At 37.5% G+C, this 288358-nt stretch overlaps 14 protein-coding genes and 1 pseudogene across 31 annotated transcripts in view; 6 read left to right on the top strand and 9 right to left on the bottom strand.

The window, feature by feature from the left end:
- Positions 1–6471, top strand: part of LOC128021361 (protein unc-13 homolog B) — a 60886-nt gene extending 54415 nt beyond the window's left edge. For both annotated transcript variants that reach the window (XM_052608483.1, XM_052608482.1), the window contains 8 exons: positions 571–717; positions 825–948; positions 1183–1233; positions 1924–2001; positions 2105–2252; positions 3080–3172; positions 3244–3403; positions 3893–6471. In XM_052608483.1, the coding sequence (XP_052464443.1) occupies positions 571–717; positions 825–948; positions 1183–1233; positions 1924–2001; positions 2105–2252; positions 3080–3172; positions 3244–3403; positions 3893–4178 (1087 nt within the window). In that variant the 3' untranslated portion in view covers positions 4179–6471. The remainder of the gene's footprint in view (positions 1–570; positions 718–824; positions 949–1182; positions 1234–1923; positions 2002–2104; positions 2253–3079; positions 3173–3243; positions 3404–3892) is intronic.
- Positions 6472–7746: 1275 nt separating this feature from the next.
- LOC128021357 (phospholipid-transporting ATPase ID) lies at positions 7747–19640 on the top strand. Of its 2 annotated transcripts, none has more exons than XM_052608475.1 (28): positions 7747–7925; positions 9876–9953; positions 10113–10168; positions 10270–10383; positions 10502–10600; positions 10711–10772; positions 10891–10963; positions 11267–11337; positions 11437–11519; positions 11713–11871; positions 11956–12044; positions 12130–12323; positions 12568–12776; positions 12856–12899; positions 13101–13266; positions 13484–13672; positions 13753–13868; positions 13942–14106; positions 14590–14701; positions 14853–14958; positions 15030–15171; positions 15261–15444; positions 15583–15806; positions 16628–16711; positions 16807–17052; positions 17833–17971; positions 18055–18185; positions 18774–19640. In XM_052608475.1, the coding sequence occupies exons 2-28, from the start codon at positions 9899–9901 to the stop codon at positions 19029–19031; spliced, it is 3570 nt and encodes a 1189-aa protein (XP_052464435.1). In that variant the 5' UTR covers positions 7747–7925; positions 9876–9898; the 3' UTR covers positions 19032–19640. The 2 variants fall into 2 exon arrangements, with proteins under 2 accessions (XP_052464435.1, XP_052464436.1); XM_052608476.1 differs by having other exon boundaries at positions 7749–8027.
- A 3059-nt stretch (positions 19641–22699) lies between these two features.
- LOC128021358 (uncharacterized) lies at positions 22700–28050 on the top strand. 4 transcript variants are annotated; one of them, XM_052608477.1, is made up of 6 exons: positions 22700–23442; positions 26091–26255; positions 26450–26609; positions 26708–26778; positions 27257–27357; positions 27459–28044. In XM_052608477.1, exons 1-6 carry the CDS (start codon positions 22825–22827, stop codon positions 27529–27531), a joined length of 1188 nt encoding a protein of 395 aa, XP_052464437.1. In that variant the 5' UTR covers positions 22700–22824; the 3' UTR covers positions 27532–28044. The 4 variants fall into 4 exon arrangements, with proteins under 4 accessions (XP_052464437.1, XP_052464438.1, XP_052464439.1 ...); XM_052608478.1 differs by having other exon boundaries at positions 22701–23442; positions 26094–26255; positions 27459–28042; XM_052608479.1 differs by lacking the exon at positions 22700–23442 and adding an exon at positions 24297–24441 and having other exon boundaries at positions 27459–28050.
- Positions 28051–28472: 422 nt separating this feature from the next.
- LOC128021360 (RING finger protein 208-like) lies at positions 28473–40685 on the bottom strand. The gene is made up of 2 exons (XM_052608481.1): positions 40049–40685; positions 28473–30625 (listed from the first exon to the last, which is right to left on the bottom strand). Exon 2 carries the CDS (start codon positions 29594–29596, stop codon positions 28811–28813), a length of 786 nt encoding a protein of 261 aa, XP_052464441.1. The 5' UTR covers positions 29597–30625; positions 40049–40685; the 3' UTR covers positions 28473–28810.
- Positions 40686–49743: 9058 nt separating this feature from the next.
- On the bottom strand, positions 49744–53499 carry LOC128021356 (14-3-3 protein gamma). Its single transcript, XM_052608474.1, has 2 exons — positions 53060–53499; positions 49744–51667 (listed from the first exon to the last, which is right to left on the bottom strand). Exons 1-2 carry the CDS (start codon positions 53144–53146, stop codon positions 51014–51016), a joined length of 741 nt encoding a protein of 246 aa, XP_052464434.1. The 5' UTR covers positions 53147–53499; the 3' UTR covers positions 49744–51013.
- A 569-nt stretch (positions 53500–54068) lies between these two features.
- LOC128021354 (GATOR complex protein DEPDC5) lies at positions 54069–77525 on the bottom strand. Of its 6 annotated transcripts, none has more exons than XM_052608468.1 (42): positions 77023–77499; positions 76837–76924; positions 74828–74874; positions 74653–74738; positions 74461–74544; positions 74326–74375; positions 73503–73572; positions 73335–73413; positions 73180–73241; positions 73006–73075; positions 72848–72920; positions 72665–72768; positions 71787–71861; positions 71563–71697; positions 71422–71483; positions 71241–71314; positions 70239–70308; positions 70076–70112; positions 69863–69983; positions 68910–69139; positions 68618–68818; positions 68272–68407; positions 68076–68173; positions 64952–65002; positions 62609–62792; positions 61491–61648; positions 61248–61368; positions 60991–61158; positions 60679–60910; positions 60449–60582; positions 60154–60265; positions 59031–59093; positions 58118–58254; positions 57969–58037; positions 57751–57883; positions 57562–57667; positions 56941–57180; positions 55688–55857; positions 55360–55531; positions 55026–55086; positions 54790–54872; positions 54069–54677 (listed from the first exon to the last, which is right to left on the bottom strand). In XM_052608468.1, the coding sequence occupies exons 1-42, from the start codon at positions 77090–77092 to the stop codon at positions 54382–54384; spliced, it is 4812 nt and encodes a 1603-aa protein (XP_052464428.1). In that variant the 5' UTR covers positions 77093–77499; the 3' UTR covers positions 54069–54381. The 6 variants fall into 6 exon arrangements, with proteins under 6 accessions (XP_052464428.1, XP_052464429.1, XP_052464430.1 ...); XM_052608469.1 differs by having other exon boundaries at positions 62609–62765; XM_052608470.1 differs by having other exon boundaries at positions 57001–57180; positions 77023–77498.
- Positions 77526–85656: 8131 nt separating this feature from the next.
- LOC128021353 (guanine nucleotide-binding protein G(z) subunit alpha) lies at positions 85657–129506 on the bottom strand. 2 transcript variants are annotated; one of them, XM_052608466.1, is made up of 3 exons: positions 129218–129506; positions 105567–106837; positions 85657–89270 (listed from the first exon to the last, which is right to left on the bottom strand). In XM_052608466.1, the coding sequence occupies exons 2-3, from the start codon at positions 106287–106289 to the stop codon at positions 88926–88928; spliced, it is 1068 nt and encodes a 355-aa protein (XP_052464426.1). In that variant the 5' UTR covers positions 106290–106837; positions 129218–129506; the 3' UTR covers positions 85657–88925. The 2 variants fall into 2 exon arrangements, with proteins under 2 accessions (XP_052464426.1, XP_052464427.1); XM_052608467.1 differs by lacking the exon at positions 129218–129506 and adding an exon at positions 107783–108039.
- A 16918-nt stretch (positions 129507–146424) lies between these two features.
- Positions 146425–181183, top strand: LOC128021352 (signal peptide peptidase-like 3). The gene is made up of 10 exons (XM_052608465.1): positions 146425–146869; positions 168687–168764; positions 171165–171256; positions 171409–171528; positions 171638–171716; positions 172623–172735; positions 172851–172957; positions 174502–174856; positions 175858–175967; positions 179037–181183. Exons 1-10 carry the CDS (start codon positions 146847–146849, stop codon positions 179106–179108), a joined length of 1149 nt encoding a protein of 382 aa, XP_052464425.1. The 5' UTR covers positions 146425–146846; the 3' UTR covers positions 179109–181183.
- A 13509-nt stretch (positions 181184–194692) lies between these two features.
- On the bottom strand, positions 194693–204343 carry LOC128021351 (cytosolic purine 5'-nucleotidase). Of its 2 annotated transcripts, XM_052608464.1 has the most exons (18): positions 204176–204343; positions 202005–202078; positions 201801–201918; positions 200372–200467; positions 199510–199601; positions 199368–199425; positions 198946–199039; positions 198491–198544; positions 198324–198407; positions 198154–198195; positions 197934–198035; positions 196766–196832; positions 196508–196678; positions 196373–196424; positions 196073–196133; positions 195744–195920; positions 195498–195584; positions 194693–195336 (listed from the first exon to the last, which is right to left on the bottom strand). In XM_052608464.1, exons 1-18 carry the CDS (start codon positions 204211–204213, stop codon positions 195253–195255), a joined length of 1551 nt encoding a protein of 516 aa, XP_052464424.1. In that variant the 5' UTR covers positions 204214–204343; the 3' UTR covers positions 194693–195252. The 2 variants fall into 2 exon arrangements, with proteins under 2 accessions (XP_052464424.1, XP_052464423.1); XM_052608463.1 differs by having other exon boundaries at positions 196508–196832.
- Positions 204344–205337: 994 nt separating this feature from the next.
- Positions 205338–213720, bottom strand: slc2a11l (solute carrier family 2 member 11, like). Its single transcript, XM_052608461.1, has 12 exons — positions 213566–213720; positions 213397–213495; positions 212991–213151; positions 211994–212118; positions 211776–211905; positions 211493–211641; positions 211067–211257; positions 210710–210820; positions 210488–210589; positions 206599–206674; positions 206375–206502; positions 205338–206060 (listed from the first exon to the last, which is right to left on the bottom strand). The coding sequence occupies exons 1-12, from the start codon at positions 213587–213589 to the stop codon at positions 205842–205844; spliced, it is 1515 nt and encodes a 504-aa protein (XP_052464421.1). The 5' UTR covers positions 213590–213720; the 3' UTR covers positions 205338–205841.
- Positions 213721–213857: 137 nt separating this feature from the next.
- On the bottom strand, positions 213858–220059 carry LOC128021350 (spindle and kinetochore-associated protein 1). Its single transcript, XM_052608462.1, has 7 exons — positions 219922–220059; positions 219269–219358; positions 216878–217002; positions 216498–216601; positions 216200–216340; positions 214807–214976; positions 213858–214589 (listed from the first exon to the last, which is right to left on the bottom strand). The coding sequence occupies exons 2-7, from the start codon at positions 219354–219356 to the stop codon at positions 214441–214443; spliced, it is 777 nt and encodes a 258-aa protein (XP_052464422.1). The 5' UTR covers positions 219357–219358; positions 219922–220059; the 3' UTR covers positions 213858–214440.
- A 464-nt stretch (positions 220060–220523) lies between these two features.
- Positions 220524–233903, bottom strand: smarcad1b (SWI/SNF-related, matrix-associated actin-dependent regulator of chromatin, subfamily a, containing DEAD/H box 1 b). 5 transcript variants are annotated; one of them, XM_052608456.1, is made up of 23 exons: positions 233483–233903; positions 233000–233120; positions 231416–231626; positions 231270–231318; positions 231035–231132; positions 230021–230119; positions 229841–229919; positions 226822–227231; positions 226522–226718; positions 226352–226442; positions 226169–226268; positions 226025–226084; positions 225574–225649; positions 225077–225212; positions 224736–224867; positions 223646–223741; positions 223341–223458; positions 223139–223254; positions 222539–222727; positions 222109–222227; positions 221123–221305; positions 220913–221022; positions 220524–220834 (listed from the first exon to the last, which is right to left on the bottom strand). In XM_052608456.1, the coding sequence occupies exons 1-23, from the start codon at positions 233526–233528 to the stop codon at positions 220773–220775; spliced, it is 2898 nt and encodes a 965-aa protein (XP_052464416.1). In that variant the 5' UTR covers positions 233529–233903; the 3' UTR covers positions 220524–220772. The 5 variants fall into 5 exon arrangements, with proteins under 5 accessions (XP_052464416.1, XP_052464417.1, XP_052464419.1 ...); XM_052608457.1 differs by having other exon boundaries at positions 220538–220834; positions 226822–227228; XM_052608459.1 differs by having other exon boundaries at positions 220538–220834; positions 231416–231575.
- A 2122-nt stretch (positions 233904–236025) lies between these two features.
- On the top strand, positions 236026–268789 carry LOC128021346 (small conductance calcium-activated potassium channel protein 2). 2 transcript variants are annotated; one of them, XM_052608455.1, is made up of 9 exons: positions 236026–237309; positions 239766–239861; positions 250170–250588; positions 251904–252045; positions 252118–252228; positions 254269–254396; positions 260397–260405; positions 264638–264761; positions 266755–268789. In XM_052608455.1, exons 1-9 carry the CDS (start codon positions 236539–236541, stop codon positions 267028–267030), a joined length of 2076 nt encoding a protein of 691 aa, XP_052464415.1. In that variant the 5' UTR covers positions 236026–236538; the 3' UTR covers positions 267031–268789. The 2 variants fall into 2 exon arrangements, with proteins under 2 accessions (XP_052464415.1, XP_052464414.1); XM_052608454.1 differs by lacking the exons at positions 260397–260405; positions 264638–264761 and having other exon boundaries at positions 266755–266924.
- Positions 268790–270432: 1643 nt separating this feature from the next.
- LOC128020656 (developmentally-regulated GTP-binding protein 1-like) lies at positions 270433–276142 on the top strand (annotated as a pseudogene).
- Positions 276143–280843: 4701 nt separating this feature from the next.
- On the bottom strand, positions 280844–287400 carry LOC128021344 (stAR-related lipid transfer protein 7, mitochondrial). The gene is made up of 8 exons (XM_052608453.1): positions 286387–287400; positions 285859–286019; positions 285732–285781; positions 284824–284934; positions 284223–284305; positions 284033–284132; positions 283863–283947; positions 280844–282980 (listed from the first exon to the last, which is right to left on the bottom strand). Exons 1-8 carry the CDS (start codon positions 286836–286838, stop codon positions 282817–282819), a joined length of 1206 nt encoding a protein of 401 aa, XP_052464413.1. The 5' UTR covers positions 286839–287400; the 3' UTR covers positions 280844–282816.
- Positions 287401–288358: the final 958 nt, after the last annotated feature.

The raw sequence follows: 288358 nt of genomic DNA, 5'->3' as shown, positions 1-288358 counted from the left end.
AACATTTAGATTTTTATTTAATTATGCACAATTCCTCTTTTCTCCAAAGTATCCAAACTTTGAAATTTGAAGTTTTAATTTTTTTTTACTGCATTTTAAAGCATACATTCAGCATAATTATTCATTTCTGATACTGTAAAACAAAATAATAATTGTGCTCTTTAATTTATACTTAATATATTAAATTAATATTAATTTGATATATTCAGAGTAAATAAAGGGAGCACAAAAATACGGGGAGGTATTTACAGTTTACAATATTTCGATATTTGTCATGTGTACAGAAAATACTTTACAACTTCATTATTATTATTTTTTGCATAATATTAATGATAATTAGGACCATCTGCTTAATGAAAATATTATTTGCATTTTCATTTTTATTTGCATTATTCCCAGTACATATTCTCAATACAGTAAAAAAAAAAAAAAATGTATTATGTATTGATGACCTTTAAATGAATGTAGTTTTTAGTAAAGGGGAAAAAATGACATTCATTTCCCACTTTTGCACAACCACTCTTAAGTCAGTCTAGCGTGTCTCTCCTTCACGCTGAACTCTGATTGTAGTTTCCAGAGCCGCATTGATGACTGCATGCGTCAGATGGCCAGCCTGCTGTACCAGATCAAGGGTCCCGTGAACGCCAACACACGCAATCAGGCGGAGGTCGACTCTGATAACATGCTGCGGCCACTGATGGACTTCCTGGATGCAAAGTGAGCAAATCTCTCCTCACCTGTACAGAAGCCATCGTTACTGTACCTGAAGCCTGTCCTGATCTGTGTGTGTGTGTGTGTGTGTGTGTGTGTGTGTTTGCGAGCAGTCTGATGCTGTTTGCCTCAGTGTGTGAGAAAACCGTGCTGAAGAGAGTGCTGAAGGAGCTGTGGAGGATTGTGATGAACAGTCTCGAGAAGACCATCATCCTTCCTCAGGGCAATGACACCTTTGTAAGACCTGTATGACTAGATCCTTAGTTTCTCATTAAAAAAAAAAAAAGTCTTCATTTTAAAAGACTCCCTGGTCTTTTTTTTTTTTCTTGGGACTGCAACACCTTTCAAGTCTTTGAACATATGGTGTAATTAATCATCTAATGTTTATGCGTTAACGTAAAATCTCTGTTTAACATGTAAAGGTTTCTTCGCCCCCTCAGATGCTGTAACGCTTTAATCTCTTCCCTGCAGGGACTGTTCTTTTCAGCGGCTAAAGAGCTGGGTCCGCTCTCCAAGTTCAAGGTACCGCTCAAGGCTTGTTTAATCCAGACTATGATCTCTTTTAAACCAGCTCAAAACTCGGCAAGAGAATACAGCGCCTCAATATAAATGCTTTGGACGTTTCTGTAACCTCAACCCATTCAAACATGTTTAATATTGTGTGCTTGGGTGTGCAAACAGAAAATCCCGTCAAACTTGTTCTGTAAATCTCTGACATTGCTGCACTGCACACCATTCCACTGTTAAAAGGAGTCAGACCATGAAACAATTGTTTATTGTAATGGGGAAAAAAAACGAACTGTTACTTTCACAACTTAAAACTTCCATCCGTTGTGATTTTATATCTCACAATTGCAACTTTATTTCTCATAGTTGTGACATCTTTCCTTTTAACTGTGACTTTTCTTCTTGAAATTGTGATTTTTAGATGCAATAACGTGAGTTTACATCACATGCAACCTTATTCCTTAATTCTTATTTAAAAAATCTCTTTAGAATAGCCAGTTTTTTTTTGCTTTTTACTCTGAAGTGGAAACAATTTTCCATGGGGTGCTGGTGTCAGGAATCCAAAAACATTATCACATCATCGCTTATATTTACAAGTCATTGACATCTGTTCATTGTTCAGATGCTCCAGTGTCCAGACCCCTTGATTTTGATTTGTGTTCGAGGTCATTTTGATGGGTTTTTAATGTTATTTTGGCTCTGCAGGATCACATGTCTGGTGACACTAAAAGCTTGACGCCCAAGCAGTGTGCAGTCATGGACGTGGCCCTCGAAACCATTAAGGTATGAATGATATTTCCTCTAAAAGCAGCAATAAATGTCCACATTGTTTGAAAAGCTGTGGTTTGTACAGAATTAGTATTTGATTGTTCGCTGTCCTCTGCAGCAATACTTCCACGCTGGAGGAAATGGTTTGAAGAAGGCCTTCCTCGAGAAGAGTCCTGAGCTGTCCTCGCTGAGACACGCGCTGTCCCTCTATACCCAGACCACCGACACGCTCATCAAGATGTTTGTCACCACTCAGCATGCTCAAGGTGAACACACACATCCACACTGTTTTATACATAGGGCAAAATTGATAACATCAACATTAAGGAAATCATTATTTACTCCTTACGTTGTTCCCTACGCTTTCTTTCTTACTGCTGAATGTATGTGTCTACTGTCCATGGTTCTTTGCTGTTGGTGTTACTGTTCGGTCTTGTTTTGTAATGTGTTGCTTTTGAACTTTATCTCTTTCAATGTTATTCTGCTTCTGTCTCTGCCTCAAGTGCATTATGGGAAGGGTATGAGGATAACACCTAGTGAGAAAATCCAGCCGAGACCCAGAAACCCTCTCACAAATAAATAACAGTCCCCTTCTCCAGATCCGTCCTTAAATGTGTTTTGGGTTTATTTGTGCTCGAGTGTGGTGAATCTCACAATCTCCATGCTATATTTGTATACGTGCTATATTAAAATCAAGAAATGGTATTTTAAGAAAGCCTGAGACACTATTTTTTCCCCCTGCATTGATGCATTTCCAGGAAGTTGGGACTCAACTTCTTTTAAATAGTCAGTAGTCTATGGCGGTGAGCCCTGATTTGCTACTTTGGTGTTTGTTTTTTTTGTTTTTTTGTGGGATAATTTTCATTCTAGAGTGCATTTGATTGGATGTAAATTTGGACATGCCCATAAGGGCAGAATGACTCCTCTATATGTCAGTTTTTTTTTGTTTTTTTTTTAAACTCCAGCACGTTTTCTTTGTGAAGGTTAAGGTTAGGTTATAGTATTTATAACTACTGTATCTAAAAAAAAAAGTAGTCTATGGAATGTCACCATTTAGATAAATGTGTGTGTGTGTGTGTGTGTGTGTGTGTAGGCTCAGGGGTTGATAAACCAGTAGGGGAAGTATCCATACAGATCGATATCTTCACTCACCCAGGCACAGGAGAGCATAAAGTCACAGTTAAAGGTAAGTCGAATTTCTTTAACTGTCCCACGGGTGTGTTTTCTGATGGCTGAATCACATTTCTTTGTTTCTAGTTGTGGCTGCTAATGATCTGAAGTGGCAGACGTCTGGGATGTTCCGACCGTTTGTGGAGGTCACCATGATCGGCCCTCATCTCAGCGACAAGAAGCGCAAGTTCACCACCAAATCAAAGAACAACAGCTGGGCGCCCAAATTCAACGAGACCTTCCATTTGTGAGTGCAAAGCCTAGTCGTTCACGACTAATCAGATTCATGAATAACAGTAGATTAAACAATGATGTGTGAAGGATCAAAACAGATGTCTCTCTCTTTAACAAATTTTTTTTTTTTATTATCCTATAAATGTTATGTTTTGTACACATCCAGTCTGGTTTTTATTCATTAGTGACATGCAATTATAAAAGAAGTGTTGAATTTTACTTTTAGCTTGCATTCTTTCTTACGTCAACGGGTTAAGTAAAAATATGAAGATGCAATATAGTGCATAAATATATGTATATGTAGGTAGATGGATGCTAAAAATATATTTATTGTCTGTACGAGTCAGAATTTGAATATGCATTATAACTGCATCTCTGCATTTAAGATTTTTAAAGAGCAACAGGAAAATGACTACTACTAGTGCTTATACCTCCTCTCTCTCTGTGTGTGTGTGTGTGTGTGTGTGTGTGTGTGTGTGTGTGTGTGTGTGTGTGTGTGCAGTATTCTTGGGAACGAGGATGGGCCGGAGTGTTATGAGCTTCAGGTGTGTGTGAAGGACTACTGCTTCGGCCGTGCAGACCATGTGATCGGTGTCGCCGTCATACAGTTGTGTGATGTGGCGCCGAGGGCCAGCTGCGCCTGCTGGTGTCCACTGGGCCCACGGATACACATCGATGACACGGGCCTCACCGTCATGCGCATCCTCTCCCAGCGCTCGGGGGACGAGGTGGCCAGAGAGTTTGTGAAACTGAAATCTGAGAGCCGATCGGCCGAGGAGGGGAGGTGAGGACGTTCCTTCACAGCAGAAGACAATCTGAGACTCTTAAGTGTTGGATGGACATCAGCACTGTCAGCTGTCCACATCCATGTTCTTGCTGCCCGATGACACCCACAGAGAAAGGCTTTCAGCAGCATAAGAGAGGCCATGTGACAGTTTTCTTAAGAGCACTGTTAGTTTAGAAGGAGATCAGTGGGAGTCTTCCACATAAACAGACTGAACACAATATTTGTTTCCATATATTGATCTAAAAAACCCACTCTCACATTCAGCTACTAATAAACTAGCAAATAATTCGTTGAAGTAGACGCCATGTTTGATTTGACGTGAATGAAACGAGACCGTGAAGGGTAGACATGCAGTACGGAGTTGTATTATGCCCAAATTTAGTCTAATAATGAGTTTATCGTTCATTGGATATTTTAATCTCTTTAATCTCATGGAAACATTCACTCAAAAATTAGATATAGAATTAAATAAATATTAAATATAATTTTAAAGTAAGAAATACAAATTTGAATTTATAATGAAGCCTGACTTGTACATTTAGAATTATTTTCTTGACTATTAAGTTAATTTCCCGCTGAAACTCTCATATTTACGATTATGAGATATTTACGTTTTACGATTAATATTGCAATGGTGATTTTTTTTTTATAACAGATAAAAAAAAGAAAAAAAGTCATGCAATAAATATGCATTTAATATGCAAATACAATGAGTATTATGATTTTTAAAAAAAACATTCGTAAATAATATAATCAAATAATTCTTATAAAATAAATAAGTAAATTGGGGGTGGGGGGTTGAGCTATGACCCTGAATTTTTGTTTAGGAATTGCCTCCATTTTTTATGTTTTAAATTTAAAATCGCTAAAAGTAATACTACTCATGTCTATCTCTTACAAACATGTTTGCAAGAAAAAAAAAATGGTGTCAATCCCTGACTTGAGGTTCTTTTACCTCCGACCAGTAGGTGGTGCTGTGAGTGTGCTGGGTCATTATTTTGGAAGCATCATTTGTAGAATTACACAGATTCATGCACTTTTTCTCAAACAGAAACACCCCTTTTGCCATGCGTTTATTGCCTTATTTTTTGATGCTGTGAATGTGAATTGTTTGTAGAGAGATTATCATATAGATTTCACACCATTTCCAAGTCAGCTCACACTCGACACGTCCGTCAGCCGAGAGTGTGCCTTTCTTTTTCTTTTGTACCTGGTGCACCTCAGCCCACTGATCTTCTGCCTCTTTTGGTCACCATTCGTTTCAAAAGCGAACATATTTCAGCCATCATCTTTGACCAGCAGGTGGCAGCAATAATCTCGTTCATGTTTACACCTGCTTCATCACCCACACCTGAAGACAATGCTGCACAGTATTGAAGCTAAAATGTTTAAATGCTTTAATGGGGTGTCATGTAATATTTTTCAATACTTTATGTAGAGAAAAGGGGCTAAAAATTCAGCTTCAGCTGAGGAGAGAAAATACAAAAGTTAACAAATATCAGATCAAGCTCAAATATGATAACTGATCAATTAACGATGAGTAGATGTTTTATTTTTATTATTATTATTTTCAGAGAGGCCTTATATTATTTGTTCCCATATTTTCTATTTAATTTTTTTTTCCTTTTAAGTAAAAATTATTCTTTTTTTCTGTGATGTCTTGTTGTTACTCCATTTTTGCGTTTTTTAATGGTTTGATTTATTTTCTTTAATTCTTCCTTTTGAAGAATTTTTATACTGTGTTGTGCTTGTTTCTCCAGAAACAACTGCAAAAACAACGAGGAAAAAGACAGTAACTCTATCATTCGTCCCATCAATTTGTTGCCTGTGCAAAAGCCTCACCTTGTCAATTCAAATTTCAATGTAAAAATATCGTCTTTTTCACAAAACGCTGCCAATATGTAAATGTATGTTGATATTGCCAATCATTATTGTGACTGTCGAACCTGTTATTTATTTATGCACATATCTCACTAACCCTGTCACTTTATAAACGGTTACTGTTAATCAGGCCAGCAGTGTTTGGACTTTATTTTAGGAGGGAATTGTCACTCTTTGTAATATACACATTCGTTGTTCCAACCTGTGCAAGTTCTCACTTTTTTTTGTACTTTGGGAACCGTACTGACAATGAACACTGGCATGTATGGACTTTACTTAGTTTTTCTGAGTTTACTCACATTTTTCGAAGTTATATTGGAATTGTACACAGTCACTGAAAAGGAAAAATGTTGTTAAAATGTTTGTGTGCGCACTCCAACAAATGAATTTATACATAAAGTCTCTTAAACTAATGTTTTAAGCTGGTTTGATGTTATTTTGTGGATGATTTTTATTTATTTTTATTTTATTTTAAACATTATTCACCGAAACATTTGTCGCTCTCAAATTTGATTTCAGTATTTGGGAGCACAATCAGAAGTATAGCAGTACAGGATATTTATTTCACACAGACCTACTATATGACTTGAGAAGACTTTACATATAGTGCAAAACCAGCTTTTGTAGTGCTTTTAGTCCTTATTTTAGCATTTACCTGCATTATATGTAAAAGAGCAGCATGAAAATCCTGCTTAACTATCTTCTTTTGTCATGCACAGACCATACAGGTAGATAGACACTTTTTATTTCTCGGTGAACTATTTCTTTCAGTGTCACACTACACAGGATAACGTTGTGGCTAGTGCTACGTGCTAAATCGCATGCGATCATATTTTGCACATGTTTTGCGCAGCTTGTCAGTGAACAACGGCTCTGTGTAGTAAATGCTGCTCAATGTTAAAGTGTGCAGATGATGGAGATTTACCGCTGATTACAGAACCGGCTTTACTGACAAGATGCACATTAAATATCGCATTACAATTTATCGTGCAGGCCTAATGGTTTGCACTCAAACTTTGACACACTGTGCAATGCTTCTTATGTGGGAAATTTTTGTTTTAATCTGACATGCAACATTGTTGACGTGACGTGTGACACAGTACACGCTAGTTTTGTAATGTTTTGATAGCTTGCACTAAGAGATCTGTGTAATATTTATGTGTAATATCAATTAGATTTGCATAGGAGAATTGTCTACTGAGCTATGAACAAGCAACCTCATGAGCAATACAATTATTTTCCTCTGGGTATACAGTATCTGTCCAAATTTGAGCGGCACTCTTAAAAATGAAGTCTTTGACCTTTAACATCCAGGGAACCGTTCCAATCCACAAAAATCTCTTTATATTGGAAAAACATTCTTTAGATTTTTTAAATGGTCTTCACATGGAGTAAAAACAAACAAACAAACAAAAAGATTTGAATAAAATATTTTTTGGATAACCCACAATGGTTTTTGTGACTAGCCCATGTCATTCCCTCATCCAACCGTTTTACCAGCTTCCCTCTCCCAGCCCACAGAGTCCAAAGATCACCCACTGTTTGCTTTCTGTCTGTCTCCGGACATGCTCTACTGTAAAAATCTCTCTGTTTCCTTCAAACTTACACCGTTGTCCAATCACTTACCCTGTCCTTAGGCCACAACTGCAGCCTCGGGCTCCACCCAGCCCTGGAAACCTCTTCCTGACGTCAGGTTACATCCGTAACTTTCACCTGTACTCCAAGGAAGGGGCCTCGTTTGCAGTTGCATTATGGGACCTGTAGTGACGTTCTGCGTGTCCTTTTCCACGCATGTTTATTGGGTGGTGGTTTAGTCTGAAACACTGCTGATTCTCGAGGGATCCTGGATGGCAGACGTGTGACTCCGGTATAACTTTCAGCACTCTTTTTATTTAATATAAGCCCAAAAGGGGAATGTTAGTCTTCTGAAGTTTTCCGCTCCAGTTTTCCAAGCCTTTTCACTCTCAAAGTAAGTTACATATTAACTAGAGGCACTTGCAACTGTGATAAATTATTTGGTTTAAAAAAAAAAAATACTAAACATTATAAGTTGAGTATGTGACAAATAGCACATAACATACCTGTATCAGTATAAACCGAGAGAGGGGTGTATTTGAGGATTTGATAAAAGTGATAAGGCGACGGTCAGAGTTTTAAGGAGCGTGTTTAATGGTGTTGTGATCTTTTTTTTTAACTCTTGAATATAGATAGTGAAGGATTGAGTGTTTTCCTCCTGTTAAGGGGAAACTGGTCACTAGACCGCCATTTACTGCCAACATTAGTTCTGGTCATTGAACTGTCCTTGTGAATGTGGCACACGAGTCACACCGATAGATTATTACAGCTAGAGATGTTAGAGCTATTAAACAAAGATGAACAGGAACATAATGTAAAAAAAACTGCTCTGATAAAACCTGTTTGTTGGTTAAACACAAGTTACTTTGCAATGAAATTAATTTATGAAGGAATTTTTTGAAATAGTCTTTTTTTATATATATTTGCATGCAAGGAAATATTATTTTATTATTATTATTAATGTATAAATCAGCATTCCCAGAGGTCTTTGCGTAACGCATCAGATTTATTTTCTTGTATTAACATAAGTTTTGTTATTAGATATGTGTTTTATGCTATTCTGTTATTTCATGTATCTAGCATTATTTTATTATTTTGTAACAGTATTTCAAATGTAACACTGTGTTCTTCATAGAATTTTTCATGATTTCTAGTAAAGCCTTTTTGAGCTTACAGTAGAATCATTGTATCAGTATGGTGGTTATTATATTTCAAAATATTAGGGAAATTATTTTATCTTAATTCTCTTGATTTATTATCATATCATAAATTATAGTCACCGCAATACCTTTCATCACTTTCAGCAATGCATTAAACATCATTACTTCATGTTCTGGCAACCACAGCTTCAAGATATACAACAAAACATGATGATAATACTAATAATAAATTGATCATATCATGCAAATGGACAGTCTTCTGAGAAAGGATGTTATGTTAAAGTTATGTTGCGTGGAAATAAATGATTTCAGGTTCAGTGTTTCATATTTGATACGTTATGGTGGTTCTTTTAATGGGCGTTGGCGATGTGTTGACTTTTGAGCAATCCTGGTTGTTTTATGGATGGGTAATGATAATATTAGATTAGATAAAGAGTGATCTCTTTAGGTCTAATGTTCAGTGTTACGAGCGGACATATACAAGACTTTTCACTAATTTATAATTGGGAAAGAACTCCTTTTAGATACAATACAAATATTTTAGATACAGTATTTCTTATGTCTTTTTTTTTTTTTTTTTTTTGGAGACAAAAATACAATTATCTGGCCTCTAACTGCAATTGAAACAATTATTTATCCTCATTTAAGATGAAGCTGAATGTCTCAGTGTTATGTGAACAAACGCTAACGGCTCTGAAAATGGCTGTCAGGTGAATATCTGTGAGATCAGGAAGCACAGTTTCATGTGTATGGAGAAGGCCTACAGTATATGTGTAAATACATGCTCCTGTCATCAATAACCTGGCTGATAAGACCAGAGCTGTAAAATACACTGAACTTTCTGCCAGTTTATCATTAACCACAGCTATACTAACAGAAAAATATCATAATGCATAATAATCAGACTCTATCCAACATGCAGTTTGTCTCATTAATGTATTATCTAACTGATCTCTCTCTCTCTCTCTCTATAGCCTTTCTCTTTCTCTCTCTCTCTCTCTCTCTCTCTATATATATATATATATGTGTGTGTGTGTGTGTTTCTTACAATGTGTTTTTCACGGATGGTTTCTCTTTATCAGTGTGATGATGTGATCAGAGAAACATGGGCTCCCTGCTGTCTGCGTGTAGAATTAACACCAAGAAAAAGAAAGTAGAAGGTAACATACTGTGACTAAGAACACTCAACACAGTTTGACGCCTGCTTAAATAATGTTCCAGTTTGTTTTTCAACTTTGAGTTTATTTCAATTATCTAGTCTGTATTTTTCCCCCCAGTGGTGTTCATTTATGTGATGCTTTTATATTTGATTTCCTCAGAGGAGAGGCATTTGCGAGCTAATGACAGGGAATTCAACCTGTCATTTAAGTATGCTGTGAGTAGGAAAATACTGATATATTTTTAAGTCAATTTTTATTTTGGAGATATTGTGAGTTTTCTTTTTCATTTTTCCTTCCCTCAATGTTGTCCTTACAGAACAATGCCATCAAGACCTCCAAGTACAACGTCTTCACCTTCCTCCCTCTCAATCTGTTCGAGCAGTTTCAAAGACTGGCCAATGCTTACTTTGTCTTTCTTCTCCTCTTACAGGTATCTTCAATCGATATCACATTCTTACAGCAATGTTGCTTTGAAATGACAAATCATATGCAAAATTCTCTAGCGTAATAAAAGTTGTAACAGGCTCCACCGTGTTCGTGTTTCGCAGCTGATTCCTCAGATCTCGTCTCTGAGCTGGTTCACCACTGTAGTCCCACTGCTGCTGGTGCTGTCTATAACTCTAGCCAAAGATCTCTCCGATGACATCGTGAGTCCACTTCCTGTCTATGTCCAGTACAGACAATAACATGTTTGACTGTTCATTCTGTTCATGGTCTGTCTGTTGCCTTGTGTTCCCATGTTCATCTTACAACACAGACCAGACACAAGAATGACAAACATGTGAACAACAGAAAAGTAGAAGTGCTCATTGATGGAGAGTAAGTGTCCGACTCTGTATGGTGCTACTTTACATTTAACATTTTTGTTTTGCATTTTTTACCAAATGCATTTTCCAAAATGGTTTTTTGCTAAATAAAAGGTCATGATCTCAAACAGGTTGAAGAGTGAAAGATGGATGAATGTTCAAGTGGGGGACATTGTGAAGCTGGAAAACAATGAGTTTGTCACAGTGAGTCCGTTGTATTGATATTATTACATTCTACTCCACTGTGCAACCCTAAAAAAAACACCTAAATCTAAAAAAAAATTCAAAGTTTAAAGAAAAATTAGAAATGTTTCTTTGAAAGATTTACAGTTAAATGAAAGTTTTGCTCACCAGACTTACCAAAAGTCTGTTCTGTAAAAGTTTATGTTTGGTGGAAGGGAAACTACTAAATAAATGAATATCAAGACCTGGATTCTTACTGTTATTTAACAGGAAGTCATTATGTCTTAGAAACGAACTTCTCTCTGTTTCGTTCCTTTGCTCTAGGCTGATCTCTTGTTACTCTCCAGCAGTGAACCTCTCAACCTCATCTATATTGAGACGGCTGAGCTGGACGGGTTAGTAACTGAGCACATGGATGTAAACGTCAACCTGTTCATCTGTTATTATTGTGTACCAGAGCCATCGTCTGCCTCTCTTTTCCTCGTCTGTCACAGGGAGACCAACCTGAAGGTGAAGCAGGCTCTGACACTCACAGGAGACCTGGGCAATGACATCCAGAAACTAGCAGCATTCAGTGGTGAGCGACTGATGCACATAATGGACCTGCAAAGAATCTGCACTGTATCAGGTTGCCAGGGCATTCCTAAGTGGTTTCTAAGGTGTTCAGAGTAATTGCTAGGGTATTACTAAGAGTGAATTGTACAAAACAAAAGCATCCATGCTGTGTAGAACCCTTATTAAACACACTGTATCAATATTGTGTATCTCAGGTGAGGTGCGCTGTGAGCCTCCAAACAACCGTCTGGATAAGTTCACAGGAACTCTGACGGTGGGAGGAGAGACGTTTTCGCTGGATAACGAGAGGATTCTGCTCAGAGGATGTACCCTCAGAAACACAGAGTGGTGCTTCGGCCTGGTGGTGTTCGGAGGTGCAAAACCATAAACTAAAAATGGGTGTATGAAGTCTACGTATAATTAAATGTTATATATTTAAATTCTCCAAATCCGGTTAGGTCCTGACACGAAGCTCATGCAGAACTCGGGCAAATCCATCTTCAAGAGAACCAGCATCGATCATCTCATGAACTTCCTGGTGATGTTTGTAAGTAGATGTGTGTCATCACAGCATGTCCTTAAAAACGTTTGAGCGACAAAATGGTTGATTTCTCATCCCACGCATTTGTTAGATTTTTGGTTTTCTGGCCTTCATGTGCACCATCCTGTCCATTGGTAATGGCATTTGGGAATACATAGAGGGGAATTCCTTCATTACCTTCCTCCCCAGGGCTGATGGGGCGAATGCATCTCTCTCAGCATTTCTCACCTTCTGGTCCTACGTCATCATCCTCAACACCGTGGTTCCCATCTCTCTCTATGTCAGGTCAGAACTTATACACCTGGAGTTAGTTCACCCCACAATGAAAATCCTGGCATTATTTACTCACCATCATATCATTCCAAACCTGAATGACTTTTGGAGAAGAATGTTGGTGACAGCTTAGGTTCCAAAACGGTTTGGTTACCAACATTCTCAAAATATGCTTATATTAATTCAGCATTCTAATATAATGATTTGTAATAAAAGAAAATGGTATAAAATTTACTTTTTTTTGCTCTCTCAATAGTGTTGAGATCCTTCGTCTGGGGAACAGCTATTTTATTGACTGGGACCGTAAAATGTACCACGTCAAGAGTGACACACCAGCCCAGGCCAGGACGACCACGCTCAATGAAGAGCTGGGTCAGATAAAATATATCTTCTCTGATAAGACGGGAACTTTAACCCAGAACATCATGACCTTTAACAGGTGCTCCATCAACGGAAAATCATACGGTAAGAGCTCAAAGAGTGGTCTCACATTCAACCATTTCAACAAAAAAGTGTCGAATTGAGCTGTTTTGATGTTCCTCAGGGGAGGTTGTGGATTTTGCCGGGCAGAGGGTTGAAGTCACTGAGGTTAGTCAAAAACTGTATTACACAGATGCATATTTTCTCTAGAATTGGTTCTGTATGTTGAACTTTAACAGTAGTAATGTTGGCTTTTTTTCCTTCAATATTCAGTATTTCTCACAAATATTCACTGAAGTAGAAAAAAAGTGTGATTCTAGTCTCCCTTATGAATTAAAAACATTTTTTTATGTTCTTCCTCATTTCTAGAAGACAGAGAAGGTCGATTTCTCCTGGAACTCTCTTGCCGACCCAAAGTTCTTTTTCCATGACCACAAGCTGGTGGATGCGGTGAAGTCCGGCTCTCCAGAGGTCCAGAACTTCTTCCGTCTGCTGGCGCTCTGCCACACTGTCATGCCTGAGGAAAAAACTGAAGGTGAGTGCATGCTCTACAACACAGTTATTCACAGTGGATCCTCAACATCTGTATACTCTATACAGTTTACATTGATTCAACCAAATCGGTCTGCAGCACAGACACCGGAATGAATTATTCAGAATATATTACACCACTGATCAAAAGTTTATTTATTTATGCTGCCTTAGTGAAAATTCAGTAATTCTTTATTCGTTATGTTTTTGTTTCTCCACAGGAGAGCTATTTTACCAGGCTCAGTCTCCAGACGAGGGGGCTCTGGTCACTGCGGCAAGGAATTTCGGCTTTGTGTTTCGTTCTCGTACCCCAGAGACCATCAGTCTGGTGGAGATGGGAGCTCCCACCACCTATGAGCTACTGGCGGTGCTGGACTTCAACAACGTCCGCAAGAGGATGTCTGTTATTGGTGAGAGCATGCATGTGTTACCCTTCAGACACATTCAGGAATATAACAACACAAAGTTAAGTAGATGTGTGTTTCTTCAGTTCGTAATCCAGAGGGCAAGCTGACTCTGTACTGTAAGGGAGCTGACACAATTATTTTCGAGAGGCTGCATCCACTGTCTTCCAAACTCATGGAGGTCACCACAGAACACCTTAATGTGAGTTACATTTGTGTTCCCATAACACTGTGTGAGTGTGCGTGTTACTCATGTCTGACTAACACGAACCCAGGAATATGCTGGAGAGGGTCTGAGGACTCTGGCTTTGGCTTATAAAGACTTGGATGAAGACAAGTTTGAGGAATGGAAAGAGCGCCACCATGAGGCCAGCACCTCGATGGAGGACCGTGAGGCAAAACTGGATGCAATTTATGAAGAGATCGAGAAAGATTTGCTGGTAAAGTCGCCATCACACAGAATGCTGAAGCTCCCACAAGAGTGTTTGCTTCTCTAGATGTTCCTCTTTCAATGTACAACCCTAATTCTAGAAAAGTTGGGCCTTTTTGTAAAACGCAGTAAAATCAAGAATCTGGAATTTGTTAATTCTCTTTAACTTCTATTAAACTGACAAAAGTACAAAGTGAAAAAATGTCCCAACTTTTCCGGAATTGTTGTACTACAGTCCTGTTCCCCATGTACATACTATGTACTAATTATAGTAATTACAATAACTATGTAATAACTATGTACTAACCCTAAACCTACCCCTAAACCTAACCCTACCCCTTACCTTGTATTACCAGAACTTTCTTAGATAAATACACTGTAAGTACACTATAAGTACATGTAAGTGCACGTACTGTAAAATAAAGTTCAACCGGGATTTCTCTTATTTCTAAGTATCTATTCTTATGCAAAGTTTGTTTATGTGTGCATTCAGCTCCTTGGTGCTTCAGCAGTTGAGGATAAACTTCAGGACGGCGTGCCTCAGACCATTGAGCAGCTCGCCAAAGCTGACATCAAAATCTGGGTGTTGACTGGAGATAAACAGGGTAAGTTCACTCACTTACTTGCCACAAATTGAGCTTTTAATGGCTGCTAAGCCTTCTCAAAAGAGGCCAACCTGTTGGTTTATGCTGGTTTGGTGCAGGTCTAATTGATGTTTTCACTACTGTTCATGAATACCATTGCGATGTCCCACAGAGACGGCCGAGAACATTGGTTATTCTTGTAATATGCTGCGAGAGGAAATGAAAGAGATCTTCATAGTGGCCAGCAACACAGCCGAGGAAGTGCGAGAGGAGCTTGTGTGAGTTTCATCTGTCTCTCCTAAATCATTTCAAATGGATCACAATTAATGCATCCATACTCTATGTTCAGGAATGCCAGGAAAAAGATGTCACCAGAATCAGGGGATGAGCCACCCATTGAGAAGAGCAGATTCCTGGGTAAAAAATCTCAGGTGGTGGAAGACGAGAAGGTCAATGGAGAGTACGGACTGGTAATTAATGGCCACAGTCTGGTAAGAGAAATCCAACAATCTGCAATAATACACATTTAATTCATATAAAATGGTTTAAATCCTTGTATCTACCAATACTCTGTGCTCAGGCATTTGCTCTGCAGAAGGACATGCAGTTGGAGCTGTTGAGGACCGCATGTATGTGCCAAACGGTCATCTGTTGCAGGGTCACCCCTCTCCAGAAAGCTCAAGTGGTGGAACTTGTCAAGAAGCACAAGAAAGCTGTGACTTTAGCTATTGGAGATGGAGCCAATGACGTCAGCATGATCAAAAGTGAGTGTTTCTCAGAAGGACAGAGAGCATTATTATATGCATTCTTAAGAAATCAAGAGTTGGTGTTAATCTAGGAACTTTAGAATAAAAAGTTGTCTGTTTAAAAATATATCTTTCTACTCCTCATGACCTCTATAGCTGCACACATCGGCGTTGGCATTAGTGGGCAGGAGGGCATGCAGGCGGTTCTCTCCAGTGACTTCTCCTTCGCTCAGTTCCGTTACCTCCAGCGCCTCCTGTTGGTCCACGGCCGCTGGTCCTATCTGCGCATGTGTACGTTTCTGCGCTACTTTTTTTACAAGAACTTCACCTTCACCTTTGTCCACTTCTGGTACGGCTTCTTCTGCGGCTTCTCTGCACAGGTGAGATGGAAAAAAAAAATAATTCAATCACATCACATGAACATGGTTTATAGTTTAGTGGTGGACCAGGTGCGTTAATCAGATGACATTTGGTCATTTTGAAAATAAAAATGAATGTACACTCAACCTACCATTATACCACCCCCTCCCTTCTTTTTTATTTAATAACAGAGTTTAATTTATTTCAATTTTCCAAAATTGTGTACTATATTTGATATCATGAAATTATTATATACAGTACAGTCTAAGTGAAATGCACATATTTTTTCTTAAGATGGTCATATGATGCAAATAAAAATTTTCCTTTCTCTTTGGATTGTTACAAGCTCTTGGTGCATAAAGAAGATCTGTAAAGTAGCAAAGACTAAAGTCGCAAACCCAAAGAGATATTCTTTATCACAGTTAAGACTCTGCCATGCCCTCCTAAAACAGGTAGTTCTAACATGCCCCCACATGTCTACGTCACTATGTGGGAAGATTTGCACAACACTGCCGAAATATTCACACAAAGAAAGAAGCCGCAACTTGTATTCCCCACTGGATGCAAAAAGTGCCTGGTTTATAATTGGATTTGTTGTTTTTGTCTTGTTTCTACACCATTTTTTTCTGCGTGCAATATTTATGTATTTTTTATATATTGTATGTTTTTTCAAGAATTAATCCCAATTTAAATGAATTGTTTTTCAATTAAAATTGTATGATTAGCAAAACAAATTGAGGTAAAATGTGGACTATAAAATTTTCGTGAACTTTCAGAATTTTTTTGCATGCATCTTACAAATTACATTACACCATTTTTGTGTTTTCTGCTCTCTCCATAGACTGTGTATGATGAGTGGTTCATTACGCTCTACAACCTGATATATACTGCTTTACCCGTTATTGGCCTCAGTCTCTTTGATCAAGTATGTCATATATCACTACACCACACCCCTGGATTAGCATGCAACATTCAGCATCATTCAGCTAAGTTTATTCATGAACATGTGTGCATGTGCAGGATGTAAACGACCGCTGGAGTTTCCAGTATCCCCAGCTGTACGCTCCGGGTCAGCTGAACCAGTATTTCAGTAAGATGGCCTTCGCGAGGATCCTGCTGCACAGCTGCTACAGCTCACTCATCCTCTTCTTCGTCCCTTGGGCAGCCATGTGTGACACCGTCAGAGATGACGGCAAAGACATCGCAGATTATCAATCCTTTGCCCTGCTAGCGCAGACCTGCCTGCTCATTGCCGTCAGTGTGCAGGTAAACTCTCATTCAATAGCATACACGCACACACAAAAACATGCACAAACAGAATCCACAAAAGTCATTGAGAATTACCACATTTACATCAAATACTTGTAAAAAAAAAATGTAATCTTTAAAACTTTACATTTTAGCAATGCATTGGTTCAGTCAAATCATATTGAACACATACTGAAAAGTGACCCTAAAATTATTGAACATTGGCTTAAGAGTTCATTTTTGAGATCTCTGTACTGTATACTGTAACGTTCAAACGCTCGGTGTCTATACGATTTTTTAAAATGTTTTTCAAAGAAATCTCTGTTGTTCACCAGGGTTGCATGTATTTTTTGAAAAATACAAAGCAAAAAAATTAAAAATAAAAGTGTGAAATGTTATTACAACTTAAATGAGCTGTTTTCTATTTGAATATACTTTAAAATGTACTTTATTCCTGTGATGCAAAGCTGAATTTTCAACATCATTACTCCAGTTCTCAGTGTCACATGATCCTTCAGAAATCATTTTTCTTATTTTTATCAATGTTATCAATGTTATCAATGTTGAAATCAGTTGTGCTAGTTTATATTTTTGTGGAACCCAACCGTGATACATTTTTACATGTTATCAGAATGTTAACAGCATTTATTTTAGATACATATCTTTTGTAACATTATAACCATCACTTTTCATCAGTTTAATCTGTCCTTGCTAAATAACAGAATAAAAAAAATATTAATGGCCCCAACATTTTAAATGGTCTCATGCATACAATACAAATGTTTCTGTGTATTTAAGCTGGGTCTGGACACATACTATTGGACGGCAGTGAATCAGTTCTTCCTGTGGGGCAGTCTGTCGATGTATTTTGCCGTCACCTTCACCATGTACAGCAACGGCATGTACTTGATCTTCACGTCCTCTTTTCCTTTCATCGGTGAGTGTCCGTCGATCCCAACCACATCTACTCATCCTGCTGTTTGTGTTTTAAACAGCTCCAACTGACTCAATCTTTCTCAGGCACTGCAAGAAACTCCCTGAACCAGCCGAACATGTGGCTGACCATGTTCCTGACCACCATACTGTGCGTACTACCTGTTGTGGCTAAACGGTTCCTCTTCATCCAACTCAAGCCCACTATCAACGACAAGGTGGGTTCAAGTTCGGTGGTCACCTCAATTGATTCAAAATGCAATATATCAGTGTTGTAGTATTTGAGACAGAATACGATGCCATTTTCGTGGATCCTGGTCATTTCCTGGACTCCTCTTGATTCATGCTTGACTCTGACACGACACTCTGGTCTTGACTTAGACTTAAATGAGCTGGTCTCCACTAAAACGCTGCAATATATGAACCCAAGAGTGATGAGATTTCATCGTTTTTTTTTTCAGAAGAATATTGTATGATGGAGTTTGACTGGCATTGACAGGCATCTTGTACTAGATGTTTATTATTTATAGTAGTTCTTCTCCAAAACTGCATATAAACTCTCTCGCCAGGATGACGATGTGAGATCTTCCTCCTTTAATGAGTAGAACGCGTGTGTTGAATGAGTCAGAGCTGTGGGATGCAGCGGCAACAGTGAAGCGCAATGTCAAAGTTATTTCTGGAATCCACAATCAGTGGTGTCACAATCTCATGAGCAGGAGTCGTTCATACTCAAAATGACTACAGGGTTTAGCCTTATGTATTCTTTCCTGTCAATATACTGCATATTTGCATATTCTGCTCTACAGGTGCGCCATAAGGTCAGACAGGCCAAAGCTGTGCCTCCGACACCTCCTCGCAAATTCCCTCGACGACGAATCAGTACACGACGATCTGGTTATGCCTTCTCTCATGCTCGCGGCTATGGAGACCTTGTCACCTCTGGACGCTTCCTGCGGATTCCAGTTAAGACCAGATCGGTTCTCTTCCCCCACACTGACACGCCGGTGGCTGACAGCACACCTCAGACATACCGAACCATTTTAGAGGAGGCTCAGAGTCCCTAAAGTTCCTTATTCTGTTTTATATGTACAGTATATTCACTTGGGATTACTTACCGTCAAGATTGGTTTCACCTTTTGGCAATGGTAATATTTAAATAATAAAGGACAGATATTCTTACAGGGGCTTAAAATATTTCACATAGGAGTAAGTGAGGTAGTGAAGTGAAGCTATGAAGCTGGTTTTAGCTGTGATTAGTGGCTGAGTATAAAACTTGAGTGGTTTCTTAATGTTGTATTAACAACACCTACGTATGTACACAGAAACACTTAACAATAAATCACCCATATGGCTCTCATGTATTAAGACCAGGGGACATAAAAAATATGTTTTTTATTTTTATTTAGGACATTCATTTTACCATTAATCCATTCACATAAAAAGAGGCCTAGGGATTATTCAAGAAGAGCTTCAAACAAGCAGTTTTCATGGGCTTTTAATTGTGTGACCATTTCATGTGTTTTGTATGTTCCTTTTTTGATTCTTTTTTTATCAGTGAATGTTTGAAATGGCAACCAAAATGCTTTGATATGTCATCCTTCTTTATCATGTTTTGTACAAAGATGCAAATGTGCATTGATTAGTGATGAATACAATAAACTTAAAAACAAAAATCTTTATGCATTTTTTGTTTTTGTATTTGTCTAATTTATATATGTACTGTAACATCAATCAGATTAAATCTATTTTATTAGTATTTGTGGTGACACATGTTCAGCACTCAGCTCAGTGCATTTGTGGAACAAACTATTTTAATCAAATAATTCAAATTCATCAATTTATGAATCCACTTTATATTAAGTGTCTTTAACTACTATGCAATAACATTTCCAGTAAATTAATCATTTGATATAATGTATTTAATCTGTACATTGCACTTTTTTTTAACAGTACAATGTACTTATATTATATTTAAACTGCATGTAATAACATCTTAATTTCTGTAGTTTTATATATAATTATACTATAAAATAACTATTATAATAATATAACTATAATTCTAGCCCAATCCTTAAACTTAACCATATCACAAAACCTGTCCCTAACCTTACACATATCATTTTATATTATATTACATATCATATTACAAAATGACTACAAGGTTGATGGAGTGATCCAGTTTTTCATTGTTTTCTGCCTGAGTGTAATGGATGTACTGGAGGTTTGAGTGACAGGCCACTTGTTTTTTTTTTTTTTTTTTTTTTTTATTGAATGGGATAAAAGATATTTACATATAAACGCTGAACAGTTCCTTCATGTAATATTTTGGGTGAGCCATCTATTTGGCATATGACAGCTGGCAACAGACACGCTTTGCTTGTTTTGAGTCTCATATTACTTTACATATAGAATACCTACAAACTATATTTAAACTATCATTCAAAATAATAATAATAATAATAATTAATTCAAACTTTAACATACAGATCACAAAACACAAAATAAAAAACAGATAATTTAATAATAATGCAGGGAAATAATTGAGAACTCGCCCTGAGATGCGGGTCAGGTGTCACCAGCACTTTACTAAATTTGGGTGGAAGCTGCTCCATATTTTCAAACCCGCAGCGTAATGGCAGTATTGGTTGAGGTGACGTGGATGGGTGACCTGCATGGGTTCCCCGCATTTAGCGAGTACCGTTTGACCTGGTAAAGATAATGTTACAGTCATTTTAATGTTGTGATGGTGCAGCATCTTGTGGGTAGTAGGAGAAATGCACCCAGATACCTTCAAAAAAATATATAGGCTATAGCTATAAAAATGCAACAGGTTCATTATTATCTGTACATAAAATAATTTATATGACCCAAGAGTACAAAATCTAGCATATTCACTGACAACCAACGAGATATTAAACAGACTCAAAATGTTCCATCAAGTTAATCATTAATAATTTTCAACATGCTCCACGGGGATGTTTACCTAAAGTAGCTACACTCATAATTTTCCTCAATCCCAAAATGAATTAATTCTGACTAGTTCTGTAGAGACTGTAGAAAGCATTTTTTAGATGTAGGCTACCTTATACTTTGTAATAGATGTTTTTACCATGTTTTATAATTTCAAATTACATCTAGTTTCTACCACCGATCTGACTCTTTATATGACCTACCTGTAAATAAATATTCCTGGAGGAGAAACTCCAGTAGGATTCAACATATTTTGTAAAGGCTTAGACTACGCTTAAACTTTATAAAAACATTTTTTATTAAATATTAACTGTTTATTTATTTCTGAATCTCATGATGGAGGACCACACACAAGAAATGCATTGACCCTGCTGAACCAGTGTCTTCTGGACACATTAACATGTGAGAACTTATATGTACTTATATGCAAAATTCAATTATGTGCAATAAATAATATTATAATGCAATAATTTAATAAACTTAATGACACAGATTTTATAGTCATAATACCATAAATTGAAACACACTAAACTAAATATAAAAACTTTATCTTCCTGGGTGTTTACTTCGTGTGTATCATGATTATTGTTTAATTAACAGTTTAATTTGTGGTTTGCATTTTGTTCTCTGATGTTGCATATATTAATTGTTCCTACACAGAGAGGAATGCAATGTTATGCACAGCAATGTCTTTTTCTCTGCACAGCTCATACTAGCAGATAAACATGAATTGATTGAACTGAATAACACTCCATGGTCCTAGTTTCAGGTTTAAATTGTGCCTTATATATGTGAAAAAATGACTCTGAAGTACCATTTCCTCAAGCTTGAGTTGGTTCTGTAGTCAATTGACAGTTGCCAAGTAAACAACACGTACATTAAGTTGTTACAAATGGATCACTTTTCATTTCTCTCATGCATGTATGCATAGGGATTTGAAAAGGTCCTTCATATTATGCTGGATCAAGTGTGTAACCATTTCTTAGCCATGGGGTGGACCAAAACCCCTTTTTTTAATATGTCAAAAGTTGCTCCATTATCGATTTTTGCCTCATCACATTTAATAATGAATCACTTAAAAGATTTATATTTTTGAGCCCAAAATGGCAACATTTTATATATATATATATATATATATATATATATATATATATATATATATATATATATATATATATATATATATATATATATATATATATATATATATATATATATAAAGTCAAGCAGTTTTCATTACTGCATAATACTATTTGTTGTTTAGAATTTCTATCGTAAAAAAAATACATATGTTTTTCTACTTGCTCTCATTTACAATTAAAACTTGACTATCTCAGTCATTTTGACATGATTGAGAGTGCTGAGGAAGACCATCCTAACAAAAAAGAAAGCGGTGTGATGTGTAGAAAAGTGCAGCAGAGCAAAATCAATAATTAAAAACATTGGGGTGGTCGATTTTACCATATCGGACAACACAGGGCTGGTGGTTATACAGCCGTGTTGGATAAACTTTTATTTTTTCAATGAATTAATACCTTATTTGCCACCTTTTTCAGGAAACATACCAGCAGTTTCTGTTACTTTGTTTCAGGGCTTTGCGAAAGTTTCATCACCCTCACAACAAGTCTTGACAGATCCAGCAAGCAAAACATGAGCTCAGGATTTTAGGAACGGCACCGGAAGTGGAGCAGTTGTTAGAGGGTGATTGAGAAACACGGGAGTCGGAATGTGGGCGGCTCTAGAAAGGTGCTTTTAGTTCAATGTGACAAACCGACCTGCAAGTTTCTAGTCAGTTGTGAGAAAGTCAAGGTTCTGAGAAGAGTTTCATGTGCTCTGATTGACTACTGAAAGAAACGGAGTATACCTGACGAGAGAAATTCGTTACCAATGAACCTATATAGGAGTTTTGGGAATCTTCTGGAGAGTTGGGTGACCAAAGGCCACCAGGATTTATACTTACAGCCTGGACCTGGTGTGGATGGATTCGATTCCCTTTCTAGGGGCTCTGTCCCACTATCCAATGTGAAATCTGAATCTGAGGACTCCGGATTTGAGACGGTTAGTACAACTAGTCCTTGTCATTTTCACCAGTGTAGTGCTTTGACATCTGAAGAATCCCAGCCAGTTTTTGGCTCTACAGAGGATGAGGTTCGACCTTCATCCCCGTCTCCTTCTATGTGCTCTTCCTCATCCTCAAGTGTTGATCTCAGCTCGGTGGCTCTAAAAACGACACATCTGGAGGTGGAGCAAGTCTTGAGACGGACAGATTCAGGCTCATGGAGAGGACCCCTGCAGCAGACTGAAAGGGGGACCGGAGGGCCACGGTATCGCTCTAACACTGCCTCATTTCCATCCAGCTTCCACTCAAACTGCTCCAGGCCACGTCATCGGCTTGCACTTCCAAGGAGAACTCATTCACAACCTCCAGATTCCAAGAAAGCGGAGCTGTACAGAAAATGCCTAAAGTCAGACCAACATGGCCCACCAGGAGACATCCAGCTGGAGGTGAGCTTTATACACATTCAGATCTAGGCTGAAGACCTATGATGTTTCTTGAGATGTATAAAGGGTTAAGTTGAATTAGTTTTATTTGTATGATTTGTTTTGGTCTGTTTTTCTCTGTTATTTTGCTAATTCTATTTATTTCAGTTGTTTTGTTGATGCTTCTTTTTTCCTAATAACATGTATATAAATTTTACACATTTGCAAATATTTTAGCTATTTTTTTATTGCTTGCATTTACTTTTCATACAAACTGCTTTGTTATACTAGGGAACACTGCTAGGGTTAGATGATCTCTTTATATTGCATAAAATAACTCTCTTTTATCATTAATGTAATCATGCTCTTCCGTCTGTGAACATGTGCTTTGTTACCTCATTGTGCATTTTTTCAGATGCACTTACATGACATATATATAGTGCTCATTTGTCATGTCACACACGTGCTCATCGCATGCCAAAATGACTTATTTGTGCACATTTTTGTCATATGCATAGCTGACTTTCTGTATTCATCACCAACTCTAATTTTTTATGTCTTGTGAAAAATAAATGACAAGCAAGATTCAAAAAAGCTTTAAATATCATGGTTGCTTTCTTTAACTTCGGTTTAAAATAGAAATTCATGAATTATTTATCATAATCTATGGTAATATGATTTTCTTTATTTCATAATTATAAAAAAAAAATGCATAGCAATTTAACTAGTAACAATAGATGACATGGCCATGGTCAAAGGCACAGCTGAATGCACTTTGACCTGCATCATGTGAATCTTCATGGTTAAGAATGACAAGCAGTTAAGCTGCATAACCTTTTATGACCAGGTCAGGTACTTAATGAGCAGGTTACTCTTTACATATTTAACCCCAGTGAAACTTGCAAAACATTCTCTTGAAGACACACGATGCACAGTCTAGACATCCTTTTAAAGGACTCAGGTCTGGACCTGTGTCGTGAGATGCTGATCACTCGCCCTAAGACTGTGATCCGGCCGGTTCAGGTGAGAGAGGAATGACTGGAACGGTGCCAGGACGCTGACAGCAATGTGTGGGTGCTGAGAATGAATGCCAGCGATGATAGATCTGTGCCAAACATGTCTCAACGTTATCAGCGGGAACATGGGGAAAGAAAACTTTATTAAAAAACTATCATTTCCTTTAAAAAAATAACAAATGACATTTTTTCTATAATTTTGAAAGATAAATGTCATGTTTATATTCTAGTTGTTAGAATTTTTGAAATAGAGAAGACTTAAGGGGCTTGTTGTCAATTAGATGTTATGTTTAAACTTAAGCTTGAATTTAAGATTGATGTATTTGAAATGCTTATAAAATGTCCACCCATTTAGATTACACAGTTTTAACATAAACTAATGAACTTATTGTGATGCATATTTGTCAGTCATACATAAATGAAAAAGGTAAGAAAACGATTTCTGTAATCATACTAATAAAGTGAGTGGTAACAACTTTACAGTCCTGTTCTGCATTTACATACTGTTTATTATAGCAATTACAATAACTGGGTAATAACTACTAACCCTGAGCCTACCCCTAAACCTAATCTTAACCCATCTAGTTACCTTATACTACCCAGTACTTTAAGTATACTGTACACCGTAAGTGCATGTACTGTAATGTGTGTTTTAAATACACTAAAAGCAGGTTTATATAAATCTAATAAATCTAATTTGTTTCAATCGCACACAATTTATCTAACTGGTTATTGCTTGTTTTATAGCTAGCCATATTATAAGCATGTTTATTTGTTTTCATAGTAAACAGATTTATGTTGATTTGAATAAATGCATTTTTAAAATGTTTACATGAAATCAAATAGATGAAAATAACTTTTTTATTTTTAAGTGCAGAAATCTCACATTTAGGCTTAAGTGCTTATTTATTTATTTATTTTTTGAATGAAATTATAAAAAATACAAAAAATAAAAAACACTGACATATTATATATATATATATGGTTTAAATATATATATATATATATATATATATATATATATATATATATATATATATATATATATATTGTATGTATATATATTGTATGTATATATATATATATATATATATATATATATATATATATATATATATATATATATATATATATATTTATATATATATATATATTGTATGTATGTATATTGTGTATATATATATATCATTTTATTAAGCTATTTGTCAGTTTCCAGATTTCCTTGTAAAAATGCAACACTGCTATCAAATAATGACTCTGAGCAGCAAAATTTAAGCTGTGGGGCGGGACAGCTTCAACCAATAGCTGAAAGGGGGAGTGTTCAGAAAAAAATGGTTAAAAACAGTCAGTCATTATTTTTGTCAATCTGTTTGGTCATTTAAGTAATTAAAAATGAAAATAATTTTTTTATGTGCATTCACTTCCTTTAAGGGACCTCGGTTGTTCAAACTGCAAAGTTCAAAAGCAGCTCACAATAGATATTCATAATTATAATATTTAAACTATTTAGTACTAAGAACTGAGAATTCTTAATCTAGAACATGTTTTGCATTTTATACAGTACAAATTTATCAGCTTTTTATACCCCACCAAAATAGATACCAAAAGCTTTACTGGGAGTCTTAATGAATTCAGGTCTTGATCTCTCTGTCCCAGCAGCTTGTGGAGAGTGATCATTGCAGGCTGGACAAGCTGTCTCCAGGGTTGCTGTACCTGGAGCAGGTGTGCAGGATGATGGAGAACATTGCAACGCTACAGCAGCAAAACTACAGCCTGCAGAAAGAGGTGGAGATCCTGAAGAGTCAGCATGCTGAAAAAGAGGTTAGAGACACTGATACTTCACACAAAGCTTGCTTTTGTTAGGTCTTATAATCAAGACTTTCCAGTTCTGTTTTGCTGCCAAGTTTGTTAGTTTGCCGAAAGAGGTGTCGCGTGTCAAAATGACGTCTTATTGTTTCCAGTAAACTGAAACCTCATATTTCAAGCACATTAACTCACTAATTAAATGTTTCCAGCTTAGAAGCTTTCATGAGGAGGAAATAAGCTATCCAGCCAGCCGAAGTTTACAGATTCTGGGTCATGAAGATCCACCCAGCGAATCGACTCACCTAAAAGAACCCATGGGATTTCGTCACAGATCAGTATCTGACACTCAGGCAGCCGTCGGCCGGCACAGTGAGTCTTTCTGACAGATGAACTCAGTGCAAGTTCAAAATTTTGCTAAAAATGATTGGTTTGGTGGATGTCTGTTAAAATAGATGTCTACCCTACAGGGAGAACAAGGTTTTTTCGAGACAAACCTATTGTAGATGTCTTAGTTGAGGAACCTGATGGTAAAGATCCTGTAAGTAAATAATGAGTGGGCCAAAAATTCATCATTTACTCACCCTCACATTTTTCTAAATATGTGTGTTTTTTTATACTGTTGAGTTCATTATTATGACAGACTGTCCAAGCTGCTTTTCATACAATGGAAGTGCATTTTATCTACAGCTGATGAGATTTTTAGTGAATAAAGTATTTTGTTTCAGCCAGTTTCTCACTAAAAGCTATTGCATAGCATCAGAAGACTTATAAAGTCATAAGTTCATATACTTTTATGATGCTTTTATAGCACTTTTTGGAGCCTCTGGTCCTCATCCACTTTTCAACATTCTACTAGACGTTTCGTTAGAGTTCCGTAAAAATAAGTCTTGTTTTGGAACAACATAAGGATGAGTAAATGACTGAATTTCATGTTTGTATGAACTATCCCTTTAAGAGTAATATTAGTCTAATTAGCATGAGTTATCATATGACTGTTCCTCTGTATGTTCAACCAGTTACCAGGAAATGAGCCAAAAAAGCTGAGTAAGATCCAAAAGCTGAGATTTGCATCATTCAGAACACAGGAGACACGACAGTCTGACAAAGAAAGCAAAAGGTAAATTTGCCAACATTTTGAATGATTATGTATCATTTTAACATTTACTAATGTTCATTTATTTAACAAGTGTATCTTAATATATGTACCTTTATTAAAAGCTTACAGCCTAAGAAGAAAACAAGAATGCCAAGCTTTTTCAGTAGGAGTAGAAGTATGACTACACGTCTCTAACATTGATGCCCAGTGATGGTGATTCACATCTCCCATTTACCTGAGGATTATGGCACTTTTATATATATATATATATATATATATATATATATATATATATATATATATATATATATATATATATATATATATATATATAGCTTGTTTTATTCAAGTATTTAAGACTGCACTTAAATTAAGTACTGAGTAGTACTAAAAGTCTTCATGTACTTAATGGATACTTGTTGTTTGGAACTGTGAGTCCACTTTGTTTATGTAAATACTATTGTTTATAAATTTGCAATGCAAAATGCTTCCAATGTTTAGTTTTCATCGCTAGATCCACTCATTGTATTATTGTTATTTTCTCATTTATCATGATCTCAGTCTGTAAAGCTTTGCTGCTAGAATTAGTTAGTTTGTAATACTAGGTTGATTTTATAACAATTGTTTAATATAATAAAATATACAATACACCACTTCACTTGCAAGATTACAAACTCATACAAGTTGACAATTCCCGTAGGAGTATCTGATGTTTTTTAAAAGAGAGAGAGAGAGAGATTTTAATATACTGTTACACCACAGTACAAAATAATAACTGACTTTTTCTATAGTATGTAGGATATAAATTTATTCACAACTATCAGAAAAGGCTACAAACAGAAATTGATGCTTGATTAACCATGAAGATGTCAACTTTTGAACAGGGTAAATTGTCTACATTCAGCTCTGTCTTGTTGAATATATGTAAGTATCTGTAATATCATATAAATATCCATCAGGTCAACAATGCATTTACAAAAAGTATACATATATATATATATATATGATCCGTCATATTTATAATTTATTTATTTTTTACTTATATTTGGGCTGGCATGTCTAAAGAGGGTGTAAGCATAATAGCCTGGCCACTTACAGCACCTAACATTAAGTTTAAGTTTAGACCAAACAAACAGTTTGATGTTTAAATTCTTTATTGGTCTTCATTTTACCCAGGATGGGGGAGATAGACTTCCCTTGGCATTCCCATGTAAAGAGATGTCAATGACGAACACATCCAAACAAGAGATCGAGGGCTATAGGGAAACCAGTTCATACATTAAAAATACATTTACTCTGATATTTCATATCTCTGTCTTTGCACAGAAGTGTTCTTTTCACTTCAAGTTCACATAGCATCCCGTACTATTAAACATACAGATACATCAGTGACCCTTCGGAGGAGATGAATGTGTGTTGCTTAAGGTTTTCAGATGGTGGAATAGAGTTGTGCCGGTCATCCGTCCTATCCGTTCTACATAATGCCACAGGAGGAAAGAGGGTTGGCTATGTGGCAAGTGCAAGCCGACTCACAGTACTGTCGCACCGTCTGATAGCAGCTGCGGTCACCGTCACTGGCCCACTGCACGGTCCCCGCCGGATCAGACGGCAACCGGCTGAGGATGCTGGTGTTGATGGCCAGCGCGGCAAGCCCATAGTCGGTAAAGAGTACGGTCTCGCGGCGGCAAGTGGGGCAGGAGATGAACTTGTACTTGGGACAGGACTCATACAAGATCTGCAGGCACTCCTCACACACCGAGTGCAAACAGGACAGGATGCGAGGGCGCTTGCCGGCAAAGTTATAGGTGTGTCCACATGTGGGGCAGTCCAGCGGTTCGCACGGCATCACCGGGCCTGAGGAGGTGGAGGATGAGGAGGAAGAGGTGGAGGAAGAGCGGAGCACGTACTGATTGACGATGACGTTGTCCATCTTGTAGTGGAACTGGTGGTAGCAGATGTCAGATGTGCTGGCCTTGCGCTGGGCAAGATAACTTGCTTCACGGCGGAGGATGGGGGCAGGAGGAGACACTAAGGGTCTGGGTGGGACCACGGTGTTGCCGTTGACCTCTATGTGTAGGTCGCCACATGCCTGGTTGATGATCACCTCCCCCTCGCCTCCTCCATCCCAGGCCACACGGGGAGGTGGGGCATAGCGAGGCTGGGTCACTGGGACCGGACACTCCCGAGGGAACTTTTCCGACTGGATGATCTTGACAGTGTCCATGGGGATTGTCACAGGTTGGCGCCGCAGGCAGGACATTCACTCTTAGGCTTGGTGTTCTTGGCTAGAGGAACTGGGTGTAGAGTACGGTCCTGCAGAGGATGTCTTCAGTGCACTGGGGGAGGACACTCAGCCATTGCAGGGGACATGAGGACGGATGGGTTTGTCCATTGCTGTCTCAAAGTCCCTCGTTGGTCACAGGCTGCGTCACCCCGAGTCTTTATGTGGTAGAGAGGGGCAAAGACTTCCAGCCAGTGCACGGTATAAAAAAAGCCTTGACGGACAATAGAGAACTGTGTCTTGCTTCGGAGGTAACGAGAACTTGCAGTTTGTGGTTCTAGTGGTGAACAAAGTCTTGAGGCAACCACTTACACCCTGTTTACTGATATTGCACAACTGAGAGTTGTTAATTTGATGTAACCGAACACTTACTTACAAATGAATGGCTGAACACTACGAAGTGTGTCACACTCAATATTAGAAGATATGTTGGCAATTGTTTCAGTGTTTGCACTGTTACAGCACATTTATTAGGACATAAATACAATAACGACCTAAATACAGAGTACCTTGAAGAGAATCTTAGGATCTTACTAAGAAATACTGTTTAGCTTAATACGGTTGTTAGCCAAATGTCCATAGACTGTCTCATAGTTTGCTTAGTGAGTTTCAGAAAGGAACTGATGCAACAAATATAACAGAAACTAAATCCATCTCAGTGTCACAACCTTCTTCCTGTTTCAGGTCCCCGTTGTGGTATGGCCTTGCCCTGTTCTTGCTTCTCCTTGGGATTGGCTATGCTTACACCTCCCTGACCTTTGTTCTGATAAGATTCTCGGGGAGGTGCTCACGTGGCATTGGAAAGATCTGGAAGGTGTTCTCCCAGTCCTTAAAAGAACAGAATTCCTTAAGGGTTCGGCAGTTGAGCTTGACAGATTGTGCGTCCACTCTTTGGTGTCGTGACAGGTCCAAGAGTGTCTCAGGAGTCTCGCCAGACCTTACTTGCTTCCGGCACTTTTCCCAAAGTGGCGCAGATATGCAAACTCATAGGTAGTGTCGTTTCTGTTCCTGAAGGAGAAAAAAGAATAAAACAGTTCAGGTGATGCTAACGCAAAGACACAGCTCAGCTTTTTTCAGGCCATTTGTTTGCACTCTTGGTAACAGTGTCTAAAAAGTGTCCTGTCACCTAGAGCTAAAAACACAGCAGTGGGGAAATTCTGAAGAAAATTTTAGAGCTGGTTTTGTGCAAAAGACTGTGATCTGCGCAACATGTCGATTCACAGCAGAAACCTGGAACCCTGCAGCATCTTTTCCAGTCTGAAAAAACTCTCTTGCTCTATCTGCCAGCTGCCATCTGCGGCCCTGTGGGGCATGGGCACTGTGGAAGAAGAGGCTGAGGACCTGACCACAGTACAATCTGTCCTTCTGCTATCAACCTATACATGCATTACAACACAACACAACACGGCAGAAGTCCACAGCTCTAAAATGGCTGCCAGTGCTTATGAAGTCAGTAGTGAATTACTGTTTGCAACCCATTTTACTTCCATAATGTGACATATTTCATAAAGTGAAACCGTGCATTCAATAAGAAAACATGGTAGCACTTTATTTTACAGTCCTGTTCCTCGTGTTCATACTATGTACTTATTATAGTAATTACAATAACCATGTAATAACTAGGTACTAACCCTGAATCTACCCCTAAACCTAACCCTACCCCATGTAGTTACCTTGTGTTACCAGAACTTTCTTAGATAAATACACTGTAAGTACACTATAAGTGCATGTTAGTACACGTACTGTAAAATAAAGTGCAACCGAAAAAATATAGGAAATAACTTGATTTTGTTTAGCATAAATTGATTGAAAGGTAAAAAGTGGGTTAGGCTTATCAAAGATTATGAAGAGTATTTCAGCATAATATTAAAGGCACTAATTAAGTTTTGCGTATGCTACAGTATATTGACCAGTCAGCATCCAGGACCAGAGTCCAGCACAAGTTCCATTTAAGTAAGAAGTTCCATTTTTGGTTAGATGGACATATGAAATTGTGTGACAGTTTTGAGACTGAACCATCTGAGAAAAAAGAAGAAAAAAAAATGTTGCGGTTAGGAATGGTGTATGAATGTTTGTGTGCTTTATTAACTGTGGTGAGCACACTGACATATCTGTAATAGTTCTCTGCATGCTGCGTGAGATGTGATGAAGGAGAATGTACTAAAGAGAGAAAATGAGAGGGAAGGAGAGAGAGAAGCAGAGAGAGGAAGCTGACCTACATGCAGCAGAAAAAGGAGGGAGAGCACATGTGTCCTTTTACTCAACACGGTGCTTGTGATCTTATGCAATAAAATAGAATGCTTCCATTATAATTAACAAAGCTGCTTACACTGCAAGTGCGTGACAGCACTTAAATGATTATCACAGGAGCATCTAGCTGTGTCGCATCACAGTGCTCTGCTCGCTTGCATGCAGAGTCGAAGAGGAAAGATTTTAATTTGTAAAAAACAGTCTTTGGACTTGTAATTGCACATTGGAAACTCAGAAATTAAAGAAAGCCTGCTGTGAGATTATATAAAAAGCAATGATAGTGACCAACACATAAAGCGCAAACTGTGTGTGAACTTAACCGTATTACAATAAAAAATAAAGGTGTTTCACTGCGATGCGATTGGTTCCACAAAGAGCCATTCAGTCAAAGGTTCTTTAAAGAACCGTTTCTTTCTTACCTTATTATAATCTGAAATAACTTCATACAAATTAGAAATAAATGTACTGCTGAACTGCGTAAGGCTAAGGCAGTCTATTTCCAACAACAGATTTCTCTATCCGCTACTAACCCAAAGATGTTATGGCAGACCCTTAAAGTCAACACATGAAAATAAAAAGAATGTCAATATTCAAATTTCCCTACAGGGTACTCTTATCTCAGATTCGGAAAAAATTGCAAGTGCTTTAAATGATTATTTTGTATCATCAGTTAAAGAATTGGCAACCAATTTTGCAGCTTCTTCCTTCTCATCTGTTCTTTCTCTAACACCTGATCAGTTTTCATGTTCTGAGATCTGAGGTAATAAGAATATTGCGCTCATTAAAAGATTCTCATGCCTGTGATATTTATGGTTTAAATACTTTATAGACTCGTGCTGATAGCCTTATACCTCTTTTTCAGTATTTAATTAATCATTGCATCAGGCTTTCAATTTTGGATTCAAGATTGGAAAAGAGCACAAATTATTCAAACTTTTTAATCTGATGATCCTACTCTTGTTTCAAATTATAGACCTATAGCAATACTCCAAGCAATGTCGAATCCATGTGCGATCATATTTCTAATTTAACAAAAAAACTGAATCAGTAACTTTATGTATAACAAGATTAGATCATATCTTTCTTTTTCTTTTTCTGAAACTTATCTACATGCAATTGTGTTTTCAACAATGTGTTATTGTCTTCCAGTCTGGTCTCTTACCACTAAGGAAATTACTGAACCAATAGCACGATTATATAATCGAGCTATTAAGATCCACTGTAATCTTCCAAAATGGTCCCATCATTGCATTGCACTTACCTGTTCAAACGCTCTGACTTTTCAGCACTACATAAATAGTCACGCTATGAAATTTTATTTTTCAAATTCAAAATGTCACTTCGGCAACACTTGCTGCACTTCATCTGTTAACAATATGAGACCAGTACACCAGTTTCACAGGCACTTATACCAGTTCCTCCATATAAAAACAACTATGGTCAGAAATCCTTTTTTTACAATTATATACAAAAATTTGGAATGATAATCCACATCACATAAGAAAAATCCATCACATGTTTCTAAAAGGCATACAAACTGTTTCTTCTAAACAGTAACACTTGTACTCACTGATCGGTTATTTATTGTCCTATTTCTGTTTGTATTGTTTTTAGTTGTTTGTATTTGTTTAGCCTGTGCTAATGTTTTGTATAAGTGTTTTTGAACTTGTATTATAAATTGTGTTTTATGTTTTATATTCTGCAGAACAGGAACCTGCTGGAAACCAGTTTTTAAACTAAGTCAGGCCCGTTTAAATTGTATCTCAATGTTACCTTTTAACCTTTCCTAATTAAATGAAATGAATGAATGAAGAACCTTTCACTACAAAGAAACCTTTTGTGAAACAGAAAGGTTCTTCAGATGTTAAGAGTTCTTTATAAAACCATTTAGACTAAAAGGTTATTCTATGGCATCGCAAAACACCTTTATTTTTAAGAGAGTTTACTCATACAAATACAGAACTGACAAACATATTGTTGTGTAAACGTGACAAAATGATCTGCTTGTTCTCAAATATTGTGTAAGATAACAGATTAATTAATATTATGTATTTTTCTGTCATCAATAATAATGTCACATTTGGATCTGTGTTGTTGTTATAAGTGAGATTAAGATTTTTTTTATGACTACAAAATGTTTTCATTATTTACTTCCCCATATTCGTTCATTTTAAACACGTGACTCTCAGATTAGCAACATAAAAAATATATTTTGAGCATGCCTTGTGTGTAAATATGTGTATTTTCTGCTCTGATTCTGAAGTGTGCAACCAACCAGTCAACACATTTCTATCCCATAATGCCACAGGAGTAAGGAAGCTGTCCGATTTTACACACTGAAAGAAAATCGCAGTTCTATGTTGCAAGCTGAGTGACAAGTAGCCTACACAAATAATTAAGTGGTAAAATTATACTATACACAAGTAAATAATTTTCAGGGTTATAAGTACATTACAGGTCAAAGGACAATGCTGGCATTGCAGATACTGTATATCTGTGTATATATTTACACTAGTACACACCTAAATCATGTATTTCAGCATTCGAGAAATAAGTTATTGATTGAATTTACTAGAGGAATTAAGCACGGTCATGGTGTGAATGCACCGTAAGCCAGATTGTCTATTTATAGCATCACTCCACTATCTGTGTCCTTCTTTCCTCCTCCCCCATCCATCCATCCATTTCTGAAGATTCCCGCTCTTCTCCACCGACAGCAGTGGACCTCCACTCACTCACACCCACCCACACACACTCTGGAACATGCACAGGCGAGCGCACAAAAACACGCTTGTTTTGAACCAACTCCTTGATGTTGTTGTGACCAATCAGACCTAATAACTAGTCATCATGGCCTCTGTGTATTCTATTTCTCATCTCGCTCATTGGTTTAGTTGTTTACAGTGATTTCATTAGGATGTGAACACAGGATGTGGCTCCAAACTCCATTTTCAGCCAGTAACTGTCAGTCACAATCATTCGAGCTGTGAGGCAGAGCCCAAAATATCCATGCGCTCTTACTGGTTCACACACACACACACACACAAAGGTGCAAATAAGCTTTCTGACATCAGCATAGTCAGCTGGTGCATGCGTGTTGGAAACAGTGAGGTGACTTCAGACATTACTGTTTAGAGATCTTTAACCATATATTAATAACAGCCATTATCTCAAAATAAATCCCAACTGGACGATCAAGATCCCAGCAACGTTAGTCTAGAGCTCTTCAGTATTTACAGTATGAACTTTAGCCCAGCGAATCGATTAACTGCTTTTGATTTGTTTGTTTGTTTATCAGGAGTAAAGCACGGTTCTGCCTCTCATCGCACACATGATTTCATATTTGATAGGACAAGCTCCTTGGTTATGTAAGAGTCTCATGAGAGAGACAGACAGCAGATAACATATTAAAGCAGGCCCACTGTCTGCTGCTCTGCACGCCACTGTTGCACTTCATGAAATCATGAGTGTGTTAGACCCTGTCAGCACAAAACATGATGAAGAGAGGCAGAGTGGATGAGATTACTGAAATTAACTCTGTGATCTCTATGATCCAAAAATTACCATTTGCTGGAAATTAACTCGTCCTCAGGCCATCCAAGATCATCAGATTTATCAGAATAAATTTGGAGAAATTTAGCATTGCCTCACTTGCTCACAAATCAATCCTCTGCAGTGAATGGGTGCCGTCAGATTGAGAGTCAAAACAGCTGATAAAAACATCACAATAATCCACAAGTCCACACCACTCCAGTCCAACAGTTAACATCTTGTGCAATGAAAAGCTTGGTTAGTAAGGAACAAGTTCATCATTAAGGTGTTTTTTTAACTTTAAACCAATGCTTCTGGCTAAAACATGAGTATTCTTTACAGTGGAAAAGTCGTGAAATACGCACAGGTACAACATCTAAAAAAATTATAAATGAATGGGGATTTTAGGGGATTGGGAGATTTTAATTTGAGAGGTCAACAGGTGATGGACATAATTGTGATGATTTATTTAAGTTTTTTTCAGCTGTGACTCTCATTCTGACGGCACCCATTCACTGCAAAGGATCCACTGATGAGCAAGTCACCTAATGCTAAATTTATCCAAATCTATCCCATGAAGAACCAAACTCATCTACATCTTTGATGGCCTGAGGTGGAGTACATTTTCAGAAAACTGTCCTTTTCAGGTGATCTATTTCTTTAAGAGGAGAACTGAATGGGGGGAAATACTGAGTATATATGTATGTAAAGAGTTAATTAATATTTAGAGAGTTAAATTTTAAAACAATAGCATCAAACAAAAAGTAATGTGGCTGTGACAAAGCAGAGTTTTGATATAATATGATATATTATACTATTTTTGATACATATCATTATATCAAATGATATTTACACATAAACATCTTCTGTGACTTTGTGTTTATCACTTCATTTGTATTCCTGCGGTGTCACACTGTAGATGAGTGAAATCTCATTGCTATTCCACATATTATTATTGTGGAGTTAATATTGCTCAGTAATGTTCATTATATTACTCCATATATATCATTCTTCTTCTAAAGTCAATAAATACAGGTATATGTGTTCAAAAGAAAGCACATTGATAGGCTTAGTCACTGAATGCATTGAGTCAACAACATTCTTGAGTTCATTCAGAACCTTATCACAATGTCAAGATACGTATAAATCAGTAAGCCATGTATACAGGGTCATTTAGGGGGGTGAACAAAGGCCTTCTGTAGCGAATCGATGCGTTCTGTAAGAAAAATATCCATATTCAAGAAAACCAATGTTTGTTGACAGGATCAAAGGAAGCAAAGTTTCATTACTTTAGCAAAGGAAAACCAGACTCCTCTTGGCTTATATGGAAATTCTCTGACATTCTTCTTTTTCAAAACCTAGTTTTGTACTTCTAATTAGTGTCTGTTGTTTTGTCTTGATCTCTTGTGTGTTCAGAATGTGATATAAAACAGAAAGCAAACAGACGCACAGTCATCAAAATATCTAGAACATTCCTGTCCTCACATCCCACTCACTCCCACAAATACACACACACACACACACACACACACAAATACACACAGGTACCACCCAACACATTCCACAAGCACATCTCTCCCCACTGCCTGTCTCTCTCTGTGCAGTGAGACAGTCAGCTGGAGTCAGTGATGCTATCAGCTCGTCCTGAGCAGCTGCAGCCAGTCTCACACATGCAGCCACAGCGGATCTCATTCGTGTTTGTCAGTGTCTGTAAAATCAACTCTTGATACCATCTAGAATACAAACCCATTTATACATGTAGATTTTTCAATAAACGAAATATGTTTAGAGAAAGATATTTTTAAAAGATTTTGAAATGTTTTTCAAAATTTTGATACTTTTTTAAATGTTTTTTTTTATTTTTTTATACATGAAATATTATCCACAAACATAAAATGAAAATTGTAAAATTGTACAATGCAGAACAAATATAAAATGCAGGTGAAACAAATGCAACATTGAGATTCGTTCAACAGCTGACAGATAGATAGATAGATAGATAGATAGATAGATAGATAGATAGATAGATAGATAGATAGATAGATAGATAGATAGATAGATAGATACATGTCTCCTCCCTACATTTTTCTATATAATCATGTGTGCATTATATCACAGAAGAAAAGATCTATTGCTACAACTGAAGTGTTTTAATAAAACACTATTTCATTTAGATTTTAAAATGCTTTAAAATAATTAAATATTTCAAACCTTTTATAAAAAAAATATGTTTATTTATACATTAAATATTATCCACATACATACAGTATACTCACATAAAGCAAACTATTGCAAATATAGCAATATGTAACTATTGCTTATATTGTTGCAAAATGTAAACAATACCATCACCCAGCTGTAATCTGCTCAATTTGACTGTAAGGCATAAAAATATTATGATTTTAAAAACATTAACATCATGATTTTCTCTGAATCTGTTTTTCAAAAGCGCTAATCAGTAACTTGCTGTCTCATTATCATCAAACCCGAACAAACATAAAATGCAGGTGAAACAAATCCAACAATGTGATATATTCAATCAACAGATGGTCCTGGAAGATGAAAATATGGATGGATATCATTGTTTTGCAATGTGTGATAAGTATGATTGAGGTTTTACATCTTGGCTGTTAGAAATGGCTGTTGTGTGTGTGTGTGTCGAGCTGCTGTCATGCTAGTGTTAGCAAGGAGAAGGCAGTGTTTAATAATTCAGTGGCTGTCATTCAGAGCAGATGTCAGCCATTTTACCCACAGTTCATTCACGAGAGAGACGGTTTGTTCCACAGATCACCTTTTCACAGGACATGTCACAAAGATCATTGTCAACAATGTTAGAATCTGGCCAATCGAGAGAAACCAACACACAAACAATTAGCTTTGAAAGGTTAGCACTAGCATAAACAAGCTATTAAGTGAATCTTAATTATCATAAAACATTGGCTAATCATTGAATTAAACTTATTTTAACACCACAGCATGGATTTATCTACACAGCTATGCAAAATAATCAATGACCCCAAAAAAAGCCCTTGTCAAAACATTGTAAAGGAATGCTAATTCCTGTTATTAATGCTATTTTCTATTCTAAAGGAATGCTAGGATTTCTATTGTATTTTAGAAGCGATCTTAATGGGCTGAAAATAGGAGAATGTAATATAGGACTGGAAAGTCTGAAACAGTTTCTTGAGAAATACATTTGAAAACAGAAATTTCAGTTTTTAATAGTAATACCACCAGAACCTCTTATAGCAATTTCAGCGTCCATCCAAATCCTAATGGAGTGCCAATGGAATTTCTATCAGAATGTGCCTAGTCCTAAAAAGTAATATTCTGCTGGAACACTGGAATTCTGAGGAAATTCTGTTGTAAAATAGGAACACCAGTACTTAAAGAATTGACAATAGACTTCCTATCATAATTCTGATGTATAAATCCTGATATCAAACAAGAATCTTCTAGTATTTGATTTTAAGAGGGTTTTGAAAGATCCATTCATCCCAGTCAGGTGACACCAATAACATTTACCAGTACAAAGTCATGATTTCGGGCTGATGTTGGCATGACCTCAGGTGCACAGATACAGATTCATCTGCTTTCCTCCTTTGAGATATTGACAGACAGTATTGATTGAGGAATCTTCACTGTGACAGGAGGCTGAATCTACAGTACAGGAAGCAAACAGGGACTCCTGGGTGTTTGGTTCAGGTTTTCGACACTTATTAGTATTCGGGGAGTGTGTGCATCTGTGTTAGCAGTTTTTAGTGCAGTGTCGTGGGAGGGGTGCGCCAGCAGCTCCGGTTATGCAACCAGAGGAGCATACGCAACACACTGACTGCAGCGCCTGTGCATGCAACACACACACACACACGGTCTGAAGCACAGGTCCTTCTCTGTCTTCTCTGACCATGCATCTGGGTTAGTACATGTGTCGGTGTGTAGTAGTCCATGTGATCAGATGCCTACTTGGATAATGTAAGTCATTGATGGAGTTTTTGTTTGTGTGCACATGCAATCATGAATTGCAACCTGACCAAATCCACAACATGGTCAGCACAGCCACACAAGAACAGAAGTCCGAGCCCCGCGCGAGGATGTGGGACCCAGAAATGCAGAAATATGACCCACATGCTAGTAAATGTATATTATATCAATTAAATACAACTTATTTTATTAAAATATTTTTATATATACATATTACAAAACACACTATAATAATATAAAACTAAATAATAATTGTAAATATAATAATATATATTTTCGATATATATATATATATATATAATATCTAAAAATAAAAGTATTTCAGTTATTACACACACACACACATTATATATATATATAACATCAATCTTTATATATAAACCTTGAATTGCTAATAATAATTAATTACTGCTAACATAATCCTATCATTATTAATAGATTATATACTTGTATTAAATTGACTAGATTTATTTAATACATTTATATAGTTACTGATTTTATTGTCGGATTGGGTAAAGGGAAATTTTTAAGGAAATTATATTAAGGAAAAGCATGCTCATTTTGCATTAACATTTAATACACATTTGAGATGAGATGCACATGCAAAGGTAAACTCATACAAGTATAATGACCAGAAAACCTTAAATACATCCTTTTAGTCATCCTTACCTGTATTTAGTTGTCTCTAGTTTGTATTCAGTGGCGAGTCTCTGGATTTGGATGAGTGATGATGTGGTTACAATCCTCATGGACAATGCAGTGGTCAGATGTGGGATTAATTTAAGTCTTTCTCACATGGGGACACAAAGTTCCTGTGATTCTGCTGCTGTCTCAGCAGATGCTCCTGTTGCATGTGAGAGGATGGAGGAAAGACTTCCCTGTCTGTCTCCAAGAAGGATGGATGAAACGGTAGAGGAAGAGAAGATGGAGGACGTCACCAAGTGCCGTTCTTCTTGTCTTCTTCAGGTCCAGTGTTGGTTCTGGTTGTTCAATCACTCATTCATTCATTCACCCAGTCAGTTGTGTAGGAGGACTCTTGGATCTCTGCATCCGCTTCACACACTCTGTCCGTCCTCTTCTTACTGGAATTCTCACTTGTTTGCTATTTCTCTGCAATATCTTTCAATGAGGCCATTTGTCTTTCTCTGTCTCTCTCTCTCTCGCTTTCTCTCTGTCTGAGAGCAAACACTCATACACATCCGCACACACACTCTCTGACTCACAAATGCATGTTCTACCTCTGTTTCTGTATCTCAACTCTTCCTTCTCACAGTCTCCCTCTCTCTCTCTCTCTCTCTCTCTGCTGCAGTGCCTCTGCAGGCTGGATCACGTTTTCACCAAGAAAGAAATCCAGCCAATCAGAGCCCCCAACTCATCACCCCTCCCTTTGCATGCTCTCTTTCTCTCAGTCTCCATCCATCTCTTTGTTTTACTCCGACTCTCTGTCTCAAACAGTGCACACATGCAAGTGCGCACATTCTGTGTGCTTTGTCATTGTATTCTTTCTGGATCATTCTCAGGTTCTGAGCCCACGGTGGAAACGTTGTAAACAACTAGGTGACGTTGAGAGATGCAATACAAAAACAAACAATAAAAATGATGATGTTGAAAGGATGACAATTGCCTTGTAAAAATGGTGTGCAAAAACAGGTGTGAGATTAGCAAAAAGAGGATAGAAGGTCTACGGTAGTGCGTTATTTATCTGTGGAGCAGGAATAGCATGGGGCATGCTGGGACGTGGGGATTGTGTTATATAACAGACTGAGATTTTCATCAGTTTTAGCTTTACACATGTCCTTGTGCTGTCCTACACGTAATCCAAAGCACCGAGATGGAAATTGCGTGTTTATGCAAACGCAATGAAAATCAACAAGAATTTGAATTTAATATGCCATATGTATGTCTAAAACGATTGCTAGGGTGTTCTGGATCAAAACAGTCTCAACCCGAAGTCTCCATAACATTGTGGTCTCTAAATATGACTTAAATCTATGGGATTTTTTTCCCTTTTCTTTTTTTGCGTCAACAAGGAGAAACTTGTAAATGCTAAAAAGCCACAAGCATTGAGGTTTCATTCATGTCTGATGAGTTACACGCTGAAGTGTGTAGTTTAAGGACACGTGTATGGTTTCATCGAATAAAAACATCCTCTGATACAAGCTGTTTCTGGCAGCGGTGTGTGTAGCAGCTCAAGCTAATCTTGCTCCCTCTGCAGCCCGTCACATAGTCATGCAGTCCAGTGCTTCTGGAGGCCGTTCAGCTTCACACACACACACCCTTCACAACTTATTTCATATGCAGGAAGTGTATAGGAATAATATTTGTGATATTTATACATGAGATGTGTGGGCAACTTTATTTACCATACCACTAGCATCATTAACAGGATGCAGCTCGAATAATTACCAATGCTAGTTTTCATTTGTCAGGAAAATTGATTTAACGCTATTAATCTGATTACTTGAAAAGGCTGCATGCTAACACCCTCATAGTTGTTGTTTACATCGTGTTGCAGGATATTACCTATCCTTGACTGCTTTTAACAACTGATTGATTAGATCATTCCCAGAAATTGGACTCCAGAAGAAAAGGCAGCCTACAGAAAGCTGTCACTGATGTGGTAACCTTTCAAAATGCAGTTTTAAAGTATATGGGCCCTATCATACACCTGGCGAAAAAAAGTGGAGCCAGATGCAACGTTTCAGCAGAACTGCCTAATTTTTGACACACTGATAAGAAATGAAAAAGGAGTGATACAGAAGCATGAAAAATAAAGTGTAGACATGCTTTATGGTATTCAAGTAAACCAAGTCGGTTGTGCCTTAAGTGAACATAAGAACGACCGGCTTTCGGTCAGTAGAGTGGTGTCAGAATGGGAAATGCTGCCGATTTATCAGAGCTTGATAAAGGACAAATTGAGATGTGTACGGCACCATGGAACTTCAATCTCTGAAATCTCTGAAATGTCGTGGGTTGTTCACATACCGCTGTGAGTACGTATCAAAAGTGGTGCACAGATGGCCAAACGGCAAACCATCGTCCAGCTATGTGTCGTCCACAGCTGATTAATTCAAGAGGAGAGCAGAGACTGTCATGCATTGTTCACGCTGACTGCAGGGCCACATTGTGACAAATCATCGGAAGTTACATCAGTGGTGACCAGGGCAATGTGTCACAGCACACAGTACATTACAGCCTTCTGGGTGTAGGCCTGCGTAGGCAACCACACAGTCAGGTCCACATGCAAACAGCATGTCATCACCAACAACACATGAAATGGGCCCAATATGATTGAGATTGGACCATGGATGCCTTGAAGAAAGTGGCCTGATCAAACAAATCATGATTCCTGGTGCATCATGTTGACAGCCGAGCCAGAATACACCGGTTACAAACCTGCATGAAATAGTAGGCAGACACAGGTCTGTTATGCTGTGGGGGATGTTTTTTTTTTTGGGACACTTTAGGCCCCATTATCCCAATCCCTGACAGCTGTCAGGTATCTGAACTTCACTGCAGACCATGTGCACCCATTCTCAGAAACTGTTCCTTGCTGGCGATGGTCACTACCAACAGATAATGCGCCATGCCACACTGCCAGAACTGTCATGGAGTGGTTTGAGGAACATGATAGTGTAATTCTGTTCACTCCTTTGCCTCCAAATTCACCCATTCGATCCACCCTGCAATGTACGGGAACTGGAGGGACTGCTGCTGACATTACGGTACCCCAGGAAACCTATCTAAATATCTCTGTATTCACATGCATTAGTTATAACTATGTATTCAAATTTACATTTGTATTTTCAAACTTCAACTTTATATTAATATTTACACCGTTTATTTAGAACAATATATATATCTATATATATATATATATATATATATATATATATATATATATATATATATATATATATATATATATATATATATATATATACAGTGGGGATCGAAAGTTTGGGCACCCCTTGCAGAATCTGTGAAAATATGAGTAATTTTCAAAAAATAAGAGCGATCATACTAAATGCATGTTATTTTTTATTTAGTACTGTCCTGAGTAAGCTATTGTACATAAAAGATATTAACATTTAGTCCACAAGATAAAAGAATTGCTGAAATTATTAAAATAACCCCACTCAAAAGTTTGGGAACCCTTGGTTCTTAATACTGTGTTCTGTTACCTGATGATCCTCGACTGTCTTTCTGTTTTGTGATGGTTGTGCATGATTTCCTTGTTTGTTCTGAACAGTTAAACTGAGCAGCGTTCTTCAGAAAAATCTTTAAGGTCCTGCAGAATCTTCAGTTTTCCAGCATCTTTGCATATTTGAACCCTTTCCAGCAGTGACTATATGATTTTGAGATGCATCTTTTCAGACTGAGGACATTTGAGGGACTCAAACACAACTATTTAAACAGATTTAAACATTCACAGATGATCCAGAAGGAAACAAGATGCATTAAGAGCTAGAACACTATGAAGATGGCCAAATTGTTCTTATTTTGTTGAAATATAATTGTTTTCCATTTAGTTCTGCCCTTCGTAAGCAACAGAAGATACTTGTATGTTTCCCGGTACACAAATTAAGTACAATTTACCTTGATTTTCAAATTCCAAAGGTTTTCACCTCCCAGCTCTTAATGCATCTTGTTTCCTTCTATATATATAAATATACATATATAAATTCAAAGTTGTAACCACATCTTCAGATTTACTGAAATTGTGAACACTCATTCTACCATTTTATTTTTTCTAAAATATGAAAAAATCTCCCATATAAATGCTTCCTTTATCTTTTTCTGGGAAATTCACACCTGAATCTCACTAATAGATCACTCATTGTGTCTTGAGTCGTTGTAGGAAACCAGTGGTCCTGGACTTTGGTTTCAGACATATCAATAGAATCTTCCAGCTAAATTAAATATTAACCTTCCTCCTGCACGCTTGCCTTTGAGAGGGTTTGCGCACATGATTTTAATCTGGGATTATAATTGTTTTCCAGAGGTCGTTATGGTAGTTTTGAACATGCCTCTGGTTTCTACAAGTGTGCATCTTAATAAACACAAATACTAAAATTAATTATTTTTTATTACAATAAAGACATAAATCATTAAATAAATATATTACAGAGTACAAGATATATACCATGATGCATTGCAAGAAGATATTACAGGAAAGCAGGCTAGAACTTCATATTATTAGTTGAAACTATTATTCTCTAATATGTCAAAGGTATAAAGGAAGAACTTGTGGTAAACATTGTCAAATGTACAGCAAAAACATTAATGCTTGTTTTAAATTAGATACTGTAGCAGCTATATCAGTTTTGGTCTTAGGTTTAAAATGAAAGTCCAAAGTCTATTCTTCTGCTATCAAATTAAAACCAGTCGGCAACTGTAAGGAAGTTTTTGTTGAGGATATTATAAGGACGCATTGAGTGTTTCAAGAGGAACCTTTGTAATCTCTTACAATCAGATTACTTACATTTAGCTTGTTGTTTCTGTCCACACAATGCAGCTCTTTTATCCTTAACAGAGTTAGTTGATACTGATGTGATCTTTAACCAAAGAAACCATGGAAGAACATGCAAGAACATTAACATTAACCACGTTTCTCCATAGAGGTTTCTCAGTTGTGTCCGTGAGCTTCATCTTTAAATCTTCAACCTCTCTGTTCTTTAGTCAGTTAAGGTGCATTGGCTTGATCAAAACCACAGAAATATTTGTAGGCCTTCTTCCAAAAGATTGGATCCTCATGCACCTCTACAAGGTTTAGAGACAAGAGGAAAGTTGTAACTTGTTTTTAAAAGTATGTATGTTTTTAAAATTCATTATGTGTACAATAATTTACACAAGTAAGGCCTGTGCCTGAATCAACATGCTTTTGGTTTTTCTAGAACTACAATCTAATCAGCTAATTATGGCCCTAACCTAGTCTCAGCATCACACTGCACACTCACAGTTCGTTCACTGAGCCCTGTGATGCTACACACAGAAATGGTGAATGCTAACTGATGGAGTTTTTGGTGGATCATGCAGATGTCTGAATCCTGATCTTCAGTCCAGTCATCTTCTTCCAGATCAATCCTCTCCTCAGTGCTGTTCTGTTTTACAAGTTTGGGGTTGTAAAATACGTCTGTATTGCATACATTTTCATAAGTTTTCTATTTTAACATATATTAAAATGTAATTTATTCCTCTGATGCCAAGCTGAATTTTCAGCATCATTACTCCAGTCTTCAGTGTCACATGATCCTTCAGAAATCATTCTGATATGCAGATTTGCTGCTCAAGAAACATTTATTATTATGACTGTCGAAAGCTGTTTTTGCTGCTTAATATTTTTGCGGAAAGCATGATACATGGCCATTCAAACGATTTTCTTAAAGAATTTCATGTTTATTCAGCAAGGAAGCATTTATTTGTTCAAAAGCGACAGCAAAGACATGTATAATGTTACAAAAGACTTCTGTTTCAAATAAATGTTGTCCTTTTCACTTTCTATTCTATTAAACAAAGAATACCGAATTTCCACAACGTTTTCGACATTGAAAATAAGAATCACTAATAACATCAGTATCAGTAATAATTAATAATAACTGAGCAGCAAATCAGCATATTAGAATGATTTCTGAAGGATCATGTGACACTGAAGAGTAATGATTACCTGCATGTGAGAATCTGTTGGATTCGACAGGTTTACAAACTATGGTAACTTTTTGATGTTGTGTTAGCTAATGCCAAAATCTTCTTGTTGTTTGTACAGCTTACATACATACAGCAACCCATAAAGAACAGCCAATAATGAGGCATATGTTTCTATATGGTTTTCACGAGTTGCTAGCATGCTTTAGCACATTGTTAACATGTTTTAGCATGTAGCTAGCATATTTCTACTTTTTTTCTTCACTAAACATGGAACTCTCTTCAAAATACTTTTTTCTTATCACAGAAAGAATTTTCCATTACAATGTATGTGGCATGAATAAACTCTTTTTTTTTTAGTTTTTTGCTAACGTGACCTACCTAAATCACTCAATTACCAAACTATGGGAGTCTGATAAGATAAACTCCAACTCTTGCTAATGGGCTGTTGAACTGCAGTAACTTAACCAAGTCTATATCTGCTTCTCTTCGTCTGTTTGCGTATCTTATCTTATTCAGTGGGACTAATCTGGGGTCTGACTAAAAGCATGTCTGTTTAAGTTTAGACACGCTCTGGCTAAAATGAAAAGCACACTGTTCATCCTGAGAAACACAAGAAGAAACTCAAGTGCAGTCTGAGGTCCTAAAGTGGACACAGAAGAGATTTATAAATGTGTGTGTGTGTGTGTGTGTGTGTGTGTGCTCTTGTTTTTGTGACATATCAGGACACAACTCTGTATAATGACATGGGTATGACACAGGTATTACAAGGAGAGGGTGACTTATGAGGACATAACCCATGTTCCCATTTTTCAAAACGCTTATAAATCATACAGAATTCGTTTTTTTGAGAAAGTAAAAATGCACAAAGTTTCCTGTGAGGGTTAGGGTTAGGTGTAGGGTTGGTGTAGGGCCATAGAATATACAGTTTCTACAGTATAAAAACCATTACGCCTATGGGATGAACCCACTTTTCACAAAAACAAATGTGTGTGTGTGTGTGGGAATGTTTGTTCCTTAGCATGTGTTGGACATGTAGGTCCAAAATATAAGTAAAAAGTAATATGAGAAAGTAGTCACAACCCAAATGTTCTGGCATTTCTCTCAAAGTAATGAACAAACATTCTTCCGGTAACGTTATTAGAACATTTGTTTAAAGTTATCTGCTCTTTAATAATTATCTTAAAATGTTAACACAAAAACATTGTTCATGGAACTTTTTTCTGGAACATTTTAGTTGGACAATCGTCTTTTTATTAATTACTATTTTTTTTTTATGTTACTACAGTACTTGTTCCAGAATGTTCAAAGCAGGGTTATTATAGCTAACTAAAACTAAAACAAAAAATAAAAATGGTGTAAGTGTTGATTACATTTTAGTTCTCGTCCTTGGTGTGAACAACCCTCTAGTCAGTAGCCATCATAAATGGATCAGTACCTGGTCAGTGAACAATACTAACATCTGTCTAAAAGATTTTATATCACGATGATCACTACGTCTGTGTTACCAAATTACATCCCGTCAGGAATAACCTGCCCGTGCTGTTTTTAACATTTTTTGACACGGAAGTGGATTTTCAAACTTCCCGTCCCAATCCCACGAATAAACTGGGAGAAAATCCCATCCCACCCCAATCTCGGAAGAATGACTCCCATTCCCTTCCACTCCCATGTTGTGTATTTTTTTTTTTTGCCAAAATCTGACGCAGTAAAGATCACAGCATGCCCACTTTAGTTGAATAAAAATCCAAAATGTAGTTTTTTTGTTGTTATTTTATTGAACTGAATAGATATGCTTCACATTTGAAGGAGTGTTACAGAATGACATAATGGTGTTCCTCATGTGGCCAACCTGAACATGTCTAAAAGGTGTTTTGCTAACCAGCCTTTTGCCTCTTATCTTCTGAACTGAATTACTGGTGGTCTCTGAGATTTGAAGGTTGACTATGGTATGGGGAAAATGTAAAATATGTACAACTGTTAAATATGAAGATAGCATAGAACGTATATTTTTAAGAATTTTAAACCCTCTCAATTTAACACAGAATGGCTTCTTGCTCATTTATGAATATAAAACTGAACTTAGATTTTTAATTTATGTTCTAAAAATTGACATGCTGCACTAAAGATTATTGTGCAATTTAGAGATATGTGAGGTGGTCATGATCAGGACGAAACACATCCACTCTAAGACTAAACATTTTTGTCAAACTGAACTGCATCTGACATCACAATTAGTAACGGAATAAGAGTAAATTCATTAATGAGTATGTGAATTAATAATTTACTAATGTAACAATCAAATAGTGTTCTAACTGAACTAAGTCTAGCCTTCTACCTCAACAAAGGTTCTAAAAATAACTGCCAAATAACCAGTGGATCATTTTAGAACCTTTACGTTCAACTTTGAACCTTTTTGATAGCTAGAAGTCCATATGTGCACTTTAAAGTTCTTTTTTAAACTCCAAAGTTTCAATGTCTTCTAGAGCGATACTCTGCCGGACACAAATGTGGCTTTTTGTTAATGTCTGTCCTCCTCCAGGATTTAACAGAGGAACAGCACACTACCAGTTAAAAAACACACTGTAACCGTCTGTCACAAGCAATTCCAGTCACATTTTTCATCAATACATTTATTTATTTCTCATCCGACTATGTTCTGGCTCGCCATCTATTGGTGAATTGGCCCGCTGCCAAACTTATTTACCTACTCCTGCTCTATGTAACATAAAACAATATGATATAAAACTAATATGAGTGCATAGTGAATGCTACGAGTCTAAGAATGTTTAGACCATTTATTATTAATACTTAATACGTTTGCAAATATATTTTATAAATATATTTCTTTAGATGTTTAACGTGCTACACAATAATTTGTTTCTTTGATATAAAATGTGCTTTTCACGATAATACAAAGCATGCGTGGATCTACAACTACTTAATCATACTGTATATAAATATATACATATATCAATATTAATATGCTCCCAGACGTTTTTAGTTGCCGTTTTGTTTTTTGGGCCCTTTGTCTCTCAGGTGTGAATCACTAAATATTCATGGCCATTGTCACAAAACATGTCTAAAAAATATAATGAATATATTGTTTTCTGTGAACGAGTAAGCAGAATGAATTTCACATCATTTTGAAGTAAATATTCTAGACTACAAGACTGATTACTCAAGTCTTATTCAGAACTATTCAGTACGAGTTTATGACCTTATTTCAGCTGCATTTTTTTTTTTTCCGAAACTTACTAACCACTCATTATATAATATATATATATATAATTTATTTATTTTCTAAAAAAATTGCAAACATGTACATCCATCTAGCTCACATATTATTTTAGCAGTTTGTGCTGAATAAAAAAATAAATAAAAATGTGTTGGCCAATAGTATAAGTAGCTGAAATAAACACAAATGTCAGAGCATGTCAAAACATCTCAGACCCCAGAGAGTTAAATAAATAAAAAAGCATGACCCCTTAAATTCAAAGCAAAACCCTCAGTGAGGAACGAGCAGTAAATGATATTAATATATGAATGATCACTTCGTCAAAACAAAAAATTATTACAAACCATCATGCAGGTGTTGTGAAAGCAGATAAAAAAATAAAAAAATTATAAGTTATGCGTGTATAATTGTATAAAACAGTGTAGTTGAATTTAATAATAAATGTGTGCAACCACAATAAAGTGCCAGAAACAGACTGCAATTTGCGAGTTCCCATGATAAGCAATGTCTTTAATGTCATTCTTACATAACCTTGCATATGTAATCCTACTCAAGACGTTTGATCACTGTGTCTCACAACAGAGTGCCTCCCACATTTTGGACGACACCGTACTGTAGTGAGATCAGCAGATATAGACAATTCACAAGGCTAGCGAGATTAGGGGAACGACAGACAAACACATCTACGCAGTGATGGAGGTACAGATCAAAGACGAGTGAAGAAGAAGAAGAACACAATAAGGTGTGACATTAGCACTACACTGTGCCACATACTCAAGATCTCATCCTGTAATAAGTGTTACAGAGTTTCTACGAAGATCGAGTCCTTACAAGTACACACTAAATAAATTTCACATGGACACCAGCAGGCTATCAGCAACTTGTTGTGGAAAGAAAGGAGAGAGCTGTATACAGAAAAAGAGGTTAAGGACAGGAAGAGAGGAATCGACTGGAAAACAGAAAATGAGAGGAGGATAAATACCCCTTTTTCACCAAACTGGCTTGAGGGCTGAACAATGATGCATCTCGTAAAACATTCGAATCAGTGCCATCGAGAGAAATATCAATAAAATTGAATATGCTATGAATGTTCCGAATAGATTTAAACATCCAAATTAATTTCAGTTCGTGTCACAATTAATATGTAACTAGCATTCAATTTGTGAGTATATTTCAAAATCATTTCATTTTTTATGAACTTTTAAGAAACAAATCTGCACATGCAAAGTAATTTGAATCATTGTGTTTTTGCGATCAAATTTACTGCATGGTAGAAGTCCATTTTCATGTATGATATTTGTAAATAATTCATTTCGGTTTATTTTTGCTTATGAATTATGCAATGCATTTTGACGTACAAAGCACATCACAAGTGATGCATAAGGAATAAAATGACAATATTTGTCAACTTAATGCTTTATATATAATAATAGAAGAGGCATTATCCAGGTTCGAATCAAGTAGGTTTTAGAGCCCAACGCCATTTTTCCATCTCAGAACTGCCTTTTCTGCGGTGGAGCGGTTCCTGTTCGGTTAACGGCTTCCTGTTGGTGGAAAAGGGATAAAAAGAGGTGAGGGTCTGAAGAGCTGCCCTGAGGAACCAAAAAAGAGCACTGAGGTGTCTCAAAGAGACAGGAAAGATGGGATGCAGAAGAAAGAGAGAGTGAGAAACAAGGAGCAGACAGAGAGAAATAAGATACAGCTTCAAAGAAGACGGACGGGTGCTACGACAGCTAGAAGAGGCCGATCTCTCAGTTATTGGCGTCTCCCGCTTCGCTGTCCTGCTGGTCGCTGGTCCACAGGGTGAGGTTGTCCCGCAGGAGCTGCATGATGAGCGTGGAGTCCTTATAGGAGTCCTCGTTCAGATTGTCCAGGTGGCCGATGGCGTCGTCGAAGGCTTCCTTGGCAAGCTGGCAGGCCTGCTCGGGCGCGTTTTGAATCTCGTAGTAGAAGACGGAGAAGTTGAGTGCCAGGCCGAGGCGGATGGGATGGGTGGCCGGCATGCTCTTGCTAATATCGAAAGCCTCTTTGTAGGCGCCTTCGGACGATTCGACGGCAGAGGCCCTCTTTTCGCCGGTGGCCACCTCGGCCAGGTACCGGAAGTAGTCGCCCTTCATCTTCAGGTAGAAGACCTTGCTCTCCACCTGGGTTTCGTCACAGTTTTTGATGAGGTACTGGTCCAGCAGGGTGAGAACGTCTTGGCACACCGACTCCAGCTCCTTCTCGATGGTCTCTCGGTAGACCCGCACCAGCTCCAGCTTCTTCTCGTTGCCATCCGCCGCCGTCTTCTGCTCTATGCTGGACACGACGCGCCAAGATGACCGCCGGGCCCCAACCACGTTCTTGTAGGCCACAGAGAGCAGGTTGCGGTCTTCATTGGACAACGGCTCGTTCAGCTCTGTGACCTGATGGTGCAGAAGACCAGGTCAATGATGGGTCAATAAATGCAATTTAAACAAGTTGATGTTATTTGCAGCCAAAACTGGCAGATTTAGGCTATGCGATAATAATAATGAAAAAGGTTAATATTCACTGATATTAATATAACCTCTGATATATTGCACATTTAGGAAATGGGAAACCTGAACAGTATATCATGTCACATTAATATAATGTCATTTATGATAAGTGGATAAGGAATGTTATTAAGACAAGAGATTTTACTCTTAATTTTTAGTCAAAGCCACCATTTTAAAATTCCTTGTTATGTCCAGATTTTCCACTTCACTGAAAAAGTCAATGTCAAACAGTCAAAGTGACATAGTAACGACTAAATCTAATCAAATCAAATGGGTGATTTAGGGTGATGTTGCTTGCATTAATTAAAATAAAAAGGATAAAAACTACTGTAGAAATCAGCTGTGTCCTATTTGACCCGGGCTGACTGACAGACTGACTGACTTACTTTCATCCTTTGTGCTCGGATGTCAAAGCAGACAGCTGATGCTGCACTGCTGGGTCACATATTGTGCTTTATTCCACATGTTTACAATTAAACATCAGCTGATGAGGAATCTGTCATTTTATTTGCCTATATAACAGCGTTGATCATTTCAAACGCAGCTCTATTGCTTTTTTTAATCCTTTTTTTCTCAGATTCAGGGATGCACAATGGTTGTGGATGAGGGTCATAGCGCCCGTGTTCATCCACTGTAAGGATTATTCACAATACCGACCCGAAACCTACTGTTTATTAACCTTATCTCACGACATCCGTCCCGTTTTTACCTATTGATTACTTATTATGATATATATATGCTAATTATGTAAATGCATATTTATTGTTTTCAAATGTTTAAAGGAAACACTTCTCGAGGATTACAAATCATTTCATTATTTTCCTGACCCGCATGTCGTTTTACACCCGTGTGACTTTTTTGGTTTTCTTTACAGAAAACTAAACGAAAGGTCGAGCAATATATTAGTGACCGACGGCATCCATTCACTTTCACTGCATCTGTTTTCCATACAATGAAAGTGAATGGAGTCTGGCTGACATTCTGCTCACTATCTCCCTTCGTGTTTAAGGGAAGCAAGTAAGCTCTGCTGGTTTGTAGCGACATGAAGTTGGATAAATTACTATAGGATTCCAATGAATGGCGAACTGTCCCTTTAACAGCATATTTTATTTATAACAAAGAGATCCTGCTATTGACAAAGGCGAGGGATTCCTCAGTTACATAAACTAGAAATGCACCATTATTTGAGCTTTACTGAAATAATTAATCTAGCAGAAAAAAACAAAACAACAACATGAATGCATCTATATTGCGTGTATATTAATAATAATGACCCACCAGCTTCATCGCGGAGGCCATATCATCGTAGCGCTCCGCCTGCTCCGACAGACGGGCTCTTTGGATCAGTTGCTCCCTATCAGCCATGCTCTCTGGTCAAAGGCTGTCGGTTCGCACCGGGCTCGGTCGGTTCTCAGCAGAGCACTCTCGGTTGTGAGAGAGCGAGCGCGCTCCGGTCAGCACACAGTGCGCGAGCAGAATCTGGAGCAGCCGCGCACGTGAGGGTTGGACGGCGAGCCAAAGGTTGAAGGTGCAGATTTGTATTTTACTCTATGTGTATATGTTTTTTACGTAACGCTTTCTTTCCCCTCCCAGCCCTCTATATCCTCCAAGTTTCGCCCGATTCTATTTTTTGTTTCTTTCGTCTTTCCGGGTGCTGCTGCAAGCGTCCTGTCAATCCTAGCGAACAGGGTGGTGGGGGAGATGGAGGGGGGTTGCGCGCACTCGCACTATTTCAGGATGACGTCATTTTCTAAAAATAGCCGCATGCCCTGCAGCCGTGCACCTGCGCAGTGAGGTTTGCTGCATTGTTCAATGCAGCGGCACAGCGCGCGTGCGCGCGACAAGCAACTCTTCCGCATTCAAATGAAGCGATGCTTCTGTCTGTTTAAAGACTGATGATTAAAGGATGATGGGATGCATGGAAATTCCTGCTGAATAATACTTTTTCAGACAAAATGCTTGGACTTGACTCTTTTAAGTGTGAACAAAGGTCAAGTTTTTATTCATGGTTCTGGATGATGTTCCTGCAGTGCTACTGCTGATGAAATGCAGTTTACTGCATTATAACACTCGGGCTTAATAGGATCAACCTGACCTTGGGGATATTGTAATTAAAATTGTATCTAATAGATCTATTATTTTGCTGAAGAATACAATTTATGTCCCAAACACACTGATTGTCTTGGAGTATAACCGATCTCAACACTTTTGCTATTAATTCTGAGAATATTCAAAACCTTTTATCCAAATATAACCATAGGTCCAGTCTCATGCAAATGTACATCGATGGGATAAAGTGTTTTTTTATTATTATTATTATTTTTTAAATGTAAGACCTGATATTAAAATAACTTTTGCAAACTCCGCCCACCTTTAGTTTTACAGAACCGAATCAGAATCAATGCAATCTCTGATCAGTCAGCTGAAAAGGATCCTCATTTGAAAGCAACTGCAACTGATCCCATTAGTATAATGTGAAGGGAACTATACCTAACATGTACACAATGTTTCAACATCTTACAGTATCTCTGTGAAATGTCAATTGACAGTCTCCGTGTTCTCTGACACAGTATCTATTGCCTTTCCTCCACTGTCTTATCTTAAGGGGCACTTGCGTTCATTTTCTCAACACAGCTTTCCCAGTACATCACCAGTCGATTATCCTTGTTTGCACAAAAGTCTGTGAAATCTCGCAGCAGGCGGTCAGCCAGTTTCTCGTCCCCCAGCACGCCAGTCCTCCAGGCTTTGGTCAGCATGGTGTTGTAAGCCCAATTGTAGCCCACTCGCTCCTCAGAACCAAATAGATTCTGACTGGAGGAGTTCGCGGAGTTACGCCGTCGCCGCTGTCCACCGGAGTATTTCCTTTTTGAGTAAGGCAGCTGAAGAAAAACTGTACCTGGATAAAAAGATGAACATTCCCGAGTGATCGCAATAGACCAAGACAAAGAGATATACAAACGTAAAAAAGCAGGGCTAGTTTAGTTTATATCATTGAAAAAAGCTTGTACCTGTTACATGGATGTATTGAGGTTTGTTCTCTGATGGAAAGTTAAAAGCTGATGCTGAGAATTTGTCTTGAACAAAGCCAAATCTTAAATGAAAAAAGGAATTCATTTTTATGAGGACAAACACAAGACCATTACACCTAGATAAATAGACACTAGAAATAAATTAGATGCACTCAAGTGTGTTCAAATCGGTAACCCCTAAGTTTGAGAAATAGAATATTTTATGCTCTCTTTACCTGAAGAGTATGGCCTCCTGAAACAACTGCATTCTGTCCCAGTATGTCTCTGGCTCAAACCCTAAACAAGTAAAGCAGCGTCATAATGGAGGATATCATACTTTTACTTAACATTAAAAGACAAAAGGTAATTCCACAAGATATTGTGAGAAATTTTGTGAAAGAATCCATCCAAGATGAGAGAACTGATGATCATAAATATATTAAAAGGTCATTAGATACCAAAACAGACTATTTAACTAATATTTGTGCACTAAGTATCTAGGATATCACATTTGGGGATTTTCAGACTTCTACAACCATCACACCATTCAATCTGTTACTTTGTCCTCACCCTCAAACAGGCTATCACAGCCCTCCTTTAGCAGGCACTGGATGTTTAAGGGGATAAACAACTGAGCACGGAGTGGGTCACCATACAGGTACGATGACAAAGCAAAGGGCACCTCCAACACAGGTACAAGCAGGAACCCACAAGATGCCGCCTTTCTGTGCCACCCTTGCACCTGAAAAAGAAGAGTCCAGTGCTACAGGACTATGTCTCAACCTTAGATGTTATGTTTGCACCCTTAGTTGATAGTAGTTAACTACTTGTTTCTGGTTGACTTTGCTGGATAGTCCTCAATTATTCAGGATTTTAACTATACTCATCCTACGCTTACCATTTCAAAGAGTACGGCTGCAGTAACAGCCATCCAGTGCAGCTTGATTTCAAAGGCAGCGCTGAGGGAGAAGTTTCCATGGTAATAGCAACTGCACCATTCAGTCCGATCACTGCGATTGTTCACATCAACGTCCAAGGTGACTGTTTTCTGCTCTGGAACCGTGGCAGCTGAGAGAGGAGGGGCAATAACAGAGCGAGGAAGAGTAGAAATTGCCAAAAGAATGAAATGAGAAATGGGAAACCTTTAATGGGTCAATGGAGAGTGATTGCGATAAAAGAGTTTATGGCAGTTAGTGAAACGGACATTGAGAATGAATTGAACCAATCATTCTAAGATCTAGCAGTGTATTAAAGGCAGGTATGATGTATGAAGCTTCTATGGCAGGAAAACACTGAAAGCTGAGTGCAGTAAAGTCAGAAAGGCAATGGCATTGAGGAAAAGCTTTTTCTCAGGTTTGAGAACAATGCAGGAACATCATACATCTAGCGGGACAACATGACAGATGGAGGAGAGCAGGAAGAACCCATACCACAGCACTACTGGACCACAGCCAATACTTCACCACAGCATGCACTACTGGTGTATAAGACATAATTATAGCCCACCCAACACAGCGCTTTGATTGGTGTATTGGGGCATCAGTCCATGCTCTGATTGGAACAGCTTGCAAAGCAATTTGTGCCCTGACTGGGTAGAATACATGTAACCATGTTATTTGGAGAGGTAAGTACCGTCAAAACCAATTGATGGCTTATGGCAGAATTGCAAACACTGTCTAGATCAGTTAGAAAGAGAATCATGATGTAATCAACATGATTTGGGCATTGTGGGAATGAACAGGGTGAACTAAAGACGTACTACTTTTCTATAACAGCATGCAGTCCCGGAATGGAGAAGAGTCACACAAAGTCAGATGATTAGACTTGCATCTTGCACTTGATGGAAGTGGTTGGATCAAAACCTTAGCTTGATGTTTTCTAAGAAGAATTTAGTGTTGCGTTACAGTCACTCAGTGATGTTGTTGATCTTTATATGTTAGCTGAGTTGTGAAAGTTTCCAATCGATGTTAGGTTGACTAGTAGATGGCATAGATGGTATCTGAATGTTTTAGTAATATGCAAAGAAATGATTTGACTTTGTGTGACTCATTCACTCAACTAGCCTTCCAGAACTTTCGGGGGAGGGAGTGTGGCATACTGCTTTAAGGTCCGGAGCATGGCTGCTCTGGCGTCAGAGCCGGCTGTGTGTACCTAGCAGTGCAGCAGTTTGGCTGCGTCCACCGAAGCTGCGGCTGAAGGAGCTATGCCTACTTGCATACGAGGCTGGCCGGCTGGGCAACCAGGGGAGGAGGAAGGCAGGTAGGTCACAAGGCCGACGTTCCTCCATAACAAAGGCCACCTCGAACCACTTCCTCTGAAACAGGGCTAAGTCCTCCAAAGCTGCAGCTGACCATACACTGGCTCCCGCTGGGGGCAGCTGAGTCGTAGAAGCTGCAGGGAATAGAGCTCTGTTTTCATGAAGCACCAAGACACAGTCATGATAACAATGGGATTCAGGATCTGCAAGGATATGCTCACAGGATCTGCAACCTTAATACTGATATCACTGGAGGTTATAGTATCACTGTGCTGCTGGTTTCTAGTAGGCGATCATTCTCTGCAGTATCCAACTGTATAAAGTGGCTGTTCTTGTGCACACTAGATATTGCATATTGCATATTCTCATTGAAAATGAAGTCCAGTTGCAAATCACTGTGAGTGTGAATCTCCCTTGATACAGCTGGATACAGTAGGAAAAGTTAGCAGCAACCTACTCTGCAGAAACTTGGCAACCCCTACACAAATAATATTGACAGTCAATTCAGTTCTTACCCTTTTCATAGTCCTTGTCGACAATCCGGTAGAGGTAGAACCCATAAACGAACGTCCGCATGGCATCACCGGAGGCATGCATTATCAGACCTTCATCCAGCATTTTCTATAGGAGTGTCATGGAGGGGGATTCAAGATTTACAATACAAACACAAGCCACTGTGACTTCTGCAATGTTCTCAATTTTACCTGCATGATTTCTACTGCAATGCCTTGTGTGGCAACATTCTCCACGGTGCTGACCAGCCAATGTACAACCTCAGCACTGACAAAGCAGTTGGGAGGCAGGCCCCTCTGCTCTGGCAAAAGCTGCACTCCAGTGCTGCAAGCACAGGAAGTCAATGTATATCAGACATGGGTGACATAACAGAACACTAATAAATAATTAAGGATTAAAAGACTCTCACGTGGGATGCTTAATGGCTTCCAGGATCTCCATTAGTGTGGAAGATGAGGAAAGGCTTAATCCACTGGACCTTTATGAAAGTGGAACTTCCTGATTTAAATGTACGAAGCCATGCTGTGAAAGTTGGAATAAATTAAGGCATCCTCTTACCCAGTCTCTCCACCAGTGCCTAGGGTTGGGTCTCCTGTGGCTTGGGATGTAGCTGATGTTCTCTCTCCTGGTTGGTTTCCTCCTTTGTCTGACAACCCACCCTCAATGTGATTGGCTGGAACCTGTTCAGCTGGCAGCTGAGGAACCCAGTGGGGATGTGTCAGATACAACATTAGAAATGCAGTGCTCCTTTACACTTTCATGCACAAGAACTCTTACATTTGAAGATATAAATCATCATGCAAACAAGTCTAAAAACAGCTCTACACAGGACTGACAAGGGTGCAAAATATAAAGATATATTCATGCCATCTGACTAGCAGGAATGCATCTGACATAGCTTGTCCATTACTTTGGTATCATAAGTGTTAGATATACCGGCCACTAAATATCATGTATTAAAAAAAAAGCAAAATGTGAAGACTGGCTTTACTTGTTGGTCAGATGGCCTCTTCCCATCTGCTCCTGGCCAGAATTAGCTGCAATGTGGAACAGCTACTGTATGCCACTAGACAAAAATCTGGCTATGTGAGATAAGCAGTACTCCAATAATGAGCTCAGGATGTGCAGTGAGATTGAATGAAAAGTGCACATGCATTCTTTCACTGGCCAACAGGAGTGATGCAGTCCAACAATACAGCAGAACTCATAGTGGTTAAGATGTTAAATGAAGTGAATCTAATATTGCTTTCACATTTTGTTATATTGAATATGGGTACACAGACAAACAGGAATGACTCTTCATTACCACTCTGACTACAAAAACACCAAATAGGAACAACCTTCACATTTTAATGCCAGTGAGAGGTTCGACTAGTATGCAGGCATGCACACATGGTTTGTATGCACACACTGTACGTGCATTAATAGATACAGACGGCTCTCACAAAGCAGAGAGAGGGCATTGACTGACCTGAGAGTGACAGGTGTAGGAGGAACGTGGACTACGAATAAAGTCCAAAATGAAGGCAGCGTCCTGTCAGCATGTTAGAGGAGAAAAACACCAGAAAGAGAGAAAATGGACCCCAGAGAACAGAGCAAGAGCAAGGCCGTAATGGAAGAGGAAGAGGCAAAGATTAAAAGAGGCAAGGAAGAAGCAAGAAAACATAAACCCTCTGCAAACAATAACCATGATTTAATACTGACTGAGACAAAAGGAAGATTTTTAAAAAAATCTAAATGAAAAATAGTGACGTCATTTGCATAAATTTTTTTGAATTGCATTAATGACACTATATACAAGTAATCACACATTAACCCCCCAATATTACATTATTGTGGCATTTTTAAATAATTGCATTTAAATGTGCACTAAGCAATTTTTTTTATAAAAGCTTTTGACCACAGCGTCAGACCGAGTCACAAAACACACTCGCATCCAATCAGCACTAAGGGGCATTTCTAGTAAAGATAGGGAGAAGAGAGCGCCGAGTGAGCACACATGACGGATATCAGCAGATCGATTATAGATAGCGAGGCGAAAAATTATATTTCAAAGCAACAAAATATTTAAAAAAGGTTATAATCAGGCAAGAGGTAGGACCCCCATAAATATCAGAGCAGCTTTCCAGCGGTGGAGAGAACTGAAGGAGCGGGAAGGCCTGGACTCGGACGCTTGCTTTGTTTCTTCTTGATAGGTGAGTTACGTTTATCTTGCTTTTTCACACAACTTTTCTGTGTTGGCTTTTGCTTGAATATGCTGCTGTTGGCAGGCATGGCAGATCCACCATCGCCGCTGCCAGGGTTGTGTATGCCTATGAGGGGGAGTTATCAAAATAGGGGCGAGGTCCTGTTGGGGTGTGGGCGTGTTTACACCTCGCTTAGTGCACCTTTAATACCAGCTTTTAACTCTGTTTCAAATACTGTGATCAGTCCTTAAACCAAGCAGACAAAAGTGAAAATTTGACAAAAGTATATCAATAAGCCGGCAAGCAATAGACATTGTAGAAATATAATAGCTCTGTTTCCCACTCAAAGAGCACAAAGAGACACGCAGGAAGCCAGGAACTGGACGAAAGTCTGCCTCAGGCTCTCACCTTACGGGGGCTGTCAACATAGGTGGTTGTTAGGGCAACGCTGGCAGCATCACTGAGAGGACCACATGATTTCCCACCATGCTGAGCAGCAAGCTGCTGCTCTTCTAAACTCCTGCAGATCGAAGACATCTCACCAGCATTAGAAAAAAGCCTGGAATCTCTGGCATTTTATAAAACCATATGCGGCACTAGAGAAAAGTCCAAATCTCATTGTTTCTGGCACGCAAAATTGTTTCACATTGCACTGCTGAATTTTACTTTGTTTGGTGTCCCGAAATTTGCCTGCACAACTCACTTCTGTGTCTGATCCAGCTCCAGAAGCGCAGAGAGGGCAGAGGTGCACTTTTTGCCCACGGGGGGTGCTATAGGTTCTGGGTTGCAGGGTGAAAGGGATCCTGTCACCATCAGGCCTTTAATGGTGGCTCCTTTCTGTAAATAACAGATCAATTGTTATTGTATTACCATGATGGGTAGTTTTATCTCTTTAATTACTAATTTGTGCTTATCTTGTAGCTGTGCACTCACGCGGATAATTCGATCAGATCGGTGACGCCGACGAATCCTGTTCAGGCCTTCCAAAAAGCGGATAAATCCATCCAAAAGAGACCAGTCCCCAGTGCCAGAGAGGCTATCTCGTCCTGCCCCTATTCCCTCCCCATACACGTCCCAGTGACCCTCACCGTCCGCCACGCGCCTGGCTCCGCCCGCTGGCAGCAGCAAGAAGCGCGTCCGCCAAAACTTCAGAGAGTCGATAAGACTGTGGAAGAGAGAGGATTGGTTTCTTATGGGCATCTGTCTATGTAGATTTTGAGCCGTGGTGCTAGTAAAGCCACTTGCCTGAAGTCCTCTGAGCCAGCAGAGCAGATGTACTGGTCCAGGTAGTTCCACTTGTACTCCTCCAGACGCTCGTGGCTGAACTCCACCCAAAATGGAAGGAAGTGGGCGTCTGCATGTGGAGGGCACAGATTGTAGCTGTACTGAATCTGTGTGGATTCGTAGGGATACCTAAAGACACACAAAACACACTTTTGGGCATTTCTAGAAGCACAAATGACATTAACTTGAAACTGAATGACTAAAGAAGATAAACTGACTTTGGGAGATAGCGGGTGACAGTAATGATCTTATCTTTAAGGCAGACTTTATGAAAGGTTCTTCCCATACTGAGCCAGTAAACACTCTCCTCCTCCTCTGGTTTACGCCGAGACACCAGCGCTGAAAAACACACCTTTAAATCTCTCACCTACATTACAACAGAGTGTGATTTATAACAAGTCTGTTTTTTTTTAAATCCAAACTAGTTTGCAGAGCTGTGGGGCGTCCAGTAGGGGATGTACCTCGGGAATAAAGGGGGCTGCTGCTGAGGGGCGGGGCTATAGCCGGCTGTGGCTTCCTGTTAGGATGTACAATGATCTGGTAGCCTTGCATCAGACGCTGACAGATGAACTCTTCAAACACCTGATGGGCCATCATCACTGGAGACTCATCGTCACGCCTACAAATGATGGAGGGTATTCATTTCGGACTTAGATCTTCAATATACATAAAAGTCTGAGAATAGCTGAGAGAATTTAGCATTTTTCTAGCCAGACTCTTTCTCAGTGCTTCATGGTAGTATGCAGGTGCTAAAGCGCTCTTTTGGCAAAATTTTCTTGTTTTAGTTCTTGGATTGGTGGAGATTTATTTGTTGAATCATGATTATCAGTTATAAAACAGTAACAAATATGATTATTTAAAAAGATGAAATAATGGGGGCTGATGGCTTTAGCAAAAGCATATACCATTAACAACCTCGTAGTACACAATAGGTCTGTATTAAAGGTTTAAAGCTACAGTTAAAATCAATTCTCCTATGGAGAAAATGAATGGCATTTTTACTCCTAGAAGCCAACTGTTGTACTCTACATCAGCCGATATATACACTTCCAGGCCAAAATTGTCACTGATTGTATTTGAATAAGCAAATACTTAATATTTTAAGATAACATAATGATAACATTGTGCATTCATTGTTGTACCATTTTGTCAATGTCATGCAACATCACCAAAACATTTATTTCTATCAAGAGTTGCATTAATGTTTGGCCGAGATCTGGTATATATTGAGATGTAAAAAAAGATACCTTGTATATCTTTTGTAGATCTTGAATCAAAGCACCCTTTAAAATCGATCCTGGAATATCTACTGTACATGAGTATGTCTCCCAACATGGTTGTTTAAAAAATAAAAAGCTATGCACTATATCAGTTAGGGTTGAAAGTATTGTTGCCAAACAATCATGCCAAGTACATATTAATCATTGCATAATAATCCAAGACTTCAGTATTTGCTACTTTAAATCCAAACAGTGAGTTTTTCTTGTCCAGGCAGTGTATATAGTGCATACGCATAGTACAACAAATATAAAAAAGTCATTTTTTGACCTATACCACCCAATCCCTAAAGTCTTTGTACCTCTCCAGGTCCGTGTGTGGCAGCAGGTCATAGCAGCCCTCCGTGTAGTCATTCTGCAGGGTTTGACGGTCGGGAAAGTAATCGGTCGTGAGGGGGAGACAGGCGGGAGTGGTAAGGGACTTCCAGTCCACCCCGACCGTGCAGCAAAAACTAGGCACTGTCGGAGGGGCAGACAGCAGCAGGACTTCAGGGGCACCCCCATCACACACACACACAGCACCCCATAGCGCATGACAAACGTACCACATGGACGCAACAGATTACATTCATACACATTCACACGTCAGGCCCGGTTGAAAATTAGCAGACAGATTGAGAGAGAAAGAGGCAGAAGAGCAGAAGGTGAACAGTTTCAGGCAGACAGACACATACCAACACGCAGAACAAGGAGAAAGAGAATGTGGGAAAAGAAAAAGGAAGTGTGTTACCATCATTGTTGTAATTGAACTGAAATTACAGTAAACACTACGTGCAATATTAACATGCACTAAAGGCACTGTGAGCATCATGACATCACTGATGAGTAATACGTGTGAAAGGCCATCTGTACAACACAGAACACAGAAAAGACGACCAGTACTCTTAGCATTCAGGCAAGGCATGCGTGAGAATCTGAGTGCGGCAGTGTGATTTAACATTCTCGCGATTGGTGATTTTATTGAGGATTGCAAAGCTTATGAGTGGGAGGGACTTGAAGTTTGATACTTGATTAGAGAGAAAGGGAATTTTGGAAATAGTGAAATCCCTGGGAAAAGATGGTACAGAGAGAAAGCCAGAAATCCCATACAAATCTGAGGTGGAATTCACTAAATGAATTGCGCACATTGCTAGAAATATTTAGTTTAAGCTATAGCACCTGATTCAGTTATTACCACTGTTTTCCTGTCAGCTATATATGCTAGATACATCTTATTTGTGAATATCAATAGCTAATCAGCATGCTAGCTTATAGCCTACACCCTATTCAAACAAGCGTTTCATTCTTATTTTTGAAAAATCACAAGCCGGTTAGTGTGCTAATTTAACCTACACCCTTTATACTCTAATGGAATAAATATTCAATTTTTATTTGTGAATATCACTAGCAGATTAACGTGCTAGCTTAGCCTACACCGTTTACACTCTAACAGGACAAATATTAAATTCTTTTTTTTTTTTTGTGAATATGACCAGCCAATTAATGTGTTAGCTTAGCCTACACCCAAGAAATACTAAAGGAACAAATGTTCAATTCTTATTTGTGAATATCAGTAGCTAATTAGCCTGCTAGCTTAGCCAACACTAGTTACACCCTAATAATAAAAAAATATTAATCTGTTAAACTGCGGGTGGGGTGTGAACAAGATTCAGGTAATAACAAAGTGGCGCAACTGAATAGTGAATTCCCTCAGAGGTTGTGGACCACCTTTTTCGTTCATCAAACTTTCAACCATGAACACAGCTAATCAACTCCATGTATACACTGTGTGCACAATTTTTAGGCAAGTGATTATTTAGACCATATCATAATTTTATTCATAATTTCCAAGTCTAAGCTTTATAAACTTGAATGCTTATTGTATTTAATGCATATCAGGTGATGTGTATTTGTGTAACGAGGTACGGTGTGGCCTAAGGAGATCAACACCCTATATTGTTGATTCTGACCAGATCAAGAAACTGACTGACTCCGTGAATGGAAGGCTTGTGACTGTTATCGAAAAGAAGAGTGGCTATATTGGTCACTGAGGTTTTCTTTTTGACATTGTTTATTTGTAAATAGGTGAGTGAGATGGGAAAATCTTTGTTTTTCATTTAGTTGCATAATTCTGCACACTAATAGTTGCCTAATAATGGTGTACATGTAGATATTCTCTTAAGAATGGCAAAACTTCACTTTTACTACTTAAATGTTCAGATTTGAGGGTTTGTTAACATTTTGGATTGACCAAGAGCACTGTAGTTGTACAATGACAAAATTAATCCTCAAATACATCTTGCCTAATAATTGTGCACACAGTGTATGATCTACTGCACTGGCTCAAGATACCCAAACATAAAGGAGATACCCAAACATAAAGGAGATAAAGGACAGTAATTCACTTGTGGACACACCTAATTTGAGGTTCCTAACCCAAAAGTGCTAAAAATCAAAAGATATGAGGAAAGACTTTGATACCTTAAATCATTCAACAATAGATTCCAGATTTCCTGCCCAAACCCCCTTCCCTTTGAAATATGTTTGTATTTAAGTAATTGCCTCTAACAAATGTCTGAGGGTATATATTTAAATTTTTATGAGAAAGTGAATGGATACTGGAAATGTTTTTGAGTGAGTATCTTCAATGATGGGGAGGAACTCACTCGGATCTGGACTGGAGTAATCCTCAAAGGAACTACGGTTCACTGGTGTTCCTGTAAAAGCAAGAGCAGTAACAAGAATGTGAACTCAAAGTCTGGTTTCATAAAGAACAGTCATTTGATGACCAGACAATGTAATAATAGAAATAAAATGGGTCCTATGATGCTTTTTCACATTTTCAACTTTAATTAGTCTGTAATGTTGCTGTTTGAGCATCAAAAAGTGGTTACAACCATCCAGGTTTAAATCACGCTCAAATTAATTTGATTTTGATGATACACTGAAATTCAATATACACTGAAACTCGCAGCAGCCCCTTACCATGCCCCTATGGTAAGGGGCATTACATTTTCTGACCAGGCGCCAAGTGCTGTCAATCACGACACACACTGGTCCAGCTAACCAATCGCATCACACAGTGGTCCAGCTAACCAATCACAACACAGACTGACCCAGCTAACCAATCATAGCACAGAGTGACCTAGCTAACCAAAAATAACACACACTGGCCCAGCTAACCAATCATAGCACAGAGTGACCTAGCTAACCAATCATAACACACACTGGTCCAGCTAACCAATCATAGCACAGACTGACCCAGCTAAGCAATCATAACACACACTGGTCCAGCTAACCAATCATAGCACAGACTGACCCAACTAAGCAATCATAACACACACTGGTCCAGCTAACCAATCGCATCACACAGTGGTCCAGCTAACCAATCATAACACAGACTGGCCCAGCTAACCAATCATAGCACAGACTGACCCAGCTAACCAATCATAACACACACACTGGCCCAGCTAACCAATCATAGCAGAGAGTGACCCAGCTAACCAAACATAACACAGACTGGCCCAGTTAAACAATCATAGCACAGACTGACCCAGCTAACAAATCATAACACACACACTGGCCCAGCTAACCAATCATAGCACAGACTGACCCAGCTAACCAAGCATAGCACAGACTGACCCAGCTAACCAATCATAACACAGACTGGCCCAGCTTACCAATCATAGCACAGACTGACCCAGCTAACCAATCATAACACAGACTGGCCCAGCTAACCAATCATAGCACAGACTGACCCAGCTAACCAATCATAACACACACACTGGCCCAGCTAACCAATCATAGCACAGACTGAACCAGCTAACCAATCATAACACACACACTGGCCCAGTTAACCAAGCATAGCACAGACTGACCCAGCTAACCAAACATAACACACACTGGCCCAGTTAACCAGTCATCACACACACTGTCCCAGCTAACCAATCACAGCACACAGTGGTCCAGCTAACCAATCACAACACAGACTGACCCAGCTAACCAATCATAGCACAGACTGACCCAGCTAACCAAACATAACACACACTGGCCCAGCTAACCAATCATAGCACAGACTGACCCAGCTAACCAAACATAACACACACTGGCCCAGCTAACCAATCATAGCACAGACTGACCCAGCTAAGCAATCATAACACACACTGGTCCAGCTAACCAATCATAGCACAGACTGACCCAGCTAAGCAATCATAACACACAATGGTCCAGCTAACCAATCGCATCACACAGTGGTCCAGCTAACCAATCACAACACAGACTGACCCAGTTAACCAATCATAACACAGACTGGCCCAGCTAACCAATCATAACACAGACTGACCCAGCTAACCAATCATAACACACACACTGGCCCAGCTAACCAATCATAGCACAGAGTGACCCAGCTAACCAAACATAATACAGACTGGCCCAGTTAAACAATCATAGCACAGACTGACCCAGCTAACCAAACATAACACATACTGGCCCAGTTAACCAATCATAACACAGACTGGCCCATTTAACCTATCATAGCTGAGACTGACCCAGCTAACCAATCATAACACAGACTGGCCCAGCTAACCAATCATAGCACAGACTGACCCAGCTAACCAATCATAACACACACACTGGCCCAGCTAACCAATCATAGCTCAGACTAACCCAGCTAACCAAGCATAGCACAGACTGACCCAGCTAACCAATCATAACACAGACTGGCCCAGCTAACCAATCATAGCACAGACTGACCCAGCGATCCAATCATAACACAGACTGGCCCAGCTAACCAATCATAGCACAGACTGACCCAGCTAACCAATCATAACACAGACTGGCCCAGTTAACCAATCATAGCACAGACTGACCCAGCTAACCAAACATAACACACACTGGCCCAGTTAACCAGTCATCACAACACTGTCCCAGCTAACCAATCACAGCACATTTCATATTTCAGAAGGTGGGCCTTCATTTGATACAAGACCTATTTGAGCTGTTCATGCCAGACTGGCGGGAGAGGTGTTTTTTTCATAAAATATGTGAAAAATAATGTTTTTCCGAACAACCTAGTATGAGAGCCTGTTCAAGTACACCCCCAAAACCAAACCAAGACTTTGTAAAAGAGCATAATTTGACCCCTTTCAAAAAAGGTAAATGGACCAGATTGATTCGCTGCATGTTTTCTGAATCGCTGCAAAAAAAACAAAAAAAAACATCATTTGTTTGGGACAAGTACATCATTTGTTTGGGACTTAGACTACACAAGTTGTGTTGTATGTCTTTGATTTGCTACAAAGAACCAACTCATTTAAGTTCATTTACTCCAGAATGAGACTATACCAGTCATGCTGCAGGTTTTTTGATTCAAAACAAAGAACCAGGTCACAAGAGTCATTTGTTTGGGTCTTGGACTACACTGGTCACATTGTGCCACAAAGAAACGACTCATAAAAGTGATCTGTTTGGGGATCAGTCTCTACCAGCGGCATTTTGTTTCTTTCATTTGCTACAAAGGACCAACTCATAAGAGTCATTTATTCAGGAATCAGACTACATCAATCACACTGCATGGGTTTTGATTCAAGAAAACAAGGTCACAAGAGTCATTTGTTTGGGACTTGTTAGTTCTTGATTTGGGACATTATATTTGGGAATCAGACTACAACTTACTATATATTTCTGATTCACTAAAAAGAATCAGCTATTAAGAGTTATTCATAAACAGTCTAAATATCTTTTTTCAGGGCCACTGTATAACAGTAGGTTAAATAGAAGAAAATAAGGCACCAGTGCTGTTGCTACTTGCTGGGCTTCCAGAGACATTATCAGGAACTCCAGTGATATACAGTCCATTCTCTCCTACATGACGGGATATTGTCCGCTTGCTAAAACACACATTTACACCATCATTAGTCTCTAACTTTATCACAGTGGTCCATTTTCCCATTCCAAAGAACCTCTCACTCATGTGTATGCGACTGACCTTCCCGTAGCTTCGTGATAGGCCAGTTCTAGCAGTTCGGCAGAGGTACGAGCCGGGTCTCTCTGCTCACTAACCTGCAGCTCTGCCATGTTCTGTCGCGTCTGATGGTGGATTTGGATTGCCTCTCCAGAAGGACCTTGAACATCCACACAACATTACACAAAAACATGTAGAGAACAGACTCTAGTCTGAATATTTTGAAATGTAATATCATCTTTTGGAATATGATTACACGATTCAGATTACATGTAATCGGTTACTACCCAGCACTGTCCATATGCTGAATATCTGACCACAGGATGCAGACTGACGGATCAGAAGCAAGCATTTCATGTGTATCACTTACCCACAGGAAATGTGTGCATCCAGCGGCGGCGGTTGGAGGTGAGTTTCATTGGCATGCGTGAGGGGGCGAACGGGTTGATGAGAGCCCTCTGGGGCGTGTAACCGCCCGGCCGTATGTGCAGGGTGGACTCAGCGCTTCCCACTGTGAAGCGGCCCGGGGCACTGGAGTCCCTCTGGGAATCTACCATCTTTTCTAGCAATTCTGCAACAGTGAGAGCGACGAGCAGCAGCAAACATCAACCAGATGTTTCAGTCTACATCAACACACAGGTGCACTCTGATGGGTTCTGTACCTCTTGTGCAGCTGGTGTACCCCAGGGAGCTGCTGACCTCGTACTGGCCCTGAGCCGGGCGCGGGATGAGCAGGATGTTGGAGACGTGGCTCAGACTGTCATCTGATGGCAAGCTCCTCTGTTCTTCAAGTCCTGTAGGCCTGGGAGGGGGAGAGATGCCCACTACACCTCCACCAACATCCGTCGAGCCCCAACTTTTCCTGCTGGTTGATTCCCTCTCCCGACTCGACCTGACACACATGATCAGAGGCTAAATGTAGTTTGAGCGACTGAATGTAGGCAGACCACAGCGAGACAGCCAGCCATCAGCTGACGGTCAGCTGATGGTGACTCCTCCCACTATTAATTAAACAAGATATATAAGTTCATCTATACTCACACTTGCCATAGTCTCATAGATTCAACATACCTTCTGATGTTTATTCATGTGTCGCTTTAACTGAGGCTCTACATAGTTCTGTCACGCTACAATAGAGTGCTAAAACTGTATTTATTGTTTGAATTTCATTATAAAATTCACAGGATTTTGAAAATTGAGACTTTGTTTCATATCAAAAGTAGAGTACAGAGCTTATTGCGACTATTGCATCAGAGGGATGCTTCAAATCATTTTTCATGACGTTTTGTTCACATGTAAACTAAAAACTAAATAAATATCTATTCAAATCAATATTGTCAACCCAGTCCTGGTATCCATATGGAATGGACCCTGCCATACTGTCAAAATGCATATTATCAAAACACACAATAATTAAAGTCATCATTTCCTTCAATAATTTTGGCCCACCAAAATTAATTTTTAGGCAAATATTTTTGGTTAATTTTGGTGCATCACTAATCTGATCTAGTGTCTTTCCATCCACAAGCAGATTTCTAATTCTACAGTCATAATTTAAGTAATGATTCACCCAAAAAACGAAAGAGTTTACAGGATTTGGATTTGTTTAATGTACCTGAAGTTGGTGGACCTCTGGGATCTGGAAGGTCCAGGAAGCCTGAAGACCTGAGCGTCATGCGCATCATAGTCCACCTGGAGAGGGAGGCTGTTCTCAACATTTTTTGGTGCACCAAGAGCTGAGAAAGAGAAATCCAGCTCAAGTCAGTTCACAGCAAACCCTTATATAAACTTGAACTAAAACAAAAAAACCTCCTAGTGACCTACTTACAATGTTCTTTGTTGCTTTTAGCTTTCTCAGCATGAGCCTTCAAATGAAAAGACATCAGAGCGAGAGCAACTTCATTAGCAGTTTTACAAACATCAAGTTGTTCTCACAATAAAAATGTTACAAATTCACAAGGTGCTGTCAGTTAAAGTGTAATATTTCTAACCTTTTTTCCAGCCAGCTTGATCCGTGGTGTAAAACAGCTGCATGAGTTCTGGCTCTTTGATGTGTAAAAGCTGTAGATTCAGATTGAATAAAGTGAGCTCACCTGCATTAACCTATACATGTGTTTGTTTTGTGTGTGTTTTTTTCAGGGCTAGCTGATATGGCCAAAAATATTATTACAATATTAATTTCATACCAGTACTTGGGAAGGAAATGAATACCACATGTTTGTTATACTTCAAAAATGTAAACATAATTTGCTTACAAGTAAACTCCACAGAGTGAGCTACCTTTTAATTGAACGCCTCATTAAATCTGTCTAGATTCTTCCCCAAATTCTGTTTTCTGTTATATTTTTTTCTGATTTATTACAAATGTATAATCAAAAATATTGTGTAATGAAATTAATTCATGTAACTAACATTTTAAAATAAAATAACAGTAATCTAGCTATACATCTACATATCTACATATATATATAAAATCAGTATATAAATATAATTAATTAATTTAAAACAAAACACTGCATTTAATTATTTGTCAAACAAGGTGCTGCACAAATAACTTGTACACAGTATGAATCAAATTATATCTGTTAAAATAACAATAGTAATAATTATAAAAATAATAAAGTTTAAATAAATTGTATTATTATTATTATTATTGCCCTGAGAGGTATATTTTACCATACAAAAGTAGTTTATTTCTCTATAGTAAAACAGATGACACAACACAGCGCTTGTCTAGATTTAGGATATATCTATCAGAAATTATTCTAAAGTTAACTACCGCTATTGTGGATCTATTTTATTTATATAGCCCTATTTAATGCATAAAACATAAATTTTTGATAAAAGGACAAACCCAACCCTATAAGATTGAGAGTTGAGGGTGGGCTCTTCTAACTTGCTACCAACTGCTCGGTGGTTGTTAAGGTGTATTGGGTAGTTATTACACCCTAGCAACCACCGAGCAGTCGGTAGCAATAACTCTCAAATCTCACCTGTGGTTGATCCAGTGTGGCAGGTTGTAGTCATCACCAATTCTAGAGTCTCCATGCACTGTACGGTTATGTAACTAATAAAATGATATAATAAAAAAGAACAATAATCCCATTTAGTAGTATTAAAACATTCAGATCTATTTCATGCTCAAATGCCAAACGTAATATGGTCTTTACCAACCTTGAAGAGTGGAACAGCGTGGAGGGGCTGCTCTCCCATGCACACCAGATCTACACCGATGCCTGTCAGGAAGAGACCATTAGCACACCACACCGCTCTGTGTCACAATACAAACAGTGAATGTACAGCACGCTCACTGACCGTTGTCAATCATTCGCTGTTTGGTGAGGATCATGAGCAAGCGGTCCACCTCGAACACACCCACTCCTGGAGTAATGACCACTGACATCTGACCCGTACGGTCAAAGTTACGGTTGATGTAGTGCTTATCAAAGACTGAAAGAGACAAGACAGGACACTGATATCAGCACAAACAGCTCTACTATAGTGCTGTGGGACTATAGACCAATTACACAAATACAAACCATTGAAAGACAAGTTGATAGCTTCCAGATAATTCCCCTGAGCAGCCGTGGAATTGCTCCCGCACAGGAATCCATCTGCAATATTGAGACATTAACAAAATGCGTATGTCAATCTAAGACTCTCACACAAAATAATGGCATTTTCAAAAAAAAAACAATAAAAAATAATAATAATAAATGACATTTTCTAAACAATATTCTATTTTCAATACACTGCAATATGAAGTATGAACATATAAAAACGAAATATGAAATACACATTCATAATTAAAACATACATAAAAATAAAATAAACAAGTTATATAAGTATATATGTATATGTGTGGACATATAAACTAAACTCCTTCAGGGTTTGTATTAGTTATGGAAAGTTTTTTTTGTTGAGTATGGCCCTGTATGACATCATAAAGGGCGGGATTCTTTGTAGGGCACTTCTCCAGAAAGAGCGCACACACACAGCCACCACAGCGAGAGCAAGAGCAGCCCATCATTGTGCTTCATTCATTAACTCGTTAGCCACAGTTCATTTAAGACAGTAAAGTTTTATTGCTATTTTATTTTTGTCGAGAGGATCCTGTGCTAGCTTGTGACTCTTTAGCTCCGCCCACGACACGCCTCCAAGCTCGACTCTTTTCAGAGAGAAGCGGTACAGCTGTAAATCTGATAAAACTAAAGGCTTATCAAAGAGATATGAAGGATGCAACACTACTGTATACTCAAGATTAGCAGAAACTGTGTAATGTCCTCTTTAATTGTTATAATATTTTACAATATAATTTTTTTTTTTAAATGCAGTCTTTCAAAACAATCTTATCATAGATATCTTACAGAAGAGTGTGTGTGTGTTTGTGTGTGTGTGTACAGAACTGCATACGCACCAGCTCCTTTGAGACGCACCAGCACAGGATACTGTATGAAGAGCTTTTTAATAGTGATAAGTAGAGACATCCACTCATCGCGCCTTTCATTCTGGTCCACCACCCTGCAAGAGAAGGAAAATAAGGACTGCTGCTTGAACTAGTACAAAGCTGCCATTCTTAATGCTTAGTGAACTTCTGGACCTGTAGAAATCCTCATAATAGCGTCCCTCGTGGTCTTGTCGAACTGACACTCTTTGGATCTCTGGGAACTCTTCTGCATGAAAAAACACACATAATAATAATAATTATTATTATTCAAATCATACGACCCAAGCAAGTTTTAAATCTGAAACATTTACCCAGTGATTTGGCAGAGTAGAAGGTACGAGAGAACAGCACCACTGTAACCTCATGGCTGCAATTCTTCTCCTAGAAAAGAGGCTACATTTGAACAAAAACAATCCCATAATGCCAAAGAACATGTTCGTATTCAGCTATACCGTGCAGATAATGTTACTAAACTTAACACTCACTTTCCATTTGGCAAACAGATCCGAGAGGAAACCATTAACAGCTTTCTCAAAGTAAAGATCACCTGTGAATGGTGATCAGTCAGTAGCTTAAATCACCTGAAATAACAGATTTACTCTTCAAATATAGATAATGCTTAAAAAATTATAATAATTACCATAAATATCAAAGTCCCACATCTCACAGCTCATCTGAATGAATATATAAACCATTGCAGAGGTGGACCGGAACACCACCTGGATGGAGAAAACATGCGGAAATAAAAATATATAGAAAGAGAGATGGGATAGTAAAACAAACTGAATTTCCAGAGAGACTTTCTCACCCTTGTATCTTCACTAATGTAGCCACAAGTGACCTTCTCTCCTTTTACCCACAATTCACTGGCCTGGGCCCTGAAACCATAATAAAACGATTCTTTTGGTTAGACATACACTACTGTTGAAAAGTTTGGGTTCAGGTTTAGAAGTAGGGGTCGACCAATTATCGGCGTGGTTTAGCTGTAGTAAAATATCCATAGCTTAATCATGAAACATACTGAGGTCCCACTTTTATTAATATTAATGTTGTTATTATGAACAGTTCTCAGAATTAAAGATGTGTTAAAATAATTTAAAGAGAGTCTTTGTCAGAGGCCTTTTTATTCTTAATTTTGACATAAATTTTCATTTCGGTTCAAATTATCGGTTATCGGTCTCCTTGATCTGTAATAATCGGTATCGGCCCTGAAAAATGCATAACGGTCGATCCCTATTTAGAAGTAAAAGTCACAAGTTAAAAGTTAAAAGTTTTAAAGTATAGTAAAAGCTGTTTTTAAAATGTAATTTATTCCTGTGATGCAAAGCTGAATTTTCAGCATCATTACTCCAGTCTTCAGTGTCACATGATCTTCAGAAATCATTCTGATATGCTGATTTACTGCTCAACAAACATTTCTTATTATAAGTGTTGAAAACAGTCGTGCTGCTTCATATTTCTGTAGAAATTGATAGAACAGCATTTACTATATTTTAACATTTTTAATGTCTTTACTGTCATCCTTGCTGAATAAAGTATTAATTTCTTTCAAAAAATATGGTTGTAAAATACTGAAACTGACCAATCAGAATCAAGTATTCCAGACGGCCTCTAATAATGGATGTTGTTACCTGATCCCAGCAAGCTCTACTTTCTGTGTCACATACGCACACGTGCTCACCTGAAAGAACATCACGGAAACATAAAGATCACCGCAAGGCATCGAAAATAAACATCCCATGCTGATTTGAATCTAATCTACTCACTAAGCTCTTCTTCAGTCTCCACATGTCTCCTCGTCCAATATACTGATCTTTAAAGGTGAGCTCCACCAGATCCAAAGTCACGTCCTGTTAAATGTCAATGGAGAATTGAGGTAACAAGGTATGAGAGGCTGTGCTATATTGTGACTATAGTGTGTATATAAAATAGAAGGACAATATTTCCATATAAAATACCTTTGGGTCCACAATATTGATGATGACGTCCTGGTAAGCGCGAAGCTTGAAGGCCTGAGCCACTGTCTGATCTACACTGATAGTTTCTGTTAACGGAAGAAGAGAAAATGAACACTGAGATATAGCCGATTAATAGTTACTAGTACAGAAAATGAAGCGCTAATTTAAAACTCACCTTTCTGCAGGTCTTCTTTCAAACTCTTGACCTGCAGCAGCAGAGGACTGAGGACAAAGACATTGTAGACACACAGATATTATCAGTTCATACAAAAATATACCAGTTACACTTTGTTTTTGCTTACAGTGGACTTATCCAATAAAGTATTGGGTAGTACAAGGTAACTACATGGATTAAGGTTAGGTTTAGGGTAGGTTCAGGGATAGTATCTAATTATTACCCAGTTATTATCATTGTTATAAAAAAGTTATAAAAATAGTATGTAAAATAAAGTGCTACCAATATGCCAGGCAATATACAATAATGTACAATATATAAGACAACAGTGTTGTTTTATTAATATTCAGAATTCGTTTTTATTTTGACATCTTGCTTTCTTTATTATTTTAGTTCAAGTTTTAGTTATTTTGTTGTATATGTCATTTTGATGATTGATTTTCTTTAAATATTTTATTTCAAGTATATGAATATATACACACACACACACACACACGTTTTAAAACATTTCAGGTTAGATAACTTTTTATAGGAGGAAATGTAAAATATCTGCAGACACATTTTTGAGATTGACCTTAAATTATATTAATATTATATTCTTAATATGTAGTTAATGTAGTTTATATAGTTTTTATATATATTTTTGTTTGTTTTAGTTTTCATTATAAAATGTAAAAAATTGTTGATAAGTTTAATTATAATATATCTATATAAGATTTAATTATTGTGTAAATCATGAAAAATATTTTATTTAAAGTATATTAACACACACACACACACACATTAGCAGTAAGCGCCATTAAAAAAATCTGTATTGTATCTGGTAAGTACTGAAAAGTACATTTTTAATTTTAACTAAAAATGCGATATTCGTAGAGTTATTAGGTCATGCTTTCTCCCTTTTTTCCAAACCGTGACAAACGCCAGTCTCCCTTTTTTGCAGAATGTGATATTTCTCCTCAACCAATCACAGCGCACCATTCCACACACTCTATGCAGCAATGGCGATGCTTTGAATACACCCGGAATCCTAGTTTTCCTCATCTACTTTATACTTTGTGATCAACAAACAAGGGCTCCACGATAAATCTCACGTGATTGCCATGCGCATCTCATCAGCCAGTTCTGTGATTAATATTACTGATAAAACTCCATTATGTGGTTTCAGTTAGAAATTATGCAGATGTATTTAATACACAGAGCCATATCACTGACAAGCTATGCTATATCGCGTTCATTAGATGAATTGCATTCGATTATGAACGTGATATTGCGTTTTTATTAATGCCATTTATGTTTTTGTTAATACAGCACACAGCAATAGTCAACTAAATGAATGTAACATGGCACAAATAAATGCACTTTTGGAAGTTGAATGTAAGGAAAATGGCATTTTGGAATTTCTGTGCTCTACAGTGATATTGTTGTTCATGTTCTTGTTAATGATTACATTTAATTTTATTGCTGTAATTAATTTAAAGCATTAACAAGATGACCTGTTGAATACATTTTGGGAGTGATTACTAATGAACATATTTTTAGTCCAGAGGCTGTATATAGAAAAAATAGAATTTTATAATAAATCTTTGAAAATCAAAACCTAGATTAAAATGTTAAATGTTATCATAACCTAAAGATGCTATGTGAAAGTTTGCAGCAGAAAAAAAGTGATTTTCATCTTGCCACATTCTTGGTAAAGAAAACTAATTTTTACTCAATCAAAATTGATTTATTACGTCGTTTTGAAGCCAAACTCTTCATACATATACACACATACATATATATATATATATATATGTTAGCAGAAATCTCCTCTCTGATACTTTTGAAAAAGTTTTTAATCAAGTAAATCCGAACATGGTTCTTAGATTTCTAGAAGAAATACATTTTAAACATCTTTTCTAGTCTTCCTTTGATTGATTGCACTTTATTCTCGCCATGAATATAGCCTTAGAAGCTGCAATGGCGTTTAAAATAGAGAAAGAAAAAAGAAAGAACGGTCCTCTCACCTGTACTCATCATTTGGATGTGCAATCTCAACAATATCCCCCAGTTTAACGTGAGGAAAGACTTTAGGATTCATCATCAGCTCATCCTCTGTGGAGAAAGAGTGAGTGTAAAGAGATGCGATGTTAAATGAGCCAGTGTCATAAACTTAACCGAATTCAGTTTGTAAACATCGAGAATATTCTCACCGCTCCCTCCAAAGCCCTTCTTGTGCACCACAAGTTTGTAGGACCTGTTTGCCTTCATGATAACAGTCATTGTCGTCTTGATAAGGCACAGTCACATTTACAAATATCTAGTGCTGAAGAAGTCTGCAGAATATCAACATCTTCATTTCTGCATCCTTCAAGTCGGCTTGATATGCAGGAACAAAGGTTTTAAATGACACGTAAAGTGATTGAAGATGAAGAGACCCAGTCAAACTCATGACAGTCTGTCTGTCATCCTCCTGGGTGTTTACAAGTCGCGTGACTCATGTCTTCTGATCCCAGAGAACGCTCTGAAAAAAAACGTCTTCTAAATGTAAGGCGCAGGTTTATTAAATAGAAGGTCAATATTTATTTACACACCGACAACGCATATCTTAATTTATATCTGTCAGAAATAATGCAACATTTCTGCTGTTTACGGAAAAAGGGATAGTCTTCTTCGGGTTTGTGATAATAGACATATAACGCTCCACAGCGCCGCCTAGCGCAGTCTGGAATAACCCTCCACCTCAATTACAGTGCTGTCAAGCAATTCATGGCGTCCAAAATAAAAGTTTTTGTGCACATAATATATGTGTGTGTGTACTGTGTATATTTATTATTTACATATAAATACAAACACATGTATGTAGCAAAATACTGACATTCATTCTACAGTATAATACAAATGATTTAAATCATATTTGATGTCAGTCCCTTATTTATCTGTGTTCTGATAAGGTGGTCCCTCTCAGAGACTACATTCAAAGGTTGGTTACGTCAACCAAAAACACTTTGTTTTCTACTAGATTAAATATTTATTCTGTCCTGAAATACAATTGGTTATTTGTTTGCTGACGAGCTAACCAGTCTTGGCGAACCATCGTGGCTTTTGTATTCCAATCATCCTTCATGTAGGCAAGCTTCTGGATTATAACACTACAGGACAATAAAACTGAACTAATAAAGGGTGATCAACTCTTCTTACCATTAAACAGAATCAAATACAAGTTACTTTTGCCTATAAAGTGAATAAGAATGGTAGTTTTGTCTAGTTGTTGAAACTCTCTGCTCCGTTTCCATTTTGGAATCATTCACAATAAGGCCAGAAAGTAAATAGGGTGCATTTGCCCTGAATATGACCCAACTAACTGAGAAAATGAGTACAGGAAGCATCTGTGGGAAGCCTTTTCATTTGAGCAGAATTAGCTGCACTGAGGCTCCTCTAAGGATGTCACACATTCTCATACTCTGATCTGATGTGCTCACTGAAGTTTACAGAGTGCTTGCTGAATTTCCTGTAGTACTACTTACCATATGAATCATAGCTTTTCAAATACAGAATGATCTATTCCATTACAGTACCTGTAAATAATTAACATGATGCAATGTTAGAGAGTGTACCTTGGGAATGATATGATCCTGTCTCTGCTGACGGGAGGGCTGAAAGACACTACCAGATAACCTGTTTACTCTGTACATTAACATCAACCTGAACTTCTTTGTATAGCATACTATAAGTGTATACTAAACATAGTAATATATACAGCAGAGCCGTAATAACTTCCTTGTGGCTTTGCTGGATATTATATTTATTTAGACATGCTAGTTTTCTATAGGTATAGTCATTTTCTTCATGCAGAAGACTGGAGAAAATGCTGAAGGTTAAAATATTACAGGTTAATTCCTCTATAAACTCTAAATAAACAGAGGAAACACAACATTGTGCTGTGCCGGAACCCGTGATCACGTGGTGCAAGAGATACACCGCGCGACCTTTCAATTCAATTCAAGTTTATTTGTATAGCGTTTTTTTACGATACAAATCGTTACAAAGCAACTTTACAGAAAATTATGTTTCTACAATATTTAGTTATAGCTTATAAGTGGTGACTGTCAGTTTGTGCACGTATGACAGGATTTGTAGAAAAATGTATTATATATTTATACAAGTCGTAGTCAACTAGATGATGAACATTATTAATATTATTAATAATTAATATATGATTCAGTCACACTTGTAGCAATAATTGTTAGTTCTGTTTGTTGATTCAGGGTCAGCATCATCTCTTCTCAGGTGTTCTGGATCCAGACTGGAGCTTGTGTAAATCCTAGTTACCACAGGATGTAAATCCCGTGGCAAAACATAGAAACAAAATACAGACATCATTAGCATAGCAGCTGTTCCAACAAAGTAGAATTAATTATTTTAACCCAAGCTAAAGAATATGAATGCACATTTGATCAGATACAACTACACACACAGTTTAAGATACATTATTTGAATGCTTGGTGAAAGAGATGCGTTTTTAATCTAGATACAGAGAGAGTGTGTCTGAACCCCGAACATTATCAGGAAGGCTATTCCAGAGTTTGGGAGCCAAATGTGAGAAAGCTCTACCTCCTTTAGTGGACTTTGCTATCCTAGGAACGACCAAAAGTCCAGAGTTTTGTGACCTTAGGGTGCCATTTATGGCCTTATAAGTAAGTAATAATAATAATTTGTAACTGATACAGAACTTAGTTGATAGTCAGTGCAGAGACTGTAAAATTGGGGTAATATGATCATATTTTCTTGACCTGGTAAGGACTCTAGCTGCTGCATTTTGGACTACCTGTAGCTTGTTTATTGAAGATGCAGGACAACCACCTAGAAGTGCATTACAATATTCCAGTCTAGAGGTCATGAATACATGAACTAGCTTTTCTGCATCAGAAACAGATAACATGTTTCATAGCTTGGCAATGTTTCTAAGATGGAAGAAGGTTGTTTTTGTAACATGGGAAATATGATTTTCAAGAAGTTGCTGTCTAATATAACACCCAGATTTTTGACTGTAGAGGAAGTAACAGTACATCCGTCTAGTTGCAGATTGTAATCTACAAGATTCTGTGTATAGTGTTTTGTGGTCCAATAATTAATATCTCTGTCTCATCCGAATTTAATTGGAGAAAATTATTGGTCATCCAATCTTTTACATTTCTAACAAACTCTGTTAGCTTAGATAATTGAGAAGTTTCATCTGGTCTCATTGAGATATATAGCTGAGTATCATCAACATAACAGTGGAAGCTAATTCTGTATTTTCTAATAATATTACCAAGGTGCAACATGTATATTGAAAATAGAAGGGGACCTAGGACGGATCCTTGTGGCACTCCATATTTTACTGATGATAAATGAGATGACACCCCATTTAAGTAAACAAAATGGCAGCGATCGGACAGGTAGGATCTAAACCTCATCTTAGAGGTTTAGATCTATAATAATATAATATATATAGATCAGTGGCCTGCATACATTTTCATAATAAATCCTGAAACACTGAAGTTATGTCAAATGTATTTTGACATTTAAAAAAAAACATTTATGGGAGTAATTACACCTTGGAAAAATACATAAAAAAATAAATTTAAAAAAAGTCAGTTTGAGTGTGTGACTATGGGTGTGTCACATGTTAAATGCATGCTGTGTAATATTTGTGAGTCCAGGTGAAGTACTACGTGTTAAAGTCATATCTCTGCTTTGATATTTGAAAGGATAGACACTGAGAACGACAAAAACAAAAAAAATTATAATAATTAGAAGTGGCCAAACCTTCTAATGATTACAAATTGCATGCCGAAAACTGTAACGTAATCTATTAAATTATACATGTTACGTAATGCAAATAGACTACTTTTTGATTACTTTTAGATTGCTTTTGACCTAATTTATTCACCACACAATAGGAGTTTTGTACCCAGTTGATATAGAAATACAGAGAAAGAAAATATATTCGATTCTTTATAATGAACAACATTAATTGATTGTCCCAAACTGGGGTTTGTGAAGGAATAACAGGAGGTTTGTGAGCTGATGAAAAGTTAATTAAGTAGGCTAAATCATAAAAATATATTTTTTTAATTATAATTAAAAACAAATAAAGAAAAAAATAAAATACTTTTAAAATTGAAACAATACTTTCACATTAAATATATAAATATTTTACAGAACATATTTATCACTGCAATAACGATTCAATCCTAAAATCCTAAATATGCATTTTATTTAAATTCAGACAGCATGTTGTTTTTAGTAATTCGGGACAGTCAGGCAGTGTAGTATGTATTTGATCTGGTGGTGATGCATCAGCCTGAATGACCGCAGGGTGGCAGCACATCGCCTTCAGGTTTTTGGGAAGCGAGAGTGCTGTGTCATGCCAAGCATGTTAGATTGTGCTCCTCATGTGTGGCGCTTCAGAGATGGTTTTCACATGTCATTTTAAAAAAATGAAGATTTTAACGACACCCTTGTGTATTTCTGTAAGGACTCACATGTGACATTGCAGATTAGAGACAGAAATGATCTGCTTTTCCTCTCACACCCTTTTATATAAGTTGTGAACAAATGTGAGAAAATATTTTGTTAGTGTCTTTATTAAATTAATTACGGATATCAATATTTTTGTGTGATTATTATGAATAATAGTAACATGCACTGTAAACTCAATATTCTAAAGAAAATTAATTTAGACTAGAATATATATATATACAGGGCCGTTTGAAGGAATTTGGGGGCCCCAAGCAAAATGGACATAGAGGCCCCCCGACAACATCCCCCCCCCCCCACACACACACACACGCAAAGCCTACAGGAACCACAGCATAGCCATACAGTTTAAGTTCACCCGCACTATTGTATAAATTAAAAAAAGTTTACAGTGCAAATACTGCTTGAAAAAATAGTTTGGTGGGAATTCAATAGTGATTTGCACTGTTTTTTTTTTTCTTCTAATAATATGACAGCACAAACTTAGTTTAAACTCTGAGCTGAGCATGATATCAGCTATAATTATAGAGCTTTTGGTACCTTGTGCTTTATAGAGCAAAAATCAGCACTGAGAAGTGATGCATCTGTTGATGTTGAGGATGAAGTTGATGGTGTAGCTGGGAAATAATTGAAACAAAAATCTGAAATTACCTGTGAAGTACGTTTTACCATTTCACTGTTTCACAGTCTGCGATTTCTGATCTGCGTTTTCCTTATCCCGTTAAAAAAAAAACATATTACAGTAACCATATTCCTTCCGTTCGAAAAAAAAAAGCAGAGATCACTTGACTTGGTTGGCCTGCTGCTGTCAGCGACAACTGAGAGGGGCCCCCTTGAGGGGGATCCCGATAACAGTGTCATTACATGTTACTGCATTGACGATCAAAGGGGCGCTCACACAGTGTCGTTGCATTTTATTCTTAACCAGTCGTTGTCTTGGGGCCCGAGGTCAGTTCGGGGCCCCAAGCAATTGCTTGGTTTGCCTGCCTTGTTGCGACGGGCCTGTATATATATATATATATATATATACATATATATATATATATATATATATATATACATATATATATATATATAAATATTTACTTTTTTAAATAATTATCTAAATATATTTGTATGTTTATGCTTTATTTCAGTCATATTTATGGACAATGCTAGCTGGATTGCTGTGCCATCTTCATTTAGGCTTAGTTTTATTTGCTTTATTTTTATTTATTTTTTTATTTTATTTTTTTTAATCTTTTTTTGAGATGAAGAAATACTGTATTCCAGTAATGGGAATCTAATCATTGCAACTTTCCCGGTAATGGGAAAAATCATTGAGAAGGATTTACAGAAATCACATCCAGATGTATTACAGTAATGAGAATAAGGGAAATGTGTTTAACTTTCATTGCAATAAGGTCAGAACACAAAACAAAAAAAGTCCTAACATAGGCCTTTTCTTCATGCATAATGTAGTGTGAGCTTTGTAAAATGTAAAATGTGACCTTACTGGGGTTCACCTGACCATCTTATATCAGACTGACACATCACATTTGTCCTTGTGAATGATTTGGACTCTGAATCCAATTTGTTGCCAGGACTCCAAAGCTTAAAACCACTGTGTACCATCCTGAAGAAAGAGATTAAACTGAGTGGCTTCCTCGTCTGTCTCTGCGGTGTGTCCTTCCCTGCTGCTCATGACAGTCACAAGGTCCTCCACCGCTCGCCCTCCTGTAACATTCATCTGTTTATTTCTGTGTGTTTTTTATTTATTCAGAACAAATGAACTCGTTCAATAGTCTCGAGTCACAGTGGTCACAGCTGTGGCATAAACCACTACATACTTTAGTCTCATTGAGACAAAAACTGTCTTTTTAGTGACAGACGTATAATTTTCCCCCTGCCAAACGTGTGATTACACCCAAGTCATGTACTGTACCCTCCTTTTATTAATTCCCATCAGCTGTACAGGCCCACTCAGTAAACTCCAGTCTTACAAGAGCAAAAACATCCCACATTCCTCATTAACAGCCATAATGGTGAGAGAAATACGATTTGTGCTTGGTTCCCAGCAAAGCATGTGCTGAAGACATATAAGAAATATAAATGTATATCTTTTAAAGGAACATTCGCACCTGTTCTGTCGCGATCAACTGAACCGACTGAGGTTTATATGAATATACAATAAATCTTAAAACTCTTCAGCGGAAGTTAATACTTTATTAAGGGAATACTTTATTTTTTATTTTGTTTGTTTTTCGGAAATTGCGCTTTTTGTTTAGTTTATCTTGCCTAAAATGTGGAGTGGGCACAGCTCAAAAAATTTTTTAAAAATTCCTTTTTAATTTTCAGATTAATTCAAAATGCTTCCTTGGTACACAAACCGTTATTTCATCAGTTCTGTAGGATGTTTTGTCCTGGTACTCTAGAATTAGTGGCGTGATAAACAATAGGCTGTGCAAGCACTGACAACAAATAAAGGGTCATCCGGGTTTGGCCACTAACTGATCCATTATGCGAGATTCATCCAGCCTCATTTCTCCCTTCATCTTTTCTTCCGTCCATCTTTCACTCTCTCAGTTCTCTTCACTACAAACGCTCTGCAGACATCAATCAGTTGAAGAATCATTTAATTGCACATTTAATTAGCATGTTGATTGTTGTGATGCAATGCACCATAAATGAAAGCAGCGTTGAGCTTCTGCTGTTGCTGGAGTGGACTAAGACAGACTGAGAAGACATTTCCTAGAATCGGATATCCAGGGACAATTAGGCAGGAAGAGACAATTTCCTCATGGATTACATGCAATGCATCAGCCTGTGGCATGTGCCATTGAATTAGAGTGACAGCACTCAATACATGCATGCAATGATTTATCATGGAGACAATGGCCCCTCACTACAGTGACCTTAGCTGTCCCAAGTTACTGCTGTTAACATTTAATGTGGCTAATAAAGCTTTAAAACATGCATATATTGGAATGTGTTTCGGTGACCATATTTATGACGTCTTGCATTAGCGCTCAATGCTGGAAGCAAATAAAACAAGGATATATTTTCAACTGCAGACACTGCACCTATACCATGTTAAAAAGAAATATATAAATAATGATGTTACTGTAGAGAACAGGCAAATAAGTTTGGATTTATTACTATTACTGTGCATTACCACCAAATAATTCCTTAAATGGTGTTCAACCAACAGTATTCAACTATTCATAGGGTAATGCATTTTAAACAGAAATCAAAAGAAAACAAATTAGAAAATGAAGCCTTTTTTAAGAGGCATTAATGCTTTTGCATTATGACATTATTTACATTACAATTTTACAATAAAATATTGGCCCCAGTTCCCATCACTGTATCTTTTTTTTTTTTTTTTGTCTTTTTTTTTTGCTTCTCATTATTCTAAATGTCATTATAAAGTAATATGGCTTGTTTTATGATGTAACAGTAAAAATACTACATGATCTTTTTTTGCATAAGAGGTGTGAAAATTCTGGAAGGTGTTTTAAGCCTCATGAAGATGTCACTGTGCAAAAAGTCTTAAAGGAGAGTCCAAACAGCTGATAAAAACATCACAATAATCCACAGCACTCCAGTCCATCAGTTAAAATCTTGTGGAGTGGAAAACTATATGTTTGTAAGAAACAAATGTAAGGTGTTTTAACTTTAAACATAAATTCTGTCCATAATCCACAATAACACATCCTCCGGTTCAAAAAACGTCTATCCCCTGTTGTCCTCTCACATCAAAATCTACTGACATGTTTGTTTAGAAATGTTTGAGGCTGTTTTTGCAAGTGAAGGATGCTTGAATTGTGCATACTTCTCTCCTGATTCAGATTAGATGAGTTCTTCACTGGAGAAAGCAAAAATATGGATAGAGACAGTGTATTTTAGCCAGATGCACCCGCTTAAAAGGACTTTTGTGAAAATATGAGATTTTTGCAATATTTTTCTCATCTGTTTTTAACTCTCATTCTGGTGGCACCCATTCACTGCACAGGTTCCAATGAAGGAACAAACTCATCTTGTGACATCTTGTGGTGTTTGGCAGATGAACTATTCCTTTAGTTCCTTAAATTATTTGTATTTTTTTGGGTGACGATATTTGTGGTTGTTAATGCCTATTTAAATATCTGAATAAATATAAAATGTTCTTTTTATGCATTATTGTTGGACTGCATTGTAGGAAATGTTATATTTGAATAAATATGCCTGTATATGTGGGAAAAGTGTCAAACACAAGCAATTATGGGTGACGTTGATGACCAAGAGGTAATGAAGCCTCACTCACCCCAACACAAGAAACAAACCTGCAGCAAAAAAACACATTTGCATAATTCTTTTTATTCACTATTATTGTTCTGTTATACTTTAGTATTTGTTTTCCTCAATCCTTGAGCCCTTATTTGGGTTTGTTGTACATCATCATAACTGAACAGGAGGAGGATTGGAGCGGGATGGACCTCTTTAGTCTCTCAATCAGCTCTGCATCTTAAAAAGTGATTTCCTTTTTGATTTTATTTGTATTTTTTTTTTTTATTGTCTCACAAAATGGACCTCACATAGTATTTACACATACAGCAGACAATGTCCACTCAAAATGACACCAGAATAGAAAGATTCTGCTCTTTTATAGATTTTACATCTCTCTTTTTTCAGATTCAGACCAAATTTGAGTGAATCCTCTTTTAATGTTTTCGTGCAGAGTTTAGGTTGTTGCGCTGGACGTAAAATGACTCTCTTCACATAAAACTCTTTTCAATAAATACCTTGCAGGAAACAACTGTACAATCGTACACAGTGTTTGACTTTTAAATATATTTTTGGAGCATGTTAGTAAAAATAAAAATATAAGAAAGCAAATCATACTATAATTTATCAAAAACTCAAAGTAACAAATTCATGCAGATTTAATGTTACTGTATATATATTTTCTCTCTCTCTCTCTCTCTTTGTCCATTAAAACCGAAAACGTAACATGATAGACGGACCTTGTTTTTATTTACATTGATATTGGCACTGTTCATTTTTCTCTGAATCTGGAATGAACGTTATGAAACACTTAATGTTCACGTCAGTGTAACACTCTCATGGAAAGAAGGACGTTTTCTCTAAAAACTCTGGATTACATCCTATTTTAGGCAAAAGAAAAACAGATTAAAAAGAAACAAGAAAACAGATTGATTGCTAGGGGTCAGACAGCCAAAAATAAAGTACAGTGTGAATGTGAGTAAAAAAAAAGCCATTTGACTTCATATTCAGACTGCGGCAGTTTTCACTTTGGTGCGAAACCAAATGACATTGTAATATTTTTGTTGTTTTTCTTTCTCTCGAGATACTTTTAACCTTTCATATACATTTATATTTTCATATAAACTCTTTATATCATCTCCGAAAGCAGCATTACTCAAATCAGGCAAATCAAAGACAAAACTTAAAGGAACAGTCCACCTAAATTTCATTTTATCATCTAGTCACCCTCATGTCACATCAAATGTGTATGATGTTTTATTTCTTCTGTGGAATGTAAAAAGAGATGTTTAGCAGAATGTTCATGCTGCTCCTTTCCACTCAAAGACAATGCATGGCGACCAAGGGCTGTTAAGCAATCCATATAATCTACATTCCAAAATACAGTCATACAATAGATTGTGTGTGAGGACGACAATTCGATTTAAGGCGTTCACAGATTCACAGATAATCGTCTCCACTGCAGCTCAAGTCTCATTCGTGTTTAACCGTCCTCAAATATGGCACATCAAGATTGTCATGACAGGTTTGACTTGTATATCATAACCAATTGCAATGCAATAATTGTTGATATGGCTTTAGGACTTAATAGAATACTTATGACTTAATTAGACTTAATAATATTGTTGAGAGACAGTCTGCTCTTGCTTTTCTAAGCCATCAGAATTACAATCTTTCTTTGATGGATGACCAAAAATTTGCCAACAATTGTTGAATTGAACTATTAGAGGAAACACTCAACATTTCTTCAAATGACATAAAAGTCCCAGTACCCATACTTGCAGTCTTTGCACTTGACCTCTTGTCTATTTGTATATTTCCTGAATTTGACCCAAGTGGTCAAGATCACAAGCATGTGCACAACTTTTGACACAATTACAACATAGTGTCGTTAAAAAACAAGTTTAGTTTACAGAGTTTAGTTACACATGTTTTACACTTTGCACATTTAAAATTAACTGTTCATTATTTCATATGTAACAGATGACACAGTTTATACGTTGTAGTGCCTTAAATTAAGTGATTAAAAAAAAACAAATTATTTTTTTTATTTCTACCAAATTACATGTTATATTTAATTAACTTGCACTGGAAAGTTTTTCTTCTTTAACGTTTCTGTGAGGTTTTCCTCACTTTTGTGATTTCTTGAACATAATGAATGATGGGAAATGCTTAGCCTCAAATACTGCTCTGAAGTGTTTTTAAAAAAGTGTGTATTTAATGTGCATCGAGCGCACTGAGTTTTGGCATTTTTGCGATCTGTATTCTTGTGCAGTTACTTCCTGTGATGTGCTCCTAATCTCAGGTGGTCAAGACCGCAAGTGTGTGTATTGGGACAGACCCAAAGACTCATTCTTTTCTTCCCTTGTAACTGTAAATGTGTTGAATGTGCACTTGTAGTGTACTTTAATTCTTAAAATTATACTTTTTTTATGTACTTGCAGGTAATATAAATGAAATTAAATAAAACTATTTGTACTTAAAGGGATAGTTCACCTTCAGTTGATGGTTCCCATAGTTTTCCCCCCATACTATGGAAATCATCGGGGGCCAGCATCTGAAAGTGAACTATCCCTTTTAAGAGAGTACACTTTCATGACTATATTTCTTAACACAATGCAGCACACTTTTAAAAAGTGATTTGTGTCAAACTAAAATTTTTAATACATTTTAAATCATTGTTTCATTTTCGTTCACACTTTAATGAAGTAGACCCGTTGTAATGTGTTGTAAAGAACTTGATTATAATTTGAACTGTAGTGTGCGAGTGTATCTTCACCAACTGTGATGCACCCAATTGGAATATGTGCATGAGGCTATAAAATGTTTTCCTTAATAATAAGAGCACAACTTAAATGTTAAATTACTTTTATGGTGTTTCTTCACTGTCATTGTATGTAAAAGAGACGCATGAACATTCTGCTAAACATCTCCTTTTGTGTTCCACAGAAGAAAGACAGTCATACAGGTTTGGAATGGCATGGGCAAATGAGCACATTTTGGGGTAGGAATTCCTGCTGTCTGTCAGGGAAGAGAGGAGCAGTGAGATCTGTTTCCAGTGTTTCCATGTCAAACATGTGCTTGACGGCTGATCCTGAAGTCCGTTGTGTGTGAACAAACGTTAGGATGGTGTGTGTGTGTTGTCTACATATGTTCAGTGCAAACACATTAATACCAACCTTGTAAAATCCTCTTTGACCTTTATGTTTTTGACATTGATAAATCTAGCAGGATGGCAGCATGTAGCCCTTTCCTCTGGGCCTCATCAGAGTTTCGACAAGCGTTTTCGAGGGCACTCAGATCAATCGACAGCCGTGCCTGGCGCCCCTCTCCCCGTCCCCTCGTCCTAGCACAGCCCGATGTACTTGAGATTGTTTTGGATGATCACGTCCGTCACCGCGTCAAACACAAACTGGATGTTGCTGGTGTCAGTGGCGCAAGTGAAGTGCGAGTAGATTTCCTTGGTCTCCTTGTTGCGGTTGAGGTCCTCAAACTGCCTTTGCACGTACACGGCCGCCTCCTCGTAGGTGTTCTGCCCCTTGTAGTCAGCGAAGCAGACGGTCAGCGGAATACGCTTGATCTTCTCGGCCAGCAGGTCCTTCTTGTTGAGGAAGAGGATGAGCGAGGTATTGGTGAACCAGTTGTTGTTGCAGATGGAATCGAACAGACGCAGGCTCTCCGCCATACGGCTCTGTGAGGAAACCAAAGACAAGAAATGGTTAGCTGAAGCGCTAACAAAGGACCAGGCTCCCTCGAGTGGAAAACCTCTGGAGCCGATAAAATCAGTGAGCGGCCTTTAACCTTGAAGAGAGCAAACAGGGTAACATGTTTAGCTCCAAGAGATACTCTAGATCTAGACGATGGGCTGAATGTCAATAGAGATGACCCAGTGTGAGGACAGCAAATCACTACCAGCTGGGGACAGACAATGTGCTTTAACTCCCACAAACTCGCCATTTACTATTGCATACTCAGGGTTATGAATTTGAACAAGCCAAATTCTCATCTCGCACTGTTTGTGTTACATGAATGATACCATAAATCGTGTGGGAGATATGTGTGCTATTAAGTGTGCTCTGACTTTCTAAGCCATCGGAATCACAATTTGTAATTTCATAGTATATTTTAAATACAGTAAATTACAACTTGAAACATGGGCAATTACACCTATATTTAAATACAAATTTAAAGAAAAATGGTGTAAAAGTTTACCTTAAATCTTGTCATTTCATTTAGCAGTACATTTTAACATTATTTCAAAGGAGTTAGAAGCAATTATGAAGTTACTTATAAATTTAAGTTGGTCAAAAAAGTCCAGCTAATTGCATTTTAATATCAATTTGAACTATAATACATTTGCATTTAATTGCAATTAACATGCAATCAAATGTCCGAAAATGATTCATTCCATTTTCACTCAAGTATTTTCTTTTATAGTATTTTCTTCTCCTCAAATAAGTATCAAATTTTTTTTTTCATTATTACGTTGTTTTGGTATAATACTTTAACTATAATTTTTTTTTTTTAATGATGACACACATAAGTGTTGGGTAAGTTACTTCCAAAAAGTAATTAATTACTAATTACATCATCAATATTGTATTTAAATTACTTGTCTTAATACTCTGCCTGACAAGTAATTTATTCAATAAGTAACTTTAATTATTCAAATCGTTAATGACATCTTAAAATCCCTATAAACCTTAAAGCATAGACACTAGGAAATGAACCTCTTTATTCTTCCATTTGAGTCAGACATGGAACAGTTTAGCCTTTTAGTTTTAATACAACTGTAATGATTAAACATTATAATAAAAAAATGTAACCTTATTTGGTTAATAAATAGAAATACTCTGTGAAATATCTGCATAAACAATGAGTACCACACACTGACATATTGAACATGTATTGGCAATCACTAATAGGCCAACTAAATTTACCTACTCCAAAAAAAAAAAAAAAAATTATTTATATATATATATATATGCATATGCACATGCACATATGCTTTGTATTACCACACAGTACATAAACAACATTATAAACTAAATTCTTATTGATAAACATCGACATCCGAATTTAATTACAGTAACGTGTAACATAGATACGCGTTACACCCAACCGTATACTTTATCGAAAACGCAAGATGATTAGAAGAGTATGGTTCCAATCATCAGTCAGCTTTTAGTTAAATCAGGCCATAACAGGAGCCGCTGAAAATAATCGTCCCTTTTCTGTAAAGAATAAAATGCATAATAACCTTCCAAACTTAAAAAAAATCCAAAAATAAGATTAAAAGCCAAACACGACAAAATCCCTACAGGAGAAACAACGAGCAAAAGCAGCTCACAGGATCATGTCAGTTATAGCAAGCATCATATGCCCAAGCGAGGTTATTAACCTCTATTTCTCCAGCTCTGCTGAGTCCCTATCTAATTCAATTAGTCACCTGCCCATGTTCAATTACCTTGCTGTGTTTGCCAGCGTAATGCCCATAAAACAAAGGCCGAGGACAGGATGTAAATAACACCTGTGAAATGCGCAGAACAATTTCCCTGGCGACATCAGCTAAGCCTTTTACGATACCATCATTCATCCAAGTAATGCATTTTAATCTCAGAAAATGTGCTTTCTGCAAATATTTCAGTGTTTACTAAACATGATTTACTGTATAATCTATTTTAGCTGCATAGGTTAGACTATAAGACCACAATTAAAGAAGGCACATCAAAGTCAATTTATCACACATATACTTTATTTTAAAATCGATTTAGATAGTTATCGATTATTCAGTAGTGTTGTGTGTGCTCCCCTCCCACAGCGTGAGCTGCAGTGGCTTCATGCACGTGGTTGGGACGAGCAGCTTGTGACTGAGGAGGAATCTGATATGAAGACTGGGCCGCTGTTTGAAAGGTTACACAAAACATCATCGTGCTTTAAGCAAATCACAAGATCATCTACCAGAGTGAGAGAGGGTTTCACAGAGACATTAATAAAATCAGTGAAGTATGTGAAAACGATGAAGGAAGAGTCGCTGTGTCACTGAGGCTCTTCCAGAATGTTAGTCTCCTCCTTTAGCCCCAAGGTTATTCCTGCTGGTCCTGGAGCAACGTTCCCATCCACCAGATAGATATGAGGAGTCGTTTTTAGATTTGAGGTTTAAAGTGGTTCTTAAACTGCCTCGTTATGGACCTCTTTCTTAAAACAAAATAATGACTACATATTTTTATGTGTAAATACAAATTTATACTGTACACTGAAAAAAAATGGTATTGAAACTATTTTTTTTTAGAGGTGTTGAAACAGTGAAACAAATTTCTCTTGAAAATTTCACAAATATTAACAGTAATTTCTGTAAAATCGTTTCAGTAAAGAAACGACAACTACGGTTACACGTTGAATTAAACATGACTTTTGAAGCAGAGGAACTGAAAAAGTATTTTCTTGTAAAAATGTACTCCAATTGGCTTTGTTTTATATTTATAACTTCAGTTTATTCAAATTATTTAGAAAACCTGGAAAATATTCATTAACGTTATTACTGTATTTAATGTGTTTTTGGATTTAGTCTTTTTTCAACACATTGAAAATATTTAAAACAATTGAAAGGTATTTCTAAAATACAAAATACATTTCGTCAAATGTTTAATTTCTTTCTTTCAAATTTTTCACGTTCTTCCATGTACCCTCATGAGGCCCTGTGAATTTTAGCATTGAACCGAATACGTTTAAGACTTTTCGGTAACACTTTAGAATAAGGTTCCATTAGTTAATGTTAGTTAACTACTTTCGTTAACATGAACTAAGCAAGAACAATCCTTCTACAGCATTTATAAGTCTTAGTTTATGTTAATTTCAACATTTACTAATGCATTATTTAAATCAAAAGTTGTGCTTGTTAACATTAGTTAATGCATTGTGAATTACCATGAACTAACAATGAATAACTGTATTTTCATTAACTAACATTAACGAAGATGAATAAATACAGTAATAAATGTATTATTCATTGTTTCTTCATGTTAATTAATACATTAAGTAACATTAACTAATGGAACCTTATTCTAAAGTGTTACCGACTTTTCTTTGACTGGAATGTCGTTCTAGGACCAAGAAAGAATGTTGTGTAATTTTATAGGTTGTTTTGGTCACACAGGGCAGGAAGTGACCTAACAGGCAGATATATCTAATAGTATGAGTAAACCTCCATGACATTCAAATGTAATCTTTGAAAAATGACACACACAAATTTGATTATAAAAAAAAAAAACTCTCATAAACACACACAAACATTTATTCATAACAGCTAGCCAGCTGCAATTTTCGCCGAGGCCCAAGTGTGTACTCATATTCCTACAGAGAGAGGTCTTCCAATGGCCTTGAATTGGGCTTTCTGAAATCAGGTCACACCTTCAGCCAAACGTCTCTGCAGATCTTAAAGTGTCCATTAAGCAATTGTGCAGCCCAGGAGACAGGGTGGAAGTACTTTGTTGAAGCTCAGGGTGTTTCCAACTACAGCCTTCGCCAGAGCTAAGTGTGGTAGAGAGAAGCAGAAGAGAGAGAGAGAGAGAGAGAGAGAGAGGGAAAAAAGAGAAAAGGAGGCAGGAAGCCAGAGGGAGAGGATGCCCCACTGAGACACAACACACAGCGTGACGCCCGTCCTCTCCCTGCGCACTCCAGACACAAGCCTTCATTACGCTTAAATATTAATAAGGAGGTTCAACAGTGTATTAATGCTTTGTTTCCTGTAAATAAGAACTATTGGATTGAGACGTCTCGCTCTAGAAAATCCATTTCATTGAAGCTGAGAGAAAATGACTCTTGTCTAGTCTTTTAATAGCCCCAGCAGCAATAAGAGAGAGCTATAAAGTATATTTACACCTTACCTGCTCATAACTGCCATGCTTTGTCTCACATGTCTCTCATTTTCTTTATTGCCCTCTCCTCACATTACCTTTGTCGAAGATAAGAGATTATACGAAGATTATCTGTATTAGAACTTAGAAATACACCTAGTTTTCACTTCTTTTCATTCAATTATTATTGGAACTGCAACCAGGGCTTATAAGAAAAACGTGGCTGGCACAATATTTCTGCGAAATGATAATACGTTGCTTGTGGCATGTTTAGCATTTTTTAGTTCTTAGGGAAATGCCCAGTGAGTGGAGCTAAACACGCAATCAGTTTAATCCGAAACAGATGAACGAGAATCTATCAATGTTTTATCACTTTGGTTGTTTTTACAACAGTTTGGAAATGAAATATTGGTGAGTGGCACTTGGGTGGTTATGCAAATCTTCCCACACAGTGACGTAGAGATGTGGGGGCATGTTTAAATGAGGCATTTAAGGCTGATTTTCATAAAGAATATCTATTTGGGTTTGATATCTTCTGTATGCACGAACAACTTCTAATACTCCAAAGACAAAGGTAAACATGAAATCGTATCATATGACCCCTTTAATAGACTGTTTATGATTAATACAATATCGTTGATATTGATCAGGATGAAACTATGTATAACGCATACTGTAACAGTGACTGTAAATTGCGCGTTTTTGGTTTGGGAGTGGTATACTTCGAGGCTTTGGGATATTTTGATTGGTCATTGGGCTGGTTTTGTAAAACAGGTCTGGCAACCCTTGTTAACATTTTCATAACATATGAATAAAAGTTGCAGGAAGCACAGAGCTGACTCTCAAGCTATAGTTTGTCTCAATACTCTCACAATCTGGTTGACAACTGTAAATGTTCACAATTGTTTTGATGTGAGTCAGTTCAGCTAATGTGGCTAATATGGTTAGCTTCAAAGCTTCACTGAATGCAGAGAGGCTAAGATGCCCAGGTTGCTATGGATTTTTGTTCCCTGACATCCATGTTCATCAGTAATGAGTCAGTGACTGTCTAGCTTCCATGTCATCCTTTAACATTACTGGAAACGGCTGCACATTAATGCAGTACGATGTATCAAAATACAAATATAGAATTAATTTTTTTTCTTTTTCAGAAGAAAATGAGAGAGGTACTTGTTTGTATTGTGGGTGCCCAGATATTGCTAGCGGTTGCTAATGTGATATAAATGCGGTTGTTAGCATGTTGCTACAATATGCAGTTGCTAGGGTTTTGTTGTTACACAGTTGCTGGGGTGTCAGGTATATTTTTTTTAAAATTTAAAGCTGGTATTAAAATGTGTTTTAGTCGATCAGGTCACGTTTGAACCTGGTGTTTTAATCCATCTCTTTTGCTCTCTTAAAACCACTTTCCCAAACACTTTAAAGGCAGATATAGTCATGTATATTAATGGGCTTTTTAGGATTTATCGATCTAATATTAGCTAAATAAGTTTGTGTAATTTACATATAAACGTGAAAGGAGACAACAGAAAACAATGCAGATAGCATGAGCTTTCATTTCTGCCCTGATAGCTGAAAAACTACACTGAATGCTGTGCGTTTGTGTTAAAATCAGGAATGGTAAGAGAATATTGTGCTTTTTACATATATGTTTAATCCCATCTGGTTAGCGTACTTCAACAACATATCCTGTAATGTTAAAGAATAATGTCTGGTTGTTTGAACACATTCAACCGCAGAAGTGTTGACACTACCAAAGCAATCCAGTCGAACGAGTTTTCGATAGTGCCGTGGAGAATATTTACAAACTGTAGTCCATTGCTGATTCCAAATTACGTTACAAAAATTGTAGTTAGTAACAATCTGTTTACACATTTGATTACTTTTGACTTAATTTGTTTATCCAATAGATTTAAATGAACCATATTGACAAAAAGTAAAATATTTTCCATTCATTAAACATTACATTAGGTCAAGTTTATTGCTTATTATGAATAATTTATTGCGAGTGTGTGAACAATTGGTAATCATGTCTTCAATAAAAAAGTTACTGTAGTCTGATTACAAGTATTTTATGTGATATGTTCTAATTACAAGTACTTAATTCTTGGAATCTGATTATGTAATCCAGATTACATGTAATGAATTATACAGAGCAGTTTTCGACTCTGAAAGTGGTTGAAAGCAGACAAATATTTCAGACCCTATTTACACCTGCATTTAGTGCTGCGCACTTGTGATCTACACATCTACAAAAATTAATCTTAATACAAAGTGTAAACTTACTTAGTAGATATTTTGAAGAACATTGGGAACTAGACAATGCTTTGTTTTTCATTATATGGACAAAAAACACTGAGACTTATTTCAGAACATCTTTTGTGTTCAGAAGAAAAAAGTCACTCATACAGATTTGGAATGACAAGAGTGTGAATAAATGATTGCGTTACTTTTAATTTTCAGTGCTGTCTGGTCAGAAATCAGAGAAGGAAAACAACTAATGTGCTTCAGTGGCTGATGTCAGTCATAAAGTGGGAGACTGCAGAAGTCCTCCATCAGTAAACTTCCTCAAAGCCAAATATATCCTTCCATGTTGCCCAAGCATCCCTCCCATGATGACCCATTTCTTGAGTCTCTCTCCAACTCCTCCCAGCCAACTGGCACCAGTGTTGTGTTGCTTCAACTGACTATTGTGCAATGCAGTTCCTTCCGCTATCGTTCTCACACTTCTATCCTCTCTCCAGTTGCCGAGCACCATGTAACCCCCCCCACCCCCCACCGCCCCAACCCCCTCCTCCCAGTCACAGCTCATTGTCAACAGCCCAGGATTAGAAGCGTTTGACTGCTCTGTTGCTTGGCAACAGTTGCCATGGAAACCTTTTTTTTAGGGAGGGTTGGGTCAAAAAAAGGAACCTGGAAAGGGATGTTGAAGGGGGAAAAGAAGATAAAACGCACCATGCCAGAAAACTGACAACTGTTGCTTGAAGTCCCCAACAGAATTAGATGACTGCGCATTGCAACCAAAAAGTTACAGCTGAGGCGATGAATTACTGGAAAGCTTTTGCACCAGATGTGCAGGAATACGCTTTCTCTTATTAAGGGAATGTGGGACTACAGATGATAGGACCAATTTTTAAATTGCTTTAATTAGCTAAAAGAAAAAAAGAAGTGGTGGCATGGTGAAAATCATTATGGGTGGGACGGGTAACAATTTTGTTTAGGGACCTTTTCTGACTATGAACTAGTTGCTTATTAGCATGCTTATTACTAATATATTGGCTGTTTATTCATACTTATATAGCACATATTAATGCCTTTTTCTGCATGACCATATTTTAGATCCCTTAATCCTTCCTTGTTCCTAAGATTAAAGGGGTGGGTGAAATGCTCGTTTTCACTCAATATCCTGTTAATCTTGAGTACCTACAGAGTAGTACTGGATCCTTCATAACTCCAAAAAGTCTTTAGTTTTATTATATTCATAAGAGAAAGACAGTCTGTACCGATTTTCCCCGATCAGTGAATGTCTGTTGTGCTCTCAGTGCTCTGCTATACGGGAGCATGCGCTCTTCCGGGAGAAGTGCCCATATAAGGAAATTCCGCTCCATCTAACGTCACACAGAGCCATACTCGAAAAAAACTTCCGAAACTTGTGACAAACCGGAAGGAGTATTTTTGGAACAGAAATACTCCTTCAAACATACAACTTAATTTTTGAAACTTTGTCCATGTTTAGTATGGGAATCCAACTCTTTAACAGTGTAAAAAACTCAGTATGCATGAAATAGCATTTCACCCTCCCTTTAAAAACTTCCTTACTAACTATTCATAAACAGCAAATTACGGGGTTAATTTGTCAAAAGTCATAGTTAATAGTTAGAACTTGTCTCCAAGCTCCAATGTTTCCTAGATTTCTGGTGAACCACCATCTATGAAATATCATTCCACTTAAACCTGAATCAAACTGTATTTTGCAAAGCTCTCGACAGCTGGAAATGCATAGATACACAGATAATTCATTATCTGGAGAAGGTACCGAGTGTTTGCTGTGTTCTAGAAAAACTTGAAAAGCCTTACAAATGTGTTTCCAGAGACATCATGTATCTATTGTTTTTTAATTATTATTATTATCCTTATATAACTTAATATATAGCCACTCTTTGTCATAAATTCCCACAACTGCTTCAGAGTTGCTGTAGGCCTCTTGGTCGCCTCTCTGAGCAGTTTCCTCCGGCTCTTTCATCAGTTTGGAGCAAAGTCCTGATCCAGGGATAGACTTCACTGTGCTTCTAGGCATTGATAAAGCCTTTGAATGTTTTTGTATCCATCTCCACAACTTTATCCCTGAGATCTTCTGACAGTGCCTTGCCACCCATAGTTGATTGTTTGCTTCAGTTGCACTACCAAGGGCTGAAATGCTCCAGAAAGCTCTTTTCATACTGAGCTAATCCAAATGAGCACAGCTGACCACAGTTGAAAGTCAAATGGATTTGTGTGCCATTGAGAAGTTGATTAGCTACACCTGACTGAGTTTACAAATCATTTTTAGGAGGGGGGTGATCCTTTTTCCAATTGTGATTCTGTATTTTATTTTTATTTCTCAGCTGTGTTCATCATGATATGTGTTAATTATCAGCCAATCACACACACATTTATTCACCATTATTCTTCTCAAGAGCAAGTTTCCTCAAGCTTAGACTCTTCATCATCAAGGGATTCTGTGTAGAGGTAAGAACAATGTTCGTATTTGGCATAAGAAACTTTCAAAAAGTATTTTGTGATAATTTGTGGACGGTTGAGGGGCATTTTACACATACACAGAAAACTGCCTCACGTATGGCGGTGTGAGCCACACCTAAGTCAGCTAATTTTAGCTTTATGGTTTCTCTTGTTAGATTTATTGTGAGTGGAATCTCTTTTAATTAATCATTCATGCTGTTCACCCAGTTTTTCTCTCGCTGAAAATGAACAGAACTCAATATGCCATTTATACAATAAGAGATTTACGTCATCTCTGACGCTTAAGGTATTTTTTTTTTTTTTTGCTTTCTATCCAACATTAGCTTGCTATACTCATTATGTGTATAAATAACAAAGGTATCTTTATTTCCACTCTTGCGGATTTCAATGGAGGATTCCCCTGAAGCGATTGTGTCAGTTATTGACGTGACAGGAGATAAACGGCAGAATTCATCCCTTCATTGTATGCTGATGAAAAAACGTAAATAAAAATGATTGGTGTTTAAGATTCTGCCAAATACTACTTTAAAAAAATACATAAATAAATAACAGTACAAACTTGATTAATCATTAACTCAGGGAACTTTTCACTTAAAGCAACATTTTTAATGTTTAAATAATTATATTTTGATTGTTTACTTTCTTAATTTTGACTTTTTATCAGGTTGAATAAATTGTTTATTCTGTAAACAATATGTGAGTTTGCTGTGTTTTTATTGCATACAAGTCTGTTTAAAAATAACACACAAAAAACACTATTGTCAAAAAATTGTGTAACTATAAAACATTAGTGTGTAAAAAAATTCAACACACTTTCTGTGTTAGCAGGAATAGCACATTGGTTGAGTTAAAAGTGACACAAAGTGTGTTGTCCTTAACTAGACACAGAGGTGTGTTAAGAAACAACACTGGTTGTGATATTTTCAACACAACCTTTTTAAGAGTATATATATATATATATATATATATATATATATATATATATATATATATAATTTATTTTTATTTTTTTAAAGTCTTAATCTGAAAAACAAATGTGTGGCTTAAAGGGTTACTCCACCCCAAAATGAAAATTTTGTCATTAATCACTTACCCCCATGTTGTTCCAAACTCGTAAAGCTTTGTTCATCTTCGGAACACAATTTAAAGGGGGGGTGAAATGCTCGTTTTCACTCAATATCCTGTTAATCTTGAGTACCTACAGAGTAGTACTGCATCCTTCATATCTCCAAAAAGTCTTTAGTTTTATTATATTCATAAGAGAAAGATAGTCTGTACCGATTTTTCCCGGAAAAACACGACCGGCTGGAGGCGTGACGTGTGGGCGGAGCTAAATAATCACGAGCGCGAATAGGCTTTTGCGTTGAGAGCATGTGGAAGCTGTGACATTACCGTGAGGGAAAAGCCATCATCCAAAACAAACCATGGCTTACAGTCAGATTCAGCCGTTTATTTATGATCCAGAATCAGATCCCGAGGCTGAAACTGAACGAAAGCAGCAGCAGCAACGACTCGCTCCTAGCGGGGCTCGAACCCGGGTCTCTGGCATGGGAGCGGACGCACTAACAAGGAGGCAGAGATATTTGAAGCAGTTTTACTCACCGCCTGCGGTTCCAACACACGATCGTGACCCTTTTTCCTTGGGATTGCATCATCCTTAAGAAATAAATGATACGCAAATCCGTCGTCAAACTGGGCCTTGTGAACAAGCATCTTCGAAATGCAGGGAACAAACAAAAACACTTGCACAACTCCGTTGATGCTCTGTAAAAATGAACTTCATCCACTGGTCCCTTAATGCTGTTTTTTTTGGTAATCTGTGCAGGGTTGTCTTGCCCTGGCAACCAAAAACACACTTCTTTTGTGACTTTTCGCGACGCTCTCGCTCTGATCAGTGAACGTCTGTTGTGCTCTCAGTGCTCTGCTATACGGGAGCGCGCGCTCTTTCGGCAGAAGTGCCCTTAGGACCCATATAAGGAAATTCCGCTCCATCTAACGTCACACAGAGCCATACTCGAAAAAAACTTTCCGAAACTTGTGACAAACCGGAAGGAGTATTTTGGGATCAAAAATACTCCTTCAAACGTACAACTTAATTTTTGAAACTTTGTCCATGTTTAGCATGGGAATCCAACTCTTTAACAGTGTAAAAAACTCAGTATGCATGAAATAGCATTTCACCCCCCCCCCTTTAATGTAATTGATATCAAACACAAGAGGATACTCAAAAACCTTGGGATGCAACAAACAGCCAAAGACACCCTTCTGTGAGCACCCTTTATTGCTGTAGGAGAGGTCTTTTAAAGAGGATGAATTTAAAAAACAAAACGCAAAAAACCCAGAGGGTTTTGCTATGCAAATTTTCTAACCGCTATGACACAAAACAATGTTAGCATGCTAATTATAGCCTAAATTTGTAATTATTTTCATAAAATACATTTAAAAATCTAGATTAACTAGTTGACCTTACTTTATGAATATTCAGCAATAGTGACTCATTTATTTGTTTCATGGAAAAAACAACTTGTCTCAAAACTCTTTCTGAGTGAGCATGACACTTCTGCCTGTAGCTGGACAGTCATGGCCATAAGTTTTGCCAGTGACATAAATTTTGTATTTTGCAAAACTTGCTGCTTCAGTGTTTGTAGATTATTTCTTCCAAATTTCTATGGTATACTGAAAAACAGTGATAAGCATATCATAAGTTTCAAAGGCTTTTATTGGCAAAAATATATAATGGGTCAATATTTACAGTGTTGACCCTTGTTCTTCATAACCTCTCTGACATGCTGGATATTAGCTTCTGGGCCAAATCCTGAATGATGATGATCAATTCTTTCCTTATTAATTCTCAGAGTTGATCACAATTTTGTTTTTTAATGGGATTGAGATCCAGGGAGTTGCCTGGCCAAAATTTCAATGTAATGATCTTTGAGCCACTTCTTTATCACTCTTGCTTTGTGACATGAAGCTCCATCATGCTGGAAAATGCACGGATCATCACCAAATTGCTCATGGATGATTGCAAGAAGTCGCTCTTGCAGGACGTTTGGATACCCTTCTTTATTCATGGCAGTGTTTTGGGGCAGAATTATGAGAGAGCCCACTCCATAGGTTGAAAAGCAACCCCACACATGGATGATCTCAGGATGCAGATCTCAGTTCACCTCTTCTTCTCTGGACAATCGATTTTCCAGATGTCCCAAACAGTCGGAAGGGAGCTTCATCAGATAAAAACTTCCATGCATAGAGGTAAGAACAATTTTTTCTATTTGGTATTAGAAACTTTCAAAAAGTATTTTGTGATCATTTGTGGACGGTTGAGGGGCATTTTACACATACACAGAAAACTGCCTCACGAATGGCGGAGTGAGCCACACCCAAGTCAGCTAATTTTAGCTTTATGGTTTCTCTTGTTAGATTTATTGTGAGTGGAATCTCTTTTAATTAATAATTCATGCTCTTCACCCAATTTCTCTCTCGCTGATAATGAACAGAACTCATGATGCCACAAATTTTGTAAAATGCTCAAAGACATTTACGTCATCTCTGACGCTTAAGGTATTTTATTTTATTTTTTTTTTTTTTTTTTGCTTTCTAGCCAACATTAGCTTGCTATACTCATGTGTATAAATAACAAAGGTGTCTTTATTTCCACTCTTGTGGATTTCAATGGAGGATTCCCCTGAAGCGATTGTGTCAGTTATTGACGTGACAGGAGATAAACGTCAGACTTCATCCCTTCATTGTATGCTGATGAAAGAACATAAATAAAAATGATTGGTGTTTAAGATGCTGCCAAATACTTCATTTATTTATTTTTTTAAACAAACTTGATTAATCATTTACTCAAATAACTTTTAGCTTAAGGAACGTATTAATGTTTCAATTACTATATTTAGATTGTTTACTTGTTAACATTGACTTTTTAGCAGGTTGAATAAATTCTGTATAAACAATATGTAAGTTTGCTGTGTTTTTACTGCATACAAGGTCTGTTAAAAAATACTCTCAGCCTCAGAAGTCACGCTCATGAACCGTTGGCTAAACATCTAATGCATATGGTATACAAAAGTGGAGACACTTCAGGAGTTTCGAAGTCGTTGTCGGATTGGTTGAATAAAGTCGCCTTTTCGTGTTCTTTAACGTTCCGCCTGGAAACAAAGATGCCGTGACGCCGTGCCGCTCCCTCATGAAAAAAGAAAGCCTTTATGTTTACTGTAATGACGAGCACTTGTGAAAAGTATGTGAGATATTTAAAGTTCATGGCATAGAATCTTTAGTAAGCAATGAGACCAGATTAATATATATTTTTAGTTAAAACATGCCATTTAATTTCCTTTTTTGTTTTGTTTGTTTGTTTTAAGTCTCAATGTTAAAAATAATTGTGTGGCTTAATATATTTGTGGAAATTGTGGATTTTTTGAAGTTCATAAGAACAGTGTGTATTTGAAACAGACATCATTTGTAACCTTAAAAAATGTCTTCACTGTTAATTATTAATTCTTATCAAGTATTAATTTCTTTTTTTTTAAATATCATTGATATCAAACGCAAGAGGATACTCAAAAACCTACTTGAGATGCAACAAACAGCCAAAGACACCCTTCTGTGAGCAACGTTTATTGCTGTAGGAGAGGTCTTTTAAAGGGGATGAATTTAAAAAACAAAACACAAAAAACCCACAGGGTTTTGCCATGCAAATTGTCTAACCTCTATGACACAAAACACTGTTAGCATACTAATTAAAGCCTAAAATTAAAAGTGTTTTCTTAAAAAAATCTAGATTAACTAGTTGACCTTACTTTATGACTATTCAGCCATTGTGACTCATTTATTTGTTCCATTCAAAATCCACCCGGCTCAAAAATATTTTTGAGTGAGCATGACACTTCACGCCTGTAGCTGTATAATGGTTTAACATGCTGCGAAAACAGCTGTTCATTTAATCAGACATTTTAATATAGTCCTGTTTTCCTATATAAGTGTTCAAAAATCCTATGTACAGTTGTGGTTGTCTAGACACATTACTGCAGCACGAAAGCTTTTAGTGTCATTTGATTTGCTCGACCCTGTCATCTTAGTCAACATTGTCTATATTTAATACACAAGTCACCAAGATTTCCTGCTATTAACTACATACCTCAGAGCACCGTCACTCTATTTCTCTTCTATTCATTTGGTGACCGTGCTGATCCCCTGTGCCTTATCCGACGCATGCGAGTGAGTTAATGTGCAGAGTGTCATTTTAGAAATTCTTCTCCGTACTGGCAGAACCAGAGCAGATTGGCAGCACGCAAGTGACAACACATGTGGGCCAGTTCAGAGATAAATGCTTATTGAGTAATCTAATTCAGAGGCTCACCCCAGACCCTGGAGCTCAAACAAACACTCATCTAGCTGTTAGAGAATGTTTACAAAACTTGCGAGGCCCAGTCTAGCCCAGATTTTCCACGAGCCTTAACTGGATGGTCAAGGAAGACAAAACAACAAAAAAAACATCTTTCTTACGAACAAGGGGAAAAACCTGATGGATCATATTTATTCACTGTATCTTTTAAAAGCAACATTACATGACGTTAGCAAGCTATTTTACTTCCGTAATCTAAAATATCTCTGTAACAGTATACTCAAGATATGCTAACCCTAAAGCTAATCGATGAATCATTGGCAATACTGTAAAACCAGGAACTTGTGTTAAGAAAATACAATCCATTTTCATTTCTATCATGAAAATCATCAACACACCGTCTAGACATGTGAGACTGAGGCTAATAAATTATATTTAAAGATGACCTTCGGCTATCTCTGACTGCTGCAATTGTTTTCAACCAGAAAAAATCCGCAAAAACTGTTGGAGGAGGTTCACCCTTCCCCCTTCAATATATTTTCTTTGAACCACTCCCATAGCGAAGCATTAACTCATTCCTTCGGTTTCCTCACTTCCTCATTGACTTGTTACTTCTTTTTTCTTTCAAACTTTCTAGCAGAAAACATGCTAAACTTTCTGTGATCCCCATCACATCAGAGATTTTCCCCAGCGCTAAATCTGATCATTCTCGCGGGGACACCCTGACATCTTACACTATGAACTCAATTATCACTCTTGTACATCGCACCTCCCCTCCCCCCAAGACACTTTTATTTTTAACTTCCCAACATGAATTGATATTCCGGGCTAATGCAATACTTAGAGGTTCTTATTGTTAGAGTCGAGGGAAAAGGTTTAGCATGGCACACACAGGTGTGCAGTCTTTGAACTCATTGATAAGCAATTCACTCTACCACATGGAGAGAGAATGTATGCGGTTAGACAGACATTTATAAAAGTTAATTCCAAGTCTTAAAACAAGCACACCTGTAATTAACATTGAAGGAAAATATAATCGGGTTTACTCTGTAAATATAATTTGATGGGAAGCCTGCTGGAAGACCAGCTTATGCTGGCATGAATTTTAATAGCTGCCCACTCTGCTTTAAAAAAACGCCTTAGCTAATTTGCTGGTCTTAGCTAGTTTACCGTGGTCTCCCAGTCTGGGGTGCATTTCCCAAATGTGTCGTTAGCCTATTTTTGTCACAAGTTCCGTCATTACCAACATAGCTCAAAGATTTTGAGTTTTTCCTGGAACAATAATTCCAATGAACATTCGCAAACAGCACTGAAATGTATATTTTCAGACTCTTTATGCCTTTATTGGATATGACAGTAGAGACCAGACAGGGGAAGCACAGGGTAGAGAAAAGGGAATGGGATCGGCAAAGGACCTTGAGGCGGAAATCAAACAATTTATCTGCATGCTGCCCACGAGGCTATCAGCACTGCAAAGTTATGTGGCTAGAACAACAGTACAGCTCTTAACCTGTGGTAAGAAGCATCGGCTCTTGTTAGCATGTTCGGAATTATGGATGTGCAAAAAAGTTATTACCGTTTTTGAAAACAGCGATGGCTAGTTAGTTAATTTCTTCAACCATGCATTATACTATGGTAGTTAGTAAGTGTTATGTCATACCAAGGCAACGTAGCACTGCTCAAGGTTAAGCTGGTAAACCACCTACCCTTGGCTGGTGGCCCACCATTATTTTTCTGATGAATTTAGGTGACCAATGTATTCTTGATGGTTAATTTAGTCAGAGTTTAAAACACAACAAGCTATGCTGGTCATTTATCAGGGTCATTTAGGTCTTTGAACAGCTTGAATGTAACTGGAAGTGTGTGTACTGCAGGATATGTGGAAGCAAGATGATAAAAGCAGTTTGTTTGTCAGTGCCACAGACGGGAAGAATTTACTCTAGAGATGTGCATAGCCTAGTGCAGATAACACTGGGTTCATGTGTCGCTGCTTGCATTATCTGTCTGTACTAAAGCCCCAAATACAAAATTGGACTCTCCTTACCGTCTGGTTGTCTTCATAAAGCTTGAGGTCATAGCCACTGAGCTCCACACAGAATATAATGGCAGTCACACCCTCAAAACAGTGGATCCACTTCTTCCTTTCTGAACGTTGGCCGCCAACGTCCACCATTTTGAAGGTGAGCTCCTTGAAGGTGAATTTATTCTCAACAATGCCAGTGGTCATGTCACGTGAGCGCAGAATGTCCTCAACGGTTGGGATGTACTCTGGCGCAGAAATGCGGTCCAGGTCGTTTAGATAATAGGCTGTATTATCCTCTAGGTGGTATTCATTAGAGCGGCAGAAGCACTCCTGGACCCCTGGATCGCCCCACAAGCGCTTCATCACCCCCAGGAGCTCTGGTGTGATCTCACCCTTGCTCTCGGCCGGCCCGGTGAGGGCAAAGAGTTGCACTGCATCGTAAGCCCGATCGGGGTTGTGGAAGTCGATCTTCAAGGTGGCAAGGGCGCGAATGATGCGGGTGAGCGAGTCAATGGCGTTGTAGAGGATGAGGGGCTTGTATTCCTTGCAGGCCTCCAGGTTGAAGCCTCCACTATGGATGATCTTCATCTGCTTCACGATGGTGCTCTTGCCAGAGTTGCTTGTGCCGAGCAGCAGGAGTTTGATTTCACGCCGCTGCCGCTGGCTTTCTGAGCGGAGGTGTCGATCTATGCGACGTGAGCGCCGGGCGGCCTCCTTCTCCTCTGAACTCTGCCGGCACCCCATGGTCGACTGCACCTGGACTTGAGCTGGCAAACCCAGGAAGTGGGAGAGTGGACGGTAAATGTATGCAATGTAAAAAGATATGGTGATACAGATGAGCTGATACTAGAGGAAGCTTTTGCTGGAAACCAGTTTCAGAATGGTGTTAGACAACATGCATTGTCCAAGTCTACAGTATTTTCTTTCAAGGGTTGATGTTTTGGCATTCAATGCGACCATGACATTGTGGAAGACCCACTCAGGCCCTGGCATAAGGGTGTGTTTGCCTTCAAGATCCCAAGGACTTGGGAATTATAACAGGGGACTCACTCCCCTGAGCACGGCAGTCTTTAAGTGGACTTGTCAGTGTTCATCAAGAGAAAGTCGAAACCGTAAAATTCCTTCACTCTCCTCCCTCATGGCGTCCAGTGTGCTTCCCTGTATTTCTGTGACTGATTCATCTGATCATCTGACTCATCCGATGGAATGTCAGACCTTGGTTCTCGTTTGGTGCCTGTGTACTAGACCGTCTTGCTTGCATAAGCCAGTGAGGCAGCTAAAGGTCCATGTTCCTGCAGGTAAAGAAAAAAAAAGACATTCAAAATCATGAAACGGGAGGGAAAATAAAACTGAGAATTCTGAGAAAGTTTCTGTCTGAGAGATCTTAAACCGTCTGGACTGGACGATGCTCCCACAAAATTAATTATTAATCACTTCACAGTTCTTAACTTTAAAGTCAACATAATACATAATACAGCACAGTTTTACATCTGTAATTTGACATATTTCTGAAACAGAATATGCAATGAGAAAAAAACTAGGACTTAGAGTAGAACTTGAGTTTTAATGTAATTGATTGGATTGTGAAGTTGAGTGTTTTCTACCAGGATGGAGTCAGATGGGAATAAAACACTGCTGGCACCCACTTTTGAGGAAGCATTTTGAACTGGGCTTGTAGGCTGAAGGTCAAGATTGCCATCAAGAGCTCCTAAATGAAACCCAAAGATAACGCTTCTTTTCAAATCTATAATATTAAAAAAGCTATATTTCCTACAGGTGAACCCCTAAAACAATGCCTACTGTAAAAAGCTATTAGGCTACTGACTACACTGACCTTGGTGATGTGAGAAAAACATATTAAGACAAACCTTTTTTGGCAGCATTATGAAAGTAAATCGGTTGATTTAGTGTTGGCTTAGATTTAGTATTCTATTGCACACAACAGAAATCTTTTTAACAAAAACACTTGAACTACACATGCAGAATAAACAAATGTACATGTGTATACTTCTCGCAAACCCGTGAAAGATCACACCAATTGCTTTCTTGTGCCCACCAGAAAAAATAAAAGCAGAGTAAACTCGGGCAAAACATGAACAGACATGGTCATTAGCACAGCCAGTCTCTGTTAGCTCTACAATATACTTCTGCTTCACACTTCTGCTTTCTCAAACACGCACACACAGACACACACACACACATGCCTTAGGTCATGGTTTGTATAAAAAAAATCTAACCTTCTTCATAGTAAGCCTGTCCCATCATGTACTCCCAAGTCACCGACATCTCTCTCAAACCATAGATTCAGGTTTGCCAAGAAGGTGATCCAACACACAAAGCCAACACACACACACACACGCACACACACATTTGTTCTCAAACAGACACATCTGCACACACACAAGCAGAGGCAGGTAGGGTGTGAAATGGAAACATATGTGAGATGAATGTCCTTCCCTGAAGCAAAAGGTACCACCCATTCTACTCTCCCTTTCCCTGAGCTACAACCACTGAGCTAACTGATAGCAGGTGCACGGTTTATTTACTGTCATGGTGGAAAATAACTGGCTCAGACAAGCAGGTGCCTCTCTCCAACTCATTCCAATGTAACAAATGCAACAAACCTCTTTAGAAAAACGTTCTATAAGAACATTTTCTGCTGATTCAGTTGGGTCAGTGTAGTTACTGGCCCCACTGCAAAGATAAAAAAAGAAAAGAAAAAAAAGAAAAGAAAAAGAACAGAAAGAAAAAAAATGAATTCTACAAAAGATTTGCAACAAACTCTTATCCAAGTTATGTGAACACAAATGCTTCTAGCCATGCAAGCTTGATTGTATGCATCAGTCTGTTGTTAAAGGGCCAAAATAATGGACAGTAATTCAACTTCAGCAACTAGTAAACAACTAATACAAACCATCTTTTACCACACAAAGTCATCTACTGTCATGATGGAGCAACAATGTGAGGAGAATCTTACTGAGCACGTTTATATTTGGCTGAATAATAAAACATAGGTATAACAACAACCCAGAAAACCCTAGCAGCAGCAGAGCAACCACTCAGACCACCTTAGTAACTGCATAGTAACAATCACTCAGAAAGAGCCTAACAACTACTCAAACACTCAAGAGACGGTACCTTACAGAGTACCTTCACAATCACATATCAACTCCCTGAGAACCACTCAGAGCACCTTAACAACAGCAGAACAGTCCCATAGAAACTATCCAGCAACCTGGATAGCAAGACTGTAAGAATAGCCCAGAACACTCATGCAACAACTAAAGAACCAATAACAACCACTCAAAACACCATGGCAACACTCTAAGAACCACACATCCCATTTAGCAACTGCATAGTGACACCATAGCAACTACTCAAAACAGTAGTTCTTAGTAGTTTTCACCATAGCAACACCCTAAGAACTACGCAGAGCACCCTAGCAACAACATAGCAGCATCGTAAAAAGCACTCAGGACACTTCATCAACAACTTAAGAACCAATCAGAACATCCCTTTTAGCAATTCCATAACAACCCCGTAGCAATTACTCATAACACCCTAGCAACACCTAAAGAACCACATAGAGCAGCCTAGCAACAACATGGCAATGGCCTAAGAACCACTCAGAATACTTTGGGAACTGCATAGCAACATCAAAGAACCACCAAAGCACCCACAAAACAACTCTATAGAAACTCCCCATTAAAACACCCTTGCAACACCATAGCAACACCCTGAAAACCACACAGAACACCCTAGCAACAGGATAGCTCACAGTTAACCATAGCAAAAAACCCTACCAGTAATTTTTATATCCTCGCATAATAACAGCTTGTTCTTCAGTCTGACGGCATTTGAATGCATTATGCCATTCATTATTGAAAGCATCCCAAACAATATATGAATAAAGGATCCCTTAATATGAGGTGAGCCCTAAAAATTTTTTGTCATGAAATATGTCCTTGGAAGGGCATTAGATGAGCTCTTAAGGTGATCTGTTAGAACTCAAGAGCCTGGGGGGCAACGTAATAAATGGATGCTCTTTTTGACAGGCCGTGTGCTAACAAATGTGAAATCACGCCATGGCCTAGTTTCGGCGGAGAGATTACATTCCTAGACCGGTCACACAGAGAGAGAATACATCTCCAAGATCTGTCCACAGACACAATCCTGCTCTTAGAAAGATTACTGCACAAATGTATGGCAGGATTTGATGGGGAAAAGACACTGCAAAGTACGACGCACACAAAAGAAGGTATATGGAGGATTTTACTGTTCAAACTCATCCATCTTCAGCTAGCTGCTGTGCTAGCATAGTGGAGCAGTGTCTGTGTACACTCTAAATACAACACACTTTTTTATTTATTTTTTTTTATTATTTTTTTGACCCAGGCCTTTTTTTAAGCCAGACATGACAATAGACGAGACAATAACTGCACTTTTTTTAGTTTTTTTGTTTTTTTGTGAGAACTATTACATTTTTTTTATAAAGTAAATACTCCCAACTCAGAGATTTATGGGTCCCATAAAGAAAGGGTCCACGGCGGCACTGCAGAGGGTCTACCAATTAATGTCTGATCACAAATAATTATTACAAAAATTAATAAACATGGGTAAAATTAAAAGTAAATTTTAAGCAGAAAGAAAAAAAAAATCTGTTTCTGTTCGGGTGGAGCCATTGCTTGCACATTATATCTGCACTTTATTAGAAAACCCTCACTATTCAGATATTTAGTTATTTGATTCTTAATTCTCTATCTCACAGTAAAATCCAAATGTTAAGTTTTAGTAAACTTGAAGCTAAAGTTCAAATAAATGTTTATTTGTCCATCAGACAGTAAAATTTAATTGTGAGTTTTAAATAAATGTGTAGCTAAATGTAAAATAAATAGAAAATAAAACAGCTCATGCAATAATTAATTATGAAAAATGAAAAAGGCACCTACTTTGTACCCTGTTTGTAGAAAAGTGGCATAAATATACAAAAAGTATGCTTGCTCTCATTTCTGCATTTCTTCCAGTTCAGCATTACATCAGTCAAGTGGTGATGCTTTTAGAGCTAATACAATTTATGTAATTACTTTAGAGCGAATCTGGCAATTGGAGTGTATTTATGATAGGTGATTATTCTGCAACATTTCACCTCTGTCAGAGACTAGGATCACAGTTGGACTGGTTATAGAAATACAGAATGTGCTAGACCAAGTCTCGCTTTACCATTTCCGCTTTCGTAACACAACCCATGCCTTGGTGTCTAAACTAACACTGTCGATTGACTAAGTATCAGAACAAACAGAAACACTTTGTTGAGTTCATCAGAAAAGCATTGGCAAGGTTTATCCGAAATGTGTCCTAAGGCCATGAACGAATGTGTGAGTGCATGGAGAACAACAGGGGTCTCACGGTAAAGCCAGACTCATGTTTTCTCATGAGCGCTGAGGTTATCGGACCCCAGCGGCTCCCTTGCGCCTCCAGAGATCACCTGCTGTCGACCCACATATTTCTTGATTTTAATGCACCTGTAACTATAATGATTTTCCAAAAAGCTGCACATGGGAGGAATGCTTAATGTCACACTCTTGTGCAGAATGTTTGATTTGTACGTTTTATGATATAGAATAGGAGAATGTTTACACAAAACTAGTTTCCAGCCCATTTTACCTCTATAATTTTACACAGAAATTGACATTTTTCTCATATTTCAGTTTATATCTTGAAATTCTGGGCCTACATCTCACAATTTTGAGTTGTTTTTTTTTTTTTTGAGTTTAGATCTCATGACATTTTCCCCACAATTCTGAGTTTTTCTTGCAGTTTTGAGTTTATCTCACAATTATGACATTTTTCTATCTAGACATTCTGAAAGATATAATTGTGAGCTATAACCTTGCAATTGGTTATTTCAATTTGGAATTCACTGAATTGTGAAAAATGTCAAATGTTGACTCAAACTCAGCTAGCTAAGACACGGTCTTTGATGATAGCGACCGTTCCACTGCAGACACTGAAATAAATTGGAAGTAAAAATAAATGTCTGAAACAAATGCAATTCATTGTACCTGTCAGATGAATACATTCTGAGGAACACGGAGGTCGTATTTTTAATGAGTTGGTCACCCATGTGACCCTGGCCACTACAGACTACTTTACTCTACTCTACTTTCCCCAGAACAAGTCCAGCTTTATGCAATAAACAGATAGTTATATAACATGCAATGGCATCTCTGTGTTATTGATGAATGTTTGTGTTATGTAAGGCTGCCTGCCAGTTGTAACTCTCTGGGATACACTCCTGGCCCAATCATATTTGTTTGACAAATATCACATACATTTCACAGAGCGAGGAACCTGTGTTTTAAAAATAAAAATAAAAAAATTAAGTGAAAGCATACTAAGGTTATTGTATCATGATGCACAGATTTCAAAGAGCCTCTTGGGATCTTTGTTTTTGCTCAGTTCAAATGTATGGTCCTATTGGTAATGTTAACCAACAGTCAAATAGCAATTAATGCATTTTTTAATGCAGAGTAAACTATATATTTTTATTACTGAATATCCTGTTTCAATGGTGATAGACATTTACTATACACAGTAACATACATTATAAATCATGTTTAATAATCAAATTGATCTAATCTACTTTTTTTTAATCCATGCTACTTTTAATGAACAAAAATCTTTATGTCTAGGTAGAATGATTTTAATTTCTTTTCATATTCATATGACATTACATTATATAACAATAACTGTAATGCAAAATGCATAATATTAATAATAATTAGTAGTAGTAGTAGTAGTAGTAGTAATAACAAATAAATAAAAAATTACACATGTATTATACATATATATATATATATATATATATATATATATATATATATATATATATATATATATATAATTTGGAAAATTGCACGCAATCAACTCCCTTGATCAAATATACATATGTGCACACAAATGTCACTAACCTACGACCTTTTTCTTCTCTTATATACAGTAAATGACCCAGCGAGTTCATTCCTGTCATCTGTGTTGAGAATAGCTTGACGTCAGTCACTGTCCCCCCCTTTGCCCACCCTCCCTCCGTTCCTCTGTATTCTGGCACACTTTTGAGGGAGGGTTGCTGTCTATAAATCACACTGCTATATTTCCCCCAACAGTGACTCATGCCCCAGTTACAGACACTAATTGATTAGAGTGCAGAACCATTATACAGAAACCATACAGTATCCCAGCTCAATGAAACAGACTCATAAATCTTATCACATCTCATCTCATCTCTCTGTATTATTATCTGTATATATCTGTATATATCCCAGAATAGGAAGCCACAGTACTGCAAACTGAATTCACAAACTGGACAGGCATTCCTATAAGGCAAACAACTGCTGAGATGTGTTGTGTCAAATATACAAGTACTAAACGCTAAAGCATTAGTATCAAATAAACTCTGAAGCTATTAATCCACTCTGCGCTAAGCTAGTTTTCAAATGGTGCATCGGGACGGTTGTGTTTTTGTCTATTGAGCAGCGACAGGAAGAGTCCTGGGTTACTGTGTCAGTGGGCAGCTGAGACAATACACTAAACAGAACAGACGCAGTCTTTGATCACACTAACAATAGTGAACAATCAAATAATTGACCGAACAATGTAGAATCAGATAAAATTTTCCTTAATTTTATCCTCTTGGTTTCAACCACCCGTCATAAGAGCAATGCAATCATTGTTAAAGGAGAAGTGCATCAGAGGGGAATTTTCAAACCACCGTTGCAATCAGTTTCAAGTGCCGTTAGGGCGAATTTCCTGTTGTACTGTTAATTCTTTGCTTCTTTCATTGCTCATCTTTGGATTGAACACACAGGGTTTCAATTTGGCCAGCGGAGAGCTGCGGCTCTAAGAGTTGCATTGCATGACGTCAGAGATTTGATGGAAGATGCATGACTCAAATCAGCCATTTAATTGTTCTTGTGAATTCCACCGCAGAGCGCCTGGAGTCCACTTGACAGAGAGCACAAATGAGCACGGACAGAATAAGAAAAGCTTTTAAGGAGACATAAATCACATATAATCTCCTTTTATTTCAATTATTTCTCTTATGTGATGGGATGAAATGAAGTGCAAATTGGGCAGAAACATACTCATATCTAGGGCTGCATTTATTTTAATCGTGATCACGATTTCTGCTTCTTTAGATCAATTAAGCCTAAATATACATTGCCAAAAGTAAAAGGCTAAACGTAGGCTATAAAAGACTGGCACTACAGTCACATGACTTCACAGCCACCAGTGTTAAGCTGCTGACAACTTTTTCAGTCTCTATTTAAAAATGTAAAAAGTTTGATTTACAATAGTTTGCAAAAGTGCCATTATAAAAACAATGGGAGTGTGAAAGCAACTATAGGTAGATTAGCTGTCCTGTTCAGTATAACCTGTAATGTTCAAAAGCTTCACAAGGAGGTATAACTGGTGTATTTTATGTTGCAGAATAAAACATGAAAATATCTTGATTTTGTGTTAATCACAGACCTTATTTCAGGTATTTACCCAAAAACCCCATTCAGAAAAAACCCCATTGACTTCAGCATGATGGAACCGGATGTGCTAAAAGTGCTAACTCATTTCCAGGTGATGTTTTAGTAGAACAGCATGAACATCATTTGAGTTTATTGGAATTAATATTAGGAATTGCCTGTAAAGAGAAGCTTCTTAAGATTTTACCTCAATGAAGAATTTGAGTTGAAAAATTGAGAAGAATGTGCATGATAAATAATAAATGATCAGGTAAAATATGAGTTGACATTCACTTGAATTGTGCTTACATGCATTGCATGCATTCTGATGAAATGTACTGTAAAAGGAAATTTCTCAGTTTCACAATTGTGATTAATAAATTGCATAACAACATATCCCTCTGTTTCTTCCTCAGTAAAATGACTCATGTTGATGTTCATTCTTGCATAAACAATTCTCCATACCAGGGTTGCCAGGTTTGCGTAACAAACCAGCCAAATTGGTACCTAAAACTAGCCCAATTGCCTCAGGCCATGTCCACATGTACACGGATATTAAAAAGGATATTTTTAAAAAACAATCCCTTTCAACATGAAAAGCAAACGCCTGCTATGAACTACTGTCAATAACATGCCAAGCCAACAGGTGGCGATATAATCTCAACCGTAAAACCATGCTGGCCAATCAGAAGCCTGAAAATGTTTCCAGTAGGCCGACTCGGAGTATGAATAACACTCAAACCGGAGTATTTGATAATCTTCACCCTGGCGGGAGTTTTCAAACTGTTCGGTTTCAGTAACCTGGTGTTGCGTTTGCATGTGGACAAACGGCCAAACCACGAAGAAAAAGCTGCCGTTTTGAGAATAACAATGTTCGAGTGGACAGGACCTCAGTCACCTCAGTCAAAATTGCGTTCCAGGGGACCGGACGTATAGCTTCAACCTGTGGACTAAAAAAACAACTCGCGGCAGCAGTATAAAAGTAGCCCGATTCCACAGGAAAACAGAACACTTGGCAACACTGCTCCAAACTCGGTGATAAGGGGGTGATAGAGTTACCTGCAAATGTTTGTGCCATTAAACCAGATATTACTTAAATAGCTAGCTAAAACATTTTCACAGGTAAGTCGTGGTGGGAGAACATATTAGCACTGTAGCTAATGACTAGCTTGCACCAGCTAATGACCAGCCAGAACTCAAATACCATGTTTCCAAACACACCTAGCATCTAAAATGGGATTTTCCAACAGGGATATCATAGAATAGGGACAGATTTCAATGTCAGGGGCGACTCATCATGAACAAATGGATGTCACAATATGAACTTTCTGTACAGGGAGAACACTAAACCCCTGAAGAGCGCTAATGCCCCATAAGCAGCACACCCAGCATGACTTGTCAGCCACAGTTGTAACAACAGATAAAGCTAAGTATTCTGATGCAACACATTCAACACTGCATTAGTGTCAGGAAAAAAAAAAACTTTAAATAAATAAAAAAGAAATCAATAAAACAAAAAACAATGCAGATCAAATTGTTTCCAGGCCATTAATGCAATTGTGAAACTATTTTATCACGTGGTTAGCATTGTAAACTGACCGATTAACACTGTCATGGTTATTAAATCAGTATGTATTGTTACAACCACTCTAATACAAATGACTTAGGTGTACTTTTTTACCAGTCAGACATTTTGACAGAGGAGGCAAGTGCCTGAAAAAAAAAAATAATAATAATAATAAAAACGGTTGCTGTTTTTGGCTAATTACCCCATCATGCTTGAAACTGGCCAGCTAATCAGCCTGAATGGGACAAACTGATGGAAATAGATGGACTAATCACAAAGTACACTACTCACCCACTGAGGAAACACCACTTCAGTCATTTTTCAGTAGAATTTACTTAAAATGTCTTGATATTATGATGCAAGGGTGAGCTGTTTAAAGAACCAATCATCTCAAACATTGATACCCGCACACACTTGTTTTTTTTTTTTTTTACTGATTACATTTTTTTATGATTTTATTTGTAAGATTTACTAACTAGCAATGTGAAGAGAAGGGTTTTTTTTTTTTAGAAAGATTTATTTATTTATCTTTCATAGAAAATAATATTTTAATTAGTTTTAATATTAAAAATAAGAGTGGGCATTTTGTATTATTTGTGTTCTAATCACTATGTTTAGTTTAGTTGACATTTTGATATAGGCCTGTTAACAACGAACTTTAAAAAACAATATGCTATGAACCAACAAAAAAAAAAGTCTTGGTTGCATAAGTAAATGCTGTTCCATTAACCCAGAAACCTTCTAAACATCAAAAGTTACAGGAATTTGAATCAGGCTATAGAAAAACTAAAAGTAGAAAGGGAAATTTGCCTGCTCAAGTCCACCACACAAGACGGTTTAACATTCAAATACTCACAGTCTTTCTGGAAAGTAATCATGTCAGTCTTGTTTAGTCAGCCAGTTCTTCTGGTGACTTTAACGTCAGTTTCCCATATGCTAATAATCACTGGTTTGAAAGATTCTGAAACTTGTTTCCACAGAGCTATCAATGACCAAAGAAGGATAAACCAGGTAGCAAGATTTAGCATAATTGAAATGACAAAACCTGAAACAACGTCAGATGGAAGCGAGATTTAAGTCTTTGGGTTTTTCTGAGAATGTTCTCTGAGATTTGAGACACAGATTACGAACAGGGGAAGGTTTTCATTTAATCTCATAACATCAAATGGCAAACCATGCTCATCCACGATGTCAAACATGGTTCAGAGTCCCCCTGTGACAGGGTCATGCCTCTGGTACTGACAGCTGCCACGAGACGGGCTGAGATTATGGACAGGACAGCTAACGTACTGTGTTCCAGCTCAGACAGGAATCAGCGTCTTAGTCTTTCTGGGGTTTTGACTCATTGGTGGTGTACAGGAACCTGCCTACAACAGAAACAAGTAAGATGTAGGTCGCAGACTAGATATCCAGCATGCTGCATTTAAAGGCTTGCATTATGCAAGACATCCGGCATGGCCCAAATAGCATTGTTTACATTTGCTGAAGTAATAGTTCATCCAAAAATGAACAATCTGTCATCATGTACTCACTATTATGTTGTGGTTTTCTTTGGTATACCACAAAAGGAGATGTTATAGGCTAAATGCATCTTTTTTTCCATGCACTGAAAATGACAAATAAAATAATTTAAATTCAGAACATAGGATTTGTGTGGGGAAAAGATAAAAATGTAACTCAGTAGTCACTCAAAATATTTTTCTCTGAAATGGTTCACAAATCTGCAGAGCCCTGTAATATGACAAAAAATTAAATAAAAATAATAAAAATGTGGCTGAAAGAATTAGATCCCACAACTAGTAATTCATGGCCAGGTTTTATACATTTTTACTAGTTTTTTATTAAATTGTTTCCACAACTTACAGTTTTCATTTGTGGCCATGTTTTATTAATTTGTTCCCCATCCTTTTATTAAATCATTTCATTAATATTTTAATTCCTGGCCACTTTTTATTCAGTTGTTCCCTTATTTTTATTAAATCGGTTCTATGACTTACATTTTTATTCATTTGTTCCCCTCTTTCCAAATTGGTTCCACAACTAATTAATTTGTGGCCATGTTTTATTAATTTGCCCTGTTTTTTTTTTTGTTGTTTTTTTTTTTATTTCCACAAAATATGCATTTGTTGCAACATTTTAAGTAAATCATGGCCCTGTTGTACTAATTCATTGCCTTGTTTTAATTTTGTTAGAATGGGATAAAAAAAGAGGGAATAAGCCAAGGAATCAAATTCCCAACCTTCTGTGCATTTCCAATACTTCCCATTATTGATGTCAAATTTGCTGTAATACATCTTGATTCAATAATATATGTGAATACATGAGATCTGAGAAGATTAGTCAATAACAACTTTTATCATGCTTTTTTTGTCATTTTATGACCGTGACAGTTCTTGGTCCCCATTCACTTTTATTGTATGTAAAAGAGCAGCATGAACAATCTGCTACATTTCTCCTTTTGTGCTCTATGAACAAAAAAAAAACATTTAGGTTTGGAATGACATGAAGGTGAGTAAGTGACAGCACAATTATGATTTTAGAATGAACTATGCCTTCAAGACCAGCACTGGTGGGTTACCAGTACAACCTATTATCATGTTCCTTTATGCACTTTCAGTCATGTACTTCCGCTTAATTTCCTTCGTTTTTGCTACGACAGGATTCTAGGCGTACCAAGGGACAAGTGCTTAGTCTTGAGTCACGTCCAGTCCGAGTACTGAATCAGGGAGACAAAGAGATAGAGGCCTTTTTATGTAAGTAATAGCGCTTAGAAGATTTGAATTATGACAGGTTGTGAGGACTGGCAAAGAGCTTGAGGTGAAGAAGTGAGACAAAGCTTTATGAGGATGAATGTGGAGACACAGCAGCAGGTTATCAGGATGAGACTGTTCTGTATTATGATTAATAACTAAATCAGTCAAGGTCAGAGCTTTTCCTCTTATCTCTGACTGAAGCCACGGGATCTCATTAAACCACTGAGCTTCATTGTAGTCTTAATTAGTTATGTGTCTATATATAAGCAAAGCTATTTAAGTCAGAGTGTTTCAGCCATATGCATTTCATCACATCTGGATGAAGGGATCGTATGCATTGGAAATGAGTGAAGGCATCACATGATGAGCTTCAAACAATCACATTTGTCCAAGGACACGTCTTTGTTGTACCACGGTGCAAACATCAGGAGAAACAATGAGTGGTAGTGTTTCAGTCAACAGCAGCCCCAAAACAGAGGACTTTTGATTTGGCTGGGGCCGGCGTTGATGGTGGGCGACTGTATAGCAGATCTGTTTTCATCATAAACGGTCCCATGAGAGGTAGGGGCATGCCCTGGCCCCTATTAAAACTGTTGTTTGCGGTCACATGGCCTGCTTGCCCTGACATTGCATTTCTGTGTACTGTGAATATTTCTATATTCATGTGAGAAATGAGTTGCTAATGGGAAACCATCTATTAGCGGAAACCAGATTGAAGAAGGGGAAACGGTGTGCAAACTATTGGTTGGACTTCAAGTTCTTAGCCTAACAGTCTGAATTTGTCCACAAACTTTGAACCGCAGCTGCTGTCAAATAATCCCCCCAAAAATGCAAAAGAGATCTGATCAAGCTCAAGAGCGACGTGTTGCTAATCTGTCTATGAGTGCTGCTTTAGTCGTGTGTAATGTTCAAATTCAGGCTCTGATAAGATATGAGCTGTTTTGAGGAACAGCAGATTTCTGAAGGGGGTGAGGGGTGGGTTTATCTCTGCGCTAGCACTAGCTGCTGCACTTAGCTGGGGTGTGATTTCACTTTCACTGTAAACACAGTCCATGAGGGCAAGTATCATCACAAAACTGGACATACACTCTTTTTGCAAATAAATTGTTTTCTGTAACAACAATATTACACCACATGTGCTGTTGAACCATCAATATTTTGACAGTAATGACTGCTAGTGATACTGATCTAAAAGTGCGGTAACATTAGTCAAATTTTGCTGACAACTGACATTGTCAAAGTACTGCTCACACAGGAGTCATTATCAAACCAAGCAGCTTTCTGTGGTCAACATGACGTGACCTAAGTGAACCCTTTGCAAAAATCTGCGTGTTAAATTTTTTGCCCTCACAGAAAATTTCCATACTGTTTGTTAAAGGGTTAGTTCACCCAAAACTCTGTTTTTAATTACTCAAACTTGTGTCATTCCAAACCCTTAAGATCTTTGAAACACAAATTAAGATATATTTGATGGACCCTGCATGGACAGCAACGGAACTGACACGTTCAAGGCCCAGAAACACAGTAAGGACATCTTTTAAATAGTCCGTGGGACATCAGTGGTTCAACAGTAATGGGCTAATATACATGGTATTACAGAAAAAGCTTGATCCTAACCTTTTTCTCTGTACTGAAATCTCAGTTGGCCAGACAGTAATTATTATTTTCTGAATTGTTAAAAATGTGGTTTCTGGGATGCTACGAACCTGGAGACTGTTGCATAAGCTACGCTGTGAGTTTTTAGTAGCTTTTAAAAAATCTTAAAGGTGTGATACAGGAGGAATACTGCTCATAAATGGCTACTGAAATTTTCACTTGAAACACTTAGCAGCTTGGACCCAGAAACAGTATTATATGTTTGTCATGACTTAACAAGCTGATCACAATTTTTTTCACACAAGATTACTGAAATTTAGATTTAAGATTTAAAATTGTGACATAATGGAAGTCACTTTGACTGGATTAAAGCAGGCAAGATGAATGGAGAAGTCTGGCAAATGTCACTAGAAGATCAACTTAATCTTACAAGGTCAAAACATTTAGAAAAAAAAACTCACACACATATTGATTGCTCCTCATGCACTTTCTAGAATCTAAATGCCCCTCCCCCAACACCACATGCAACGACTAGCAAGCGGCTAGTCATCTTTCACCACTCAGACTTTACTCAAGCCCAATGAGATGAGCTGTTTGACAGGTCCCACCACAACATCCTTTTTTAATAGGAAATATGTCCACACCAGTAAGAAAACATAAGATATAAAGAAATTTCATGTGGTCTTTAACTTTTATTGAACCTGGAACCATCCCATATGCTCAAAACATAACTATAGCAGTATGCTAGGATAGCTGTTTAAATATCTTCTAACTTTAATAGTTCAGGTATCCTAATTATTTGACAACATTAGCAAGGATGGAGAGCCTCAAGCCCTGTGCTTCCTGTGGAGCATCACTGTGTCGTCTGCATGGCCGTTACAGAGGTCATATGACTGAAGGAGAGCTCATGGGGTGGTGGCACCCCTCCACCTCCCCCTGAGTCATATGACCGCTGTAATGGCTATGCAGATGAATACAATGACGCTCTGTGCATAATGAGAACAGAAAAGAGGACCCTCTTAGCTCATCTATGCTCGGTGACTCACACACAAATACTTTAGGACGTTTCTCAGAAAAAGAAAAAAGACTGAAGAAAAATTTTATCGTTCAGAGGTGCTTTTTCATAGTATGGGGGAAGTTATAATGAAGAAGTAATGAACTTAGAATACATTTAAGCATCAACTTTGTCTCAAATTACATACACATACACACACATATAAATAAATGAATATATATAAAAAAAAAAGAAAAAAAATATATATATATATATATATATTACAGTTCTTTCTGGTCCTCGAATATGATTGGCTGAGAGGAGTGTGATCTTCTGGAATTTGCCACTGGCTCTGATGTCTCTATAGTGGTTAAACATGAGATATCATTTGTTTTGGGTGAATATCACAGGCATTCTTTGGTCTTGAGAATCTATTATTTGTTTCAGAGAAAATAGTTTTGGTTGACAGGCAAAATCTTATCATGTTATATTTTAGGTAAATAGTATATCAGAATGCTGCCTCTGTACTTTTGGCTGAATTGCCTAGCAGCTTTTATGATGGCTGATGTTGTTTATTAAATATTGTTATTCAATGAATAAGATTTTATATAAATGCTACTAATATTTAATAACAGTTTTGGAATTGGGAAACAGTATGTTTGTTTGGGATGGTGATTTTAGTTACATTATTCTGCCAGTAGATGGCAACGAGATGTTTAATGAGTGAGTTCGCAGTAAAGACTTTTATATTGAAAGAGAGTGAAACAGGATTGTAAACAAGGAAGTTATTTTTACTTTCAACAATACTTTGTAAGATGTAGCCAGACGGCAAGGAAGTCGACTGGAAGTTGAAGTCGGCCGCGTGCCGCCATCTTGTAGCAGAACTTCACTTGCGTTAGCATTCCCATTGACTCCCATTCATTTTGGCATCACTTTGACCGTGAATAACTTTACATCTGAGGCGTTTAAAGACTCCGTTTCTCCATTATTTATTTCTAAAGATACACAACAATGTATAAAGGGCTCCATTACCTTCTATGTTACATTATGGCCCCGTAGAAACAGTTTTTGTGAAAAATAGGCTAACGATTACGTCATAACCACTTGACTCTCTGTCTCATTACCGTACAGACAGGAGGAGAAGCTCGCAGGCAATTAACTTAATATGGCGTACTGGCGTTACATTTTAAAATACTATACAAAATAATTATTAATCAGAATACTTACTCCTGCTCACTCGCGCCAAAGAACTCCCCGCTCAAGCTCGCCGTCTCTGCAAGATTAACGATGGCAGTTTGCACCCACAGCTACTAGAAAATTTTCAGATTTCCAGAAACGGAAGTGCTAAAAAACGGGCTTCACTTGTCTCAATTGAGTTCCAATGGGGTCGATAGTACGACAAAGATATGGGTTTCTTCAGCAGACATTGAAACTAATGTCTTATTGTGAAAATGATATTGAACTGAAGAATGAATGCTGTATCAGATGCAGGAAACCAAACTATTTCAGTCCACCTAACTCTATATACTCGACTTAAAACAGTGAGCTTTTAATACAGTAATACATTTAGCTTTCAGTAAAGCAACACAACATTCCTTCGTTACGAGTTGTAAAGTGATGTTTTTAAATTAGTAACGGATCTAGAGCTCAGCTGTTAAACTGTCAAACTGAGATTTGAATCTGTGGCAGAAGAAAGTAGCCTAGTTTGCACAAAAGAAGATATTTTGTTGTTTCTTGTTTTTACACTCTCGTGCCGTAAAGCTGTTGTATAAATGCAATATCACACTTGTAGCCATGCGATATGGCTGTGTATCGGCAAGCTGTGATTACCTGCAGCCGAATCACATCCATGCTGATATACAGCCATATCACACAGCTACAAGTACAAGCTCATATATATGTATATGTGTGTGTGTGTGTGTGTGTGTGACATATCAGGACACAACTCTGAATAATGACATGGGTATGACACAGGAATTACAAGGAGAGGGTGACTTATGAGGACATAACCCATGTCCCCATTTTTCAAACCGCTTATAAACAATACAGAATGAGTTTTTTGAGAAAGTAAAAATGCACAAATGTGGGGTTGGTGTAGGGCGATAGAATATACAGTTTGTACAGTATAAAAACCATTACGCCTATGGGATGTCCCCACTTTTCAAAAAAACAAACGTGTTAGTGTGTGTATGTGACGGTTATCTTGAATGCGTAGTCCATTCTTACCTGTCAGATCTAGTTTGTGCCTGCAGTGCTCTGGTAGCATGTATTTATGAGCCCTTGAATTTTCACTCTTAACTTGCACTGGTTGGTGGCATCTCGCAATAAACAATTAACATGTTGTACTTAGCCTTCCCAACTGCTTCCGGGCCTCTCAGAAACTTCTACCAGACAGTTTATATATATATATATTTATAATGAAATTATGAAACGGTTAATATATCAGTATTTTCATGTGGATTGTGATCTCTTTCCTATCAGGTAGTGTGATGTCACTTACCATCAGAGTTTCTCAATCCATTCCTAAATGGTATAATCCCTAACAGTATAATCTGTATGAAAATACCTCTCAGCTCATCAAACTCTGACTGAAACATTAAAATCAGCTTAATGGCATTACTGAAGTTGGTTGAGGTTCATGTATGCAGAAAATGTGATTAAATGACTGCATGTGTACAACTTCATCTAAATAAATAGCGGATGAGCCAGCCGATATGCTGGATTTTACAATCGAATATGTCATTATGATGCATTACAGTATTATGGGATGTTTTTTTTTTTATTCCAGGTACTGTTAAAGCTCCTAAAACCACTTCCCCTGGTGGTGTGTGTGCACAAAAAGATGCAAACACCTCTGAGTCCCTCTCCTGTACCTGCTAACCTAGATATAAGTATGTGACTCCTCTTCCTGCCAAGCGCCATTTACGAGTGATAGAGCCAGACGTCACATGCAGCCAAGCTTGACCATTGAATGCCACAAATTGCTCATCCAACTCATTCACGTTTCAAAACACGTAAAACATGCCTATCATTTGCAAATGAGTTTCCATTTTTCTAGTAGATTTTGTTGATGTTTAAATACTTTCACCTATTCCAGTTTAATATGTAGAGACGACTAAAAGTAGGGCATTTGTATGTTGATTTCCCTTTAAAAAGTGTAAAGATTGACCAGTACAAATGTTCCAACACTGGCTCAACCAATGGTTGTTTGGTTTTGGGGCGGGACTATCTGTTTGTCCAAAAAGTGGTAGAAGGGGGAGTGTTCAGGAAACCTGTTTGAAATAATTATATATTATTATATATATTATATAAATATTTTTGCAGTTCCATTTGGTGATATAGTGAAACAAGTAATATTTACATAATGTATTTTTAATTAATTATGCTTTATCTATTGATAATAATAATAGTAATTATAATAAGAATTGTAATATGTTAAATGATATGGGTATTTAACACAAGTATTTTTATTTATTTAAAAAGATTAATTTTTAATCACATTGTTTCTTTCAGTTAACGTACTAGTTGAACAATATGACTTATGCATTTTAATAAAAATACAAATAATGTGTAGTTTCTCACTTAATGAGGGAATAAAACCTAAAGTCTTGAAAATGTTTAATGATGGAAAATAATTATTTAATAAAAAGTATTAAAGTAGTTTTAGCATGTCACACTGTTTGAAATGTGAGAAAAACAATTACAAGAGTACAAATACATGCACTTTACAATAAGATATCATTAGTTAACATTAGTTTACAGCATTAATTAACAATTATCAAAATATGTGTTACAGTACTTACTAGCCTTTCAGCGTTAGTATAAAATACAATTATTAGTATAAAATAAAAATATAACTGTTTATTGTCCATCTAAGGTTAATTAAATAATATTAACAGATACAACTTTTGATTTTCATAATATAGTAATTTTTGTAACTATATGTTACTATAATGAATAAAATCACTAATATGTGATCACTAAGTATGTTCATTTTTTTATAAATAAGAATAAAGCAGAATATGTTGTATATCTACTGCAGATAAAGTCCAACAGACCATTGTTTTTCAAAAGCCAAATTAGTCACTTGATTCATTTCAGTTCTCGAACATACTTCCTTCTGGTCACCTCTACACAGTATTATGAAACCATTCTGTGTTATATGCAAAACAACCGTGAAACAAACTGCTGATAAAAACTGTACACAGAAGCCAACACTGAGTCGATCCATCAGGAGAAATGTGATCTTGACTTCAGAATGTACAGTCGGATCCATTTCCTTCTGCTAACAGAATGACATGACAACAGTGCTATTATGACAAATCACTTTGCTTTGTAAATGAACACCCATAAAGGTGCGATGTAAGCAAACATGTAAAGGTGATGCAGACATAAACCTGGCATGAATGGGAAAGTGACGTCAGTGAAAATCCCAAGTCTATTCGTCTTTTGACTTGTGACAGGAAGTAAAAACCAGAACATAGTTTTCCACAAACACAGTTCACATTTTCTTTGGAAAATAAAACAAATATTGTGTAGAAAACATTTTTTTTTTTTTTTTTAAGTAAAAATATTTAATACAGTCTCCATTATTACATTGTTTATCATGTATGATAAAGAATATTGGGCTTCAGATGGGAATGACATTGTCCATTGTTTAGATAGGAATTGATTTCTTAAAAATGGCCTGTTTGTTTAGTTCACAGGAACATGATTGCAAGCCTTTTCCACTTATTGCAACACTTTGGGCAACATTCAGTACCAACTTATCTCCCAGACAGTTTGAGCTGGTTTTACTTGAAATCTAAAACATATTTAAACCTTAACAAAACCAACTTAAGACTTGGATGTGATCTAGATCATAAGGAATTCCAAAATGCTTCTTACAAATGAAGATATAACTAATGACTTGTTTCAATTCAACAAAGGGCCTCTCTCACATGTGTTTCCATAAAACAAGGGCCTGGTCACCTCCTGGCCCCAAACTTGTCAGGGTGTTGGATTTTCCATGCTCTCATTGAGAAAAGCCCTTTCAGTTGACTTCACCGAATACTTCAATTCCAGCCAATCTATGTCAGAAGGCAAATCTTGCACAATTTTCAATATGATATCACTCAAAGGGAAACTCCGGCTGAAACAAGAGAATATTTTTTGTCATGTGGGATTGCGATGATCAGTCTGAACCTTAATGTCATTCCAAACCCATTTTAAGATGTTTTTTTTTTTCACAAAACACAATTTCAGATATTGTACTAGTCACTTTTTTCCTGAAGTTACAATGGTGACTGAAACCTCAAAAAGTCAAAAGCGCCAGAAAAGTGCAATTATGATGGTCCATTTGATTTGGTATCTGAAATCTTTGAAGTAGTACTGATGTCTGAATCATGAATGACTCCATTGAGTCAGATCTTATGAGTCAGTTAACCCTAAAACCCAGTTTGAATGATTCAGTCCCCTTTCATTGTAAGTAGATGTAAAATAGCAACCAGAACAATCTTTTGTTTCAAAGAACTATATAAATACTCATATTTGAGAACAACATGAGGGTAAATTCTGAAAGTAAAGCACAAAGTTATGTTTAAAAACAAAAGAAGTGTAATTTGGAGCCATTAGTGTAGTTTTTAGAAGCATGCTTGTAATGTGCCACACATTGATCATCGACACTATTAAAGATCTGACTAATCCACAAACCTTTAAAAATGTCACACATTTTACTAAAAAACAGTCAGGAGCCACGTATAACACACCAGGAATAATGAATAAAACTAATAACTGTTTCAGTAAGTGGTACCCTTTAGAAACTGTATCCTCTTTGGCAGATGTGTGATTTGTCCTGAGCAATAATGAACAGCTGGCTATCAGTGCATGTAAGGTCACCAGCGAGGTGTTTTGCCAGACCCCTGCTGTTGTGCCAAATCCCAGTTTTGATTGTTCAAGCATTCACTCTGAAAGCAGCATGTGTATATTTTGGCATTTCCATCTCAAGAATGTTCCTATCATTGTTGAACTGAGACTAAAAATTCTTTCTCCCCATTATTTTCATGCATCCCGTTTTTTCTGGCGTGCTCTTACAAACATGGACAGAATTGTTTTTTGTCTCCACCAGACTCATGTAGGACGACCCCACAAACTAATATAATATATTTAATGACAGAAACATACCAAATAATAAATTTAACAACTTTCGTAGGTAAAATATCAATTAACATCAAATCTGTATGCATGCATGCTTTGCTATCGTAGCAGCAAGCTCAGGTATTTTTAAGACATGACCCAAATGCATAACAATCTGACGTTCAGTGGTTCAGACATTTTTTTTTTTTACGGCATGATTTTGGCTCAAATGAGCTACATGGAAAACTAAGCCTAGCTGTGAAGTTCATTTTTAACCATCATCATCGTCTTTGTGATCATTTTGTTGTTGACGTTTATATATAGAGTCTAAATATCACTGACAGTGATGCCTGTGTTTTGACGTTCATGATTATCCTCGCGTTCTCATAAGCAAATGAGGAGCAATATTAAAATGAGGGTAAGCCTTCTATAATGGGCATCATATCAGATGATAACACAGGATATACAAATATGAACTGATACTTAGCTGATGTTGTACAATCATCCTGCAGTTTGGACTGTTTGTGGGTTATGTAGGGTGGCGGGGAGCTGGTGTCTGCTCATCTTTGCATAACCTGTGTTTTCCTGCATCTTTACTGTATTTATCACTCGATGGAGCAACACTGGTGCCGCTATGCTGTAATGCAGGGAAGTTTGCTAGCGTAACTTTTGGCCAAACCTCCCCAGAGGAAAATTCTATTACTCTGTTATAGCTCTGGGGTTCTCAGCTATGTTTCTTTGAAGTATCGACTTTGTCTCAGATGTTTCTCCTAAAATGACTTTGTAAAAACACAAATACACTTAAAAATAAAGGTTCTTTATTGGAATCTGTAAGGTGCCTTTGGGACCTTTAGTGGAAAGAAATTGTCTTTAGATAAAATATTTTAATGCTAAGGAAAATAAATTGTTTTAGGAACTGTTCACTGAAATGTTTCACTTTTAGAACCATTATTTTTAAGAGTGCAGACACAAATGTGACTTTTTAAGGTAGAGTATAGTGTAAGGGAAAGAATATCAATGTGGACAGCATATCTCAAATGATTTAGTATTAGATGCATGTGACAAGAAATGTTTGAGTTCACATGGAAACTTCTGACTAGCATTTAGGCAAATCGGAGCACAGTCTGAGACGCTGGTGAGAAATTTGATAAAGTATAAGTGCAGGACATCAGAGTCTTTTACTCAAAAGAGGCAATTTGCTTTCCCTTTTATTTCTTTGCCATCTAGAAGAAACAATTGAGACTTTCGGTGAATCCATTCCTTTGCTTTTGGCGGATTCTCACAGGATATATGTTATCTTTCTCTCTCCTTTCATTCTGTGTACTGCATCAACCTCCGCCCCTCTGCCCCTACTATCCCTCCACCATTATACCCCCACTCCAACCACCTAACCCCTCCCTGTGTAGGATCCCTCGCACACATGCACGCCCAACCCTGTCACCAGGCTAGCCACCCTCTTTGCCCTAATAACAATCCTAGGAATTTTAGTTGGGGCAAAAACATTTCAAATGACACTTACTGGGGAAGGGAGAGAAAGGGGCCTGCCTACAGGGGGACCACAAACTCAGCTCTGGAACACACAGCGACGTGATCGATTGGGAGCGAATGCGTCGTTGGTTAATGTGGAGCAATCAGAGTCAAAAATCAGGAGGAGTATGGCCGAAAGGAGAATATCGGTACACCCCCAGCAGAAACAGCAGCCCTGTCTCTCCATGGGGTGTGCACCTTAGTCAGCTCTCTCTATATTCACCAGCCAACAGAGCGTGGTATTAACACACTATACCTAGTGTGCTGCCCTGTTTCAGATTCAATAATAGGTAACTGTTTAACATTGCACAAGACACGTCACTAGGTACAATACGTGGGCAAGATAACAAAGATGTTTAGTCCTCAATCATGTACTCATTAGCCAATCCAGGGCTCAGGAGGGCTGCTTTAGCATCATCCCTGAGCATCACCTCACCGAGATGGAGGAAAATACCATTCTGCTACCCGAGGTGCTAAACACACTCATGTTCACCTTCCCAAGCCAAAAACAACCCAAGGACACTACCAGAGAAGCTAGCCTGGGTGTAACAACAGCAATAAGGGTGTGTGGAAAGAAGAATGAAAAAAAAAGGAAAAGACTCCCTTACCGTTTACCGCTTGCCGTCCATTCACCAGCAACACTGCAGACAAACATTCGCTTGGGAGGCAGAGGGAGCACGCGATCCGTCCCTTTAGTCCTGAATCACCAACATCCTCCGATCTGCCAGAATCTCATCTCACACACTCATTCACTGGCACTCTTTCGTTGTGTCGTGCTCTCTCCTCCTCTTATAGTTGTCGGTGTGCTATTTCCCCTCTTGTTAGCTCCAAGGCAGTTAAGAGACACTGCAGCGATGGGGGAGGAGGGTGTGTGCGTGTGTGCGCATGCATGTGTGCTTGTGTTCGTGAGTGAGTGAGGGAGTATGAGAGCAACGGAGGGAGGAGTCAGTGAGGATAGAAAAGAAGAGAAGGGAGAACAGCTAGTATAGGCTTAAATCCTGAGGAAAAAAGAGAAAGCAGAATAGGGTGCCAAGAATGATACAAGCCGTATCGCAAAGAATGATGGGTATGAATAGACAATAAGGAGGCTTATCTGTGTGATTGAAAGATATGGCAGATGTTCTGCAGCCCTGCTGATTCACTCAGCCAGATGCAAGAGTCTGTCCACAGCAGGGTTGGTTGTGATTTCATTGATAGTTGAAAGAGCTTGCAGGAAAATGATTAAAAATATATAAAAAAAAATGAGAGATAGAGGCAAAGGAGGGAGTTGAAGGGGAGGGAGGAGATGATGGCAAGGTATCAGGAGGGGGTTGGATAATGCTGTAATATGTTGCTTCTGTGCCAACTGTTTCTGTGACAGAGGGAACACTTCCTCTGCAGCTATTGGTCTCCTGCTTGTACGGATAGATGTGCTGACAAATAAAATATCCAGCAGTGTCTCGTAGGTGATTGGAGCATGCTCCCCTCACCTCCCGCCCCCTGTTGAGGCTACAAGGTTCTGCCTCACCCCAGGCAGCCGAGGACCACATCCAGTACGTTTGTGCTTTGCATCCCAAACAACAATTCACAGACATTAAATTGTGCATTTTTTGTTGCATTAGACATTCAGGGAGGTGCAGGGAACAGCAAGGTGCAACCAATCCTTGACTTCTGTAGTTCATTTCCGCTTAAGCATTGTACAATTTGGGGAAGTTTCAGTAGTCTAAAGATTTCTTTTGCTGAAAGGAGGAATCAGAAGGCTTAGTGTGACATCGTAAGTGACAACTGATTAACTTCCTTCGAGATGAATCTTTGAACACCAGTGAAAACATGTTTGGTTTTTCACAGAAGATCTTACTTTTTCTCACAGTGTATTGTACAATCTGACAAGTGACAGCTAAGTGCACGTGCAACTATTCTCATATGTTCTCTACCTACAAGGTGCTATTTTAAGGTCTTTTTTGTAGGTGACTATGGCTGTGGTCTTAGGTCATGTGTGAGCATCAGTGGATAAGTAATGAACATGAATCCAGATCCTATTAGATTGTGCTGCTTCCCTGTTACGTTTCACAGGATGTAAAAAAATATATATAATTGAGATGAATTTGCATAAAAATGTGTACAAATAAACATCTTTTTTGAAGTTCTCCTGTGTGGCGAATCGGGCGTGGTCGAGAGCCGTGGGAATGGAGCGAGGCAGGTGGAGTAAGTGATAATGCATGACACCTGCACCACTCACCGGTCTCGAGTCCCCCGGAGGAGCTCCGTAAGGGTAAAAGTAGGAGTGACGACAATGCAAGAGGAGAGAAGTCCAGGCGTTCCTCTCTGGTCCAGTGAGTGGCACAGGTGTCGTTCATTATCAATTACTCCAGCTGACTCGCTCCATTCCCACGGCTCTCGGCCCTGCCCCACTCGTCACATCCTGGCACCTACCTTTCCGTCTCCTCTGCTTGCCGAATTCTGGCCAAATTCTAAAGCATTTCATGTATTCTTTGTATATAAAAATTTTTCAATGTGTCAGTATTAAGAGGTCAAGATATTGGAAAACGCAAAGTCTATCAGGTGCAGCATAAACACATAAAGACATACTTGTTACAAGATATTAAAACCCTAGTTACTGAAACATTTTGGATATGTTGTAAATAAGGTTTTGGTGGGGACTGGTCAGATATTTTGCATGCACATGAACATCTCATGATCAACAAATTATATTTGTGCCACCATAATGACAGTGCCAAAGGGCCTCTTAAATTACCCTAGTAAGAATGGATTTTAAGTGACCTATGGGGTAAGAATAGGGAGCTGTAATGTTTTGTAGTACGCCAAATACATGTTGGGCATGCTTCCATACATTCTGGGTGAGAATTGATGGTCGATTTCTATAAACAGCTCTCCTGTGAGAGGAGTGATGGATATGCTGTCTGTCCATGCAGTCCATAAAGTCTGGCACTTGAACAATGCTTTGCAACAGCATCGCATGTATTGTGAATTTATGTATAATGTAAGTGTCTTGAATAAAGCATTTCATCTGACCTCACAATGCTTAATTATGCATATGGGCCACATTATCATATATTTTCATATACTGTCTTTCCTTCAGTCACATATAAATAGAAACTGCATGTCTAATCTGCTCATGCACGCTGGGATGCAATTCACAATAGCTGTCTTAGCACGGTTATTACTAAAGGTTCAGTTCTGATTGGTTCAGCAGTTTATTTAATTAGAGCTATTCAAGACCCATGTGTTCAGTTGCTTGCACCTTGTTTAATAGTTACAAGCTTTCAGCACTTTACAGCTGCACAACCTTAATGAACCTGTGGTTGTGCTGTGTGCATGACGGATACAGGGCCTAACTGCAAAGGTTTCTGGGGAAACAGATATCACAGATGCAAGACGTGACCTCAGGCTCATGTGTGTCTTATCAGATCATAGCAAGCAAAGACCGCCAATCGAAAAATATTCTACAAAAACGGCATTATAGAGGGAAAAAAAATTCAGATAGGTTTAACAGATATGTTTGGTCTGGAACTAGACAACAACTACTGAGTAATACCTTCATTTAGACCAAATTTGCAACCCTGTTACTTGCAACTCTGTTCTTTCACAAACACCATTTTAATATTTTTCTTTTATGCATTCAGTTTGTGATTCCGCATGATTGTAGTGGTCTCTAGGCCTCTGTTTGTCTCTCTCTCATTCTCCATCTTCCCCCTCTCTCTTTCTGCCAGTCTCCATGTCTCTCTCGCTGTTTCCTGTCTACCTAATCCGTAATCCTGTGAAAATCGGTCAGGCGAAACAGGGCGGCTTTGATCAGGCTCTTATATCAACGGTGGATTCAGTGTCAGCTCACCCGGATCCCACAGAACCCTGGAGCCCTGGCGCAGGAGCTCATCAACGCCCAGACACCGTCATCCTAAAGGCCTTATGATGCATAACAACTGCTTCGTTTGGGTCATTTGCCATTGGATTTCTGATTATTATACAGACAAATTTATGGGATACTGTTATTTTTAAAGACCCCATAAAAATCACTTGATGAGTGCAGATCAAGACCCTTGCTAGTGACAAATTCTTGAAGCAAAGGTGAACAGAGGGTAAGAAAATGATGCTTCCACTCATCCACAGAGCACTGGCAAAGACCAACCAATCTACTCACAATGAAGGACAGAAAAGCAAAAACCTATAAGGGAGAGGGGGATATAAGCAACAGGTGGGTTTGAGTCAGCACTGATTGCCAAGAGGGGCGAGAAAGCACCCTCAACTGTGACACTTAGCGCATGTTGGGCTCTTACAGGCAATGTGAATTTTAAGTGAAACTTTAAAAAAGTATTATTAATTTAATATAAATTTTATTAATTAAATTTTAAAGGAAGCTCAATGAACCGCTGCAGGAGGCACTTACTATAGGAACTGGATGCAACCAAACTGTAAACTTAAATATTCACTGTTTTAATAGTCGCAAAGATGTAAACAACACAAATGCTAACATGACCTAAGTGTGGGGTAAAAAATAATAATTTACTAATGAAATATCACTAGGGCAGATTGCTTTACGGCAGCAACAAATTCAGTTGCTTTCACTCCTTCAAAAACTTCCATTTTAGGTGGTAACAAGGGTTATTATTTTTAATCAAAATCATTTTTGTGGTAATCAAGATTATAACACAAGTGCTGATTTAGTTTAACTTTCTATTGAACCCAGAACATCCCTTTAATATTCATCTGTTGGAGCAGCCAGGTGCTGTGTTTGTTTTGCACTGGTCTCAAATCCTGCGGGTCTGGTGTTGAGTAGCTTCGATCACACAGGGGATGCAGACTTTCCACCGCCTGCACAGCGATATCTCACACCCTGACGGGTAACCAGCGTGCCCTTTTGACATGGACAGAACCTTTATACTCAAGTGAAGTGAAGTTAGCAAAGCTAGACATATTATCTCGTGAGTTAAACACAGGTGTTTTAACAGAAGTAACAAGCTTTTTTGATAAATTTATTTATTGTGTTTTTGTGTGTGTGTGTGTTTTAATAAACCCGACTAAGTTTTGCAGGTGCATGAGAACCGTAATCAGGTTTTTTTAATCTGTTAGAGTGCATGAGCACAGAGGTGTGCCCCAGCTGTGCACAGGAAGTACCTCATCTGATAGTCAACCGCCTCTTATCTCCTCCATCTCATTCTGCTTTTTCAGCAACTAATAATGATCATTTCCCATCAGCACGTTTTTTCTTTTCTTCCTTTTTTTTCTCATTTAAAGCTTAAACCAAATTGAAAGCAAATGGTGCAAATGTACTAATGGGATGTCCAGTCATGCCTGTTGATTCAGATGAGGTTCATTATTGTATTGTTAATGGTTTATAAAGAAATTGATGATTTAAGTCATGATATGAAAACGTGCACTCTCTTTTATGACCTAGAAAGCAGGCCACATAGTTAACACATTAACCTCCTTTTTTTCTTAAACACCAACTCACTTTCACTCTGTCTGTACAACACAGTTGTACCAATGTGTCCACAGCATTTTTGCAATAGAAAACAATAGAAAAAAAGTTATTTTAAAAGTTATTTTTAACGACAGAATTTTTTTGTGTTGATAAATGCAGGACTTCTCTAGTTATTATATCCACTTAAAGGAATAGTTCACCCAAAAATGAGTCCAAACAGCTGATAAAAACATCAAACATGCGGTTATCCACATTAAAAAAGACATTCATTCAATTAAATTCAAGTTTATTTGTATAGCGCCTTTTACAATACAAATCATTGTAAAGCAACTTTACAGAAAAATGAAGCTTCTGCAATATTGAGAAGTAGCTTATCAGTGTTGACTGTCAGTTTATGTGAATACGACAGGAATTTTCAGAAAAATTAATACAAGACATGTTAGTTCTGTATGTTGTTTCAGGGTTAGCATCATCTGGGGTCTTCTGATGGTCAGCATCATCTCTTCTCAGGTGTTCTGGATCCAGACTGGAGCTTGTGTAAATCCTAGAAAACATAGAAACAAATAGAGACATAATTAGCATAGCTGCTGTTCCAACAAAGTAAAATTAATTAGTTTAACCCAAGCTAAAGAGTAAGAATGTGCATTTGATCAGATGCAACTAAACACAATTTAAGAGATGCATAATTCGAATGCTTGGTGAAAGAGATGTGTTTTTAATCTAGATTTAAACAGAAAGAGTGTGTCTGAACCCCGAACATTATCAGGAAGGCTATTCCAGAGTTTGGGAGCCAAATGTGAAAAAGCTCTACATCCTTTGGTGGACATTGCTATCCTAGGGATTAAAGGGTTACTCCACCCCAAAATGAACATTTTGCCATTACTCACTTACCGTTTCAAACCCATAACAGAACACAATTTAAGATATTTTGGATGAAAACAGGGAGGCTTGTGACTGTCCCATAGACTGTCAAATAAATAAACTGTCAAGGTCAAGAAAAAAATGAAATATGTCGTCAGAATAGTCCATCTGTCATCAGTGGTTCAACCACAACGTTATGAAGCGACAAGAATGCTTTTTGTATGAGAAGAAAACAAAAATAACGACTTTATTCAACAATTCCTCGCCTCTGTCTCTCCCCACATCAGAAAGTGCAGCAGAAAGAAAACACATCCTTAGTGACGATGCTTTTCATACTTTTCAGGACCATGACACTGTTATTTATTTGACAGTCTATGGGACAGTCACAAGCATCCTGGCTTTCACCGAAAATATCTTAAATTGTGTTCCGAAGAAGAACAAAGCTTTTACGGGTTTGGAATGACATGGGGGTTCATTTTGGGGTGGAGTATCCCTTTAATTGATGGACTGGGGGGGTACATTTTCAGATTGGATAAACTATTCCTTTAAACCCCACTCACCTTCATCTGTCTTTTGAGTGCAACAACCAATAAATTGAGTTGCTAAATAGATGCATTATTTTATTATCTTAACTAAAACATAGCAGAAAACAAAATTAATAAAAAATAATATTGATGTAATATTTAGAATTTAATATCATAAATACGTAACTTAAGGCCCAAAAGACCTCATCAAATCTGATGGAGTGATGCCTGATTCACAAATGAATCTCTCTTTTGAACCTTGTAATGAGATGCACTTTTTGGCAATTTTTCACCCAAAAAAGCTAGACGGTTTACCTGAAAATTAAGAAGATGTACTGTGAATTATTCTTTTTTATTTTACAGTGAAATATTAGTAGTAATGCTTGCTATTTTGTATAACCCTTACGAAAGGAAAATATATGAAATAGAAATATATTTTCTAATATATTGTATATTTGAATACATTTAATAATATATTGATGATACATATATTAAATAATATATTGCAAAATATACAAATGATTGCCGCTTTCAATATATTGCAATGTATTGGGAAAAAATTTATATTAAATCCCATATATAAGAATATATGCCTAATATATTACATGATATTTTCCAATATACTGCAATATATTTTTGTTTCTTAAGGGAATATTCACAAATCACACATTTGTATTCTATTTTAAATGATTGTAGTTACTGCAGGGTGAATACATCACAACCATCTGAAATCATGATGCACTGGATAAGTTGTATATATATTTAGGACAATGATGAAGATTGTATTCACTCACATTTCTTAATCATTCACTGGCTGACTGTTAGTGAAGCTTGGTTTTCTATTTCACTGTCATGCCATCTAGTGGTTAGAAATAATACTATGAGGAGGAAGTAGACTTGTTGGTTATGCAACAATTTAAACTAAATGTCTCAAAAGATGTCAAAAGCTAAGATAAATAAAGAATAAAGAATATTAAACTTTCACAGTCATGTCATACATTGTGTTGCTGCACTCAGTCAAACATTCAAGGGGCTGTAAAAATGCTTCCCAAACAAAAACATCTGAGACAAGAGGTTTAAAAAGTCTTTTTATAGCTCTTGCAACACTATTACTATTTTTACTGTAATACTTAGGGTTTGAAGTTTGATTTTTAGCAGGGGGTGATAGAATGGCTGGAGAAATCTCCATAGACTTACACTGAATTACATATATATATATATATATATATATATATATATATATATATATATATATATATATATATATATATATATATATATATATATATGCTGAACGTATTAAATTCAGTTTTTCAGTCCTTGGTAAAATAAAAAGTGAAGGGGGAGTTCACGGCCATACTTCCAGGACTACAGATGAGAAAAAAACTAAGAATCAATAGTCCACTGACTCTGGGCAGCTTCTCTCTTAGCAGCTGTTGTGGTTACAAAGACAGGTTGGGAATAATCTCTGGGAACAACGGCTCCTTGCAGATTTTTGTAATCGCAGACTGAAACCCCGCAGGGGGATTTATTTAACTCCTCTTTATACCTCACAAACAAAGACCCTGCCGTTGAGCTCTTTTACACTCACTTGAGCTTCTGGACAGAGGAAAAAAACAATGGTATGCCCTTTCCTGTAGTTCTGGCTTTGGAATTAGCAGGAGATTGTCATTGTATCCTCTTATTGACTTATTGACTGATTCACTGCTAATTTACCCAATGCACAAAATGTTTTCAGGGAAGAAGAGCCGTAATTGGTGTACCATCTGTTTAGTATATCCTCTGCCATAGGGACAAATAGTGGTCTGTAACTAAACCTAGAACAACTCAAGATAAAAACTTCCAGTGACCCGTGGTAATAATGCTATTCGATTGAAATTGTGTTCCTGATATATTACAATGGTGATCATGTTACTATTGACCAACAGAACAAATAACCAAAATGTCTGTTTAGTATAAAAAGGTATGAATATATAAGCATGATATTTCAAATAGAGATTCTGCAACCAAATGAATGTCAGAAATGATTTGGTACAAAACAAAATATTGTTATGTGGTACTAGCTATAGTCTAGCAGCATAGTGGAAAACACTGTCCTGTACACTGGTAAATAAAGTATGTCTTATCTAAAAAATAAAAATAAAAACCGGCTTAATGATCTGTGGCATCTCTTGTAAGATCAATACAAATGTTAAGGTTGCTATTTACCTTCCTATTAAAAATATAACAAAAATTGCATTTAACATTAGCTATTAAAAGCTTATAGTTTATTAGATTAGATTAGATTCAACTTTATTGTCATTGCGCATGTAAGGTACAAGGCAATGAAATGCAGTTAGCATCTAACCAGAAGTGCAATAAGCAGTAAGTACAGGATATAAAGATATACAGTGTCTACAATATGTTACAAATGTACATAAGGCTATGGACATAATTTAAAGATTTTGAAATACCATTAGCATGATATACAGATAGGTGTACTATAAACATAGGTTAAACAGTCTATAATCAGGGTGAGAGGAGTCCCTAAGAGTGCTGTGAGCTCGACTCCAGACAGCGTTTTCTCTGGATGTCCTCAATAGCAGGAAGTGGTGTCTCTGGGATGCGTTGGGTAGTTTTCATCATCCTCTGCAGTGCCATTCAAGACTGTGATACAACTGGTCAGGATGCTTTTGATCGCCAGTAAAAGAAATCACCGGTAAAAGTTCACCAGGATGGCTGAAGACAGCTGGTTCTTCTTCAGTGTCTTGAGGAAGAAGAAGCGCTGGTGAGCCTTCATGACCAGACTAGAGGTGTTTGTGGTCCAGGACAGGTCCTCTGAGATGGTGGTTCCCAGGAACTTAAAGCTGGAGACATTTTAAACAACCATCCCATTAATGTGGATGGGGTAATGCATGCTTCCTACCTTCTTCCTGAAGTTCAAAAGGAGCTCCTTTGTCTTACTGGTGTTAAGGAGCAGGTTGTTGTCAGCGCACCATGCAGACAGGTGCTGTACCTCCTCCCTGTAGGCCGTCTCATCGTTGTCTCTGATGAGGCCAATCACCATGGTGTCATCTGCAAACTTGATGGAGAATTTTCAGAAAAATTAATAGATAGAATGATGGAGTTGGAACCATGCACAGGCTTGTAGTTGTGGGCATAAAGGGAGTAGAGGAATGGGCTCAGCACACAGCCCTGTGGTACACCGGTGTTAAGTATGATGGTGGTGGAGCTGGTGTGGCCTGACCTAACATGCTGAGGGCTGTTGATCATAAAGTCCATAATCCAGTTGCAGAGGGAGGTGTTAATGTCCAGGTCTTCAAGTTTTGTGGTCGGCTTGGAGGGAATGACAGTGTTAAATGCTGTGCGGAAGTCAACAAACAACATTCATACATATGTGTTGTGATTGTCCAGGTGTGTGAGTACAGAGTGCAGCACTGAGCATACTGCATCCTCTGTGCTCCTATTGCTACCGTAAGCAAATTGATGTGGGTCCAGTGTGGGTGGGAGGCAGTCCTTGAGCTGTGCTAGGATCAGTCGCTCGAAGCACTTCATAACAATGGTTTTGAGTGCTATGGGGCGGTAGTCATTTAGGCCCATCGGGGAGGAGTGTTTCGGAATTGGCACAATGGATGTGGACTTAAAGAATGTTGGCACAGTTGCTTGGGTAAGGGGCAGGTTTAAAATGTCTGTAAAGGCCCCTGCAAGCTGCTCTGCACATGCCCTAAGCAAACATCCAGGAATGCCATCTGGGCCAGCAGCCTTGCGTGCGTTGATCCGGCTCAGAGCAATGTGGACATCTGTGGAGTTGAGTTTGAGAGGTTGGTGGTCTGCTGAGTGTGTGATCTTGGTGGCTGTCTCCTTACTGTCGCTGTTGAAGTGAGCAAAAGAGTCATTTAGCTCATTAAGGAAGGAGACGTCTGTGACCGTTGGAAGTAGATTTGCTTTGCCTGTATTCACTGATGACCTGGATGCCCTGCCACATGCGTCAGTGATCAGAGTTGGAAAAAGTGTTCCTCTACCTTTAGCTTGTAGCAGTACTTGGCCATTTTGATGCCCCTCCTCAGGTTAACCTTGGATTTTCTGTAGGCCTGAGAATCATCTGATCTGAAACCAGTGTTGCGGGCTTTCAGCAGGAGTCGCCCCTCCTTGTTCATCCATGGCTTCTGATTAGGGTACGATGTGATTTGTTTTTCTGTTGTAACACTGTCAATGGTGGTGTTGATGTAATCCAGTACAGAGAAGGTACTGAGAGTCAGGAGTTGTCGTCATAGTACAGAGTCCCTCCCCACGATATCACCCTCTCCGCCATGTTGGCAGGATCCCGGCGGTATAACATGATTGTTTACATGTGTTGCTAACTCGGCAGTAGAGGAGGTTCCCGCAATTCTGCACTGTTTTACCATGCCTGGAAGTTACTGCTGCGTTAAAACTGCTCCAGTACCTCACACGATACATATGGAAAACATAGGAACAATGGAATACAAGTTTTTTTTAGGTTACACCAAGCACAAAACAACGGGCTCCCTGCAGCTCAATGGCACAGAGACCTGGAACATTACCTCCACGCACATATATGGACATTGTGAATTAATTATCTTGTTTTTGGCGTAAGTTACTACACAATGCAGGAGTTTAAAAGTCTTTGGAAAGTTACAAGGCTTTCTGCTGTGGCTGGGTCCATCTACAAGCCTCCAGGTGGTGAAAACAGTGTTGTACTAGCCAAGGTTAGTTTATTCACATGCGTTTTAGCATGTTGTAATTAAAGAGCCAGTAAGATGAAAATTCTAAGCTTCCTATCACTGTTTATAAGTCCTGTACATTAGGTTTAAATCCATCCAAGGTTAAAAAACATTGTCATTTTGTCAAAATATCATTTTAAAATTACCTCAATTCTCAGAGATCCCCAAACGGTTCGCGCGAAGCTGTTCAACAGATTCAGTTTCCTTAAACCCCACCTTTCGGTAGCATACTGTGTTCTGATTGGTCAACTGACATAGGTTTGTTTGGTTGTTCCGCACACAACTTCACAGTAAACAATGCGTTAGCATCTTTTTGGGGTGAATTATGTCTTATTCCTCTCACCGCGAAGCAAACAGTAAAATAAAAAACTTGAACAGTCTCGCTGCTTTTTCTTCTGTGTGTATTCAAGCCGCGCGCTTCAGTTTGAATCTGAATAGCGCGTTCAACGCGGGGGCGTGGTCACATTATATATAGTGAAGGTAGACGTGAAAAACAGACATCGCGTTGTTTTCATATGGATTACTTTATCACAGAATATCTGTTTTTGCCAGCACTTGTTTAGTTTTAAAGTAGACATGTCAAGCTTTCTATAGATATCTCTGTCATGTCTCTTCCTTGAGTATTCACGGAGTTACACTTCATTTTAATGACGTGTTTGTAAATGACGATCAGCGCAGACAGGCTGCAGACAGCACACATACTGATAAGACGCTTGGGAGAAAACAAACACATGACTTCATAATCATACTTCGCATTGTGATTCGGAGATGCTCGTTGGTCTATATAAAGTTGGTAATGAACCCTATTTTATGGCCAAATGCTTTGAAAATCCCGCTGTACTCACCGAGATTAGAAAAGCAGTCATCAGTGAAATGTTGTGAACACGACAAGGATTTGTTGTACTGCTCTGGTATTGTGGTAAAAATGAATTTTAGCCATTGGTTCTTCTGATTTTCATTCTTTGGCAGTGAAAATAAAACAAACTTGCCTTTACAATTAAAAACACACTGTCTCCTCGACATTATGCTATCACACCAACCAGAGCGTCTGTGTGGGGGGTGGGGCAGGTCAGAGTTCAGTTTCTCTCAAGACGGTAGGCGGAGATTATTATGCAAAGTGTTCCTAGTGACGTACATAGAGATGGGCAAAAGATTTGAAATCTATAACGACTCGTTTCAGCGATTCAGAGTCGACTCCTTACTTTAGAAGCCAATAACTTTATAAATCGTGTACTTTTTGGTTTAATTACTTTGCACATTGTTTACACTGATGGACAGCTACATCATACACTGTAATACAGGTAATTTTTGATTTCCCATCTGTGTGGCTCTTTAAACATTGCATTTAGCAGACACTTCTTGACCAGAATGACAAAGTAACTTAAATAACTGCGACTGTTCTGTAAACACTAGATTGTAACAAGATGTTCAATGTACACAAACGTTTCCAGCATGTTTTGATGTAGGCTAAAGCGGTGTATGTTTAGTTATAATTTGATTTTAGCCCAATGACACATACTGTACCAGGTTTTTGTGTTGGGGGCAGCAAAGTGGACAAACCAGTTCTGGGTTAGCTTAGGGTAGTTAAATGTGTGCTTGCAAGATGTAAATGTCCTGGTTAGATTAAAGCCATTAACAGTGTGAATGCAAGGTGACTTACATCGTAAACAATATAATTCACAATGTCCATATGTGTGCATGGAGGTATGGTCCAGGTCTCTGTGCCATTCCGCTGCAGGGAGCTCGTATGGGTCGATATTTTGGATGCCTGAGAGCTTCCCCAAATACCGCTGTTTTTGTGCTTGGTGTGAGCTTGTTCCTGTAAGGTCCTCTTTCTTTCTCCTTTTCTTTCTTTTTGCACTGCTTTACTTTCTTCATTTCTTTCTCGTATTCGTTGATCAGTCTCTGTTCTGCCGACATAATAAATGTGCAAAAATTAAAGAGCTCTGAAATGTTTAATCGCGCCTCTGTGAAGTTCTGAAGGCATTGCCCCTGGCAACCGATATCGTGTCCTACCATCATGGCCGACCGGCTCAGACCCTGCCCAAATCAACCCAAATCGGCACGTGACTCCTCGCTCTCAAAAGATATCCGTGTGAGAGCCACAGGCAGCCTGAGACGCAAACATACTCCAGTCCGTGTATTGTAACCTGTCTTAGGTCTTAGCAGTAAAGAGACTGCTCCAGTTGGCCACACTTTGATGGTTCTCACTGATGGCTTCACACGGTTGATGAGGGGTGAATACTTAGGGGTGAAAAACAAAGAAAGGTGATCAGACTGTCTGAGGTGGAGGAGGGGGGTCGCGAATTTATCAAACTATTATCTATCAAAGCACACCTTGAAGATTTTGAAGCAGATGAGACTAAAATTTTGTTGTTTGGTCTCACCACTAAACATTATGTCTGGCGGAAATCAAATACAGCTCAGCATCCAAAAAACAGCATTCCTTCAGTAAAGCATGGAGGTGGTAATTTCCTGTTATGGAGTGTTTCTCTGCAGTAGGGACTGGAGTATTTGTCAGGATAGAAGGAAAAATGGAACCCCACTTTAAATCTGTGGAAAGACTTGAAGACTGCAGACCTCTAACAATCACCACCAAATTTAACTGAACTTGAGCAGTTCGGCAAAGAAGAGTGGGTGAATATAGCCTAGATGTCTAGATGTGCGATGTTAGCAGAAACAGAGACATTTACCTACAGACTTAATACTGTAATTAAAGAAAAATACTGACACAAAATACTGACACAAGTACCCTGATACACACCAACTCAGTGATTGTTTTTTTGTTATTTACATATTGGTGTTATATCTTTCACTTGAATGTTATAAGTTGCACTGAGTAAATACAGCTGGATAAAACAAAAACTGGTAACACTTTAGAATAAGGTTCCATTAGTTAATGTTAGTTAATGTGTTAATTAACATGAACAAACAATGAATAATACATTTATTACTGTATTTATTCATCTTCGTTAATGTTAGTTAATGAAAATACAGTTATTCATTGTTAGTTCATGGTAATTCACAGTGCATTAACTAATGTTAACAAGCACAACTTTTGATTTAAATAATGCATTAGTAAATGTTGAAATTAACATGAACTAAGACTTATAAATGATGTAGAAGGATTGTTCTTGCTTAGTTCATGTTAATTAATACATTAACTAACATTAACTAATGGAACCTTATTCTAAAGTGTTACCCAAAAACTATATCCGTCTTCATATCAGGCTGCAAAGCAACCAAATTTGATTCATTTAAAGGGGGTGATTATTTTCTATGCTCACTGTACGTGGTGTGGGTGTAGGCTGTTCAATGGTTTTTTCCATTGTGACAACGTGCCCCCCATTGATGACAACATGTTTAGTGAACTGTCTCTTTTATATCGTATCCAATAATGGTGTAAATATGCAATAATGTTGTAGTCAAGACTGTCTGTATAGAAATAGACTTCCAAAAACAAACCTGCCTTGGGGAATGTTCACTGAAGGAAAAAAAAAAAGTGACAACAAGCCCCAGTTTCCCCTGGAAAAAAAATTGGTGGAGAGGAGACTGCATGATGAAGCCAATCAGCAGATATAGGGATTGTTGAGGCCATGATAGTCGGAGGCCAATAGGCGAATTTAGTCAGGATGTCGAGGTCACACCTCTTTTCTAAAGACATCCTGGGATTTTTAAAGACCACTGAGAGTCAGGACCTCGATTTAATGTCTCATCCGAAGGACGGTGCTTGTTGACAGTATAGTGTCCCCATCACTACACTGGGGTGCTAGGACCCACACAGACCACAGGGTGAGCACCCCCTGCTGGCCTCACTAGCACCTCTTCCAGCAGCAACCTAGTTTTCACAGGAGGTCTCCCATCCAGCTGACCAGGCTCAGCCCTGCTTGGCTTCAGTGGGAAACTGGTCTTGGGCTCCAGGGTGAAATGTACACAAAAAGGCCAGTTTCTCTCAAATGTTGTTCACAAATGTGTCTAAATCTGTGTTAATGAGCACTTCTCCTTTGCCGAGATAATCCATCCACCTCACAGGTGTGGCATATCAAGATGCTGATTAGACAGTGTAATTATTGCACAGGTGTGCCTTATGCTGGCCACAATAAAAGGCCGCTCTACAATGTGAAGTTTTACTGGATTGGGGGGGGGGGGGGGGGGGGGTTGGCGGTCAGAAAACCAGTCAGTATCAGGTGAAGAAAATTGGTAGAAAATGGAACATGCTGTCGTATATGCCGATCCAGAGCATCCCAAACATGCTCAATGGGTGACTGTAATGATATCAAAGAGGTGAAGAAGCAAGTGTGAGTTATAATATTTATTGAATAACAAAAACAAACAATGAACACGGAGACAGGAGGTAAGGTGAATCTTGAAGGTCTGGGAGTATTCCAGGAAAAAAGACATAGCTCACAGGTGATCCAAGGCGTGATGGTGAGTTGGCAGCAGGAGAGCGTGACACAGGAACTGCAGGGGAAGAACCGTGAAGGTGAGAGGTGAGATCCGGGGGTGAAGAGGAGTGGACGGGGTTCGGAAGACAGGACAATCCAACAACGAGAAGAACATAAATGGGAACAAGAGAAACATGAAGTAACACTGGGAATGACAAACAATGCTTTGACAAACACAAGACGAAAGACAAGGCAATATGTAGGGAAAGGGTAACGAGTAGTAGCTGGTGATAATGAACAATTAGCGGAGACACCCACAAGAAACAATCAGTGCTGACTCACTCCACCCACATATTGCAAAACCCGAGACCATGGTTTACCAACTGTGACAGTGACATGTCCAGTGAGAATGCTGGCCATGCAAGAACTGGGATGTTTTCAGCTTCCAGGAACTGTGTACAGATCCTTGCCACATGGGGCCATGCATTATCATGCTGCAACATGAGGTGATGGTCGTGGATCAATGGCTCAGCAATGGGCCTCAGGATCTAATCACGGTATCTCTGTGCATTCAAAATGCCATCAATAAAATGCACCTGTGTTCGTTGTCCATAATATACACCTGCCCATACCATAACCCCACCGTCACCATGAGCCACTCGATCCACAACGCTGACATCAGTAAACCACTCACCCACACAACGCCATACACACTGTCTGCTATCTGCCCTGTACAGTGAAAACCGGGATTCGTCCATGAAGAGAACACCTCTCCAGAGTGCCAGACACCATCAAATTTGAGCATTTGCCCACTCAGGTCTGTTACGATGACAAACTGCAGTCAGGTCGAGACCCCAATGAGGAAGACGAGCATGCAGATGAGCTTCCCTGAGACGGTACCTGACAGAAATTGTTTGTGCAGAAATTATTTGGTTATGCAAACCGATTGTTGCTGCAGCTGTCCGGATGGCTGGTCTCAGACGATCTTGGAGGTGAAGATGCTGGACGTGGAGGTCCTGGACTGGTGTGGTTACACGTGGTCTGCGGTTGTGAGGCTGGTTAGATGCACTGCCAAATTCTCTGAAATGTCTTTGGAGACGGTTTATGGTAGAGAAATTAACATTTAATTCACAGGCAAAAACTCTGGTGGAAATTCCTGCAGTCAGGATGCCAACTGCATGCTCCCTCAAAACTTCTTCTTCTTCTTCTTCTTCTAGTGTTTAATGGCGGTTTGGCAGACCAACATAAATGGTGCATTTCCGCCACCTACTGATCTGGAGTGTGGAGTGTACTTGGCTTTGGAAGGAAAAAAAATAATATTAATAATAATAAAAAAATATATATATTCTATTTACTATTCCTGTTTTATTTAGATATTTAAATAATAATTCATGAAATCTTGATTGTCTTGTCCCATTTCCTAGTAATACTATTATTGAAATTGTATCAGCTCCCATCCTTCCTAACTCTTGACTTTCCCTCAAAACTTGCGACATCCGTGGCATTTGTGCAGTGTGATAAAACTGCACATTTTAGAGCAGCCTTTTATTGTGGCCAGCATAAGGCACACCTGTGCAATAATCACGCTGTTTAATCAGCATCTTGATATACCACACCTGTGAGGTGGATGGATTATCTCGGCAAAGGAGAAGTGCTCACTAACACAGATTTAGACAGATTTGTGAACAATATTTGAGAGAAATAGGCCTTGTGTGTACATAGAAAAAGTCGTAGATCTTTGAATAAAGCTCATGAAAAATGGGGGCAAAAACAAAAGCGTTTATAATTTTGTTCAGTGTATGAGAAGCATGTCAATACTGCAATACCGCATGTCACCTGATGGCAGAGCCTGTCCCTTCAGTCATACATGTGTGGGCAACGGCGTGAACGCGCACTCCTCTGGCTGGGGCGACAGTCGCGCGCTCCCGTGTGATCGCAACAGAAAACAAAGCTATCCGTGCGCTTCCATTACAGCTAGCGGGGCAAACCTAAACACACATCTCTCTCTGCATGCACACCCAAGATGGGTTTGGAGCTCATCTGAGGGACTTTGAAAGCGGGGCCTGTTGTGAAGGCAGCCAGCCAGCTGAAGACAGCGAAACGTTTCGGGTTTTTTCCCCCCGGACTGCTTTGGTTTCTTAGCCGCGGTTAGCAGCACGGCCACAATCATTGTCATTTCTGCTGCGAGCTGCCGAAGGAAAACACATCGCCATGTTGTTATCGGAGGGACTCAGTGAATAAGGCGAAACCTTGAGCGTGTGGAGGAGATAATCTCGTCGTTTGAGCCGAACCCGAGTCCTCAGCTGCTGCCTGACTGACTGACTGACATGGCGGAGCAGAGCTACTCCTGGTGAGTGCCAGCAGAAAATATTACCATTCAGACACAAAACACCGACACTCAGTGCGCTTTAACGCACATATTGCCAGTGTCAGCGTCTAAAAGGTGTGCTTTTACCTCAGTTTCGATGTTTACACGGCAGCATTGCTCTCCGGTGAATGTTTGAGGCGTATTTTGGGTCTAATGTAGCCCATTAGCTCTCTTTAATGCGGGTTTGGTGTTTTAATCCCAACCTGCCGTCAAACCAGCCGCTCGTTTAATCAATTTTAACCCACAAATAATTAATTAACAACCCTTCTGCTGTTAATAACGCATATTTCCCGTCGTGTGAATGTGTGTTTGTTTGAAATACGGTTGATTCAGTAGTGACACAAAGGGAAATGCCGTGCGCCAACGTGCTAACACTACCAGTGCATTCTGAAACATTATTAAATCAATATATTTTAATTGATTTTTATCATTACTTCGTCGTTTCTCGTCAGAAACAGTGTTTTAGTAGCAGGTAATCTTAGATTGGGTCGTGCTTGCGATGCTTTAGCTCATTAGCTGCTCTAATCCAGTCTTTAAGGAAGAGAGCTGTGTATATGCAAGACACGGGCTGCGTTTCAAAAGCCCAGGGAGCTGACTACATAGACAACCGGTTCTGGCGTCATATGATTCCAAAAATGATGCGGATGTGATGATGGAACGCTCTCTAGGTTGGCAGCTCACTAGGGTTTGAGACGCAGGCTGTGGTGTGTAAACATGATATTCAACTCATGGTGAGCTGTGATTTCCATATTTTAACTCTAGGTTTATATGAATGACAGCATATGCCTCAATCATCAACTGTGTGGGGCTTTTAGTGATAAGTCTAGAGATGTGAGAAGTGTTTTTGCCCACTAAGTTGATGCTGACCCCCAAGTTTTGGGCCTATATTGAGAGGTTATCTAAATATAATGAATTTATTATGATTTATCTTGTGTATAATGTCTGTAATATTTAAAAACAAAATAATTAAACCAAAAAATAAATAAATTGTGTATATTAAATTATACTGTAGTTGTAATTTAATATTTAATACATTCATATATTTGTTCAAATTTAATTTAAATATAAATAAATTATAATCCGATATTATATATTAGCATGAACATATATTTTCACAATATTACAATTATGCAGTATCAATTATTTATTTTATATATTTATCACTATTTAACATGAATATATATACAAAAAAAATATTCTGACACTTTGACCTGACCATGTTTTGCTTAAGTGTTATCTGACACTATCGAGATGTTTGTTCTGACACAGTTTAACATTTAGAGAATCTTAGTTGACTGTGTCTGTGTGTGTGTGTATATATATATATACACACACACACACACACATATGGTTTGTCACATATGTTTATATAATATTATTATATATTAGGGCTGCTCGGTCCAAGATGCAAACAAACTTTGTCTGAGCTCAGAACAGATTTCCTCGGGAGCCAAACTGATTTCGCGACTCTGTGAGGGCACAGATACATCAGTGCTGCGAGATCCAGTTCAGAAACATTTGGATTTGATGCACAATGATAAGGTTGCTGCAAGATTTACAGAGAAGCATTCAAATTCTGCAGAGAAATCTATTATAAACGGCGCTTGCATACATCAGGAAACCAGAAGCGGTAACACTAACTGTAACCATGGTGTTGTGGTAGAAATAGTCGAATGCATTACTTCCATCACTTTAAAGCAGTTTGAATTAAATTTTTAATGAGATTAACAAATATATACTTTGTGGAAAGCAAGCACTTATGTACAATTTTAAAAATACATCAAATCACAATCATAACTTGTAGACAGCAGCAGAGGAGCACTTATTTGGCTTTTTTACTTTTTCTCTATATTGTGAAATTATAAAATCACTTTAATAAAATATCAAATCATGAAGAAATGATTTTTTTTTTATATATATAGAATTTTACACTTTTTGTTTGTGTGTATGAAGGAAAAAAAGTCACAAACTTGTCTTTAATTTGCTGAATTTGGTCAGTTCCATATGCCAGAAGAATAATGGTACATCTAATAAGAGTGGAATATATACATTTTCTGTATATAGAAAGTTGATTTTGCACCTGTTACTGTTGTTAATAAACGTACATTTTTGTATGCATCTTAACTCAAACTTGGTGCTTTACTGTGAAATCTGTATAAACAAAAGAAAAGTAAACAAGAAAATGAATATGAAATATTATTAGTAACTGCACTTACTAATGCAAAACAATAGTAATTTTATGATTAAATTATCTTTATTTTAATACCCCCACACAACACTGGTGCCGCTGCCTCAAATGTTAGTCTAGAGCCCTGATCACATTCGATTAATCATGCAGCCCTATTATATATTTTACAATTATGTACGATATATTTCAGTAAAGTTCAGAAGCAGTGTTCGGAAGTTGATCATTGTGTTCATAAGGTAAATAGTGGAGTATGTTTATCTGTAACTGAAAGAAGATATTTCTGTTTGTAGTTCTATTTGTATTCATAACTGAAGAAGATATCTAGTTATCCTAGGCTAAAAACAATGAAAATGACTTTCCATGAAGTTGGTAGGACTGGCGTGTCTGTAACCATCTGCATATCTAATATCTCGGACAGTATTGAATTAATTCTTTTTTTATTTTATAGTTTTTTTTTTCTGAAGAAACATGGTATTGTTGAGCTCAAGTTCATGATTTGGCTGCACTTGTGTATTTAGCAGCTCTTGAATGAAGTAGTTGAAGTGATATGGCATGACTGTACACTCAACTACATCAGTGAACTGTAACACTGACTTGTACACCTGCTGCTGTAATGTACACAAATATATGACAAGCATGTACACAACAACCAATATTAACGCAGTGACCTCATGCCATGTAGCTAGTGTTCTCATCATCAGAGCAGACTGAGTTATCTGTATTTAATTGTTGACCTCATGTGCCATATGTGAACTAGTAAATGTCTGACAAGAATCCATTTAACGAACGATGTCAACTAAGCAAGCTCTTTTGTACTTAATAGGCTGTTGTCGTCTTTCTTATAAATACGTATAACTTCAGTCAATAATATTCAAAACGCATGAGCTTAGCATATGTAAAAGGGCACGAAATTTGGTTGATCTTTAAAATATGTTAGTACTTTTAATCCTTATTTCTGCATAACCAAACCGTGAGTTCTTCTGTCTAGTTTACCTCCAAAGAACACAAGTGTGACAGCATTGCAGTAGACAATGTTTTAGTGCTTATTTGAAAGGAAATCGCAAATGCGGTAGTAAACTGTGGAATAAGCAGAGTTTTTTGCTCTTGCACTTTGTCTAGTTGTAGAACTGGCTAAATGTTAACCAGTGTTATGAACAAATCTTTTTTCTTTTTCTTTTTTTTTTTGCCCTCCAACCACAGTGGCTGTTAAATATGTTAAGGCTGTTATATTAAGACATTAAAAACCACAGACTTGAACCGATGTTCTTGGCGTGCACGTTGATGACTGTTTTTGTCTGGCTTGAAGACATAATTGTGTCAATTCAAATGTGCATTTTTGCTTTTATGAATCAGGTTTCTTAATCACCCGCCAAAGTGCCTGACAAATTTACCCACCACAGCACAACAAGGAACAGCAATTTTAGGAAGTCAAATTGTCGTTAAATGCTAAGACATAAAGACATTCATTCAACATTTTTTGTAATGCCTTATTGTCTTTATCGTAAGCAAAGAGTGTGACGAAGTGGGTTGTGTTTAAAGTTTTGATACTAAGGGTTGGATATTGACACAGGTATCACAATTCGATTAAAATACAGTCTCAATTCAATTTGATTTATATAAACAAACTGCACATAAGTCAACACATTATTTAAACATGCTTTATGCTAAATATTGAGGAACAGGTTTAGTAATATACTGCATATATTTGTCAAGTGCTCCTCTCTAGAATTACTTTATATATATATATATATATATATATATATATATATATATATATATATATATATATATCAAGCTATGGTCATTGAATGGGTTTTCCTTGGTAAATGCAACATTACGTGACTTTTTTAAATCCGCTGTTTTGACATCTTTCTGTGGTTTAAATGCTTATTAAGCAATTACATGAGACTTTCAGTAATGTCAAAACACAAAGACCTTCATAACAGAACTTGTTGAATTGTGTAATAAAATTGCCAGATTTTGAAAGCTGAGGCTTTTTTCGTATCTAAACTATCAAATCTTGTTGCCATTATTATTATAAGGGAAATGCGCTATATATAATTTTTTTCCGCTACATAAAATGTTAAAGGGTTAGTTCAGCCAAAAATGAAAATGAAGCCATAAATTACTCGCTCTGAAGTCTTCCTAAGTGTATATGACTTTCTTCTTTCAGACAAATTCAGTTGGAGTTATTTTAAAGTGACTTTGATATTTCAAGCTGTTGGTGTTGCACTGCATCGTTCCATGAGAAGTTTAATAAAAAGCACATCCATTAAAAAAAGTGTCTCTCATGGCTCCGGGGAGTGAACAAAGGCCTCCTGAAGCGAATTAATGCATTTTTGTTTCCACATTCAAAATATCCACATTCAAAACATAATAAATCACTTGAATCTAGCTTGCGCTCACTGTAAATGAACCATGTTCTGGGGGAATGGTGTTTGAGGTCAGCTTTGTGCATGTGCTGCTCAGAAATGAAAAACGTAGAAACGCAGCGGAGAGATCAAAACAAAACAACCGACATGAATTAGAAGTACAAATTTAGGATTTTTAAAGAAGAATGTCGGAGGTTTTTGATAAAAATCAGTATCGGTTTAACTCTATAGCAAGCATGATACTAAGTTTTATATATAAGTGTAATAACTGTAATAGTTGCAAATTCTAAGCCTATGGTAATTAACAAATTACCTCAAATACAGTGTTTCCTTTAGATTGGCAGATTTGAGCGCAGGAAAATACAGTGTATGCATTCAGCAAATTAATTTAGTGTTGGGCGATGGATCTTGTTGGGAAAGCAAATACCACATCACCGAGAGTCTGGAGTCATCTGCATTCATGTGCACAAGTTCTCGTGATCGCAAACGCTGGCTGGTCAGGTTTGGTGATGCTTTCTCCAAACTGGCCAATTACAAACGAGACGGCGATACATAAAAGATGGTAACAAGAAATATGCCAACGGATTCCTATTTCAAAGAGAGCGCGTGCAGATGAGGAGTTACTGAGCTTGCTTGGTGACGGAAAAGTAAACTGGACGCAACACCACCGCGACGCAACAGGTTTAGTCTGTCTAGCGTCTATACAGGACATTTGGACTCTGTGTCAGTACCTCACAGACCGGACGGGGATTTATCATGTTGTGTTGTGCTACATCCAGTATAGCATCACTGATTATAAAGAGTATTTTCTCGCGCTGCGTCAATTGCGTCCGTTAGACGGGGTGTATTTAACTTTCTTATTTAGGCTACTTTCTTGTTTAACTGCATTATTTTTTTGATATTTATTTTAGTGTTTTGCAGGCGGCGTTCACTGACAGAAGTGCTCAAATATACACGAACTGACGAGTTAAATAGGATGTGCTAGATGAGTGAGGCAGTGCTGGGCTGGTTTCATAGACATGTGCATACATAATTATAAATATCCTGTATATAATATATAGAAAATATATTACATGCATGCATAGTTTAAGTCAGCTTTAATCACCTTTTTTTGGTAATTCCATTAATTAACTGACCACGACACTGCTTGCACATAGTTTAATTTCGCATTTTGATATAAAAGGATACGCAAAAAGGAAGCGCGCACCGGTGCCTCTGAGCACAGGACTGTCCGCGCTCGCTTAACTTGCACCTGATAATAAAGTGAGTGGAGCGCGTGTCTGAAACATCTCCTGTTCAGTCATTCTGAGTCATTCATATCGCCTTCGTTAACGAGCAACTTTTGACATTCATTTATATATAATATTATTATAGTTTTTTTTTATCAACACCGCGCCACCGGCAGTTGTTGGTCCATGACTCCCGCGGTGGTAAAAATCAGCCACCGTCACAGCCCTAGTCTTTACGGTCACTTTTATTCAGTTTAGTTCCTCCTTGCTGAATAAAATCATTAATAAAAAAATTATAATTATCTTACTTAGCCCAAACTTTTGAACAGAAAGTGATTATGTAATAAAAGTTATGCAATAATATAAAATAATGATACATTTTTTAACAGTGGGACAGTTTGAGCTCTCAGGTGAACTTGAACTTCTGTCTGCATGTTTGGTCAGAAAGCTTCCTCAAAAATTATGTGGTGGCAATATGTGATATCAATATTTTCAGCTTCTGGCTCCATTCTGGTATAAAAAACCCACATTACAATTGATGAAACCTTTTAATTGTGCTGAATATCTTTTTTTCCCACTTTAAAATACATTATTGAAGTATGAAGCATGAATTATGAAGTATTGAAGCATGTGTTATATAGATAATTTTCAATAGTAGTATGACAGTAGCCATGCATTTAATGCAGTGTGAAGGTTCAGAGAGAAGCACTGTGAAACTTTCTTCAAATGTTTATCTGACAAACTGACAAAAGTCATAAGGTGACTAACTTGTGGTATACTAATGGTGAAATATATGGACTGACAGCTGAGTGGTTAATGCCTCAAGCAAAGCACTTAACCCTACATACCTCCAGGGTGACTACAGTTGCTGTTAGTGTACTGTAAAACACACAAAAAGCCATTGAAATGTGACAAGGAATGAATCAGAAGCTTACATGACTTTAAAAAGCATTAGCTTATACAGTTTTATGATTTAAGAAAATTGTGATGAACAACCTGTCATTTCAGGTCTTACTAATCAGTATTTTATTGAGCTGTCCATTTCTAATAACACATAAATTGAACTGTTGACTGGAAAGTCAGGTTTTATGTACTTATTACAGCACACAGCCGTGATATAAATTATCATATTGCAATGCATTCGGCCCACACTCAGCAAAAATAGGATTTTGCTATTCAGGAAGTACCATACCACTGAATCACATTTAAGAGCAAGCAAAATCAATGCAAAAACCTATATACAGTGCTGTGTGCAGTGCCCAGTACAGGATTTTGTTGTGCAGCATGCCAGAGCGGTTTTTACCACCACACTTTTGTTATGGCCTATTGGATTATTGGTCCTACTGGCGGTTTTGCTGACCGTTTTTTTCAGCATGAATGACACCATTTTCATGAATTTGCTAAAGGTGCCCCAAGGGAAACTCTGTCTTGATATGTGTGCTAGCCTTCAGTGTTGTTTTGTAACCAAACTAATACATATTGTATTCAAATGAGTGTAAATCTTAAGGTATTGGTGGTCCGATGTGGCTGTGAAAGATAAATGAGGTTGTGAGATCAAGAGGGGGAAGTGCCTGCTCGTCCCACACTCCTGCCAGTCTTAATTCACTCACACACGTGCTAAGTGTATGTTTTTATAATTTTCTCTTCTGTAAAGTACTTTGGTCAGCCTAGTGGCTGTTGTAAATGTGCTATACAAATAAAATAAACTTGAAATTAACTTAAACCTAAGAGAAATCTGACAATCTGATGAAATGGAGCCTGATGTTGAATATGCAGCAAATATCTTTTAAAAGAAATACTTTAATTATAGTGGGAAATGCCTTGGTCTCTGATTTCTTGCGTGCCCTAAGTAGTGTTCTTTATTGTAGAGTACAGTCAAAGAGTGCATTATAATATTTCAGGATAGTGCTGGGCGATTTATCGAACAATACGATCAAGCGCATTTAGTCAGTGAATCTGGTTCTGTGATTAGCGCTAAATTACCATCACCTGCTTTCAGATGGAGCGCCATTTAATAGACAGAGCCATAAATCACTGACAAGCTACACAATAACGTGTTCATTATCGCAGATGAATCGCCTTCAATAATGAACGCAATATTGCGTAGCTTTTCGGTGAACTACGGCTCTGTCTATTAAATGCTGCTCCATCTGAAAGCAGGTGATGGCGATTTACCACTAATCAGAGAACTGGCTTTACTGACAAAATGTGCGTGATTAGGCTCGTATTTCTGTTATTATTGATGCGCAAACAAACTCTTGGCACACTGATCTCGAAAACATCTTATTTCTGCTTGAACGCAGTTCAGTATATTCATGTTGTTGACATAATCAATGTACAGCGAGTGTTTTATAAAGGATGCTCACTGAAGAAGCATGTTTCTGAGAAGCTATGTTTATTTGACTGTTAATATGTGCTTTGCTCTTAGTAACAAAATAAACCACAAAAATTGAGAAAACAGCAAGAATTTGTTCGAATCGCAAGAATCGCGTCACACTGTTTGTTTACATCTCGCATAATGGCATACTGGGAATGGAGAAAGTTGCACTCTTTCACAAAAACAGAGACCACTGTTATCAAAAGTATGGGAATACTTTAAAAAGAGGACAAATAAAATAGCCCTTTGTTCCCTTTGCAAAACTAATATGGTGTACCACGGCAGCACAACTGCGATGCGCGAGCACCTCAGAGGAAAACATCTTGGCGCTCTCCGGTGTCACGGTTTAACTGGTTACCGTGTGATCTGGTGACCAACTTTCTGGTTCAGGTCTGATATTCTTGTGCTTGCGGCATTCTGAAAAGTTGAGATGTTTTTAACTCGATGCGGTGCGGATGCGCCTGGAAAAAAGAGTGCGTCGCGACCGCGCCGCTTCCGTTATGAGTGCGCTTATCGCGCGCCTGCATTGGAAATGACGTGATATGTGAACGGCCCCTTAAAAGACAGCGTGCCGTGAGTCACAAACCACCGAGCTACCCCCGAATCAGCTCCAGATCTCTGGAAACCAAGCTTAACCATAGCAGAACCCTGACAACATTTTATGGTTTGTGATGCTAAAGAACGTTTCATGACGTCTCAGACAACTTTAAATTTATGGCTACTGTGGTTTAATTATAAACGCTATCATAAACTCATATTTACCATAGTAAAATCATTTTCTTTGCCTCTTTATTATTTTATTGGTTGAAAATGAATAAAGGTTGAAATATTATATTAGAAGTTGTACTTATATTTTTGTAAAGTTATGCAAAGGATTCATTAGCTAATTAAAAAAAGAACATTAGATTCATTATTTATTGTAATAAAAATAATCGTTAGATTAGTCGACTAATTGAAAAAATAATCGTTAGATTAGTCGACAGAAAAAATAATCATTAGTTGCAGCTCTAATATATATATATATATTAGGGGTGTAACGGTATGCAAAAATCACGGTTCGGTACGTACCTCGGTTTTAAAGTCACGGTTCGTTTCATTTTCGGTACAGTAAGGGAAAGAAATGCAAACATTAAACCGCAGGTTGTTTATTACTATACACTTTTTTTTTTACAATTTGTTTAGACTTTTAAAAAAAATACTTTTTAATAAAATATATATAAAATAAAAAAAGAATAAGAAATAAAATACTGCTGCAAAGTTCTCCACTAAATAAAATACTCTGTCTCAAACCAATACCATATAATAAAATATAATGAAAAATATAAAGAAATAACTATGATTACAGTGCAGCATTACTAATCCCAGTTTGTAGGCCTGCTCATATTAAAAAATATATAACACTTTTCCAGCATCAACAGTTTCAGTTTTTAGACCTGCTCAGATTGGAATTAACAGCAAAGGTCTGTTTAAATGCAGACGGGAGCTGCATTTTGAATTACAGTCGTTTTTTCCTAGTTGTAGTGATGTTCACACTCGTGTGATGTCTTTTGAAAACCTTAGGCCTGTGACACACTGGCATATTGCACCTGTCAAACATAGTCTATTTTGCCTAGGCTTTATATTTATGCTCAACAGGAAGTATAGATAATGTTGTCGTGAAGACGAGATCCTGGTCTGTCGACGGTCTCCCTCTATGTCAGCTACAGTAGCAGCATGTATGTCTGATCATAGCAACATGGGTATGTTTGAATGAGCTTTGCAAATTAGTACTCTCGTGAAATCACATCACGTGTATTTACATGGCACTTTATTCATTATATTGCTTAAAAACAGTCTACTAAGTGTCTCATTTCATCAGAAGCGCAACTTAATTTGCTACTATAAAGCAGCTCGCCACTGCGTTCATGTTTTTAACCATGGACATCACGCCTCCAAAGACTCAACGGAAGAAATGAACCTAGAGAAAAGTATGTTTGCTAAAAAAGAACACTGCATGTTTAAATCTGTCTGAAATTGTTGTTTAAAAATAATTACATGGAATTGAGAAGTAATAACACTAGAATACTAGAAAGGTTTTCGTGAATGGAAAAGGTTGCAGTGTTGATTCGGAGAGGCGGGGGGCCTTGGAATGAAAATATTTTGAGAACCACAGTTGTAGAAATTGGTTTATGAGTCACAAATTGTTCCTGAACAGTTAAGCTGCTCGCTGTTCTTCAGAAGGATCCTCCAGGTCCTGCACATTGTTTGGATTTCCAGCTTCTTTTGCATTTTCGAGTCCTGTACAACAATGACTGTATGATTTTGAGATCCGTCTTTTCACACTGAGGACATCTGATGGACGCCGTCACAACTATTACAAAGGGTGGAAATACCAGCAAAGTTGTTTTTTAAATCAATATAGAATTTCTATACTTCTCTGTGTTGACCTGATCATCACTCTTTTGTGTTAATCATAAACTACTACATATACACAAGTTCATTTTAATGAAAAGTAACAAGTGAAAAAAAAAAATCAATGACAAAAATACTATTATAAACTAGGTTAGTGTATAATTCAGAAGCAAAAGATACTCAAGATTGTAGAACAATGATGCACAATAATTTTATAAAATCTATTGAAATATTTTATTCACAAATAAGTGAAAAAAAGAAAAAAAAGTCTAAAATCTGGTCAAATGTTACACATTGCCCTTTATATTGTTGTAAAATACATTCATGAAACAACAAGTATATACATTTATATAGAAATGTAAAAGACGTTTATTTTAAATGTATAGCACAGTAATAAAGGCAGCAACATGTAATAGATAGGACAGAACAAGAGAGACTTTTAATAATCTTTGATCGCATAGAAAAGTATTACAATACTAAAGGCACCAATATAGAGCGGCACAGACGCTTTTGCATATCCTGTGCTGAGAATGATGAGCTTGAAACAACACCGAGTCGCAGCTGCACAGTCCTCCGGGTCCACATAGAAAAGTTAGTACAACACCGTTGTTCAGTTCAGTTCTCTCTTCACAGCAGTTCAGTCAGTGTACTGTTTGAGTACATGAATTACTCCGGGATATTGGTTTATTTAGACTCAGAGGGAGTGTTAGCCATGTTAAAAAAAGTAAATAACTTCAGTAATTTGTGGGTTAATGCTTACTGGAGATACGAACCGGTTCAAACGATTCAGTTTGTCTTAGTGAACTGATTAAATCGAACTATTCGTTTGTGAACCGAACATCACTTGGACAAAGGGAAGAGATATTGATATTGATTAATGAGCCTTTTCTTTGAACAGTTTTAAACCTCAGTTACTGTGCGCTCTTGTAGAGATTTTTAGCGTTTTGACTGTAACCGAACACGACACACAGTTTGATTTCTGAATGTAGGATGACTGAGAGCCGCAGTGGAAAGAAGAGTTTGTGAACTGAAGTTAATGACTTCAGTATTAATCTGCACCTCACATTGAACATTGTAACCGCTTGAGAACACTTGAAATATTTCCACAAAAACATTTTGGTGCTTTATAATGTTTTTGTGCCTTCTGTGGGACTCAACAACAACACCTAATAGTATAAGCACAAAATTGGATCTGGATCGGTCTTGTCTGACCGATACTTTATCCGAACAAAAAAATGCCAGTATCGGAGCCGATACTGATCCAGAGTATCGGATCGATGCATCCCTAGTTTAATATTGCCTTTCAGAAGCTACAGAAGATAATTGTTTCCCAGACAAAATAAGTACAATTTACCCTAATCATCTTATTTAAAAAGTTTACACATTTTTGTGCCACTGTATATAATAACTACAACAACAATAAACATTTAAACCGTTCAATACTATATAATAATAATCTAAATCATAGCATTTTGGTTGTACTGTATTTTGTGGTTTCACTGACTATATAACCTCCATCTCTTTTGCATTTTTGGCCTGTAGTGACTGTATAATTAAGTCGGCTTTTACAAAAAATGCATCAACAAGCCTGTGTTCTGCCTCCCAGCACCCTCTTGTATATTTGCAGGGACTGTCTATTGAAACGATCAGCTGTTAGATTAACCGAACAGAACAGCAGTGTCCTGAAATCACCATTGAAATGTCTGTCAGGAGTCAAACTCTGAATATATGTGGTTTACATGATTGTCCAAAGGTTGTGCATACCTACTGTTTTGTGTACGAGCAAGAGTCACTTGTATGTCGCTGTGCAAGAATAAAGCCTGAGGGGATTCAGACACGTAATCATGTAAATCACATCAAGCGTTACCTAATCTACCGGGACACACCCTTTAGGGACATCTGCAAGCACTCGGGCCTCCCCCAGCTCTGCATATTTTGCATGTCTCTCTTTGTTAACACACCTGATTCAGATAATCAGCTCATTAGAAGTGAGCTCTGTGCATGAACTGTGTTCCCATTGTTTTCATTTACTTCACTTCTGAACATTCATTTACTGATTTGTGCTGCGCAACGTCTTCACGCACGGGCAAGTGTGACACCATGTACCTCAGTAAATAAATAAAATTTAAATTCACTTCTTGCACACTTCAGTGCACTTTGAATGGAACATATTTGTTTGTCTCGACCTGTAATCATGGCAGAATATCCTTTGATGTCCACTTCTCAGGTCACTTAAGTTCGAATAGGTCCAACTTCTGAAGCCATAAGAGAGACCTACAATATGTGCAGAGCAGGGGGCGTGAGTTTATGCTTCTACTGTAAACTCTAGTGTGAAGGCGAGGAGACAGTTGGTGTACCTCATGTAAACAATACTCTATTTATATATATAAAAAATTTGGCAAAAATGGCACAGTTTTTTTATATATATATATTAGGGCTGCACGTTCTCAAGTTTTTCATTAACCGTTAACCGAGGCCCTTAGCGGTTAATACTCGGTTAACCATAGAGTGCCATAGTAACCATAACCATAGTAATTTCCGGACATTGGCCGAAAAAAAAAAAGGAATGTCCGACAAAATTTAATCTCTCCGGTCAAATTGTCCTATTAAAACTGCCTAATAATGCCGCCCATTAACACAATCTGAATTTGAGAATAAGCCTAAAATGTGTAAGGCAAAAGGTAACAAGCAGACTCCGCGGCCGCCTCGCTAAGGCTATGACTATGACTATGTTTGACACGTACAATATTTGAAAAGCGATAATTATTTATTTATTTATTTAAATTACATTTATATCTGAATTTATGTCAACCTATAGACTTTCAAATATCAAAATGTCATGAATTAATATGTATTTTTGTACAAAATGACATATAAACATATTTTCCTATTATACTTTGCCTGGAAACGCTTCCAACAAGGCGTCGGTTCTATTTCTAGCATGCACGCGTCGAGCCGCGCCTGAGCCGCGCGTCTCACGCAGGCAGTCGGCAAGCTCTAACCTGTTAACATGGGAACCGAATTAAAAACAGACACGCTACGCAGCTGAGATGCTTTCGCCACGCATCCAGTGTGTCCTGACCGGCCTAATGATGCCCGGGTGTTGGCTGTTGAGATTACAACAACGAGGTTGTACTTGAAGTATATCTAAGCACTGTATTGCAATACTTGCATTTTGCCCCGTCACTCGTATTAGCCCGCTTCATACTTCTTCTTGTGGACATTACAAATGTCTGGGAGCGCTCTGGCGGTCTCTGGTGGTGCAAAAATGTATTACAACTAAATTCAATGCACGCCATTGATAGAGATGTTCCGATACCCTTTTTCTCTTCCCGATACCGATTCCGATACCTGGGCTCAGGGTATCGGCCGATACCGAGTACTGATCCGATACCTGGGTGTATATCTGTATATACAGCTGTATATACTACTAGCCCTGTGTAAATTGCTAGAATTTTTTTATGGTGTGCTTCAGACAGATCCCTCAATAAAACATGAACAAATACATGGTGAACTACTGTATTTATTACAGTATTTTTATTATCTAACATGAATTTGACAGTATTATTTATTTTCTTATGCAAAAAAGAACTTCAAATGCAGCCAAAAATCTAACACCGCAAACTAAAAAAGGTATTTAAGTTTTACAATATAACTGTATAAAAAAACTGCAACAAATAAGTCTAGGAATATAAAAAAAGATCTATTAATCAGATAATCTCTAACAAGTAAAAAACAAGTAAAAAACAAGCAACCATCTAGGCATAATTATTATTATTATAGAGACGTATTATTATTACTGTAGGCTACAACAGTAGCTTTATATATTGTCAATTTACTCATGTAAACCAAACATTTATTTTAATGGGCTGCCATGAAGATCTTTGAGTGTCTGTGTTTATGATATGACAGTATTCTCAAATGAAACGGTAAATTCTCATGAAGTGACGGTTTATGCGTTCGTGTCCTCATGACACACAGCAGAGACTACAAAACAGCGAGCTCTCGCGCATCTGTGCCAGTCACCCACAGAGATGTAGATTTTGCGGGAGTAATATTTAAATAGTATTTTGCAGTTTAATATTCACAGACACTAGTATATATTCGGCTACTGTCTGGAGCCCTGCGCTTTGACTTACACGGAAGCGACTGAACGCAGCTGCCGGTACTGAATATACTCGAGAGTCTGTAACTACCGGTACTACAGAGACATACTGCTAACCACTGATCTATAATATAGTAGCGGCTTCACTGTCTTTTGGCAGTTTAGAATGTGATGAGTGATCCAGTCATATATAGATAAGGGCTGCTAACGCGTTTTCATTTCTTCTTCGCTGCTCTAAACAGGGGTTGCTTGTGGCAACACAGCACAACTTCCTGTGTTTTCAATGCATTTTGAGCAGCGAAGAAGAACCGTGCAGCGGTTAGGCAAAGCTTGCGGTCATAACTAGGTCTTTTTTAAGAAAATGGTATCGGATCGGTATATGGGTTCATGTACTCGCCGATGCCGATGCCAGAATTTGTTGTGGTATCGGAGATATTTCCGATACTAGTATCGGAATCGGAACAACTCTAGCCATTGACGTCACTTAACCGAGCAAAATGTTTCACTCGGTTACACAATTTTTAACGGTTAATCGGTTAACCGGTTAACCATGGACACCCCTAATATATATATATATATATATATATATATATATATATATATATATATATATATATATATTAGGGGTGTAACGATACGCGTATTCGTATTGAACCGTTCGGTACGACGCTTTCGGTTCGGTACGCGGTACGCATTATGTATACCGAACGGTTCGTTGGAGTAATTAATTATATTTGAAAAAAAAAAAAAAAAGAGAGAGAAAGAAATATAATGATATGCGTTCAACAAGGTAGCCCAATAACCCAAACAACGTAACAGGCAACGCCCCTGACACTCCCGAAGAAGAAAAAAACACCATCTTATATGTTTATGTTAGGCTACTCAGCAGGCGCTCGCTCACTCAGTACGCGCTGAAGGCTCGTTGCAAAATAGCCAATGCGTTTAACAGACTAGAAATGAGAAGATCCTCCAATAACCAACAGGTCTGGTGTTTGGGTGCACTTTGGATTCCCTTTAAGCTATAATGGTGATGGCAAGAGAGTGGTGGATAAAAAAACAACGGTATGTCGCATCTGCAACATGACAGGGTACACCAGCGGGATTACAAAAAAAAAAAAAAAAAAAAACCAGCGGGAATATCTGGGATATATGCGTCAGTACTATCTGGGAAAAGACGAAAAAAAGGAGAAACATGCACGCAGCAAACTATCCCTGCAGCATTTAGACACTATAGCTTACAGGGAATCCAACCCAAACACCAGACCTGTTGGTTATTTTAGGATCTTATATTTCTGGTCTGTTAAATGCATTAGACATTTTGCAACGAGCCTTCAGCGCGTGCTGAGTGAGCGAGCGCCTTAGGGGCCGTTCACATATCGTGCCTAAAAACGCATGGAAAACGCTAAGCGCGTCTTTCTCCTCCTTTCCAAAGCGCTCGGGCAGAAGCGCTCATGAGGCATCTGTCTTTGCTAAGCAACAATGACGTGCTCTCTCCATGAGACGCGGAAATTTCAGCGAAGGATAAATGGATTTGCAGCTCTAAAAATCGCTTGCAGTAGCTCTGCTACTAAATTTATTTCAAAATTGCAATCCATATACAACTATGATCAGCTGTTCCTTCATCTTGGCTGAGCTCTCAACGTTGTTACGGGAAAGGATGAAGCTGATTGGTTGGTTCTTGTCACATGACCCGCGGTGCGCTTGCCGCATTCTGAAAAGTTGAGATGTTTTTACATTTTGCTGTATCTAAAACGTATCGAACCGAACCGAACCGAACCGTGACATCAGTGTATCGTATCGAACCGAACCGTGAATTTTGTGAACCGTTACACCCCTAATATATATATATATATGAAAATACATTTAAATAAGTAAATGCATGCATACATACTAGGGGTGTAACGATACGCGTATTCGTATTGAACCGTTCGGTACGAGGCTTTCGGTTCGGTACGCGGTACGCATTATGTACCGAACGGTTCGTTGGACTAATTAATTAAATTTGGAAAATAAAAAAGGTGTGTGAAATATAATGTTATGCGTTCAACAAGGTAGCCCAATAACCCAAACGACGTAACAGGCAACGCCCCTGACACCCCCGAAGAAAAAAAAACCACACTTATATGTTTATGTTAGGGTACTCAGTCAGGCGCTCGCTCACTCAGTACGCGCTGAAGGCTCGGTACGGAGCCCCGCACGTCACCTGTAGGAGAGAAAAAAAATCAATCCGTGGTGACGGTTTGGCAATCCGTCCCCTCAGTTTATAAACCATCCTCATGAATTAATAAACTGTTCACTCGGTTTAACAAATCGTACCCACGGATTAACAAACCGTGCCCACGAATTCCCAATGCGTGCGCTCAGATTGTGTAAACCGTACCCTCGGTTTTTGAATCCGTACCCACGAATTCATAATCCGTGCGCACGCTTTCGCAATCCGTTCCCTCGGATTTGAAAACTGACACGCATTTTACACTTAACAGTGAAACATGCATCTAACTCCGGCAGGTGGGGTGAGGTGGGTGGAGCTTAGTATAATAAAATCACAAAAATAAGTCTTCATGTTAAGAAAGAATTGTACACAAGCATTTCCAAAACTGTCAAAGGTTATTTAAAAATAAAGCAATTCACAAATTATTTTATGACAAACATTTTTACTGTCTTGTACTCATTTATTTAGCCTACAAATTAAAATTATAAAAAATAACTTTATTTTTATTTGTATCATCATTATTATATATTATTAAACAGGTTATGCATAAGAATCTTTTATCCAAAATAACTTACAAAAGAGGAAAAAATTACTCCAGAGTCAGTCACAATGCCAGGTTTATTGCACAATAATAATCAAGTGCTATTATAGATTATCAGCAATTGAACAAGATTTTAATGCGCATCTTTCTTATTAAATCTTTGTATTCCACCTCGTACTACACTTGATAGAGAATCACTTAAGGCACTTTGCTGTAAACCTATTCCACATAATAATATTCAATAAAACTGTATGTTAACACGTAGGAGTTTGCTGCATGAATCCGTGAGTACGGTTTACAAATCCGAGGGAACGGATTGCGAAAGCGTGCGCACGGATTATTAATTCGTGAGTACTGATTCAAAAACCGAGGGTACGGTTTACAAAATCTGAGTGCACGGATTGGAAATTCGTGGGCACGATTTGTTAAATCGAGTGAACAGTTTATGAATTCGTGAGTACGGTTTATAAACTGAGGGGACGGATTGCAAAACCGTCGCCACGGATTGCTTTTTTTTCTCCTACAGGTGACGTCCTGGGCTCCGTATACGGACATCACCGCAGCGAATGGTGCATTTACGTTATGGCCGCGGATATGAGACCTTACTCTGTAGTGGAAAACGCAGGTTTTAAGAACATGCTTAATGTAATTGAGCCCCATTACAATATTCCTTCACGAGCCCATTTCAGCCAGACCGTAATTCCTGCTTTGTTCCAAAAAACATAAGCCCAAATAGAGAACCAACTGAGTAAAAACACACTCAATATAAAGAGTTATAGAGTTCAATATAAAAAGAGTTACATCTTTGTATTTGTTCATAACTACTACAACAATATTACATTTAATTTGTAAAAAAATTTTATAAGGAGCTATTTTTGTTTTATACAGTATGCTGCTAAGAAAACACCATAGAAGATGGGTAAAGAATAGCTCCATCATTGTTCAATGTAAAAAAAAAAAAAACAAAAAAAAACCACATACTTTGTTAGTTTTAATAAATAAAACATTTAAATAAAAATCAAGGAAATTTATCTGCCAATTTTTTCTTTTTGCTGTATCTAAAACGTACCGAACCGTACCGAACCGAACCGTGACATCAGTGTATCGAACCGAACCGAACCGTGAATTTTGTGAACCGTTACACCCCTAATACATACATACATACACCCTGTAGACGGTTCACTTCAGTTGTTATATGTTGTTCATTCATTTAAATGAATGCTTGTCTGAAGCATAACGAAACCAGTGTTTCTCAGTCACTAAGAGATGTCTTTTATGCTTAATAGAGTGTTGTGTCATTTGTATTGAGTATTCTGGCATAACTCAAAATTTCTAAATCTTTCTGCATAATTAATTTACTATACAAATTTTGACTTGTGGTTAAAAAAAAAGAAATAAAAACTCCCAAAATATTTAAATGCACAGCATCATGTTAAATTGTGACACATGTGTATGTATAACAGGGTTGGAAATTTAATGAGGGCAAAATTAACCCCAAAATTAACAAAAATACACCTCAGATTTAAGATTACACTTGCTTTCTTTTAATCAACATTAGTATCATTACTGGAATATCATGGGCAATAATCAACAATAATGACCCACTTTTTTAATGAGTTCTTCCTTTCTTTTCTTTCTTTTTTTTTTATCGAAGTCCTTAATTGGCTGTTTCAAATTAATCTTATGAGTAACATTATGAAATGATTGTGTTGATGCCTTTTCTGAGCAGAGTTAAACCGATGCCATGTCAGGTGCAGCTTCTGTAAAGATGGACGTGGCAGGCATTAATTACATTTTATTGGTAACAGCCTATACTTTTCTGATTGATTTAATTCATTTATTACATTTACGTATTTGACACAAAAGGCAACACAAATGCAACAGATTTCAAAAGTTAATTATAAACATTGACCCTGGAAATCTATTTGAGGTGGCAAATATTAATGGAAACTTTTATTTATGTATATCATATAAAAATGAGACTGTTACCATTTTTACAGATGTGTTTGTGATGATGAACAGAAACTCTTGCTACTACTACGATCAACTCAAGCTACTGTCAAATGTGCATTTCTAAGAGACGGAGAAAACACAAACCTGATTCATGCTTTTAAACCGTTTCACTCATTAGAACATAAGAAACTAAGACATTTATTTTTGTTTAGGAAAAATGACTGGAAAAGTGTAAAGCATTGAAAAGCGTGAAGTGTTTGTCATGGTCTAAGTTTGGTTTAAAACCACAAACATTGGTCTGGTTTCCACAACTTACCCTTAGAAGCAAAAATCTGCCTTTAAACTTGTAATAAATAAAGATATCAAATGTATGGATATCGGCTCATATGATATTTTATCATGATAAAATAAAATAATCGCCCAGCCCTACTTGAAAGTCTCTGCTCAGTTAGGTTTGTTGAAATAATACAACATAAAAACATGTTTCAGGAGAAACTCTGAGTGACGTCATGCAGGTCCTGTACGTTGCTAGGGAGTTTCTGGGTGGTTGTTAGGTTGTGGCCAAAGTCAAAAGAGCCACCCCCAAGTCTCTGAGATTCGGGTCTGATCCTTTCTTTCAAGCAATTCTTCGCTTGCCTTAGCAAACACCACTAATTATGTAAACAGTCTATCAAAGCTCAGGAATTCAAGATAATAAAGTAATTTTAATGGAAATTGCTAAATAACCACATGTGTGGGTTTTCTTTCCCAGTGGGCGCTTGTGATTCTGAAACATTGTGGCAGTCAGAGCTCAGTAGAGTGGTTTTATAGGGTTTTAGGGGTCAGACGGCCCTCACAGGGCCTGCACACATTCCTCACGCTCTCTTTGAGTCGTGTACACAAACACCCCTCGTCATCTTCACCTCGCTTTTCAGCCCTTCTGCAGTCTGGATACATGCACGGCTCTAGACTGTGACTTTTTCTTGTCAGTGTGACTATTTTAGAGGTACCTGATGACTGCTGCCATATCTGTTGCATATGAGAAACATTTCAAAGGTAAATGGGCCGCAAGTGAAACACAAAGGCAGCTCAGCAATCTGGGGATAACCATATCGAATTTTAGTATGTTTTTAATGTAGACATTTATTAAAAGAGTAATGGAATAGAAATAGTGTTTTTTGTTATTAAGCTGTAGCAGATTTCATGCATTTGTGTTTACAGGCCAAAGCCGTAAAGAGGTTTGAGCATTAAAACATTAGCTAAACGTTTAATAGAGCTTGAAATTTTGGGGGGGTTTCACCATGCATTAGGTGTGTTTTTAATCATTAGAAGTAGAATAAAATTTAGTGTGATCCCTTATTCTTTTATGCATTTTATTGAGTGCAGGTCAGAATATATATGTTGTTTTGTTTTTAATGTAAATACATATGTTACATAATGACATGAGAAATTTATTTCACCTATATTTTGACATTTTAATTCCTCAAAATTAGTTTGATACATAAAACACTTTTTACTTGCATCTTAAGAAGTTTTCCATGGTTATAAAAAAAAATGTATGTGTTAAATGTTTTTCCTAACATAAACCATACAGTTTATAAAACTGAGGTTTACAGACTACCAACTCAGCCAGTCAGAATATTTACATTTTACTGTATTAAAAATATTAAGTTTTTTACCATTTTTTTAACAGATGTTACTGTTTTTGTTTAATAAAAGTACATTTACATCCACGTCCCAGCTCAAGTTACTGCTTTTGTCAACTCAACTACTGTCAAATGTTCGATTCCAAGAGACAAAGCATTATTAGTTAGTTTTATTAATAAGTATTACTTGTTTCAGTGCTAGAGGTCAGATGTTAGTCTGGAGCCCTGTATACATGTGCACATCCAGTGTCTCAGGATCATTATGTATAGAGCTGTGCTTAGGCCTCTTTGTGACTGCTAATAAGTTTTCTTCAAACCATTTGTTGTCCGTAGTAAAGCGTATCATTTGAGGATAAGGTCAGCACTCCGTCCTACTTTTTCTCGTCCTCGTTCTCCTTATTCATACATACTTAATACATGCACACAATCAAGTGCGCTTTTGTTTGCAGTCACACATTATTTACCCAGCTCGCTTGCTGTAACCATATTTTAAGAGTGTCCTCGGCATGCAGCCTGACCTCTTTCTCTAAAAGCTTGTTATTTACAAAAGGCAGAAGACACTCAGGGAGGGCAAGAATACAGTAACGTCAGACATTTGTCATGAACTGCTCCTTAACAGCTGGACCAGACTGAGCTTTGATTCATGTTTCACCTGCACACTTTAAAAACTGGCAACTTGAGTTCACAAGTGTGTGAACCAGGAAAGGTCGTACAGGGAGACGATCTTTGTGTCTGTTGTATGACACATCTGGCTTGTTATTTTGTTGTGGGAGACAATAAATTGAAACATCCTTTTGTCTTTTCAGGGCGTACTCCCTTGTGGACTCCAGCCAGGTGTCAACCTTCCTCATCTCCATCCTCCTCATCGTTTATGGCAGCTTCAGGTGAGCGCTCATCTCTTTAGCCGCAGATCTGGAACCAGTGCTGTCACACAAGCTTGTGTTTGTTGATCACGTGCATGTAATCATGTGCTATTGTTATTGTTCTGAGCATTGTTGAATTGATCGTCATAATGTCACTAAAGCCCCTTTCACACTGCCATTCCGGCAAATACAGGGGTAAAATGTTCCTGTAATTGTTCCCTGGTCCCTAGATTTGGCACTTTCACACTGCCAGTGATGACCCGGTATATGTGCGTGCTTTCACACACAACCCTTGAAGATCCCGTAACGACACGTGACATCAGCGCGTGACGTGTAATGTACGAGTCGACAACGCTTGGCACATTATACTTTAACTGAAGCAAGCAAACGATCTCTGAGTCAGCGCGGAAAGTGAGGAACTAACTGATCTCTGCTTCATTACAGTTTGCACATATGTTTTCGTCGCGAATGTTGATCTTCCTTCAAAACAGCTGGTAAAAGAGTCGCGCGATAACTCGCGTCATCACTTCGATACGGAATTAGATCTGGCTTTTGTTCACACAGCGCTCGTTCCGGATCGATTACCGCAATGTTACTATGTCCCCGACCCGGGTTCGATTCGGTAATCAATTCCGGGACGTGGTTGCTTTCACACAGAAGGCGACCAGGCAATGTTACGGGAATATTGCGGGTCCGACGTGCAGTGTGAAAGGGGCTTAAGTATCTCAAGTAATCTAGCTGGCTGGGGCCTTAAGAATGGCTATTAATTGTAAACTAACCAGTAATGTTTAGTTTCCAAGTTTATGAATTTATAGCAGTCATGGAGTGATGTTAGTTGTATAATTTACATATTATTCATGAAAATGAAAATAAAATCTTTAATGAAAATATATATTTAAATGGACACATTCCTTCTCTGTAAGGAAGTACTTTACACTACCATTCAAAAGTTTGGAGTCAGTAAAATAGATATATATAATGTTTTGTTTGTTTTTTTTCAAGAAATTAATACTGCAAGGATGCATTCAATTGATCAAATCTAACTGTAAAGACATTTATAATGGTAGACAATATTTCATTCTCCAATAAATCCTGTCCTTTTTAACTTTGTTCATCCAAGAATCCTGATAAAAACATCACTGTTTACACACAAATATAAAACAGCACAACTGTTTTCAACATTGATATAAGCAGTGGTGAAACGGATCACAAAACTCACAGATCGGATCATATTATGGATTTTGAATCATGGATCGGATCATTTTTCGGATCAGCAAAAAAAAATTGTTTTTCATTTATCACTGAAAGCTTAATTTTTAATGCTTCTGTACCACCGTTAAAACTACTAGCTGAACTAATAAAGTCAGTAATAAAACAAGAACAAGTACACAAATTACATGCATGGATGAATACAACACGGTTACTAAGTCAGTAACACTAGTATTCAGGTGCACAAATGTAAGAATTGTAAAATGACACAATAGTGCTCACTAACTGCACAGGTTAAATATAGCAAACAGAAGCAGGTATTTAAAGGCTGCTGTCTCTTTAAGACCAAATACACTGACACACATCCGCTTTCTTTCTCAGCTGTTTCGGTTCACTTAAGGCATAACCAACTGTGTTTAGCAGAATACTTGCCAAAACGGGCATTTTAATATAACTTTATGTATTTGTTTCCATTCAAAGAGAGTGAAAGAGGAATCAATCTGTGTGAATAGCACCTCTCACTTTCTGTGTGTCTGTGTGCGCTTTGGGGTGTGTGTGTGTGTGTGTGTGTGCTTAATTCGGATGTGTGCGGCAGCTGAAGAAAACAGCGTGCATGTTCTCTTTTGCTTGAATGGTTTAAAATTGAACAGGTAAATTGCCAAAACAAAACAAAAAACACATGCAAACGATAAACTTGAACTCTATGATGGTTAAATTTAACAGTTAATCCGTTAATCTTTTGTTTGCCGAACCATGGGCTCTGGTCTGTACGGATCATCTACCCCTGATAAGTGATTTTTGATCAGCAGAATGACTTCTGAAGGATCATGTGACTGAAGATGTAATACATTATACATACATATATATATTCACTGTATTTTGGTGAGCATAAGATTAAAACTTTTGAAGTAGAGAAGTGTAATTTGTAATGTCATATTTTTTTATTAATTTTGTAGTCTATTGTTTGGCTAGTGAAGCATTTGCATTTCCAAATTTGAACTCCTGTTCATGGGCTTTGAAAGATATATAACATATATTAAAAAAAAGACTATTTTATCCATCACAATGATTTATTCGCTTCAAATGTAAACATGCTTTCTGTGACTGTTGTCAAAAATGATACTGAGCAGAAAACTCCTGCAGCTCTACTGTTGGTTCACTCCCGGGGCAGAGTAATAGAGGTTTGTGGGTAAACGGTGTCTGTCCACACAGGTCATTAAACATGGACTGTGAGAACCAGGAGAAGGATAAAGATGGAAACCCCACCAACACCGGCTCCTTCAACAATACCAACTCTAACAACAGTGAGTGCTCAACTAAACTATTAAAAACAGCTGTAATTGCTTCCTCTTCATATTTCACAATAGAAACAGGTGAAGTGCCTTATGTGTAATGCTGACCGTGTGTTAGTGTGCTCTTCTGAAGAGAAGCTGAATCGTCTCATGCGTTTGCACAGGTATTCAGACCATAGACTCCACACAGGCGCTGTTTTTGCCCATCGGAGCCTCCGTGTCTCTGCTCGTCATGTTTTTCTTCTTCGACTCGGTTCAGGTGGTGTTCACCATATGCACTGCAGGTAAAACACCCTGTTCTCACACACTGACCTAGTTCCTACTCTGCACCGTGTCATGTGCGCGAGTGATGTTTACGTAATTCTTTGTGTTCGTTTTATCCTGTCTCCACAGTTCTAGCCACCATCGCGTTTGCATTCCTCTTGCTGCCGATGTGCCAGTATCTGACCAAACCCTGCTCCCCACAGAACAAGTATGAAGTGTTTGCTAACTTGGCTTCACTGCAGTTACCTCCGTTCATGTCAACAGCCCGTGTCTCATTGGGATTCAAATTATTCAGATATAAATCTCATCTGACATTCACTCAGGAAAAGTTCATTGACACCCTCAGTAGCATGTGTATATGATTTCTAATGATAAACAGCTGATGCCAACTTTTTATTAATAGATTTATGGAGATAAATAATGAGATTTTTATTTGTTTGTCGTTTTGAGAAAACATTGAGATTTTTATTAATTTTCTTTTCATTTTCTCATTGTGTGGATGTTTTCCCATTCCCAACTAACTTAATGTACTCTATTTTGTTAAAATAATAATGATAAAATACATTTCTTAAAATAATAATAAAATACTGCAGAATTACAGATATGAATATTGTGCTACTGTTCCAGTAACGAATGTCAAAAGCAAGGACAATTCTGGACGCAATCAATGTGTAAAATTAGTTTTTTAGTTTGAATAGTGACATGGGAACCGCGCAAATCTGAAATATTTGTTTGTTTCTGAATCATACATTTACATCCAAATTTTAGATATGAAACTTTTTATTTCCAGATATAAAAGAAATCTTTGTGGTTTCAGATATGTGGACACTAGTGTATATAAAATTATATTTACTTCGCTTTATCGCTCAACCCTGTTAATTTGTACTTAAAAGATGTTCGTTGATTAAAAGATGAAATTTGCTTTTGAAGTCCTGTTTGTACACAGGGATTTGCTTCGTGGCTTCCCTCGATCTCACAGTGTAATCTAGAATCTGTTCTGTTTGTTTTGGGTGAACCGTTCCTCTTGTGTATTAATGGACAGCAGTGTGAGAGATCAGATGCTGGGGTGTGAAGTAGAGTGGTGTGTGTTTGCTAGCGTGTCTCTTGTCTCCAGGATCTCGTTCGGCTGCTGTGGCCGCTTCACGTTGGCGGAGCTGCTGTCGTTTTCTCTCTCTGTCATGCTGGTTCTCATCTGGGTGCTGACGGGCCACTGGCTGCTCATGGACGGTGCGTCAGCATGCTGTTACTGTGTTTGCGTGTAGGAAGAGGATGTAAACACATCCACTCGTAATGCCTTGTATGGAGTGTTGTGGTGTCAATCATATGTTTTTGTCTCCTGCAGCTCTTGCCATGGGGCTCTGTGTGGCCATGATTGCATTCGTGCGGCTGCCCAGTCTCAAGGTGTCGTGCCTGCTGCTGTCAGGCCTCCTCATCTATGATGTGTTCTGGGTAAGCAATTAATGCAGCAAGTCAAACTGGTTCCTAGGGATGGATAGGAAGTCCTTGTATCACGTCATGCGTGATTTAATGTCACAGTAACCAGACACTAAATACACTACAAGTGGTTTACACAAGTTTGAATGCCTTAAAAACCCATTGATCTGAAGGCTTTTACTGAAAGTTTGCCCGACAGATCTAGCTATATTCTAAATGCATGTTATTGATCTTACGGTGCATTTCTTTTTTTCTTTCTTTGAGCTTAGGTTTTGAGCTCGTAATTTCTATTTCAAATATCATTACTCAATCTACTGAGAAAACGCCAGGCTTGTCTCTGATGACGTATATTATTTAGTTTGTATAAACCCTGCCTTTTTCTTTTAATTGTATGCATGCTTGCTTTTTCTTATTTAATGACCTTTTTCACTCTGATGTGTGTCACAATACAGAAGAAAAGATCTGTCTCTACTTCAGTTTCATGGTGACTTTAAATGCTTATTAGTTTCGTAAACATAATTTGGGCTTACATATTCTCTTTTTAGTAGAATTTCATTAAAAAAAAAAAAAAGTAAAAAAAATATATATATTTATATATATATATATATATTTTTTTTTTTTTTTTTATGGCTAATTTTAAATACAATTATTATTATTATTATTATTATTATTATTCCTAAAAGATTTTTTTGTTTTTCTGGGAGAGCCGGTAAATATTACACGTTACACAAGCTTTTTACCATTTTTTTATTTATTTATTTGGAACTAACTGGATTCCAATGAAACAATACAATTATTATTAGTAGTAGTAGTAAGAATAGTAGTAAAATATTAATATTTTCATTGTAAAAAATTGCTATTTGCAATGTTTTACTGTAAAAAAAGATATATATATGATAATTTTGCATTACAAGTTTAAAATTTCAATCCTTCAAGCCATATTGTGGTTTGATTTCGAATAATGGTGCAGCCCTAAATCATGGTCTAAATTGTTTTCAAAGTGGTGCTTTCTAGGAATTGAAATCTTTGCTTAGCAACAAGTTCTTCCTCGACTTGTTTGGGAAAACATCCTGCTTTTTATTTTCGCATTCTTCCATGTTTTTGAGTCACTCTCACATGTGAATAATTAAAGCGATCATGCCCGATGTAGATCGGCGTGTATCTGAGGTACCTCTCCACCCTGCTGGTGCCATAAAGCGTGTAATTGCAGCTCATTAAATTGTTTCAGAAGTATTCTTGTAAAGGCTGTTTCCCTATTCTCTTGTGAGCACTCGTTTAACAGATGCTTTATTATATAGACAAATGCACCTGGAGCAATCTAGAGTTAAGTGCCATTTGAAAGCAAACCTGTGACCCTGCGGTGGCAAGTCCAGATTTAAACCACACACTCTGAAACGTGTTCCCTATCCCACCCCAGTGCTGACTGTCGAGACCTTTTCGTCAGTGTCTCGAATCACTCCAAACACGCTTACACAAGCCTGACATCGCTCTCTCTCAGCGTCTTAAAACAGCAGGGCAAGCTGCTCTGTCCTCTGACTCATCTCCCTCGTCTCCTGTAGGTCTTCTTCTCCGCCTACATCTTCAACAGCAACGTGATGGTGAAGGTGGCCACGCAGCCCGCCGACAACCCCCTCGACGTGCTCTCACGCAAGCTGCACCTGGGACCCGGCATGGGACGGGACGTCCCCCGCCTCTCTCTGCCAGGAAAGCTGGTGTTTCCGAGCTCCAGCGGCAGCCACTTCTCAATGCTGGGCATCGGTGATATCGTGATGCCGGGCCTGCTGCTGTGCTTCGTGCTCCGATACGACAACTATAAGAAACAGGCCAACGGAGAAGTACCCGGTTCTGTCAACATGTCCGGCCGCATGCAGCGGGTTTCCTACTTCCACTGCACCCTCATCGGTTACTTTGTTGGTGCGTATCGCGAACCGGATCAGTTGGTCTGTTTGTCATTTCATCTGTCGTTCAGTCTACAGTGTTACAGTGTAGACTGAACGACAGATGAAACAGTGTTTCCCTTTATGAGGCCAATTTATTTTTTATTTAATCAATAAATTCAAATAGTAGGACACTAAGGTTATGAAATCAACAAAATTTCTGTTTGCAATGCAGAGGTGACACAGAACCTAAATCTGAAGTGGCATTTAGATGCATTTGCACAGACCGTTTAATGCAGTGTGCTGCTTAGAGACGCAACATTTTTCTGCTGTGGCTTGCTTTGAAACACTTTTTTTTTTTTTTTTTTTTTTGCAATTAATATTAACTTGTTTATTAGACTGTTTTATCAAATCTATCACATTTGCGATCATGCTGATATATGAAGAAAAACTGTACTCTTCACGTGATATTAACCCTATCAGATTATGTAAAAGTCATATGGGTGCATTTTTGCTCCCTTGAAATTTGAGGGAAATCTAAATGTTTTAAAAGACTAAATCACACAGAGTGAAAGCTGAACTCTAAACGTGCACGTGCGGTAGTCTAACGTACATCATGTAGTGAGTGTACTCATGCGCTCTCTGGGTGTGTTTTTGGTTTTTGCAATATTCTAGATAGTCAAATCGCTTAAACAATCACTATTGTAAACAATATGTCACAACCCACGCTAGCTTGCACGTACAAAAACTGAAGTATACTTTAGACTTTAGTCTATCTATCATTCTGTCTGTCCACCTCTTCTTTCTTTTATCCATCTCTTGAGCTGTCTGTTGTTCCATCTGTCCATCTATCATATTGTTGTCTATTTGTAGGTCCGTCTGTCCATCGTTCTGTCAGTCCTTGTATGTGTTTGATTCACCAAAAAGACTGGTTCATTCAGTAATCTGCCTGCACTTGTTCCACTGTTATTGACTGGTGCTGCAGACTGAACACTCTGCTCCTGCGCTGTGTGATGGTTCTCTCTCCTCTCGTCTCAGGTCTGTTGACTGCAACCGTGGCGTCTCGTATCCACCGCGCGGCCCAGCCTGCCCTCCTGTACCTGGTGCCCTTCACCCTGCTGCCTCTGCTCACCATGGCCTATCTGAAGGTGTGTTTGTTTGCACCAACAGCAGACTCTCCACAGGGATGCTAGTGCCTCATTTCTAGAAATGTCAAAACGGTGTCAGCTTAATTTCGTAGAATTAGCCATTTCCTCACTTGCTCAGAAACGAAGCAGAAGTGTGCATCAGGTCATTTCTCGGTTATCTGAGCGAGGTGTGTGTCGGATCCGTACCGTGGCGCTACATTATTTATGTGCTAGCACACACACCTGTGCATCTCTGCGGGTACGTAGCATTTCTTTAATGTAAGCATCAGTTGTACTCCAGTCTCTTTTCACTGTGGCAGATGTTTTGTTCTGCATGTGATGTGACATAATCTGATCAGTTCGGTGTAGTGCCGGCGTAATGGCAACAAGCCTCTCTTTTCCATCGAGACGATCAGTTGTGGAATGGTTTTAAACGTTTGTTGATGTTGAAATGCTGTTACAGTAGCTAAATGCACCCTTGCAGGTTTACTTCATGACACTGGCCAAATATTTATAATCATGCAAAGTCAAATAGTTTATTAAATCATTTTGGACACGTGTCTCAAAGCACAAATGGTTTACTAAATGCGTGCGTGCGTGCATGTGCGATCACGCATGTTGATGGGTGTGACCTTCATGGATTGAACAGATGTAATCATAAATGATGCATGCATAGCCACACAGGTTTGTGCTGAATCATTTACAACTCTAAACAGCGATATCCATGGTTGTTCAAACCGGTGTTGATGTTTACTGCTAATTTTTATTTAGTTTTACTCATAGTCTTTTGATGAAAATGCCCTTTAGATTAAGTCATGTTTTAGTCATCTGAATTGTTTTAATTACAGTAGGTTTAGTCGACTTATATCTAGTGGGTTTAGTTACAGTGTAATGCATTTGTTAAGCATCTCTCTAAAGTGTCCAAACTCATTTTATTTTCCTGAATGTAACATCTATTAACCTATTAATACGAATTATATTAAGGTTTAAACGTGCAATATAGACACCGATTTAACTGCTGTGTCACATACCATGTCTTAAAAAAAAAATAAAACCACGTATTATAAAGAAACAAGAACATGGAAATACCCAGTGGTTATAATTATAACAAATAGCTTACAACATTCTTCATTCTTTCAAGCAGACATATTAGATGAATCCTTATAAGGGTTACTAAAGTGATTCAGTCAAGAGCAGGAAGTGGTTTTCTCTTTTGTTTGTTTGATTAATATTAGCGGAACAGACAACCGCAGCTACTGTCCCTTTAAAACCAAATGCATGGATGCAGTATAGATCAGTAGGTTTAAATGTGTGTCTCTAACCTCCCAACAAATCGTCATGACTGGATCTCTTCCCATATCGCACCTCCCTAACATTTACGTCCGGTTTTTATTCATGGAAGAAAATGTCAAAAGATTATTGTCAGATCGAGTTTTTCTTTTATTATAGACTCATTGGCAGTGATGAAAATTATGACCAAAGAAAATTCTCAACGAAATTAACACCATTTCAAACCCAGTAAAAAAGTGACTAAACACTCTCTTATCCGCTCGTCTCTAAACTGTACGATAAGACTAGCTGTCAAACCTCTGATGTGACAGATGAAAGTGTGCCGAGTGAAATGTCACCTTTATCTGTAACTTCCTGTAATGCGGCTGCAGACACACTGACATTTACTGTAATAATCTGTGACTGTCTCTCATATTTGTGAGCTCTGATATATGTCAACTTTAATGCACGGCTAATGTGTCAAATGAGTGCAGGAATGATGGGCACTGGGTCATTGTGTTTTTTCACATGCATTAGTCTATTCACACAGACAATATAATTAAACTATGCACTTTATTTATCATATCAAAAACCTTCAGAGCTGATATAGTAAGAGCAGATAAAGTAAATGGGAATTTGTTTTTATTCACTTATAATAATATACATTAACTTAGTATATACTAGATATTTACAAGGGAGATGAACTAAAATATCTGATTAAACTTATTATTAATGTTGGTAGATTTTTATTCTATTTGTACTTGAATGATAATTGTTATTTGTGTGAATCATGAGGTCATCAAAAATAATTCACGTATTTTCTGGAATTTAAGTCACTTTTTTTTTTCATAGTTTGGCTGGTCCTGCTACTTATTTATCTAAATTAATTTGACGTGAACCAAGAGAAATGAACCAAGAGAAAACATTACCGTATACAGCCGCGAGAGGGCGCTCTATGCTGCTCAATGCTCCTGTAGCTACACTGAAAACAGAGCGCCCTCTGGCGGCTGTAGACGTAATGTTTTCTCTTTGTTCTTGGTTCTAAATAAATGCAACTTATAGTCCAGTGTGACTTGTTTTTTTTTATCTTGTCATGAAGTATTTTGGTACTTTTACTTCGGTGTGACTTATAGTCAGAAAAATACGGGTACTGACCTTAAAAAAAAAAATAATAATAATTGTAGTAGCCTATATTAAAGGTACAATTTGTAAGATATTTGCAGGAAAATATCCAAAAACCGTATCTCTACAGAAAACATATGCTATTATAGTGATCAACAAGATTAGTATTATGGTGCATACACGCCAAACGCGGGGCATCGCGTCTCTAGACCCACGCAAGGACGTGTCTGATTCATAGTCTGATCGCGTCTTTGCATTGACTGTGTATGTAGTCTACTCAAGCAAATCGTTGATCCATGATTTATCTTTCCGTTCTTAATGATGGCCGTCAGCGGTTGGGTAGAAGACAACAAATCCCATCATTCCACGCTCCTCCTCAGCGTCATCAAACCACGCGATTGTTATGGTTTTGATAATGCGCCCTCTAGTGGCTGTACCTTTAAGTTTAAGTTTTATATATATATATATGTGTGTATATTGACCTATTGCAATTTTAAATAGGTCCATAATTTATTTTTATGCACATAACATGTAAATAACACTTAAAGTATGCAAATGAATAAACCGCTGTGACAAAGTAATTAGAAAAAAAAACTAAGTACAATTTTTTTTTTTTTTTTTTAAATGAAAAACTGATTGAGCATCTTTTGCTCTTGGTATGAGTTGGTGGTTATAGTGTCTGTGTCTGGTGCTCCACAGGGCGACCTACGGCGCATGTGGTCCGAGCCCTTCCACACCAAGGCCAGCAGCTCCCGCTTCCTGGAGGTATGATGCTGCTCTGACCAGCACAAGCACCCGCCAACACACCCACCCACCCACCGGAGAGAGAGAGAGAGAGAGAGGTCAGAAGAGAGGAACCGCACTCGTCTTCTCATCGTCCCTCATTCCCGTTGTCATCTAGCCAGTGGATGAACGGCTGTACGCAGACTTCACTGCCAGATGGATTCATGCGCTCCTCACATCTCCAATCATACATGTGTTTCTTCCTCTACCTCTTTTCTTTCCCAACTCCATTCCACTTTTATCACGCCACCTTTCCCTCTCTATCTCTCTCTTCCTTCTATCCCATCTTCCCTTTCCTGTTCCACCGGACTCAGCCACATGTTACCGGATCGCTCGCTGTCTGGACGTGAACCGGAGCTCCTTTGAGCTCCAAGTGTGTTTCCATTTGTACCGTTTGGCACCCTTATGGATTTACAGACTGAGATTTCTTTATTATTTCCTGCTCTAAACGAACTGTGGATGAGGAACGTGGATTCTGCCACAGCTTGGGATGACCCTATAAGGGACCAGCACACAGTAGAGGACAGCGTGGTTTTCCCCCTTCCTTCCTTCCCTCCTTCTCTCTTCCTCTTTCTGATAAAACCCAACCCACATCCCTCCCTCCCTTCCTCCCGCTCGCCTGTTTCCCTTTCTAACAACCCTTCCTTCGCAGAAACATGTATTTTATTTAGAAAGATTTTATTCTTGGCATATACAGAGATGATGCATTATAAATTGTGGGGCGTTCAGCTCTATGTATATATGTGTACACATGTATTAGGGGTTATCATGTCGAGGTGCAAGTGTGCGTGAGATCGTGTGCGAACAAGAGCGAAGATGCATTTAAATAGGAACCGGTTTTCATTTCGTTACTTTCCGATCTCAAAACGCACAGATGGGGAAGTGTTTTTAATCTCTTTCCTTTTGCCCTCATGAATTGGTCTGCATAGGTCACTCTTTTGCCCCTTCCGTAAAACTCTCAATGGGCCGTTCAGCTCGGCCAATGAAGACAAGGTTGTGTGAATGTGTGGCGTTGCCTCCACAGGCTCTGGACGGACTGCTGAAGATGAGCTCTGTCGTGTTAACAGGGAAGTGGGTAAGGATTGTACTAAGTTCAGTTATTTAAACAAATATGAATTTTCCGCTAGTATTTCAAGCATTAGCATTTTTTTTTCTTAAAGTCATTCCTTCAACCCAGTTGGCTCTGAAATGATGAAACTGGAATTGAGTGTGTGTGTGTGTGTGTGTGTAGAAAATAATGCATTTTGCTGCCTCAATCTGTTGAGGTTTGCTTTTTCTTTTTTCTTTTCTTTTTTTTTACCTGTTGTTACCTGTTTTTTAATCTGTTAGTCGTCTGGCCTTGCATGTCAATTGTACAGCGTGTCGTTCTTCAAAGCTGCATTTGCAGGGCACTGCGCTAGTGCGACACTCTGAAACTGAGACGCTGACACGGGGTCGAGGACGAAGGGTCGCACAAGTGAGGTTATAAAACGGAGAGTAGGCAACGAGGCCGGACCGCTGTGACCCCCGCGGCCGGCCTGGACCTCGCGTTGTCTGAATATTCAGTATGAACGTTCGCTTGGCAGTGGGACACGGTTAACCTGAGCATCATGGACATCGTTTTACCCCAAAACCACCTCACTGTCCCTCTGCCACCCTTACAGACATAACAAAAAAAGAACAATATAAATGACGATCATGAAGACTGCATTGAAAGTAAGCTCAAATGCTGATTTTGTTTTTTTGTTTTTTTTTTTATGAAAGAGTGCTTTGTTTTTTTTTTTGTTCATTATTTGTATTTTTTTCTCCACTTTCCCCCTAATGCTGTGGATTTTCGTTTTGTTCTTCAATGTTTTTTTTTCCTCCATCGTCCTCCCTGCCTACAGAGGGCTATCAACATTAACAGCCAAAAGGATTCTGTATAAAAAATGATTAAAAAAAAAGAGAAAAGATTTGAAATAAATAAATTAAAGTGTAGTGAAATGTGGATCCAAATGAGCTGTACTGAAAACATTTCAGCTCTCTTAACCTCCCCTTTGTTCTCTGTCAGGATTCTGCTGTAAATAAACATGACTCTAACTGTACGCTCCGGTGGTCTCATTTCCTTTATTATTATTAGTGCTGTATGCTACTACACTGTACAAAATGATATGATCAGTAAGCATTTCTGCATTTACACAGAAGCAGTTGAGCAAGTTTAACTTGTTTCTGTAAGTTATATGAAATTACATTTTTTTAAGACTTTAATGTGGCATGGACGAAGTTGATTATACCTCAAAAGATTTAAGACATTATTGTTGCAGTGTGTTATATATTATTGTTACTCATGTTTATGCTACTATCATTATTATTATTAATGATTGTTATTATCATCAATAGTTGCTTATATTTGCGGGTTCCATGTTTCCGATATTAATTTTGAAATTAACGATTTGTTTCTTATTTTATTCATGTGCATTAAGACTGTTGTTTATTGTGTGGTTGAATCCCGTTGGGAAATCTTGTAACCCGGTTTCTGGTTGAATACAAGCTGGTCGATACGTTAAAGGTGTTTGTTCTAGCTAATTACATAGTTTTTTATGGGTGACTAATGAGTTGAATATTATGTTTTAGACGTTACTGCTCTTCTAGTGGAAGTCACCACACTTCTGATAAATCTCTAATGTCGTTCACTTTGTGACCAGAAGGTGTCGCTGTAACCTCACTGCAGCTCATTTTTATTTAATAGGATTGATATGATTAGAATAAGTATAATAAAATAATACTATAACGCTTAAACCAAAAGTATCAGACTAAGTAAAAGTAAAATATTTAATAAAAAAAAGTAAAAGTAAATATTTACCAAAAGTAAATATGGAAACTATATAACCAATACGTTCGTGTTAAGATTATAAACCGTATAATTCGTGCATTAATATGGAATAAATTCCTTCTAGAATATCCTTCTAGGTAATGAACTCCATAATTAACTCTTCATTTGAGGTTGTGACGTCACTTCCCGTGGCAGAGGCGCGTGGAAATGGCCGCTCGTGCACGTGTTGAGATTGCGAACACAGCCTCTCAACACTCTGCTAGTACTGCTCTGGGAAGACTTCTGGGAAGAACTTGTCTCTAAATACAGACTTCAACAGAGTTCAAGACAAATATAACTGGGCTTTTAATATGATTGACTTTTTTCTTTTTTTTTAGAAGAATCGAACTGCAAAAAGTTTATTATCTAAAGATGACTGCATGGCATCCCGATAATGACGCTGCCAATTTGGCGCATTTGTTTGGTTATGACTAAAGCATGATAAAGGTCTGATAGCTTGCAATATCATTTTAAAAAGATTTTTTAAAAGGTGTAACAGAATTAGACATATAATGCATATTAATATCAGTTGACACTGTATCTCCCAATATTATGTCTTATTAAGATTAAATTCGTTTTTATGTATTTATTTTAATCAAAGATTTATTAATTCTTTTTATTGTGGGGGCAAAACATTCAATGCAATACAATGATGATAGAGATATGAACAAACCTCATTCCTCAAAAGCCTGATTGATTTACAGATGATGTACCACGTTATCAGCCTCAGCCTAATCATAATCCACCTGAGCTGCTTCAGTCCAGTAAATGTTCATCTCCAAATACTACTAATAATATTAAAAGTTATACATTTACTTTTTAATTTTATTTTTGTTGCTAAAAAACAAATATCGATCAGACAGCAGAATGCATGTAGATTGTGTAAAACAGGTTTATCAGCAAAGTTTTGCTAATGCTGATCATCTAGAAGCCTTAGAAATTCATACATCAAAATTATGAGAAATTGTAGGGTTAATCTGCTGGATTTTGGGCATCAGGGTTGTGGTGAGGGGGGTTATTGGGGGTCGTTGAGGTCGTTAGAGAGACACTGCGGCTGTGGTATTTCTAGGGTCCAGCCCTGTTCACACATTGGTCAGAGCACCCAAAGGCCCTGCCGTCTGGATGGATGACTGTGCAGGATCCCACTGGGACGCTGTGGATTGTCACATGCAATCTATGGGAAGAAAAAAAATGGCTGAGCCACAGTACGAAGTTACCTTGATGCGGAGTGTGTTGAATGGAAAGAGCAGATGTTATTGACACACACTTATTCACTTATAAACAGGCAAGTGTTACATTAAAGGAAAGGAAGGTCAGTTGTCCCATAATAAGAGCTCAAGCTTTATTTGTTTGCTTCTAATGGTTCAGAAGTACATGTAAGTGGAGCGCTTCATAAAACGGGTGTAGAGTTACTGAGCAGGACTGATGAAGGGCGGATGTAGGTGGATGCTTTAATTATAGGTTATCTTTAAAGTAACGTCCAGCACTCCTCCCCCCGACCCTCGGGGCTTGTTTGAATAAGGTCTGTGTGCCCCTGTATGGGCTTCTCCAGCCCGGTGCCCTTTGACCCCTGTGTACATTCCACATGTATTCTGTCAGATGAAGTGAGGAATTCCTCTGAAGCTGTGTTAATGGACTGGAGGAGCTACAGAGGAACACATGGGTTGGAAAGTCCTCTGGAGCTCTGGCTCTCACACACTGCTAAAAAACTGATGTTAGAAGCCCAACACATTTGTTAGTAGATGATGAAAATGTGTGTTTTAGGTTCTCTGGTTGTTTCAAAAGTTGGAGTTACATTTCAGTAGGCTACTAAACACAATTAAATATTCTTGGTTGGGTGGAACATTATAAATAACAGCACTTTAGCATTTGGAACTTTAAAAAGGTTCTTTGTTGGCATTTATGGTTCCATTAAGATCCTTTAACATCAATGGACATTTCCAATCCACAAAAGATTCTTTAAAGTGGAAAACAGTTCTTTAAGCTAGCAAAAATGTTCTTCACAATAAGATGAACTGTTCAATGGAAGGTTGTTTGAGGAAGGTTCTTATTTTCTGTGGCATCAATGTTACATTTTTTTTTTTTTGAGTTTGCGATATTATATATTATATTTTTATAATTCTTATTTGTTTAATTATTTTATATTAAATAAAAATATTTCAGGTATGCATTAGTATATATAATATAATATAATGACATGGCTTATATAGTTTTACACTGCACATTCATTTAAAATGAACTAGAAAAGAGTAATTAAAAGTCATGACAAGAAATGTTGTAATTTAAAATGTATCCATTTGACAATTGTAACACACTACCATTCAAAACTTTGGGGTCAATAAGCTTTTAAAACACCATTCAGCAAAGGGGAATTAAATAGATCCAAAGTCACAGTAAAGACATTTAGACACTAATGTTACAAAATAGTTTTAGTTCAAATAAATACAGTTCTTTTTGGTTTTTACTCTTCGTCAAAGAATCTTGGGGAAAAAAAGATCAACATTTCCACAAAAGTGATTAATCTTAAATATTCCTTTTAAATATGGTTTATTTTTAAAAACATTTTTGAAAAGCAAATCAGCATATTAGAATGATTTCTGAAGGATCACGTGACACAATTCAGCTTTGCCATCAAAGAAATAAATGACATTTGAAATATGCATTATAATAGAATAATTATTTTAGAATGTAATGATACCTGACATGTTAGTTCATGTTGTTTACTGCTTTTCCGATCAAATAAATACACCTTTGCTGAGTTTAAGACTTAAATAAATAAAAAAAATCTTAGATTTACAAAAAAAAAAAAAAAAGAATGAGCAAAATGCTGTTTTTTTAGTTTAAAATGAGTTTAGCATGTCACATTTCAACTACTAAAGACCTCATACACTCCAGGTTGATCCTTCTTGAAATAAAAAGTAAATGTTGTTTCTTTATGCTTTTTAAATTCCATCTAATTCTAATAGCTTATAATTGCATTGATTTTTTCCCCCCTCACAATTCCTTGTCAGTAGTACTGGAATGCTACATCAACCATGCTTTAGGAATGAAGGACGGGGTGTGAAGGTGTTGTATGAAGGCAATAAAGGCTATAAACGTCCTTCCCGTGAAGCTTTACACCCCGAGCAAGTATAAACTCAGAATGCCCCACAGAAGTGCTGATGTTTTCAGTGACACGTTCAGCCTGAGAGCTCCTCATCCACACAGCTGGAATGCAGGGCATGCGCTCAACGCACCCGCTTCGGGCTGGAAAGGGTAGACGACGCTTCTTAAGGAGAAACAGGGGGGAGGAAAGTGCTGGAAAACTGGAAGTGGGGTCTCAACTCCAATAAGAGTGATGGATCTCAAAGGGACTCGCATCCACTCTCTGTGACAGCGATAGAAGAAGCTCATCCATTAACCTTCTGTTCGGCTCGGGGATATGATCAATGACTGTCCATCAGCGCTGGTCCAGGAGGGAGAGAGGCATGGGACGGAGAAGAAGAGGGTAGGCAGGGAAAGGTTAAAGGGCAGAGGAAGAGGGGAGGAACATTTCTGGAGGAAGGGAATTTGAGGAAAGAAAGAACAATAACAAAACTCTACCTCCCACGTTTGAGAGGTTTCCTGTTCTCGGCCGGAAACAGCGTTCAGGTAGAACTGCTGGAGATCAAACAGGAAGCTTTCAATTCAAATTAAAAAATTAAAAAATTGAAAAATTGAGATCAAACAGGAAGCTTTCAAATCAAATAAAAAAGCTGAAATTAAAGATTTGTGTTTGAAGAGTCAAAATGTCTGATTTAACAGTGGAAAAATATAAGTTTCGGTTAATATTATTATTTTATTTCTTTCTACAGAACAATCTTTTTTAACAATTTGTGTGACTTTTAAAATGTATTTTAGTTTGTTCTTCAATGACATATGAATGATTTAAACTAAACACAGAATTACGTATCAGAGCATAACAAAGTATCATCTAAAAGAACTGCTTTTATTTAAGGTAAAAATATGACTTAACATCGCTGAATCAGCCTAAATAGATAAATTTTTTACCAATAAAACTGATTTTATGGGTTAAATCAGTAGACAGCTTATGAACTAGCAAAAATGAAACAATTAAATTAAAAATGACAGTGACACTGAAAGCACAACTGCCTTCTCACGTTCTCCAATTTTAATAATCTTTATATTCTTAATGTATTTATTAAATCAAACCCTAAAAAAAAGAGACACATGACAAGATCCTAAATGGGACATGACTGGCTCCAGAGAAATGTAAATGAGCTTCTCTATCAAAGGAAGTCTTTTTTATTTCAGTAGAAATGTCTGTATGTCCTGTTTTTGTGTCCTTTCTGTGTAAATCTGTGTAAAAATGATTTAACTTTACCATTCATTTACCAACCTTTTCCATAGTTTCATAAATAATTATTACTTTAATTATTATAAATGTTTACTCCAAAAACTTGCTGTGACATGATGACACTGATGAAATCCAGTTAGATCTGTTCTGTTTAATTTAAACACATTTCTAAATCATTCCTGTGATCTATGTCAGCTGTTATTTTGTTGTTATTTCTCAGAATATTTAACATAACAGCCACAAGATTATTAAAGCATTTCCCCACTTTATTTCTTCCACAAAATTAGTTTTCTTATCCTTTGTGTTTTATTGCATTCGTTTGGTTATGTTGTTGTTATTCAATCCAAATATAAAGAAAAGAAAAATACAAATATTTTGGTAAAAACATGATTCTTGAATTGAATTGATTTCTTTTAACTGTGCTTTCCAAAATAACTGCACATACAAAACACATTTCCACTGACCTTCTTAGTTGTATTAAACACTTTTAGAGTTACATAGCATTACGTGTACATGCAGCATGTGTGTGTGTATATATATCTATCATTTGTTTTCATTAATATAGAGTGGTAAATGATTTTCTCTGTGAGATATGCTACTAATAAAAACGAAGCAACAAGCATTGCTCTTGACATTTTCTGTGCATGCTTTTAAATTGCTCATCAACCCTTGAACAGCGTGACATTACAACCTGAAAACTTTTAAAGAGGATCCTACAGAACCAGAGAGCTTTCAGTCAAAACTTCAGTGTATATGAATTCAAATGATTTAATGCAACTGCAGAAATTAGATATTAATGGATTAAAATATGTTTATTATTTATAAATGTAGAAATTTGGATTTTAAAAACTAGTTGAAAAGCCACTGATAATTTTTACATTCCAGGTGTGTTACAGCAAAGAAGCGAGGTGTATCTCTGGAGTCAGTTATGATTTTAAATGGCCAACAGAAAGACAGAGGCAGAACATCCCTTCTGGTTTTCCCACATCAAACACTTTTAACAGAGTAAGCACACAATCAGATCCCTTCAGATTGGGGGACAGTGAGAGGGAAAGGGGGGAAACGGGTCCTTTCTCACTAAACAATACCATTATTTCAGCTCCCTTGGCCAAGAATGCCACATTTCACAGCCCACTACCCTCCTCCAGATGTCAATCAAAGCTCAAGCTCCACCCACAACCAGCCCTGTTCAGCCCACTGCTGCGGCCGACACACAAGATCCATGTCTCGTATGAAGTCTTACAAGAGAAAGGTGTATATTTCTCACCTGTTACATTTTTAGTTACAATTTACTTTTTTGTGTGATCTTTGCTTTTTTGTTTTGTAAAGTTTCAAATAAAATGTAACAAAAATGAATGAATACATTTCAAAACAGCCCTGTAGCCATATAAGCGTAACGAAAGAAAAAATGTGCATGTGAATAAATAATTATAAATTATAAATAAACAAATGGGGGAAAACTTTTTAAAATCTTAGTTGAACAGAATTTGATTTCTGATCACATTTATAGCTGACATATATGAGCGAATGCATAGATGCATGGTTTCTTTTCATTTAATTTTAAATGCATTTTTTCTTTTAGTTTCATTTAATGTAAAAAAAAAAGAAGAAGAAACTTAAAAAACTAATTTTATAATGTTAATCAGTTTGCTCACTTGTTTACATGTGTGATCATGATTTAGTAGACAAAGATATCAATAATACACAAAACAACTCAAATATTAAATATTATGTCTCTCATGTGCTAGTTCTATCTGTATGAGATGCTTTCTTGTGTGTTGAAATAGACATCATCTTTTAAATGTTAAAATGAAATTAAACATCTCTGTTCATGTGACTGTTTACATCATTTTCACAGAAAATTAAGAGAGTCAGCCATTTCAAACCCTCCTTAAGTATTGAGTTTTGCATTTAAACTGTTTAAAATAAATAAATACTATAATATAACAAGGAAATGTGAAGTGATTCTCATCATAAGTAATTGTAACGCGTGTATTTCAGAAGTAGTGTCATGAGCGGAGCGGGTTTTGTGAATGAGACACACATTGCGTCGCGTATTTGTTGTTCAATTAAAGTATGCAGCGGCGGTATCAGATTTGCATCCAATCACAGCACGAGTCACAGCGCCGAGGAGCTGAGGATTCAACCAATGGCTGATCGGATGGCAGAGACTAGCGCAGCAGCGGACCAATCAGCGGCGCGCATGCAAATGAGGCATTCGCTCCGGCTGGATCTGAATGTCAACTAGTCAAAGATGGAGTCTGACGCTGGAAGGCCGTGACGCCGCGCGTCTTTACATTCGCTCGTTTGTTTCGCGGAGCCCCGCGGTAAGAGTTCAACTAAGCGCTCTCGCAAACGGAGAGTCTTAATGCATTTACCGTTTGAAAAAGGACCGAAGACGAAGGCGTCCAGGTTTTGCACCTTTAACTCAACTTTTCCTCTTCTCTCACTCTCCCTCTGCATTTTTTTTTCCCTCTGGCTGAGTGTCCCTCCCTTGGTTCGCTGCCATTCATGAATCTGGGGTTCACTGTGTGCTTTTCATGCATTTGGGATGATTGGGTGGAAATGGCGGGAGCTGTAGGGCGTAAAAGAGAGTTTGGATGGATGGGATCAATGCACTCGCCTCATTTTCATGCGCATCAGGAGCGTGTGCCATCAAACCCGGGCTTCGAGATCTCTTCTGTTGCGTTATTCTGCAGAGTGTATCTGCGCGAGGCTTGCGGTCTGAGAAAAACACTGAAGGAGATGAAGTGGCAGGGTTTAAATGCACGCGCCGATAGTGTGATCAGGTACGATTTACCGTCTAAAACAGTGTGGATTTGAGGTCATGTAAACACGCCTCTGTTATTAACTACAAATTCGTTTGTCTGCTGAAGTTTAGTTGGGCTAGTGATGCTTTACATTTAATTCGAATCGAAACAAACATGCGAAAGTAGCCAGTGCGCTTAATTCAACTCGATTCCGTCATTAACTCAGTCAGAACGCTTCTAATGCGAATGGAAATTATTGTAGAATTCATTAGGTTTAGACCGTAATTCGGAAAGTTTATTATGATTATCAACAAGTCAAATGTGAATTAAGCAGCCTCTAAAACCGTTTTCTTATTTTAGCTCTCAATAATTTAAATCAACACGTTTTTTTTAATGATTAAATGATTTTTTTAACGGTAGCTATATAAAGCCCAATAATTTCGTAGACCTCACAGAGTTCCCACTGTCCTGGAAAAACAAATATTTGGGAATTTCAAAAGTGGCCTGGAAATTTCTGTAGTCAATATTAGTTTTAATTCTGCGCGGTTGTAAAAAGCTATTTCAAGACAAATAAATACTTAAGTGTTTGTATTTTTGATTTATTTATTTTTATTCTAGTTTTGATTATAAAAGGCTGGTAAAGTCCTGGACAGATCATGGTAACTCAGTGGGAAAGTGTGGGCACTATGAAATAAAATTGTCATCAGTGTTTTGCACAGGGCATAAAAAAGCAAAATAGGTGCCACTCTGTTTTTGTTTTCTTTTTGTAAAGTTTGTTTCGATTTGACTTAATCTAACATAACTCTCAATGTCTCTCTCTTTTTTTGTATCACTTTCCAGTTGTTTCAGGAATAGTTTTAACTGACACTGTCAGAAGTCCTTGAGAAAGATTGAGTTGGATCAGAGAAACATCCTTTTAAAATGTAACTTTTTATTTAATTGCATTATTAAAACTAAAACAAATTGTTTTCAAGCTCTTAAAATAGTTTTTATTGTAAAGCAGAGTGATGTGGGTAAGATATGGCTTGTTTTTTAATATTGTGGTTTTATTTTTAATTTGTTTAGTGGATATTGCCATCAATTAGTCACCGGTTGTAGACGAATTATTTGGTTGTGAGGAGGAACACTTGGATGAACTGCTCCGAGTCAGCTGCTCTTTCCTTTGTGCATTAAATATAGAAAATCAAATATACATCTGATCAAACATAATGAGGGGAAGGATTGTATGGTTATATATTGACCATGTTTTGTCCATTGCCCTTTTTCTGTTGTACTACTGGCCAATCAGAAGAGCAGTGCAATATTAAAAGGGCATTGGCTGATAGAACAGAGCCCTCCACCTCCCTCTGGTGCCTTCTCACCCCTCATCTGCTTTGACGTTATTTAACACGTGGAGCCCTGGAAAACCAAGAAAGCTGACACACTGTACACATTTACTGCAAACTTTAAACAAACTTGCATCAAATCAGTTTCAAGAAAGTGTTATATTTGCATTATTATTATTGTTATTGACTGACAACTTATTGTAAAATGCACATATATGCCCATATAAAAAGAAGCAATTGTAAATAATAATTTGTCAGTCTCCTCTAATAATTGTATTACTATATTAATAAAAAATAATATGGTAGCACTTTATTTTGCAGTGTCTTTAGTACACATTGCATGTATCTACTATTGTAATAACAATAAATTATGCATAATTACATACAATAACCCTACACTAAACCCTAATCCTAACCCTATAGTAAGTACATATTAATAAAACATTTCGAATTACACCGTAACAGAGACACCTTAAATATAGTGTAAACGATGATATTAATATTGTTGTTTGTATTATTGTTTTTAGTTGTTCTGTCTGTATTTTGATTTAACTGTAGCTGCTCATTTAAATATAATTAACAGTGTCTATTTTTACAGTTATTATTATTAGTATTAATCCTGTCATACTGTTTAGTTGTGGCTGCATTTTATTATATTTATTAATATATATAGCCTATGTAAATTATTATTTTTATTGAAAATAATTTTTTTAGTGTATATTCCTGCTGATAAGGTGGAAGATGGCAGTTAAAGTTGTTGAGGAGTTGAGGGTCAGAGAAGATGGCAGTCCCTCGGTCCACGTGCTGCTGTGCTGAGGTCAGCTGCTCTGACGATGTTGCACTACTGTTCCATCCATTCTAGCAGTGCAATAGTATTGTCATAGCATTTAGCCTCTGATATGCTCAACGCTCACGGGACCCCTGGGAAACAAGTGGCAGGTTTCCCCCTTACGTGGGTTAACCTCCAACTGTAGCTGTTGCAACGCATGTGTTTGAGAAATAAAATCAGTTCTTTTTGGACTTGAGTTCTGAGTTCAGACCTCATTTGTTTCGGCAACCGTGCCCTTTCCCTCAGTTATCGCGTCATCGCGCGTGGCTTCGTTCGGAGCTAAAGGGCCGAATGAAGGTGCATGGGTCGGACCCTCCCTTGTCGCAGGTTAGCAGGGGGAAGGGAATGTTTTCAGGAATGTAGGGAGGCTAGTGGGGGATGGTCAGGAGAGGGGCCCAGGACTGCTGAACATGTCTCTCTGCATTGCTGAGACGGTCCTTAACATAACTGTGTGAATCCACCTATAGGCTCTGAATCATACCAGGCCTATATGAGCGAGGAGAGGCGCTAAACAGAGCTGTCTGTACTTGCCTCATATATATATACCAATATGAGCTGTTGACTTTGTGAAGCTGAAGAAGCGTAGGTTCACAAGAAACTCTACACGTGTCGTTATCAGCTCTTTAGTGATAAACAGTGTCTCTGCGATGAAATCTTGTTTCTAATAGTTGGTTTTACACCAAAGCAGTAGCGTCATTTTAGAAATACGCCTGGGGTCAAATCTCAACCCTGTTTAACCATTGAGGTGGGAAACTCTGGAGCACCTCAGCCACTCCAGGAATGACTGCGACTTGTCGTGGCACGTCTGCAAAGGTTGCTGGGAAATAGTGGTATGTGTGGAATGGGAGATGATATGTGTCTGTGGCACTATCATACGGGACACATCACCACATAAAACTTCCTAAAGGGGTTTTCAGATGGTTGAAGAACTGTTTTTGCTTCCAAAAAGCTTTCAGTGATCAGTCTTTAAAAGAACCATTTTAAACTCCATGCTAAAAACTTTTCAATAATCGAAAAAGATTTCCACTATATCACAATTAAAATTTTTTTTTTTTTTCATTTAGTTCCCTAAAGAAACTTTTAATAAAATAGTTCTTAAAAGAATCATTCTCTTCTTAGTGTGGGGAACATTTAACAAATCTAAAGAATCTTTTTGCACTTTAAAGGACTTTTTGACTTACGGAAAAGTTACATGCATATTAAAGGTTCTTCATGGAACCATCAATGGCAGTAGAGAACCTTTTATTTAAAAAAAGAAAAGAAAAAAGAATTGTGTGTAGAATGGAAAGATTTCATGGATGTTGAAGGGTCCTCTTGGAACAATAAATTCCTAGAAACTTTCTTAAAAATAAAGGTTCTAAAAGTAAATCTGTGGTTTCATGAAGAACCTTCATGGAATCTTTCCATTGGACAAAACGTTTTTTGTTAGTTTGAAAAACTCTAATTTTTAAGAGTGCAGGATGCTTTCACTTCTCATAAACAGATTGCTCAATAATCAGCTCATCTGTATACTTTAATGTCACAACTGATTTTTTGATTATGGAGAAAAAAAACAAAAACAATTGTTAGAGTGTGTTTGGTTTTGATATCGGTTACACCTTGTTTTGGCTTGATGGTTGACATGTTAGACATGATGGAACAAGTTTATTAGCACTGAACTGCACTCCAGTGTTTCATTTGAAGGTCACTCGAAAAGGGTCAAAGGCCACTTAAGTTAAACATTTAAAAATGTTATTAAAGCTTTAATTAACTCAAATTGTCTCATAGGCTCCAGGATTGTCAAGCTGCCAGAATATGGATATTACGGAGGTCTGTGTTTTATAACCACTACATTGTTATTTGTGATTGTAGAAACCGAATTTGAGCCTGTGTGATACTAGACCCAGTTTAAAGTTTAAGGACAATCAATTCATACTAAAGGTTTAGTACAGGAATAACAAGACTTCAACCTCAACACATGAGGGATACATTCTAAAAAAAAAAACACTGATCAAAACCTTCAGTGTCCAATCTTCTGTTGGACTTGGTCTTGTTTTCATTAGACACTTTCCAAGAACGCAGGCTACAAAATAGGGTCAGAAATTCTTAAAAAAACAAAAAACATAGTGTTAATGTTGATTATTTAATGTAAGTTCTCTTAAAATGTTTTTATTTGGTCTGCTACTAAAGGTTGACTTGTAGGTAATGTTGGACGTGTGCTCCCATAATTTAAAGAAAAATACTAGTTTATAATTTTTTTTCTTTTGAATGGTTTTCCTTGACAAATGCAGTCAACACTACAGTTTGACATTTACTTCATGGCATGCTATGCATTACTTCATTAGGAATGTTTTAAGCAAAATCATCCAGTAACAGGCTTGAATGCTAAACTTACCCCCCACCCTTCAAAATATATATATATATATATATATATATATATGTGTGTGTGTGTGTGTGTGTGTGTGTGTGTGTGTGTGTGTGTGTGTGTGTGTGTGTGTGTGTGTGTGTGTGTGTGTGTGTGTGTGTGTGTGTGTGTGTGTGTGTGTGTGTGTGTGTGTGTGTGTATATATAATTAAAAGATTGTACTGTAATGAATCAGTTGTCAAAGTGATGTTTGTTTTATTATGTAAGTGTTAGATTCAGTAATGAAGATCAGGCCAGGCCAGAATCATCATTTTAATGGGCAGGTTAAAATGAAACAATAATAGTTTAAAAAACATATCTAGTAGACTAGTTCTCGTAACAAAATCACGACCTGTGCTGCTCTTAACATGCTGTGTTCGTGGAAAGGGCTTGTTTTCCTGCTCATTAATCTGCGTGATCCACATGATAGTTTAAACTCTTGTTTGAATGTAAATAATGAGTTCTATCGTAATTTGATTTACACAGTAGGAGCAACCTGTGTCCATACCTCTACATTTATGAGTATCACTGTAGGCCTCGATATCTGTGGTATTAAATGTTGTTACTTTGGTAATTAATAATTTGTAATGTTTATACTGTTGGCCAGGTGATCGCTCCTCTCAGGTTAAATTGGTCAAAGAAACGGAAATGAAGACAAGTTATCGCGAGATCTGCATGAAGAGAGTAAAGTTAGCGGCTTATAATAAACAAGCTGTAAACCCTTTTATGCGAAGTCGAAGTCAGTAATGATTTTCTAATTCTGTTCTTCTAATAGTAGCTGAGTCTGGTGAAAGGAAAGGTCTTTATTGTCAGGTCTATATGCTAGGCTAGTCTTTGCCGCCATCTTACGGACAGCAAAACAAAGCCTAGAGTTTTTCCTGAAGATGTCCGTTTGTTGATCAATTTACCCGCCGTAGAGACAAAGTTTTTTTCTTCTTCCTTGCGTTTTTAATCACCGGTTTTTACGAATTTGTCGTTTTTTCAGTTCCTTGTCTTCACAAACCGTTGATAAGTTGCAGGAACTGACTCTAGTTTAACACAATAGGAAATTAACTTTTACACGTGTTTGTCATAATAATATTCATGAGTTCAATACAATTAGAAATAAATGACAACAAAGTCTAAAATATAGCGCTTTAATATTTTTTTCCATATGCTTCTGAAAAATAGTAAATACATAAATAGGTATAGCCTAGGACTAAGTTATCGAATGTTTTTTAAAAATGACTTTCTACTTAATTATGTCAATCCCTGCATTACTGTGATTCTGTCACATGGGAGGAGATATGATAAACATATGCAAATAAACATTTGATTTCAAAATCCTTCAACCCAGTTCTTCAGTTTTCATGCGTTCATGACTGAGGTACAAAATACATTCTACCAAAGGTCTTAAATACACAGAATATAAAAGTTTTATAAAATGGTTAAATAAAGATTTACACTTGCTTTACAAATAACAACACAAAAGCTTTTAACTTAAAGTACTTATTAACATTAAAAAAACTTTAAAATTCCTTTTAAATCACAATTACCTGCCAGAAGTTAAAGCTAATACTGCAAATCAACCACACAGGTGCAGTGTATGAATACTCAGGTTAAACACAGGAATGGATAATGTTAAAGTCAAACATTTTTACAGCAGTACAAAACACACAGAATAAAGAAAGAATTCAGTCCTCATGTCACTGTGGATGTAGGTGGGTTATTTCGGGCACAGTTCTCTTCTTGTCCACAGTCACCGTCTTCACACTCACACTGCCGCTGTGTGGGAAAGATGTAATGATGTTAAACACTTCAGTATTTAGATAAGGAAAATACAATGGGAAACACGAGAGGACGATACTGTAACACTTGATGTTTGGGTGTAATGCCTTTAAGGAATACAACAATCTATATAAGAGAATAATAAGAATAGTTCAGACCGTGATGCTGGAGGATCTGAGCATGTGCTCGGACAGCTCTGAGATCTGCTCTTTAGTCTGAGACTCCACTGCGGCCTCGTGTGGCATCTAAAACAGTCAGCCAAAATAAAGACATGAACACCAGCACCCGTTTCATTATATTTACAGATACTTCTAGTACAATACATATCAAAAATAATATTACATATGAACATTTATAATTAATAAACCGTTCTACTCCAGTGTGGTTATGCAGGACAGGTTTACCAGGACAAGAGGGGCTCTGAAGAGGAAGCTGAAGGGGTAGTTCAGGAGGTTTAGGCAGCAGGTTGAGTAGATATCAGCATAGCGCAGTAACTGACTGGCAAAGAGGGTTTTTGTGGAGCCACAGCGTAAAAGACTGCCCATTTTCCCATAGCACAGATCCATGCCGTACGTCACCATCTGAAACACAAACGAACAGCTTTACAATAACAGTTCCAGTATACTTTGGAGTCTCTCTGGTATAAACTGAATTCTGGATATTCTGCATGAAGAACAAGAAGATAGATGGGAAAACATCACGGCTAAAGTACGAGATGATCCTCGAAGCTCACCTTAATCCTGTTCTGAATTACAGTTATATCCGGGCACTCTTGACTTCCACTGTCCAAATGTCTGATGGGATAGATTGATGGAAATGTTGATGTTTATTTATGTGTTTCAGGTTTCGCTCACCATAAACACCCAAATAAAAGGTCATAAAGAGACAAAATAATGTTTTGGATCATAACATAAAAGCCAGTATAATCTAATATACCATTTCCTGTAATAAAAATCTAAATGTCAACTAAGAACGGCCGTCTAGCGCCATCTATCGATCATGTGAAGTACACGTGAGACGAAATCATACTCACTGATATAATTCTGCCAGGAAGATGTCAAGGTGTTTTAACTCCTCAAACATGCCTATAACAAGACCGTATTTTCAGGCATTCTTTAATAAAAAAACTAAATATTAAAGGTGTTTTATTGGATGGCCACAGACTCACTGGCTTTGTCAGCCCACACCTGCAGCTCCTTCACAAGCTCAGGAACCACCAGGAACGTCTTCCAGCCTTGACGTTTCTTTGACTTGAGGATATCGCCGAAGATGTGATCCCCCACGTAGAGGATGTCTTTCCCCCTAACATCCAGCAAATCACAGACGATATCAGAAGATCCTAAGAAAGGCGTTGAATAAGGATAACTGAGATAAGCCAGAGGAGTGCATTCGTGAACAGATCCTGATGAGAAGAACATCGGAGTACCTCCAGAATACACCGTCCCATGCTGAAAGTCTCCGGTGTATGTGCCAATACGCAGCTTCCCAGTGTCCTACAGGAGAATGATGAGATTTAAGTGCAGTCCAAACATAGACGAGATGTTTGCTGATATATGTGACTCCATGTTCATGAAACAACATGGCTTAAAATGTTACTTGTATACTACCGTTCGGCTTTTTTTTTTTTTTACCAATGCTGCATTTATTTGATCAAACATGCAGTAATATTGTTAAATATTATTTTAATTGAAAATAAGTTTTCTATTTGAATTTATTTTACCATGTCATTTATTTATGTGATGCAAACCTGTATTTTCAGCATCATTACTCCAGTTTTCAGTGTCACATGATCCTTCAGAAATCATTCTAATACGCAGATTTGATACTCAATAAAAATGTATCATTGTTGTAATGTTGTTGAAGATAATTGTGCTGCTTCATATTAAAAAAAAATTTCTTTGATTAATAGAAAGTACAAAACATCATTAATATGAAAAAAATTTTTTTTTTAATATAATAAATGTTTTGACTGACACTTTTGAACAATTGGATGCCTCCTTGCGGAATATTTAGGAAATATATATAGTTTTTAAATAGTAATTATCTTAAACTTTTGAATAGTAATGTGTCAGAAAATAATCTAAAATATTAAGCACCAAAAATCATTAAATATCTAGGTTTTATGTCACCCGATATAGCATAGAGATTTAAGAATAACATTTTATAAAATAATTTTTATCATTTTAGACTATTTTTATGACATACCATGACAACTACTCTGGGACACAATTTTATTATAGTAAAGGGAATAATCTTTAGTATTGTTACAATGTTAATATTTAACATAATAGTAGGATTTATGTTACTGGGAACAAAACTTTTCAATTCATTGCAGAGAGAAATAGGCAGAAATCTACTTTACCCAAACTGTAATGTTTGCATTTATATGTTTTCTTTTTTTCTGGTTTTGGGTTAAAACAGGGTCTAGGCATGTTCTTGACATGCTTCAGATTCACCCAAATTCTCTCAATCAATTGTTATGAAATAATTAGGTATAACAGTTTTCACTCCCCTGCCTGAATAAATGCTTTATTTAACGAGTGTAAATCTTGTTCTGTATGTTTGCAGCAGTGCACACAACACTAGTAACTCACCGTGTCTACCTGTCGTAACACTGTGCCCCCTGCAAAGAACAAGGGCTTCTTGGTGTCCACCACCACCAGATCAAAGTAGGAGCGCCACGGTTTCTTGGGGTTCTAGACAAACAACACGAGTCATTTCAGAATCTGAATATCTTTATGTGCGATCAAGAACAGTCACAAGCAGTTTCTCACAGTAACCACTAAACACTTATAGAGGGATCATGCTGCTCACCTTAGAGCCAGACGGAAAATCCAGTAAGTATTTCATAATTGCCTAATTTGAGAAAAGATGTAATGTGGCGTGATTAGAAAGGAATTCTGAATATTAATGATAGAGTGCAATGATATGCAGCCTGTCGATGGAAACTGAAATGATTTCTCGGGGTGTGGCGCTCTCCTTACCTCGGTGTAATTGAAGTCACTGTTAGTGGCCAGGAACACTTTGGCGACCTCTTTGATTCGGCCCAGTAACACAGGAAGACGAGGCTAGACAAAATTATACATATATGAATGAGTTTTGGCACATACAAATACTTCTATTCATGATTACATACGTTATTACCACTTACATCTTTAATCACATACTTGTCCAGGTTCTTCAGAGTTCTTTCCTTCAGAGTCCCCTATAGGACAAAAATAACAATGAAACATATTCTGCTCTTTAAGGCAGGGGAGGTGATTTGGTTCAAAAATATTTGATTATTATAATATTATGCGCTTTGTACTGTAACGATTTCTCACTGGTGAATGAGACATGAGCTAATCTTGACAGCATTGCATTTAACCCCTTTACCAACCGTCTCTCATCTGCCCGTGTGTCAGGAGGCGTGGCTTAGGAGAGGGATTTGCTGGAAGGGAGGGATCTTATGCTTTCAGAGCTAGCTTGCTAATGCTACAGCCTCTCCCAAATCACCTACCCTACCTTTAAAGTCATATTTTAATTTGAAGTAACTCTGGAAGTAAATTCTATCACGAGAGAGGGAACAAGTCCAACCATAAGATTAATCTACATAAAAATGGTTACCGTTTCGTGAAGGTAATCCATGGCGTCCCTCACGTCCTGAAACATGCTTCTGTGTGACATGAACAAGTCACCGTGTTTGAACCCTTTCATGCAACTAAATAGAAGAGAAAGAGTGAGTGAGATTTGGGACACCTATTGGACGTATTTTAAGTTTACCATAAATAAACCCAACAGCGATAGCAGTTTTTTTAAGGACTTTAAACCATCAACATAATCAAAGATTTGCTAAAAAAAAAAACATAATTTTGCTTCGCATTGTTTTATCCCATGATAAAACCTACAGAGCTTTGATCATAAAACTAGCTAAGCAATTAAATATCATCTTACGAATACATATTATTGGGATAAACAGAATGACAACTGACAGACAGTGACGCTGTAAAAGAGCCATAACTCTCGCAATTAAAGAATAATTCACTCACTTTTTGTATCTGCTGGTTTTGGTGAAAAAGTCAACCAGGCACGCATACAGATACGTCTCTGAGAAAAGGAGAGGGACCAATCATGTTAACAGACTCAATTATCCTCTCACTCGACCGTGTAAATGTGTCACTGTCATTGTACCTGTCAGGTTGAAAAGCGTGTTGAGGACGTAGAAGCGGTTCGTGTCGTCCCTCTGGATGAACTTGTTTGGATAATACTCATCTACCTGTTCACTGCAAACAGACAGACATCTTAATGAGAATAACAGCAGGTAAATAAGCTTCCTGACACACCACACACATATATATAAAAACATTTGAAACGCATTGGAAAGCTGGTGACAGAGCAATAACAGTCTGCCACTGAGCTGCCCAGCTAATATGTCACAGCAGCCAGTGTTGAAAGAACGCTAACTGATCTCAAACAACTGATCCCTTGCTAAATAAAACTGTGCCCACAACACCCTACGTCGGGTGGCGTCTGATGAAACACCATTTATTATGCGGTCTTATACATGGACACTCACAATGCTGATCCATGCTCTGTTTGTCCTCAAGTTTGAGAAGAAGAATAAAAATGTTTATCAATGTTCTATTATTATGTTCAATAATCTATTATTATCAATGTTAAAAACAGTTGTGCTGTGATTTAGATATTACATTTAGGCTAAATATTGCATATAATATAATATATAATATTGCATATATAATAATTGCAATAATGAGAACTTCAGTGCATTAAATTGCGATCTTAAAGACTAAACGCCTTGCTCTGCTGTGATCCTTGTACTTCTTGATCTGTTTTTAACAGCTCTTGACCTCGCCGTTCCCTCACATTGGGTTTATTGGCTTTCAGCCTGGCTCTCTTTATTGTTTTGTCCCTCGCAGCACTCTACTTTGTTGAAATCTTCTAGTGTCAGTGAAAGTTCGAGGGGGCATTTGTGAGAAAACTCTCACTCAATACACCACTGACCCGCACGGGCACAATGAACCATCTCACTCACCCTCTCAGGTACTCAAAGCCGTGAGTGCATACCAGGATGTTCCCATTGGAGTCTATTTTCAACAGGTTACCATACGTGGTATCGTACACCAGACCTCTGGAGAGAAGAGGAGAACGAGAGAGAACGTTTGAAACCAGCAGAGTCTGTAAGCATTCAGACAAGTCAATAATTTATAGCAAAATATGGCCCTCTTAGGAGTTACAACAAGAGTTCCCCCAGTAGTATCATTGAGAAGAGAGTTTAGCTGTCTGCATTTGGTATTCAGTCTGCTTTAATAATGACCTCAAGTGACCTTCTGCTTTATGAGACCCTTGAGACTGGTGTAACGCAGGATGTTTCTATTTATACGGTTGCCCACAAAGTCTCTCATGAATGGTTTATAAAAGGCTCAAAAGTGACTAAAAACTGACTGGTTTCCAGATGAAAATGAAGTGGACTTTATACTTATACTGTCTTATACTAAAGAAACGAGTTCATATTGGAATTGGCATCAAGTCCTGGGGACCCCCTGCTCTGCTCATTTAATACACCTGATTCAGATTATCAGCGTGTTAGGAGAGAGATACATGAGCTGAACTGAGTGTGTCAGATCAGTGACGCATTCAAAATGTGCAGATAAATAGTAAATAGTACATATATCATAAAGGTACATAAAAGTATTATAAAGGGGACATCAGATGCTCATTTTCCACAAGCGATTCTTTAGGGTCTTCATGAAATGTCTTTGGTTAAAATTCCTCAGTGGTTGTAGAAAACAACCCCCTTTTTACCTTGTCAAAAACAGCTCTGTTCACAGCGGGCATGTGTCTTTAAATGCTAATGAGCTCTGCTCACCCCGCCCCACTCTTCTGTTTTTTGTGTATTCAGTGGCTCTGATGTTGGGAGAAAATTAAGACTTTTACGTTCACTTTTACATCCAACAACAAAACACCTGCATTTCTCACGAGACACTGTTGCCGCTACAGCTGCTCGAGTGCAGAGAAAACGGTGGACAGCATTCAACTGGCTGAGGGCGGAGATATGCTAATACGGGACAGTCCTTCAGTGGTCGTGGGCGGAGCCTGAGCATTATGACATCATATTGCTCGGAAAATCAAAACGGTTTGATAATTGAGACTGTTTAGTTTATTTGTGGGATTAAAAAAAAGGATTTTAATCATTGTAGGGTGATTGTGTCAACACATTGCTAAGACACATTATATGTAAACAAACAAATTGTAAAAGTGAATTTTGCATCCAATGTCCCTTTAAAAGTACCTAGTAACACAGTTTTGTACCTTTTTTTGCTGAAAGACTAAAAGATTCCCATGAGCTACATTTTGGAATTTACCGCATTCGATACTGTTGTTACTATACTGTTTTTACTGTTTAAGTTGTTTAAATTTTGCCTGTTGTGAATCACCATTTTCAGTAAGGGAGCAGCACTTACCGTGTGGGGAACGTGGGGTCGTAGGTGTAGCCCAGCAGCTCGTGTGGATATCCAATAGACACCAGCCTGTCCCTGAGCAGCTCAAAGCCCAGACTCTCATACTCTGGAGACTTATACACTGTCCAAAACAAGAGAGTCGATGTGAACGAAGCACTTCACACAAAGTCTGACAGCTTGTCCCAAAGGCGCTATGAACGCTCTCACCTGCCAGAGTGTAATCCATGTCGAAGCCATAGCACTTGATGTTTTCAAGCGTCAAACTCCGGTTCACAAACACCCTGGAGGGAAAGACAGGAGGTTATTTTCTTTACTTTGATGGGTAGGTCAACTCTATCTTTCTCACAGCTATCGATTTGCTTTAATCCACCGTAACCTACACAGCATTCAAGTTATAATCATATCCATAACCTGTGTTGTTTAGATATCAGTTGATCTACGAGAACACGTCATACCGCCAAAAGTAGTCATTTACAAAGTGTTTGTAATCAAGCATGTGCAGTGCTTATCACATGGTCCTATGTATCACGCAATACGGTTTAGGTCTGTTCTTATCAGGTCCCTCACATTTGACATCAGTCCAGCTGGTGTGAGGTAACTGCTGTGTAAAAGACGTAAAGACGAAGAGTGAAGGGACAGCCAACTGGCACACGCTCTTCTAGGCAGTTTTCCTAAGTAACCCAGTCACGTTTTGATATTTAGGGAAGAAAGTACTGACTAAGAAATCTCAAAAAAGACAATGCAGTTTTGATTAAAATGATTTTAAATGTTACAAGCTCAATAGTCAATTAATATTAATATTGCATATGGGAAAGAAAGCTTGAAATGTTAATATAAGCAAACAAAAACAAAACTAAGAAATGTGAGTTTCCCGAAAGTCTGTGATAGACTAACAGAATTTCTCCAAATCTTGTCTCAACTGGTTAGACACGGTTGTCTGAACAAATTTGTTGTGGTGTGAAATTAAGACACTTTTAGTTTATCACGTTTTACGTTATTGATTGTCATCATTGAGGTTTGTGTATTAAGGTCTATGTAAAATTCTAAAAAGAAAATATAGTTTGTTTGACATATTAAGTGTCTGCCATGTTGAAATACATATACATCTAACACTAGCGTTCTCTATTCTTCCTTTTCTATTCTATATCAAAAGGTAATTTTTGATTAGTAATATGCACTGCTAAGTATCCATTTGGACAACTTTAACAGCAATTTTTTTTTCAGTATTTAGATTTTTATGCACCCTCAGATTCCAGATTTTCATAGTTTCAATAGTTGTATCTCTGCCAAATATTGTCAAACCCTAATACACCATACATCAATGGAAAGCGTATTTATTCAGCTTTCAGATGATGTATAAATCAAATATTTGATAAATTGACACTTATGACTGGTTTGGTGGTCCAAGGTCTCACACACACACACACACACACACACATATATAATCAACTATTTATATGTAAAATCTAAACATTTATATCTCAAAATGACACAATTGGGCTATATATTGAAAATTTGAAATTTGTTGAAAAAGCAAATAGTTGCGGTTCAGCTGAAGATGTAAAAGAGTCATATACAACTTTCTCATCAGTTTTTTTTTTTTATGTTTGTTGACAGACATTAATTCATAAAAGGATAGATCATCCTAAAATGCACATTCCGTTTACTCATCCTTTTGTGTTCCACAGAAGAAATAAAGTCACACAGACTAATAAGAATAATAATTTTAGATAATATTAACTATTCCTTTAAGTCTATGTCCAAAAACCTTGATGATGACAAAAAGTTAATAATCTGAAATAAATGTGACTGCTCATCTATGACTAACTATTAAAAGAGAACCGAAACAGAATCAGTTTTTAATCTTTAAATAGATAAGAGTGTAATCAAACAAACACCAGCTAAATCAATTAATAAGTACATGAAATAATGAATGAATAAGTAAACAAATAATACTTAATACTAATCTTAGGGTGTCTTTCTTATGTGTTACATGAACTTACTATAATAATAACTGTAAATTACACAATTACAATCAAGCAACCCTAAACCAAACCCTAACCCTGCAGCATCTATATATTACTCAGTAAGCTACTTCTGTAATTACATCACAACACCTTAAAATAAATAAATGAGCAGTTATTGTTTTGAGAAGAGTTAAATTTTGTTAAGATATTATCTGAGGTCCAGGGGTATGATGAACGTGTGTGATGCTGCAAGCATCTATATCCACGAAAACAAGAAACCCAAAGTCTGTCAGTGGAGCTGAAGTATATTATCATCTTATTAAAACAAACATATACTATGAGCTGTGACTCGGGGTTCGGTAAACGCTGTTGTTTGCCCATGGATGAATGTATTAAAGTACCTGTTCTTACCTCTGAATGATTTCTCTTTTGGCGGCGCGCGACTCCATCGCGAGAGCGCGGTCTGCTTCCCAAATCACTCTCTATTAAAATAACCAGCACTCGAAGCTGTCACGAAACTCCCCTCTGCGCTTTAAATTGAAGCATGATGCTGACCTCACCAGTGTAAGTTTCCTCGGGGTTGGCGTGTAAACAGGAGCCCTGTGTGCGTAATTTGGGCGTGTGTAGGATGCACGCGAACACGAGTGAAGTTTGGCTGCCGCGCGCAGCTCGAGCAGTAGATTGTGTTATCAGAGAGCTGCACGCGCAAAGCTCGCGTTCAGCGCCAAACACTTGACAGTCGATACTCAGGACTCAACACATACATGAGCATCTACAATTAACCTCGTATCAATATTTCATTTAGCGCAGACTCCTCCCCGCCTTTATTCACATTCATTAGAAGAGAGTAAGTCCCTTACGCCGGGGCTAGTTGTCACAGTGGCTGTACCTCAGTAACCAGTCGGGACAGAAGTTGTCACGTGCGTTTTAAATGTAGCCTACACATTTGATGATTATGACTATTATCATCAATTATTATAATGATAACTTTAATCCGTTTTTTGTTTTGTTTTTGTGATATGTTGAAAAGACCAAATAGTTTATCCCAAAATGAACATTTTAGTAGTGATATTTTAGTAGTATTATTATTATACTATTCATGATTTTCAGTTTTCATTTTAAATTGAATTTGTTTTAATTGTATGAGCTTTTGTCAATTTTATTAGTTTTAGAAAAATACTATTATATTGTTAATACATATTTTTAAAGGGCTTTTATTTTTATATTTTTTAGGTTTCATTTTAGTTTAAGATTTAATTGATTTTTTTTAAGTATTAGTTTTAGCAAAGTCCTTTTAAGGGTATTCTATTGGTTTTAGTTATTTTAGTACTTGAACTAATTTTATTTCAGTTAGTTGCCAAGGCAAAATTTCTAATTTCCATTAAATTTTTTCAATTAACAAAAGCAATTTTAGTGTTTTTTTTTCTTTAAGTGTTTTTGCCCATACAATGTAAGTCAATAGTATCCACAACCGTTTGGTTATACACATTTTACAAAACATATTTTGTGTGTGTGTGTGTTCATCAGAAGAAAAACAAAAAGAAGGATTTCTTCAGTTTTTATGGTTGTTGGTTTTTGAGTAATTTTATTTAATATTATTATCATTTTTTTTTAATAGACAATCCAAATACGACCACATGAAAAACATTTTAAAACATTCACTGTAATTGAATAATAGCATAAAACTTGGTATAAACATTAAGGCGATTTTTGGAGTCCCATAAATATCATTTATGAGATGCCACATTACAGTCATTTTGGTGGAGTCCAATATTTGATTTGACAACTTTGGTGTGGTAAGAGTTCATCACACCTCTGAGGTTTGACAGAAACTCAAGCCTCTACAGACTGCACCACTGCAGCTGTATCACCCCAAACCTGAATCAGTGTCCCTTGACATGACAGAGTACAAATATATTGATTCAACATTCAGTTCGCCTCTGATTGAAATTGGATTTTGAGTTTACAAATGGGATGTGGCTTACAAACTTGATGTCATCAACAGAATAACCAAACAGAGCACACAGTTGACAGCCTGTGACTACACAGTGACTACACGAATGATTCTGAACTGGTGCTAAAGCTTGGTACATATGGTGGTCTGGATGTTGTTTATGTGTACTGAGCTCAGTTTCGACTGTAGTGAGTGTCTGCGCTTCTGGTGCATTCTCTTAAAGTCCTCTGTGATCTCCAGAACCGTTTTATTCTTTGTCTCAGGCACGTGGAACCACACAAAAACACCAGAGAAGAAGCAGAACACAAAAAATACGAGGAAGCAGAAATAATCCAAATGCTCCTGCAATGGAAAAAGAAAGGACTAATTGTGAATAAGGCATGTTTCAATGGTGTATTCTGTCATTTTACGTCATCTTAGACTTATACTGCTGCTAGTGCATAGGGATATTGTTATTGTGTCAGTATCTCTAGCTTCATGTAAAATAAAAAAAGTTTTTATTAGGCTACTAATATGAAATAAAACTTCCTTCTCGTGTGTGTGTGTGTACATCTTTTAAACATTTTTCAAACATTTCTCTGTGTGTAAAATATTTCTGCACCTTTCATTTTTCAGCAAAACACAGATTATAAAGCCATACAATTATTCAGGCTCACCACTATGAGAGGAAACAGCATGCCCACCAGGAAGAGTCCCACCCAGTTGAGGATGCAGGCTACCATGAACGCCGGAGGTTTATAGGACTGTGTGAAAATCTCACCAGGAAGTGGTGCTGTCACCCCGGCTGCGGAAGAGAGAATACACAAGAGTACTGCCAAGAAATAAAGCCACAAGCATGAAGCTGAACGTCTCACTGCAGGAGACAAATGTGTGGATGTACCTGGACCGCTAGAGAAGAAGAATATGTAGGTGAAAATAAGCACCATGCTGCAATAAGGCATCCAGGATACAAAGTCCTACAAAAGTCAGACAAATCCAATCTCAGGAATAGTTTCATGTAGTATAAACAGTAAAATAAAGCTTGTTAGTCATTAAATAATATCAGTTTATTTAATGCTTATTTGCTGGTTTGTCTCACTTAAAGTTGTTTAATTTCTTACCATGTTGTTCAAAACTCTTATGACATTCATTATGGAAATGCCAAATATGTGGAATATGTGTGAATGAGATTTGAGAGCTGTAGCCAAGGTTTTCTGTGAATAACATCTTACATTTCTCACACAAAACTATATTTATGATGCTTTTTTGTGTTTTTAAAGATTGATAGCTTCAGTCCTCATTTACCTTTATTATATAAAAGAAGCAACGTCCTGTGAATATTGACTTAAATTTAGTCTGTTTCTCACACAAAATGATATGACTGCAGAGGACATGAAATAAAGTCCCCAATTCACTTTCATTATATAATAATCGCATGAGATTTGAAAGCTGTGGCAAAGATATTGTCAGTTCCTCACACAAAACTATCATACGAATGCAGAAGACAATAAATACGCCACATGCTTCATATGAACTACTTTTATGATGTTTTTTGTCATGTCATCTTGATAGAAATAGTCCCAAATCACATTCAATATATAATAAGCGCAATCTGAGACTTGAAACCTGTGGCAAAGATTTTCAGTGAATAACAATTTCATCTGTTTCTCACACAAAACCATAATATGACTTCAGAAGAGATGGAATATATAGGGCCCTATGATTTTTGCGATGTGGAAAACGCAGACGGAATCACAGAATCCAGTCACAGAAATATAATTTACTTTTTAACGCAGAATGTCACAGAATTTTGGCTGAATACTTCAAAAGTAGGTCAGTACACTTGTATCAAAATACAATATGTACTAGGGATGTGAATATTAAGGCGCAAAAAGACTATTTTACTAGTTAACTACACAAATGCTGAAGTGCGCGCGTACATAAACAATCTCTAGAGCTGCTCTGAGAGTCACTTCATTTTACGATTTGAGAAAAAACATTCTTCATATCATATACACACACAGAAACTTAAAGGTCTTCACAGTGATCCATCAAAATAAAAGTTCGGTTTAACTTGAAGAAACTGTGACAGAAATACACTCACCTAAAGGATTATTAGGAACACCATACTAATACTGTGTTTGACCCCCTTTCGCCTTCAGAACTGCCTTAACTCTACGTGGCATTGATTCAACAAGGTGCTGAAAGCATTCTTTAGAGATGTTGGCCCATATTGATAGGATCGCATCTTGCAGTTGATGGAGATTTGTGGGATGCACATCCAGGGCACGAAGCTCCCGTTCCACCACATCCCAAAGATGTTTTATTGGGTTGGGATCTGTAGACTGTGGGGGCCATTTTAGTACAGTGAACTCATTAGCTGCGTTTACATGGACACTACTAATCCGATCGTAATGGAACTAGAAGCACAATCAGAATAAAAATGTCATATATAAACACGTCAATCGGATTGAATTGGCTCGATCCGACTAAAATTTTGATCGGATTGTAAGGGGTGGTTTATCCCTTTTGTAATCCGAGCGAGAGGACATGTGAACACTTGATCAGATTGAAAACCGAAACGGGAAAGTACTGTGCATGCGCAGTGACGTAGAAATAGTGATGTATGGCACGCTGAACAGGGTGTTCTTCCTGGTGACTAAAGTGTCATAAATTAAGTGTCCTGTGATTATAAAACTCCCCTTTCACTCAGCGTATGTGAAGTGGAACAGGACCACGTCCCACCAGTCCTCGTTTAAGACTCTCATCAATAGACGACAAGTTTTGGGTGCGGGAATGGACACTTTTACAGCTTTTTTTTTTTTTAAATTAAAGTTAAGCAGCACACAGTTAATGCGCTGGTCGTCGCCTATTTAGGATCCGAAGTAGATAAATATCAAGTGTGCTTTTTAAAACAGCAGCGGGAAACTCTGTATATTCATATCAGAGTAAATCTGATAAGAAGCCTGTGACATGTAAACGCGCATATCAACCTGCTCACTTTATTCAGCGTTCATGTTAACACTATGTTCGGATTCGTCAATCAGAATGAATTCAATCCAATGGAAGCAAAAAGTGTCCATGTAAACGCACCTATTGTCATGTTCAAGAAACCATTTTGAATTGATTCAAGCTTTGTGACATGGTGCATTATCCTGCTGGAAGTAGCTATCAGAGGATGGGTACACGGTGGTCATAAAGGGATGGACATGGTCAGAAACAATGCTCAGGTAGGCCGTGGCATTTAAACGATGCCCAATTGGCACTAAGGGGCCTAAAGTGTGCCAAGAAAACATCCCCTACACCATTAGACCACCACCACCAGCCTGCACAGTGGTAACAAGGCATGATGGATCCATGTTCTTATTCTGTTTACTCCAAATTCTGACTCTACAATCTGAATACATGAGACCAGGCAACATTTTTCCAATTTTGGTGAGCTCTTGCAAATTGTAGCCTCTTTTTCCAATTTGTAGTGGAGATGAGTGGTACCCGGTGGGGTCTTCATCCGCCTCAAGGTTGTGTGTGTTGGGGCTTCACAAATGCTTTGCTGCATACCTCAGTTGTATCGAGTGGTTATTTCAGTCAAAGTTGCTCTTCTATCAGCTTGAATCAGTCCGCCCATTCTGCTCTGACCTCTAGCATCAACAAGGCATTTTCGCCCACAGGACTGCTGCATACTGGATATTTTTCCCTTTTCACGCCATTCTTTGTAAACTCTAGAAATGGTTGTGTGTGAAAATCCCAGTCACTGAGCAGATTGTGAAATACTCAGACCGACCCGTCTGGCACCAACAACCATGCCACGCTCAAAATTGCTTAAATCACCTTTCTTTCCCATTCTGACATTCAGTTTGGAGTTCAGGAGATTGTCTTGACCAGGACCACACCCCTAAGTGCAAGTGCACACTGCCATGTGATTGGTTGATTAGATAATTGCATTAATGAGAAGTTGAACAGGTGTACCTAATAATCCTTTAGGTGAGTGTATATTAAAATTAAATTAAATTAAATGTATGCATTTAGCAGACGCTTTTATCCAAAGCGACTTACAGTGCATTCAGGCTATCAATTTCTACTTATGTGTTCCCGGGGAATCGAACCCCCAACCTTGCGCTAGCTTGCTCGCTAACGCAACGCTCTAACGCTATATATTACTTAATGTATTAACAGTACTACTACTACTACAAATAAAATAATTAATTTAATTTATTAAAATAAAAAACTGCACTTTGTTTGCAGTAGCGGCCTTTTGGAGAAAATGAGCTGAGCGCAAGGCTGCGTACGTTCTTCTGTTTCAGCCGCGCCACAAGGATGCGATGTTGAAGTTGTTGTTTTTTATTAAATCAATTAATTACAGTTGCGTTTGATTATTAAAACTTAAACTATTTAAGGGGAATGCTGAAAATCTAAATAGAAAACACAGAACTTTTATTAAACAGTTTTTTCTTTTGTCTTTTTTGAAGCTGTAGTATCTGTAATTATATAAAAATACAACAGTTTGATATTCTGCAAAACATCTCTTTGCATGTTGATAGATAATCATATGGATTTGGAATAAGATCAAATGCTGACTAAATGTAATTTTTTTGGTGAACTACCCCTTTAAATGTAGCTGCAATTTAAATCACCTCACAATCAGCACTCTTCTTGTTAATATCTGAATTATTTGCCATGCATGGAAACTGTAACTTGCCTTCTTGTCTTCTGTAATAATTAATCACAAAACCTATATGATTTGAAAATATGATGTACTTAAACAATGAAACATGAATAAAAAATAAGCAAACCTGAAGGTAAAGTGTGAGTGTAAGCAGGGCCAGTGAGGCAGCCATGCACAAGTAACCCCTAAAAAGAAGCACTCTCTTCCCTGTTCTCTCAATGATCAGCACCTGGATCAAAATAGCACAGTAAACAAACACACAAACACCAACAACGGTAGGTTCCTTTAAACCAGGCCACATCATGTTTCGAGCTTAGATGAAATATTTGGGTGAGAAAGAGCGGCTCACACAGGCAATAGAGGTGGAGACTTCACACAGGCCCGTCCCCAGGGCGGCATAGCGCAGGTTCTCCTTGGCAATACCAGCAGCTTGAAACACATCAAACGAATAGAGATAGACCTACAAAGACATGATTCACAGGCCATGTGAATAACAATATCTTCAAGTTCCATTATTCATCTTTGGAACTGAATGATGAAAATAATGGCAGTCGCTTTCATCAAAAAGAAGAATTGAGCGGGAAGTAAATTATCTTGCAATGTGAAGCCATAAAGCACATTTCCTGAACAGACTGTGGCATATGGTTTTGCGTTTTGATGAAATAGGCATTCTCAGATCAATGGTTTTCAGGTGCGGGTGACTCACAGCATTGATGCCGCAGAGCTGCAGCGTGACAAACGTGACGAGGATGGTGAGGAGCTGCCAGCGGACGTTGTGGTCGAGGAAGAGGTCCATGAGCCCGTGGATCTGCACGCTCTTTAGGGAGGTGTGTTCAGCCAACATCTCCTCCATCTCTGGTCCAGGGTCCTTTTTAGCTCCCCACAGCCTGCGCAGAGCTGAGACATATTGAACATCATCAAATAACTCGCCAGAATTCTAAAAAAAACATATATTCATATATTCATACAAATTCATATATATATAATATTTGTTGTTGTTGTTGACTAAAACATGTCTAAGAACATTTGGAAATCCTGTTTTTCCATGACATGGTCTCACATTTTGAACAAATGATTTAAGATGAATTTTGTAAGAAATATAAATGTCTATGTAAACGTCTGTGGTTCTGACCTGTCTCACAGCCGTGTTTGTCTGCCTTCTCCAGCAGGAGGTACCGTGGGGACTCAGGGAGAAGGGGAAGGGTTAGCAGCTGCAGGAGAGCAGCGACCCCGCTGAAGGCCAGCAGCCAGATCCAGTGCTCCTCAGTGCCTAACACCTCACTGACACACACACACACACACAAAACCCAAGCTTTAACGTTTAAATCTTTACAAGTTTGGTTAACTTGTTAAATTTGGTTAACACATGGACAGTGAATGTAACAAGGAAGATAAACCTGCTGTTAATGACACACCTGATCCCAAGCAGCTGGCCAAAAAACTTCCCCATTGAGACAAAAGTAGCCACAGACACACCAACCATCCCACGCAGCCTCTTGGGGGCGCACTCCAAAATATACATGGTGTGGACAGTCAAACTCACACCTGCACAGACAGCACTCAAGTAGGTAATATAGAAAACAGCACAAAATTAAAAAGACATTTGCATGCATTTACAGATTTTCCAACACACCAGCATTGATGCCGTATAGGACACGTGCCACCATGATCATCTCAAACGAGAGGGCGGTTTTACTCAACAACATCAGCACAGCTCCACAGATTGCCACCACGTTGTTTAAAAGCAGAGTCGTCTTCCTATGGAGGGTTAAAAACACACTGTATTTAATTGCTGCTCCTCCTATATGAATTGAAATTCCACAAAGTTTACCAAAAAAAAAAAGATTAGAATAAAAAAGGGATGTTCGGCAAGATGTTCATGCTGCTATTTACCATTCAATAAAAGTGATGATGACCGGGACTGTATTTTAAAGTCATATATGGATTACTTTTATGGTGCATTTTGTCATTTTTTTTAGGAGCTTGCCAGCTCCTGGTCACCATTAACTTTAATTGCTTGGAATACAGTAGCAACATCATGCGAAAAATCTTTTTTTAATGAAGAAAAATAAATGCATACAGGTTTGTAACAAGATGAGGGTGAGTTAATGATGACATAATTTGCATTTTTGGGTGAACTATCGATTTAAGAAAGATCACACCTAGCAAGGGCATTCACATTTTTTATTTTTGCTCTGCCAGTTGTGTTACAGGAACAGAATAGAACTTGGGGAGCATTAATGTAGATTGGACCGGTTTGAAGAAATATCAGCTGCTGTTTATTGCCATTAGCATCATTTCAGGTAAATTTTGGAATGAAAAGCCCATCTAACCCATTGCCGTACTGCCATTTGGTTACTGATTCACACTCTAAGAATGCTTTATTCCACAGATGCTTCTGAAATTGCAGAAATATATAAGGATCCATGTAAGCACCTGAAAATCAACCTAGTAACACAACCATTTTATTTCTTTTAAGGAAATTAATGCTTTATAAAGATACATTAAATTGGTCCAAAATGTTTCATACAGGTTTCTTTTTTTGGATATAATCTTTTATTTTTGGGGGAATGATCCCCGTGACATTCTTCAGCATCAGCATATGACCTGACTAGTGTCACTTCCAGTACCTTCCATACGCGCCTGCCAGATGTCCAGCATACAGGGTTCCAGCCAGTCCTCCCATGCAGTACATGGACACAATGAAGGACCAGATGAGGGACAGCTCCCAGGGCTCCAGAGAGCGGCCATAACGCTGCTGGCAGGTGCTGTTCACCAGCTCTTTAATAAACTTGCAATGTAAGCACAAGTCTCAATTGATTATGTCATTAACTTCATCCTATTGAACCACAGCACTTCACAGGTCAACTCAAAAGCTCTGATATGTATCGATTCTTCGGGGATGTCTTATATTATGACAGTGGCAGAAATGCATTTGATTAATACGGATTACCTACAACTTCTCTATTTGCAGCTCAAAAGAGACAGTAAATCAACCCAAGACCCTTTTTTTTACTGAAAAATGCAGGTACTTACAAGTGATGGTGAGTTAAGGACCGAGATATGGAAGCCGTATTGAAAGGTTCCTCCTATTCCTGATATGAAAATGGCTGCAACAAGCACAGGGCTTCTCGCCTGAAAAAACAGAACAATTTTTGTGAAAACTGGACAATCAAACTACGATGTAATGTAAGAGCTGGCCTACCAGTTCTCTTAAAGCCCCCGTCATCGTATGTGTAAATGCAGTGTCCTCTGCATGGAGTCTTTATGTCTTTCTAACAAATGAAGATGACAAAGCAAGAACAGAAATGCCTAACTTACAGTGGTTGATATGTAACTTTTCATGCTCGGTTGAGTTTTGGGTGAGAAATGCAGGGTAAAGTTGACGAGTCGGATTCATCTTCACACGTCTCTCGGGTACTTTGAACTCGAGCCTCTTGTCTCAAATGAATAAAACTAAAATGTCAGAACTTTTGAAATGACACTGACTTCTGAGATGAGGTTACAAAAACAGCAATTTTATTTAAGCTCCGATACTTTTCCACCAATATAAACAATACAGCAATCAAATTATAATTACATCATCAGATAAAGCGACCCAACTGTTAATTCACAAAGTCAATGTGTAGTCCGACCCGGAATGATAATCCCCCAATGGGATGCCCATGGGAATTTCTAATGGGTTCTTAGAACAACACTTCTGGATTTATGAGCAAATTAAATCTTTTGCTGACATTAATTGAAGAAAAATAATGAGTTTTTGTTCTATAACAAATTACACAAAGTTGACACCAAATGTCAGTTCTGAAATCATCATATAATTTATTTGCAACATCTTTCAAGCACACAAAGCTTTCAGCATTTGATGTTTGACTGTGTGTAATTTATGTTTAGCCATAAATCCATTCCTCTGCCAGGTTTTAGGCCTCAGATTGAGCAGATGCAAATCAAGATGATTAGACATCATTTCTATTTTTAATCAAATGGACACTGAAGATCATTCCCCGGCAAACGGCTCTCAACTAAAATATCTTTTAGTATCTTTCAGCAATGTGATGTAGAAGTGGGCGTCTATGAGTCTTAGAGCAGGATGAAGCGTGTGAGACCGCCGCCTCGGACTTCCTTCAGACGCTGGCAGTGCCGCAGCATGTTCAACATGCCCACAAACCGTTTGTCCACTTTCAGCTGGGCAAACTCTCTGATATCTTGCTCCACGATGAAAAACTGACCTGCAGGAAACAAAAGGAGTTGATGGATGACCTCTTTCAGCCCGTAAGAGCTTATTAAATACCAGACCAGGATAAATGACCTTAGTTATCAGAGCACTTATACCAGTTAATAGATATGACAAGACTGTTAATACGTGATGGACTGCAGTGCTAAATGAGGTCAAATAAGCCTTTGACCAGCAGCTCTGGACGAGACAGACAGATAAAATGGTGATACCCTTGGTGTCCTTTGTTTCTTGGTCTTTAAAGCGCTGGTGGAGCGTGCGGGACACATTGTTCAGGGTTTTGACTGGCTGATGGAGGATCTTATATTTTGACGACACAGCTGTGTTTATGCTTTGCACCGCTGCGTTCAGCTGGTCGTACGTCACACGGCCTTTCATGTACCTGTGACGGCACAAGAGAAGGCTTTTCAAATAAAAGCATAAAGTGAATAAACTGCATGTGAATTTGATCAAACATCTGAAAGATGCCGAATTAAAACAGAATCTCATTAACTCGTTCTCTGGGATACCTGGTTCTGATTGGTTAATCATGGCATTCTTGTTCCAAAACCTAGTGAGCTCTCTTGCTTTCGAATACCTACACGGATAATTACTTTCCTAACCACAATGAATTGTCATACGTAACCATTTTGAGATAATCTACATAGGTACTGTAGCAACTCAGCACTCAAATAGCACTGATTTCAGTAAAGTGCAACAGTTGAGCTCCGGAAGTAAAAATCCCATTTAGTTTCTCCATAGGGGAAATGAATGTTAACAATAACTTGTAGTGAACAATAAATTGTTAAAGACAGACCTACTGTGAGCTATGAGGTTGTTAATCGATGGTTTATGCTTTAGTTAAAGACATCAGCCCATATTATTTAAACATACGTTTTAAACAATCGCATTAAACAGTGACAACTACATTACCCATGATTCAGCAAAGAAATCTCCACCAATCAGAAAACAGTACAACAACATATTGGTTCTATAGTTATAATCTACAACTTTAAGTTAATAGTTTTATATTCCGCTATCATTTTCAATTAGACTGTGATTTGAAATGCATTGGATTCTAGTTCTTTCCATCACTGAAGCCGTTAAGTACAAAGTCTTGTACCCTTATTTTTTTGCCTGAAACTTTTTTTTTTTTTTTTTGCTTCAAATAAAAGTTTGTAAAGTTGCTATTCACCTTGTTGTTGGTCGGTTTGATTCATGGCTTAAACTCTGGGACTTTATTTAAAATCCTCACCGGGGAAAAATTAACGAGTAAAATACTTGGAACTGTTGTACTCTATAAAGTCAAAACAATTTGCAAAGTTATCAGCTTGCTATAATCAAAAATTTACACCACATAAATATTAGGTAAACCAGCCTATTTATAAATAGTTTTTCCATATTTTTTTGTAACAGCACAAAAATCATGTGACAGTGTTTTCTGGGATTGCCAAAAAACGGTATCTCAGATGGTAGCCTAGCTTTTGAAACAGCCTTCACAACAGCATTGCGCCTACGATGCTGTCTATGTAGGCGGCTCACTGGGTTTTGGAAAAGAGCTGCTGTTTACTGTTCTTTACTATATTTGCTCAAAGACTCTTTTCAGACAGTTGTGGAAGGACTCACGGTGGTATGCTGTCAAACTCTGGGATGGTAATGAACTCCATCTCTTTGATCTGGTTGCGCTGAGGTTTCCTGGGCGGACCCTGTTCCTGAGGGGCGGGTGGTGCATCTGTCTGCCTGCTCTGAACTGCCACCTGTCCTCCTCTGAAGACAAAACAAAAGCCAAACTCATCAGTTTCAGTCAAATAGAAGCCATCTGAGGTGATTCATGCTTTTTGTGCTTCTTAATGATGAGGTAAACTGAATAAGCCATCATCCCACTGTGGTATAGTTAGGAAAGAAACACAAAAACAGGAAATACCCTTGCAGAGATGCTTGCTGGCCTCTTTTGGGCATGTGTGGAGGGATGTTGCTCTTGAGGTGAAGGGCATCCTGTTCGTCCTCCTGGAAAAACCCTTCTAGATCCTGTCGACAAGATCAATAAAAGATTTACATAAGAGAACCAAAGTAAACATACAGCTTTAGATCATATCTGATAAAGTGTTCCTAGTGAAGGGTGCTTTTGAAACACTGCTTCATGTAGCTTCAAAACCAATGGCTCACAGAGCATAATATCAAACTTGAAAGAGTAGATCATTTTGTGAAGCAATTGATTTAATTGATTTAGCATTTCCGAAAAGCTTACTCAATGTTACAATTACAGTTATTATCTATGAAATAAATATGAATGAAAAATAACACCTTCAAATGCTTCAGCAAGCCTCTCTGCTCGCCCACATATCTCTCAAAGCGATCCAGAAGCTCGTTGATAGCAGAGACTTCCTGCTCGATTTTGAGAAGAGTCCCCCGTTTGTCTGGATCTTTTGCTAAAGAAAAAAAACACAGGAGGCATACCTTAATAAATCATACCACCACCAAGGAACACAATTTAAAACTATTAAATACAAGTCAATTTGTGAAACAGATAGTGATGCACCAAAAATTTGACAACCAAAAATATTTAGCTTTTTGGAGCGTCAAATAGTGATGTTTATTAAGACCTTCTCCTATGTTGTGTCTTTACTGGTAAACATCAACTATTTGGATGCATGCAAACGCAACCAAAAAAATAAACTACAATTACATGTACAAATTTGTATATCAAAAAACGGCTCATTACTGAAAAACATTACTATGACTGGTTTAATTTATCACCATATTGAGTTCAATTAAGGCCTGTTCACGCCAAGAATAACAATTTAACTATATTAGCATCCACATTAACGCAGAGTAGTGTTTTCTTTATATTATAAGCACGCGCTTCTGTTGTCAGAAAAAGTGTCAGGATGGATTCTGGCTGTCAATGTATTTATCATTCATCAGCCAGAAAAAAAAAAGAAAAAAAAATTCTTAAAGCGATTTCAACAGTATCGTTCGTTCCTCTGTGCCATTATCATTACTGCTGTGGTGTGGAATCTGCTATTCAGTTAAATTTAGAGCAATTTTATCAACTATATCTATATAGTTATTGTTGTAGTTATCGTCCTTGGCATACTGCAAATTTAATGATAAACTTCACTTCATTTAAACTTCAAGGGCAGGCTCTAAGATGGTTTAGATCCTACCTGTCCAATCGCTACCCTTTTGTTTATGGTAGCGATTATCACACTCCCCATTGTTTATTTAAATGGGGAGTCATCTCATTCATCACCAGTAAAATACGGAGTGCCACAAGGATCCGTCCTAGGTCCCCTTAAATTTTCAATATACATTTTGCCCCTTGGTAATATTATTAGAAAATACGGGATTAGCTTCCACTGTTATGCTGATGATACTCAGCTATATATCTCAACTAGACCAGATGAAACTTCTAAATTATCTAAGCTAACAGAGTGTGTTAAAAATGTAAAAGATTGGATGACCAATCATTTTCTCCTATTAAATTCAGATAAGACAGAGATATTAATTATTGAACCAAAAAACGGTGCACAAAATCTAGTAGACTACAGTTTGCAACTAGACGGATGTATTGTTACTTCCTCTACAGTCAGAAATCTGGGTGGTATATTAGACAGCAACTTCAGCAAACTCTTTTGAAAACCATATTTCCCATGTTACAAAAACAACCTTCTTCCATCTTAGAAACATTGCCAAGCTACGAAACATGTTATCTGTTTCTGATGCAGAAAAGCTAGTTCATGTATTCATGACCTCTAGACTGGACTATTGTAATGCACTTCTAGGTGGTTGTCCTGCTTCTTCAATAAACAAGCTACAGGTAGTCCAAAATGCAGCAGCTAGAGTCCTTACCAGGTCAAGAAAATATGATCATATTAACCGTATTTTACAGTCTCTGCACTGACTACCAACTACGTTCTGTATCAGTTACAAATTATTATTACTTACTTATAAGGCCATAAATGGTTTAGCTCCTGCATACAACAAGCCTTATACCACGCTACAATCCATCACGCTAGGATAGCAAAATCCACCAAAGGAGGTAGAGGTTTTCCACATTTGGCTCCCAAACTCTGGAATAGCCTTCCTGATAATGTTCGGGGTTCAGACACAACTCTTTCTGTTTAAATCTAGATTAAAAATACATATCTTTCGCCAAGCATTCAAATAATGCACCTCTTAAATTGTGACTGCAGTTGCATCTGATCAAATGCGCATTCTTACTCTTTATATTGGGTTAAACTGATTAATTTTACTTTGTTGGAACAGCAGCAACGCTAATTATGTCTCTATTTGTTTCTCTGTTTTGCCACGGGATGTAACTAGGATTTACACATTTAAGCTCCAGTCTGGATCCAGAACACCTGAGAAGAGATGATTCTGACCCCTCAGAGGACCCCAGATGATGCTAACTGTAAAACAGCATAAAGAACTAACAAATATTGCTACAAGTGTGATTGCATCATACAATAATTGCTGTTAATAATGTTCCTGTCTTATGCACATAAACTGACAGTCACCACTGATAAGCTACTACTAAATATTGTAGAAACTTAACTTTCTGTAAAGTTGCTTTGCAATTATTTGTATTGTAAAAAGTGCTATACAAATAAACTTGAATTGAATTAAATTGAATTTCCTGCTTTATTTCCCAGTGAATTATTTTGGGTTCATAACTGGTGTGGTGCAGCATACCAACAGCTCGGAGCTCCAGGAGTCGTTTAATCATGGAAATCTTGTTGTCGATGTGGTGCGTCACTTCTTCAAGCTCACAGTGATTCATTTCTTTAAAAAGGAGATAAAAAGATTAGGGGTCAACACATATTCAAAGACAAACACAGGCCCTACTAAGCGCCTCTACCTAGCAACGCCCTAGGAACAGGCCAGATATCCTTAGCAACACCCTAGCAACCTCACAGAACGCAAATAGCCTACAGAAGGCGAATCTGAGTCTCTGACAGAACTCAAATCATATTCACGAGGTGTCCACATATTTGAAAGCTTTCAGCGGAGGTTTTCTTAGCTCTTCATCCTGCTGTTTTCTTTCAGGTTAGTCTTTGTGAGCCCATATATGTCGTGACACTTACATACCGCGTCAACAACAACAAAGATAACGTACTGGCTGACACTGCACACAGAAAACACCGTTAAACAGGTCTCCTACTGTCTAAATGATCGGTTACAGGAATAAAACACGGTCCGTAAACTCTTCATTACTGGATATCGACTGTCGATAGCCGCGTTTTAAAACACAATTTGTATTTTTCTCAAACTAACGACACTTTTGTGAATAAATCGGCTGTATTATACATTTAAAAAAGCATGCAATTGCAAGTAATGATACTTACCTGTCTTTTGGACTTATTTATGGGTTGGATTCGAGTATTTCACAGAGGACGTGAAGTCAGATCGCGCCAATGTTCAAACACACACAGAGGGAACGCACCTCGTGATTCGTCCTCGCACTTTCGTCACAGAGAGCCTCTTCTGCATTTCTCATGTATTAAGTGCTTACTTTCTGTTTCGACAATTCCAAATATTATCTGAATTTATTATTATTATTATTATTATTATTAAGCTGTTTCTATTTTTATTTTAATATGTATTTGTGAAATACAATTTTTCTAAGTGTTTACCATACTTCGCCTAATATACAGTCACACATGCGCTGGTTTGTTTACGGTCAGTAATTAACTTAACTTTTTTATTTTAAGTAATTGCGCTTTTACGAATCATAAACAGTCAACTTTGTCACATATAGCCTATTTTTAAATAATTTGCATCAAGATTTTATATAATTGAGCCATAATGGCTAATAAATAATGGCATAAAGCCATTTATTTCACTTGTTGGAAACTGACTGTTGCATTATCTGAGATTCTAAGCTGAGACACAGATCAAAACTCTGGAAAAATTCTGGAAAAGAGCAAATAATACAAATTTCATTCAACGTTCACTTTTTTTAATCAAACAATTGAGGTTTTACACCTCCACGAATACAAAAACAATCACACAAACACCACAGCATTACAGTATTTTTTCCTAAAACAGTAGAAATGTAAACATATCTGCTCCTCCGAACCTCATGTTCTCCAGAGCCGTATTGAAAAATCAAACTTAATGCCCTACAGTACTTTTTTCCCTTTAGATTCAGTCAACTGTCACAATATCACAGTACACTTTGTGCCTGAGCCGGCTTTCAGAGTCCTAGAGAAGCTCTGAGCAGCGACGTCACATCATCAGGTAATGTGTCCTCTTCACCTGGAAGAACCAAGCATATCTGTATTAATTTACAAAAAACAGGAACAATCCCCGTGAGCTTTATTAAAGTGTTCTCACCCTCCTGAGTTGCGGTCATGTCCTGCTCTAGTTTGAGTTTTCTTTCACCAATGCGGAGCATGGCGTCCTCTATGGAGTCCTTACTTATCAGCTTGATCACCTTCACCGTCCTTAAATGGGATAATGCAGCCAGATATAAAACCATTAGGACAGACACTAGTGAAACGAAGGAATGCCTATTGTGAGACACACATGTCCAGTGTCTCTTACCTGGTTTGTCCCACCCGGTGGCAGCGTCCCTCCGCCTGTTTGTCATTGTAAGGGTTGCAGTCGATATCATGAATGACGACCACATTGGCTGAAGTCAGGTTAATGCCCAGTCCTCCAGCTCTGGTGGACAGCAGGAACACAAATATATCCTGGTCTGTGTTGAACTGGTCAATCAGCCCGATTCTGTAAAAGCCCAATGAGATTTACACTTAGTGTCCATTTACTTAATTGGCATTAAGAAGTCACCTTTTTCCATCTGAAGTGATTTATGGTAAGCTAACAGTAGCAAAAGTCCCTGTGGATCATGTTAAGTGTGTCTAGTTAATTAACATTTTAGTTACAGTCCCACTTCATTTTTCACAATAGTCATAGTTAATTATTATTATTAGGTATTTAATTGTTTACATCTATTTTGAGAATTAGATCATCATCTACTAACTTAGACTAAGTAAAATGTATATTTGTCAGAAACACACACACAAAAAAATATCTATACAAAATAAAAATCTTATAATAATGAACAAAGATGTAAAGTTTTGTGATAATGTACATTCATAGATTTCTAAATTGATTTTTTAAAAATATATAATTGCATTAGGTTGTTCAAAAAAAGGCACAGAACACAAAACCAGAGCAATCATTTTCACAGGACGAAACAGATGGTCCCTTCTCGTCTTAACTGGTGGTTCTTGGCCAGAACATAAAGCCGATAGTCTGTTCCTGTGAATCTAAGACAAAGTCTTCAAGGACACGGATGGAGAGCAGTGTGTCAGTGAAGGAGACCCGATGCGTGATTTACCACAGCTGTGACGAGGCACAGTAAGCATCATCTCCGCCTCAACACCAGCTGCCACCATTACCTCTCTCACTCGCTCCTGTCATGAGTCTGGACTTGAGCCGACGATAGAAGCACATAAATGATGATCTGAGATCATCTCAGTCTCAATTCCTTTACTCCTCAACATCTGACATCTAAGTGTGTTTACCTGTCACTCATGGGGGTTGAACCGTCCAGTCGGTTATATCTGTGCTTATGGTGTCTCAGGAACACCTCTAGAATGTCAAGCATCATTGTGAACTGACTAAACAGCACCACGCGATCACCCTGGGAGGAGAGAAAGAGCGATATTAACCATACTGATGGAAATGAGAAGACGACGAGGTCATTGTATGGAACAGAGCAGCGTGAACATTCTGTGAAATGTCTACTTCTGTGTTCCACAGTAGAAAGAAGGTATTATGATTTTGTCTACTGTGTTGTAACCAAGTATATACCACGTGACTAGGTGACAGTATACAGTATGGTGTGATTTGGAACACGGTGTATTTCTCTGTACTGTTAAATAACTTTCATTAAGGGGTTGCTGAAAATCTAATCTGGTCTGCCGAACATAACAGGAATCTGTTTTCCCCAACCTTCTCCTGCAGGGAGTTCAGCAGCTGTGCGAGGAGGCCGAGCTTCCCCGAGTCCAGCAGTATGTCTGTGTCGAGCTGGTATTCATGCAGTGCAGAATACTGCTGACAGAGGCGGTGCAACTCAAAGTCTGAGAGCACCTCCATGTCCTCTCGGATGAGAGCGGGATCTGCGTCACGGTGACTCGGCTCCTGGAATTGACGGTAACACACACAGACTCTTCGGATAAGATACACACATAACAAAACAAGCAATGGCAACTTAAAAACTACAATCGCAATAAATATCTGTCCTAACTGTGCTCATTCCCTGCTTCTGTTCTTTATGAAACACTAAGCCAAGACCTACCACTACTGCTGTTTACAGAAATCAGCTATAACTTCATACTAACGCAGATTAAGTGCATGACAGAAATGCAAAACCGACCGAATAAGCCAGAAATGGTATCAGACTTAATGCTGACAGTCAAAAGTCTGGCAATCGGAGCTCAGTTGGCCTACTTAAAATAAGAGCAGAAAACGTAAAAAACAAAACCCGGATTCGATCTGGGCCTGCTAAGGTCTAAAGTTCATGTGTATCGCTTCATACAAAATTTCTCAAACCTTAAGCATGAGTTTGCTCATAGCTTTGAGTTTTTCTGTGGTGTAATACTGCCGGTGAAGGAGCGGATGGTTGGACATCTTCCTCAACTGCATCATCACATTGGTCAGCTCACGTTCTGTAGAAAGACATGGTTAATAAACTATGATTCACATATACTGAAGCCAGTACTTTACATAAAAAACATCTCCTTCAAATACATACTTTCCCCATTACTGGAGCGCTTCAGTCTGTGGAAAAGAGCGCTGTAGAGTTCCTGCTGCTTCTCAGACATGGCACAAAACTCAACCTGCTCCTCTTTGGCAGGCAGCTGCTTCAGGACCTGCTGGGCACATCATCTGTCAGTGACCTGCTCGAGTGCCCTAGAGCCACAGACGGTCAGCACGGAAAGCAAGGTGCCTCATCTGCTCGTGAGACTGAATAATGCATTCAAAATGTTGTCCAACAGATTTTTTTCTGAGAGCACATGCATTATGCACAATGCTTATGGAGTCTGCATGCAGATGCACCTCGCTCTTCACACGTCTGAGGATGAAGGGTTTCATGATGAGCTTGGCGTGGGTGATCCTGTCCCTCTCGAAGCTGCTCTGCTCCTCTGAAGATTTCTGGTGGAAACCAACCAAAGAAATAGAAGAAGTATGTGAAATAGAGTTGACATTTGCTGAAGACACTGCTTGCCATGATGCTAGGGTGTTCTGGGTGGATGCTAAAGTGTTGATATACAGGGTTCTCTGGGCATTAGTCAGTGGTTGTTAGAGTGTTTCTAAGGTTCTCTAGGTGCTTTCTATGGCATTAGGTTGGCCTTCAGGCTGTGCAATAATAATAAAAGCATTCTGATTCAGATCTAGACATTAGGCCGGCCATTCTGGGTGCTTTTTTCTGGCATGGCTAGGTGGTGTTAGGGTGTTGTAAAGGTGTTTTGGGTGCTTTTGTAGGGCATTACACTAGCCAAGTGGTTACAAGGGTGTTGCTAAGGTATTCTGGGTGCTTCCTAAGATATTAAGTCTTGTTCAGACTGTCAGTCTAAATCCAGTTTTGGTGCATCTCCAATTAACGCCACGGGACACGCAAACTGGATCTGGACAGTCCTAAAAGCAAGCCCTTAAGCTAATGTTTTAGAAAGAAAGATAGAAAGAAAGAAAGAAAATTGAAATTAATGTCCCAATGTAATCTTTTAACACTTCCACAAAATCCTGGATGTCAAAACTTTGGCAGAAATAGTACAGTGTGCTAACAGCTTTATGCTGTTTACTGTGAGCAATGATACACAGGATGCACAATATTATTTACCAGCCAATATTTTAATGATTTTAAATATATCCATATAGGTCGATATTGAATATAAATTGCCAATATATTGTATATTTAATTTTGCATGCCCATTTACCATTACATTTTAGTGTAATATTTAGCAAATGCACATGCAGAATTTAAAAGGACTAGTTTTAGTTTTCAGGGTTTTTTATATTTGTTTAAACATGTATTGAACTATAATACCATCCATTTAGTTACAGTTTAGTCACAGTTACAAACTCATAATTATCTGCTAATATTGTCAACCCGATTAGAGATGGACATCTAAGCGTGTGTAGGTTCTACCATGGAGAACATCTTGGAGATCTGTGAAGTGCTGCTGGAGAACATGTTGGGCATGATGAAGTTGAGCAGAGACATGAGCTCCAGTAGGTTGTTTTGAAGCGGGGTTCCAGTGAGCAGCAGACGATATTTAGCCTAGGGGGACACAATTAGAGGAGAAACCTAAGGTCATGAAGGGGCAAAAACAGTTAAACCTCAGCGGTTAACCTCTTCGGGCAGCACACAGTCCTGCTTTTACACAAACAGACCATGTGGCTGTAATAGAGCTCGAGGCATTTATTCTTAATGACCACTGACACGTTGCTATTGATGACAGCTATACATGCAGCTCATGGGCAGCTTACGTTGATGGCCATGAGATGTCGGTAGCGCAGAGAGTTCATGTTCTTCAGCAAGTGGCCTTCGTCGAACACAGCGTACTCCAGCTTGAGCTTGCAGAACAGGCTGCGGTCACTGCTATTTCCAATAGCAAGGTTGTAACTGTGCAGAAGAGACCATCTTAATGAGCTGAGGTATTAAGGGGCAGTTCATGAGGCATGGCCATGTTTCATTACCATAAATAATAAATGGGACAGGGTCATTTTACTTGGACCTTTTCACGTTCACTCAAACGCTGAGTATTTCATCATTATCATGTCTTTAAGAAGGGTGCTTTTTTCTATGCTAACTTCACGGCTTGTGCCTCCGTGTGTGGCATAGTTCAAAAGATACATATTTTCCCAGACGCCTTCTCAGATTTACATGCAGGTGGTCTGTGAAGGATATGACACCTCGGCTCTTACTTCGAGGGTTCAGGGAAAGAACCATAGGCGTATTTGAGAGCTTGAACTTCGATACTCACGTGGAGACAATGATGTGGTATTCCACTAACTGATCCAGAATCTCATAGCGCATATACTTGCGATCCTCGGCAGACCCTACCGAAATAACTCAATTAGACTGACATCAACATTTTATTTATTTTTTGTTCATGCAAAAATTTCCGTTCCCACGTTAATGTGTAAACGAAGGCTTTTGTCGGTTGGTTTCTCACCAAAAAGTGGAGTGCTATCAAAACATTAGCTTATTTTCAGCATCCTAACGAGACAAACACAGCAGCACTGGCTAAACCAATACTGTTAGTTTTTTTTGTGGTCGGTGGTCTAATAAATTTGTTAAGCACTGTGTATAAATATATAATGCATTTTTGGTTTGGTGCCTCTAGAGGCATTAAAATGTAATTAATTAATTAATTAATATAAATCACACACTTCACCTGTAAAAGAATTGAAAAAGAGGATTCTTGGTTTTACCATAATATACCAACACTTTGAAACTGGGGCACCAAAGTTTCAGTTCCCGAACCCAATTATCTGTAAAAAAAAATATATTTTTTTCATTAAATTGTTTTGTTGTTGTATGGTGATGGTTATTTCGAAGCTAACTGCTTTGTTCACCAAGTGTAGAAGCAGGAACAGTGATGAGATGAGGCCCAAGGTTTCCTTCCTGATAAAGGTAGGCCAGAAACGAGATGGTCTGAATGGTCTTCCCCAAACCCTAAAAGAAGTAAACGCATCCTAGCGATTAAATGGGGAGTGCTTGCCATGTAACATTCACACACAACCATTATAAAAACAGACCATCTCATCTGCCAGGATTCCACTAAGTTTGTTCTGATGTAGTAAAGCCAGCCAGTTCAGTCCAATCAACTGGTACGGTTTCAACTGGAATCTAGATATGTGATATGTGAAAATAAATGATCACTCCATAATGAAAATGCAATTTTTCAATCTATGAAGTTACATCTTACGTGCTAGTGAGGATCTGGGGTTGGCTCATAGAGCCCGGGCCATTGTTCATCACTTTGGTCACATCTTTGATCAGTTTAACCGATATCTCCTCACATCTGCTCATGAGACCTTTAACAACTTCCCTTTCCTTCAGAACCTCCCTACATCCTGTCAGCAGCTCAGTGGAAAGACCATTTCCTCTGTGCATGGTATCATCCTGGGAAAGAATGAGAAAAGGTGTTGCTTTTTGTTCATGACCTGAATATTCTGGTATACTGAATATTCTTATCAACAGAAAGCAAAATGCACAGTTCTCTCACCAGGTCTTTCCATGTTTTGAAGGGTCTCAGCTCTGTGATTTTCTGAGCCTTCTTCGAAGAGCATCCTGCGATGAGTGTGAGCTCATCCACAGAAGCGGTCTGAAAGAAGCTGAGGATCTCAGATTTGAGTTTGGATAGAGTCTCATGTGATTGGTCAGAGTCAGAGTCCAGTAATACATTCACCAAAGATGCCTCAGAGTCACTGCACTCCTCCTCTGAGCTCACATACACGTTTTTGGTCACTACAGACTGTTTTACACTCCTCTGAGATGTTCTGGTCCTGTCAAGAGGTCTGCATGGTTTTGGTTGGGATGGGCTGGGAAGGTGGATAACCTGAGCTTGTTGGCGGGTGTTTGTGACCTTTTTGGTGAGTTTGGCAGCAGTGGAGGCGTCATCCTCAGACTCAACTACTAGACGTACAGAAAGAATGTAAGGATTAAGACAATTATGTCATGCTTACACTGCATCTTTGTTCTCATGGCTTCTAAATTTGAATTAAAATCAGTAATGGGACTAGCAGTAGATTTCTGCTGAGACTTAACATTTTACATAAGAATCTTTTTCTGGATGGGAAAAAGGCTGTCTTTAATTAATTAAATTAATTTAATCTAGCTTCACAACAGCAGGTGTCAGGAAAATGAATAAGCCAGATTATACAGGTCCTTCTCAAAAAAATAGCATATTGTGATAAAAGTTCATTATTTTTAATAATGTAATGATACAAATTAAACTTTCATATATTTAGATTCATCGCACACCAACTGAAATATTTCAGGTCTTTTATTGTTTTAATACTGATGATTTTGGCATACAGCTCATGGAAATCCAAAATTCCTATCTAAAAAAATTAGCATATCATGAAAAGGTTCTCTAAACGAGCTATTAACCTAATCATTAGCATATTTCATCCGACCAATAAAAGAAAAGTGTTTTTAATACAAAAAAAGTCAACCTTCAAATAATTATGTTCAGTTGTGCACTCAATACTTGGTCGGGAATCCTTTTGCAGAAATGACTGCTTCAATGCGGCGTGGCTGCTGAGGTGTTATGGAGGCCCAGGATGCTTCGATAGCGGCCTTAAAGGGGGGGTGAAATGCTCGTTTTCACTCAATATCCTGTTAATCTTGAGTACATATAGAGTAGTACTGCATCCTTCATAACTCCAAAAAGTCTTTAGTCTTTAGCATGTGGAAGCTGTGACATTACCGTGAGGGAAAACCCATCATCCAAAACAAACCATGGCTTACAGTCAGATTCAGCCGTTTATTTATGATCCAGAATCAGATCCAGAGGCTGAAACTGAACGAAAGCAGCAGCAGCAACGACTCGCTCCGAGCGGGGCTCGAACCCGGGTCTCTGGCATGGGAGGGGACGCACTAACAAGGAGGCAGAGATATTTGAAGCAGTTTTACTCACCGCCTGCGGTTCCAACACACGATCGTGACCCTTTTTCCTTGGGATTGCATCATCCTTAAGAAATAAATGATACGCAAATCCGTCGTCAAACTGGGCCTTGTGAACAAGCATCTTCGAAATGCAGGGAACAAACACAAACACTTGCACAACTCCGTTGATGCTCTGTAAAAATGAACTCCATCCACTGGTCCCTTAATGCTGTTTTTTTTTTTTGGTAATCTGTGCAGGGTTGTCTTGCCCTGGCAACCAAAAACACACTTCTTTTGTGACTTTTCGCGACGCTCTCGCTCTGATCAGTGAAATGTCTGTGCTGCTCAGCCTCGCTATACGGGAGCGCGCGCTCTTCCGGCAGACGTGCGCTCTTCTGGCAGAAGTGTCTTAGGACCCATATAAGGAAATTCTGCTCCATCTAACGTCACACAGAGCCATACTCGAAAAAAACTTTCCGAAACTTGTGACAAACCGGAAGGATTTTGGGAACAAAAATACCCCAGACCATCACTGACTGTGGGTACTTGACACTGGACTTCAGGCATTTTGGCATTTCCTTCTCCCCAGTCTTCCTCCAGACTCTGGCACCTTGATTTCCGAATGACATGCAAAATTTGTTTTCATCCGAAAAAAGTACTTTGGACCACTGAGCAACAGTCCAGTGCTGCTTCTCTGTAGCCCATTTCCTGCACACGCCTGTGCACGGTGGCTCTGGATGTTTCTACTCCAGACTCAGTCCACTGCTTCAGCAGGTCCCCCAAGGTCTGAAATCGGTCCTTCTCCACAATCTTCCTCAGGGTCCGGTCACCCTCTTCTCATTGTGCAGCGTTTTTTGCCACACTTTTTCCTTCCCGCAGACTTCCCACTGAGGTGCCTTGATACAGCACTCTGGGAACAGCCTATTCGTTCAGAAATTTCTTTCTGTGTCTTACCCTCTCGCTTGAGGGTGTCAATGATGGCCTTCTGGACAGCAGTCAGGTCGGCAGTCTTACCCATGATTGCGGTTTTGAGTAATGAACCAGGCTGGGAGTTTTTAAAAGCCTCAGGAATCTTTTGCAGGTGTTTACAGTTAATTAGTTGATTCAGATGATTAGGTTAATAGCTCGTTTAGAGAACCTTTTCATGATATGCTAATTTTTTGAGATAGGAATTTTGGGTTTTCATGAGCTGTATGCCAAAATCATCAGTATTAAAACAATAAAAGACCTGAAATATTTCAGTTGGTGTGCAATGAATCTAAAATATATTAAAGTTAAATTTTTATCATTACATTATGGAAAATAATGAACTTTAATCACAATATGCTAATTTTTTTTGAAGGACCTGTAAATATATATAAAATTGATGTAAACAAAAACATTTATCTTGCCTGTGAGTAATCGTTTGACAGCACATTTGGGTTAACAGGCAATTAAACAGGTGTCCCTAATAAAGTGGCCAGTGAGTGTACACACACGCACATATATATATATATATATATATATATATATATATATATATATATATATATATATATGCATATATGTGTGTGTGTGTGTACACTCACTGGCCACTTTATTAGGGACACCTGTGCTTCAGAGCTGTTCACAATAAACCCGGCCTCAAATCTCACCAAGGTCAGAGAACATTCGTAGTGTTTCCAAGGCATCATCAATAAGCCAGCTATGTTCCTGAAGCACATCCCTGAGTTCCTGCGGGAAGTCACACACTTCAGCATTATTCCTCAAGCTCAAACTAATATTTGATTCACATGCTGTACCACAACAGCCAGCTTTATTCAGTGATGACTCACATTCTTGTTAAGATGGGGAAACTTCCTCTGGAGTTTTCTCAGCATTCGTTCCTGATCTTTAGATCTTGGCTCAGACCCCTCTTCTTCTGAATCATCCACCTAATGAGACACAAAACACCGTGTGACCCCTGTCCCAGTGCTGCTGGACTGATGTATTTTTGTTGGTGAAACCTGGTAACCGGTTTGCATTTTAGCATTCTGTTTAAATCGTCCGGAAGTCAATGGGTTTTCTATTAACTGCCTGAAATAAGGTCTGTGATTAACACAAGCTCACATTTTTGTTCTACGACATGCAATGCATCAGAAATACCTCCTTGTAACTTTTTTAAAGCATTTGTTTGTCTTGAAAAAGGTAGTTGCTGACAAGTGGCTATGTTGTCATGACATTAAATATCATGATCATATCGAACAGGAAAACTCATCTACTTATTTTCACAGCCTCGTTGTGTTTATAATCATGCTCTTGCAAACTATTCCTTCTGTGAACTGAAAGAGTTAATGATGGTGAAGCTGGTTTATAGCCTGCATTCAGCTTTTTACTTCTGCCGATTGTATTTAGGCTTCAAAATCCACTTGTGTTCATTTGTGAAGATTATCATGATGAGTAAAAATCATAAACCTTTGTTGGTCACAGAGCTCATTTCCTGCAATAACCGAAAAGCCATTGGGGGAAAAAAAATCAGATTTCTTAGTTTTTTTGTGTGGAGGGAACCAAAGTAATGATAACTTATGGGTTTGCCTACAAATACATTGCAGCGCTATATTGCAGACACACACACTCTCACCAATGACAAATGATGAATAGCCCAATAAATCATCTAGAATAGGGATTAACTGCCAACCTGGCAGTTCATATCCCAGGTAGAAAGACATACTGTTAGTGTCCTTGATCGGGACACTCCTTTCAATTTAGCCTTGGTGGATTTGCAGCGGCATAAAATGCCTTGCTGTCAGTATTGAGAGGATCAGAGACGGAGCGTCCCATGTTAATCCAATGACTGTCTCTGAGCTCACCGCAGAAGCCCGCCTCTTTCTCCTGTGATGGGAGCTGTCGCTCTCCTGGGAAGCACTACGTATCTGCTGCTGTCTCCTCTGGTGGACTGAATCAGATGCTGAAAAGGAGAGGATGTCAACAGGGCTCAGCAGCACACGAATCAATGCAGCAAATGCATTTCACCTCAAACTCAAATGAGCTTTTATCATGAGAGCTGTTCAGACTGACTGATGGAGTGACTCCGCTTATCTGTACCTGCCATCCCAGACGTCTTCAGGGGCGAGAGGCACGTGCTATTTGTCACCTAAAATGTCAATGAGATGATTATTGACATGCAGCCCAAAAGATGGCAAGAATGCACCCAAACATTGCCAGTGTGTGTAGTTAGCGCTTGTTTTTACCATATGTGATCCTTTCTGTTGTGTTTGTAGAGCTTGTGAGGTAGATCTTGTTGTTCTGCTGTGCTTCAGCCTCTTCTTCACCACAGTTACTTCCTCTTCATCAGACAGTGATATCACATCCTCAGACGATAGCACTTTTTTCATCTTAGACTCTTCTTGCCTTGATATCAAAGTATCAACCATACCATTGTACAGTTTTGTAGGGCTGCAACTATTTGATAAAATCAATGTTTTCTTTATCAATTATAAGATAAAGTCTATCTCTCTCTCTCTCTGTGTGTGTGTGTGTATTATACTATATATATATATATATATATATATATATATATATATATATATATATAGTACACACACACACACACTATATTTGATATAGTACATGCATTATTATTATTATTATTATTATTTTGCATGTGAGCCCTTCAAATATTTTTGCATTATATGATTTTCTAGGGCTGCAAATATTTGATCTAGTCAATAATAACTACTGAAAATAGTCAACAAAAGTATTGATCAGACGGCTAGAGTGTCAGTATAAAGCACAAAAAAAATCCCCAAACAACTGTTCAATGCTGTTAAATTACCTGTTAAATGTACTGTGGTTGCAAGAAATTCACTGTAAAACATACAGTGACAGTGTTTCGTGTATGGTACAACTTATGTGATATGTTTTTATAACAAAATCTGCATTTTACCTTAAAATGTACTGATAACCTGCATGTCGTTCAATATAAAGTCAATCGATTAATCATTGAAACTCCATCATAAAAAGCCTGCTGCTAAAATATGGCCAAAAGTTGTACTGTAGACCGCAAACAACATCCGAGTAACACATGACACTAAAATAATGGAAAAACATTAGCTAAATGTTATATCTGTCAAAGGGGTAAATCTATGGAATAATTGTGATAAGGAATTAAAATTATTTAATTAATTCTTTAAATTTGAGGAAATAAAAATAAATAAAAATACAAATCTGTAAGTGTTATTTAACATATTGAAGTAATAGTTGGAATGTGTATTTCTGTAATTATGTATGTTTGTAATTAAGTATGTATATTTTTGGAAAGCTATTATGTAACTCTTGTTGATCTTGTATTAACAAATCTAGTGAAACAGTGACGTACATCGGTTAATAATGTACACGGGGTAGGCTTAATAAGCAAGGCTTCTGCCTACAGCTTTTTCAGGAAAATATGTTCATTTATACAAATTTTTTTGAAAAGTTGTCTGTAAGGACCAAAATAAATAGAATTGAATTGAAATAAAACTGAAAATAAAAGAAAGTGTAACATAAAACACCCTAATGTAGAGTACTGATAACAAAAATGAGAAGATTTTTTTTTTACAAAAATATTTGTATATGCGAAATGTAACTTCTGGGAATGTTCTTTTACTGTTTTTCGCAAAATAATATACGGTAATTTCCTTTCAAAAACCACAAAATTTTACGGTAAAATAACACCATTAAACAATAGACTTAATAAATCTTAAACTTAACAAGTCTTTTTCTGTAAAAATTGCGAAAAAATTTTACAGTGTTGGGAGCGCTTTAAAGCACAAATCCTGAAGTTGTTTCCTGACCTGACCGGCATCATGGAGCTGCCTGATATCTCAATATCAGAGTCAGAAAGGGCAATGGAGAGAGATGATCCTGATGGACGTTTGGTTTCAGGAGTCTCTGGAATGATCGTGTCTGACTCTGCTGGAAGAAAGCAATAAAGCACAGAAGGCCTTCAGGCAAAAACAGTGCAAGCCCTGGAGAGGTGTTTACACTGTTTGCATTGGCAGCCCTTTACCAATGTTTCTCATTCTAGTTAGTAGTCAAATTTTTATATTTAAAAAAACATATATATATAAAAAAAACAAAGGGGACAAACCTTTTAAAATCTCAAACTGACATTGTTAGAATATAAATAAAATTCAATATGATCAACAGCATACGTTTTTGTTATATCCATACTTCATTTGTATCTGTTTGTCATAGGTTTGTGGGATAGCCACTTAAAACATTGAATAAATCATTATCAAATCAATGTGAAGAACAGGGTCTTGTCTCAAGCCTACCCGAGGAGTCCTCATGATCTGATGCTGCTTCTCTCGTTGAGCTCATTGTTCACTCTTAACGCGTTAAAAGCAGCTCAGTCCAGCTTCACGCCTCATGTCACGCATTTCAGTCGATGTCACACTCGTGCTTCCCCCAATCTACTATCTGTAGACTGTAATGAGCTGATTTTTGGACAATAATAGCATTTTTCTAACAAAGACTTCGCTCACCGGTGAGCTAATAAATGATTGTTTTGTCAATAAACAGCGTCGCCTCGGCCTCGGTCATCGATAATGACCAGACGACCGTGATCAGCTCAGACCATTTCTCTGCACGTTACGAGTTTTTTGGATATTTCACCGGTTTTATTGTACCTAATGTACTCAGCGAATGAAGACGCTGCTTGTAATAACGCTAACCGGTTGTAACATCAGTGTAACTACTGTACGGTGGCCGTGAAGGTACGCACGTGTAGTCAAAGCATTGACTTTAATACATTACGACTTCAAGATAATTATTATTATGTAAATTATTCATTTGATGCAAATCTGAATTTTTAGTATCATTCTTCAGTGTCACATGATCCTCCAGAAATCATTCTGATATACTGGTTTGCTGCTCAAGGAACATTATTATCAATGTTGAAAACAGTTGTGCTGCTTCACATTTAAGCGGAAGCCATATGCGTCCATTCAAGTCTGGGAATGCGTGTATATGTTTCCTTGATTTGTAATAGAAATGCATGCTTTTATTCAGCAAACGTGCATTAAATTAATAAAATAAAAAAAAGAATACATTAAACATGTTTTTTTTTACATTTACATAAAAACATTAGACTCAAGTAAACATTAATAAACTAAAAAAAGTAAATAAAAAAGTAGGCATACTTTCCCACTGAATGCAGCAGTATAAACCCATCTTTGAATGCACCCTGTCAAAGTAAATGTGTCTAGTTTCCGAATCGCAGCGCATAAATCAAGTCATTGTTCTTTCATTCATTCTCTGGCTCCAAGATGTAATGAGATGGCCGACTGTGTGCTCTTGGTTATTTGACTGACATCATTCCTATGCACCGGAGCGCTTGATCTTGTTTCATAAGGATGCAAGTTGGCAAGAGGCGAGACAACAATAACAAAGGGTTTCAGATGCTGCTGACGCTGCGACTGACTGCAGTAATACTGCAGCGACTCTTTCACGTGCAGCTCTTCATATTATGCCTTTACATAAAGATTAGGGTAGAAACGGACTGATTCCCAGTGCATCAGCAGACGAATAATCTAATAATAATTGCATTTATCATGCAGCAATGTAAATGCTATTCGTTGAAAAGAAACGCGCTGTTTAATAAATGAGATTTATCAGTTTGTGTCTAAAAAGTGTAGAAATGAACTTGTTTGTTTTCCCTAATTTTGTGGCATGCTATTGTTTATAGTCAGCCAGTCTCGCGAGTAAACCTAGTCAGTCGTCAGGTGCACGTGTAGTGTGACCAGTGGCAATTTTGATTCATCTAACTGAATCGGGTCTTTTGAATCGGTTCACTAAAACAAACCTTTCAAATGCGCTCGGTAGTTTCTACAGGCATTATAAGTGACATCTCTATTAATCAGTTTATTTAATCCTTTATTTAAAAAATCGCCATGCCTACAGATCTTTAAAAGGCTCCAAAAGAGTGTTTAAGCATTTAGAGATTTAATGTATTCCTCCATTTGTTCACGACTTTCTTGCTATAATATATATATATATATATATATTCCTATAGAAAAACAATGAATGAATTGAGTTTTAAAAATGTAGTTTTACGGATATTGTTACTCGTCTTGCGAACAAGACTGACTCGTTGACTGTTTCATTCAGATTGTATTTATTTAAAATGTTGTTTATAGTATTTACTTAATGAAGTCAAATATGCACGCATTTAAATTGCGCACATTTAAAAAATAAGTAATGCATATGTCAGATCAGCTGGGTTTTGATTTGATTTTGTTTAATGATTGCGTGATAGCTGACAGACTTTGATAGTGTAACATAATTTTTAACAAAACCCTCTAAAAATATTTTCAATTTCTGTATGCATTTACATTTACATTTATACATTTACATGCATTTACATTTACATTTGCACACAATATATATATATATGTACATACATAACTTCATTTTGTAATATACTTGCCTACAATTGTCATTTGTATATTGTTATTCACTGTCTACTTATTTGTATTTTTTATTCTTTTATTATGTGTTTTATGTTCTGTCGCTGTCATTCTGTTGTACTGCGGAGCTTCTGTCACGAAAACAAATTCCTCGTATGTGTACATACCTGGCAATAAAGCTCATTCTGATTCTGATTCTGATACATTTATTCATTTAGCAGACGCTTTTATCCAAAAAAAAAGCAATCAAAAACAACAAAAAGAGCAATGATATATAAGTGCTATAACAAGTCTCAGTTAGGTTAACACAGTACATGTAGCATGGGATTTTAAATAATATAATAAATAAAAAGAAAACAGATAGAATTAAAAAATTAAAAATAAAAGAATAGAGCAAGCTAGTTAGAGGTCTTTACACATACACACACACATACATATACAATTGCATAATAAATGAATAGAAAATAGAATACAAAAAGATTAGAAAGGTAGTTAGATTTTTTAAAGAATAGAATTAGAATAGTGAGTGTTAGAGTTAGAGGGTCAAATAAAGATGGAAGAGATGGGTTTTAAGCCGATTTTTTAAGCATTTAACTTAAATTTAAAAAGCAATCCGGTTAAATTCATTATGAAACACGCATGCATATAGAAACCACTATAAATGTCAAACACCTGTCCAGTCTATCGTACCTAAACAGTAGTGAGTTGTGAATCCCTGCACAGTTGAACCGCATGTTGCCACCTTCCTCACGTGACGTCAGCCCAGTTGTTTTGGGTCGCTCGTCCAATCGGGAGCGCGCTCGCACTTCTACAGAAGCCGAGGTGGGTCGAACCTCGCGCCAGCTTTTATCCTCCGTTCCTCATCACAACGCCCCCTCGGTAGGGTGCATGCACGGGGCTCTGCTTTAAACAGCAGCTCTGAGATGGGAACCCCATTGCAGTTGCAGAACGATTTCTATCCAGAGCAGCAGCACTATAAACCGCACTACTGCGGACGCGAGGAAGAGCGCTCCATCAGGCACTGCACCTGCAACAACTCCTCCACCTTCGAGGATGCCAGAAAAAGCCAGCCTTTGCACGGGACGCCGCTGGGAACTTTAAGGACACCGTCCGTCTCATCTTCAACCAGGCAAGGCGCTCAGTACAGCGAGTTCACGCCTTCTAGTCATGGTAGTTCATCCAGACACCATCAGCACCACCATCATCATCATCCTCCTCGCGATCACAACCGCCAGCAGACACGGGGCAGTCCGGCCAGCAGTCACAGAGAGAGTAACTCTTACACCCAAATAGCCATGAGCAGCTGCAGATACAACGGCGGCGTGATGCGGCCGCTCAGTAACTTGAGCTCGTCCCGCAGAAACCTGCACGAGTTTGACTCGGAGTCCCAGCCGCTGCAGCCCGTCTCTGCGGCGGACGCGTCCGACACGCTCGCCTCCAAGCAGGAGAACAACTCCGCCACCCTCATGCCTTACTCGGCGGGGGACGGGGGAGGAGGAGGAGGGGGTGGATGTAGCCACGGCGGCGGCAAATCGGGAAAAAAGAAGAACCAGAACATTGGCCAGAAGCTCGGGCACAGGAGGGCCCTGTTTGAGAAGAGAAAGCGCCTGAGCGACTACGCGCTCATCTTTGGGATGTTTGGCATCGTGGTGATGGTCATTGAAACGGAACTCTCGTGGGGAGCCTACGGAAAGGTGCGTAACCTAATAGTACCCAAATCCTGCAGGTACCCCATGTAGGTCAGAATTCATTAAGTCCGGTCTGCCTGCTGAAGAGAGAGAGAGAGAGAGAGAGAGGAAAACTACAAGTTTGGAAATGATGAATGAAAAACTGTGGCAAGGTCACGTTTACTTGGAAGACGCTTTGCTTCGTCAGTTTTCAGATGTGGAATTGTTTAGCTACGTAAAATTGTTCCAATATATATGTAAAAAAATCTTAAACTTTATTAAAAACATTTTTTATGAACGACATATTCAATCACACAAGCAGGGAGTGCTGTCCTTTTATCAGCACTGCTGTGATTTGACCGCGGGTGAAATTACATTCAAACAGCTCAATAAGCACATCATTAATATTCATAAATGCAAAAATTACACAACTCCGCCTCTTCACATCAGAACGATTTATAATTTTTTTTTTAACAAGAGTCTCTTATGCTCATCAAGGCTGGATTTATTTGATTAAAAATACAGGAAAACATGTAATATTGTGAATTTTTTTATTATTATGTAAAATAACGTTTTTCTATTTTAATATACATTAAAGTCGAATTTATTCCTGTGATGCAAAGCTGTATTTCCAGCATCATTCCTCCAGTCTTCAGTCTCATATGTTCCTGCAGAAATCATTCTGATATACTGATTTATTATCAGTGCTGGAAACTGTTGTGCTGCTTAATATTTTTCTGGAAGCTGTGATCCTTTTTTAGGATCCTTTGATGAATAAAAAGTTAAAATGAACAGCATTTATTTAAAATATAAATCTTTTATAACAATATACACTACAGTTCTTTCTTTTGAAAGAAATTAAAATGTTTATTCAGCGAGGATGTGTTAAATTGTTAAGAAGTGATAGCAAAGATTTATATTGTTAGAAAATGTTTTAAACTTGTTATTCATCAAAGAATCCTGAAAAAAAGAATCACAGTTTGCCAACAGTGATCATTTTAATAAATCAGCATATTAGAAGGATCATGTGACACTTTGTACTGGAGTAATGGCTGATGGGAATTCAGCTTTGCATCACAGAAATAAATTATACTTGAAAAGATATTAAAATAGAAACCATTATTTTACATTGCAATAACATTTAGCAAAATTACTGTTTTTTCTGTATTTTTTCATCAAATAAATGCAGCCTTGATGAGCAGAAGAGACTTCAGTAAAAAACATTACAAGTCTTACACTGATCCCAAACTTTTGTATATATATATATATATATATATATGTGTGTGTGTGTGTGTGTGTGTGTGTATGTATGCACAGTGTTACACATGATGCTGAAATAATGCAATACATATTAATTTAACAACATTAGATGCAAGATAAAACCCTAATGTTCACGTCTGAGAAGAATCCATTATTTCATCGAAAAAACATCAAATGTGAGTTCTGGGAGATTCAATTTAAGGTTTTTCACTGTAAATTATACAATGACTTTGTTTTTCACTTCCAAAAACTGTATTTTTAACAGTATTTTACTGTATATTACATTAAATGTAATCAAAGTTATTCACTGTTTATGGTATGGAAACTTACTGTTAAACAATTAACAGGTTTTTACTTTATCACGTTTACAGTCTTTTACTGTTAAAATCACAACCGTTTTTTACAGTGCAGGCAAACAGTCAAATGTTGTTACAATTGTTACAATGAATACCAGCACTATTGGGAAGCTCGACCAATCAAATTACCAGAAATATCTGTTATCCACTCATCAAGTTGAAACTCAAATGGAGTTAGTATGTTTTGCTGTATTCATTCTAGCCTGTCATCACTTTTAGAGTCGATTGTGCACTCTTCTTCTTCTTCTTGGACTTTCTGTAGAATATCACTGGGAAAAAAATAAACCATAACTGTGTTATTTGTGTATAAATGTATTATTATTTCTATAAGTGCTTTAAAATAATTAAATAATCACAGTAATGTAATTGATGCCTTTAGCTATACAAGTCCCAAAGGGGATATGCATTACTGCAATTCATTTTGCAACAAGAGATTCCAGTTGACAGCATTCATATTTTCTTGATTTATTGTAAAACAATGTTAGGTGGTTGATCTGTGAGCAAAAAGCAGCTGTTTATGTGCATCAGAATGACATTAATAATGCAATCTGAGGAACAAATCCCCACACGTGTCTCCCCTGTAAGAGTGACGCCAGGAAAATCAATCATAATGTGTCTTAAAAATAGCAAAATATTGATTTGTCATTACAGCATTATGTTTGTATTGTTATGCTTATGTTATGATGTTTTCAGGAAAGGTGTAACTTAATCCAAACACTCTCAAAAATCTCTCAATCATTAACATAAAATAGTAATGTGTTGCTGTAATTTTTCTGTAGGTTTAATCAATTTGCAGTTGTAATGTATCTGTAAACCGACTAATCCAAATGTGCTGAAATTGTCCTTTTCTTCTTCTTTTTTTTTCAGGAGTCACTGTATTCTTTAGCCCTTAAATGCCTGATAAGCCTTTCTACAATCATTCTTCTTGGGTTGATTATCATATATCATGCCAGGGAAATCCAGGTAACCCATTTAAAAATATGTCTTCACTTTACTCTCATGTTCATTTTGCTGGTTTCTCGCGGAAAAAGTCGTGAGAATCAGTGAGTTTTTAACGCTTTCTCTCCTCCAGACTTATGCTCAACACATTGTGTTTGAAATGATTCCCATTATCATAGAATTACACTCGGATTACCTTCAATAGCACTGCTTCCTCTCCATGAAATCCTGTCCGAGGCTCGTGGACCTGCTTTAACAGCTGTTCACAGCTTATTAGCCAGTCGAATAGACAAGGCCAGGTGGAACGGATGTTTTTCCTAATAAACCTGGACTTACTTTGAGTATTTATTAATCTTCATAAAATCATTACAGAACTCTACTAGAGCATAACATGAGATTCATAGTCTATTAACTGTGTTGAGTCGGACTTGCACTTCTCAACACAAATGCAGTTTATAGATTAAGTATGGAGGCTTTCTGTACAGTTTCTCCATAGTGGTATTAGTAAGTGTCCAAATCTGCACTTCAGGCAGTTCTTGTCTATATTTGTTGAGAGAAAGAACTTGACTTGATGGTTATAATACTCTGAAAGCACTCTATGTCCTATGACCTTGCATCAGTGAATTATTGTATTACTTGTTCGGCATCCATATCTCCATTGTAATGCATTAACAAAAAAGAAAAGCAAAAAGATGTCTTTTAGTTTGTGTTGGCGAGGATGAAACCCTGTACGTTTCTGAAGTCTTCATGGTGTTTCTTAAAATAACTCTGCAGCCAAAGAAATGTAGCATCAAAGATTTATTTGATTTATTCAACTTCTTTCTTTTTCCCATGGTCATAGAAAACCAGAACATTTCAGCGAACTGTGATTTGCAAGCCTTATTCAATTAATAAGCAGCTTAGTTAATATAAAATGAAGTAATACATTCGTAAATAAAGTCATTTATGTAACAAAAAATCACTTTTTATGTGCATTATGTATAAGATGGTTTTATATATAATTTGTTAGTTTTTTTGGAAATTGCCCATTTATATTTTCATTTTGACCAAATAAAAAAATCTGAATTTCCCACCTTGTCAACGGTTAAAGGCATTGCTTTAGACTGCTGTAGGCAAAATCAACAGACCAGCTAATGAGAAAATGTATTTTCTTGGCTGATGCGATCATACCAAAAGTGTATATTTTGGGTTTGATTAATACTTGCATTAATAGCAAAATTATAAATCAGGGATAAGACCAAGGAGCGGCAATAAGCCTGTGCTGCCAGTAAGTACATAGTGCCAACAAGATCATAGTGCTTTTGGCAGAACGGAGACATTAGTTAATAGTGTGTGTGTTCAGAATGAAGTGGAAATAAGATTAGTCGTTTGTTTCTTAGTCACCTGTGCAAGTGCGTAACACGGTTTCAGTTTGCAGCAACAGTTTGTTGACTTTATTTTGTAGAGCAAAACATGTATACAACTACTATCAAAGCATAGCTGTGTGTGTGTGTGTGTGTGTGTGTGTGTGTGTGTGGGTTAGTTCTGGAAAATTGGCTGCAGGAATTATGAATCTTAAATTTGACTTGTGATGTTGCTCATTGAGGTGAAGGGAATTAAATGTTTTTGGCATAGCAGAAGCCTGGGAAAAGAATAAATTAATAAAAAATAATACAGTTACATTAAAATGAAAATTAATTAAACAATAAACCAAAATAGAAAATATAATAAAAAGCAGGCTTTATGCACTTTATTTATACAATGTTGATGATCTATCCACATTATTATTGAAATTTTTTCTGTAAACCACAAAAAGAGAGGTTTGACAGAATGTTCAAGTTGCTCTTTTCCATACAGTGGATTTAGATTAACGCCGCTTGTGCCAAACTCCACAGAAGTCTCCTCAGAAAGTAATACATGGTGCCAGCAAAACCAAGCGCGTGAGTTCAATTCCCAGGCAATGCATGCACAGATAAAACTTTTATCTTGAATGCAAAGCATGGATTTGAAACTGTCATTTTCGGGTGTACTGTCACTTTAATACAGTAATGCTTCTTGCATACAAATAAGCGTGCATTGCTGTTAAGAAATTCAATCAAATTGCAACATAAAATTGTCACAGTACAGTATATGGAATAGCACACATGGGTTTGTACATATCTGCATGTACATGAAACAACATCACTGTTTTGTAATATGCATGCAAATTTCCCTCCCCAAAAAAGCCATTAAGAAACCCGGCTCTGCAGCCATAAATGCCTGAGCAGTTTTATTACTTTTCACCCTGCTGAATTATAACGGCATGTATTCATGAGCCAGTTGCGCTCTCTGTAATATTTAGGGCCCACCACAAGTCTCTGAGGGACATCAATCATGGGAATGCTTCACCAGAGAAATGTGCTTCTCTGAAAGGACCAGGCTTGGCCTCTTCTGCATTACAAATACATGCACATCATCGGCATATTCATACGAAATATAATTATTTCATTATTTTTTTACCAATGAACTTCATTTGTACCTGTAATTTATCAGTTGGCAATTTGTGTACCAGCAGTCTATCAGTTAATAATATGGTTGTTAGCTGTAGTTGAACCACAAATCAGCTGTATATGGGATGTCTAACACTTGATAATGTCAGTGCATGTATAGGGCAGTACTAATGTGCTATAGAGGATGTGTACTGTCTTTTTCTGTGACAACTAACTCTACCTGAGACGAGTGCTGAGTGTCACGTATCCATCCCTCACCACTGACCCCTGAGCTGCATTCCAGTGTAGAGAATAGAAGATTAAAATAAAAGGTGTTAATCTAAGATGTCTGCTGGCTTTTAATTTCATTTTTAGTTTAATTTATCTTAAGCGAATTGTTTAATTTACTGGACCATTTGTAATGTAATTTAGCTCAGAGGAAATTCTTAGGTGTTGTAATTTTAGACAGAACATTATAAAAATATCAATAATTTCAAATATTTTAAATATCTTAAAATAATTGTCAGTTGAAGAAATTAGGTGTACAAAAAAAAAAAAAAAACACTCTTCCCTGATTTACCAAAACATGTTACAACTATTCTATAATGTTTTAGTAGAAGGAATAGAATCTATAATTCCTTGATAGTTTTCATTTAATTTGTTAAATTGCTATAACATCTTTACTGCAGTTTCGCTCTTAGAAAAGGCATTATAGTTTTAGACAAAACATTATAAAAATAATTTTCCATAATTTCACATAATAAAATATAGTTAAATAATTGTCATTTGAAGAAATTTAGTATTCAATTATAAAAAAATTTTTAATTCTGAAACATTTTACTACTATTCTCTGTAATGTTTAAGGAATAGGATCAATATTAATTTCATTTCAATTTATTTCTAGAGCATCGACACTGTCATTTAATCCATAGAAAATTAGAATAGGATCATAATTATTAGAAAAGTTATCATAATTTTAGACAGAATATTCTAAAAATAATTTTCAGTTACGACGTTTAATAAACAATTCCTTAATATTTACATTTCTATTTTTGTACTTTAATTTATTCATTAGAAAATTTCATTATATCAGAAATTATCATTTTTAACACAACATTATAAACAAAAATATTTGTAAATAATTTCAAATATTAAAATTTCTTTAAATAATTGTTAGAAGTTACTTAAAAGGCGGATTTAAAAACCAATAAAAGAAGAAAATACTATTAAAAAATAGTTGTTTGAAAATAAGCAATGTCTAGAGCATTTCTAGAGCATCAACACTGTAATTTAGTCAATAGAAAATTGTTAAATATCATCATCTCAGACAGATCATTATAGAATTATTTTTTAGTTACTATTTTTATTCAGTTTCAGTTTTCACTCTTCCCTGGTTTACCAAAACATCTTACTACTATTTTTGTAATGTTTTTGTAGAAGGAATAGAATATAAAATTCCTTAATATTTATATTTAATTTAAAATTGCATTTAATAAAAACTAATATGATTAAAAATATCATCTTTTTTTTGCATTTAAATCACAAGGAGGAGAGAGTTAAAGTGGTCACTGTTTTTTTTATTTCCCTCTGACATAAATTACATTATAGATCTTGTAAAATTAAAGTCATTTTACTACTTGAATTAATTTAATATGTCACAACCATTGGTTTTATTAATTATTTTAATGTATGTTTAATTTAAATTGCTAGAGAATAGAGTTAAATTAAGGTACAGTTAACTTAATAATACGACAGCTGTCATCCTTTTCTGGCAGCGTTCAATTACACAAATGCAAACTCTGAAAGCATGCGGGTCCTCCTTCAAAGAAACTTGAAAGCTGAAAGCAACCTACAACTGAGGATTTACTTAGCAAAGTGGCCTCTTAGGACCCACTTTGATATCATAAATTAACCATTGCATAAATTTGTAATTGGGCTGAACCTTTCTACCTAATTCTCTAATGAGATTGAGCAATTCCTTTTCTTAGCGACAAGATATATGTTGCGTTCTCTACATTACACAGATTAAATATTGAGCCATGCTCCATTAGTTTATTGAGCTCTCCTGAAACCAGTAACCAATCCCTGCTCCATACTAGACAGACGGAGAGCACAAAGGCAGACGACCTTTTGTCTGTGCCCTTGTCAAGGCGTCGCGAGGCGAAAACAGGAGTGCAAAAAACCGAGCCCCCTGTACAGACACGTGTTTGATAGACTACTGTATTGTCGCTGTGTTTTAATAGAGTTCAGCTCTGGTAAAGCAACAGTAAGTGTGAATGCTTCAGAAGAGCCATCGACCTTGTGGTGCGCTGATCAGTTTAGGCCTTTTTTATTGCAATTTTCATGAATGCACATACACATGCAAAGTCAGATTTGCTTCCATCATTCAGGCTGAACTCATAGGACTTACCAAAACTGTATTAGAGTATGCCGGGGGGTGATGGAGCTACTACTGCAAATATACCTGCACTCCTTGATATAGCAATTTATATGTGCCAAATGTAGTTGTAACATTAATAGACTTGAGAAAAATTCTGAATATTGATGAGTCAAAAATCATCAACTAAACTTACTCAATTTATAAATGTTCACTGCATATTTTAAAAGATATAAATTGTTCAGTTCAGCCATATAATTTCTATATATGTACTGTAATTTATTCATACAGTAGACAATTCATTATATGGGAAATGATCATTTTAAACACATATGAAAATCATTTTCAGTAATTTCAAATATAACATTTTCTTGAAATAATTGTTATATGTTACTTAAAAGGGGAATTCAAAAACCAATATAACAAGAAAATACTATTTAAAAATAATTGTTTAAAAATAAGCAAGGCATGTTGTCTGTGTGCTTTAATGAAACAAACACAAGAATGATATTTATTAATTTACATTTATTGCCAATGTTCACTCAACAATATTACAATATTAATCTGGATTATATTTCAATGTAACACTTTAATACAGTAGATGAAAAATGAAAAAAAAGCGAGTTGTTGAGTTCAAATGCATTATGCAAATGAATCAAACTCACCAAATCTAATGCAACTCTAATTTCCTATAAAAGCGTATCATTTAAATTGTAAAAAAAAAAAAATGTATGGGAAAAATTAAAATTGTTTTAATTTTATATATTTATTTCAAATTGACATCAAACTTAATGACTTTAATGCCGTTTTTGCTAAAAAAAAAAAAAAAAAAAAAAGGACAGGTTGCTCAAGTTTAGGAATAGGAATGTTGTCCCATTCTTGTCTAATACAGGCTTCTAGATGCTCAACTGTCTAAGGTCTTCTTTGTCACATCTTCCTCTTTATGATGCACCAAATGTTTTCTATGGGTGAAAGATCTGGACTGCAAGCTGGCCATTTCAGACCCGGACCCTTCTTCTACGCAGCCATTCTATGCAACCCCATCCCATCAGAGATGCAGGCTTCTGAACTAAGAACTGATAACAACTTGGGTTGTCCTTGTTCTCTTTAGTCTGGATGACATGGTGTCCCAGTTTTCCAAAAAGAACTTCAAATTTTGATTCGTCTGACCACAGAACAGTTTTTCACTTTGCCACAGTCCATTTTAAGTGAGCCTTGGCCCAGAGAAAACGCCTGCGCTTTTTTCGCCTCAGCATTGGTGATCCTCTGCCCATCTTGACTTCTGAGAGACACTGCCCCTCTGAGAGGCTCTTTTTAAACCCAATCATGTTGCCAATTGACAACTTTTTTGTCATGTGTAGCTATCATGAAATCCAAAATGAGCCAATATTTGACATGGCATTTCAAAATGTCTCACTTTCAACATTTGATATGTTATCTATATTCTATTGTGAATAAAATATAAGTTAATGAGATTTGTTAATTATTCCATTCCTTTTTTACTCACAATTTGTACAGTGTCCCAACTTTTTTTGGAATCGGGTTTGTTCAGTTAGTATTTTTAGAATGATTTGTATCTATACTCTGCACTTCTGCTTTGTCTTGTTTGAATGAGTCGCCGCAGTCACGCTCTCAGACTTGTTGAGGTTATCAGGTATGACCCTTAGCTGTTGTAACCAGGCCATTACATGTGCACCTTCCCCTCTGTTGTCAAATTCAGCATTTTTCCATAACTACCCGCTCAAGCACTCGGTGGGAATATTGGATGCTTGTAGGTGAAGCACCCTTGAGTATTGTATTGCAGGTCGTCCATTACCATAATTGGTTTTACCTACCAAGTAGGTTTCCTTACATAACCCATTTTAAATGTTTAATTGCTCCGTTTTGAAGCTAGTAAGTTGAAAGCGGTGCTTTCGTGACATGTTTTGCTCATATACATCAAATTAAAACTTCACGCTTATCCTTCTATATTTGTAGGCTCTGTGGTTTGTTGGTGGTTGTTGTTGTTGCTAAGCTTTGAGTAAGATAGTGTCTGTCACCGTTTGTCAAAGCCAGCTTGTGTTTCGCTGTCTAAGTTACACTCGCACGGAAAGTCCAACAACAGCCCAAATTAACAGACAGGCTGGTTAATGTTACAGCATTTCTGCCAATTGTCAGGCCTTTTAGGACTCATGATGTGTCCTGTCTGGTCTAAAATCTCCCTTTCTTCTGCTCGTACGATGTCTGTCACGAGTCAGTGTAGACGGGAATGATTAGGTTTGATTATTTTACCCGTGAGGCCTGATTTTATTTATGGTAAAATCCCATGTTTATTTTTATTTTTAGCAATGTTTGAATTAGGATATGCTGTAGGAGTACATGTTTTGTGTTCGCATGTGCGTCGTATGAATATGACAGATTAGTGTCATATTTTGAGGCTGTATGATGCATGTGACTAACATGTGTAGGTGGTATTAAAAGGGGCCTAAAATGGAAACGTTTATATTGTCATTACAGTCTTTTGGAATAAAAAAAAAAAAAAAAAAAAACTTCTTTGAGGCATGAAGGATTTATTTTCTGTCCAAATGATTCAAGATATACAGTGATGGTTGCTAAAGAAATCATAATCTCACCATTAATTATTATTTCTCAGATAAGTTTGGGCAAAATAGCTCAATATTTCAGGGTCACTATCAAAAAATGTATGTATTTTCTATAAAAAAAAATAAAAAAAAATAAAACCTTTTATTTTCAATCTGGTAATATAATATATAATATAATAATATAACAATTTTCTTACCTTAAAATAATTGTCACTGAAGAAATGTAGTGCTCAGAATTTTTTTTAAAACCCTTGAAAATACCAGTCCATCTGACTAAAGTTCTTTGTAATTCATTTGTAGTGATAATTGCAAAGCAAGTATTAATATTACCAATAACAATTGCTGCTCAAAAAAGGGTTTTAAGCCAGTTACTCATATCTTTTGCTGTAGTGTGTTAGTAGGAAATATCAGTTTACATTTCCAAACATTCATTTTGCCGTTAATTGTAATAATGACCTAGTGAGATTTTTGACTGCACAAGTCTGACAACAGCAGGTGCTGCACACAGAGATCTGATCTCTCCATCATCCAATCTGTCTGTGATTACATGAAGAAACAGATGAAACTGAGACATTTGCATTTTGTATTTGCACCCCCCCCCCCAATCATTTTATCTAGCAAAGTACAATGTAAAAATAGTAAAATGCTGTAAGAATTTTAGTTTTACACTGTAATTTTTCAGTAAAGAAGAATGATATATAATTATTTTAATTAAGGCTCTTTATGCACTAATATGACAAAATAAACAGCAATATAAAAATAAATAAAAAATCTTATAATTATGTCTTGTATGTTGTTAAATATAATACAGCTAATTATTGCTGTTTATTTTATATATTGTCATATTAGTGCATAATGAGCATAAATAAAAATGAGCAATTATGCAAGCAAGCAATTATTACATTTATTTGAGCATATTCTCACTTGTGAACGGTTAGGAATTGAAATTCTGGAGGTTTTAACAACCAGAGACTAAATACTGCAACGTTGTGGCATCTTGGAAAAACTGAGTTATGCTGTGAGTGACGACACGGGGACCGTTCCATTAGGAAGGGTATTTAGCAGCATGATGGTTTATATTATAACATGTGTATTTATATTCACCCAGGTTTCATGTCATTTGATTTATTCGGACATCTGCCTCTTTGTCCCCCATATGATCCAGAAACTGTGGATCCAGCAAGAGTAGATACTGACCATAAATGTGATTGAACTGTCCAAACGTTAAGGTTTTATACGTGTGTGAGGAGAAAACCACAGGACAGCACTGAAGCAGCATCTCATTGCTCGTGAGATAGCCCTGTGCTGTAAGGAGGCAGGAAAGCCATTTGGGTTTATCATTTGCTCCTCTTCTCATATCAGATCGCCACAGTCTTGTTGGATAAAGTCTGTCAGCAGAAGCCTTTGAATTGTGCTGACTGCACCGCTCTGGTGAAATATCTCACGCTGATGTTGGCTGTCTGTGCCTTGAGGTGATTGAATGCACAGGAAGACACCGCAGCTGATCGGCAGCACAGAGCGTTTAGGAGGGCAGAGATCTGACGCTTGAGCACAACAGACGGCTTCCGGAAATAAATTCTCATTTAATATCTCCACAGAGAAGTCGTTTTTTAACAGCAACATTCATAAACCTTTCACGCCTCAAGGCAAGCCTACTGTATCAAAATCAGTGAGATTTCAACTTAGTTTTTAAAGACTCCTAATGAAGGACTACATTACCCATAATGCTGAAAAGACCTCTACCAATCAGAGAAGTCGCTGTTGCTGTGGAAACCGAAAGCTCATTAAAAACACTCGGCAGCATTGCAAATGAAAAGTGATTATTTGTAATCCCTAACCGGTTACATATTTGTATATATCTGAATATTATGTTGTTTTCTGTTAATGTAAACAAAATCTCAGTAAACAACATTATTTTTAGCACACCTCCTATAATTTTAATATGTTTTCTACTTAAGTTATAAGAAACCAAGTCTCGGCTTTCAATTTCTGTTAATTAATTTATTGTCAAGTATGTCTGAATAAATCAAATTGAATAAACAATGTTTTATTATTTTATATTTTATAATTGTATTTTATATTTCAAAAGTGGAAATATAGTTAACTTATTTTTTAATTGATAGAAAATTTCACAACTAATGAAATTCATTGAATTAAACCAAATTTTAATGTAGAAACTATAAAGCCTGAATAACGATTTTCTTGTAAAAGACTAATAATCTTTGTTTTATTTACAACATTGAAAAATCTTTTTTGCTATTATTAGAAAGTTGTTCCTAGTGTTTCTATACATTAAATGTTTGTACACCAGATACTTTTTATTTGAGTGTTTATTATCTTATCTGAAAATAATTGCATTTTGAGTTAAATAGCTTGGGCTTCGTTATTAATTTGAACTTTTATACTATTATGTGAGAGAGTTTCTTACAGTTACAGCATTAGTTGAGAGATTTCTTCCTTGAGGAAAAATGTGAAAATCCATTAAAAATGTGAAATACCAACTGAGAAACTGAAGGGGAATACATTACTGGGACCAAGGGCACTGAAAATGAGAACAGTAATGGTGCTGTTGTGAATCAAACCAGATCCATACTGGGCAGAAATATTGATGGGATTGGGGAGAAGGGGAAAGAGGGAGATTTTCTATGTAGCAAGAGTAGAAAAAAAGCAATGCGGCTCCAGAGCCCGCCGGTCAATTGGAGAGAAAGCTGGCTTTATCTGGCACTTGAGAGAAGCCTGTGAGCAGTGCACCCTGACAGTAGCTGAAATTACAGCTAGTAAATCCTCTCTGCAAAAAAACTAACAAAAAAACCTGAGGTGCAAACATGTTATTTAAGAAAAGAATGTACACACACACACACACATATACTGTATTTATAATATTTATTTTATTTAAATTTGTTTCTTTTCTTTTTTCTCCTGATAGCTGTTCATGGTGGACAACGCGGCAGACGACTGGAGGATAGCCATGACCTACGAGCGCATCTTCTTCATCTGTCTGGAGATCTTGGTGTGCGCCATACACCCCATCCCGGGCAACTACACCTTCACGTGGACAGCACGGCTCGCCTTTTCCTACGCGCCGTCCAAGACAGACGCTGACGTGGATATCATCCTGTCCATTCCCATGTTTCTCCGTCTGTACCTCATTGCTCGCGTCATGCTGCTGCACAGCAAACTCTTCACCGATGCGTCGTCACGCAGTATCGGTGCCCTCAACAAGATCAACTTCAACACACGCTTTGTCATGAAGACCCTCATGACTATCTGTCCCGGGACAGTGCTGCTGGTGTTCACCATTTCTCTGTGGATCATCGCCGCCTGGACTGTGAGGGCGTGCGAAAGGTGGCCCGCTTTGTTGCTCTGACAGTAGATGATGGAAGTCAGTTTTGATGGGGAGATTTTTAGGAGGTCTTTAAGACACTTTAAGATAAAATTTTATGAATATAATCAGATTATATATATATTTATATATATATATATATATATATATATATATATATATATATATATATATATATATATATATATATACATAAAATTTTACAGAAATAGTAATAATAATTTTATATATTTTTTAGAAAATGGATATATAAATACAAATATACAGTATAGAATTTTCATCAATTCATGCTTTGGTAATACACTTTTTAATAAATATTTTTTAGAATATGTATTCCATATTTTAGAAAATATTTTCTATTCTAGATTAATAGATTTTATATATATATATATATATATATATATATATATATATATATATATATATATATATATATATATATATATATATATATATATATATATTATATATATTTTTTATACAGTTATCATGGATTCATGTTTTGGTTATTCATAGTTACTAGGTGAGTTTTTGTAGAAAATAAATACATACAGTACATTTTAGAATATATTTTTAATTTTATATATTATATTGTATTTTATTATATCATATCACAGTTATAATGAATTCATGGTTTGGTTTTATATTTATATAAACCAAAAATTATTCAGACACCAGATATAATTTTAGATTTTTTTTTTGTGTGTGTGCAGGTTATATTATATTATATTATATTATATTATATTATATTATATTATATTATATTATATTATAATATATTATATTATATTATATTATATTATATTATATTATATATTTTTAAATTATTTAAATTATTCAAGTATCTATTTTTATTTTTATTGCATTAATTCGTTTTGTGGTAATTCACAGTTTACTAGGTGATTTGTTTTAGAAAACACATGCACACAATTAGATATTATATATATTTTTTATAATATACAATTGCACAGGAGTACATTTTCTAGAAACTGAGCTCTAAGTATCAAAAATGCATCATTTCAGAGTAAAAAGATACTGTGCCTTTCTCTTAACCTACAGAGTATCAAATCTCTCACGCTGCAGACCTCAGAGTCAATTGTGTCCCAACTCCACTAGATCCCTCAATTAGCCAATTAAGTGTTAGCTTACAGCGACAACAGCATACCCTTCTACTGCAGTGGAGCGAACACTAATTAAATGTATAATGTGAGACAAATTAGCACAATTTTCATGGCTGATTGATTGACTTGCAATTAAGCCATAGAGGAGTGTAAAGTAATTGTAGTTGTTTTTCTGATGTCATTTTGCCCTTACTAGATACCATGACAACATGGATGTAACCAGCAATTTCCTTGGAGCCATGTGGTTGATCTCAATAACTTTTCTAACCATTGGTTATGGGGATATGGTCCCCAATACATACTGTGGGAAAGGAGTCTGTCTCCTCACCGGCATTATGGTAAGTGCTTATCTCAGCGTAACGTAGGCTTTGTTTAGACTGAATGCTTAAGACAGTTGTTTGTTTCGTCAGGGAGCCGGATGCACCGCTTTGGTGGTCGCTGTGGTCGCAAAAAAACTGGAATTAACCAAAGCTGAAAAACATGTACATAACTTTATGATGGACACCCAGTTGACAAAAAGGGTAAGTCTGAACTCCTAAATCTGAGCCTTATGGCGTCTTATGTCACAATTTGTTTTGAATCCCTGCAAACCTGTGAAAATAATACCCAGTGGAAATACATGTGCATCTATTAAATATAAACAACATGTGTGAATTTATTAACATGTCACCCTGCTTACAACACATTATTTTTTAATCCAAATGTAAAAAAATACAAAACATTCAGCTTTTTGAGAGGAAGATTAACTAATAATAAAGTTAAAAGCAGTTACTACATTGGTCTAACAGAAATGTGAGAAATAGGCTAGATGTTCTGGCTTTCATTTTTCAAGCATGTCTTACTTGGTTAACCGGATAAGCATTGTCACATAAACGAAGTATATTCTTTTAAGATTAGCCAATTACGCTAACAGAGGCTTAAAGCTAACGCTCTGCAACATACTAACCTCAAACTGTAAACAGTGCAACAGTGTCTGCTCAGTTTTCAGCAGCCTTGGTTCCGGAAGTATATTAGACATTATTTTTTTCCATAGTGATGTTATAGAAGATAAAGACTGTAGGCCATGAACCAAATCAACTAGCTATGAGGTGAACAACAACATAACAAGCTTCGTCTTCAAGCAAAAAAAGACAAAGGTGTCAGACTGTGTACGTAACTGCTAGAGAAATTATGCGATATAATTTGCGACACTAATTTCACCATATAATGTTATTTTTATTTTTATTTTTACAAAAGGAGATTAAATTATAAATAAATGAAAATATGTCTTTTTATTATTTCTCAGACAAAATTATGCAAATTTCTTTGTGAAACTGAAATATGTCAAATAACAAAACTAAATTAAAATTTTAATATAAATCCCAAATCTAATAAATAAATGATATAAATTAATGAGATCATTTCATATAAATAGGGCCCTATAAAATCCATTTAATTTTTTCCTAAATTCCATTTTTTCAGTTTTATATATATTCAGCTTTGTGAAACTACTACATAAAACAATCTGCATGAAACAAACACAGCAGATGGGCTCAATGAGACGCAGTTTCACTCTCTGACAGCAGAGTTCATATAGAGCGGCAGATAAAGCGTTGGTTACCGCTGTAAACAAAGAAGTGATGCACTTATAAATATTATTCATTATACTGAGGCAAGATGAAGAGAAAATACCATCTATACTTTTCTAAAGACAGTCAGGTCTCCTCAGAGATACATTCATATGAACTACTACCGTGATTCGTTTAACATCTCAACCGACTTAAATCATCACACGGCTCTTTGTGAATCGTTACATCCCCAGTAACTGCTTTAGTGAGGGGAAATACAAAACTATAGTGAACCACAATCCCTTGAACTATTGCAAACAACATAAATTATAATTGTTTAATAATGACAAATAAAAGATAAATGTAAAAAAATGTCTTAAAGGTGTTGATTTTATATCTAGTTAATTTGTCATGACTCTCTGATTGGTGGAGATTTCTTTGCAGAATCATGGGTAATGTAGTTTTTCATGTTGAGTTGAGTAATGTGGGCCGGTGGCTTTAGTAAAAGTATATATCATTGATTAACAACCTTGTAGCTCACAGTAGGTCTGTCTTCAAAGATTTATAAATTATCAGTAAAAATCAGTTGCTCTGTGGAGAAAATAAATGGGATTTTTACTTCCAGAACCGGACTGTTAAAATCTACAGTGTTACCAAAAGGATTTTCAAACTGGTTTACCAAACAGTATCCCATTATAATTTTTTTGGTCAAACTGATGTAATTGAAAAACTTTTATGGTATGTAATTATTGTAATTATTTTGACATTTTTTTGAGCGATCGTCCCTGGACCCCTGTCCTTTTATCACACTGAAAGTGTAGCTAGCTTAATAACATTGTGAGTTAATAGAACAATATATCTTAGATCTGATTGCTAGCAAGCTAATTATTCCAGTAGATATCCCAAGTTTACGCAATTCAAAAACGTATAATGCAAACTAAGTAAGCCACGTTCAAACATTGGGGCCTCAGCAGAACTGAGCACTGAATGCTAACAATGCTAACTCTCCCACAGGTGAAAAACACAGCTGCTAATGTTCTCAGGGAGACGTGGCTCATTTATAAAAACACCAAGCTGGTGAGGAAGATGGACCACGCCAGAGTCAGGAAACATCAACGCAAGTTTCTTCAAGCCATTCACCAGTAAGTCAGACCTCTGGAGACCCGTCAGGATCGCTATGTGTGTGTCTGTTGTTCAGTGAGAGTTTAACACTTCGAGCTCTGAATTGTTTGACACCTGTAGCTCAGGCTAGGAGCCGCTGATAACAGATTCATTTTTGTTGTGTTTGAACAGGTAAATCCATTTGTACCTTTTTTTTTTTGGTGAGTTAAATAGTTAAAATAGTAATCGCTCATTGTATTGACGCGCTGTTCTTCCATTGTGGCGTTAAATCAGCCCTCAGTAAGACTTTTTCCCCATCACTCTCACTCTTAGTATTTATGGGCCAGCTAAAAGAAGACATAAGTGGCCTGTAAATGTCATTCTCTTCCAGTGACTGATTATTTGGGAAACCCAAAAGGCAATATGGTTATAAACCCACCTCATTTGAGCTGAAACCGTCTGGGTTTGTGGTTTCTTCCCCATGTTTTATTTTCAACCACTCTCAGAGATACCGGCTCGAAATTGAGGCTTGGGTTATAAAACACTATACCATGAAACTTTATCTTTTCTCAAAACAAAACATTATAGGAAACATTTCAAACCTTGTATTATAAGCCTCCACTAAATGGTTGAGATGCCCATTATGGTACGAAAAAAATAATAATTCTGAATCATAATCATAATTATATCATTCCCATAGAAATGTAACGTTTAAAAAGTTTATTTACTACTATCTTTATATTTTAATGAGAATACATTTGTGTGTTAAACTTCTGAATCTTATAAAACAGTATGTTTGTAAAGCACATTAGTGTATCAAGTGCACAATACTTCAGGATAATATACGTTAACATTTAAAAGTTTGGGGTTGGTAAAAAATTTTTATTTATATTTTTTACTGTTGCCTGTATTTATTTGATCAAAAATACAGTAAAACTGTTACGTTGTTAAATATTAATATTTCGCAAAATATTATAAAACATTTTAAAATGTGGTTTATTCCTGTGATGCAAAGCTGAATTTTCAGCATCGTTGCTCCAGTCTTCAGTGTCACATGATCTTCAGAAATCATTCTGATATACTGATTTACTGCTCGAGAAACATTTTGTATTTTCAATACTATTTCGTGAAAAACTATTTCAACACTACTAGTTACTGAAACCATGACTTCTTTCTGTGCATGAACAATTGGGCAGCAATTATGCAAATATTTCCACATAGTGACGTAGACATGTGGGGGCGTGTTTGAATGAAAGTCTCTTTGGATTTGAGACTTTAGTCTTTGCAACTTTACAGATCTTCTTCATGCACCAAGAGCTTGTAACACTCCAAAGAGAAAGGAAAAATTTTAATCGCATCATATGACCCCTAAAGGATCTAATAAAACCACCAAGGATCTAATAACACTGTTCAATCTAATCTTCAAGAAATCTCAAAATGAATATCTTATTTTCATATTGTACATTATAATTGTGTACTGCCTAGATTAAATAAATAAAATTATACTATTTTTATTTTTTTAGTATTTTGTTTGATTTATTTGGATTTTTATCAAAATTTTAAGGCTAATTTTTAATATCAGTCATGTATCAGCTATCGACCATGAAAATGAATTATTATTAAAAAAAAAAAGTCCTTGGCTGTATTTAACAGAAATTCAATATTTTGTCAATATCATGTCATAATAATAATTTTAATTGTAAAAAACTGATAGAAAGGCCTTAAAGGGATGGTTCACTCAACTTGGATGCAGGGTGAGTAAATGATGACAGAGTTTTCTTTTTGGGTGTCTGTTCATTTAATTGTTAAGTTAAGTACAAAACTGTTTTCAAAAGCATATCATACTTCATAAAGCTCTCTACCAAAAGCCTGAAAAGGTTAAAGTGATCTTCAAAAAGACCTAAGGAAATACTGTAATTAAACTGGTACTGTTGCTTTGAGATATACAGACTACCTGAATTCAGTTCAAAGCGGTGAAACGGCTTTGAAGTCCACAGTGACGCTGTAATTGTGTGCTGTGTAAGCTAATATTGAATAAGAAGCATCGCTAAAGCAACTGGAAACCATGACGGATGTGGAGAGCACATCCTATCGTCCTTTACTCCTGTTTCACTATTCATGAAGGTGTCAGGGGACGGGTTTCACCGCCTTTCATTTTAGGCTTCTGTCATACTCTCTCTTCCTTTCTCTCTTTTCTCTCTTCATTTAAAGATTATTCATCACTCTGTCCCACTTTTCCATATCCTCTAATGAATTTAGCATTGTGTCCAGTTTAACGCTAGCTATAGAGTAATCATTAAATCATTTTTTCAGCGATAAGATTTATTTGTCCTGTTAAGCTGAAATGTATGGTCGTGATTTTGAGCTGGCGCGGACACGTTTCACGCATTTAGATGAGAGAATTGAATGCCTTCTGTTTATTTTGTCTCGCACAGCATTTTTATAATTAGCTAAATCAACCATGCTCATAAAGACAAATATTCATTATTGAAAGATGTTCTTTCAGAATAATTAGCTAAATCGAAAAAAAGATAAACATTGATAAAAATCTGCACACGTATTTGCAGAAAACATTTGTCTCATTTGTAATTCCCTTCATTTTGTTCTGCATCTGTTTCATCGGTGGTGTTTGCTAAGACAAACCACTAAGCAACCACCTTAGTGTTGTAGCAGCAATACAGAACACCCTAGCAACATCCGACCTTCTACTTAGCAACGACCTAGCAACCATTCAGAACACCTAGCAACCTCCCAGAATTTCTAGCATGCACCAGAATAATCTAACAGTATAGTCTTACTAACTCCCCAGATTGGACGTTACAATGTCTTAATAACCTCTCATAATCTTTAGCAACCACACAGAACAAACCCAGAAAACACATAAAAAGTCCCAGAAAACACCTAAAATGTCCCAGCAACCCCATCGCAACTACCATTTAGACCATAACTACACTGAACAGCCCACCAACCACCAAGTAACCAGCCAGAACCACTATGTATTTATTCATTATGTAAAGTTGATTATGATCGAGACAATATATTCAAACTTCTGATTCGTCTGCTCTGTTTCACTCTCGTCACAAAATGGCATCAGATGCTGCAGTTTGCGACATACACAGCTAATAATGCTGAGGATAAAATCACACAATGTTCTTTTTATAGACACATAGCTGGAAGAAAACAGTCTGAGATTGCTTGCAGCAGCAATGTTGGGAATACCGGCAAGCGGGCTAATGTTCAGTCAGGACGCATAAACCACAGGCTACTGCTCACACACATGACACCGCAGATTAATGATCAGTTCGCTCCCAGCTCTGTGTAAAACCTTTAGTGTGTGTAAAACCTTCTTGTGTTTTTATGGTTGTATATGTGCTCCCATTCCTTCATTAAGACTATATGTGAGCGTCAATATGGCCAGTAAGGCGTGTGCACTTGTCTTAACAGTGCCTGTGGTTTTCTATCTTCTACTTTAATTCACTCCCCCTGATTCTGTTCAATTTCCTTTATGTTTAAAAAGTGCCTGGCCCTGTTCCAAACCCATAAAGACAGGAAACCACCATCCCAGGCCAAATCTGAAACTTCCCAGTTTGCTCATTCTTTACTAATGGCTCCGGCGTGTGTCCTTTAACACCGAATGCATGCCGTTTTGCATAATGAGGATGGCTAGGATCGATTTCCACTGATCAAGGCTGTTCTTATCATGCACTGGTTCTAGAATAGCGAATCGCTTGAAATTATCTACAGGCCATCTCCAGGCCAAGGTATGTTTAAGATGTCCTACGCATGCCGAGGACACACAGGAAATAAGGAACACAACTTGTTGGAGGTCTGTTTGTCCTCTGCTGTGGAGGCAGGTGCAGGGCTGCGATAAGCAAATTAGCTTTTGACAGGGCGATTATGATGATCGCACGTCACAACGAAGGTTGCAAACGGTGGCTTTGGGGACAGGCAAAGAACGTGTGTGGAAAGCACATGAAGAACGGGAGGAGAGGGGTGGGCGGTGCCAGCTGTAACTCTAGCCTGTGTGCAGCATCCCATGCACCACCTGCTGTGCCACCAACCCCTACTTTAATCATCCGTAGGACCAGCACTCTTGGGCCAGAGGGTCGTTAGCTAAACGAGCGACGCAAGACTGACACAGCGCATCTGTCGTATTAAATAAAAGAGACAATATAAAAAGTTTATCTTTCTAGCGTCTCATTATGGTTTTAAGATAAGAGTTGAGTATCTAAAGCGTGCAAACGTTGTAGATTCGTGGTGCTCTCAAAACAGTTGGTTTTATGAAGTCAGGTGTGTTCACACCAAGACAACAACTATAAAGATATCACCTAGAATGTCTTGTCACCTACCTAGCAACTCTTAGCAACTATACTAAACCCTAACCATTACACCAAGAGCCTAGCAACCACTCAGAACATCCTAGCAACCATTAGCAACATCCTCCTCAGATATGCCATAGAAACCATCCTGCACCGTCGTACTAACTTAAAATGTTAAAGGTACAGGTTGTAGGACCTGCCACTAGAGGGCACTACCAAAACAATAACAGTCGCGTGGTTTGATGCTAAGAAAGAGCATGGTTGATGGGATTTGTTGTCTTCTACCCAACCGCTGACAGCCATAATTCAGACGAAAAGATAAATCAAGGATTTAATGTGAGTTCAACGATTTGCGCGAGTAGATTACATACAAAGTCATTGCAAAGATGCGATCAGACTATGAATCAGACACGTCCTCGCGCGGGTCTAGAGACGCGATGCCCCGCGTTTGGCGTGTATGTCCCATAATACTAATTTTATTGATTGTTATAACAGCATACGTTTTGTGTAAAGCAACGAATCAAAACGTGAAGCTACATCCGCATTTGTCCATGAGACTGTTGTCGTGTGGTTTCTACGTCAGTAAAGGTGGTAACAAAGGGTAATTAACTTCACTGACAGGCGACTGCACTGCACCATTTCACGGTTTAGAATAGGAATTTTCTCATGATTTACAAGTAGTTGAAAACATTAGAGATATTGTTAGTAATTAGCTGGACAAAATATATAATACTAGCCTAGTGGTTTTTGGATATTTTACTGCAAAAATCTTACAAATTGTACCTTTAATTGTTAATGTTAGGGTTGCAAAGGAGTGAAACATTTCCTGAAACTTTACAGGATTTTGGGAAATTTACAGAAAATGTTCCGCCTCTTTGCAACCCTAATTAGCATCCATATCAACCCACTGTAAGAATGTGCTGCAGTTTGTAGCAACCGTCAGAACCCCAGCAACCATCAGGTTGATCATAGCAACCACATCAAACCCAGAAAGCACCATTTAGACCCTAACAGCCAAACAGAACAAACCACCTGGAAACCCCTCAGAGTCACTAGCAACCACCACCATATACACCCTAGCAACCATACAGCACCAACCACACAGAATCTCCTAGCAACCATCTAGCAACATCTTCCTAAACCGTATGCCATAGCAACCACCCCGTGACGTCTTACTAATTATAAGTAACAACAACTATATTAGCATGCACATCAACGCACAATAATGCTCTGTTTACTATTAGCAAACGCTGCAGTTCTGTTGTCTGCCGCTTTAAATGCTCAAGCTCTTTCTATTTTGTTAATAGTGTAAAATTATTTGTGAAAGTGAATGATATCTGAGTTTTAACGTCAGAATGGAGTAACAGTATGAATAAAAATGGAAAACTGATGCATGTGTGAATGAAATGTGGTAAATCCAGCAAATTTTACAGGGGTTTTGTGTGAAAGTAGGTATTATATTCATCTTTTTTTATTTTATTTTAGTAACCAACTGCTTTTTTTAAAAGCTAGCTGTGAATTATGAGTAGCTTGTAGTTTGGTAAGCCTAACAACGGTGGTCAGGGATGGGCAGTAGTGAATCTTCACCTGATGACTGTGTGTCGATGGAGGTTGCAGGGAGATCTGAGCAGAATAATCATGCCACATTTTAACTGTTGTGATAATTCATTTGTCTATTTTATGTTTCCTTTTTTTCCTGTTTGTGTCAACACAATGCAATAGAGCTCGAAAGTAAGTCTTCGCCTCACCTTTAGATACAGATCTGTTGTGTGCATGCAAATGAGAGCTTGTATATCTATCTAATGAACTGAGCAGAAATTTTTTTTACACGCCCTTAATTTGAAAAGTGAAATTCATTCTTTAAAAAAATAAAAATAAAAATCCAATATCAAGCATTATTTAAAGTTTGCACAAACATAGATTATTTTTATTACAAATAATTACCAAGTGGAGTATTAGAGACAACAAAGGACAATAAATGTAACCTATTAACATGATTGCTAATTAGCGGAATCTCATGAAACATGTCCAGGTTTTTCACCCCAAAATCAACAGAAAGAAAGCAGAATTTATATTTTGTTTAAATATCATATTTTAGGGCTTTTTGTGAAATTAAGCACTACTTTTACTACTATAGTGGCCAAAAAAAACTTTTTATAAAAGTATAGTATGTATATAAGTGCATGTGCATATAAATATGTTATAATATATTAAATGTTTATAATTGTAAAGTATTTATTAACATACATGATAGTAGTTGTTGTATTAACTTTATTTAAATGAAAATAAAAACACACGTTAGAGTAACTTTTGATTTTGAATGAGAATTAAAAAACAAATAATCCCAAGTGTGGGGATTAAATGTACTTATTTATTATGACAATAATGTCACAATGCATATCTTAATAGGCCTGCAATATATAGATTTTTATTTTTATTGAATTAAATTTATTATATTTTCTTTCTTTTGAATTTGAACTGAAATGTGACCTGGAAATTGTGATTTTTTTTCATAAACCAGCACTGACACAAACTAACTGAACTAACTATACATGACCAATTTATCCAATGAATTTCAGTTATCAATGATAGAGGGTGTTTTCTTTCCATTGTTGCATGTATGCGATTATTTGGGACGTTTAATCAGACAGCCACTGATTAAAAAGTTTACTCTGCTTCCATGAGTCAAACGATGACCGTTCCTGAACTCTTTATTTACGTCCTGTTTCTCAGCTCTATTTCATCTTTGCATCTTTGGGCTCATGGAATCCGAGTTGCTCCTGAACCAACATTTTGTCTCTGCATATCCCACCCTCCCTCGCCTCCACCCCTTCATTTCCCATTTGGATGACCGGTGACGGTGCAGATGAAGCCCTTAGCCATAATGTGAATCGCCTGAACTCTGAATTTTGCCAGTCGTAAAGAACATTTCCCCGCATCTTCAGCTGTGGCATCCCAGCATGCTGAATGATTTCCTGAAGCTTATGCAGCGAGACAAGCGTGTGTAACGTTTGCTTCAGCTGCTAGGAACAATTAGATCGTTTCACTGCAGCACAGACCAGCATGTGGTGAATCAGACTGACTGCAAGAAAATGCACACAGGGAGAAAGAAACCCAAACAGCTCGATGCCTCGGTGTGGGATTGTACGAGCGAGCAAGAGCTCTCCCACTCGTAGGTCAGCAGGTGCCCGATGGAGCCTCTGGACGACATTTATCCCAAAATGCACTGCTCCCTTTGCCCCAGCTGGAGCTAATGTTCACCACACACGTCTCAGGGAAAAGAAGGAGCCTCATGAATGAAGCTCAGTTAATGTTCAGCATGTAGGCTAACGCTTTTCTCTAATATACTCATGATGTGGAAACTGGACACTTGCCAAATGCACGGCTCTGCTTTAGCATTGGCACAGTGGGTATAGAAATGTGATGCAATGCCCCCCAGATGAATTAGATTTAGTTAGATATGCTTTGAAAGGCCTTTAATGCCTTAAATGGTCAGATGTAGTCCCTCTCTTTCTAAACACTATCGGTCATCCAACTGTAAAATGAATTTAATGGAGCCATTCTCTCTAGACTTACTTATTGTAGAACAATATTCAACAATAGGAATTTAAAAGCAATTATGATTGTGTTACATGAAGTGCCTGGCATTTGCTGTGGGGATGTCCTGGCCATATTTCACCCAAAAAAAACAAAACAAAACAAAAAAAATCGAATCAATGAAAATGTTTTACCTAAAGAAAAATGTTTTAGGACCAGATTTGGACTTATATATATATATATATATATATATATATATATATATATATATATATATATATATATATATATATATTGACAATGATTGGAATTACTGAAAAACCAAAACATGGGAACATATTACACTATTGTATTTTTTCTTTACACTAATTATTTTATTTAAATATTTATATAATAAACACTATTATATTTAGAGCTATTTATATCTGAGAATAATGTAATAATACTATAAAAAAAGTGGACAATGGACAGTACTACAGTATTTTTTCTTCACACAAATGATTTTATGTTATGAAAAATACTTTAATGCCATAAAAATTCAACGTATGCATAAAGGCAATATGATTATTTGAAAAGAATTCATTTTATTACCATAACTTTTATTTTATTTTACATTATTTTATTATAAAAAGTCTAATTAATATACATTTTAAAAAATTAAATATACATTTTATATAATAAAACAATATTAGAAAAGGCTTTATCTATAGTAGAGAATAATGGGGGGGGGGGTTTAAAAAAGGGGATTGACAGTAATGAGAACTAAGGTAAAAAAAAAAAAAAAAAAAAAAAAGCTTAATTATTGAAAAGTCAATCCAAACAATATTAATGGTCCTAAAACAGTAAATTTTCTGTATATAAAATAGAATTCCTCATTTTTTTCTCTTGGTTTAGTTGTAAAATCTGACCTGGACTTGTTTATGTGTGATTCATCCATTAGTCTTTAGGCAGACTCTGCACTCAGGTTTCTATACTGCCCTCCACTGGCTGGCAGCAGAATTGCAGCCTTTGTATCTGTGTACTACACTCCATGCAGCGCACCCAGACGGAAATTGCTACATTTGGGCCAATCAACATCCAGTCCCCAGAGGCCGTCCATTTTGGTTTCCTCTCTTATCTGTGTCATCAAACACTCACAATTCAATTAGAGAGTTTAACTCGACTTAATGCGTCAGTCTCCACAAAATGAACAATGACTTTCTCCGCAATGATTACAAATATCCCCAGATGGGATTCAATCCCTTTTCCCCCGAACAGAGAACAGCTCTCTTGTGTTTCTCCCTTTTGAGTCAGGAAACATACTGAGTGCAAACCGCAATTTATGTGTGTTACTCGCACATGTCTCGCAGCAGTGCTGTATGCATTGTCCTTAAGAAAGAGAGAAGAAAGCACTTAATGTATAGTGAAGATAAGTAGTTCCTAAGAAACCTAATTAAATGGAGAAGATTAATAATTAATGCTAGCAGTATGGATTTGAGTGAGAGGGTTGGTTTACATTGCTGTGTGATGTAGTATTCAGTTCTTAAAGGCCATTTATCTCAGCTTCCTTACAGTAAACAGTGATCAGTAAAAAAAAAAAAAAAAAAAAAAAAAATCCAATATGAAACATGATTCATAGTCACTATTTTAAAGGAATGTTCCAGGTTCAAAACAAATTTGACTCTTATGGAGATGCTGTGAAGTATTTCTGTAAATGCGATGTATGTATATATATATATATATATATATATATATATATATATATATCGCATTTACAGAAATACACTTACAATAGAAGTATATGTGGCAATTCAAGAGGGTTTAAAAGCAAAATGTGGAGGTCATATTTGTGTTAAAGCATTTTAACAAAAATGTACTTTAACAAAAATGTAAAACAAAAATAAAATAAGAATTTCAGCTGGTTGCCAAAACAATATTTCTCATTTTTATTTAATATATTAAAATCACTAGTAATGAAATATTGGACATAACTGCACACAGACAAGGTTAGTAAGCATTTTTATCACTTTAAGACTTCTACCAAACACACCCAATTTTAAAATAAACTCTAAATATCCTCTTAGAACCAGAAGTTCTAAATATGAAGAACATTCCACACTAGCTTTTTGGAAGGTTCCGAATATATCATCCATTTCTCACTAATAACTAGAAGATTTCTTATCAGAGCCTCACGTGTACTTTTGTATGCATCAGTAAGGTCATAATATTTTCATAATTTCCATAATTTCTTCCTGTAAGAGGTGTGGGAAAAAAAATATCCCTCAGAAATGAAGTGACTTTCCTCTCCCTCAGACTCTTCCCTCTGAAGTTTTGACTTGCATGCGCCTCAGTCCTCCTTCAATCCATGCATTCTCTCCTCGTGTCTTGTGCATGTCCTAGGAGTGCTTCCGAAGTGTGTGGCTTGTGAATGAAGAACCTGTCAAAAGATTTTTTGTACTGACCACTTGCCACTACTGGGCTCTGAATGGTCTTGTGTTCAGATTAAGAAGTGTAAAAATGGAGCAACGCAAGCTGAATGACCAAGCAAACTCTCTAGTGGATCTTGCAAAGGTAAGATACCTTTTGAGTGAATGTTTGACTAATGTATGATGGAACATCGGAGGTCCGTTTATGTGTTGATTTTTTATATATTGTAAGTCTACAGGTGTCAAATGAACAGACAAAATTTTATATGTAGATTCTTTTCCTACAATATGGTTTCCATATTTGGTACTGATGATTTGTTTCCTTACAAAGAGCAACCAAGCATATGGTTGATGTCAGTTAATTTATTATTTTCTTTCTGAAATGTCCTCACGTTCACTTTTGCTATTTATTTCCCTCTTGCTATGCACAATTCATCATGCTGCTTAATGGTCTGGAAAAGCTTTCATCTCCTTAGAAAAAAAGAATAACTCATGGGATACCTGACATGTTAAAATAGCCTGATAAATTTGAAACCCTGCATTTGCACTTGCCTCACGGCCATTTTTTAGACGGACTCAAGAGCGAGCCTTGGGGAACACCAGGCACAATGCCAGCTTGACTCTGCAAAACCCACAGCAACCTGGGACAGGGATACACTCGAGATCTGATGAGTCAGCTGAAACAGCCTCTCGCACGAGTGCACACTCGCTCACACGTCTGAGCTGTGACATTAAAACATCCGCAGTGGTCATACCTCAGCAGCCTCTGATGGGGCTTTGCCGTGAGAGTCATTAGTTAGTGTTCCCCAATTACCCTCCTCTCCAGCACCGCCCAAAGAAACCAGAGAGGGTGACATTGAGGCGTAGTGTGATATGATATGACTCATACTGGTTTCTGTCTCCTTTTATCATTGCTGTAATTGCCTCTCACCATCAGAGGGCGGTATAACATTAATCATGGCCGCAGCTGCTCCCAGTGGCAATTTATCCTATAATGCAGCTTAAAATAACTTAAGCAGCTGCAGTGCTTCTGCAACCTTCAGACAGCCCATGGGTCTGCAACTTCTGTTCCCACACCTGTGATTTGTTTATTTTTTGCAAGCTCTTTTGTTAATTTTAGCTTTTCTTCAGAAAGTAATGAAGTTAGTTTCTTCATATTTAATAGTGTTTGCTAATGCTAGTGTCACTGATGCTCATACTTAAGGTGAGGGATTTGAACAAACCCCTAAGCCAAAGTATTAAACTACATTGCATAACTTGTCCCACACAGTTATAGACTACAGACATGAATTATGCTTCAACTCATGTGGCTTGTTGAGGAAAGGTGTGAAGTTTGTGTAGGTGTAATTTTTCTATGCCATCTGTTTTTACCTGATGGGTGATAAAACGAGAGAAAACCAAATCACATTTAATTCAGTTAAAGTAGGGAGCTTCATCTTAAGTATAGATTGAGTGACATTGTTTTTTTATGACTGAAAGCAATATGCTGTCTTATTTTAATAATTTACGAATAATTATTGTTACAGATAACGCAATAAATAAGTTACTTTATGTGTGAATACTTTTTCTAGCTATTAAATAGTTAAGCATTCTTAAGGTACATAGGCCCAAAAGTGGTTTGATATTTTTAGAGGTATTCACACTTTTCTGATTTTTAAAAAAATATATATTTGCACTTTTGTCTGCTCTTTAACGATATTCAGACTTTTGAAAATATTGAAAATATAAAAAAAAAAAAAATAATAATAATAATAATAATAATATATATAAATACATTTCTGGTGTATTTTAATGTGTGTTAGGTACACTGAGTTGCTTGTAACTACTGTAGATGTCTGAGTTTGAAGTTTGTGTGTATGATGCAATGTCATGAAAGACCTTTTATGTCGTCAGTACCGGGAACTGAGATGTCAAAATATGGATGATACATTTCATCTCTCATCAGGGCAATCCATCACCCGAGTGCTTTATAAGGACACCTTTCAAATGCAGCTGCTTGACTCTTCTTTTATGGTCAATTTATAAAAAATAAATTTAATCAAACCTCATCACGCAGCACTAGGCTTAGATCAGCAGGCTGTTCAAACAATCATTTATGAATCTCTGTTAATCATAACCTCTCCCTCGCTTCATCTCAGACTCAAAACGTCATGTACGACCTGGTCTCAGACCTGAACGAGCGTGGCGAGGACATGGAGAAGAGGATTGCACTTCTGGAGACCAAACTGGAGACATTGCTCAGCAACTTACAGGCGCTTCCAGGCCTCATCAGTCAGGTGATCAGCCAGCAACACCGGGACTTCCTGGAGGTGCAACTCCAGCCGTACGAAAAACACAACCACGAGCGCTCGCAGTCCGTCTCCCGGCGCCGATCGTCTTCCACCGCACCGCCCACTTCCTCCGAGAGCAGCTAGAGCTGCCAGCCCAGCCGGCGTCTCCGGAGAAGACTTTCGCCATCATATGGCCAAGTTGCATTTTACTGTAAAGCCTTATGGTTTCAATAAAGTATTATCCAAATTCTGATGACACCATCAGAGGTTACCAGGGATAATGCGGTTGAAATGGAAACTTCCACACATATCTTGTTGATTTTTTTTTGTTTTTTTTTACCTCAATAAATGATGCTGTTTCTCTGTTGACAGAATCACAGAGAGACTTTTCTCAGTAACTAATGATGGAAAGATATATGACATGTTAATTAATGATGGATAAGCTATTAAGTAAGCAAGCCCTCCCAAGGGACTTAATTCAGGAAAGCAATGTGACGACCTCAAACGGCCCTGAATAGTGCCAGACTAGTGCTTCCTTCTGAATTGTCTGTCTCTGCATATATGTGAAAGACATCTGACCTGTTCTTTGAATCAACAGGCATTCATAACTCTTTATAGAGGAAATAATAGCATGCCTGAACCCGAGACGGGGCAGGTGAGGAATGCCTCCCCATCCTGTCCAAATATCGAAACCCTAGATTTACACTCTCAAAAGAAAGCATATATATTTTAGGTTAGAAACAGCATCATCTGTAGTTTTCTTCTGTTGTTAGCCCTCTAAAAGTGACTATTCTGGGGGCCACGTTGCAAACAATTTACTCCTATCGACTTTAATGCATCTGAATCTGTACTTGCACTTTTTTATCAATGCACTTCAACGCTTACCGACTATAATATGAATTTATGTTGCTCATTCAAATGAAAAGACACCTTTAGTCATAGGATAATGGCCAGAATGTATAACGATAATGATTGTGTAGGCTACAGCAAGGGCAGCAAATGAGACCTCAACTGAAATGACTGTGCTTATAAAGTAGATGTTAGATGGCTGCTGTTATTGCACCAGCGTCTCCATTAGTCCCAATGGCGATTGACGTATCTTTATGGAGTAGCTGAGAGGAAACGCTCTTGGCTCACTTGTGTGCTTTACACCTAAACGGTCTTCAAAACAAAACAAGATCTACCGGATGCTATTTATAGACGTAGATCTGTTTAAGAGCAAGCAACAATCTTGTATATGTTCGGAAATGCCTATTTTTGTATATTAACGAGGACAAGCACACCTCCAAATGCGTTTGTCTTTCTCAAAAGGATGTGTGGTAAAGAACTATATTTGAGTGTGGAAGTGGAATGTAGAACCAAAGCTTTCAAAAAGGGTAGAAAGAAAGGAAACGGATGGTCCTCTGGAAGATCTTCAGATTCCCCGGTGAGCTGAACTCTACCGTTGTACTGTAATGGATTTCTCTGGGATGGCCCTGTGAATTCAGCCTCTGTTTTTCTGGTGTTAAAGGTCAAACAAATCCACAGCACAAATCAAAATAAAGGAGTTTCATGCTTATTTTCCAATCAATCGGTCTCATGCCATTCAGAATGTTAACACAAATGTCTGTCTGATGCAAGAATTGATAACCACAAGGAGAGGTTATGACCGGTTCACCGTACTCTACTATCATTTATTGATAGCATGTTAATGATAGATCTGCTCTTTAGATTCTAAAGATATATGATGGGTTCATGTTGGAAATATTGGTGCATTTCATAACCTGGCCCAGCAACAGAACATCCCAGGGTGTATTGTCATTAAAGGGTTACAGAACCTAATGAAACAATGGTGGATCCAGCAATTTCACCAACATAGAAACTATGAGTGATTAAATACTGTATGCAAAATGAATATAAACAATAAAATTAACTATTTAACAGAAAACTGTATGTTGTTTGAGCATTGATGTATGTGTGTATGCAGTAGTGTGTTGTGTTAGCTTTTAGGTTTTATATATATATATATATATATATATATATATATACACATATATATATATATATACATATATATATATTTAAATCAAAATTGAAAATGATATTAAAATAAAAACTAATTTAAAAAAGCAAAACTATAATGACCAGATTACACGGCTTGTTTTATAAAAAAAACAAAAAAAAAAACTACAAAAAAAGCTATGGTACCACAAATACATAAATATTAATACTTTTTTCTTAATTTTGAATTCACATGTATTTTATTTCCCAATCCACCCCAACGTTTTTTAAAATCAGAACACCTTTTCAGTGTCTGTCCGTATTGACATTTAAGCTTGATATTCTAAAGTATATCTATAACAGCATCCTCCTGTAAAATGGAAAAGGGAAGGACTGTAAGCATTAGGGTTGCCACCTTCAATACAGAAAAATAAGGGACGCCTGAGGGCGACACCCTCGGGGCCACGATGATGTGCCAGTGATAGTAAATCACAACTTAAAATATGTTTTCATAAAAAATACCACACAGTTAAACACAACCTCAGCTATAACTTATAGCTGAGGTTGTGTTTAACCGTGTGGTATATCTGCGTTAACTCCGCTGCTGTAACCTAGAGAGGAGCAGGATGAGAAATTGCTAATGAACTTTAGTAATTGTATAAGGTGGCATGAACACAGATTTTGGATAAAATATTTGTCATTTTTTTGCAGACAGTAACACCATCCAAACAGTGAAACCACATAATAAATAACCGATCTACAAACATTTCTAAATTCATGTAAAACACACAAATTTTTTAAATTATTATTGGTAAGTTAATCTATTTTATTGTTAATTCTACAGTAGCCTATTGAAGAATGCAATAATTTAAATAAGTTGTTTATTTGCTTCACATAGGCACTATATTTTTATTATAAACTATATCCCTCTTATTAAAATAATGCTTTGTCTGACTGTACATCTTAATCGTAATAAACAAATCGGTAACACTTTAAAATAAGGTTCATTAGTTGACTACATTAATTAACATTAACTTATAATGAACTGCACTTATACAGCAATTGTTCATGTTTGTTCATGTTAATTTCCACATTTAATAATACTTTATTAAAATCTTATTAATATTAGTTAATGAACCGTGAACTAACATGAACAAACAATGAACAGCTTTATTTCTATTAATTAACATTAACAAAGATGAATAAATACTGTAACAAATGTATTACTTACTCATTGTTATTTCATGTGTTACCAACAAATCATACCATAACATGATTCATTAACATTTGTAACATTATTTCTTAACAAATAGACAACCTATGAAATCTATTGTAATCAATCAGAAAAAGATTGAGGTGATGAAAAAAAAACTGCCTCAGGAGATGATTGAGTTCTCTCGAGGCATGCTGTCGCATATTTGAGAACAAGCCACCGTGCGCAACAGAGAACACTCGCCGACAAATTGACCCGCCCTCCTCTGACTCTGATTGGCCGTGAACCTGAAACAAACCAATCAATGCACCGATGGCAGCGAGTCTTAGCCAATCAGGTGCAGAATAGGACGATTCTTTTATTCTCAAATACGGGACGATTCCGTATTTTAAGGAACGGATGGCAACCTTAGTAAGCATTCAATAAATATAAAGAAGAAATATTTACTCCTTACTGATAGGCAGAGCCGTTTTGTCAGGCACGTGAAGAGACCAAACATCGCAAGAGCGTGGCGTGAACTCATGGCAAGCATGACAACGGTGTGCTTTTGAGCCAACAAGCTGTATAACTGATGACGTAACATCAGCTTTCTAGTTTTCAAGTGACGATTTTGAAAGCACCACAGCCAAAATGAGTTTACTCGCCAAAATAGCCGAAATCGAGAACGAGGTGGGTTGACATGAACAGTAACTTACATGAAAACTAGCCGTTAGCACTTTAGCGCCAAACCCATTCAACAGTGAATGCAGCGGAATTTCAGAAATTAACTTTATATTCAGTAAACTGATCAGTTACATGTTATATAATACTGTTGATAACTGTTGTTGTCTTGACATTGTCATTGTACATGTGCCATTTTCTGAATGGTCTGTGTCCTGCAGATGGCTCATACTCAGAAGAACAAGGCCATTGCTCATCATCTGGGTCTGCTGAAGGCTAGATTAGCCAAACTGAGGAGAGAGCTCATCACTCCTAAAGGAGGCAGCGGAGGAGGCACTGGAGAGGGTGGGTACTGCACCATCATCACACACAGATGCTGCAACACCTCGCCTCTGGAGCTTCACACACCTGGACCTCAGTGAGTGAATTGTGGTCTGCTGGTGTGTTGTTTTTCACCAACCTGTTTTTCCTGCAGGTTTCGATGTGGCAAAAACTGGTGACACCCGAAATAGGTTTTGTGAGCTTCCCGTCAGTGGACAAAGTCCACTCTTCTGAGTAACCTGGCTGGCGTGTACTCTGAGGTCGCTGCTTATGAGTTCACCACATTGACAACTGTGCCGGGAGTGATCGGCTATAAAGGAGCCAAGATTCAAGTGAAACTCTTTGCACTTGTTCATCATTTACCAGGCAAAGCATAGGCATTGAATGTGGTGTTTTCTGTCAGATTGGGTTATTGAGGGCCTTTCCCTCCAGGAACGTGAGTTTGCAACACTTTAAAGTTTTGGTGAATCATTAAAAGAAATTAGTCAGGTTTGAATGTTTTTGATTAAATGATTCATATTTGTTTTAATAGCTTCTGGATCTCCCAGGTATCATTAAGGGGGCCAAAGATGGCAAGGGAAGAGGACGACAAGTCGTTGCTGGTAACAGACCATTAAAAAAAAAAAAAGTTAATCTAAAAATTACAATCCGCTGAAAATGTAGTTCCCCTTTGGCTATCCAAGAAATAGGTGAGTTTGTTTCTTTTTCAGAAAAAAGATTCAGAGAAATTCAGCTTTGCATCACTTGCTTAGGACTTCCACAATTCGGGAAACACAGAATCCAGTCATTTAAACGGAAGTCACTGTATATTGCAGATTGTCACTGAAGGTTGGATGAATTAATTAGGTCATTACACTGAAATTATATCACGATATGGACTAGTATCTGTAAATATTAAGCGCAAAAAGACTAAAATATGAATATGAATCCTGCATGGTTTCTGTGTCTCTGTGTGAATGAATGACACAGATGTGCGGTTTCATTTACTACACACATACTGAAGCGTGCGTGCCGCTTGCACTGATTCATCATCTGCCATCTGGCTACATGAGGACATAAATACATGAACATCTCCAGAGCTGCTCTGAGAGTCATAATACTATTACTTCTATTAAAATGATTAAAACTTCATTTTTAAAGAATAATCACACAATAATTATTCCATGTCTTAATTTTAATAGTAAATAGTAAAGATTTAGTTTTCATTAATTAAAATATAAATTGAATGGTTTTTGCCTTTATTTGATAACCAGAAAAAATGAAATACACATAAAAACACAGAAAAAAATAATAATGCTATTGTCAAAATAAATTGACTTTTTTAATGCATTCAAATAATTAAGACATACCAAAACACAAAATATGGTAATAATACAAACTATTAATAACAGTTTATAGGGCCCTAAGCCTGTAATTGTTGTTAAACTTTAATAAGTTGATGGTAAAGTGTATAAGTTTCATGATTTTAATTAATTAAACATGTTTTTTGATAATTAAATTTAATCATTAAAAAGTCCAGAAAAATAAATAATTTGGGGAAAATAAAACTGAATTTGAGAAAAAATACAACTGATTTCATTAAACCCATACTTGCTCTCCACTGGATCCTCTGCAGTGAATGGGTGCTGTCAGAATAAGAGTACAAACAGCTGACAAAAACATTACACCACTCCAGTCCATTAGTGTGTTGTGAAGTGAAAAGATGCATGTTTGTAATAAACAAACAAATCTATAAACAAGTTTTTAACTTCAAACCATTGCTTTTGACTGAAATACTTTCTCCAAATCTGTCCTGATGAAAAATATATTGGATGGCCTAAAGCTGAGTTTTTATTTTTAGTTACTATTCCCTGCAGACTCTTATTTAAAGACACTTTTGGCACTTTTTTGCTTCATTACCAGTCACATTCAGACTCCCTGATCTTGCCTCTTTCCAACAGTTGCCGCACTTGCAACCTTATCTTGATTGTCTTGGCCGTTTTGAAGCCTCTTGGACACAAGAAGCTCATTGAACATGAGTTGCAAGGTTTTGGCATCCGACTCAATAAGCCACCACCAAATATTGGCTTCAAGAAGAAAGACAAGGGCGGAATCAACTTCACAGCAACTGTACGACTTCAGAGGGCTATTAACGGTCTATTGCATACGATTATAAAAAAGTATAAGTTCCGATTTGAGTCACGCTAATTGAATAAATATTTAAGGTTTTCACTTATTGGAATATTTGTGAAATTGAATGACTACACATTTCTATTAAAGAAGTTTATAATAGTAAACATTAGTCTGACACTAACTACTAATTGGTAGACTTTAATAGACTTTGTGCCTAGCTTAATTCAATTAAAAAATGGTAAATGCTAATAAGATAGATACAGAATAATTCAAAGAACCTTTTTTTTATGGAATATTGCAGTGTTTATTATAACTTGCACTTAATTTTTTATTATTATTTGCCAAGATGAAATGGATCACATGGAGCAGCAGACAATAATTTTTTCTTTTTTTGTACTTCTTTATCAAACCATATCTTCATTACGAACTATTTTATATACATCTTAGGCTTTCAGTAGAGTGTTAATGTTTGTTTCTTAGTGTAATCAATCAGATCAGTCAAGTTTACAGTTATCATCACACTTTTGTTTTAGTCTGCTCAAAGTGAGCTGGACGCTGAAACTGTGAAAAGCATTCTTTCTGAGTATAAGATCCCCAACGCTGATATAACCCTAAGAGGCGACGCTACAGCTGACAACCTCATAGACGTGGTGGAGGGAAACCGGTAGGACCTTGTTCACGTCCTCCATCCTCAGTTATTCTCACTTTAGAAGAGATATTTCACATGGTTGTTATTCTCCTATGCAGAGTTTACATCCCCTGCATCTACGTGCTCAACAAAATCGACCAGATTTCCATTGAGGAGCTGGATGTTATCTACAAAATCCCTCACTGTGTGCCAATCTCAGCTCACCACCGCTGGAACTTTGACGACTTGTTAAAAAGATCTGGGACTACCTGCATCTAGTGCGCATGTGAGTCACATGTTCCTCTGAGCTCATTGTTGAGCGTTTTGGGATGGCATGCTTAGGATTTGGGCCGGAACAATTTAGATGGCAGCACAATTAAGCTGCATATTTTCTGAAACCGCTGTTGGGAATTAAATGAAAAGAAGTGAATTGCTGTACACTTTCTATACTAAAATGTCACTTTCAGTGGAAAATGCCTCCTGTGTGAAGCGTACAGGAACATAATGTGCTGTCCTGCCGTCTAGTGCTTACTGCCAGTCTTCAGAAGTGTATAGTATGCACTATGTATCATAAAGCCGCAGCAGAATGTATAATAACCCTGCCTGATATTTCACAGCTACACAAACCCGAAAGGGCAGCTTCCCAATTACACAGCACCTGTAGTACTTCCAGATGGAAAGACAGCTGTTGAGGATTTCTGCTTGAAGATTAAAAAAACCCTTAATCAAAGAATTAAAATAGTAAGTGACTTAAAAATGTTCAAAAAGCCATGTTTATCTGTTTTCACTTAGTAAAGGGCTGCATTTAAGCCATAATAAGTCCGTTAGAATGTAAAGCGATTATGTATTTCATTTATGCTGTACGTCATTGTTCTTTTGTGTTGCGTTCCAGAGAATAAGATCTGATTTAAATTCCTGATAGTGAAAGGCTCTGATGTAATTGCAGCACTAGTTATCTTTTTTTCCCACATGAACACTGTAAACTCACTAGACTCTTAAACTCACTTCCAAGGTTACAGTGTACAGTGTTATTCTTTTCTACTGAGAAGACTTTGTTCCTAAATGAGGTCTTTTTTTTTTTTTTTAATAGCCTTGACATTCCATCTTTCATACATTGATAAATTGATATTTGATACTTCTTTTAGATTTGTTCTTATAGTATTTTATTAATTGTAGTCTGTTTATAACATTTTTATGCTTTTGTATTATTAAAATATGGGTTTAGTATCACCACATTTTCCAGCAATTCTTGGAAAACCCCACGGCGTGTATCCTTAATGGAAGCGGAATTCAAATTACTGATGACTCGTTTCGATTGTTTAGAGTCGATTCTTTCTTTTGGAGATAATAATTTTATCATACATTTTTGGCTTTGCAGTTGGTTTACATTCAAATATTGGGAGATTTTAAACCATGTTGTAATGATAAAAACTTCCTAATCATCGGGAAGAAGGAGGCGGGAACCGGCGCACAATCAAACAGAAACTTTAATAATCATAAAATAAACACAAAACAGCGCACCAGCCCCTCACGGACGAGTGGTGCGCATAAATAAAAAGCAAAACATAAAATAAGACCCAGGCCTGGTCCTCTCTTGTCCTTCACGGTCGTCGCTCCAGTTTTATATCCTTCCATCTCCTACGTGGGACTCGAGACCGGTGGTGGGGCGCAGGTGCAGCTCAACTCCAATCACTACACCTGACCTCCCTCCTTGTTCCCACGTCTCTCGGCCTCCGCCCCACTCGTCACACATGTATTTAGACCAAAGAATGTATTTAAACCAAAGATTTAGTACAATACTGTTGAATACGTACTGAAATATGCATAGCATCATGTCTCTCTCTTCTCTATGCAGTGCATTGGTGTGGGGGTCGTCAGTGAAGCATAACCCTCAGAAAGTCGGCAAAGACCATGTGCTAGAAGATGAGGATGTAATCCAGCTGGTCAAGAAATAAAAGAACTCAGATGCTTTGCATGATCATTACACTTCAAATAAGAAGTGATAAGACATTTCTAAATGCCCTGAAGGTTCCCATGGCAGGATTGCTGTTTCTCCATTTTTATTTTTGGACTGTAAATCACACAAATACATTCAGCATATTACATGTCTACTCATTATTGAATCCAGATCACAAACTTGACTGAATGCAGTTATAGATAGATAGATATTTAGATATATATATATAAACAAAGTGAAGTTCAATAAAATCCTAATATACAAATCCATGAATGTCTAAATGTGACGCTGATGCATGAGACAAAACATTTTACCAGGTCTTTTTCTTCAATTGCTAGCATTGTTTACCTGATGAACAAAATAAACTGAGATATCTAGTTAGTAACCAGCACTTCACATGGTTTAATCCAGTAGTCTAGTGGTTACATATTATACCCTCCCCCTCTGTGACAATCAATCACTCAGGATAACCAGGCCACTTAGCGAATGAATCGGACAAGGAAGGATACACACCCTGTCAGAAGCACTGGTGCCCTTAAATTGGGCCACTCAGTAGAGACGTTTGACATTATGAATGTGCGATGGGTGCAAGCTGCCCCAAAGGTTAATCATCCAAGAAGTATTTTTGTTGCCATTGCATATGAGTTAAAGTCAAGAACGCTACAATTAAAAAATAAAACAATTGTAGTATTTTAAGGGCCTTGGGATAATGCATTTCCCACAGTCATGGAAAACCTAGACATTTTCTTACAAAAAGTAATTTTTTAGACCTGATCATGAAAATATATAAAATAGTATAGTAAATATAAGCCTATTTCAAGTGGTAAGCTATTCCTTTGCTAGTGATTTATTTTTGTGAGTTCTTGTGAGAATCTCTATAAAAACGATTTCTTAAAATGCTTCTGCAATAATCACAACATGGAAATTAATTTGTCAAAAGCTGTTGAAACCCTTTAAAAGACCATTTGTGATGACTCTTTACGAATCTATTTCACAATTTCTTTTTAGTTATTGGGCAGTCTACTTTTAAGCAGCTGCAGCAATGTCAAAGCGTTCTCAAATAAATCAATTTAAATTATACAGCAAAATGATCTACATTTTCAAAACGTCTAGAAAAGGCGATGCACAGGGCATTTCTTTGGTGTTCTTGTTTTTGAAAAAAAAATGTATACGGTTTTGTTATTCAAAATGAGTGATTAAAAAGCCTCTTACCTGCCACCCTGTTTATAAAATAGCTAATATGGACAATACAATAAATCATTTTCTCAAAGAAAGCATAATTGAAAGGTGCAGTAAGTTATCAATGAGAATTTAAAGTGCGGCATCAGCAAAAGTGTGAAGTCGGTTTCTTCTGGTGGGGTTGTTGGGTTCGTGGGGATGAAATGGAAGCAGATTCAGGCATTGATCTGAGTCTGTTTTTTAAGGTGGTAGGGACGTATGCCTGTGGCAGAGGAGCCAGTGCTCACCCATCAAGCTCCGCCCTTCCCCCACCCATCTTCCCCTGCTGCACTTTCCCCTGTAAATTATAGCAGCACTTTAGCTAATGAAAGAGTTGAAGTCCGGGCACTAATAAAAGCCATTAAGTGAATAAAGCACTTCCCCCTCTAACAAAATTAAAGAATTTGCCCCCTCCTCAAGAGGGAGGACTCTGTATTAATATTTATGAATTGCGGAACTGGACCCTCTACCCCCTCCCAATGACACGTACCCTGGCCCACACCACCCAACTTCTCTTCGGCAACCCACCTATCCTGGGTGGTATTGTGCGACCCCCCCGCGGGGCGGAGTATGGGGGTGTTGGAGGAGAGACATCCTTGGACAGTTTGCCTTCAGTTCGGCTAACAGGTCCAGTCCAGACTCCCAGCTCAAAGCAGAAGCTCCGTCAGATGGTCTTAGTCGTCGATGAGGCAAGAACAAGAGGCATTGGTCTCGGCATGAAGATCTGCTTTGAGGACGTCTATCCCAATGGGAACCTGTTGAAAGGTCCTCTTCAAGACCTCTTGTAGATGGTCCTGTTCGAGATTGAGGCGAGAGTCCTAAATGCATAAGTTGCAGAATGTCTTAACTGTTCTTCTTTTCTCCTCGCAGAGCTGCGCTGACAATTCCTCAGAACAGTTTTAGTGCACTAGAAGTTTCTTCTGTGCCGTTTGGACAAGTCTTCTTCGAGGTAAAGATTTTCAAAGAGTATTGTGCAAGAGGGGGACAAAATGTGCTACTTCTGAACAAACTGGGTAAGATGTAATATTTGCTCCAAATTTGTAGCACGCTCAAAGAACGGATTGAAGAGGGTAAGTGAGACACCAGTTGTACCATGAAACTTGTTGAAGAATATAGATGTAGGCAATGCCATCGTCTATATATATTTTTTATCAACTGTTCTTTCTGGTCCTCATCCTTCATTCTCCACCATCATACTTAATAATTTTTGTTTCCTCCCATTTCATCATGCTAAGTGGTTCAGTTGTCCGACCTTTTGAGTTGATTAGCTCACCCATCCTTCCCATTCCCACTAAAATGTCCCAAGGGGCATGGCAAGTAGGGTAATATGATTATCACCCAGATGGATGGGCAGAATCTAGGTGGGTTTTTGGAAGAGATACTCTGGGATACCTTAGGAAGTGCTACCACAAGAGATTTTGCAGTAACAAGTTAAGAATTAACCCTGATGTCCAAATGTTGTGGGATAGACGATGCTGCCGGAGAAAGAAAATTACATTAGTGGTTTATTCTTATAAATCAGTCTATTTGAGCAAGTTAAAAGTCTGGGGAGCTATTGATGTCCCCTAATAAGACAAGCATCACTTCAACAAACTCTATTTCTATAGATTTTTTTTTTTGAAAACCTCTGAACTGAAGGGCAGCAAACTCATGTGATTACCAAACCACTCTCATTTGTTAACGTCCATTCTAGAGTTCTCTTGAGTTCCATTTCATTATTCTACTGACATTTTTTAAAATTGACAGATTTGTCGACTGGTCATCCGACATAGGTATTAGGGAGGTATACGATTTTCGGAGAGGGTGGGGTTTGTCGCAGTTTTTGCGCAGGAAGGGCGGAGCCTGCGAATCTCTGCAGTGAGAACGTGACCTATGACTAATCTTTTTTTCTTTTTTTTTTCAATTTTGCAGACATCCTTAGTCACAGTCTATCGCAAACACCTTTTCCACCCATCTCCCATTTTATCGCTCTCGGTAATCACCTGCAACAATCTCTATGATACTGCTATTCTCGATTTCCAATATCTTCCAGGTTCTGGAAACCTGAATACAGTCTTTTGGAGAACAAATACAACATCGAAGGATGGCTGAAGAAGACAACTTGGTCTTTTGATGGTCTTTTTGAATTACCTTCACCCAGTGATCTATGACTTGTGGTTCTACCTTACATAGACTTGGAGCCTTAACCTGTTCCCAGATGACCCGCATTGTATTCTGCATGATTTTAAACAGCATTTTGATGTACATGGACCATCCCATCTTGTCTTTTGTGACTGATCCACAACCTGAACAAGTCTTTATTGACTTTACGACTTTGCCCAGGTCACCATTGTGCTTGATCTAACCATGCAGTTCCCTTTCTGTCCATGGTTGTGCCAAGCACTTTGGAGACTTGTGTGCACTTTCTTCCAGGGTTTTCTTACTGTTCTTTTCCTCTTAGATCCACAATCTAAAGAATCAAACCTTGTGCAACAATCTGTTGAAGTGTAATTTTTGTCCCAAACAAAAGTATTTTAAAGAGAATAAAATGCATTGTGTTTGTTGACTTTTACATGATCATTACGGCTAGAAAAATGAGTGCAACAATAAGTGGAAATAGTGACACTGTGGTCAAAATAGTGTTAGTTCTGTTGCTAATATGCACTTCCTCAGCAAAGCTTATGCCATGGCTTGATATTTCTTTGTGTGTGTCCTTTCAATTTGCTCATACAACCGAAGCCGTAACTACCATAAACAAAAGGGAGATATATACCCAACCCACCAATATTCAGAGTAGGTCTCAATCCACATGGGGATTCTTTTTAAACACATATTTTTCTTTATATTTTACAACTAGCTTGAAAACAAATTATAAAAAATGCCCATGTCCAGATGCATGCTCATTCGTCATAAGAAAATGTATGAACAAATTTGGCTCATCATCCACCGTTTTCCCTACTAAAGACAAAAAGACTTTAGTAATGGAAGCCTTGCTCAAGTAAATGCAATCTTAGATGCAGTCAGGGGGTCACGGAGATGGGTGGAGCTCACTGCAGAGCAGCACTTACAGTCAGTCTCTAGATGGATGAACCACTCTGTTTTACCGTCTGAGGTCATGTTAGGTGCTCTGCTCAGCTCCAGTCATTTTCCAAGTAAAGGACTCCGCTCGGATATTGTGTCATCTGTTTGCCAGTGCACAAGTGTTTTATTTATTGACTCTTTGGAGTTTCAACCTCTTCACGAGACCAGCTCATTATTTATAGCACCTTATGGAGATTTTGAACACTTTAACTGATTCACTGAGGGGTTTAAAAAAGACACATATCAACCATAAAATTAATGTCTAACTATGAATGTAAAGAATCAATAAATGCCACAGAAGTCCAGGCAATGAAAATGCACCATAATTGAAGTACAATCATGAGTACCGTTATGTATTTCATATACACAAATACTGCAGCCAGTAGTCTGCGTGTGATGTGCATATTGAACGGGAACAACAGTAACATGCATGACTTTTTCATTTATTTCTAGGGAGATAACATTAATGGCGTTTGCTTGTGCAAAGCTCACTGACACTATGCTAGGGTGTAACTAAGGCTTTGCTGTTATTTAGGTTAGAGGTTTAATTAGATCACTAACCTTCAATATGAGCAATGATAATACTGATAATAATACTCTGCAAACACCATTAATACATATCAAGACTATTAAATAAATGCAGTCTATCTATGAAAAATGTTATTGGACTTACATTTATTCTGTTGTTCCCAGAAGTGGCTGCATGTTATGATTAAAAGCTATTAAAACATCAGATTTACTGCCGTTTTTGAAGGTCACAGTCTTCGACACTATACCTACATTAAGAAAATGAAACAAGACTCAAAAATTATTCCGAATTATTTTATTGTCAACAATTAATGAATTGGATAGATCATTTTCATATTATTGCAAAAAAAAAAAAAAAAAACAAGCTCAAATCATAAGTTGAAGAAAATGCATTTTTTAGCATGATGCTTAGATGAAATGGCAGAAAGCATTGTGCTCCACAACCATATTCAGGATGAGTGGACCAATGTAATTTGCATGGAAATGATCATTTTTGGGAAACGGAACAAGACTGGTTATATATTTCTATTTGTGTTAAGGTGTAAAAAATAATAATAATAAAATTGTCATTATGCAATAGCACAGTACATCATTTCAACATATACCTCTTTAACGTTTTTCCAATCTATTGTACAAATCAAAAATTTAAAAAAAAATAAAAAATCTTAAAAAAACCTTTTATTATTATTATTTTTTTTTGCTATCTTTTTTCTCCTTAAACACATTGGGATGTAAACAGGGCAGTTCTATCTAAATGTTAAACTCACACAAATATATTTAGGCCATGTCTTTTTATGATGAACCCTAACAGAATAGTGCGAAATGGTAATTCTGACTAAATTACCGAAACAAGGACATAACAAAAAAAAGAGGGAATTAATTTCATATTGAACAATAGTGAACAAGATGCTGAGGTTTACTTGCACCTTCAGTAAAGAGCAGATATTAAAAACTGAAAATTCGCATGCTTGATTATATGGATGTCATAATCATCTAACTCAACACTGCGTCTTTGGGACCATTCACATTTCAAGTGCAACATAATTCCTTTTGAAATTAAGATATTTAGTTACCACTCGTGTAACAAAAAACGCCATGCCATTATCAAGTGCTAACCTCATTCAAACGGAGGACATCTGGATGTCACACAAGAGTACATATTTGCACATCTACCAAAAAAAATCTGTCCTTAGGATTCGAAAGATCTGCTTTCATTTGAAATGTTCCTCTGGAAAGGCCATAAAGATAAAACTGACACAAGATGCATGTACCTTTCCTCAGATCATTTACATATGTTTTCTCCACGCAGCAGACTATAGTGCTACTGTATGAATAACTTCACTGGTGTCACTACATACATCAGTATGAAATATAGGTCAAAGCATGGGACGGAGACCAAAACAGGACAACAATCTAGATTTATGTCTAGAGGTCGATCAAGTGCAGTGTAATCTGGATCAACGAGCTAAGTTGGACTGTATCAATTCATTTTTTTTTTCTCTCAAGTAAACATGTATAACAAAGACAATCCCATTAGAGTGGATGCCCGATAACAAAAAAAAAATTAAAAAAAATTGTTTGCACTTGCACAAAATACATCAAGTCACAGTGTCCTCATTTGCTGTTCAAGAGTTCAGAGTAGAAAAGATGCATTATACTTCAAACAGCCCTCTAGAGCGCAGGAGGAATCTGAGCCTGATCGTGAGGATGTTGCGGTTGGCAGAAGACACACCTCTCTCGTGTTTCCAGAGGTTCTGGTGATCCTGTGAAGGCTGTTTGGGGTTTACTGGCAGTGAACATTCACACGGTAAATGAGGACGATGGGGACTCGATCTGGTTCCGCTGAGAGCAGCTCACCACAGTAGAAACAAACAAAAAAATGGCTTCCTGGTTGGGTGTGTGCATGCTTCTGTTGTTTATCAGCTTCTCAACAGCATGATTGATTCTGATGATTTAAATGTGGAGTGAAATGCTGCTTTGGCAGGAGAATCTACAATTAATAAATGCCATTATTTTGGCTCATCTCAGCAGTTTGGTTTAGACGCACCCTGCAGAAAGAGGAAGCAAACTAACAGCACATGAAATGGGGGATGTGAGTGCTCAGTATGACAGTTAGTGCAGGACTGGCATAGATGAATTTTGGGAATAGATGGTTTGAATTTCTTTGTGGATTCAAATAATGACCCCATAAGCAAAAAAATGTTCTGTTCCAGGTCATTTTTCAACAGTACATCAATCGCTGTATCCAGTCGCTCAGGCGTAGATCTGACTCGGGCCACCGGTGTGAGCACTATCAGCTAGTCGCTCTTGGGTGGGTTGGGTAGGTTTTATGATGCTGACGTAGTCCTGGACTCCGACGTCCATGTTTTTAGCTCTGAGAGCAGCGCTGTGAAGCTTCTCCAGGAAGTCTGGCATGCCTGTGAGATAGAGAGGAATTGAAATCATCGCGAACAGGTGTCAAGAAGCAGCAGCTGCAGAAAGGGCAGAATTAATGAACATGGACTTTCATGATGGCAGCCAATTCATCTGTGAAATTCAAAGACCTCCAACAGCCCCCTATTATTTGTAGGTTTGAGAGTAGGTGTGGGGTTAGGTTTAGGAAATCAGGTAGTGACTTCAACGATACGAGTAATAATTTGGAAGGGGGTCAAAATTTGACATTTTTTTTTATTATTTTATTTCAGTATCGACTTGGTACAAAAGTACTAATAGCCTTCTTTTGACAACAATAAAAATTATTAATTAACAAGTTAACAATTTGCTTGACAACTTAACAACAAACATTCATCAAGACTAAATTTCCCTCAGTTCCCTTCATTTTTAACCCCCCCCCCCCCCTACTTAATTCAATATTAAGGATTTTCTTCCAATATTTTGTGCATCATGAACAGTGAGTTTGCTCTGCCAGCTACAGTATTTTCCCCTCTTTGCATTTATCTCTGGCCTCTGTTAACGTGCCATTTACAGTTGTTGTATTTCCACACAAATTACATTTTGGAAAATGCTAGCAATACAGTTTGTGTGCAAGTCCAGAACTGAGATCAGCTGAAAGAAACAAAAGAACTGGTTTCCGTTTGCGCGTTTAGAAGATTTTTTTTTCTTTTCGGGCCAGCGGTAAACGGTTCCTTCTCGGCTAAAGGAAAACACAACTATATAAAAAACAACAACAAGACAACAAAATTTTCCAGGAAATTTGACATTTTCTCTTATTTTTCATGACTGGTCATCAATTTTCCAGGACACATGAAAACCCTGCATATTAAAAAAAAAAGTATGAGTTAACAAAACAGATGGCTCACCGCTAGACACCATCCAGCTGACGCAATAGCGAGGGAAGACCGTCTGGGGATCATCGCTGTAAGTCAGCAGGTAATCAAAGCCATTCTGTTGAGACAAGATCACTAGCTTAAGACTGCAAACTAAGACCAATCGCAGACAGATGGACACAGTGGAGATTCCCTATTCTCACCTCGTCAAATGACCGGTGTGGGCGGATCACCATCTTGGACTGGTAAGAGTGAACTCGGACGAACTCCTGGGTCTCTGGGAGATTAGGGTGTTTGATGGCTCTGGACAGAGAAAGCAAACACACTTAATAAAAAGGACACGCTAATTAAAATGTCACTTAATAATTCCTATAAAATGGCAACAACAGATACCTGGAGACTAAGATCATTAAGTTGTTCTCCAGGTCGACGTGATATCGGCGCACATAGACATAGTCTCTGGAGTACATGGGATACTGCACAGGAAAGGTCAACAAATTATAATACGAACTGCTGTTAAACAACACTGTAAATACTAACAGAATATAAAATAAGGTTCTACTAATATCTACATGTTCTTCAGCTTTAAAATAAATAATTAAACTACTAACAACTAAAACTGATAAAAAGGCTGTTGTGAATACCCATAAGCCATTGCACTTGGGAATATTAAATGGTAGCTGTTAAGAATCAACATATTTTGTATATAAATACATATATAAAATACTGTTTACTTGGATTTTAAAGCCAATCAAAATCCTATTAGGATTTTGAAGGATTGTAACTTCTTAATCAATCAATTCTTTAACAATGAAAATGAATCCAGCATGGTGGACTGACGGCAGAAAGAAGATTTAGCTTAATAGCTTTTAAATCTTCAGCCAACTAGTACTAGATTACACTTCTGATAAATCGAGCCCATTAACTGTCCACTGCAAAAATCAGAAGGATGTTTTCTTGTTGTGACAGCAGGCAGTGTAGAACTTGAGCTTACTGGAAAATGCGTAGCCCAATGAATGACCTCGGTGCCAGTGTTGACGTCCCTGTCCACCACTTCCAGTTTGATGACCAGCGCGTCCCACTTCTTTCTGTACTCCGTGTCCAACTGGAGTAAAGGGAAATATTTGGGAGAGTCTAAATATAACATTCAAATACTAACAGCAGATACTAACCACATGCACACACAAGATATAACATCTTTAACAAGCGAAGTGCAAAGGCAGGTGACGCCTGAAACATGCAAAAGGGTTGCCAACTCTCGCATCTGGTGTGAAACACATGCTGTCTGTCTTAGACACTAAATCCCACACCAAATAACAAGACAACACAAAATGCATTGTGCTTTCTTCAGTGCATAACTTACATTTTACTCATTTGTTTTAAACGTTATGGGTCACAAGCAGGTGGAGCGCAACAGAAACATTACTGCAGTCAATTAGATTTAAATATTATGGTTTTCATTACATATTTGCTGTTGAATGTGAAATTTGTCTAAAGTATATTTTTTAGGAACAGTAACTGGAATCTTATTAGTCCCTTACATTTACAGGGGAATATATGAGAGTAAGAAGTTATTCATGAGTTCAGAGGAGTAAATGTGTGCCTGCAGAACATTTGACTGCTGACCTGTTAAAACTTCTTTTTATTTTATTTTATTATCTATAATTTAGTGATTCTGCTTGCTTTTTTACTTTTTATACTCCTCAGGTAATAATAGGTAAACAGCATGCAAATAAGCATTGAAATGTTTCTTGTACAAAATTAATATTCAGTATTAAAATTAAAAATGAATGGTGGCATGCTCAGGATCTCATACAGGCACATGTGACTGGTTCAGGTCATGTCTTTAAAATCTTACTAGCAAAGTGACACTCAAGCACTTAATATTAAATTATTTAGTACCTGAACATTGAAGAATTGCCGGGGAGTGACGTCTGCATATGAACCAAACACTGTAACAAGAGAGCCAGACATGTGAATCTGTTGTCTGAATAGGACTGGACAAACGGTTTTAGCATTTAGAACATACCTCTGTATTCAAAAAGATGGCTCCCCTGGATGGGTCTCCTCCACACCCTTAAGTTCTTCTTCTCCACCACCACCTCCCAGCCTGGATCCACATGCACGGCAGTCTTTGGGTTCACTTTCTGGCTTCTCACTGACTCCAGTGCTTGTAGCTCCCATGCACACCTGAAGTGCAAGTACAGAAGAGCTGCTTTAACCACAATAATGCAGAAACAAGGAGATAAAATAATAACAAATGTGCCACAAACTAAACTTGGCTAAACTGCGCATCGCCCCTCTTCAAAACCACACCCTCTAAAGCCATGACAGCCAATCTGATGTCATAACATCTGAACACGGAAAGTGATTGACAGCTAGAGAGCGTTTCTGATTGGTTAATAGAAGGACGATGCTATGAGGATTTTGTTTACAAAGCTTAACTGTAGATGCTTAACAAGTGTGAATATCAGTCAGATCATAGGGGCACATTGTGTGTCTTATTCCCAAATTTACAAATAGCACCACATGAACAGTTCAGAAGTGAAGGAAGTACCTTTTCAGCTCGTCATCTCCAATCCTCTGGTCTTCCCACATGAAGACCCCAGCCAGTGCTGCTATCAGTTTTCCGGTGGGGGCGTGTTTGCTCTGCAGGCGCCTCCATATGTGTCCCACGAGCGTCCACCTGCTCCTCTCAGAGTACAGGTTTGAGTACAACTCTCCGATCTGGAAGGCCCTTCTCAGCCTCTGGCCCGTCACAAAACTACAATGGTTGGCGAATATAGACAATAGTCTCGCCTTCTTCTTTTCGTCGCAGGCCAGCTTATGCGTTCCTCTTCCTGCTTTTTGGAGCCATGACAGCAGCAGGCCCACGCGCTCACCCAGACACGACAAACTCCACGGTGTGCTTCTTATCGCTCCACTTAGTTTAAAAGATCTGAAGCTTTGCAGTCGGACAGATCTGGCCCCTATATTGCACAAATAGCGTTGCTGGACAGAGGGGAACATCTTTGTTTCTAGAACTACGAATCGATTTTTTTTTATTTAACTTTGACGAGCACTTTTTAGCTAAAAAACAAAGCTTTATAATACAGATTAGTTTCCATGTATTCAGAGGACTGAGACAAGTGCAACGCAATGCCAAGTTGACGTGCCCTAACGATTATCTCGCAATTTACAATTTAGGTTTTAATGGACAACTAAAACGCACGAGTAAAAAATAAATATGTTTATCAACTCATGTTATGAAACGCTATCATAGCAATTCACTAGATAAACAAACGATTCGATATTTGCCAACAACTGCGATAACAGATCAACTGACTAACGTTAGCTAGCCAACATTCAATGACATGCAACGGCGGGCAAACTGTGATTAAATCAACGACAACAACTCGAATCTTTAAAAAATGTATGTCATACACGATGTTTTATAACAGATAAATTGTTTTCGTATTCCTATCCTTAAATTAATCTTACTTTTATTCTCGTGCGTTAGCGTCATGCCCTCACACCTCTCTAGTGGAGTACGAGCGAGCAGCGTTGAACATCCCTGTTGGCCACGCCCTTCTCTTTTTTTCGAGTTTCTATTGGCTGACTCATACGTTGAGGATGCAGCTCTCATTCTAATAGGGTAATATGGCTGTCTGTCTTCGTTGGTCGTCCCCCTAGATCAACCAGCAAGTTTACATGACTCACCTCAAGTCAACCCAATGGTGGTCCCCAACAATTTAAAGGTTAAACAGATTAACCACGTGTCTAGTCCGTGCTGCAACTATGAAATAATTAACCACTTATTCCATGCAGAGTAATCAGAATTAAGATAAGTAGATATGTACATTTACTAATTATATATTATTACAACATTATTCGTCACATTTTGGAGTAATAGGTAAGTCATCAAAACTATCAAGTAATTTATTATCTAATAAACTTTTTTATTAAAATCCATGCGTAGACATAAGTCTAGATTTGTCTACTGAACTTCCAGCTTTCATCTATCTATCTATCTATCTATCTATCTATCTATCTATCTATCTATCTATCTATCTGTCTATCTGTCTATCTGTCTGTCTGTCTGTCTGTCTCGAGCCCATTCAAATAATAATTCCTGTCGTTATTGTTTCACATGGGCAATAAATGCCCTATATATCTGAAGTACATAAATCCTGTACTCCTGAGGACAAGGAGAAATATTCCATTGAAGTAACTTTTTTTTCTGTGGCCACGTGGGGGAGTTATAGCACAGCTTGCAGCATCACTTTAACTTCATCTCAGTCTATCCCATGACTTCAGATAACCAACGAGAGGAACTGGATAAAATTAGTGTCAGAAGATGCAAATACGGAAAACAAGAGATGCCTTTGTAATCTGACAGTCGACCACATTACCTTTAATAATTACCAACAGACATCAATTTAGGTTTAGGACAACGTTTAAATTGTATACACAATGACTCTACTCTGTCCCATTTTTTTAATAATTAAGAGACTGCATTATAGAAACAGACTCGACTTCTTAGATATTTG

Source organism: Carassius gibelio, chromosome A10 (genome assembly GCF_023724105.1).
Source record: "Carassius gibelio isolate Cgi1373 ecotype wild population from Czech Republic chromosome A10, carGib1.2-hapl.c, whole genome shotgun sequence".
Classification (NCBI taxonomy): domain Eukaryota; kingdom Metazoa; phylum Chordata; class Actinopteri; order Cypriniformes; family Cyprinidae; genus Carassius; species Carassius gibelio.
Note: the sequence above shows the minus strand (reverse complement) of the source record. Positions and strands in the feature narration are given on the sequence as shown.

Excerpts from the sequence above, each read along its gene's own strand:
- LOC128021354 (XM_052608468.1), bottom strand. The coding sequence starts at position 77,092 with ATGACTGTTATCATGAAGGCAAACAGGTCCTACAAACTTGTGGTGCAC. Across the intron at positions 73,414-73,502 it reads ACATTAGTGAAGATACAAGG|GTGGTGTTCCGGTCCACCTC; the intron begins GTGAGAAAGTCT and ends TTCTCCATCCAG. Across the intron at positions 57,668-57,750 it reads TTGCAGTAGAAATCATGCAG|AAAATGCTGGATGAAGGTCT; the intron begins GTAAAATTGAGA and ends ACACTCCTATAG.
- LOC128021360 (XM_052608481.1), bottom strand. The coding sequence starts at position 29,596 with ATGTCCTGCCTGCGGCGCCAACCTGTGACAATCCCCATGGACACTGTC.
- LOC128021356 (XM_052608474.1), bottom strand. The coding sequence starts at position 53,146 with ATGGCTGATAGGGAGCAACTGATCCAAAGAGCCCGTCTGTCGGAGCAG. Across the intron at positions 51,668-53,059 it reads TGGCCTCCGCGATGAAGCTG|GTCACAGAGCTGAACGAGCC; the intron begins GTGGGTCATTAT and ends CTGCACCATCAG.
- LOC128021350 (XM_052608462.1), bottom strand. The coding sequence starts at position 219,356 with ATGAATCACTGTGAGCTTGAAGAAGTGACGCACCACATCGACAACAAG. Across the intron at positions 217,003-219,268 it reads CCTGGAGCTCCGAGCTGTTG|CAAAAGATCCAGACAAACGG; the intron begins GTATGCTGCACC and ends TTTTTTCTTTAG. Across the intron at positions 216,341-216,497 it reads CAGCAAGCATCTCTGCAAGG|AGGAGGACAGGTGGCAGTTC; the intron begins GTATTTCCTGTT and ends TTTTGTCTTCAG.
- LOC128021353 (XM_052608466.1), bottom strand. The coding sequence starts at position 106,289 with ATGGGGTGCCGGCAGAGTTCAGAGGAGAAGGAGGCCGCCCGGCGCTCA. Across the intron at positions 89,271-105,566 it reads TTTATGAAGACAACCAGACG|AGCCGTATGGCGGAGAGCCT; the intron begins GTAAGGAGAGTC and ends GTTTCCTCACAG.
- LOC128021357 (XM_052608475.1), top strand. The coding sequence starts at position 9,899 with ATGGGCTCCCTGCTGTCTGCGTGTAGAATTAACACCAAGAAAAAGAAA. Across the intron at positions 10,964-11,266 it reads AAAACAATGAGTTTGTCACA|GCTGATCTCTTGTTACTCTC; the intron begins GTGAGTCCGTTG and ends CCTTTGCTCTAG. Across the intron at positions 11,338-11,436 it reads GAGACGGCTGAGCTGGACGG|GGAGACCAACCTGAAGGTGA; the intron begins GTTAGTAACTGA and ends CGTCTGTCACAG.
- smarcad1b (XM_052608456.1), bottom strand. The coding sequence starts at position 233,528 with ATGAGCTCAACGAGAGAAGCAGCATCAGATCATGAGGACTCCTCGG. Across the intron at positions 231,627-232,999 it reads AGCTCCATGATGCCGGTCAG|TTGCAGCCCTACAAAACTGT; the intron begins GTCAGGAAACAA and ends TTTATCAAATAG. Across the intron at positions 227,232-229,840 it reads ACGAATGTTCTCTGACCTTG|TAGTTGAGTCTGAGGATGAC; the intron begins GTGAGATTTGAG and ends CTGTACGTCTAG.
- LOC128021351 (XM_052608463.1), bottom strand. The coding sequence starts at position 204,213 with ATGGAGTCGCGCGCCGCCAAAAGAGAAATCATTCAGAG. Across the intron at positions 202,079-204,175 it reads AAAAGAGAAATCATTCAGAG|GGTGTTTGTGAACCGGAGTT; the intron begins GTAAGAACAGGT and ends CTTTCCCTCCAG. Across the intron at positions 195,921-196,072 it reads TAATTCAGAACAGGATTAAG|ATGGTGACGTACGGCATGGA; the intron begins GTGAGCTTCGAG and ends TTTGTGTTTCAG.
- LOC128021352 (XM_052608465.1), top strand. The coding sequence starts at position 146,847 with ATGGCGGAGCAGAGCTACTCCTG. Across the intron at positions 171,529-171,637 it reads GTTCACCATATGCACTGCAG|TTCTAGCCACCATCGCGTTT; the intron begins GTAAAACACCCT and ends CTGTCTCCACAG. Across the intron at positions 175,968-179,036 it reads TCACCATGGCCTATCTGAAG|GGCGACCTACGGCGCATGTG; the intron begins GTGTGTTTGTTT and ends GGTGCTCCACAG.
- LOC128021346 (XM_052608455.1), top strand. The coding sequence starts at position 236,539 with ATGGGAACCCCATTGCAGTTGCAGAACGATTTCTATCCAGAGCAGCAG. Across the intron at positions 250,589-251,903 it reads ACTGTGAGGGCGTGCGAAAG|ATACCATGACAACATGGATG; the intron begins GTGGCCCGCTTT and ends TGCCCTTACTAG. Across the intron at positions 264,762-266,754 it reads CTCTAGTGGATCTTGCAAAG|ACTCAAAACGTCATGTACGA; the intron begins GTAAGATACCTT and ends GCTTCATCTCAG.
- slc2a11l (XM_052608461.1), bottom strand. The coding sequence starts at position 213,589 with ATGACGGGGGCTTTAAGAGAACTG. Across the intron at positions 211,906-211,993 it reads CCTATACGGCATCAATGCTG|GTGTGAGTTTGACTGTCCAC; the intron begins GTGTGTTGGAAA and ends CTGTCTGTGCAG. Across the intron at positions 210,821-211,066 it reads AGCTCTGCGGCATCAATGCT|GTCTATCTCTATTCGTTTGA; the intron begins GTGAGTCACCCG and ends ATGTCTTTGTAG.
- LOC128021358 (XM_052608477.1), top strand. The coding sequence starts at position 22,825 with ATGAACCTATATAGGAGTTTTGGGAATCTTCTGGAGAGTTGGGTGACC. Across the intron at positions 26,610-26,707 it reads GGCAGCCGTCGGCCGGCACA|GGAGAACAAGGTTTTTTCGA; the intron begins GTGAGTCTTTCT and ends TCTACCCTACAG. Across the intron at positions 26,779-27,256 it reads AACCTGATGGTAAAGATCCT|TTACCAGGAAATGAGCCAAA; the intron begins GTAAGTAAATAA and ends ATGTTCAACCAG.
- LOC128021344 (XM_052608453.1), bottom strand. The coding sequence starts at position 286,838 with ATGTTCCCCTCTGTCCAGCAACGCTATTTGTGCAATATAGGGGCCAGA. Across the intron at positions 285,782-285,858 it reads CCATCTTTTTGAATACAGAG|TGTTTGGTTCATATGCAGAC; the intron begins GTATGTTCTAAA and ends CTCTTGTTACAG. Across the intron at positions 283,948-284,032 it reads CACACCGGTCATTTGACGAG|AATGGCTTTGATTACCTGCT; the intron begins GTGAGAATAGGG and ends TTGTCTCAACAG.